General features: G+C 47.6%; 3 protein-coding genes, 1 long non-coding RNA gene and 1 pseudogene across 10 annotated transcripts; 2 read left to right on the forward strand and 3 right to left on the reverse strand.

The window, feature by feature from the left end:
- The first annotated feature begins 604 nt into the window (after positions 1 to 604).
- Positions 605 to 131118, forward strand: RPH3AL (rabphilin 3A like (without C2 domains)). 6 transcript variants are annotated; one of them, XR_009347929.1, is made up of 10 exons: positions 605 to 781; positions 42154 to 42266; positions 47241 to 47384; positions 49760 to 49889; positions 73274 to 73360; positions 104976 to 105150; positions 126062 to 126175; positions 126344 to 126458; positions 128744 to 128887; positions 129948 to 131118. XR_009347929.1 is itself a non-coding variant. In XM_059148390.1 (9 exons), the coding sequence occupies exons 2-9, from the start codon at positions 42190 to 42192 to the stop codon at positions 129980 to 129982; spliced, it is 906 nt and encodes a 301-aa protein (XP_059004373.1). In that variant the 5' UTR covers positions 16314 to 16472; positions 42154 to 42189; the 3' UTR covers positions 129983 to 131118. The 6 variants fall into 6 exon arrangements, 1 of the variants encoding a protein (XP_059004373.1); XR_009347930.1 differs by lacking the exon at positions 605 to 781 and adding an exon at positions 16313 to 16472 and having other exon boundaries at positions 104976 to 105154; positions 126072 to 126175; XR_009347928.1 differs by lacking the exon at positions 605 to 781 and adding an exon at positions 16313 to 16472.
- Positions 71938 to 74650, reverse strand: LOC131816063 (uncharacterized). Its single transcript, XR_009347936.1, has 3 exons — positions 74170 to 74650; positions 72771 to 72962; positions 71938 to 72185 (listed from the first exon to the last, which is right to left on the reverse strand). It is a non-coding gene; the product is annotated as an uncharacterized LOC131816063 (long non-coding RNA).
- On the reverse strand, positions 94636 to 95023 carry LOC131816061 (ATP synthase F(0) complex subunit C2, mitochondrial-like; annotated as a pseudogene).
- Positions 131119 to 154119: 23001 nt separating the features above from the next.
- Positions 154120 to 185757, forward strand: DOC2B (double C2 domain beta). The gene is made up of 9 exons (XM_059148389.1): positions 154120 to 154802; positions 162526 to 162605; positions 165440 to 165514; positions 167887 to 167996; positions 168166 to 168292; positions 170771 to 170928; positions 180536 to 180617; positions 181447 to 181543; positions 182214 to 185757. Exons 1-9 carry the CDS (start codon positions 154430 to 154432, stop codon positions 182348 to 182350), a joined length of 1239 nt encoding a protein of 412 aa, XP_059004372.1. The 5' UTR covers positions 154120 to 154429; the 3' UTR covers positions 182351 to 185757.
- Positions 185758 to 202163: 16406 nt separating this feature from the next.
- YWHAE (tyrosine 3-monooxygenase/tryptophan 5-monooxygenase activation protein epsilon) lies at positions 202164 to 262059 on the reverse strand. 2 transcript variants are annotated; one of them, XM_059148401.1, is made up of 7 exons: positions 261873 to 262059; positions 214431 to 214630; positions 211952 to 212058; positions 210940 to 211146; positions 208190 to 208326; positions 204979 to 205025; positions 202164 to 203121 (listed from the first exon to the last, which is right to left on the reverse strand). In XM_059148401.1, exons 1-6 carry the CDS (start codon positions 261934 to 261936, stop codon positions 205018 to 205020), a joined length of 723 nt encoding a protein of 240 aa, XP_059004384.1. In that variant the 5' UTR covers positions 261937 to 262059; the 3' UTR covers positions 202164 to 203121; positions 204979 to 205017. The 2 variants fall into 2 exon arrangements, with proteins under 2 accessions (XP_059004384.1, XP_059004383.1); XM_059148400.1 differs by lacking the exon at positions 204979 to 205025.
- Between the last annotated feature and the right edge of the window lie 24110 nt (positions 262060 to 286169).

Here is a 286169-nt window from a genome sequence, read left to right on the forward strand (position 1 = left end):
GTGGGGCTCAATCCCAGGACCCTGGGATCATGACCGGAGATGAAGGCAGAGGCTTTAACCCACTGAGCCACCAGGTGCCCCTTAAACATTTATTTTCAATTGGATATGTTGGAATATAAGAAGTTACTGACTTAAAAAATTATTGTGAAATGTATGTATATAAGAACATATAAAACATACATGTACAGTTTAAAGGAGAATAATGAAACCGATGTCTGCCTACCTAGCTTAAGAAATAGAGCACTGCTAGCCCTTTAGAACTGCTTTTCTACCTCTCCTTAAATGGCTCTCCCTCTTTCCCACCCCCAGGAGACGCACTAACCTGGATTTTGTTATAATTATTAACCTTCTGTCCTTCATAGCTTTACCATACAGGTTTATATCCTTCAGCGATATATTGTCGGATTTTTGTATGCTTTGAGGTATTGGCAGTGGACTCAGGCCGGATCCCTGTTTAAACTGATACGTGTGTGTATGTGTTGTTGACATTCACCTGTTGTTGCATGTGGCTAGTACCCAGTCTGTTTCTCCCTGCCACTTGTTGATGGGCATTTGGGTTGTTTCTGCTTTTCTCTACTATCACCAACATCCTCTCCATGTGAAAATTTCTCTAGGATGTTTACTTGGGAGTAGAATTACAAGGCCGTAGGCTCGTGTGCTCCTTCACCTCCTGTCCTTTCGAAGCCACGTGTGCTCCCCGAAGCCCTGGACCAGAGCATTGGTTGCTTGGTGTCTTCACCAATCCTTGATATCATCCACTTTCTTCATTTTCGTCGGTCTGGTGAGTAGGAGCTGATATCTTACTGTCGTTTAAACTGGCGTTTGAAGGGGCGCCTGGCTGGCTCGGTTGGTGGAGCATGTGACTTTTGATCTTGGGGTTGTGAGTTCGAGCCCCACATTGGGTATAGAAATTATTTTAAAAAATAAAATAAAATCTTGGGGTGCCTGGGTGGCTCAGTTGGTTAAGCATCTGACTCTTGATTTCAGCTTAGGTCATGATCTCAGGATCCTGAGATTGAGCCCCCAGTTGAGCTCCATCCTGGCCCTGGAGTCTGCTTGAGATTCTCTCCCCCTCCCCCTCTGCCCCTAACCACTCCCTGCACTCATGCTTTCTGTCTCTCTCTCTTAAAAAAAAAAAAAAAAAAAAAAAAAGCAATAATAAAAAAATCTTTTTAAAAACTGGCATTTTGATAATTATGGCTAACACTGAATATATTTATGAGTGATTTGTGCTTCCTTATTTATGCACCTGTACTTTTCTTTATCTATTTCTTTCCTATTTGACTTTTTGTCTCTTCCCTCCCCCTCCTCCAGGTGGTACCCTATTAGATTATTACTGATTCAAAAAAAAAATATTGGATTCATAAGTGATCCTCCCACATTCACATTCTGGTACTAATTCTTTGTTTATTATGTGTAATAAACACTTCTCCCAGCTTATGGCTAGCTTTTTCACTATCTTAATCGCATCTTTTCTTTTTCTTTTTGAAGATTTTATTTACTTATTTATTTGTCAGAGAGAAAGAAGAGCACAAGCAAGGGGAGAAGCAGGCTCCCCACTGAGCAGAGAGCCTGATGTGGGGCTCAATACCAGGACCCTGGGATCATGACCTGAGCTGAGGGCAGAGGCTTAACCCACTGAGCCACCCAGGCATCCCCTATCTTTTCTTTTTTTTTTTGATATATTTTATTTTTTATTTATCTTTAATTTTTGTATCTCTTTTGAAAGCGAGGGAGGAGGACTCCCTCAGAATCAACCACTGTTTGGATTTGTTTCCACCATGGACCAATTTTGCCTGTGCTAGAACTTATGAATGGAATCATACAGTATGTACTCTTGTGTCAGAGGCTTCTTTTTGTTTTAAAGATTTTATTTCTTTGGCACAGAGAGAGACACAGCAAAACAAGCAGGGGACACAAGGAGCACAGGGAACACAGTAGGGGGAGTGGGAGACGGAGGGAGCAGGCTTCCCACCGAGCAGGGAGCCCGATGTGGGGCTCGATCCCAGGACCCTGGGATCATGACCTGAGCCGAAGTCAGATGCTCAACAACTGAGCCACACAGGCGCCCCTTGTCAAAGGCTTCTTCCTCTCTCACTTGACATAATGTCTTTTTTTTTTTTTTTTAAGATTTTATTTATTTATTTGACAGACAGAGATCACCGGTAGGCAGAGAGGCAAGCAGAGAGAGAGAGGAGGAAGCAGGCTCCCTGCTGAGCAGAGAGCCTGATGCGGGGCTCAATCCCAGGACCCTGGGATCATGACCTGAGCCGAAGGCAGAGGCTTTAACCCACTGAGCCACCCAGGCGCCCCTGACATAAAGTCTTGATACTTGTCATTGGTGTGAGCTTCCTTTTGATTGCTGTCATGCTCCATTGTATGGATATGTACCATTTACTTACCCACTAGCCTATGGATAGACTCCTGGGCTGCTTTGAGTTTTTGGCTGTTGTAAACAGAGCAACCCTGAGTTCCTTGTTGACATATGTTTTCAGGTGCCTTATGTATTATTATTTCTTTTACATGTTTTTACCTCCGTAGTGTAGTAGAATTGCTGGGTCATAGGTTAGGCCTAACTTTTTTTTTTTTTTTTAATAGTATAAGATCTGTTTCGAAAGCTACTCACATCCTAAGTATACTGCTTGAGTCATTTTTGAAAGTGTACGCTGTCATGTAGCCATCACCCAGGTCAAGGGGTGGGATCTGGGCCCACACTGGGCGGGTCAGCGGGGCTGCCATTCTGGGATCTGACACTTGTGCTGAGTCAAGCAATCAAGGAAACAAACTAGTGGAGTCACTGCCTTTGCAGTGTTGCTGAAGAGACTTTGCAGCCTGGCTTCTTGCCGCTACTAGAGTTCCTGTTTTTTTTTTTTTTCCCACATCAGCACCTTCAGCCTTGCCATTGGTTTTGAGCTAGGAGGTATCCCTCTGGTGAATTCCTCTGTGCTCACGTCAGCCGTCCTGGCTTCTGTTGCTTGCAGCCAAACTGCTAGCCCCCATATTTTAGCGGATTGCACCCCTCATCTTGCTAGAACTCTCTTAGCAGTGGAATCTGCTTTTAACCAATACCTATATTTTTCTATGACCCCATTTGAACCCTTGGACTTCTGGGCTAACAAGGTGAGCTCTCGGACAAGTAGTCACTTTACGTCTAATTAAAAAGTTGGTGGCAAAGCTACTTCAAACGTTTGGGCTTGGCAAATCTTTGTTTTGTTTTGTTTTGTTTTCTTTCCCCTCTAACTTTAAATTTAGTTTGGAGTTTTGGAACAGTTTTCTCTCGGTCCCCGGTGGGAAGTTAATGGAGAACGCTGGCTTAATTTAGAAGATGAAATGTAGGAGTGTGTATGATTTTCTGAACTTCATTTTTGGAAACCAGGTTCATTTCTCTTGCTCCTCCAAGTGGAGCGCTTGGGGGGCCAGAGGAGGGGGAGCTCGGGGCTCTGATCAGAAGGTAGACCCAGAGTCGGGGTTCTTCCACACCATCCCTCAGGGACCGTTTGCCTAAGAAAGCTCAACATCCAAATTGTTCTATTCTAAGTGGGGCCTCATTGAAAGTAAAAAAGGAAATGAAGTCATTTCTGGTTGCTCTTTTAATGTCATTGAATCACACCGATTAGTGATAGGAGACGACCCAATTCCGACTGGTGTCTGAGTTGTCACAGTGCTTGTCCTCCTTAATGTCAGGGTCTGGGAAAGTGTTTGATCAAGGGGCAGGGTCCATGGGTGACGTTTGCCAAAAAAAGGTCAGAGACAAATGTGAAGTCCTTTCTAACCTCAAATGATAAAACCCAGTCCAGGCTGTGTCTCGGGGCAGCTGCCTGAGCGGCCCGCATTTACCGTTTCCATCTGAGGGCCCTTCTGGACGGCCGGTTCCTGCAGCCGTCTCTTCGCGCCAGTTCTAATTTTCGAGGCGCTCTCCTCATTTGTGGAAGCCTCAGCTTTGGGGTCTAGACGTGAAGAGCTTTCTCCCACTGTCTGGGCTTGTTAGGACCTTACGCTTAAGACTTGAGCTCAGCAGAAACAGGCCCTGGTTCTTCCCCATGTAGCCTCCCCCTCTCCCTCTGAAGGATGCTGCCAGGCCTGTCATTCAGCTGCTTGGAGCATCTTGCTTGGCCTGAGCTGCAGGTAGACATTGCTGTGGTAGGTTTGCCAAAGTCATTTTTGCAAGCTGAGCATCCTATGAGGGTACCATACAGAAGACGGCTTCGGCTTACGTAGTTGATGACAGTGATTTTCCAACAAATGGACATTAAGTCTCTTGTTTTCATGTTACCAGTGTACTGTAATAATTTTCCAACAGTGGGGAGAGAAGCACCTCGGATAAAAGGAGCCTCCTCTCATCCTGCACAAAATGGGTCATGGGCTGGGATGGCCTCAGACTGCCTGTAAACCTGTCTTTGGATTTGGGTCCCATGGTGAACTGCATTACCCTCAACAGGGTGATGGGGGATAACTTGGCAGGGGAGGGACCTTGGGACCAAGCAGGCCTTGTGTGGCATGTCAGTCGCCTTCACAGAATTGAAACTTGATGCCTGGGTCCCTCTCTGGGGTCCTCGAGAAGAGGACAAGCCAAGGGAGCTGCCAGAATTCAGTTAGGGACAGACCTCACTTTGCGCAGGCCTGTCTGGAGCATGGGTTGAGGAGCTACTTAGGGTTTGAGGGTTTGCCGCCACAGGTTCCTGCCCTGGAGCAGCCTCCCTGACATCACTCTGAGGGCTGAGCTCTGCGGACTGATGAAGAACATGGGCTCCTAGGGCGTTAGTATTGGAGTCTAGGGCAGGCATGTGGGATGGCCAGCACGTTGAGATAGCTTGGGAGCCGCTGCACTCGGAGGAGGGCTGGGCGGCGAGGAGGGCTGTGTGCTGGGGTGGCAGGGTTAGTGGGGGTGGGAAGGTAAAGTGCCCCAGAGGCTGGCGGGGGGCGGGTTATCCGCAGGAGGCTCATGGGCAGTTGTAGGATTCTGACACTTAGGCGAGGCCAGCAGGTTGGTAGAGCTTCGGAAGCTGAGGGAGTGAGGCTTCAGCAGAGAGGAGGGTGGCCTGTAGCTGGCCCAGAGCCAGAAGTGCCCCGCGTCTGTAGGATGCGGTGGGGACCTAGCATGAGCAGCGCAGAAGCTGGATTGCTTCCTGGGTAAGGGGCAAGGGGCTCTGGGTTCAGACTTAGAGGTTTCATCCTGCCTCTAGCACTCCTCCCTCTGTGACCTTGAAAAGTTGCTTCGCCTCTCGACCTCAGTTGCCTCATCTATAAAATGGAAACAATGAGTCCCTGTGTTGCTGTCGTGAGGATGAAATGAGAAGTCTTGGACAAAGCATTTAGAACGATGCTTGGTATGTGGGTGAGTGTGATTCTTATTGCTAGTAACGAGTTCTTGGTTTGGCCTGTGGGGTGTCCTCTGGGCCTTGGATCCGCCTGCTGGTAGGGTTCATACTCAGACATCAGTGCTATATCAAATTCTGGAACCCATGTACCTGCTCCCTTTCTGTGGAGCTGTGAGCTCAGTGAGTTCGATGTGTCTCTCAGTTTAATCTTCAGATTTCTGGTGGCATCTCCTCTTTCTGCTCTCTGCCTGGCCTCTGTTCTCTTTGATCCCTAAGTATATTTGTTATTGTGTTTAGTCCCCAAGCTGCCTCAAGCCCTCCTTGAAAGAGACAGTTATACATTTTGAATGGATGAGTATAACCTTAGATTATACCTTGAATCAGGGTAACAATGTAAGGCGTAGGCTCTGCCTGCCCATGTCCCTGCCCACTCCTCTTTACCTGAGTTTGGGGGAATCAGTGGAGGCCCCAAGAAGGGTCAGTCACTGGGAACGCCCACCCCAAATCCACTGCAGAGAAACCCAGATTTTTCTGGTTGTGAAGACGCACTCTCAGGCCGTGTTGGGTGTTGGTGAGAGGGTGGTTGGAGGAGGACAAAGATGAGCTCCCATTAACTTCCACTGTGTGCCTGGTACTGTGCAGGTACCTAATCCACTTTGGGCTTCTCCAGCAGCCAGAAGGCTGCCACTCGGGATCATTATCCCAGATGTGGGACTGTAGAATTCTAGAGTGTTTATTCTGTAAGTCTGGAGGAGGGAGGTGGGTCTACCATAGAATCAGTTTGGACCCAGTCGTGGGCCATATGAAGGACCAGATGGAAGACCTTCCCCAGGACTTCCTTGTGTTCCTCAAAACTTGCCAAGACATATGTCTCAGTCATCTCTCGCCACAATATTGCCGCATAACAAACCACCCAAAACCCACCAGCATATGTCAGTAAGTGGTTATTCCTCATCATGGGTCTTTGGTTTGGGTGGGGTCTGGCTGACCTAGGCTGCGCTCAGTGGGATTTGTTGACTTCACGCTGGGAGTTGGGTTTAGGTGTGTTCCATGTGTCTGATCATTTGGACCAGTGACCATCAAGGTATGTTTGTGTCATGGTGACAGGCAGGAGTACAAGAGAGCGAGCTCAGGGGCACAAGCACATTTCAAGCCTTCTCTCACATCATATCTGCCAACATCCCATCAGCCAGTCCCAGGCCATGTGTTCAGTCCCAAGCCAAGGGACAGGGAAGTACACTGCCCACCACAAGGCCATGGCAGAGTGTGGCTATCTTATTCAATGACTGGAAGTAAAGAATTGACCCCAGTAACTCAGTCTACCTTGGGATGACTTTCATTCATTCACTCTAAATATTTTTTTGAAAGACTACAGTGTGCTGTCACTGTGCTGCCTCTGGGGATAGAGCAGTGAACAAAACAGTCCTGGTTCTTGCCTTATGGAACTTCTAGTGAGACACACACACACACACACACACACACACGTGCGTGAATGCACTCAAGAGCTACTTCTGTTGTTAATTGTTTAATTACAGTTGTAATCATCCCTACAAAAGAGAAGTAAAGAGTGCTGGGGGGCATGTGCAAAAGGGCCTGACCTAGTCCAGGGAGGAGGAGATGGTTGAGCTCAGAAATGAAGGGCAAGACTTAATCTGGCAAAGGATCCCTGATAAAACTTACGGCTGACTTCTCATCAGAGACCATGAAAACCAGGAGGCAGTGGGGTGACAAAGCGCTAACACAAAAAAGACCGTCAACTAAGAATTCTACATCCAGAATCAAATCTATCCTTCAGAAGTGAAAGAGAAATTAAGACATCTCAGACAAATCAAAACTGAATTAGTTGCTGTCAGCCATGCCCTACAAGAAATACTAATGAGAGTCCTTCAGGCTGAAATGAAGGACACCAGACAGGAACTCAAATCCACATGAAGATATCAGGAGCACCTTTAAAGCTATAGATGTATTTTTTTTTTAATTCCTTTCTTTTATCTGCATAAAGCAATAGTTATAAAACTGTGTTGACAGGGTGATAACCTTAAGAGATGTAGTTTGCATAGCAATAACAGCACAAAGGAAGGGGGAGGAGACAGAGCTCTATCATAGTGGAGTCTTCGTATGTTGTTGAAATTGATTTGCTGTTAATCAGAGCTAGATCATTTTAAGTTAAAATGTTAATTGTTATCTCCAGGACTACCACTAAGAAAATAATTTAAAAATATGTGGTAAAAGAGAACTAAAATGGTATGCTGGAAAATCCCTATTTAACATAAAAGAAGGCAGTCATGGAAGAATGTAGGAATAAAAAGACATGACATAGAGAAAACAAATAGCAAAATGGCATAAATCTTATCCATAATTGCATTAAGTGCAAATGGACTAAAAAGTCCAATAAAAGGGATTAACAGGATGGATAAACCCAACTCTATACTGTCTACGAGAAACACACTTTAGATTTAAAGATACATGTCAGTGGAAAGTAAGGGAGTAGAAGAAGATATACTACATTAGCAGTAACTATGAGCGAGCTGAGATGGCCACGCTGATAGCAGAAAAAATGTTTAAGACAGAAATAGTGACGAGAGACAAACAAGACATTTTGTAATGTGCATACGTTACTGTTAACTGATCAGGAAAACATGTCAATTATATATGCACCTAACAAGGGACCCCTGAAATACTCAAAGCGAAGACTAGCAGAGATGAGGGGAGAAGCAGACAATTCAACAGTCATAGTTGGAGCCTTCAAGGTTCCAAAGTAGTAGATGGACTGGGGCAGACCAGACCCGCAAGGGAACACAGGGCTTGAACAACCCTATCAACCAGCTAAGACTGACAGCACACCTCCCAACAGAAGCAGAGTCCACGTTCTTCTCAAGGGCTCATAGAGTTTGCTCCAGGAGATAACTGTATCCTGAAATAAGCTTCCTTAAATTTCAAAGGATCAAAATCCTTCAAAGTATGTTCTCTGCATACAGTGGAATGAAATTAGAAATCAGTAACAAAAGGGAATTTGGGAAGTTCACAAACAATGGAAAGTAAGCATGGCTATCTATCTAGCCAATGGGTCCAAGAAGTCATGAGAGAGATTCAAAAATACTTCGAGATCTAAGAAAATGAAAATACGACATGTCCAAAGTTCTGGGATGCAGCTGAAGCCGTGCTTAGGAGGAAATTTATGTTAAAAGTGCCTGTATTGGGGTGCCTGGGTGGCTCAGTGGGTTAAAGCCTCTGCCTTTAGCTCAGGTCATGTTCTCAGGGTCCTGGGATTGAGTGCTGCATCAGGCTCTCTGCTCAGCAGGGAGCCTGCTTCCTCCTCTCTCTCTCTGCCTGCCTCTCTGCCTACTTGTAATCTCTGTCTGTCAAATATATAAATAAATAAATCTTAAAAAAAAAACAAAAGTACCTGTATTAATAAAGGAGAAAGACCTCAAATTAATAATCTTCCACCTTCAGAAACTGGAAGAAGAAGAAACGAAATCCAAAGTGAGCAGAAGGAAAGAAATAATAAAGATTGGAGCACAGATAAACGAAAGAGTAGAAAAGGCCACCTGTTACCATTTATATGAAAAGTCCAGAATATGCAAATTCATAGAGAAAACAAGGGTGGAAAACAAGTGGTTGTTGGGAGGTTGCTGAGGGGAGGGAAAATGGGGAGTGAGTGCTGGGAGGGGGTGAGCTAGCAGGGAGGATTTGGGTTTTATTTTCAGAGCAGTAGGAGGCTCCTGGAGGCTGGACCTAGAGAGTTCCATTTTGGGTTGCATTTTGAAGAGCTCTCTGTGACCTTGGAGGAGAACGGATTGGAGAGTGTCATCGGTGGTTTTGGGGAGGCTTTTGTATTTCAGGGAGGTTATTGTTCAAGGTTCCCCCCGCTAGATGGAGCCAGACCTCCCCGGCCACGACTGGAACCCCCGTGGGTGTTCTTCATCAGTCCAGAGACTGGCTGAGATCTCCTGGCTTAACGTGTGGTCAGGAACGGACCTCATATTCATCCGGCTAACAAGGGCTAGGTGGTTGCAAGCAGTAGCCATTGAACAAAAATGGGAATTTCTTGCCAGGTCACTGGAGTATCTCATGGAAGCTCAGGCCGCTGGAAGGGCTGAATCAAGCCCATGGACCCAAGGGAAACACAGCAGCCCTCTCTCTGACTAGTGTTTGCTTCAGCCTCATGTGGCCTCTTGTTTCCCACCGCACACGATCGTTTTCTTTCCTGGGTACCCACATGGGGAAAGTGGGCCCTCCACCAGCTCCTGGGTTTACAGCTTACTCTTCCAGAAAGCAGTTGAGACTCAGCTCATTTCCCAGATTTTCAAGGGGAAGGATTTCAACGTCCCTGCTTGCTCGGGACGCACCCCCCAGAGGGTCCGTTGGGCCTGAGGAGGCTGGTCACAGTGTAAATGCTGGCTTCTATAGCTCCCCCACCCCAGAAGACAGTTGGGCAGCAGTGGTAAGGTGGAGGAGGGGAAGGGTCATCAGATAAAGGCCAGGTTCTTTTACGGCAGAGTGCATCCCCAAACCAGACACACACACTTGGAGTAACTCGCTGCCTAGGACTGGTCTGCCCCCAGGGATAATCTACACGAGACCTTCTTCTGTCACTTGACCTGGTTTGCAGATTCATTCTTTTTTTTTTTTTAATTTTATTTATTTATTTGACAGAGAGAAAGATCACAAGTAGGCAGAGAGGCAGGCAGAGAGAGGGGGAAGCAGGGTCCCCGCTGAGCAGAGAGACCGATGCGGGGCTCGATCCCAGGACCCTGAGATCACGACCTAAGCCGAAGGCAGAGGCTCAACCCACTGAGCCACCCAGGTGCCCCTGCAGATTCATTCTTGATTGTCCATCTCCCCTACGCTTTTTGGCCTTTACTTTCAGCCTCTGGCTGGGCCGGGAACGTTCCAGAATTTAGAATTCGTCTTACCACCTTTGTGAATTCTGTCCGTTCCCACAGTAAAGAAAGACCTAACCGTTCCCCGGTAATTATCACTGTCTCGTTTTCACCTGTTACTTGAAACTCCGTGGCACTGAATTCGGGTACCTCCAAACCCTGGTGGTTGTGGAGTAAATGGGCCTCTGATTGCAGAGGCCAGAGGAAGTGCATGTGACGTCTGGTGGGAGGTGTGCGTGGGTGTCGGCTGCCGGTGACCTCACACTGCCCCATGGTTTCCAGCCTCCGCTCATGCTCTTTACCTGGCCTGCAGGTGGTGCATGGGGCCTGGAGCCCTGGTCCTTGGCACCAGGGGGAGGTGGCAGCTGCCAGTTCCAGCCCCAAGGAGTGTGATTGATCTGCACGGTGCTTTTTCTCTGGCTGTGCGAAGCAGGGACTTGAAGTCTTTCAGTGAGGCGCGGTTCTCAGACACTGGGGTGGAGGGAAGGGAGGGACAAGGAAGGACTCTGCATACAGATGTCGGCTCCAAAGGCTCAACTCTTGTTAAATGCCTCCAGCATTTGTAGGAAGCTGTGCAGTGTGGCGTTTTCTTGCTCATGGCTGGGTGCTGGTTGCCCAGAATATTCTTTTTTTTTTTTTTTTAAATTCTTTTTTTTTTAAAGATTTTTTTTTTTTAATTTATTTGACAGATCACAAGTAGGCAGAGAGGCAGGCAGAGAGAGAGGAGGAAGCAGGCTCCCTGCCGAGCAGAGAGCCCGATGCGGGACTGGATCCCAGGACCCTGAGATCATGACCTGAGCCGAAGGCAGCGGCTTAACCCACTGAGCCATCTTTCCAGTGCTGATAATGATGCCGGTGGCATAAGCTGGGGGCTTAGCGCTGATTAGCAGTCAGGAACCTCTCCATTTAGTCTCTGTTACAACTGAACAAAGTAAGTAGGACAGATTGTTTTATATGCATTCAGTAGTTGGTAAAACCTCATGTTGCCCGGCGAGGGGCGCAGTGGTGAGAGTCGTTTTTCTCCTGTACTTCCCTCACTGCTGGCCCGAGCTGGGACTAAAGGCCCAGCCTCTCCTCTCTAATCCCAGACTCTGTTCACAGCAGGGCGTGGGGGTGATCTGAATGCTTTTGTTCTTCATTGTTTTCCCCGTCTTCTGCCCATCTCTCCCTGTAGGCCTCCATCTGGCTCCATGAAGGAATCCAGATGCCCACGGGAATGTAGCTTTCTCTCTAGATCTGGAATATAGACAACATGTAGAAATGTGTCTTTGCAACAGAAACATAAAATAGGTGTTATATGTGTCAGATCTAGAAGAGGGTGTGTTCTGTATACTTAGGTACATATGTTTGTGTCTGTGTGTATGTAATTAAATAGAAACCTGCAAAAGCAAGATCAGGAAAAATGTAGATTAACCAGAAGGTCAGAACCAGGGAGAGAGAATACACACTCAAGCCAGAGAGCTGTGCACAGTCGGCTGCCTCTGAACCACAAAGTTAGCTCTGAACTTGTGAGTGGTCAAAGCAGGAAAACAGTATTATTTGCACGGTCCATGTGGTCCATAAGGAATAGGATACCAGTCACGGGGGGCTACTCCAGGCCATTAGATCTACAGGAAATTTCTTGCCTGTGTGGTCCTCTATGGGACCGCAAATGGTACAGAAAATATGGGACATGGTGGCGTACTCCTGCTCCCGTGGGCAGATGTCACTGACTGGTGGTGGCCCTTGCCTGCAGAGGCCAGACAGAACCTTGCCATCCTTCTAGCATGTGCTCTGGGCAGCCATTACCAGGGCTGTGCCCGCACCGGGCGTGTTGGCGGTGTTGGGAGCCACAAGAGAGCCGTGAGCGGAGAGCCACATGCTCTTGCTGAGTGCTGCCGAGATGTGACAGAGGTGGGCCTGTCCTGTGTGCACCGCAGATCTGTTTGCTGCGAAAGCCCTCTGGGTACCAGTGACCTGTCGGGGTGAGAAGAGGGGATAAATGCATTTGCAAGGACACGGACACACCAGCAGTTCCTGACTCACTCTAGCCACTCACTCGTTCCCCAGGTGTTTAGCAAAGTGTGCCTGGCCCACCGTCCTCTCCCTTCTGGGGCCCGTCACCACCTCCGAGATGCCCTCCTCGACTTCCTCTACTTTGGAGCTCAGGAACCGTGCACTTTTCTCTCAGCCCCCATCACAGCTGGTACCGATGCATTTATTTGCACTGATTTGTTTGGTGGCTCTGTTGCCCTCCAAGACACGAGCTCCAAGCCAGGGACGGGGTGTGTCTTGCTCACGCCCCTCCTATGCCAGCATAGGCTTGATACATCATAGGTGCCTGGTGCATAACTGTGGCGTGAATGAGTGAAAGCACAAAGGTGAAGCAGGTGCAGGCTTTTCTGGGTGAACCGGCATAAGGGAGCCAATGCCCAGCCCTGAGGGGGGTGGGGACAGTGTCCGAGGGGGCAAGGAGATCAAGGAAGGCTTCTGGGTGTAGCCCCACTGGCTGAGGCTACAAGGATGAGGTGGAGGGAAGGGTCATCCAAGGCCTGGGGGCAGGGAGCTGAGGCACAGAGGCAGCGCTGGAGGAGGGAAGGGCCAGGATTACTTTGGGGTGCTGTAAGGGCAGTGGCAGGGGTGGGGAGCTAGCTGCTGGAGCAATGCGCAAAGGCGACTGGGCAGCAGAGGGGAGGGCAGCAGGTTTGTGGGTGGAGCAGGGATGGGGTGGGGGAGGGACCTCAGGCAGGCTGGGGCAGAGGGGAGGAGGGCAGGAAAGATCAAACCCAAGTGGATGCAGGAATAGTGGAGGGAGCCTTTGCTCCTCAGTCTTTACATCCTGCTTCTGCTGTGCCTGTCAATCCTTGGGGAACCCCCCCAGGCAGGCTCTGGCTCTCCAGACCCCAGCGTAGCCCTGGTCATGCCTGCCGCCCCTGCTGGCCTGGCCCCACTCTCTGGAGGCGCTTTGTGCCTCTGGTTCACTGCATAACGCTTCTGCCCACACATCCAATTTTATCTTATCTATTGCTTTTAAAGATTTAAAAAAATTTTTTTTCATTTGCGAGAAAGAGTGCGTGAGAGAGAGCATGAGCCAGGGGCGGGGGGTGGTAGAGAGAAACAGAGAAACAGAGAAGCAGACTCCCCGCTGAGCAGGGAGCCCAACTCGGGACTCAGTCCCAGGACTCCGGGATCATGACCTGAGCCAAAGGCAGATGCCTAATGACTGAGCCACCTGGCCTCCCCACCCCACATTTCCAGTTTTAAAATGGAATATGTACTGATCATATTTGTAGCATTTTTAAAAAATGTATTTATTTATTTATTTGACAGAGGCAGAGATCACAACTAGGCAGAGAGGCAGGCAGAGAGAGAGGGAGAAGCAGGCTTCCCACCGAGCAGAGAGCCTGACACAGGGCTCCATCCCAGGACCCTGAGATCATGATCTGAGCCGAAAACAGAGGCTTAACCCACGGAGCCACCCAGGCACCCCTGGGTGTTCTCTTGCACACGGCTTTTTTTTAATGCCTTTATTTTCCAGGAACAGATTTATTTTACTGATTTCCCCCTCTTCTGCTTTTTAAGGTGTTTTTCAGTCACTTACATAAAGAGCTTTTATTTCCTATTTATATTAAGTATCACCTTACCCTCTTTCATATACGAGTCACTCACTTTGTCCCTTTCAGCCTCCTTCTTGCACATCTTACCTATGGATTCATGAAACAGTTGGGTTCCTACTTTCATGCTCAAGCCTGTTCCGTGAGGTTTTGACTAAAGAGGGTGGGGACAAAGCAGTGACGGGGGCCTTTTTGCTTGGGATTCCCACATTGCAGGATGATGCTGGATTGAGAGAGGCCAGAGGGGGCACACACGCCCCACATGTTAGTGTGGAAGGTTCTCGAGTCAGCACGCAAGACTTACTTCCTTGCCGTTTGTTCTAGCTGCACTAGTCTGGTTGCCCTGGCAAATCTGGGGCTGTTGGGCCTGGCAGGTAAGCCAGAGTCTGGGAAGATCTGGGACAGCCTCACATAGCCCTGGGGCATGCAGAGTGGGTGAACCTCCTGTAGTGGCTTGGGTGGATCCCGAGGGGGCAGACCAGTTGTGGGGGGACAAATGGGGAGGCTGCCACACCATCCAGGGGCCAGGGAAGAAGCCCACAGTGGGGTGGGGGGCTTCCTCTGGGCATGCGGCTGCTGCAAAGGGCCCAAGTAGGCCTGGGAATGAAGCCTGGGCATTTTGAGGGGAAGCAGCCACTGCCCTGGCATCTCCAGGCTAGATTGCTGCTGGCACAGCCCTCCACAGGGGCCGGTGATCTCTGGAGCAGGAAGCTCCTTTCTAGGACATTTCTGTTAACATGTTAACATGTTAATTCATGTCAAGCTCACTCAAATTTGTGTATACGTTTCCGCTCCTTCTCATTCCTGGAGAGGTGCTTTACTCAGGACTCTTGATTACAGCTGACAAAGACCTGACTTAAACCAGCTTGAACATAAAGGAGACTCTGTGGACCCGGCAACTTGGAATCAGGGAGGTGGTTCAGGCATGGCTGGATCCAGCGACTGACGATGCCATCTGGGTGATTTACCTCCATCTCTCAGCTCAGCTTGTTTTCATCCTTAGGCTGTGGTGGCAAGATAGCCACTGGTCATCCCAAGCCAACATTGTCCTCACAGCTTACTCTCACTGGGAAAGAGTGTGTTTCTCAGTAACTCTTGAGAGAACCCTGGGGAAGGACCCACAGGCCCGCCCAGTCCTGTGCCAGTCACTGTGCTCAAGAGGTGGGGATATTCTATCTGGTTGGGCCCAGTCACGTTCACCCTGAGGAGGGAACGTGGGGCCATATAGTGTCTGTGCGGACCCCTCCCCCAAGGACTTGTGGGCATGATTTTCCTTGGCCTGGAGGAAGACTCATGCGCAAAGACGGGAATGCTGGACAGACGAAATGTATGCCTGGGCCAGCCTCTGCCCACCTTCAGGATGAAGGACCAGCTGGTTCCCAGTGTACCTGGGGATGTGGCCGCCAATTCCCACAAACTCAGAGACAGCTGTGTCCCGTCCTCCTGCGTGATACCACCAGTGTCACATACTAGCTTTCCCCAACATTGTTAGCTATGGGAGCTTTCCTTGAAATAAAACCTTCCCTGAAAGTCCAATATAGGGAGCAGAGGAGTGCTGTGTTGCTCTGGGTTGGGTTGGAACACACTCTCTGTATTCCTTCCATTCTCCATCAGCAGCCCTGAAGAGGTGGTGTGACACCCCAGGGCTCCTTGGAACCCAGTTTGAGAACCTCTTCATGATGCTCTCCAACCATCCCTTTCAGTGGCATCTGCTTTTGTTCTCCATGAGGGATAGGTTGCCAGACATGGTGTTTTTTTCTTATCAAGACAACCTTTTTTCCTGTTGTTAACTTGTTTGCACTATGAAAAGGTCAAAAAGGAGATCCTTGTCATCTTCCCACTGTAGGCAGGTGTCAGCATGTAACGGCCCCTGGCTACACAGGGGCTCACTCAGTATCCTTGTCTTCCTCAAGCTATATTTGGGAGGCTGTTCCGTTTATGGCATTGGTCAAGTTATCTGTTCCTTAGTTTACCTTTTTCTTGGGGAAATACACCCATACTTATGAGATGTCTCATGCATGACACTATCTAGAACGAGGTTTTTTATTTATTTATTTTTTTAAGATTTTATTTATTTGACAGATAGAGCACAAGCAGGGGGAGCAGGAGAGAGAGAGGGAGACACAGGCTCCCTGCAGGGAGCCCGATGTGGGGCTCGATTCCAGGACCCTGGGATCATGACCTGAGCTGAAGCCAGATGCTTCACTGACTGAGCCACGCAGGTGCCCCTAGAATGCATATTTTGGCTACCTTTCCGTGAAAGGTACCCTTTCTAACAACAACAACAAAAAATCCTTGAAATTCATAAAAGTAACCAGACTACAAAAATAATACAAAAAAGACAAAAAGATTATAACCATTCCCAAAGGAGGTCTCCCTCTAATAGGAAGTGTCCCTAGTCTGTTCACAGAAAAGACTTTGTTGTCAGGGAGACTGGTCACCAGCAGACCGGCTGTGGGCTGCCTTTGTCCCAGCTTCAGTCCACTGGGAAGAATCCAGGCCTTGGTTTGGCTCCAGCTGGGGCCTCCCTGCGGCTGCCACTTATTGACTTAAGTCTGAGTGATTCAGATCTTCCTCTGGGGTCACCCCTGACAACACATGGTGGGAGGGAGAGTCACCTCCCGCTGGGGTGCCACCAGGGCCAGGCGCCCCCTGCGAAGCCTCTCCGGCTCCTGGTAGGTGTTTTGGGGTCTCTGGCTCTGAGGGGACAGGTAGAGGACTTTTGTATTTCCTGGAACCAGAGGCTCAGCTCATACAGGGGTTTTCCCAGAACTCTGCTAAGTCCCAGGGCTGGGTGTGTGTGTCTGGGCTGGAGAGTGTGGGTTAATGGTTAATGGGAGACTTGCTTCTCTGGGTTGGGTTGCCCAGGTCCTGCTGCTCTGGAGGAAGAGAAAGCAGGGGTCTCCCCCACAACTGCCGCAGGTGGTGCTGCTGTGACCGTCACTGTCTATACCATCGTCCAAGAGACCCGGCGGACAGGAATTGATTTGGTGGGCAGAGAGGATGTGTGTTTCAGTAGAGAGTTGAGCAGTAGTGAGCCCAAGGCGAGGCAGAAAATGGGACCCATTAATACGACTTGAGCTAATTGAAACATTTGGTTTGATAAAATATCTTTATTACACATGATGCTGTCCATAGGCACCAGGAAAGAGGCGGTAGGCTCTTTGCCCACAACGTGCTCACATTTGGAGTCAACCAGGACAGGCCTAGAACAGGTCCCCAGATAACTGTGCGACAGGGCCGGAAAAACCAAGGGCCATGAGAGGCAAAAATAAATCGCCAAGACAGCATTTCTTGGGGTGTGATTGTAAGTACATAGTAATTATTAAGTACATTATATAGATGAGCATTTGAAACACTTAATGAATTATGTATTTATTTTCATGTCTATTAGAATATAACTTTGTTTTCTTCAGTTGCCATCTGTTCATGGCAAATGATATGGTTTTCTTTCTTTTTTTAAAAATTTATTTATTTTATTTATTTATTTATTTTAAGATTTTCTTTATTTGACAGAGAGAGAGATCACAAGTAGACAGAGAGGCAGGTAGAGGGGTGGGGGAAGCAGGCTCCCTGCTGAACAGAGAGCTGAATGTGGGACTCGATCCCAGGACCCTGAGATCATGACCTGGGCCAAAGGCAGAGGCTTAACCCACTGAGTCACCCAGGCGCCCAAGATTTATTTATTTTAGAGAGAGAGAGTGCACATGTGCACGAGTTAGGGGGAAGGTCAGAGGGGGAAGGAGAGAGAGAATCAAAGCCGACTCCACACTCAGCGCAGGGCTCCATCTCATGACCCTGAGATCATGACCTGAGCCAAAATCAAGAGTCAGACTAGGCACCCTGACATGGTTTCCTAGTTAAGGTGGAGATACAAAGTTTCCCTTGAAAAGAAGTAGAAGCGAAAGAATGAGTGGATGTTAAGGAAAATATTAAGTAAAGACTAGTGCGGGGGCTGCGTGGGGATAGCAAGTGGCACTAGATGCCCGAGGTTTGGGGACAGTGTGCTAGAGGACTTCAGAGACCAGGAAGGGAAAGGGCTTTCGGGAGAGTCAGGAAGCGTGGGGGGAGGGTGGTGGAGGAATAAGATCCAGCTAGGGCAAATCTGTACTCCCAGGTCCTGAAATGTGTGTTCAGATCTTGGTAGAATTCATTTCATTATGAGCCCTGTGGGGACTGGAGGGTGGGTTTGGGTTATGCCGGAGAGAGCTGTCAATCTGGGTGTGGTCTCCGAACTTCATTCAGGGGGCAGTAGGAGACATTGAAGGTGCTTGAGGAGGGGAGTGGTTCATGACTGCCCTTGAAGAGACTCACCTGTAGTACGTACCAGAACTAGAAGTAGGCTGACCAGTCAGGGACCTAAGTAAAGAGAGTATAAGAGGCCAAACTAGGGCCATGGCTAAGGGCAAGCAGCCCAGCTCCCCAGCCTGTCTCCTGCTGTTTCTGGCCAGCAGCCTGGAGAATCTAGAGAGAGGCAGGTCTAGGGTGGACAAACCAAGGCTTGGTCTCTGTGTGGGGAGGCAGTGGGAGCCAGGCGAAAGTGCAGGTCGTGTGCACAGAGAGGCCTGGAAGAGGGGTTCAGGCCACCCCTCCCAGTTGGTCCCAGTGGCCTCTTCTTGGTATGTCCTGGCTGAGCATGGAATGTTCTGGAGGAAATGGGTGGGGACAGCTGAAGGAAACTCCTCTCCAGGCCAGAGCACTGAGTTCCTGCAGGAGAAGGAAGCAAGCATTTTCCTGGCCTCCAGCTTGGCCCAGGCAGCGTGGCCGATAGCCCTGGGCAAGGGTTTCGTTCAGCCTGCAGTCATCTGGGCCAGTTGTCTTATTTAACTCTCCCATTTCTTCCTTCTAGTGCAGAGAAGCTCACCAGGTGTTCAGAGACCAGCTTGGTTTAGAAAGCAAGGGTTTTTTTCTTTTCCCCCTTGAGGACCTACTATGTTCCAGGCACCGTGTTTGGAACTTTGAGTTAAACAGAGTTCATCTGGGACAAAACCTGTTGAGAAAGGATGACTGCCTTCTTCTTCTTCTTCTTCTTCTTCTTCTTTTTTTTTTTTTTTAAGATTTTATTTATTTATTTGACAGAGAGAGAGATCACAAGTAGGCAGAGAGGCAGGCAGAGAGAGGGGGTAGCGGTCTCCCCGCTGAGCAGAGAGCCGGATGCAGGACTTGATCCCAGAACCCTGAAATCATGACCTGAGCCAAAGGCAGAGGCTTTAACCCACTGAGCCACCCAGGCGCCCCTGGATAGCTGCTTCTTTGTGTGAAAGAGGGAAAAGAGTGTGGGGAAACTGAGCTGGTCCCAAATGACACAGGCTGTTCGCTGCAGAGCCCGCTTCTGTATACTTGCTGGTGAAACTTTGGACAGGGTCTGTAACTTGGAAGAAGCCAGTCACTGTCTGCGTGGGGTACAGCCCCCCACAGCGTCCTGGGCACATCTGTGAAATCCAGCAGCGCTATAATGGGGATTCTGGGAGTTATGATACAGCAGAGGTGATTGTTTTCATTTTAAATTAATTTTAATTAAAAATTTTTAAAAATTATTTTAATTTAAAAATAATGAGTATATATGGCCTAGCATGGGGATTTGACATCAGAGGTAGTTCATCCTTGAGCTGGCTGTTTCTGGCCACACTCCCTGACCTTGGATGGCAGGGGATTGCAGGGGGGGGTTTGGGGGTCTATGTTCACTCTCCTCTATCATTAGCTTCACTTAGGTGAAGGCCCAAGAATCAAGGTGCACTTTGCTCTTTTCCTGGGCTCCTAGGAGGTCCTGGGATCTCACCTGCTCTGACTTGGTACCCAAGAGCTGTGTGTCCTTAAGGCCTGTGATCTTAAGTAACAATCTCCTGAGTGACTTTCCAGCTCTGAAATTCACAGAGGTCTCTTCCTTTCTGGCAGTCCTACCAGGAAGATTGTCTTCCTGGAATGCCGGCCTCATGCCTGCCAAGTCCCTGCTTTTTCCTTTCTGTCTCTCCACCGGACTCTTCTGTCCGAGGCCCTCCGGGGCTGCCGCAGAGGACCCCAGCAGCCCTGCTCTTGCCTCTGCCGTTCTTGGTGTGGCCCCCGCGTTCGTGGAGTCCTTGTCTGGTTCACTCGGGATTCCTCCTGCTCAGGGGCGGCTGCCCTGGGGATTTGCAGCGAACAAAACGGAGCCACCCCCACCCCAGGATCTTACAGAGATTAACAAACAAAGAAATGCACACGTTCAAATTGTGATACAGGCGGGGAAGGAAAAGCATTGGGAGCTAGCGTCTGTCAGCCTGGCAGCCGTCTGCGATAGGGCTGTGTCCCCATGTGGTGGGGACACAGAAGACATTCGCGGAATAAAGGCACGAACGAACAGTACGTGCTTTCTTTCCTTGTTTGTGATCGGGGATGATAGCATATCCGTAACTGACACAAAAACATTTTGAAGGGTCTGACGTGGTCTACCAACTTAATTTTAATCCTAGTAGCAGATTTCCCACAGATGAAGACCGGGGTGTCATGTTTTTTTTTCCCTCTGTAGAAGAAAAGTAAAAAATTGTTCTATTAGCATTTGATTTTAATGGTTTTAAGTTTACAGGAAAAAATTGTGTGAAACATAGGGAGGGTTCACACATATCCCCTTCCTGCCCCCAGTTCCCCCCTCTTACTAACTTCTTGCATTGATGCGGTAGTACAGTTGTTACAATTGATGAGCTGGTATTGATACATAATTATTATTTTTCATTTTGTTTTAAAGATTTTATTTATTTATTTGAGAGAGAGAGTGAGAGAGAGAGCATGAGAGGGGAGAAGGTCAGAGGGAGAAGCAGACTCCCCATGGAGCTGGGAGCCTGAAGTGGGACTTGATCCCAAGACTCTGGGAGCATGACCTGAGCTGAAGGCAGTCACTTAACCAACTGAGCCACCCTGGCATCCCTTGATTTATAATTATTAATTATATGCCTGTATTTTACATTTAGGGGTCACTCCTGGTGTTGTACCTTGGGTTTTGACAGTTGTATAATGACAGACGTGAGTACATCCACCATTACAGTATCCTATAATAGTTTCACTACCGTAAAAATCCTGTGTTCTACAAGTTCATTTCCTTTCTCCCCCAACACCTCTGATCTTTTTACTGACTCCATAGTTTCGCCTTTTCCAGAATGTCACAGAGTTGCAGTCATACAGCGCATAGCCTTTCCAGACTGGCTGCTTTCACTTAGCAGTATGCTTTAAGTTTCCCCCATGTCTTTTCATGGGCTAAGCTCATTTTTATTACTGAATTTTATTTCATTCTATGGATGTACCACAGCGTATTTATCTGTTCACCATCAAAGGACGTGTGGGTTGCTCCAAGTTTTGGCAATAATGAATAAAACGGGCATAAACATTAGTGTGCCCTTTTGTGTGTGGATGTAAGTTTGCATTTCTTTGGTAAATACCAGGGAGTGGAATTGTGGGGTCACGATTATAACTGAAGAGTATATTTAGTTTTGTAAAGTACAGCCTTCCAAAGTAACTGGACAGTTTTGCGGTGAGTAAGATTCCTGGGGTGCCAGGTCACTCAGTCAGTTAAGCACCCGACTCTTGATTTCAGCTCAGGTCGTGATCTCAAGGTTGTGAGATCAAGCCCTGCATCAGGCTCTGCACTCAGGATGGAGTCTGCTTCTCCATCTCCCTCTGCTCTTCCCTCTGCTTGTGTGTGTCCTTTCTCTCAAAAAATAAATAAAATCTTTAAAAAAAAAAAAAAAAAAAAGGAGAGTGTTTCTGTTGCTCTGCATCCTTGTCAGCATTTGGTGTTTTCAATGTTCTGGATTTTTGACCTTTCTAATAGGTATCTCATTGTTATCCTAATCTGTGATTCCTTAAGGACTTGATATTGACCATGTTTTCGTATGCTAATGTTTGCCATTTGTGTATCTTCTTTGATGAGGTGTCTGTTCAGATCTTGTGCCCATTTTTTAACTGGGTTGTTTTCTTATTTTTGAAAAAAATAGTGTTCCCCCATTTGGAATCTTATTCATCATCTCTGACTTACCTGAAAGGATAAAGCAAAAAGACTGTGTGTGTTTATGTGGGGGTGATTGACTTCAAAACACATGTAGTTCTGTTTAGTGTTGAGCTGTTGGGATATTCTTGAAATTAAGAGCTTGGGCGTTTAAGTTCGAATTCCGGGCTTTGTCACTTATTGAATGTGTGACGTTGGGTAAATCATTTGTCTTTATGAGCCTCAGTTTTCTCACCTGTAAAATGGGCATGTTAAAACCTGCTGTGAGGGGTGCCTGGGTGGCTCAGTTGGTTGTACATCTGACTCTTGATTTTGGCACAGGTCATGAACTCAGGGTTGTGGGATCAAGCCCTGCATTGGGCTCTGTGCTTAGCGTGGAGTCTCCTTGTCCTTCCCCCGCTGTACCCTCTCGCTCACTGTCTGTCAAATAAATAGATAAATAAAATCTTATAAAAAACAAAACCCTGCCATGATTTGCCAAAGCACTTGGCACCAAGCCTGACAAATAAGTAAATATTCAGTAGGTGGTGGTTCTTCTAACAGGTAATCAACAAGCATGCCTTTCACTTCTCCTGTATGATGTTTTGTGTTCCCTTTGTGTCCTAGTCTTTGAGACCCCAGAGCAGGCAGGGTGTGTGTGCGTATGGAATGCATGTCATGCCCCAGCAGGCACCCGCTTCTCGGCTCAGCCCTTCCCTGGCCTCCTCTGACTTCTCTCGTTCCAAGCCCCAGACTTGTTGCACTCGCCTGCTCTTGACCACACCTGCTATGGGCCCTGTCCCCTGAGCTGCTCTTTCTCCAAGCCTGGCTACAAGCGTAGACACCCCAGGTCCTCCTCCTTCTGACTTCTCTGGGGATGAACCTCAGGTCCATTTCGTCTGAGTGAGTTCCTGCGGTTGGCAGTGAGAAGTCAGGAGAGCTGGGAAAGTGACCGGGTGGACGGTGGTGTCCCAGCAGCGGCTGCAGGCTGGCTGGCTCCTGGCTCCATGAGACATGGGCGTTGGAGTTGGCTCCTCGTATGGCCTCACCAGTGGGTCCCGACAGGTCTCTTAGAGAGGCAGTGTGGCCTTTCCCTTCCTGCTGGAGGGGGACTTGCTGCTCCCCAGGCCTCTGCCCTGCCTGGAAATGACATCCTCTGGACATATCCCACAAAACGGAGTGGAAGGCCTGGGAACCATCTACCTTCTGAGGTTCTTTGTGCAGAGGTCAGATACGTGGAAAGACTGGCCACAGGCAAAGGGCAAATTCTGTGAAATGTTGCTCCTCCCTGCCAGGGAAACACCGCTCCGTAGTTGCAGTCATGGTGGGGAGGGTGGATATATTATTCTGTTACGAAGTGACCTCCTTCGGTCTCTGAGAGAATTGAGTTAAGGTTTTTGTGGATTTTTGGAAAAGATTTATTTATTTTTTTATTTTCCAAAGAAAGTGATAGTGAGCCAGTGAGGGAAGGGACAGAGGGAGAGAAAGAACCCAACAGCAGACTCCCTCCTAAGTGGGGAGCCTCACACAGGGACTCAGCCCTGGGACCCTGAGATCATAACCTGAGCTGAATTCAAGAGTCGGACGCTTAACCAACCACGCCACCCAGGTGCGCCCATGGTCAGTGTTAAACGAGGTGTCAGCAGGCATCATCGTCATCTGTTCAGACCCCTTCCCCAGAGTGCCCCACTTGTACGCCCCGTACCCACCTCCCACTCCTTGCCCCAGACTGCTTCAGGTCGCTCAGATGAGCTCAGCCGCTTGAAGGGGCAGGTCCAAAGATGGCGGTCCTCCACCCCAAGGAAGGACCTATTAGTTCTGTTTGGTACAGTGGCATTTCTTGATGCCGCCTCCCTGCATTCTGCTGGGTCCTGGGATCTCAATGCTGCTAATAATGGGCCATGGCAGTGACGGTGAGGGTGCTGGTGGCCGAGGTGGTGGTCCAGCGATGGTTGTGATGGTGGCCTTCACAGAGAGCGCATAGTGTCCCGGTCCAGTGCTGGATGTCTTATCCGCAGCATCTAAATAAACCAGAGCTTCTCCAACCTGTGCTTCGACCTTTTCAACTGGATGATTTCATATTGTGGGGGGCTGGACTATGCCTTGTAGGATACTTAGTGGCATCCTGGCTTCTGCCCACGGGACTGTAGCCAGTGGCACCCCCTCCCCCTGCCTTGTCTCCAGAACGCGCCAGATGTCCCCTGGGAGACAAAATCACCCTGATTCAGAAGCACTGATCTAATTTCTCAACAGCCCCAGGAGACAGCTCCTCGTTTTACAGATGAGGCTGCTAAGGCCTAGAGAAATAAAGGAGCTGTCCAAGGTCACCGAGCTCATAATTCACAGGGCAGAATGCAAACCTGACACCTGATCCAAAGAACAGACTTGTAACCATTGCCCTTTATTGCTCGTCAGAAAAGGCAAATTTGCGTGCCCTTCTACGGGACTACCTGGGAGTACAGGACCAGGTTGGGCCTGCGTGGTCAGCCTGGGCATCCATTGCCGAATTCATTTGGAACTAATAAAAACAGTGGGCTGCTGCTCATTTTCTGCCATGGTTTGGACCCAAAGAGCTGAATGTATTTACATGGAGACTGTCTCCACAGGCCCCAGGCCTCTGCCGTGGCAGGGAAGTCCCACTCCTTCTCCTTCCTCCAGGCAGCCCCGTCACCTGCAGACCCTGTAGGGAGGAGGGGGGCATGCAGGTACAGTTTTCAGCAAATGGGGCCCCTGTGCTCCTCTGCTTTCTCCCACTGAGGCTGTGAATCTGGGCTTATGGATTGAGTGCCCAAAATACTCATTCGTAATTTTTCCTTTCCTTTTTTTTTTTTTTTTAACAACAATTCATTCTGAAAAATTTTAAATGTAAAGCTGAGTCAAAAGACTTTTACCGTGAAATCTGACATACCCACCGCTTAGATTCTATTATTAATATTTTACTTCTCTTCTGGTTCCCTTTTCTGGAACTCGGGTCAGCGTCATCTCTGGCTGGTGGGTCAGTGAGTGCAATATGAATTTTCCATGAGGAGAATACATTAATAGCATCGACCGGGGTAATGAGACAAAGATGGTTTTCATTAACCAGGGTTTTGGAGGAGTTCAGGGCCATGGATGACCCTACTCACTGTTAAAGCAAAACTAGTTCAAACTAGTTACTAAATAGATTGGAGCATTATTTAAAAATGCCATCTGGGGGTGCTTGGTTGGTTTAGGCCAGATCCCGAAGTCCCAAGGTCCCAAGCTCCCCATCAGGCTCCCTACTCAGCTGGGGGTCTGCTTCTCCCTCTGTCCCGCCTCCCCTGCCCTCTGCTTGCTGTTTTCTCTCTCTCTTTCAAGTAAATAAATTAAAAATCTTTAAAAATAAACAAAATGTCATCTAGATTTTAATCCATGTTATCTTGAAGTATTGAAATAATACAAGTGTAATAGTTTCAAACAATGAAAGTCCTAAAAATTGCCTGACACAGACAAGGCGCCCCTTCAAGTTGTTTTTTTAATTATGAACAGTTTAAAAGCTTTTTATTTTGAAATAATTTAACTCATATAGAATTTGCAAAAATGGTTCACAGAGTTCCTGTGTCCCCTTCACCTTGCTTGACTTGCTTATGTAACAATATGACCACTCCTCATTCATTTTTCCCTTCTCTCTCATGGTGGTCACATTTTTGAAGAGCTCTAACCACTTACTTTTATTTTATTTTTTTAAAAGATTTTATTTATTTATTTGACAGAGAGAGATCACAAGTAGGCAGAGAGGCAGGCAGAGAGAGAGGGGAAGCAGGCTTCCTGCTGAGCAGAGAGCCTGATGTGGGGCTCGATCCCAGGACCCTGAGATCATGACCTGAGCCAAAGGCAGTGGCTTAACCCACTGAGCCACCCAGGCGCCCTAACCAGTTACTTTTCTTTTTTTTTTTTTTTAAGATTTTATTTATTTATTTGACAGACAGAGATCAAAAGTAGGCAGAGAGGCAGGCAGAGAGAGAGAGAAGGAAGCAGGCTCCTCACTGAGCAGAGAGCCCGATGCAGGGCTCGATCCCAGGACCCTGGGATCATGACCCAAGCCAAAGGCAGAAGCTTCAACCCACTGAGCCACCCAGGCGCCCCTAACCAGTTACTTTTAAAGTGTCCCTCCGTTTGAGTTTGTCTGGTATTTTCTCGTGATTCATTTGGGGCTGTGAATTTTTGGTAAGACTCTCCCAGAGGGATATGTCTTTCTCAGTGAACTGTATGAGGAGGTACGTGATATCTAAATGTCTTATCACTGGTGGTGTCAGTGTGGATCACTTGGTTCCGGTAGTGTCTGCTGGTTTCTCTCCTGTAAAGTTACTATTTTTTCCTTCATAATTAACAAATATTCTGGGGGAGATACTTTGAGACTATGCAAATAGACCCTGTTTGTTCTCAAACTTCTGCCTCCTAATTTTGGGATCCATCCCCAGATCTTCCCTGTAACGGTTATTACTGAGATGTTTTATGGTGATTCTTCGGTTTCCTTAATTCCTTCTACATTTATTAGTTGGAGCTCTTCTGCAAAAAGGAACTGCCCTCTTTAGTTATTTGCTCAATTATTTATATAAGGACTCATAGATATTTACCTTACGGGTTATAGAATCCGATGTTAGTATTATTTATTTTGTTGTCCACATCATTCCAGCTTTAGCCACTGAGAGCTCACCATGAAAGTTTTTATTATGAAGGTTTACAACCATTGCAGAAGAGTTCGATGCAAATAGTACAAAGGAAACCTGTCGTCCCTCCCCGAAGATTCAGTAATTCTTAGCATTTGAATGTATTTGCTTTCTGTCTTTCTCTTTCTCGCCCCTGCCCCTCTCCTGCAGTGTTTCCACAAATGTACCATCTGTTGTGTGATTTGTTTTTTTTGAGGTTAATTTACAGTTAAACTGGCCCCAGACCATCAGGGGTTGATGGTGAAATATAAACAGCCTCTTCTTTGCCTGCTGGAGACTGTGTACCTGGTTGTCTTGTTCAGACCCCAATTCATTCTTCACTGTGCCCCGTGATTTTTTTTTAAACAGCTTTACTGAGATACTACTCATATACCATACAGGTCACCCATTTAAGATGTACAATTCAAAAAAAAAAAAAAAGAAAGAAAGAAAGAAAAGAAAATGTACATTTCTGTGGGTTTTAGTATATTCACAGATGGGGCAACCGTCCGATAGCCAGTTTTTGAACATTTTCATCACTGCGAAGGTAAACCCTGTATCCTTCCACTCTTAGTTGCTCTCTTCCCTGTAAGCCCTGGGCAACCACCAGTCTACTTCCTGTCTCTATAGATTTGCCTGTTTTGGACATTTCACATAAAGGTAGTTGTAGGCGAGGCAGCTATCTGTGGCTGTCACGTTTTCAAGGTTCATCTGTGTTGTAGCATGAATAGGAACTTTGTTCCTTTTTATGGCCAAGTAATATCCCACTGTACAGTTTTGCCATATTTTGTTTCTCCCCTCATTAGGTGATGGACATTGGGTTGTTTCCACAGCCTTTTGGCTGTTGCAGACAGTGCTGCTACGAACATCTGTGTACAAGGTTTTGATAGAACACCTCTTTTCAGTTCTTTGGGGAACACGTCTAGCAGTGGGATTGTTGAGTCATATGGTAATTCCATGTTTAACTTTTTTGTTTGTTTGTTTTAAGATTTTACTTTTAAGTAACCTCTACATCCAGGGTGGGGCTCAAACTCACAACCCTGAGATTAAAAGCCATTCTGTCTGCCGACAGAAGCAGCCAGGCACCCCTCTGTGTTTGATTTTTGAGGACCCGGCAAACTCTTTTCCACAGTGGCTGCAACGCTTGACATTCCCACCAGCAGTGTAAGGGGGCTCTGATTCCTCACATCCTCACCAACACTCACTGTTTTCCATTTTAAAAAATGTTCGCCGTCCTGGTAGGTGCGAAATGCTGTTTTGTTGTGGTTTCGGTTTACGTTTCCCTGATGGCTGACAGTGTCCGACATCTTTTCATGTGCTTTGGGGCACGTGTATATCGGCCTTGGAGAAATGTCTATGTCAGTCCTTCGCACATTTTTAAGTTGAGTTGCCTTTTACTGTTGAGCTGGAAGGGTTCTTTACTTATTCTGAATACTAGACCCTTATCAGATAGATGATTTGCAAATATTTTCTTCCATTCTGTGGGTCATCTTTTCACCTTCTTGAGAGCATCCTTTGGTGCACTGAAGTTTTTAATGTCAATGAAGACCAAATTATCTGGTTTTTTTTGTTTGTTTGTTTTTTTTTTTTTTTGCTTTTGTTGCTCATGCTTTTGGTGTCATAGCTAAGAAACTGCTCCTAAGTTTGAGGGTGTAAAGATTTACCCCTATATTTTCTTCTAAGAGTCTTATAGTTTTAGTTCTTTGATCCATTTAGTTAATTTTTAAAAAGATTTTATATATTTATTTGACAGAGAGAGAGCGCACAAGCAGGGGGAGTGGCAGAGGAAGAGGAAGAAGCAGCCTCCCCACTGAGCAGGGAGCCCCATGTGAGGCTTGATCCCAGGACTCTGGGACTATGATCCAAGCTGAAGACAGATGTTTACTGACTGAGCTGCCCAGGCGCCCCCATTTAGTTAGAATTTTTAAGTGGTGTGAGGGCAGGGTCCAATTTTATACTTTTGCATATGGCTCCCCATTTGTGACAGCAGCATTTGTTGGAAGAAGTCTCATTTCCCCATTGAATGATCTTGACCTCCTTGTCAAGTGCATCAGAATCACCCAGTCATAGATGCGTGGGCTTATTCCTGGACTCTTGGTCCTGTTCCAGTGCACATTTGGAGCATTGTCCAGGCACGAGGCTTGTCCTGCTCCCCGGGAACATTTGGTCCAATAGGAAAGGTCAGACACATTCATGAGCCATCAGGAATTGTCAGGTGCTAGGAAGGGGTAAAAAGTGTGTATGAGGATGTCAGTTGCTTCAGGCTGGAGCAGTGGGTATGGAGTGGGGGGCAGCAAGAGGGCTGCTTGGAGGTGGTGTGGGTTGAGACATGAGGAAGAAGGCCAAGTGTTTCTGCGTGTCTGGAGACAAATTTGGCAAGGTGGGGTAGAACCTGTGGATGGCCATGAACTTCTAGGTGAGGATGCTGGGCTTGATTTGGAAGTGTCTAAGGAGAGCCGGGCCTTTGTCAGGCCCATCTGATGGCAGGGTAGGCTACGTCTGGGCGGGCGATACTGGAGGCAGGCAAACCACTTAGAATCACAGGGTGCCCGAGGTCTGGGTGAGCACCTGAGTCAGGCAGTGGGAATGGCGGGGAGCAGGGGCCGTCAGAGACCTGTGGCTTCATGCCTCACTGCTCTGAGGGCTCTGGGGCGGGCCAGAGCAGCCTGCACGTGCGTCTGTGACCCAGATAACCCCAAGCCTTCCCAGGACTATTTGGCCAGTTTCTGTGCATCTCAGTTTCTGTGAACCCCTGCACGCTCCGTGGTGCTGGGAGCACAGGACATGGTGTCCGACTACTCCAGTCTTTGGCTTTCATTAGATGCTACATGCCATAGCCAGGGCTCCTTGGGGGACAGAGAAGGGGACCAAAAGTGCCAGTGGCCAGCTGGGTGGCCTTGAGGCTGCACCTCTCAAGCGTCAGGTCTCAGCTCCTTCTCTGGAAGGAGATGATGGTCAAGCCGTCCCCTTGGGATTGTGATGAACTTCAGTGGATCAGCCTGGGGCAAGGACCGGCAGGTAGGTGGTGCCCCGTAAAGCCAGCGGCTTTCTCTCTCCCATGGCATAGCTTCAGGGCCAAGCTGGCCTTTCTCCTGCTGCCTCCTCTGTGCCATGCTGCATGCTGGACGTGCTCCCTCCTCTTATGCCTGAGTCCTTGGCAGTCCTCACCATGGACATTCAGGATGGGCACCCCCATTTGTTTGGGGTCTTCGCCTCTACCAGGGGAATGGGTGCAGAGAAGTTGACAGCTGGCACCTGGCAGCACAGTACTTAACCTTGGATTCGGAACAGAGAAACGTCTGTTTGTGTTTCCATGACCAAGAGAGGACAGCTGGCTAGCAGATAGCAGGCTAGGTCGGCTGGGGCTTGCCTTAGCTGCTGGCTTTAAACATATAGCCAGGGCCAGGGTCCCTGCCCAGGCTCTGGTCGAACTGGGTGGAAGAAGAATGGAGAAGTACGTGGCAGAGCCTGAGAAGAACCCCCCGAGAGCCAGTGTCCTGGCAGGGCCGTGTGGAGGCCGCTGGGGGCAGTGACAGTGTTGAAGCTGCCCCCCAGACCTGGGGGACTGCCCCTGTCTGCATACCTGAGGATTGAGACTGTACCAAGCCAGTGAGCTGGCGTGCACCTTATTTCCTTCCCGAGGTTTCTCTGCTTCGTGGAGAAGTTTCTGCTGGGCTCCTCTAACGACGACTCCCAGGTGTGAACTAAACTCAGATTTCCTTTGCAAAAATTGTTGGACTACGACTTTTCAGACCCACACACATTGCACACACAAAAGCAGGCTTGTCTTTCTGCACTAAAAGACAAACAATGCTAACACCCCTTCCCATGTGCACCCTAAGTGGGGTGCTTGGCAGCCCCGAGAGGACTGGGGATTTTCTAAGCAGATTCCCAGGGGCCACATCACCTATCACACTGCAAGCCTGTTTTCTTCTGGTTACCTTAACTGAGCTCTGATTCCATCTCCCATTCTTTTTTTTTGTGCCATCGACCCTTTTTTTTGATAGCCTGGTGAATCCTGTGGTAACTTTCTCAGGATAATGATTTTAAATGCACAAACAGGATTACAGAGCAACCAATTATATTGACTTGGAGTTATCTGAATATTTTTTTTAAATGAGCTTTTGATACAGTAATCTCTGTCCTTTGAATCATTAAGTAAATCACCTTACAGTAGGTCTAATAACTATTACAATTTTGAAGTAGTGATGAACATAAATGATATTTGGGGATATCTGCAATTCTGTGATATGTAAATATCTGTTGGTCTATTAGCGGCCAAGCCACAGGTATACTGATAATATGACTATGATGTGTTGCCTACATTTATAGTGGAAGAAAATAGATAATGTCAGTTGCAGGTTAATAAAAGTAAAGGTATAATTTATTCCCATCCGAGTCACGACTCCCCTGTTAAGAGCTCCCAAGAGAAGCAATGACCAAAGGAGATTGTTGTGTTTATTATTCACAGATTATTCATTTGTCAGAGAGAGAAAAAAAGAGAGAGAGCAAGTGAATGCACAAGCAGGGAGAGCGGCAGGCAGAGGGAGACATAGGCTCCCCAATGAACAAGGAGCCTGATGCCCGACTCGATCCCAGGACCCTCGGGTCATGCCCTGAGCCGAAGGCAGACCCCTAACTGACTGAGCCTCCCAGGTGTCCCAGAAATTGTTTCCTTGAATCCTCTTTTTGCATCAACCATGACAACTCTCCTAGATTTAGGCTCCTCGCCCAGTTTCCTGCACCTAGTTGCTCAGGGGGCATTTTAGACCAACTCATGCATCTGTGCATACACATCAAAGGGTCCTCATAGCCGCTGTCTGCACCCCCAGTGTAGGGCTCCGGTTTCTGAGGTTGCCCTGTGTTTTAGATTGAATCGTGTCCCCCAGAGGGCTATGTTGAATTCCCACCCCTCCCCCCAGCACTTCAGGATGTGGACTTATTGAGAATTAGGGGCACTGGGGTTGTCCTTGGTTCCAGTGAGGTCATCCTGGAGTCCCCTTAATCTCAGTCCAGGACAGTTGAGAGGCACAGGGAGACAACCATGTGAACATGCACAGGAAGAATGCCACGTGAAGAAGAAGATGGAGATTCGAATGATACATTATCAAGCCAAGGAGCACCAAGGATTGCCGTGTGAACCCCAGAAGCCAAGAGAGGGGCATGGGACAGATTCCTTTCTAGGTCTTTCAGAAAGAAGTTGGCCCTGTCAGCATCTCAGGTTTGGACTTCTGAGCTCTAGAATTGTGTAAGCCCCCTGGTTTTTGGTAAATGGATCCAGCAGCCCTAGGAGACTGATGCCACGTGGTCTGATGGGGAATGGACCACTGCTGGTGAGGCGGCAGTCCCTCCTGTGTGTGTGCAGGTAGAGTCTGGCTCTGGGGGTCTGGACCCCCAGGGTGGAGCTCTACCAACTGTTACTGTCTGGAGCTGGGACTTGTCCCTGCCCTGTTTTAGGCCTTTCAGAAGTAACAAAAGCGAGCTGTGCCTCTGGGGACATGTAGGCAGAGCATGTGGCTGTTAAAATTGGAGGGCTGGCGCTCGAAGTGAGAGGGGGAAGAAGTGGGATGCTTTGCATCTCATTTCGATTGGAGGCTTTCCACAGCATTTCAGCCTGGGAACGAGAAAACAGATTCAGTTAGACAAAGAGACAGGCAGGGATTTGGGCCCAGCTGAGTGGGCATCATGGGTGAGGATTTACTTCCCTGGGGAGAAGACCCTGCCGTGGTAAGGGAGGCCTCCTCTCTCGGGAAGCCTTCTGGGGGCACAAAGAACCACCCCAGCTCACCCTGCAGCAAAGTCAGACACACGGTCCACACTCAGTGCTGTTTTGTTGAATGAATGAGGGTGACGGAGCCAAAAGTGGCTGCTGCTTGCCTTTCGGAGGGCCACAGCAGACTCTTCGCTCTGTGACTCAGTGGGGCTGTGCCACGGAATGGGCCACGGGGTGTCCAGGATTGGCTGGCCTGGAAGACAATGGACAAGAAAGGCTGTGGGAATCCGAGCAGGGGCCGTGGGGTCTAAGAGAGCCCCGTGTGAAAGGGGGACAGTGAGCCGGAGCCATGAGGACAGGTAGGGTGCCTTACGTAGCCTTAGAAAATGATGACGGAAAGAAGTTCACCCCCAGTGCCGAAGCGTATTGTTAGGCGTGGACTCTGCATTTCCCGCGGGGGCACACAGTGGGTCCATCGTGGCATCACTGTGCCTACTTCTTGTACAGAATCCTGCCGTAAACCCTTGTCCAGGTCATTTGTCATTTGTGATATCGACAGTGCCTTTGTGCTTGGATATGCTGTTGTTGACCATTCCTCAGGAGCTGGGGTCCTTTCTAGATTTCCTATGGTTCTAGTCGGTGGAGACCACTTTGAAGGGTGGGCCAGAGGCAGGACCCGCAAGGCCTGTGCGGGGGATGGGCCTGCGCGTGGTTAGGGAAGTGTGAGGGTCACATTGTGGGGCCTCCGGTTGAGGCCGGGGAGGCTGGGCGTTCATCCACAGGCTGCGGTCAATGCTCGAAGGTTAGTTAGTATTAGGTCCGTAGAGGTGGACCGACACCCGCTGTGTTCTGAGCACCATGCTGGGGCCGCCGGGGTGCGTCCTGGGAGCTGCGGTCTTCATACGGGTAACAGAGGTGGAGGGCCCCCCTGCCCCCCATACGAAGGGGGATGAAATGCTGTGGGGAGGCCTGGGGGCTGGATTCCAAACAGGAGCTGGGTGGGGAGGAGTAAGGGAATTCCCAGACAGGCGGGGCCAGGGCGCCTCAGGTAGATGGTGTGCAGAAGCCATGTTTCCTGAGAGGCAGACCCCCGCGGCCAGAATGCTCCCAGGCTCCTGGCAGCTAGAGCGTGAGTTTCGTGGAGAGATGTGGTGGCAGGTGAGCTCGGAGGGGTGCTTTGGGCCAGAGCATGGATGACCTTGAGTGTGGCATTGGGTTTTGTTTGTTTGTTTGTTTGTTCCTTTGGCAGTGGGGAACCCTTGGAGGTTTTTGAACAAGGGAATCCCACGTCCTGATCTGAGCTTTAAGGATGAGCTCTCTGGCTGCAAGCAAAGGGCGTGAGACCTCAGGAGGTCCAAAGGCCAAGTGTGAGGCCTAACAGGAGAGGCGGAGAACAGAACAGGGCAGGAGGGAAGAGTCACCCGAGGAAGCAGATCTGTGAGGACGCCTGCTGACGGGGTAGGTTCTAGGGACGTTTGTCAGGCAGTGGCTTCCTCAGGGCACCTCTTCTCCCGAACCCTGGAGCCCTGCCTCATGTGTAATTAGCCCAAGACACCACAGAGAGGTTCCCTCTGGCTTCAGACAGGCCTCTGAGGCTTCCTGTCTGGCTCTTTGATCCTCCCGGGGCTGTGTGACAGGTGGAGGGAACGTGGATGTCTCTGCTCACCTTATCTTGCTATTAGCATGTTGCCCGTATCATGGTAACCGAACAGATGTCAGGGCCTGTTGCTAAGGGTTCCCTGGAATATTAATACCTGGGCGTAGAACTGAGGGCTCTTACAGGCGTCTCGGAGGCCTTGGGAAGCACCAGCTCGGGAGCAAGTATTTTTAATATTCATCCCTGCTTTTTCTCCCTTCTTTAGACCCTCGCCACCTCCTCCCCTGCCACCCCATCCCCTCACAGCCAGCTTGTCTCGGCTAGGCAGACTGGTGGGTAGAGGGGGAACGGCCTCTCTGCCCTCCCGCCCCAGGCAGGCATGGCTGAAGGCTCATAGCAGTGGGGCCCTGGGGGCTAGAAGCAGGCTCTGAGGCCTCGCGGGTGCTGCCGTCTGGGTGTCGGCTCAGATTTGGCACCAGGATGAAGCCTCTTTCCAGCTCTGTACAGGCCACCCGAGGAGGCTCTGGGCCCTCCCCCAGCACCTCCTCCTCACTCTGGCATGGCGCTGGGGGTAGGCTGCTTCTGTTTGCCCTTTGTGTCTATTTACCTCCTGTGTCTGGGCTTTTGGCCTTCCCAGGGCTCACAGGTTTGGAAGTTTAACTCCACAGATAGCTGTGGGAGGGGGTTTGGCGGAGTACTGAGGCTGGGGTTGCGATTTTATTTACCAGGTATCATTCGTAACGGTTATTCGTTGCCACAATAATGCTGCATAATAACCACCCCCAAACTTGGTCCGACATTTATTTATGGTTCCTGAGTCCGTGGGCCACCTGTGGCCCTTGGCTGGACCAGGCATTCCTTTCATCATGCTTCAGAAAAAACCTCCTGCACTGCACACGGAGGGATGCATGTTTCTTGTTCTCTCTCAGTGGCTCTTTGTAGCCAGAGCCCTGTACTTGCTGGTGACTGTGTTGACCTTTGTACACAGTGTTCCCTCTTTGGCCCCGTGGTTTCTCTGAGCCCTTCCGTTCAGCCTGCTTCATTCCCACTCTTTTCTCTGTATCAGTTCTTCTCTTCCCACAAGGTTGTCGATGCACACCATACCCAGGGGAGTCATTGTCCCAGTCATCTCTGTGGAAGTCTCCCTAAAACAAAATCAAGGAGGCAGAAAATGCCAGGATCTAAAGGTGGGAGACGGAACCACACCCAAAGAAAAGGTCATTAGCTTTGGTAATAGGGCAGTTGCCTCTTATACCCGCCTTAGCCCCTGGCAGGCAGAGCAGAGACCACCCCCCCCCCCCCCCCGTGTGTGTGTGTGTGTGTGTGTGTGTGTGTGTGTGTGTGTGTGTAATCCTTCTCAAAGGGCTGGTGGGTTTGCAGCTCCCCACCCTCTGTGACCTCAGAGACAGCCTGGGCTGCAGCGTGTCCCAGTGCAGTGTTAAAACAGTTAAAGCGGTTTGGAAGGCTGGGAATCTAATTGCAGTGTTTTCTTGGATTGGTGATGATTTGGGCTGCTCGGTGGAGTCTATAGGAGTGTGCTCTCATCTCATCCTCACCTGGGGTGGAGGGGGAGCCCCCACCCCCGTTTGGAGGAGAACATTGGCTGGAGGGGAATTACCTGACCACCTGGGTCACTTGGGGCTCTGGGTTCACATCTGTGTTCACTTTACTGGATTCTGAGTGCAGGAAGCCCTTTAAGGGGGCAGAAGGTTTCTTTCAAGTAGATCTGAATGTTTGTGGAGAGGAAGCCTTGTTTTAGTGATTATGGGACTGTGTACATCATAAAATCTAATTGTTGGAGATTTCCAGATAGGTTTTAAGTTCTGGGATCAAAAATACAAAATCCACAGGAGGCTAATGGGACACTTCAAAAGTGCTGCTATCGCTTCAAAAAGTAGTAGATAATTCTAGAAGCACCTTGGAGAGAGTAGGCCGAGACCAGCACCTGAAAGCGTTGAGAGACTGAATGTCACTGTGGTAAAAGTTGTCTCAACAATATATGAGAAAAATCTCTCTCTGCCTGCCTCTCTGCCTACTTGTGATCTCTCTCTGTCAAATAAATAAATAAAATCTTTAAAAAAAAAAAAAAAAAAAAAAAGGGGCGCCTGGGTGGTTCAGTGGGTTAAGCCGCTGCCTTCGGCTCAGGTCATGATCTCAGGGTCCTGGGATCGAGTCCCGCATCAGGCTCTCTGCTCGGCAGGGAGTCTGCTTCCTCCTCTCTCTCTCTCTGCCTGCCTCTCTGCCTACTTGTGATCTCTCTCTGTCAAATAAATAAATAAAATCTTTAAAAAATATATATATATATATAAAAAACAATATATGAGAAAAAAAATATGCTTTCCCTTCGGGGAATTTATCTTAAGAAAACAATCAGAGATAGGCACAGAGGTTCACCCCCCAGAGATCCATTTTGCTGTTGAATATAAATACAGTAGAACAAAATTGGAAGCGATCTATGGGCTCCCAAACAGGACAGTGATAAAATATATCCAGAATGCTAAACCAAATGATTAAAACCCATGTTTTTGAGGAATTTTAACAATGTAGGAAAGTACAATGTGATAAGAGACCACCAAGCAGGATGTGTGGCAAGAATCCAATTTTATTTGAAAGCTCTACGGAAATACCTGGGGGGAAAAATGGGAGTCCTTACATTGAGACGTCAGGAGTCTCCATGTGGGGTGGGCAATGAGTGAGTGTGAGCTGGTTTTGCTTGTGATACCCTGCTGTGCCCAGTGGAGACAGCCTGGCCCGTGATGGCAGGGTTTGTCTGCAGTGACTAACGCCCAGCGTGAGGGGCTTTGGACCTTAGAGAGAGGAGAATTGAATCTCCCTGGAAGCCCAAGTTTGTTTTCACAGATCTGCTTCAGAAAGTTGCCTGAGGCTCATGAACTCCTTCCCCACAGAATTGTCTCAGGAAATGATCACCAGGCATTTCCACTTCCCTGTTCCTGGTACCCAGAGTGAAGGTGTCCCTTGAGCCTATGTGCCCCTGAGGGCATAGCCTCCAAGGGCTCAGTGAGTCTTGCTCTGCAGGAAGGAGGCCCCACTCGCAGGCCCGGAGTCCCAGCTTTTGGGCACACTGCCTTCTTGGAGGGCTGACTACCCTGTGGTGAATCCTGAGGAACAGACCATTTTGTGAGTGAGCAAGTCGAAGAGCATGGTTGGCCCAGCTCTGCTCTGGGCACGCTTGGCTTGTTATCTGCATCGCTCCTTGTCTGGGAACACCTGTCTCTCTGATGAAGTCCGTTCCAATGAACAGAGATTCACTGGGCACCTGCTGTGTAGCTGACCCTGTGCTGGGCTCCAGGGATGGAGAGGCGAGGAGGACACAGGCCCCTGGAGAGTTCCCGGGCCCCTGGGGGAGGATATGGGAGCCAGTCGTCAGTAGAGTGGGGCGACTCTGGGTTCCCAGGTCTGAGCCCGCCTCCTGCAGGACCAGTCTCCTTCCTCGGTTGAATGCACATATGAGTGTGCACACACACACACTGGTTACTGTCTCCTTTGGGCTCTTTGCCCTCACAGCCGGACGGACTTCAGAGACAGACCTGGCCCCGGCCGCCTGTTATCCCCTTGCTTACAGAGGAGGCCAGAGCTCTGCGCGGCCCTTTCCGCAGACCCTCCCACCTCGCTTCTCTCTAGGCCCTTGGCCCAGTCCCTCTTTCCTCCTGGAGAACGTGTGGTTTGCGTTTCCCGTCTTTTTACTTGCCTTCTCTAAGCCCCGTTTGGTTCCCTCTTTAGCTGATTTTTTGACCTGGACTGATTGGAGTTTATTCATACAAGAGTGTAGTCCATGTTCAACTCCCAGGGCCCTGCTCTTTGGAATCTTTAAGGACCCAGCTCTGAAGTGCACACGGGCCTTGGGAAGGGGCCCTCCCCAGCCCTCCTTCCGGAGCCCCCATTGGAGGGGAGCAGAGCCCTGGGAGGTGTGTGTTGGTTGGTGGTGAGCACACAGCTCGGCAGAAGGGCCCCCGGATGAAGAGGGTTCAGCTGGAGAGTCAGGGAGCTGGCGGCTCAGACTGAAGAGATTTGGAGAACCTAAGCTGGCTCCATTGGCAGTTTCCTAAAATGTGGCTCCTCAAGCTGCCCTTCCTCTCTCTCCATCTGTCCCCATCTGTCCCGAGGTTGCTCTGTGTGGGCAGAGGACAGCTGCGCCTTATGAGATGTTCGAGGCAGCCTGGGTGGAAGCCCGAGTTCTCTCCCGGAGCCACCCCTGTGGACATGCTCAGCTGTGATCTTAGCAGATCTTAGCATCGATGAGGACCCTGCCAGCCAGCATTCACAGCCTGAGACCCCAGGAAGTGACATCTGTCTGCTTGCCTTCCCTGAAGCTGGGGGACAGGGGCATGCCTTTCTGCTCCCACCCCAGGGGGGACTAGGCTGGGGTGGGGCTCAGTTCCCACCTCCCGGGTTAGAGCAGCCACCAGTCTCCTGTCCGCCACCCCCCTGCCCCTACTACCACCTGTCCCTCCCTCCCTGCCTATCGGAATTGCTCAGGGTGATCCCTCCAGCATGTCTGTCTCAGCCCCTTCGGTACCTATGAGAGAACGCAGGCCCAGGGAAGATCACTGACTGGTTCCTGGCCTTCCAGTAAGTTTGCATAAAAGCCAGACTTTCTCAGGTCTTTTCTGTCCTTGAGTCTTTTCCCCTCCTCATTGCCCCCAAAGCCTTCCCTCTGCCCTACGGGGAGCGTGACCTCATGCAGAGACATCACTATGGAACAAAGGGTTATTAGACCAGCGCTGTTAGCTGTGTAACCTTTACTCAGTCTCTTAACCTCTCTTGTTTCTCTTCTGTCTAACAAGAAAAATAGTGATGAGATTTAGAAAGAACAGAACAGAAATGCCTGTGGGTGGTTGCAGAGTTGTTTCAGCTAAAGTTTTAAAAAGAGAAGAAGAGGAATAGAATTCAAATGGGTCAGAGGAAAAATTAATGTTAGCTAGGGGTTTTCTTGCCCATGATCCCCAAGGATCTTGCCTCTCTAGGAAGTGACCCAAAGGGGACAAAAACGGGTTCATTCCATAAAGATTGATTTCGGCTTGTGAAACTGCTGCATCTTCTTTCCATCTGTGCTGTCTTCTCATGGATGTCCCCACCTGTCCTCACCATAAAGGAGGTGAAGGTTTAAGCCTGAGAGCATAGGACCCTTTTTTCTCCTCAACAACCCCCCCAACTCCATACACTCTAGGTTTAAAAGTTCTGCAGAAGATGGAGTTCCCACCCTGAGGTTCCCTGGCTTGCTCCAACCCTCTGGGGTCACCACTGGTGTGCCGCTGCTTCTGTGGAGGTGACTGGTAGAGCAGAGGGGCCACCCCCTCCTCACTATGTCCCGCTGCCCCTAGACAGGCAGGAAGGCTCAGGACCCTCATGGCCTGGGACATGGCGCCCCCTGCAGGAGCGGTGGCACCTGGGAGGTGATCACAAATGACCAGTAGGACACCCACTTTACCCCGGCACCTTCTCTCCTGGTAAGGGGACCCCCATCACTTCCATTTCTTGAAGCTCCTAGAGTATTCTTTTAAACAATAATAAACAGGGCTAATGAACTGTAGTGTGGTCTGCACGTTCACTTGGAACAGAGTAATGCTTTTCACAGCCTGGGGGCAGTGTGATTGTGCTGTTCCCAAGATAACAAGTTCTGAAAAGCAACAAAACAAACCACAGAGCACTGAAGGCTAGAAGTGGGACGCTGGTTTACAGGTGTTTGATAAGTGTGTCATTTTTGTCCTGATCTGTGTTTTCCTGGATCATACGTTAGCCTCATTTGGGGGAAGGTCAAGACTTTCGGTTTGAGAAGGCCTTTGGTTATGGTGGCATCCTAGTGCTGGGCCTGGCCATGGGGTCTCTGCAGGTGGGTCTTTTAGGGTCTGGATGTACATTGGGCTCTCTCCCAAGGTGGCCCACAGTGGAGAGAGAGCAGGTGCTTGGATGTGCCAAATGGGACAGAGAGACCACTGCAGTCAGGGTCATGGGCTTGGTCTCTGTGTGGGTCAGTTAGCTACAGCCAACTCACTGCCCCCTGCTGGTCATCATAGGAATCGGTGACATTACTCTGGAACAGCAGCTCTCAAACCATGATATCTGGATCTGGGGAGGGTGTCTTCACCACCTTTCAGGAAATTCACAGAGTCAGAACTGTTTTCATAATAATAATGAAATGCTCCATCCCATTCTCTCACAAATGTACAGAAAAGGAAGAGTTCATGAATATGGTTTCAGATGCCACATTAGCACTAAATCTTTAACAAGCTACCATCTGTTGAACCTGGTACACGAGAAAAAAATATCCACGAATATTTGGAAAGACTGTTAAAATACTTCTCCTTTTCCCAACTGTCGTACGTGTTTATGAGAGTCTAGATGTCCATCACGTGGAACAAAACCACAGAATCACAAAAGATTGAACGAAAAATCAGATATCATCCAGCTAACTTTTGTTAGACCAAACATTACACAGATCTTTAAAAATGCAAAACAAAGCCATTATTTTCACTCGTTTTTGTTCTGAAAATGCAACTTTCTAAATGAAACATGTGAATGCCTAATGGGTTTATTGTTTTTCGATGAATCTAAATTAATTTTTTTCTCAGTTTTAATTTCTAATGTGGTATCAATAGATACAGCCCACATAATTTGGTGTTCTCAAAAACTTTTTATGACCATTTAATGAGATGTAGTTCATATACCATAAAATTCACATTCTAGAAGGATTCAATTCATTGGTTTTAGTTTATTCTCAAAGTTGTGCAACCATCACCACGACCTAATTGCAGAGTATTTTCATGACCCCAAAAAGAAACCCTGAACCCATTAGCAGAAACTCATTCCTTCTTCCCTCCGCCCGCACTCCAGCCCCTGACAACCATTAGGGTTGCTTTCTGCCTCTGTGGATTTGCCTGTTCTGGACATTTCTTGTAAATGGAATAATACAACATGTGGTCTTTTGTGACTGGCTTTTTTTTTTTTTTAGTAGGCTCTATGCCCAGTGTGGGGTCCAATGCAGAGCTTGAACTAATGACCCTGAGATCAAGACGTGGGCTGAAATTAAGAGCCGGACATTTAAGCGATTGAGCCACCCAGGCTCCCCTTTTGTGCCACCTTCTTAGACTTAGCATAATGTTCTCAGGATTCAGCCATTTTATAGCTTATAGCACTACTTCACTTTTAATGGCCAAATAATATTCTTTTGTGTATGGATAACTCCATATGATCTCCATTTATCAGTGGGTGGACATTTGAATTAGTTCCACTTTTGGGCTGTTGTGAATAATGCTGCTATGAATATACAAGCTTTTTTTTTTTTTAAGATTTTATTTGTTTATCTGACAGAGAGCACAAGCAGGGGGAGGGGCATGCAGAGGGAGAGGGAGAAGCAGGGTCCCCACTGAGCAGGGAGTCCGACCTGGGGCTGGATCCCAGGACCCCGAGATCATGACCTGAGCCCTTGAAGGCAGACGTTTAACCGACTGAGCCACCCAGGCTCCCCAGCAGCCTCGGTAGTTTTTAAGAGTAGGAAGGATTCCTCTGTTTGAGATCTGTTGGTCTAGATGGGATTGGAAGAGGGCAGTGTGGATAACTCAGTGCAGCCCCTGATCTTTGCTCTGGGATTGAGTTACAGCTGCCATTCTCTCCACCCAACACACACACACACACACACACACACACACACACACACTCATACACATACACTCCGTTCAGCATACATGCTCAGTACCCTTATGCTAGATCATCAAAGAGCTGGTCATAGCCTCGGGGGCAAGGAGAAAGGCAGCTGGACTAGACCGTGCACATTAAGCCCCAGGAAGTTCTGAAGCAGAGTGGCCTCCCTGCTGGATTCCCAGTGGTGCTATCTTCCTTGTCGTCCTAGCTTTGGCTCCCCACCCTCCTTCCTGTCCTGGGGAGCACTGTGATGGTCAGCAGAACATGTTGGGGAGCAGAAGCCGTGAAAGTGGCCAACTTTAGCTGCGCCTGTGGGCCTGGGGTGGCCATGATGGGTCCCCTAGGCTTGGGAGTGACATACGGCTTCCCCGGGCCATCTAGCTGTGTGCCCCACAGCCCCAGCCCCTCCTGCTTGGCACTGTGCTTCATCGGTAGGGGCTGTACTTGGGAGTGGCAGGAGTCAATTGCCCTCCCCTTTTCCCTCTTCCTTCCCTTTCTGCTTCTAACTCCGGATGTCCTGCCAGTCCTGTCCAATCTGGTCACTTAGCTGCATGAGCTACCTAGTTTCCCCTCCCCAAATTATGATCCTTTTGAACGATGAGTTTTGAGGGAACAGAAGCCAGAGGATTCTGATGGCCAGGTATCTGCAGGCGGCCGGGTACAGGGACATGCTGGAAGTGCCAGTGCTTGATGCCTGATGATCCCTGGCTGCCACCTGCACCCCAACTGATGGCATGCTCTTGGTTGTTCCCCCTTCTCCCTTCAGATGTGACTCCCTGCCCCGCCCTGGACACTCCGAGCCATGGCCGACACCATCTTCGGCAGTGGGAATGACCAGTGGGTTTGCCCCAATGATCGGCAGCTCGCCCTGCGAGCCAAGTGAGTACCTCCAAGGCTCTGCCAGCCCTTCCCTTCTCTCCTTCTCTCTGCTTCCCTCCTTTTGGGGGCAAGATTCAATATCAGGGACCCAGAAAGAGAAGTTTGGGGACAAGTACATGTCTAATGCCTGCCACACTCCGGGCCCCAAGGTTGGCACTGAACAGCCATTCATTCCTTTAACTGGAATGTACCCTCATTTCTCCAAGGAGGAAAAGGAGGCCGGGCTCCTTGCCCGATGGCAGACCTTGGGACCCACGCCCAGGCCCCCTGACTCCCAGGCCTACAGCAGGCTGAAGGGGATCAAACCACTTCATCTGCCTTCTCTGGTGAGAGTGTACATCCCCCTGTCACTGAGCCTTCCAGTCCCTGAGCCCCTGGAAGTGGGGAGCCTTTGATACCTGGATGCCCCTTCACCTGAGGGCCTCACACTGAGAGGGCAGAGGAAGTCTGGGCAATGAACCTCGCCGGGCTGCAACACACAGCCAGCCTCGAAGCGTCCCCAGTTTCCTCCAGTACCCTGTCAGGGTCTCTCTGGTTCTGGTTTGTCCCCTCCAGCTCCCAGTTTCCCTGTCATCCCTCAGCCTGGTGACCCCTCAGACCCAGTTAGGTCAGGCCATCTCTACCCACCTCCCCACTATGGCCAGAGACCCAGAACCTCCCAGAAACCTCTCCCGCCTTCCAGGCTTCCCTCCCCATCCAGGGATTTGGAGGCCCCTGGTGTCTGATAAGCCCCAAGAACTCCTCTTCATCTGTCAAACCATGCCAATTATGGGAGCCAACATTTCCCATAGGGGACCAAGTTCAAGAAATTTGCAATTAGATGTTATAGGCCTGCAGGGGGACAGAGCTGAAACATCAAAGAGGGCTAGAAAAATTAATCCAAAATGCCCAAGAGTGGAGTCCTCCGTGATTGGCAGGCATCTCTGTGCATCAGTTAATTTGTCCCTCTCTCCAGGATGGCTTGGCTCCTTTCAGTCCCCTGTGCAGCCCGTGCGGGGGAGACCAGGGAGGAAACCAGTCGCTCTCCCTCTCTGCCCTGATGTTGGGCATGACGATGTGTCCTCCTTGGCAGGATACAAGGAGCTGGGGCCTGGTGTGACCCCTCATGACCCCCCTGGCATTTCCTTCAGTTCTCCCTGACCTTGTCTTGCCCTCAGCAGCAGCCAGAAGCTGTTGTAGCATTTTTTAGTAGAGCAGATGCTTTTATCTCCTCCCCAGGGTGTGCCGCCTTATAATGCCAGGCTCCTTGTAATGCCAGGCTCTGTAAAGGAGAACACTACAGATCTTGCGTGCGGGTTCTGTGCCCTGAAGGTTCCTCTGGGAGGCCTGGGGAATTTGCCTTCCCTGGCTTCGGCTCAGGTCTGTCCCCCCGCACTATAGGATACCCTCTCAACCCCTACCAGGGGCCAGGCACTGACTGCACAGCAGTGAACAGGACTGATGTGGTCCTTTGTCTTAAGACCCTGGTGGGGAGAGGGGAGCAATATACATGGAATTACCCCAGCACAGCTACTTGGACAGCAGAAACAGGCAGTGGGGGTGAAGGCAGGTGCTAATTTAATCGGGGAATTTGGAGAGGCTTCCCTGAGAATGTGGTTTATGTTGAGTCCTGGAGTAGCAGGAAGTGTTAGATGGAAATAGGGGGAAGGAGCTTCTAGGCAGAAAGAACAGCATGTGCAAAGTCCCTGAGGTAGAAGGAACAGGACATGTAGAGGGCCTGGCAGGAGGCCGGTGTGGCTTGAATGCAGAAGGAGGTGATGAATGGGGTGAAAGGAAGTTGGGGAAGCGGGCAGGGGCCAGATGGTATAGGGCTGGTCCTCCAGACTCACATTCAAGAGGAGGGGACAGAGGGTCCTACTTGGCCTTAAAATAATGTTTAAGCTCCATGATGGAGCTATGCCTGGGTTGTCTGGGAATTCTGAGAATGGACTCAGCCCATCTTGGAGGGTATCTTCACCCAGAATATGAAGCAAGTCCTTTTTTTTTTTTAAAAAAAGATTTCATTTATTTATTTATTTTAGAGGGTGAGGGCATGAGTGGGATGTTGGAAGGAGGAAGAGGGAAAGAGAGAATCTCAAGCAGATCCATGCTGAGCACAGAGCTTGATGTGCTGCTTGATCCCAGGACCATGGGATCATGACCTGTGCCGAGACCAAAAGTTGGATGCTCAACCAACTGAGCACCCAGGCGGTCCCTAAAAGAAGTCTTAGAAAGGAATAAGAGTGACACAGTGGAAAGGGGATTTAGGAGGTGGGCAGGCACTGCAGGTGGAGGGCACAGCGTGAGCAAAGGCCTGGAGAAGACAGCATGCAGCCCAAAGCACACTGTGTGAGGCCAGGGCAGAGGAGGGGTGAAGGTTCCGTACCAGGGGACCCTACTGACGGGTGCCAGGGGCCACTGAAGACTCTTCCTTGGGGCTTACAATCACAGATGCATTTGGCAGCCACAAGCAGTCCACCTTTGTGGCATCAGGTGGGGGGCATTCAGGGGAACAAGAGGCTCCGTGTTAACCAGGCCCATCGTGGGAGTTGCAACCTGACCAGATAGGGGCAGTGGGCCAGGGCAGGAGTTTGTCTGAGGGGACAGGTTGTCAGGGCTTGGTCAGTGACCAGATGGAGGCAGAAAAGGAGGCCAAGAAGATGCCCCAGAGAAGCCTGGCCGGGCTTTCAGCAGTCACGGGCCCTGGACTAATCGCTCTCAGCCTCCTTACTCTGCCGAGAGAAGGGGAGGCCAGCCTTATAGGATAACAGGAGGGTCTGGTGTGAGGAGGTATGCCATGCCTGGGGCTGGCGCCAGGCCCAGAGCTAACTCGGTAGGAGTGGCACCCTGCAGGGCAGATGACGGTGCTGGTGCTGTGCCCTCCCATTTCTGTGTTCCCGGACCTGCCTTTTCCCTGTGGGGTGGCTTGGAGACCCTGTTCTCCAGTTCTCCTTCACTGGCCCAGGGACTCACACCCGGAGGGTGTCCTGGCCAATCCCTGATTACCTGAATCCCAGAAATGCTCAGGTAGAGAAAACCTGCAGCTGGGGGTGGCCAAGTGTTTCTTTTCAAGGCCTAAACCCCTTGAGTCTACTTGATACACAGAAGAAAGGTGGGCCTGTGCCCCTGCTCACTCTAAGGACTGGCCTCCCTTCCTCTGTCTACCGGCCCTGCCCCTTTCCCGCTGTTCACTTTCCCTGGTCCTGTGAGGACCTCTTCCAAAAGTGTTGCTCTGGGCAGTACTTCTTTTTCACTTGGAGACATAGGCAGTCTAGAAGTCTGGAGACCCTTGGTACGGCACCTTACTTTACGTCTTTGCACCTTTGCACGTGTGGCTTTCCTGCCTGAGCACCATCACCTTCTTTCTCTGGGGAAGCACCTTTCATCCTGCAAAATCCTGTAGGAGCACTGCATCTTTGGTCTAGCCATTCCTGATGGTTCTGCCCGTGAGAATGCTAGTTCATCATCAGGATGAAGCAGTTGGGCATTTGCTGTGTGCAGAGCACTTTGTATACCCTGCCCCATTTACTCTGTGTGACATCCCATAAAGGGACAGATCAGGAAATCCGGGATGAGCAGCTGCCCACATTCTCATGGTTGGGAAGGGACTGAGTTAAAGTTAAGACCATCCGGTGGACACCGATCTGAACCCTTCCCTTCCCCTTAACGGGCTTGCTGGACTTGCAGAGGAAGGACATGTTCTTTAGCTCTCCTGATGTGCACCGCATGGATAGTTACAAGAACCGTTAGCTGCAGTAGCCCGGACAGGGCAGTGAATTAAGACCACCAGTGTCCGTCTGTGTCAGGGAACCATCAAGAAGGCGTCCACATCCTCACCATCCTGCCCTGTGTCCTGCATCAGAAACTCTTGCTTGCTGTCATTTCTTTAGGGAGGCCCTTCTAGAACCTTACCTCTGATCGGGTTAGTTCCCTGATTTATACAGCCTCCTAATGTCCACCTGCATGTACCCACCCCCCCAGCAGCCTGTCCCCAACACCTCCCCAGCCTGGCCTCGCAGAGGACGCCCAGTGAACAGCTCACAAACGAATAGCTCTTCTCGTTTTGCATTAAGTAAATATTGGTGTCAATGATGGGTTGTCTTGTGTCCCCAAGCCTGTTGTCATTCTTCGGGGCCGTCACTTTGCTCTCTTGCCCACCTCCGTGTTCCTAGCACCTGGCACAGAATGTCTCGGACAGGCTGGGACCCTGGGCAGAGATTTGGGGCTTGGTCTGTGGCTGCCACTCCATTCCCTCGAGAAAGACTGGAAGGGCGTGCGTCCTTCTACTCTGCACTGCTGTCTGTCGCCGCCCGCCCTCGCTGGCTCTCCTTCTGTGCGGCAGCGCCGCCCTCCTGCCCTCAAATCCTCTCGTTTCCAAACTGCTATGTGCGCCTCCTTTTACATTCAGGGTTCATTTTTGATCTAATTACCATTCTTATCCATGCCACAGTGAGCTCCATTCACTTAGATGCCACAGAGCTCAGTCTTTTTTTTTTTTAAGATTTTATTTATTTAAATGAGAGAGAGAGAGAGGACAAAGGGGGGAGAGGAGCCCAGGGAGAGGGAGAAGCAGGCTCCCCGTTGAGCAGGGAGATTGATACAGTACTCCATCCCAGGACCCTGGGATCACGACCTGAGCCGAAGGCAGAGGCTTCACTGTCTGAGCCACCCAGGTGCCCCCAGATCTCAGTCTTGCTGATCTTCTGCACTCTTCCCTCGCAGCCCCCTGTGCTGTGGCAGTGGCCTTCTCTGTCTGTCCAGTGGGTCATACCCACGGTGCTAAGGTAGCCCTGCTGTCTTTGTGGGGTCTAGTGGCTGGCAGGCGTCAGAGCCAGCATCTGAAGCATCTGCCCTGTTCCCCAAACCCCTTTTCTGCACATATAGCACTTGGGCTGTCCCCAGACAGTTCTTGGCGGTGGGAGGGCTTTGTGATATGGAGGGGCTGCCTGAGTCTGCCCTGCGGTGGCATCAGGGCCGGCCATGTGCTCTCTCCAGGCTGCAGACGGGCTGGTCTGTGCACACCTACCAGACAGAGAAGCAGAGGAAGAGCCAGTGCCTCAGCCCTGCTGAGGTGGAGGCCATCTTGCAGGTCATCCAGAGGGCAGAGCGGCTGGACGTCATGGAGCAGCAGAGAATCGGGTAAGGAGTGCTTCTGAGCTAGGGCAGGAACAGAATGCTTGAGAGGAAGCAAAGTCATTTAGTGTCAGATCCGTGGGCTGAGAGTGGCGCCCTGGGTCCTAGCGCTGGCATGCAGCCCTGGGAGGGAGTCTGCTTTGCCCGAACACCCCTGGGGTGTAGATGTATCACCCAGCCCCACAAAGTCTCAGTATTCTCCTCTGTAAGAAGTGGAATGTGGCTCCTGCGTGGGCCCTCGGCTGTGCGGGAATGAATGAGCATGGTGAAATGCATTTGGAGCTCTTCAGCTCCATACATGTGAGGGTCTGCTCTGGTCAAGCCAGAGGAGGAATTTAAGGGGAAGTTGAACCTGGATCATCCTGCCCCAACAAGGACTCCAAGAGAAGATGCTCTCCAGCTTGTTCTAAGCTCTCCTGGCCTCCAGCGTCCAGAGCTGACCTCTGTCCAGCCTTCAGACAGTTTGGTGGTGTCTCATTTCATTTGTTGAGTTGAGAAAGCAGTTCATACCTCCTAGAAAATTGGAAAGACACGGAAAAACAAATACGGTGCATGGCATTGAGCATTAATTTGATTCTGATCTCCTTGTTCTGTTCATCTTTTTTGTTAAAATATGTGATCATTTAAAAAGTCAGACAGTGTAGAAATGCAGTTTTGTTTTTTTTTAAGAATCTATTTATTTATTTTGTCAGTGAGTGAGAGAAAGAGAAAGAGCACAAGCAGGGGGAGTAGCAGGAAGAGGGAGAAACAGGCTTCTTGCTGAGCACAGAGCCCAATGCAGGGCTCAATCCCAGGCCCCTGGAATCATGACCCGAGCCAAAGGCAGACGCCTAACCAACTGAACCACCGAGGCGGTATATTCTCTCCTGATCACCTCAGGGGAAAGTATAGGGAGAGGGGGCCTAGGTGTTGGGCACTGGGCTCTGCCTCTTAGGAACTATGTAACGCTGGTGGGAAGTGACTTTACATCTCTCAGCCTCAGTCTTCTTATCTTTAAAAGGGGGGAAATACATCCTCCTGTCTGGGAGGTTGAGATAACATACCTGCACTCTGTCCTTGTTCCTTCATTCAAGAACTTTCCCTGTGTGTCCACTGGGGACTGGAGATACAGTGGCCAACAACACAGAAGTGGCCACTACTTTTGTGAGGGTTGTAGTGTTGCCATGAAAAGAAGGGGTCATGGTGGGCTGAGGGGCCGTGGGACCCTGAGGAGAGGCCTCTGTCCTAGGCTTAGCATGGTTCAGGGCTGGCTCCTGGACACCCGGCATCAGAGATTCGAAGGGGAGCTCTTTTTCTTTCTTCATTCAGCCACTTGCTCAAACCAAAACATCTACCTCATCCCAGGTCTCCTCTCTCTCTCTGACCTCCTGTACTCCATTTCCATGAATGCTGCCTCAGTGCCCCTTCCCTGGGCCTCCCAGCATCTCCTGCTGGCTTCCTCACCTGCACTCCCTTGTCGTAGTCCTGGATTTCTAGGAGTGAGCTTTGAAAACTGCCACTCGGGGGGCACCTGGTTGACTCAGATAGAAGAACCTGCGACTCTTGATCTTGTGATACTAAGTTTGAGCCACACACGTCAGATGTAGAAATTACTTACATAAATGAATAAATAAATAAGAATTTTAAAGAATTAAAAAAAAATTCAAATGTCCCTTAAATCAAATCCCTCCTCTACTTAAAATTCTTCAGTGGCTTCATGTTGATCTTAGAAAATAATCCAAACCCTATTTTGTGTCCTACAAAACCCATGTAACCTGCCCCCTTCTCACCCCTCCAGCCTCCTTTTATCCCAGGCTCCCGCAGGCTCACAAGGGAATGGCCACGCTGGGCTCCTGGCAATTCTCATATGCCAAGGCCTTTGTCTTTGCCACCCCCCCCCCCCCCCCGCCCAACGCTCTTCCCTCTACCTGGAGTGCCCCCCACCCTGCCCTGCTTTTCGCCTGGTTTTGCCTTGTCATTCTTTAGCTCTCAGTTCACATGTTCTCACAGAGGCCTTCACTGATCACCACCAGACATGCTCCCCCTCAGTCTTCTCCCTACACACTTACTTGATTTCATAGCACCTCCCCACCCCCGTCTGAAGTCAGTTTGCTTGTTGACTTTTTATGGGCTTTCTCTTTATTGTTCTGTGAGAGCATGTCTGTCTCTGGCTTGTTTGCTACAATATCCCCAGGGCGTGGCACATTGTAGGTACTCAATTAATAGTTGGTGAGCAAATGAATGATTAGAAGGTAGCCTGGAAAAAGGGTGGGGCAGGGAACAGTATCCCAGGTGAGGGTACAGCACATGAGCCCTGGTATAGTGCTGGGGCCCTATGGCAGCCATACTCGGTCAGGTTGGGAACGGGAAACACATCCATCTGACTCTGTTCTGTGCTGCAGACGGCTGGTGGAGCGGCTGGAGACCATGAGGCGGAACGTGATGGGGAATGGCCTTTCCCAGTGTCTGCTCTGTGGGGAGGTGCTAGGCTTCTTGGGCAGCTCATCAGTGTTCTGCAAAGACTGCAGGAAGGTAAGACCCTGCTCTGGCTTCCCAATCTGGATCTGCTCTGTGACTCTGCACCCTGGCTTCTAGGAGTGTATGTTGTACGTGTCAGTGTGTGTCCTTGTGTGCAGATGCGTGCACACGCCTGTCCTGATATCCTGTCCTTCTTGGCAAGAAGAGTTAGAACCTATGGTTGAATGGTCTGACTTCTAGGACCAACTCTGGGGAGTGGACCTCTGGGTCTCACAGGCCTTGGTATAAGTTCAGCTTTTCCACTAGCTGGATGATCTCAGAAAACTGGTTTAATATTTTGAGCCTCATCTTCCTCATCTGTAAAATAGGGATAATGTACCTTAGAAAATTGTGAGGATTAAATATTATATTCATTGGGTCTTAACAATCTTGTCTGGCACAGAAGTACTCAGAAAACTTTTTTAGTTATTAAAGAACTAAAATTCTCCTCAGGGCGAAACAGTGTGCTAGGATTATACTTCTAATTCTTTTGATCTGCTCTCGATCCCTGGTCCATCAAATGAGAATGATCTTTGCTGCAAAGTCAAGTGGATTTTTCCCTTTTCTTATACTCCACTGGTTACTTAAATGGTGCCACATATTAAATTGTTTCAGATCGAGTCCCAGACTTCTTAAAATAACTTTTTGTTTTTCCTGGAGTTTCTAATGGCCTTTCTTTTCTTACTGACCCAAGAATAACATGCCTTCCAATCCTTAGGATTATTTAGCATCCCAATTTTACTGTCTATTGCATGGAGCCTACATTTTTCCCTCTTTTGGATCTTTAGTCCTACTCCAGTGTAAACTTAACTGCTGCATAGCTGTCATTATGGGACTTCCCTTTACTACCTTCCTAGGTTAGAGAGCTGTTCCCAAGATACCATATCTCCCTCTTTCCTTTGTTTTTCACTCTAGTTTTACTGATACTTATCTTCCATTTGTTTTAAGCCTCAAGTTATTTTAGTCAACAAGACAGAGATAGAAACTTCTCTCTTGAGATTATATTGGATGAGGGAACAAAAACCAAATAATGATCAAATAAATAATAATGTTTCAGGAAGCAATACATTCTAGGAAGAAATAATAGGAAATAGAAGATTGGGGATGGGGTGGAGTGAAGTGGCTAGAGCCGAGAGGACTGTAGGATATAGAGAAGTCAAAGAAGTAAACATGGACTTAGCCGTGTGAAAGCTGTTGGCAACCTTGATAAAGTCATTTTGAGTGGCATTCAAAAACTGGGTTAGGGAACCCAGATGCAAAAGGGTCAATACACTGAACTAATAAGTGGAAAAGTCAGGATTTCAGCTAAGGTCATTTCCCCCCCCATTCTGGGACATGTGATGACCTGGGCTAAGGACTGTGGAGTCGCAAGGGTCTCAAGAACAGTGGAGATGTGGCCGGGGCCTGGGTGGCAGGATAGGGGTGGGCACTCGTGTGCCTGCCTCTCCTTAACCCTTCCATGGCCCCGGGCTAGATACCAACAGAGGCAGTAGGCAGAGGGACTCAGAATGTCTTGCTCCCAGTCCTTGGGCAGATAGGGTTGTACTTTATGACTTCTGCCTGGGACAGTGGGGCCCAGCAGCCCATTTCCCCTTTCTGCCCCTCAACCCACAACTGCTATTAATGTTCAGGTTTACAGGACCATGACGAGGGGGCAGAGGCTTTTCTCTTTGCCTGGAAAAGTATGGGACCTCTGCTGTTGGGGCAGGATGCTGTCTTGACTGGTGAAGGGTCCTTGGAGAGCCATGTCCTAGACAACAGTGGCAATCCCGGGGGAGGATCCCAGCTGCTTGGGGAGGGGTGGTAAAAAATGTTCTTCTAGATGCTCTGGACACTCCCCACCCCATTGTACCCTGGAGTACTGGGCTGTTCCAGTTTTTCTCTTTTTTAAGGTTTTATATATTTATTTGAGAGAGAGTCAGAGCTAGAGAGGGAAAGAGAGCACACACAGAGGGAAAGGGAGAGAGAGAGTTCCAAAGATGGAACTCCTGCTGAGCAGGGAGCCCTATATGGGGCCTGATCTCAGGACCCTAGGATCCTGATGTGAGCCCAAGGCGGAAGCTTAACCGACTGAGCCCTGGGCTTAACCCAGACAGCCCTGGGCTGGTCCAGTTTGAAATTGTTCATATTTTGCTGTGGGCTGAGAATCTGATCTTGGCTTGGGCAGCAAGGTGAAGAGGCCTTTGGGTTTCCAAGGGAAGTTGCTCCTGGGTAGAAGTGGGAGGAGAGGGTGCAAGTAGGCATTTGTGTGTTTTCTTCTTCATCCTTGAGAAGATGGTGTCATTCATTTGTTCATTCATTCATTCATTCATTCATTCTGCAAATAGTAGAGGGCCCACTATATGCAGGCCCTGTTCTAGGTGCTGGCAATACCATGAGCAAGAGAGACAAAGCCCTTGTTCTCATGGAGCCTTTTTCCAGGAGGAGGGGAACAACAAACAAACAAAATACTATCTGGTATGAGTGAGTTAGAACAGGGCAGTGTGGTAGGGTACAACTAGGAGGGCCTTTCTGAGCTTAGACCCGAGCACAAGCAGGACCCAGCTCTGGGAAGATCTGGATGGAAAAGTGTTTTCCAGGCAGAGGGAGTAGCCAGCATGAAGTTCCTGAGGGAGAGAGCAGCTGGACATGTTCAAGGAACTGATTAAGGCCTCTGGGGCAGAGGTGGACATGCCCATCACATGAGAGCTTTGTAAGTCAAGGTCAGGAGTTGAGATTTGATTCTAAGTTTCATGGGATGCCAGTGGAGTGTTGTGAGCATGGTGTGATGTGATCTGATTTGTCTTTATAAGTGATGAGCCTCTCTGCTGTCTGGTGAGTGGATGGCAGGGGGACATAAAGCGACAGTGAGTGGCGAGTTAGGCACTGCCTGTCCTTGGGGATGAGACAGTGGGGCTGGAGATGAGGCAGCAATTGCATGGGGGCCATATTCTAAGAAAATCCATCTTTTCACTGTATCGAAGCAGGTGGGTGATGGAGGGTCGCAGGAGGAAAAGCAGGTCCTAGACTGAAGCCAGGCCAGAGTGAGAGGTTACTGGGCCTGTCCTGCGTGATGGGGGGCCGTGGGCCCCCTGCCTGCCTGCCAGTGCCATTACTATGCACACGCGTGGGTTGCAGTCCCAATGTAGGGGTGGGGGCAGGCTGCAGAAGGGACACTGGGAGATCTGGGAGGTGTCCAGATCTAAGTCTCAGGTGCTCCTGGCCACATGGAGCTATCCCCAGGAAGATCCCTGGTACATTCAGCAGCCACAAGCTAATGAGCGTGCCAGCAGAGCCCGTGATGCTGGGCATGCCTTGGTGCGGTGACCCCCTCGGTAATTGGGCCTGCACGCCTGGGCCACCAGCCCTCATTATGGCAGGGATGTGGTGGGAAGGGAGAGGGGCTGGCTGCTAATTAGAGAGGCCTGGCGCTTCTGATTGCTTAGCAGCTGAGTCAGCCAGCTTTCGGTTTGATTGAGAGTCTTGTCTGCACCAACCATGGGGGAGGCCAGACGGAGCTGCAGGAGAGCCAGCCTGAGCCTGGGATGGCACTGTCACCGTGACAGGGAAGCAGTCGCAGCTGTTCTGGCCTCAGCCAAAATGTGTTCCAAGGTGTGGACAGAGGGGCCTGCCCGGAAAACAGTGGTCGCCACAGTGTGTGCTGAGTCCCCGGGGAAAAAGAAAGCTTCTGCTCTAAGATCCCAGCCCCAGCACTAGCCCCCACCACCGGCTCAGACTCAGGCCCGTGTTTCTGGTCCTCTGCTTGCCTTGCCCTCCCCCACACCTCCCCACCCCCACACCACACACACCCCAGCTCAGGGTCCCCACAGCCTCCCTCAGGCCATCCTTTCTCTTGCAAACAGTGGACACCAAACCTGTGGTCTTTCTTACCTTACGATGTCCCTTGGGCTTTAGAAAGCTCTTTCACAAAACCCCTTGTTTGATCATCAGGACGAAGCTATAGGGAGAGCAGGGGTGGTGAGGCTGTTCCCCAGTCACAGCTGGAGAGTAAGGGTTCAGTTGAGGTCACGTGGCCTACTTGGGTCACCCAGCCGGGTGATGGGGAGCTGGGTCCCCCGGGGGTGTTTGCTGAGCCATGCTGGGCCTCCTCTCCTTCAGGCCAAAGCAGTCACAGCATTTCCCTTCCTTGGAGAAGCAGGGTTTCATCTTTATTTATTATTATTTTTTTAAGATTTTATTTATTTATTTGATAGAAATCACAAGTAAGCAGAGAGGCAGGCAGAGAGAGAGGTGGGGAAACAGGCTCCCAGCTGAGCAGAGAGCCCGACATGGGGCCCAATCTCAGGACCCTGAGATCATGACTTGAGCCGAAGGCAGAGGCTTTAACCCACTGAGCCACCCAGGCGCCCCAGGGTTTCATCTTTCTAAAGAATGCAGGAGAAGAAGCATATTCGCGGGTTAAATATCGAGAACTTTCCTTTAAAATCAGGAATAAGGCAAGTTCTATGTATGTTTATCACTGCTTCTATCGAACATTGAACTAGCCCCGGCCCAGTGCAATCAGGCAAGGAAAGAAATGTATGGTGTACATTTTGGAGAAGCAGAGCTAAAGCTGTCATCCTCTGTGAATAACGTCATTATGTAACGAGAGCATCTGACAAAATTTAAATACAAATGGTCACAATTAGTAGGTGAATTTATTAGCAGGGTTGTTGCCTACAAGTTTAATACTACTTGTCAGAAAATCAGTATTCCCATAGACCAGAGACAAAGATGAGAGAAAATAGAAAGTGTAATTTAGGGCAGTGGAGCCACTGATGGGCAGAGAATGGTCTTTTGAATAAATAATGCAAAGCTGTTTGGATATTCATCTGGAAAAAAAAAATGTATCTTGACTTACCTCACTCTGGGCACAAAAGTCAATTCTACATGGATCTCGGATTTATTTATTTATTTATTCGAGCTTGTATTTATTTGTCAGGGAGAGAGGGAGCACAAGCAGGGGGAGGGCCAGAGGGATAAGCAGGCCCCCTTCTGAGCAAGGAGCTCTATGTGGGACCCCCTCCCAGAATGAGTGTCTGTGTCAACATGGATGACACTTTTGGGGACCCCCCCCCCCAGATGGCCCTGTCTGGAGGCTGCCCTCCCACCTGTGCTCGGTTCAGTGCTGGCAGAGGGGCTGGCTGGCTGCCCTCACCACCACTGGGGGAAACAGCTCTTCTAGCCCTTTTCCCAAAACCTTCCCAAGCAGCCTGCATGTTCTCTGGATGTTCCCAGTGTGAAAGCTAAATACCTGGGGCCGGGTCGAGCCCACCTTGAGGAGCCAAGGGCTGATGCGGGCAACAGAATGGAGCAGCCCTGTTGGGGAACTTTCACTTCCTTTTGTGGCCAGCTCAGCTCCCTAGGCCTTGCAAATGAAACGGACTTACATGAAGGGCTGTCTGTCTGCAGAATTCTGTCCTCCGCTCATTCTGCAGTCTTTATTAGGCACTGACTGTGTTCCAGGCTGTGGCGGTACCAGCGATGAACAAGGCAGGAGGCAGCCCAGCCCTCGGAAGCGGGGCTAGTAACTCCTCTCACTGGCCGTGCAAACAGTGTTGTAAGCACTTTTCACGCATGAACGTACTCAGTCCTGCTAACCACCCTGTGGGGTCAGCACTGTCCTCATTGCCCTTTTTCAGATGGGGAAACTGATCGGTTAAGCCTCACCCAGGGACCCTTAGCAAGTTAGTTGGGGAGCCAGGATTTGAAACCAAGCAGGCCGGTCCTGAGCATCCTGGCTACACACTGGGGCCCTGCCTCACCTCCATGGAGTGGATGACCTAGAAAGGCAAGATGGGCAAGAATAACTAAATACGCTAATCCCAGAAAGCAGCAGACCAAACCATAGGGAAGAGGGGGAGGCACAGTGACAGCCAGTGGGGCAGGAGTAGTAAGGAGCTGTTTTATTTTGGAAGCATGGGTGGGCCCCTGTGAGATGACATTGAGCTGAGATGATGACAAGAAATTGACGTGGGATCTGAAGAAAGCGTCCCAGGCCCAGGGAAGGGAGGGGTGAGCAGACAAGATGCTAAAGAGCGAGGCACAAATGAGAAGCAGAAGAAAGAAGGCCGGGGAGCCTGGGGAGGGAGAAGCCCCACAGATGACCCTTCAGATCTCTGTAGGCTGCCCCTTGTCGGGCCTACATGGTGGGGGCTGCTCCATCCTGCTCCTTTGATGTGCTTGAGTCCCCCAAAACAGGAGGCAGTTTCTAGAAATGTTTTAATTTGTGGTAAAATGTACATTCCATAAAATTTATGATTTTAACTGTTTTTAAGGGTAGAATTCCGGGGCATTAAGTCCATTCACATTGTTGTCTACCATCAACATCCATCTCCAGAACCTTCTCATCTTGCAAACCCAAAACTCTGCACCCATTAAACACTAACCCCCATTCCCACCCACCAGCCTACTTCTTGTCTCTGGGAGTCTGACTTCTCCAGGTGCCTCATATAAACAGAATCCTGGAGCATTTGTCTTTTTGCGACTGGCTTCTTTCACTTAGCATGATGTCTCCAGGGTCCATGCATGTGGGAGTCTGTGTCAGAATTGCCTGCTTTTTTAAGGCCGTATAATACTCCACTGCGTGTACCTAACTCACTTTGTCCATGCATGCATGGGTCGGTGGGAATGTGGGTTCCTTCCACATTCTCTCTGCTGTGAGGAATATGGATATGCACATCTCTCTTCAAGGTTCTGCTTTCCATCCTCTCCAGAAGTGGCATTGCCATTGTGATTCTGTGTCTCCTTTCCTGGGGAGTTGTCCTGCAGGTCTCCATGGCACCCACACTGTTTTCACAATGCCACCAAAGGTGCAGGAGGGCTGGGAGGGGGTAGGTTTTCATGGGTCCGCCTCCTGGATGGCTGAAGGTCATGCCTGAGCCCTACCCCCATGCCCCGTCCAGCCCCCTGCCCTGCCCCCATCCCCAGCGGCTGTGTTCGGCTGTGTTCGGACCACAAAAACAGCAACCTCCTCCAACAGCAGCCACGTCCTCTCCTCGCCTTGTCCTTTCTCCTCCTCGACCTACTTCAGATGTAGAAGACGTGTGTTTGTGCCTCATTACCAAGATGAATTTTTTTCATTCAGCTACTCATGTTTCCTCAATTCCCAGGAAAAGTCACTTAATTCGTCTGCCCTGTGGGCCTGCTCTGGCTGCTTGTGTGTTGCCCAGGCTGCTTGGCAGGAATTGACTTGGCTGCTGTTGCAGGACGGACCAGACACCACACACGCACACACACACACACACACAGGAGGCAACATTTGCCTCCCTCCAGCATCTAAGGAACAGAATATCTCCACGAGGGCACACTTCTCTCTTGCTGTTCCGGAGCCTGTGGTGTGGCTTTTCTGCCCCCACGCTGGCTTCTTTCTTGGCCATTCTGTGCAGTTCAGAGCCCATTCTGTTCACTCCGTTGTGCCGCTGACCTTGAACTCAGGGTCATCAGGACAGAAGCAGCAGAGGAGCTGACAAGCAAGGGTGGCCTCTGGGAAGCACACAGCCTTCCGAGATCAAGGCCAGGAGCTTCCCAGAGAGAGAAGGCGGGGGAGTTGTGGCCACTGGGTCACTCCCTGCGGCTCTCTGGGGACTCTCCGCCTAGCTCAGCTTCCTGCCAAGCCCCGCCTCCCAGAGCTCACCGGTGGTGACCCACAGTGCAGGGCTGTGTGAGAATGTGTAGCACAGAGGTGTGTTGTGATCCAGGATCTGGAGCACAGGGCCCCCGGAGAGCTGGAGGGCTGCAGAGAAGAGCTGGTTCTCAGCCAGCTGGGCCCAGGAGGGTGGGCTCTGAGGTCCCAGGGGAGGGCGTTTCAGGAGACACAGCTGTGTAGAGGCAGGGTGAGAGGGAGAGCTCGGACTGGTAGCCCATGGGCCATAGCTGGCAGTTGAGGGTGTGGGGGAGTGCCGGTGGGGGGCAGGTGGACGGGGAGAGACAGGCTGGGGGAGGGAAGGAATCTAGCGGGCTGCTGAGGATCCTATAGGCAGCAAAGCCATCGAAGGGTGTGGAAAAAGGAAAGGACAAACAGGTGGGTCTTTGGGGAGGTTCCTTCCAGAGACAGATTTGGATGAGGGAATGCATAGTGGGTTGGGGAGCCTGCTGGATGCTGAATTATCCAAGTAGTAATAACAGGGGCCTGAATTCAGAGAGGAACAACCAGGATGGAGACTCAAAAGACAGAAAGGAGTTGTAAATAACAGAAGCTGCCAGTGATTGAGAGCCCACTGAATTACCGTCCGCCCTGGGAGGTCATGGTCCCCACTTTGCAGGGGAGGAAACAGGTGTGTGTTTGTCCCTTGCCTGGCCGCACGAGGGTCAGTGGCAGGGTCAGATGGCCTTGCCCAGGTGCTATGCTTGTGCTCAGGGCCTGGCATGCCGGGCTGGGGCAGGAGCAGGCCTGGGGAGTGGCTGGTGGGACCAGTTGGGGCATGCAAGATCTGAGGCCGCAGCATCTGAAGAGGGACCCTAGAGGGAGCCGAGCAGCCCAGAGGTGGATGTTGCGGGGGTGAGGGGAGACTGAAGTGACCTGGGAGAAAGTGAAGGTCTGGGTTGAGTAGAAGACTCCCACCTCAGGCGGCATGTTGGGAGAGTAGGGGGCAGCTGGCTTCTCCCTTTGACCCTGCCTAAATGACTCATCCAGAGACATTTCTATGACTTACTGTCCCCACGTGGGTGTCCTGCTTTTGACACTTCAAAAGCAGGACACCCACGTGTATAGCCTGTGAGCCAGGATGGGTCACTGGGCACCTGCTCCATACAGTCAGGTCACCCAGGTGTGACAGGGATCACCCTGAGAAGGATGGATCCATGTTAATGTCAGGGGAGCTGCCCAGTAGGGTGCTGGGGGGCAGAGGCTGTTGGAGAGAGCTGGGCCACCAAGGAGGGCTGGTTCTCCTCTGCTCTGGGGTAGGCGCTGCCCCAGCCTCCTGATTGTCCCTTGTGAGGCCACCTTCTTGTGCTCCCTCTTGACAGTGCCCCTACTCGGGCTTCACCTTGAGCCCTGACTCTGCCAGCACCTGCGCCTCCAGCTCTGAGTGTGGCATTCTGGGGACACTGCCTGCTCCCTGTTCCTCTCCTGCACCAGGGACCCAAGGTCTGGGGGCACTCCATCGGGGGTCAATACCAATTTTTGTACAGCCTTTGAACTGGAATGGCTTTTACATCTGTAAATGGTTGAAAAAAATCGAAGATAGATATCTTGTGACACATGGAAGTTACATGAAATTTAAGTTTCAGTGTCCATCAAGTTCTGTGGGAACAGGCTCTGCCACTTCACATACAGCTGCTTTGACTTGACAGTGGCACCCTTGAATCATTGTGACAGAGAGCCTAAAATGCTTACTTTCTGGCCTTTTGCCAAAAAAGTGTGCCAACCCTTGTCCCAACCTGTTAGCATCCCCACAGGGTGCCAGGCCCTCAGAAGTGAGGAGGGGTGTGTGTCGTGGGGGGCTGGGGTGTTGCTGGGGCCCAGAGTATTAAAGGATTTTGTAAGATAGCCTCCCCTTATTTGTATTGGTTCTCTTCATCTAGAATTTATTTTCCCCCTTGGAATTTCAAAAAATACTTTTCACCTTTGCATAGAGGTGCTGCCTCTGTTCACCGTCTCCCTTGCGCGAACTGCCTCTCCCCTCTCTGCCTCAGTTTCCTGACCTGGAAATGAAGACTAGGGATAGCACCTACCTCACACAGGGGCGGGAGGGGCGGAAGGAGTGAGGTATATGGTAAGCTCTAGAAACAGTGCCTGGCATATGGTAACTGCATAATAATTCTAGAAATCAAACAGTACAGAGCATGTAAAATTCAACTCCCCACCCCCCATCCTTCACAGCCTGGGCATTTGTCCTTCTGCCCCCTTCTGTCTCCACATGTGTACAAGTAGGCATAGGTGTGTATACATACATAACTGTAAATGGGACCATAATATATTCTTTACTCTTTGGTTTCCTTTTTTTTTTTTTTTTAACCTTTTTTTTCTTTTTTCACTTAATAACATCAAAGATATCCCCCTTCAGGTCTGTACATGGAAATCTAATTCCATCTGTAGGAGCTGTACGACGTAAGAGAACTTTTCACACTTCTCTGTGACCCTTCTCTTCTAGGCTGCTCACAAACACCCTCTGGGGGTCGGGATTGGGGAGGGACGCGGGGCCCAACCCCTCTCCCCCTTAGGTGTGTTCTCTCCCCCCAAGTCCCACCTCTTCCAGGGCCACAGCCCCACTCTGCAGCTCAGGCTTCTCTGGTGCACATGCGTGAGCACACTCACTCCTCTCCTCCACCAAGCCTGCAGTCCAGCTGGGGCTGCGAGTCAGGTTCTTTCCCAGAAGGGAGTGCGAGGATGGACATATCTACTGGGGTGCCTACGACTGTAGGTGCGAGCCATCTGCATCTGTCACCAGTACCGGCCAGCCTTGCCCACACCTGCAGCAAGTGGCCCTGCAGTCAGGAGAGCCTGCCATAGGCACATCTCTGTTCCGATCCCCCCAGGGGACCCTGGGGCAGCATCCCAGGGCCTCGGTCTCCCCCTCCCTTGCCCCCGCCCCAGCAGAGGGAAACCATGAAGTAAGAGGGTCTCTCGGGCCCTTCTAGCAATTTCTTCCTGTGAAGCTCAGGCTGTGTCAGCCTTTGCAGCCTTCCTGCCCCAAGACCTGCTCCCCAGGGACCAGCACCAGCCTCACAGATCACGGAGCAGCAGCTGAGAGCTAAACCTCGTTTCTCAAGCCTCCGGAACGCAGCTGGGTTTCTTGTTTTAAAGCCGTGATCAGTTTGTTTCCCAGTGTGCTTTGGCTCTGGCTGTGGTTGCTTCCCTGTCCTCTCAGCAGGAGGAAGCCAGTGTGGGCGTTGACATGTGCTTCTGAGAGTTCCTTTGCCTCTGATGTTTCTCTGATGCCACACGACCCTCACAGCCCCTCTCAGAGGTAGGTAGGCAAAGGGCAGTGATTATACCCATTTTCCAGATGGAGAAATAGGCTAAACGAGCTACTCTCACTGCTCATTTCAACCCTTTGCCCATATATCCTGTGGGAAGTAGAGATTGCTAAAGACATGTAGGAGACCCTGCAAAGGAAGGTGCTGTCTGGTGCTAGCTTGCCGGTGGGATACCAAGGCTATTGACAAAGTGCATTCCCCTTAGAGCCCACCATCATAGGGTGCAGTGCCCAACCCTAGCACCTGCCCCCCCTCCTGAAGCAGACCTATTACAGAGTGAGCCTGGGGACTTACCCTGATTTGTCACACCCCTGAAGTATCTGAGTGGCTGGATGTGTGTTGGGGGGGAGGTCTGCTGGGGGTTCTTGAGTGGTGAACCAGAATCACTGGGAGGCCAGCTCCTCACTGAGCGGGCAAAGGCTTCTGCAGGCTTGGGTTAGGGTGTTGGGGACTGCGGTTGGGCCTCGTCCCTGAGGACACCTGTCTAGCACGCCCTCAAGCCCCATCCAGGCTTAGCAGCTCTTTTCCTGGGGTCTGGGCAGGGTAGCTTTGAGAGAACATGGACAGCAGGAAACTGTTGGCAAATCTGTTTAGTGGCTGTTACCAGGAACAGTAATTTCGTGCAGCCTCTTGTCCTCTGTTGTAAATAACAGATAATGACATTTCCAGGCAGTGGTGTGGCCCTCACCTCTCCGGCAAGCTGCCACACTTCGGAGGGCCTGCGATTCTTCATCACTCTCCAATGGCCTCTGTTTTTCCCTTCACGACATTTCCCTTCTGGCTGTTTGCTGTTCGCTGACCTTAACTCAAGGTGGATTTAGCTGGTTCTCTGTTCCCCCACTGTGAGGAGCATAGGGCGCCTCTCCTGCTGAGAGGAGAGCAGGGAATGCACTCTCCTCCCAGAGCTCCCGTTAGCCCGGGCTTCCAAACCAAGAAAGAACCAGGCCCTTCTCAGAGACAGCTTGGGGACTCTGTAAGGTCCCTTCCAAACCCTTTCCTCACCTTTGTCATCCTACCTTCTGTGGGAGGCGTATCTTGACAGATGGAGAAGCTGAGACCAGGAGGCCTTCCCGAGACCCCTCCTGCCTGGGAACCATATTTGCCTTGCTGAGCTTCCAGGTGTAGCCAGGAGTGTGGCTTGGGCCCTCCGGGGAGAGGGGCCTGAGTTCCCGGAGCCCCTGCAGAGCCTCCCCACTCAGCTCCTGACTGCCTGCAGTGGAGACTCATTCCTTTTCCAGCTCATTCTCTGCTCAGGTGTGATTGGTGTGCTGTTCCCTACGGCCTACACCATCAAGTCTCACTGTGCCCACATGGTACCCATGGCCTCCTGTCCATTCCCTGGGCACATGCTGGGGACGTCAGCAGCATAAATGAAACACCTGGGCTAGGGGGCCTGAGGCTGGGGCCTGACTCCACCCTGCCTAGACCGGTCACTGCTCTCCTTGGCGCTCTGTTTGGGCTCATCAGCAGGGCCCCTCCTTGACCATTAGTGCTGCTGCTCCTGGAATGTTCTGAAGCCCTAGGGTGTTTGTCTAGTCTGCTGTGTTTTTCAAGTTTAGGGAAAAATAAAAATCAGTTCCAACAGGGTATTTTTTAGCTCCAAGAATGTTTACTGTGTCCCAGGCACTGGAGGGAGAGGGTATTTTCACATTAACTTACCTTTTGAGCGTAATGATAATCCTGTGAACTCAAAGAAGGCAGTGCTGACCCCGAGGACAGGTGGGGGTCCCGAGGTGTTGGAATGTCCCGTGCCGAGGTGGTGGGCGCAGGAATGGGGGATTGATGGGGTCTCCTGACTTGAACCAGGCGGACCCTAGTCTCATGACAGCTTCTCACAGACCTTGGTCTCCTGATTGGCTTCTCACAGACCCTGACCAGCCACCCCCAGTCTCCCCAACCCTCCCGTTTCCCAACCTTGTTCTTTGGCCAAGCAACTTGAGGTCGTTGGAGAGTTGGCAGTCTTGTCCAGCTTTGGGCCCCATGGTTGTGCTCCAGGTCCCCTTCCGCCTCCTCCAGGTACTGGCCCCTGTGACAGCCCCTTGCCCTTCTGTGCTTTCCCTCTCCACCAGCTCCATCCCTAAGAATCCAAGTGTTCAAGTCCCCTTCAGACTAAGCAAACATTTATTGAGCACCTTGGGCACCATCCAGGCTTCTAGAGCTCCCTCAGGGAACGAGGTGGTCAAAGCTTTGGACTTCCCAGAGCACCTTCCAGGGGTGGTGAAATCAACATGGAAAGTTCCCTGATCTGCAGCCAAGTTCCCCAGCTTTAGTCCTCCCTCTTTGTCTGTTGCTTGGCCTTCCTCCCCAGCCCTGGTCCCATGTACCAGCTACCACAGGCAGCTATTCCAAGGGAGTCCACTCACACTGCAGGCAGTAGCATGTCCAAAGCCTGACCTTCTTCCCGCCCTGTTTACTTCACGACCATACAACCTGTTGTCCACGCTAGCAGCCCAGAATGACCTGGCATCATTCCTTTGCCTCGCCTCCCTTACCCAACCGGGAGCTGGAATTCCATAGGCATTTAGGAATGTTCTGGAAAAAGAACCTTTGCTGAGAATGTGGAGGACAGATCGGCCAGGAACGTGACTGAATCACTCAGCAAAAGTATTTTTTCTGAAACCCAGATCTGATCTGTCCCTCCTGTCCTCAAAACCTGTGGCATCCCCGCCTTGCTTATCGCTCGGCCCCTCCCTCCTTCCCTGGCTGACTTCATGCCAGGGACCTGCTAAAGTTGGGCATTTGAATGCAAGCGATGTCCTTTTTCTCCAAGGAGTCATCCATAATCTTAGAGGGGGCACAGTCCCAGGAGAGACCATTTCAGTATGATGCAGTCAACACTCTAGAAATGTCTACTCATTGTGGAAGTGCACACGAGGGAGTAACTAGTACTTCGCCGGGAGGGGGGGGTAGTGGTAAATCAAGGAGGGAGCCTTGGAAGAGGAGACATTCGCTTTGTGCCTGAAGGACGTTTGCTAGGCATGAAGCAAGCCTGGGAAAAAGCTTGGAAGCATGGAAGTACCTAGAGTGTCGGGAGCAGACAGTGGGGTGTGGATGGGGGGCCGGGCTGGGAGGGGCCAAGGATCGGGATCCTCAAGTGTGGGTGTGTATGTTTTCTTCTCTCTCTGCTCCTCACCTGGGAGCCTTGCTGGGCTTGCAGCCTGCTCCAGAACCTGGGGTTAGCGGCCTTCAGAGGTGTTTACTGAATGTTCTGGGCCTGCATGAGCTCTGGCCTGCAGCTAAGGTTGCTGCCCACCAACTTCTAGGGAGAGGGATGGTGGAGGCTTAACAGAGCCTCTTGACTTGCGTCTTCCTGTAGAGATTTCAAGTCTTCCAAACATGGGGCTGTAAGGTCAGTGTCTTTGGGGTCACAGACCCTGGAGCCGCAGAGTTTGTGCGCTAGGGTCTGTTGGGCAGACCTGGCCAAAGGCTCCTTGCGTGGCCAGCACTGAGACCACAGTGAGTGTCCCCCATCCAAGGTGTGGCTTTGTGGTGGACCCTGAGAGGCCAGGCTTACTTGGAGCTGAGTGCTGAGAGGGTGCTGAGAGGGGCAGGGCATTTTCAAGATGCTGGATTGTGAGGACTTAAAAAAAAAAAAGAAAAAAAGATCCAGTCTTTTCTTCAGCTGTGATTCCAAGAACCAAGTTTCCTGTAACAGAACCCAAGCCAAATTTCTACCAGGTGGCAGGTGGCTCTTCCAGTGAGAAATTATCTGTGAGAGGCCTAGGCTTCTGAAAAGCAGAGGTTGATGGCTGCAGCCCTGGCTGGGCTGAGGGAGGCCAGAGCTGGCTCTGGGACTTTCGGTTCCTTGTGTTCACATTCCTGGCACAGCCAATGTCTGTCTGTTCATTTCCTGGGCCCTAGAAGCATCCTTCTTAACAAGTGGGGGGTTGTAGAGGGCCATGGGCAAGAGGCAAGATCAGGACCGGGATCCCAGTTCAGCTTTCCACTTCCCTTGTGTGACCCCAGACAAGTTACTGAATCTGTCTGCCCCGTTCCTGTCATCGTTAAATGAATAATCCGTGTGAAACCCCCATGCTGTGCCCAGCACATGGTATGCATTATATAAGCTCTTGATTTTATTATTACGGACCTGCCCCCCCCCCACTCTGCCACTTCCTTGTAACACGAACTTGGTCAAGCCACCCCACTTCTCTGGGCTTCCAATCCCTCATCCATGACATTCAGATCATAAAACCACCCTCGCAGGGCTGTTGCGAATGTAAACGAGATTGAATATGATGATGATAATGTGTGTTGAACGCTGAGCATGGTGCCGGGCTCAATAAATGGTGGCTATTATCATTATTATGAGTTGTAATTCTAAGTAACCACACAGCAGGGAGCAAGATGGATGGAAGCTGGCTCCCTCCACCACCTGGGCCTTTGCCTGCCCTCCCTCCTGACAGAGTAGAGCTGGAGAGCGACAGGCCACTGTGTTACATGGTGGGGCACACCATGGAGACCACTGGTCCCAGCCTCGTCCCCCAGGGACTCTGGTGGAGCCCGCTGGACCTGCGGCTAGGAGTCTGGGGGACAAGATGGCCTCAGCCATTGCTCAGGCACCGTCCATTCCAGGAACCCAGGCTGGCAAGCCAGGTGCAGAAGCAAGGAGTTCTTCCCCTGGGCTGGAAGGAGCTAATCCAGGCTCAAGGATTATAGTTCAGGACTTGTCAGAGCCAAGCCAGGGGAGCAGCAGGCTGCATTGGGAGCTTCTGGAAAGTTTGAAGGTGGAACCCATTGACTGCTATATTCTTTCTCCCTTGGCCCATTGGCTCAGTGACAAGCAAGCCCTGAGGTGCACACCAGGCCCAGGAGATTTTAGGAGGGTTGTGTTCAGGGATTTGATAGAACCGTTCTCAGAGGAGTGGCAAGTTCTTAGGCATGTTGATTCCCATTTGTCTGGAAGAGAGGCAAAAACCAGACACAGTCTCTGGTCTGAGAGGTGATGCTGAGGAGAAGTAGGACCAGGAAGAGTTAGTGGGGTTGTGTGGGGAGGGGTGGTATCCACCCCCGCTCCCCATCCCAGTCAGCCTGGCAGCTTCATCTTGCCCAAAGTAGCCTATGACCCTGTCAGATGCACACAGTGGGGCACGAGCACAGAGATGATCCAAAGTCACATCCAATTACAATTTCTTATCATCTGCTTGTGAATGTTAAAAAACCCAGACTTTCGTCAACTTCCCTCTCCACTCGGGGCTCGGTGCTCACTGGCTGGAGTGAGGTGTTTTGGAAGCTAGTCCTGAAATCTATGGTGCTTCTTTTCCATTGGGAGAGGCGTCTGGGGGCTGGGCGGGCGGTGGGGGGGGCTGATGGGCGGATGTCAGCGGCTCATCTGGTGGGGGTGGGCCTGCTGCAATCTGGCCATGCAGCCTCCCAGAAGTCTGGGTGAAGAGGGGAACTTGGCCCTGCATGGCCATGCACCTGCCACCTGCACCCAGGATGGAGAGAACTGGTGTGTCCCTAGGCCAGCATTATGGTGGGAAGCACAGAGAGAGTTGACTTCCTTCTGAAATTCTCCGGTTGCCTCCTGGCTAGTGTCTCAGATGGAGCAGCAGATGGCTGGCGTTCTCGAGGCTGCACGTCTTTGGGCCCCAGTGACTCGGTACTTACAGGCAATCAGGGCTGAGGTCAGCGTGCCCGTCGCCCCACTGGCCCTGGGTGAATGGGAAGGAGGCAGTGCCTGGCTGTGTCCTCTCCCACTTGAGGCATGACCTTGTCTACAGTTCCGGAGCGGGGCTGGCTCTGCCATCACTTGGAGGTGTGGGGGGTGGTTGGATTGGTATCTGTCTGGGCAGCTGCTTGGAGCTCAAATACCATGGGGTTCCCAGCCCCGCTGTCCATGGCCAAGTTCCTTAATCTCAAGCCTCAGATCCCTCATATGTAAAAGCGGGACAGTAATACCCACCTTCTAAGTTATTATGAAAATTGATAAAGTTCTACATAAAACACCTAATTTGGTGCCTGCTGTCGCATAAGTGCACCATGGACTATATAAATATTTATAATATGTACATGGGTATCTCAACTATGTGAAGTCACCTGGCAGCAGGTTCCTGATATAGAAACTAGGTTCCTGATACAGAAACTGGGAGACAAGTCCATCCCCAGTGCCTGCACTCCTGGCCCACGGGGGCTGGTGAAGCCCCTCCAAACCTGGCTCATGTCTCCAGGGTTGAGCAGGGCTGAGCCTCTGATCTGGGGGTCAGGGACTCAGTGACATCATCTGGGAGAGGCTGAGGGACAAGGCTGATGATCTACATTCAAGCTATAGTCAACCAAAAAGTCCTTTCTCCTACCTATTTGTGCATGTGCTTTCGGCTTCTTGAATCCATCCTGACCCACAAAAATCCAGATCTGGCAAAAAATGAACTTGGGGTGAGTGATTTCCCAAAGCATTCCTTTAAATAGGAATTCTGCTTATCCGTTGGAAATAGATTTTGACCTAGCATGATGGGATTTACGTTTGGGTTACTAACCTTCCATATATTTTTCTGTGCGTATACTGACTTCTAAATAGATACAGGCACTTATGCATATTTATACAGCAGAGTATCACATTCTGCATACTGTTTATAACGTGCTCTTTAAATTTAATTTATTGTGAGTGTTGCTCCATTTCAGTACAAATACAGCTTTGCTGGGATTGTTTCCACTTTTTTTGGTTTCTGTCATCAGCATTTTTACTGCTGCATAGCTTTCCCTGAAATGCGATCGAATGGTTCCTTGTGGAGAATTCGATCTCTGGCCCTGGGAGCACATCCTGTGGCGGGAGGGGCATGCTTGCTCCTCCCACTGCTTCCTGCAGGTGCTGCCCACATTCGGGGGGGGGGGGGCGGCCCTGTGTCCCCTCACTCCCCGGGAGTGGGACAGCCGCTCCGTGAGTATCACAGCGGCGTGGGTCCTCACAAGGGTGTCTCACCTACAGATTACCCTGAGTCACCCTCAGATGATCGGAACTCCCCAGGAAGTCCTTTTCTAGATGAGTGTTGCCAGTTCATAAACTCCTCTGATCGGAGGGACACCGAGCCACTGAGGACAAGGGGTCATGCCTTGTTCATCCCCTTCCTTCCTAGAACAGAGCCTTGTGTCAGGTATCAGATGTTTGCTGAAGCACCAGATATTCTCAAATGAACCATCTTCAATATTCATGTCTACTGCCCAGCGTACATGTCCCGGCCTCCTTGCATGAACCATTTGAGCGCATTTCCATCTCTCTCTGCTTGACTGAGCATCACGCACGAGGCTTTCTAAGGGACGACTGATGGTGCTGTGAAGCCCTCAGGAGGTGTCGAGGGCCGTGTAGCTGTGTCCCGCTAGCTAAATGCTCTCCGACCCCTGGTCCTATGAGGCCTCGGGGTCTGCATGCCCAATGGTGGCATTCCTGCCTGCTGTGGGCCCTGCGCCCCCTCCCTTCTCCTAACCAGCAGCAGCTTGGGAAGCTCCACAGACCGTGGGTTCTCCCTGAAATGGGTTGGGGCGCTCACAGTGAGGAGGTAAAGGCCTGGCCTGGGAATAAAATGCTTGAGATCCGGAGCAAGTGGCCTCTCAGACCTTTTGTACTTCTGCTCCCATGGCGTGGTGTGGGAAGGTGAAAGTGTTGGATTGCAGGGCGGTGGTTTGAGGAGTAGAGGGGTGACCCAAGTGGCCTGGATGATGATGATGTCCAAGAGGGCACCTGATGGGACCATGGAATGAGTCTGCACACACAGGTGGCCTGCAGGATATACCCCTGGGCACGCAGGAGCAGTCACGGGGAGGCAGGGAACACATCCCTCCTCTCCCCCATGCCCCCACATCCTTTACAAAGGACCCTCAGTGTCATTTCCTCTGGGAGTGGGCCAGCCTGGCTGGATTCCTGCCCCATGCCCTGAGGCAGAGGCCCACCTGGCCAGCCATCCTGCCACTGCAGACACTCTGTCCCCTGTCCGGGCTCTCCTGCTGCCCTTCTGGTGAGCACCATGTGGTGTGGGTGGGAGTGCACCCTGGCCTGTGCTGCAGACTGTTTCCTGTCTCTGGGGGTCTCAGCTCCCCAGCAGTTCGGCATGTTCTACGAAGGGCTATGTCTTGGCTTTTCTCAATGATAATACTAAACGTATCTCCTGTTTATTTGTTCATGCATTCCACAAGTATTCATTGTGCTGGTCACCGGAAACAGGAAAGTGAACAGAAATAGACATGGCCTCTGACAGCCTAGTAGAGGCAATGATAGTCACCACACCTGAGGGTAAAAATCTTGACCTGACAGTGGAGGAAAACAGGAAAGAGACTGTTACAGAAGCTCCACTGAAGTACGAAGTCCGGGAAGGCTTCCTTGAAGAAGTGGTGCTTTTTGCTGAGGTCTGAAGGATGCATAGGTTAACAATGAGAGAGCATGACCAAGTATATCCCAGACAGAGGGAGCAGCACTTGCAAAGGTCCTGTGGTGGAAGAAGCAAGTGAAGACCAGGGCCTGAAGGCAAGCCCACATGGCTAGGTCTCAGAGCCTGGAGAGCAAGGTGGTAAAGCTGGGGAGAAGGGTGTGAACTGAGGCAGATGAGGAGGTTCCAACCCAGGCAGGCATGGCACACCATGTAAGAGCAGGTGGCCTCCATCCAGAGAACAACAGGAAGTCTCTGGAGGTTTTTAAGCTGGCAGGGACAGGAGAAATGACATGATTAGATTTGCATCTTGAAAAGATCACTCCTGCTGCTATGCCGGAAGCAACTGGAGGCTGGCCAAAGTGGGGGTGAGGAGATGTGCTGGGAGGCCACGGTATAGGCAGGGGCACTGGAGATGACTGCAGTGTGGACTGGGGCGGTGTGGGGGGCGGGCCACGATGAAGGGGAAGTGACTATACCAAGGGAGATGTAGAGTTCTCAGCGATGGATTATTTGGTGGGAATGAGGGAGGGAGAGGACCGAGGACATTTCCAGGTTTGGGCCTGTGTGTCGACTGATGGGTGCTGGCATCCTTCGCTGAGACAGGTGTGCGGGGAAGAACCGTGGTTGTTGCTGCTCTTTACCACATAGTACGCTAAGCACTTTCATGAATCATCTCCTCGCTCCTCCCAACAGTGGGAGTCTGCCAGTTACCACCGTTTTACGGGCAAAGAAGTGCGGCTCAGAAACAAGTCCAAGTTTGCATCTATATGGCGGATTGTACTTTCCTGCCCAAAGCCTGTGTCCTGCGGCCTGAGCCACCCGCTCTGAGCTGCAATACATTTTTGCAAAAGGGACGTGGAGGGAAAGAAGAGCGAGCACATGCACGCTGAAGGCCGGGAGCCTTGTTGATTCTACTCCAAGGCTGACCCAGGAGCTAGACTTGTACTGTTTAACGCCCACATGGTTGCAGCTGCAGGAAGTGACAGAGAGCCACGGCCCGGCCTGCAAGCTGGAGCTCTCTCCCCCTGGGCAGTTCCACTCCGTGGAAACCCATCTCAGGCAGGAAGTAAGGGACCACCCCAGACCCCTCCCCCCGACACTGCCCCTGACATAATGGTGCAGTGTTTCCTTTGCACTGAGTTGATATCATGGCTGCCTTGTCCTCTCTGTCCTGGGCTTTTTAAAATGCCACCTGCCTAATTTTCTTCATTGGAACCTTGGAGCAAAGACCAAACCCATAAGGAGAAAAGGCTCATTATTCTCTTATTGATCCAAGATTTAATAGAGCAGCCATTGTGTATTATTTGAACTGGAGCATGTTATCTTTTTGCTGGCCCGAATTCCCCAGCCAGAGACGCTGCAGACCCATGAAGATGGCAAAGGTGGCGAGAACTGGGGTTCTCCTCCAGTGATAGCTGTTAGCTTGAAAGCAGGTTTGTGCGTGGGCTGGGGCAGCACCCCACAGGATAAGAGGCAGAGGGCACACTGGGGACATGCAACCCATCCCTCTTTCTGAGAATTGACCAACAGCCTTTGTCGCAGCTCTTGGAGGGCGGCTGGTCCATGCCACTCCTGTCCCCAGGCTGGGCGGTCTGTGTCCCACGGTCTGCGAGGAGAAGACAGCACGGCCATTCTGCGCTCTCCCCCAGTTTCTTGCAGTGCCTCCAGCAGCGCAGATGTTCATTCCACCAGATATTTATCGAGGGAATGTGTGTGCCCACCCTCCCAGCCTCACTTCCAAGTGTTCGCTCCTGGAACCCGTGTCCTGCAGCTGGGGAGCAGTGTGGCTGCTCCCCCACCCCCAACAGAGCCTTGACCCAGGGTCATCCTGCGTTGCCTTCTCTGCCTCGTCAAGAGGCATCAGCCACACGCCTGGGGACATGAATCAGCTCCCTGGAGAGCCCTGGGCACCTGCTGGGCACCTGAGCTGGGGAGGGAGTTATCCAGTTTCCTGGGTTCTGGAAGAAGGGAGCCTCCTAAATCCTGACTGTCCCCCCACTTGCTGGGGGGCCTTGGGCAGTCATAAACACTTCTGAACCTCAATTTTCTCATCCTCATAATGGAGAGCATGACCCTCCCCTCGTTCATACTTTGTCACCAGGGCCCTAGTGCATGGCCCCTGCCATTGTCCAGTAAATGGGAGTAACTGGCCCTCTCTCCTCTTGTTATTCCTCACACGTTCATCTCACTGGGAGGGGCAGAGTGAACTTAGACGACGAGCTGTCATCCTACCTGCTCAGCAGTAGGAAAATCTCGCCACGCTGGGAGGGCCTCACTTACTCTCACACGTGCCATTCATGTGGGTTGGTGGGAAACAGCAAGGAAACCAGCCAACTGGCTTCTGGGTTTCCTTCCTCTCTCTTTACCCCCAACAAGAAAGGCCCATGTTGTGCTTTTCCGAGGCCCATCTTGTGGGCTTAAGGGGGCCCCTGTCCTTGGGGTAGAACGGTTGCTGGGAAGGGTAGGGAGAGTCCCCAGACCAGGTCATGAGAGGCAGCTCGGGCCTTCTGGGAGACAGGCCGCTGGCCCCAGTGATGCTCTGCCCCAGCCTGTCACACAGCCCAAGCCCCGGCCTGGTATGAAAGTGGCCGGGCCTCCATCCCCCTCCTCCGAGGGACCACAGTTGCTCAGAGGGAGAACAGCAGAGTAGTGAGCACCCCAGATAACACTCGCTGACCCCTTCCCAGATGGACTGCACCTCCAGAGACCCCCAGCTCAGGGCCTTCACAGGAGCTGCCCAGGGGCCCCGGCTGTGACTGGAATGGACTTTCTGCCGGCCCAGACCGACGAAAGCTTGAAGCAGGTTGCATTTTATTTGGAGAAATGGATGTGGCATTTCTCATACCTGAGTGTTGAATGGTAGCAAATGTCTCACCACCCCCCCACCCCCACCCCCCCATGTATCCAAGCTTTCCTTCTGCCGAGAGCTGGCTCCTGCCTCCCGCGGTGCTGGGCTCATCCGCCTGGTCGGGCAGTGACGACATGCTCTGGGAAGCCAAGTCGGTGACATTTCCCTCTCTGAGGAGAGTGTGCTCCTTGCTCAGTTGGCAGCCTGCAGAAAAGGCCAAGCTACAGATCTCACCTTCCCCGGGTGGCGGGAGGCAGGAGAGAGCCCCCAGCCTGGCAGGGACAGGGCTGCTTCCATGGGGGTAGGAAGATGGGTTGGCAGGTGGGGCAGCTCTCTGAGGAGGACACACGGCCGGCCGCTGAGTCATACTGTGCCTGGGTTAGCTGGAAACAGGTCCCAGCCCCACAAAGTCCCCCTCTCCCTCCCTGCGAATTTCATCTGGCCTTGCCCAACCCCGCTTGCTGCTTGCTGCTGTGTGTTTCAGAGAAGCGAGACGTGGATGCAGAAGTCATGAACTTCAGCAACACTGTTAAAGGAAAAACACTAAGGAAACTAGGTCCGGGCTACTTATGCGTCTGGAGAAAATTATATAATGGCTCTAGAGTCAGACCTGAGGCTATCTAACTCACCTGCTGCGTGAACTTGGGCAAATTTTCCAAGTACTCTGACCCCTGGGTTGCTTGCCTATAAAACGGGCCTCCTACTTACATAACAGGGTTCCTGGAATCATCCCGTGGGCAATGTGGCATAAACCTGCCACCGGTGTTTCTCCCCAGATCATCCTCTTACCTTGTCAGGCACTCACGTGAGGTGTTTGTATGGTTGTATACAAATGTGTGTGTTCGTTGTTGAACAGTATCATTTGCTGCCCTTGTTACCAGGTAGCGACATAATCTGCTAAGTCAAGGCCACATTGTATTCCGTTCTGCTGGCCTGGATCTTCCCCTGGTATCAGGGGTTTGGGTGGCTTCCAGCTCTTTACTGTGGAAAATGATAAGCCATGAATATCAGCCAGCTTCCTTTTTTATGGGACCCTAACAGAATGCAGTGGGGGCGTGGTGGGGAATTTATGTCGTGGCGATCCACGGATGGGTACCCCTGTCGTGCCCTAAAGCCAGCTATGGGTTTTAGGTGATCTGTGCCCTTTGAGTTATGTACCCTGCTGGTCTGAGTCTCACACCATCCCCTTGGAAGATGCCAGTGGGTTCCTTGCATCAGTTTGAGTTTCTCAGCCCCTCAACCAAGGAGGAAGTAGATGAAGTGCTTACATTCCTCTGTCCTCTCTCTTGTAGAAAGTCTGCACGAAATGTGGGATCGAGGCCTCCCCTGGCCAGAAGAGGCCTCTTTGGCTGTGTAAGATCTGCAGCGAGCAGAGAGAGGTAGGATGCCCAGGGCAACAGGTGGGGGTGGGCTGGGGTGGGTCCAAGCACACTTGCAGTTGGGGAAATCCATGGTTGGTTGCTGGGAGGGCCTTCTCTAGAGGCCAGGTGGGACCACTGAGGATGGCCAGGAAGAAGGGTGGGGAGGGTTAGCCTGTCTGCTTGCCTGTTCCGCGTGCAGAGGGGGTAGGGAGCCCTGGTTCTGCTGTGCCTGGGCCCCGTGGTTTTGGTGGGAAGTCCTTTGCACCGAGCACAGGTGCGTATAGCATTTTGGGCAAGGCTCTTATTACAGTAACAGCAATGGCTATCCTAGGCTGTTAACTATGCACCCGGCACTGCACCAAGTTCTTTATATAGATAGATTCCTTCCATTCTGACACCACCCCACGGGCGGTTGCTATGATTATCCCCTTTTACTGGTGGAGCAATGGAGACACAAGTAACTTACAGGCACACTAGTTGGTGGGAGAACTGGAAACCCAACATAGCCGTGGTCTGCTGTGATGATACCACCCCAGAGTCCCTTCTGGTACGTTTCCATACTTCTAGTTCTGACCCCATTTGAGGAGAAGAAATCAAGGCTCAGTGAGTTCTCTGAGGCAATCACAGGTGGGGGCCTCAAACTGTGTCTCTTAACCCCAAACCCTAGGGCTCCCTCTACTGTACCAGGGTCGGGGCTGAAACGGAGGATGTCAGCACGAAGCTTCTCTCCGCGGAGGGTCACGGGGCAGGGATCTGCTAACAGAATGAGCTGGGCACATTGCAGCATACCCCCGGTTTTCCGGGTGCGGGTTTATTTTTTTACTTACCTTGCTTGGCAACTGATATGGGCTTTTAATTGGAGGATCCATAAAAGGTCTTCAGTTGTGGGAAATTTTCAGCTGTGCTGTCCTTGAATATTGCTCTCCTGCTAACGCGTGTATCCTCTCCTGGAAATCCCCTTGGATCCATTGCTGAACCTCAATCCATCCTCCAGGGGCTCTGAACTGCTCTTTCTTGTTTCTTCCTTTAATCTTTCTGGATACTTTCTGGGGAGAGTCGTTAGTACCGGGTAGTCTTTAGTTCATTAAACCTTGGGACCGTCTCCCAACTGTTGGTTTTGTCCTTTGTCTTTCTTAGCGTCAGCTTTCCTCAGGTGTCTTGGAATTTGGGTCTGTATGCTCAGCTTGAGTGGGAGTCAGTCTGTCTCCCTGCCCCACCACCTCCAGCCATATCTCCTGCCGAGGGGTCCTGCGTTTCCTCCACACAGGGCCTGGGTCCCCCCTCGCCCCACCCCCACCCCCAAGGGCAAACCCTTGTGTCTTGGGTTAGTGATTGTCCACAGTGACAATGGGGATTATGCCCAGAGTAGATCATCACTGGCTTGGGCAGGGCGGACATCTGTGCTCTTTTCAGCCTCCTTCCCCAGGTGGGAAATCCCTTCACCAGCTCCCACTTTCAGTGGCTCCGGTTCTGGTGCTCCACCTCCCAGGTGGCACTTTTAGTCCCCGTGGCCTGCTAGGCTAAGCTCCCAGCTGCCTCCCTCCACCTGCTTCTGGACTCAGAGCTCAGTAGGCTGTGCCTTCAGCCCCTCAAAATAGTAACTGTTTGGAGTCTCCGATCCATTGAGATAGGTATAGAGAATATATCTTATTTTTAAAGCACAGATAAGTTTTCTTGTTTTTAGAATATTCTCATCGGTCCCTGCTGTGTTTTTGGAACAAGGAAGGTCCTCAGAGTATGAACTATGATTCTGTCTTGCCTGGAGGTCCCTGATTTCTCATCCATTGCAGGGTGAAAGCACCAGAGGTGCTGTGGGAATCGAGCAAGGTCATTAAAGTGTACAAAAGGCACATAAATGTCTGTCTTGAACAGGAACTTCGTAATATCAGAGACCTCCCTCTCACCCAGCCAGAAATCCCCACTTTGAACCTGAGGTCTTTCTGGTCTTCAGGGTTCCCTTTTTAGAGGCAGGGATATCCACTGCCGCAAGAGAGGAAATTCCTTCAAAGAGTATCTTGTGGCAGACACTTAGCAGGATGAAATGACAGTCACCCCCCAGCTGTGGGAGGACAGAGAGGAAGGAGCTGCCAGGGAAGAGGAGGTGGAGGATGAACTCAGCAAATGTAATGATTTAGTGGAGCAGTCAGGAGGCAGCTGCCCCTGGCCAGCACCCCCTCAGGTCATCCTTACGCTACCACCCCCCCAACCGTCCTGAGCTGCCTTGTGCAGGCCCACCACCGGCCCCTCCTAATCTCCAGAGCCCAGAAAAGTCCAAAATAGCTTAGGATGAATTTTCTTATCTCTTCTAAGGCAAAGAATATGAGGCTGTGCAGTGTGCTATCAGTTTGTCCTTGAACTTCTGGAGGCCAATACAACTTAGCAAGATCAGGAGTGCTCCTCCGTTCCCTCTCTGTGGTACCTGGCATACCGCAGCCAGTTAGGAGGTGTGGCTGGGCCGCAACAGACAGTATGCAGGTCTTGGAGGCTGTGTACCCGTGGAGGCTGTATCCAGGGGCTGCTTTGGGGGTGGGAGAGTGACAGGGTAATTGGTTTCCTCATGCCTTTTTGTCTTAGAAAAAATTATCTAATCACAACAAAGAGATAGTTAAATAGAAAGCATTTAAAATGTCATTTTAAGTGCCACTTAGAGCTGTTTCTGAGCCTGTGATAAAAACGTGGAGTTCTGTCCTGCGGCAGAAGCCACGTCCTGATGGGAGAACCTGAGTTTTCTGGTGGAGACTCATATTTTTGTGTCTAGATGCTCAGATCTGCCTCTCCTTTTGACATGTCCCTCCTTGTCCTCTCTGGCTGTAATTGTCCAGATTTTTTTCCTGGGTGCTGGTTAAAGGTCCCGGGTGCTTTCAGGTTGGTGTTGCTGCCTGCTCTGTGTACTTCAGCCCCACCAATGTGAACTTCAGCTCCAATTTAATGCGCTTATCCATATGAGCATCCAACATGTATTTACCGAGCATCTTCTATGTGCTAGGCAAAGTAGCTCCTCTCGTGGGAGAGGGAGACCACCGACATCATAAATCCTGCCATGTCACAGATGGTGACAAGGTGCTCAGGGTAAAGGGGGGAGGGTGCTGGGAATGTGGCAGGTAGCTGCTGTGTTTTATATGGTGGTCAGGGAAGGGTTCATGGATGAGATGGCATTTGAGCACACTATGTTGTTCTGTGATTGGAAAGTATTCCAAGTGGAGGGTATAGTGAGTGCAAAGGCCCTGAGGCAGGCAGTCCTTGGTAGGCTTGAGGAACAGCAAGGAAGCCAGTGTGACTGGAAGAGGAGGTCAGAGATGTGGCAGGGAGTCAGAGCACGTTGGTCCTTGTAGGCCGGTGTAAGGGCTTTGGCTTTTGCTCTGAGTGGAAGGGGCAGTACTTGGATGGTCTTGAACATAGTAGAGACATGACCTGAATCCCCTACCTCTTTTTTTATTTTTTTAAGATTTTATTTATTTATTTGACAGATCACAAGTAGGCAGAGAGGCAGGCAGAGAGAGAGATTAGAGGAAGCAGGCTCCCCGTGGAGCAGAGAGCCCAATGTGGGAATCGATCCCAGGACCCTGAGATCATGACCTGAGCCAAAGGCAGAGGTTTAACCCACTGAGCCACCCAGGTGCCCCTCCCCTACCTCTTTTTAAAGGATACTCTGGCTATTGTTTTGAGAATAAATGGTCTATTATAATGTCAAAGTCAGTATGACGGTATTTCAGCTCTCCTAGTTAATATTATCCTAGATATTTAAATTCTTAGCTGTTGCTACTCCTTGAAATTTTCATTTCTTATTTTTATTTTTTTTAGATTTAAAAAAATTTATTCATTTGAAAAAGATTGTGTGAGCAAGAGCACAAGCAATGGGGAGGGGCAGAAGGAGAGGGAGAAGCAGGCTCCCCACTGAGCAGGAAGCCCGATGGGGGGCTCAATCCCAGGACCCTGAGATCATGACCTGAGCAGAAGGCAGACGCTTAACTGTTGGAGCCACCCAGGTGCCCCTGTTGTTTTTATTTATTTATTTTTTTAAGATTTTATTTATTTTTTTGACAGAGATCACAAGCAGGGAGAGAGAGAGAGAGAGAGGGAAGCAGGCTTCCCACCGAGCAGAGAGAGCCCAATGTGGAGCTCAATCCCAGGACCCCGAGATCATGACCCACCCAACCACTGAGCCACCCAGGCACCCCTGTTGTTTTTATTTTTAAGTAATCTGTATGCCCAACGTGGGGCTCAAACCCACAACCTCAAGATCAAGAGTCACATGCTCCACCAACTGAAACAGCCAGGCGCCCTAAAGTTTTCATTTTTTTTTAATATTACATACTTTACTCTTTTCTGATTATGAAGTTAATGTGGATTATTGACATTTACAGTATATCAAAAAGCATAAAGAAATACACTCCCCCTCCCCCAGAATGGAAAATCTTAGGATCCAGAGACAATCACTGCTAACAAACATCTTGGCATGTTTACTTCCGGTCTTTCTTCTGCCTTATTTCTTTATATTATTGAACCTATGTTTTAAAATTAACATTGTAGGGGTGCCTGGGTGGCTCAGTGGGTTAAAGCCTCTGCCTTCAGCTCAGGTCATGATCCCAGGGTCCTGGGATCGAGCCCCACATCAGGCTCTCTGCTCCGCAGACAGCCTGCTTCCTCCACTCTCTCTCTCTGCCTGCTTCTCTGCCTGCTTGTGATCTCTGTCTTTCAAATAAATAAATAAAATTTTTAAAAAAATTAACATTGTATCATAAGTAGTTTTCAGCACAGTCATTAACTCTTTGAAAACATTCTTCATATGGCTACATTTGGTTATTTAGGATATCTAAGTTATTTCCTTTTTTTTCCCCCTTATTAAGAACCACAGTATATATCTGTACATAACTTCTTGCCTGCATTTAAAATTATATCCTCAGAATGGATTCTTGGAAGAGAAAAATAAATAGCAGCATTTATATTCCCTCTTTTCTTTTTTTTTTTTTAAGATTTATTTATTTATTTGACAGAGAGAGATCACAAGTAGGCAGAGAGGCAGGCAGAGAGAGAGAGAGGGAAGCAGGCTCCCTGCTGAGCAGAGAGCCGGATGCGGGACTCGATTCCAGGACCCCCAGATCATGACCCGAGCCAAAGGCAGCGGCCCAACCCACTGAGCCACCCAGGCACCCTTCCTCTTTTCTTATAGACCTTTATGTTACTACTTTTGATTTATTCCATAATTAGCTGACATATAATTTTGTGTAGTCATAAATAAGGGCTCATGCATGGTATGTCTTTTTCTATCTAGTAATAACCCTTGCTTTTATTTTTTAATTTTTTGAAAGGATTTATTTATTTACTTATTTGAGAGATGGAGAGTAGGGATGGGGTGGAGGGAAGGGAGACAAAGAATTCCAAGCAGACTCACCACTGAACACAGAGCCCAGCATGGGGCTCGACCTCACAACCCTGAGATCATGACCTGAGCCAAATCAAGAGTAGGCTGCTTAACTGACTGAGTCACGCAGATGCCTCACTAGCTCTTGCCTTTATACAAAAAAGACACGTGACTGATGGTAGAATTGATAATCTTTCTCACTCTGAATTCTGTGGCTTTTGTCCCTTGTCCGCCAACCACATGTGGAAAGAATCACCATGAGGGAGAGTCAGCAAATGCAACAAGTAGGACTGGTATCCAGAGAATGGGAGAAAATAAAGAAACTAGAAATATAAATACATTTTTAAAATTAGTGACATAAAAGAGATAAGAGAAGGAAGAGAAACCACATCAAACAAACAGGACATTTGAGAAAGGAATCACCAAATTTGAAAAATAAACCAAGTGAAATTCCCTTCCAAGAATTTCAAATGGTTCATTTGAAAAAAAATGAACCATTTTCATTTCTAAAAAATGAAAAATGTGGGGTGCTTGGGTGGCTCAGTTGGTTAAGCAACTGCTTTCAGCTCAGGTCATGGTCCTGGAGTCCCAGGATCTAGTTCCGCATCGGGCTCCCTGCTCAGTAGGAAATCTGTCTCTCCTTCCCTCCTTATGCTCTCTCTCTCTCATTCTCTCTCTCTCTCTCAAATAAATAAAATCTTTAAGAAGTAAATAAAAATGAAAAATTTTATTAATAAATTTTAAAACTCAATTGAACTTAATTTGGTAGTTTTCTAGAACAATAATTTAATGTCATTCCCATTAACAGCTACATAGGCTTCCTTATCATTTGCCTTTTTTTTTATTATTATTTCTTTATTTATTTGACAGACAGAGATCACAAGTAGGCAGAGAGGGAGGTAGGCAGAGAGAGGGAAGCAGGCTGCTCACTGAGCAGGGAGCCCGATGTGGGGCTCGATCCCAGGACCCTGAGATCATGACCTGAGCCAAAGGCAGAGGCTTAACCCACTGAGCCATCCAGGCAGCCCCATATCATTTGCTTCGTATCAATTGTTTTTTATTTTTGATCCCTGGTTGTCACTCCCAACAGCCTGGAGTCCCAAGGCCCTATTTCTGCTCTACCAACTGTCATGAATATGATGTCTTTATGTTTTTGTGACCACACAATACAGTTTTTACCCAATTAGCCTTTTTTCAACTTGCTGCTACATAAGCATTGGATCTCCCCACTCCCCTCCCCCACTCCCATCTCCATTCCCTCCTTGAACAGGCACACTCTGTAGTCACTTTTCTGATTTCCTTGTTGGCAATTTAATAAACTTGGACATGTGTTCGAGATTTAAAGAACCAGAAAGAGGGGGCACGGCTGGCACCTGGGAGTTGCAGTTGATTCTTGGTTTCATCTCAGGTCAGGATCTCAGGGTCTTGAGGTCAAATCCCGCGTCAGGCTCAGCACCAAGTTGGCTCGGTTCTCTCTCTCTCTCTGTCTCTCCCCTCCACTCTTCTCTTTCTCTAAAATAAATAAATAAATGGAAGGGAAGGAGGAAGGCAAGGAAGGGAGGGGCGGAAGGAGGGAAGGACGGACAGACAGACCCGAAGGGAACGTGAAGTGGCCCTCAGTAGACTGGTTAAATGGCACTTCAGGCACGGCTGTAGAACCCCAAAGAGGACCTTGGGAGCCAGAGGATCGTTTCGAGCGTGCAGCTGAGCCTCCAAGTAGATGAAGCCCGTGAAGGCAAAACTGAGAAAAAGAGAAGGCGGGATGACAGGATCCAGTGCACAACAGAAAGTAGTTTTCATGGCAAGCACAGACACGGGGGAGAAGTCTGAAGCCAGACTTTGCTTTTATTCCTCTCTAAATAACCTGGAGGTGTTACTTATATGTATATATTGGGAAATGAAAAATTTTGTCTGGATATGCCTGGGTCATTTTCATTGATTGTGGTCTAGAAAAGATAGACTGGGATCTTGGACTCCAGAAAGTGTTTCAACTATGTTTTTGCTTGTTGCTTCGTTCTCAACCATTCTTGTTTCTTCTTGGGGGCACTTTTAACTTGAAGGGTGCATTTCCATTCTCTGTCTTCTGTATCCATGGTCTTCTACCAGATCATTTTCAATTCCCCCGTTCTGACTTTGGAGGTCTGTGTTTGTCTTGGTGCACACGCATCCATCCACCTTCAGACGCTGTGAGTGCTGCAGCCTCGGGATTTACCTGAGACAGCACATGCACGGCTAGCAAACCCTGTCCTTTGTCAGGGATTTCACTCCCCCCAAGGCGCACCATGGCTCTCCTGTGACCTGGCCTTCTGGCCATTGGGTCTAGGGGGGATGGAGAAATCTGCAGGCCTAGTTTGTCCTTCCTGCCTATCCCTGCTCTCCCACTGTTGAGCCTTAAAGAAGCACACCTTCCCAGATGCAGCTCACTATGCCAGTTCCTTCCCACACCTGGTTCTTTTCTGGGAGTCTCTCTCCCATCAATGAATACAGGGTTGGGGGAGGGAGACAGCTCCTCCACAGCACCAGAAACCCACAGACATGCCGGGAAGGCTTTGGACCCTTGCCCCCCACCTTCCCTGCTAGGTGGACCAGTGATGTTCTTCCCATCTGGCCCACTCTGTCGTCTGATGGGGGACCAGCTGTATGTAGGTTGACCGTCAGATTCCTCCTTGGCTGGTGTCCTTCTGCCCTTTCTTCACATGCTTTCCTGAATGTGTTAGTGGGCTTCTAAGCACATGACGTTGCAAGGCGGAAATCATTTCATTTCTTGTTTAGCCTTTAATCCCAATTCATTTAAAAAAAAAAATGAGTGACTCACTCAGAGTTCTACTGTAATCCATGGAAAAGTTAATTAGACTCTAAATTCCCCAGGATTCTAGAAACCATTCCGCTAGCCTCTTTTCAGAGGCTATAGCTTTGGAGTAAGGCTTTGAGAATGCAGGCAGTCTGCAAGGGGGCTGAGCTAGGAAGGGGAGAAGACCAATTTGTAAGCAATTGAAAGCTGATTAATACAATTAGAGTGTTTGCTTTGCCTTTGCAGTTTCACTCTGCATCCTGATTATAACTCAGTGGAGTCCAGGCCACACCAACACTTACTCCGTTTCCTGCAGCGCTCTGCATATAAAAGGGACTCAGGAAATGTTTCCCAATTGAAAGAGATGTTTGCAAAAAAAGGAAAGAGGGTTCCCTGTTCAGATCACTTCAGAACCTTTTCCCAGCAGGGTGCTTTTGATTTCCCAAAGTCTCATCACAGCTAGCCTTGGCTGGGGTCCCACCTGGATGCCCGTTGGCACTGAGTCTGTATTCTCAACTCGTGGCCCCTCTCTCCTGTTTGTTGATTGACTGGAAAGGTGTTTTTGAAGTAGGAAAGGGGCTTCCCATGGTGGTCTTTAAATCATCTCTAAATTGGGGTACCTGAGTGGCTCAGATGATTAAACATCTGCCTTCGGCTCATATCAGGATCCCAGGGTCCTGGGATCGAGCCCCTTATACAGCCCCACATTGGGCTCCTAGCTCAGTGGGGAGTCTGTGTCTCCCTCTCCCCTGCTTGTGCTATCTCTGTGTCTCTCTCTAATAAATAAATAAAATCTTTTTTAAAAAATCATCTCTAAATTGCCTAGCCTGACCAGTATAGCCCAGATAAGCACCTGGGAGAGGGTCCACCTTGGCACAGGCCTGTGGGAGGCCAGGAGAAGCAGGGGCTCCCCTCACTGCCACCCAGTGCCAGTGGGAGGCAGCCGCGCCTGCTGAGCCCAGCACCCCCATGGCACCTGCTTCCCAGGCCAGCAGCCTGTGCTCCCTGCAAAACTGCCATCTGCTTCCCCACGCTGCTTCTCTCCCGGTCCTGCTGTTGCTTGCAGTTTGGATTTTTGCTGCAAACAGCTTTGCCAGAGGGCCCCCTCCAGAGACCCATGCGTGTGCTCAGGAGTGGGTGGCTGGCACTCGAGGAGGCAGCCACCCGCCTGCCCCACCATCTGTGTCTGGCTCTGGGCTGCTGTCACAGCGTCCCAGGGGGACCCGGATGGTCATACTTCCTCGGTGTGTTGGTCGCCTCCCACACTCTGTGGCTGTGCCAGGCAGACCGTTGGTGCAGGCTCCTGGCCTCCCACAAACATGGAAGTGGCAGAAGAAGTAGGATCCTGGGGTCAATTAGCCCTGCCTTCCTCCTGTGGGGAAAGGGCAGAGTCATCTCCCGCCCTCTTCCCCACCCCTTATTTGAGGTTCCTGCCTGCACCTGTATCTGTGCACTGCAAAGAGGACTTTATCACTACTGTGCTCTTGGCCACTGGCCCCATTGTCCTGCTGGTGCACTCCAGAGGAATCCAGTCCAGCACTGAGTATGGACATTAACTGGGCTCCCACTGTGGTCCAGACAGTGAATATCTAGCTTCAGCCTCTCAGCAGCCCGGTGAGGTACTCATTATTGTCCTTGTGGGAAAGATGCTGGAACTTAGGCTTAGAGAAAGGAGGTCACTTGCCCAAAGACACCAGGTGGTAATTGATAGGACCAGGAGTTAGAGCAGGAGTGTCTGCCTCCAGAGCTTCTAACAACTCAACTTCCTGTTCTTCCCTTTGTTCATTTGTTCATTCACTCATCATGGAGGACTCACTATGTGCCAGGTACTATTTTAGGCCCTTGGAACATAGCAGTGAACAAAACAGCCAAATACCTGTACCTGGAGTTTACATCCTAGCAGGGGCTGGGGGAGAAGAGAGAGAACAGACAATGAACGTAACTGAACTAATCGATAAGCAATTATATAGGCTGTCAGATTCTGAATGGGAAAAAAAAAAGAGGAACAGGGGCACCTGGGTGGCTCAGTGGGTTAAGCCGCTGCCTTCGGCTCAGGTCATGATCTCAGGGTCCTGGGATCGAGTCCCGCATTGGGCTCTCTGCTCAGCAGGGAGCCTGCTTCCTCCTCTCTCTCTCTGCCTACCTCTCTGCCTACTTGTGATCTCTGTCTGTCAAATAAATAAATAAAATCTTTAAAAAAAAAAAAAAAAGAGGAACAGAGCCAAGGATCAGGAGTGGTGGGGGCGGGATGGGGAGGGCGTCACCACCTAATTAGGATAGCTGACATTGAAAAAGCAGGAATTTGGGGTGCCTGGGTGGCTTCATTGGTTAAGCGTCTGCCTTCATCTCAGGTCACGATCCTGGGGCTCTGGGATCGAGCCCCAAATCAGGCTCCTTGTTCATCAGGGAGCCTGCTTCTCCCTCTCCCTCTGCTGCTTCTCTCCTTGCTTGTGCCTTCTCTCACTCTATCAAATGAATACATAAAATCCTTTAAAAAAAAAACAAAAAAAAACAGAAAATAGTACGTGTTGGTGAGGATGTGGAGAGATTGGCCCCTCGCACACTGCTGGGGGGAATGTGGAACACTGGAGCCTTTGTGGACAAGCAGCATCTCAGCAGATTAGTGACCTACCAGTTTTCCTTCTGGGCGTATCCCCTAAAGAACCGAAAGCAGGGATTCCAACAGACATCGTCCACTAATGTTCATTGCCACATTATTCACATCAGCCTGCAGATGGAAACAGCCCAGGTGTCGTCTGTTGATGAATGGATGGACAACATGTTGTGTGTATTGATTATTGTTCATAGTACCGAGTCTTAAAAAGGAATGGAATTCTGACACACGCTACAACATGGAAGAACCTGGAGGACATTATGCTAAGGGAAATAAGCTAGACACAGAAGGACCAATATTGTAGGACCCCATGTATGTGGGCTCCTTAGAGTAGTCACACTCATAAAAGGTAGAATTGTGGTTGCCAGGGGCTGGGGCTTGGGGGAAGGAGGAAGTACTCTTTCATGGGCCAGAGTTTCAGATGAAACTGATAAAGGTCTGGAGACGAATGGGATTGGTAGTAACGCAGTCATGTGAGTGTACTTAATAGCCCTGGACTGTGTAGCTAAAAATGGGCAGAATGGTAAGATTTATATAATATATATTTTAACCACAGTTTTAAAAAAGGGGGGAGAGGGGCACCTGGGTGGCTCCCTTGGTTAAGCATCTGCCTTCAGCTCAGGTCATGATCTCAGGACTCTGGGATTAAGCCCTACATTGGGCTCCCTGCTCAGCGAGGAGTCTGCTTCTCCCTCTGCTGCTTCCCCTGCTTGTGCTCTCTGGCTCGGTCTCTCTCAAATAAATAACTAAATAAAATCTTAAAAAAATAAAAATGTAAAAAGGGGGAAGGGTGGAGACTGACCAGGATGGACCTCTCTGAGAAGGTAAGATGTGAGCAAAGACCTAAAGAAGGTAGAGCAGGGAGGCCAGGGGCTCTGGGGGAGGAACTGTCCAGGATGGGGACACGCTGTGCCGACGTGTTCACAGAGCAGCATGGAGCTGGTGAGATAACCCCCCTTCCAAAGTCAAAGTCCTGAGTTCCACTCCGGGGGTGGGGGAGGAAGGGGGCTTGACAGGAGGTGGGGGGGCCTTTGACCGTAGGAAGTAGGGAGATGGGTTGACGTGGCCGGCTACGAAGCCTTACCAGGAGCATGGCCCATAGCTCCTAACGCTTGGCTCTGTCACATCGTGGGTGCCCCCCACTTACTCAGCCACCTCATGGTGCTCAGTGGTCTGTGGGCTTAGGAACTTTGTGATCTGTGTGACTAGCCTCATCTATAGCATAACATGGTACAGTCCAGCTTCACTGTCACTGTGGGTATGTGGGTATCGTGACACCACAACCCAGCTCTGCTCCCATGCCCCTGTTATTAGACCTCTATGACCTGGTTTTCTTGGCTTCTTTGCTATGATATCATCATGTATGTGTCCCTGGGAGGTGGGCGAAAAGCTAGGGAGAAAGAATATAATTTGGTTGTTTTCCTGCATTAATTTGAATAAAAATTTGGATCATCAGATTTTCCTGCCCGTTTTTCAGATGCCAAATGACATTGGCTGGCACGATTATGCCCCTCCCCCAGCCAGCTGTCTTGCAGATGGAGACTAGGGAGTAGAGTGTGACTCCATCCTTCAGGAAGTATTTATTAAGCTCCTAGGTGGTGCCCAGCCCCGGAAAAACACATCCATCCCCTCTTCTAACGAAATAACTCAAGTCACATGACCTGCCACAGTGCCAGAAGATCCCTCTGTCAAAAAACAAAGCAGAAAAGAATTGGCCTTTGTTGGGATCCTCCTCTGGGCCAGGCATGGGGGTTTGTATCCCCACTTTCCAGCCAAATGGAAGCTCTGGGACCTCAAGTGACAAGTCCAAGGTGACACAGGAAGGACACAAATAGCTAGCATTTGAACCTGGCTGTCTCACAGGCTCTTGCAACTAGACCAGCTTTTTGCTCCTGATTTTCTACCAGACCAGTGACCACTGCTCTCAAGAATAGGCCCTCAGCCCCCCTATTCCAGGACAGCTCCAGGGCTGGAGGGAGACAGGATGGATGAATAGAGGTGGTCCTCAACCTCTCTCCGCTTCATTGCCAAAGTAGTCATTCCCTCTGCCCCTCGGGGGACTCCTGGATTCCTGCCCTGCTTCTTCTTGTTTCGACTTTGTAGGTCATTACATCCCAGACCAGGCTGATGCACCCAAAACTGAAGCCCAGCCTGGCCCTGACTGCTTCCTAATAACCATCTGCATCTCCGAACCTGGCTTTGAGTCCCAGCACCTGGTTGTCCCCTTGACCCTTGAACTTTGCCGGCTCTTCCAACCTGCATCAACTTGAGGATTTTGTCACAGTCATGGGCCAGCTCCTGATGCTCCCTTGTCTACAAACTAAATCAGAGTAGTCCTTTTGGTAGGAGTCCCGGCTGGTTCATCTCCACACTGCACCTGGTACCTTTTGCATATCATCTCCTATGCACGATGTCCCACGTCACCCCCAACTCCTGGTTGTATGACCTAGAGACACTCTCACAGTGCTCCTCAGGAGACATGACCAAGAGTGCATGTAGCAGTATATTTTGTTACAGCAAAAAACTGCAGACAGCCCAAATGGCCTTTCACAGTGCAGTGGATAGATAAATCATGGCTATGGAATAATATATAGCAGTGAAAAAAGAACAGCAGCTAAACTCATCAAAGGATGAATTAGAAACACAATAAGCAAAAGGAAAAAAATCACCAAAGAATACACAGTGATCCAAGAATATGATGTTCAGAAACAAGTAATAGTAAATACTATCTTATTTAGAAAGGCACACATAGGTGGTTTTTCGTTTTTTGTTTTGTTGTTGTTTAATAGAAAAACAAGGGATTGCTTAACACAAGATTCTTTTTTTTTTTTTTTTAAGAGAGCCTGTCTTGAGATGTTGGAAAGTTTTTCTCCTCCCCCGCCACTTTTTTTTTTTTTTAAAGATTTTATTTATTTATTTGACAGAGAGAAATCACAAGTAGATGGAGAGGCAGGCAGAGAGAGAGAGAGAGGGAAGCAGGCTCCCTGCTGAGCAGAGAGCCCGATGACTCGATCCCAGGACCCTGAGATCATGACCTGAGCCAAAGGCAGCGGCTTAATCCACTGAGCCACCCAGGCGCCTCCTGCCACTTTTTTTTTGACAGAGACAAGAGAGGGAACACAAGCAGGGGGAAGTGGGAGAGGGAGAACTAGGCTTCCTGCTGAGCAGGGAGCCTCATGCAGGGCTCGATCCCAGGACCCCAGGATCATGACCTGAGCAGAGAGCAGACGCTTACCGACTGAGCCACCCAGGCACCCCAACACAAGGTTCCTAGTGGCTTCCTCTGGAAGACAGGGAGGGCTTAGAGGGGCTTCTCAGATTCAGTAATACTTAATTTCTTCACCAGTTCACAGGTGTTTACTTGAGTATAATTGTTTGAAATATACTGTGTTTTCATGCAGTTTCGTGTGGATGCTAGATTTCACAGTACACCCCTTAAAGGTAACAAGGGATTGCAAAAACCAGACCCCAAAAAGCTTGAGTCGGTGCTAAGAACAAAACCTTTAAAGCTCTCTCAGAAGGCAGGAGGGGAGAAAGCTGCAAACAAAGAGAAACCACCGTGTCTCTGGAAGACAGACAAGGCCATAGAACCTCAGAATTCTTGGTTTTCCCCCAAGAAGGAGCAAGAGCCATTGGAAATGAAGCAATAATCAGATCCGTAGCCGAGGAAAGCATTCCCAAGAGGCCCACCAGTCCTGCCGGGGAGCGGTCAGCCCAGAAACACTTTCACATTGGCCGTGGAATACGTTTCTGAGCCTGTGTTTAAACACAGTCATGTTTGTTGTTCTGGGAATTGAATCAAAATCACAGAGCTCCTCTGAAAAGACCTGGCTGGGTATAATTGGCCTGTCCAATTTTCTGGTTCCAGCTCTATTCATTTCCCGCGTGCGGCCCATTCCATCTGGGGACAGAGGCGGGCTCCGTGGCCAAACACCACCACAACACGCTTGCCCTCTCAAATCTGGCTTAGAACAGGCAAGACAGTTAAATATTTGGGGTGCAGAGGGATTTCAGGCTGCCGGCAAATGAAGAGTAAGAGCAGGCCCGCAGGCTCTGTTGACAAAGCAAGTAATTAACCACAGTTGTGAAAGCGTCCTGAGCCTGTCCTCAGATTTGGTGACCTCGCTAGACCACTCCAAAAACGGGGACAAGATGGCCTGCGGAACCCGAGAGAGGAGGAAGATGGGGGAAGTATTTAACTATCATATTAATATTAATATTTAACTATCTTGCTGCACGTGGGGAATAAATAGAGCTGGAATCAGAACATTGGACATGCTGATTATACCCTGTGGCGGGAGGGGTGGTCCCTGTTTTCGGTGGTTTGCGGGGACCTTTCCACCTCACAGGTGATGGGGAGACGTGGGGGGCCAGGACAGCACCCGGGGGACACGCAGCCCCAGAGCTGAGGCAGTGAGGAAGGGGTGAGGCCCCAGGTGGAGGCTGGCCCATCCCACACAGCCCCGCCACAGCCACAGAGAGCCACCTCCCTCCGAAGCTGGCAAACACTCCTCACCAGGAATTGTGCGGAAGCCTCCCAGGAGCGAGCCCCTTGCCAGGGGTTAATGGAAGCCAGAGCATTTCCTTTGGTTCTGAAATAGTCTAGCCAAGGTGTTTAAATTATCTGTCAAGAAAACAGATAACACCCTCAGAAGAGTCTTTCTCACTGCATTTTTTTCTGTTCCACTACACTGCCAATTGCTTGCCTTCCAGACTGATCTGCTTGCTCAAAAACCACTTGAAATGAGAAGAAAATTCACAAGGGCTCCCTCACAATCTCAGGCTGTGGTGGGGTTGGCAGAGAGGTCAGGTGTGAGCTCCATCTTGGCTGAGGCTTGATTTCCAGCCTGTCTCCTGATGAGGCGCAGGCCTGGCTCCAGTGTGGGGAACCCGCCAGCACCCAGCAGTACCCCGGAAGCAGGAGACTGTCCAGACGGGATGAGCGGGAGCCTAGAGGAGATAGCCAGACTCCCCGACAAACACACACACACACACGCTCTGGAGGCTATAAAGTACTATCCTTGATTTCTTATTTTTTATTTTATTTATTTATTTATTTGACAGAGACAGAGAGGGAATACAAGCAGGGGAAGCGGGAGAGGGAGAAGTAGGAGCAGGGAGCCTTTTGTGGGGCTCAATCCCAGGACGCTGGAATCATGACCTGAGGCGAAGGCAGACGCTTAATGACTGAGCCACCCAGGCACCCCAAGTAGTATCCTTTAAAAATCTTTATCCTTTAAAATACAAATACTGCCAGGAGGGATTTCACTTAGCTTTCTGGAGCATGTCAGTCATGAGTTAGCACTTCCCAAGGGGTAAGTGGAGAGCCTGCAGTAGGAGAGCTCTGTCCCGCGGCTCTGGGGCTACTCAAAGGCCTTTATTGGTGCAGGCTGGCTAGGTTTTACCCTCTAGGCCCTTGGGGGATGGATATAGGGATGACCGTCAGAAAGGAACGGCTCCTGAAGGCAGGGCATGAAACATCGTCTCCGGTGGTAGAAAAACTTGGCCGTGGCCCTCAGTCTGGGGTGGCTTTATGCCACGGGCCACTCATTTGCACACACATGCAATCTTTTCTTCCATGGCTCTGTCTCAACACAGAGGCGGTGCTGAATGAATGTTGTTTGAATTAATATCTGCTCCGTCTTCAGAGGCTGATTGTAAGCGTCATCTTTCTGACATAAGGGAAGCCAGCAATGAGGAAAGATGGCCGCTCTAAACTCAGTTTGTACAGAGCAAAAATGGCAAGGAAAAGAACATTTTCAAAATAAGAGAGAGGGAATGAGGGAAGGAGGAAGAGAAAGAAAAAAAATTCAGAAAATCATGTATTTTGGGATGACAAAACTTTCCCCTAGTTTTAGTTCTGTTGGTTACCTTAAAGGGACGGATAAGTGTGTACTTACCTATAGAAGTTTTTAAATATTTAAGGCAGTATTTGTCTAATTGCTTACGTTATAATAGAGTGTCTGTTAACACCCCTTGGCCTCTGAGAATGAGGAGCCCAGACATGAGCAGACATATCAGCCACTTTTTTAAAACTTATTTAAAAATCAGTTAATTAACATACATTGCATTAGTTTCAGAGGTAGAGGTCAGTGATTCATCAGTTGTAGGCAACACCCAGTGCTCATCGCATCACATGCCCTCCTAATGCACATCACCCGGTTTCCCCCATCCCTTCCAGCACCCCTCAGTTTGTTTCCTATGATTAAGAGTCTCTCATGATTTGTCTCCCTCTCTGATTTGGTCTTGTTTTATTTTTCGCTCCTTTCCCCTATACTCTTCTGTTTTGTTTCTTACATTTCACATATGTGTGAAATTATATGATAATTGTCTTTCTCTAATTGACTTATTTCACTTAGCATAATACCCTCTAGTTCCATCCATGTCATTGCAAATGGTCAGATTTCTTTTTCTTTTTCTTTTCTTTTCTTTTTTTTCCATTGTGTATATATACCACTTCTTCTTTATCCATAGTTTGGCTATTGTGGACATTGCTGCTATAAACATTTGGGTGCACGTGCCCCTTAGGGTCCCTAAATTTGTATCTTTAGGGTAAATACCCAGTAATGCGATTGCTGGGTCGTGGGGTAGCTCTATTTTCAACTTTTTGAGGAACCTCCATACTGTTTTCCAGAGTGGCTGCACCAGCTTGCATTCCCACCAACAGTGTAGGAGGGTTCCCCTTTCTCCACACCCTCTCCAACACCTGTCATTTCCTGACTTGTTAATTTTAGCCATTCTGACTGGTGTGAGGTGGTATCTCATTGTGGTTTTGATTTGTTTTTCCCTGATACCGAGTGATTTTTCATGTATCTGTTATAGCCATTTGGATGTCTTCTTTGGAGAAGTGTCTGCTCACGTCTTCTGCCCATTTTTTAATTGGGTTATTTGTTCTTTGGGTGTTGAGTTTGATAAATCCTTGATAGATTTTGGATACTAGCCCTTTATCTGATAAGACATTTACAAATATCTTCTCCCGTTCTATAGATTGTCTTTTGGTTTTGTTGGCTGTGCAGAAAAAGCTTTTTATTTTGAGGAGGTCCCAACAATTCATTTTTGCCCTTGCTTCCTTTGCCTTTAGCGGTGTCTCTAGCAAGAAGTTGCTGTGCCTGAGGTCAAAGATTTTGCTGCCTGTGTTGTGTTCTCCTCAAGGATTTTGATGTTTTCCTGTCTCACATTGAGATCTTTCATCCATTTTGAGTCTATTTTTGTGTGTTGTGTAAGGAAATGGTCCAGTTTCATTTTTCTGCATGTCGCTGTCCAATTTTCCCAACACCATTTGTTAAAGAGGCTGTCTTTTTTCCATTGGACATTCTTTCCTGCTTTGTTGAAGATTAGTTGGCCGTAGAGTTGAGGGTCCATTTCTGAGCTCTCTATTCTGTTCCATTGATCTATGTGTCTGTTTTTGTGCCAGTACCATACTGTCTTGATGGTTACAACTTTGTAATAGAGCTTGAAGTCTGGAATTGTGATGCCACCAACTTTGGTTTTCCTTTTCAACATTCCTTTGGCTATTCAGGGTCTTTTCTGGTTGCATACAAATTTTAGGATTATTTGTTCTAGCTCTGTGGAAAAAATTGATGGTATTTTGATAGGGATACACTGAATGTGTAGATTACTCTGGGTAGCTTAGACATTTTCACAATGTTTGTTCTTCCAGTCCATGAGCATGGAACGTTTTTCCTTTTCTTTGTGTCTTGCTCCATTTCTTTCATGAGTACTCTGTGGTTTTTCTGAGTGCAGATCCTTTATGTCTTTGGTTAGGTTTAGTCCTATGTATGTTACAGTTTTAAGCCAGTTTTTGCTTTTGTTGAGACAATCTGGAATTTTGGGTCAGAGTCTCTTTTGTTAACTGATTATTTTATTTTTTTTAAGAGATTTTATTTATTTATTTGACAGAGAACATGAGCAGGGGGGAGGAGCAAGGGAAGAGGGAAAAGCAGGCTCCCTGACCCCGATGTGGGGCTCCATCTCATGATCTCCCGGATCATGGCCTGAGCCAAAGGCAGATGCTTAACCGATGGAACCACCCAGGCACCCATTAACTGATTATTTTACATCTACGTTTCAAGCATCATTTCCTTCACATTTTTATCATTTTGTAGTTATACGTACCCAGTTATTTAGACTGAATTCTGTCTTTATTTCATTGATCACTGTTCATTTTCTGGTACCGTAAGTTCCCCACTCAGGAGCTTTTTATTTTAATTCATTTGTTGATCAAATGAATTCTACTTTTGAGCAATTTTTTTTTAGGAAAACTAGATGCACCTGTTTTCTATTTTTTGCTGATATGACCCACAGTACCTTTTCAGGGTAAGAATCACAGCCATACTCCAGATCACAGAGAAACCCCCTTACCTAGGGCAGGTAGAGGTTGCTGTTCTAGGGTTGAGGGCTGGCAGATACCACGGGGCTCCTTGGGCTGCCTCTGTGTGGAAACAGGCCTAGTGGCCTACTCTCTGCCCCCATTCGCTGCTCACGCTGAGCAGATACACAGTCAGGTCCATGCCACAGTCACACACACCATATAAATGCCAAGTCTCCTTCCTTCTTGAGTAGGGCAGCAGGTAATCAAGCCGTTAGCCAGAACTTTAAGGTGTGATGGTCCCAATCTGGTTTGAACTAGTACTAAAAACGCATTTGTGTGTTACATCAGCACATCTCATGTCAACTTGCCTTGCTCGGTATCAGCTTGTCGCTGTTAGCTATAATTACAGCTTTTCATACTCAGCTTGTCACCACGGAAACCTGGTTAGAGGGTCCTGGCCAGCTGTCTTTGAGAGCAGATGCACTCCAGCCAATAGCATATGATGCCCCCAGCCCTTTCTGCTTTCTGAGGGACCCAGTGCTAGAAGCCCCGGTTCCCTTTGGAAAACCATCCAGGTGTTTCCCATCATCAAAATTCCGACTCCTGGGGTGCCTGGGTAGCTCAGTTAGTGAAAAAATCTGCCTTTGGCTCAGGTCATGGTCCCAGGGTCCTGGGATCGACTCCCATATCTGGCTCCCTGCTCCATGGGGAGCCTGCTTTTCCCCCTCCCTCTCCTTCTGCCTCTCCCCCTGCTTATGCGCGCTCATGCTCTCTTTCTTTCTCTCTTTCTCCCTCGCTGGGTCTTAATTTACAAAAGTGACTAAGTGACAACACAGAGGCAAATGCCCTTGAAAGAACAATCTATTGCATATAGTTCCAAGAGAAGGGGGCACACCACCCATGGGTTATATGGAGAAGCACCAGGTTTGGTCAGGAGGCAGGAAAGAGTGAGGGGAAAACCTAGGCCAGGGCCTTTACTGGGGTTTCTACAGGAAGGGCAAGGCAGGGCAGGGTAACTGTCTTTGGATTGCCTAGTTGAAGCAGTTTAGGGAGGTGTTGGGGCATACAGGGCGGCCCTGACTGATTTAGGGCAGGGGGATACTGGCCGGATGGGTGAGGGTCAACTAAGGCAGTGTTTGGCGGTGTGGGGATGAGGGCTTGTCACATGACCTTCACGTGCCTGCAAAAACCACATCACAGGGCCAATAGCAATGTCTTTGGCCAGTAGTTTGGCCATGTGATCAAGATGCCAAATAGACAAATACAGAATCTAAGAAAAGTTAGAACACATTGTCCCTAAGTTAGTTCAGGTTGAGAAATACAAAAATAGCATTTGATTTAGCAAACCCATGCATGATTTTATAAGAAGTTGAAGAGGGCAGGTCCCAGGCCAGACTGCATGGGCTCCAGTTTATGTTCTTGTCTTCCCTGTTCTCTCTGCACTGGGTGTGTCCTTGTCTGTAAAATAGAGTTATGCTGATACCGACAGGACGGGATATTGGTGAGAGTTAAATAAGTTACTGTATATAAACTCCTAAAAACAGTCCATAACACATACATAATGCTCAACAATTACTGGGGATTTAACTTCTTAATTTTTTGTAACAATTAAACACCTCAGGGTCAGATGGCATGTGAAGATCACATTTTTTTAAAGATTTATTTATTTGCCAGAGAGAGAGCACCAGCAGGGGAAGCAGCAGGCAGAGGGAGAGGGAGAAGCAGACTCCCCGCTAAGCAGGGAGCCCGATGAAGGACTCAATCCCAGGACCCTGGGATTATGACCTGAATAGAAGGTTAACGCTTAACCGACTGAGCCACTCAGGCACCCCTGAAGATCACATTTATGATAATTATCTTGACCCCTACATCCCCCAAATGAAAATTACCATGATCCGATTAATTCCTTTTGAATTTTTCATTCCTGTGCCATATTTTAATTGACCTGGTATTTAGATCATGACTTTCTGGTCTGAGATTCAATTTTCCCTGAAGGTTTTTACTGATTTTTTTTCTTCCTCAATGACAAAAGAATAATGAAATGCTATGCCCTTATTTTAAAAAAAATCTTACTAACACGGTATTTATTTGCCTCCCCTCTGTCAAACCCTAAGCCAATCACTTTCTGCAGACTACCTGGGGAGGTATAGGAAAAGGAACATACAGGGCAGATGAGACTCAGGAGAAAGACTTATGGGAGGTGGAGACAGCTCCTTCAGATAGTGAAGAGGATGAGAAAGGCCACCTCAGGCAAAAGAACCTCATGGCCTCCAAGAACGCAAAGCCCAGAATGGCATAGGAGAAGAGCTCTTGCTTCAGAGAGGGATTCCTGGCCTAACCGATGATGAGGTTCCCCAACACAGCAGTCCCGGTCCCAATGAACTTGGCTTCCCTGTCAATGTCCCTTGAAATTCACTGGTTTGGAAGCTGTTGCTGGGAATAAGTGAGGTCAGGGGATGTGGGGCTGCCAAGCTGCTGAGGTTCTTATAGGGTACCCCATCTGTCAGTGCCCCTTGTGCTTTTAGCCCCACTGCAGACAGTGAGAGGTGAGAGGAGCTCCTGTCCAAGAAGGGGGTGGAGATGAACTTTGCACAGGCAGACATCACAGGGAGTGAGGGCTGTGGCAGGAGAGCTGCTCCCATGGCAGAGAAGACAAGAGAGTGAAATGTTATGCCCTTTTACAGCTTTTTGATTTTACCTTCTGTTGTGCAGAGCCTTCTCTTTTCCTGTCAGAAACCCCTGTAGACCCTCTTCGGGCTCCAACCTGCACTGGTTACTGAGAGCCGACCTCATGGGACTTCCTCCTACCACCCTCCAGAGTTGGAAACTCTGTTTCTAGGAGCCTGCGTCTTCCTCTTTTTTGTTTTTCACCTGCATTTTGCTGGAGCCCATCCTTAAGTAGCCTCTTTTTTTTTCCAATTTTATATAAAATATTTAATTTTTTAAAACACAGGCTATTCATGTCACATAAATATCTTCAATTTTAGGTTAGCTGCTATGGTCAGCAGAATTATCAACTGTGGCTATTAAGAATAACTTAGATACTGTCACTTATAGGAAAGTCTAAAGCGCTAAGACTCACCATATTAAAATTTCAGATACTTGAATACTGTAGCTATTTTGCTAAATTTCAAAATATTTCTTCACTTCCTGCAATGTAGTTTTATTATAAGCTGTTAGTACGCAATATTCAAATAAAAGCAAAATAATTTTTCTTCCATTCATTTCTTTCTCCCCAACCAAAAAAAAAAAAAAGTTCCATCGAAAAAATAAAATGATCAACTGAAATCAACTCATTTTATAGCAGTAAAATGGTAAAATATCCACTTTAAAGTATCCTTACTCTCACCAAACTATAATGTTTCCCATATACTGTTTTGAAATGAAGGGTCACAAGTCAATAGAGGGCGTGGGGGTAAAAAGACTGAGTTTAGAACTGGAGCAATTTCCATTCTAAAACAGTTCTATTAAGTAGCCTCTTAAAAAGAGAATGTGTAAGGAAAACTTGGAGTCCTTGCAGATCTAAAAAGTCTCTACTTTGCTCTCATGTTCAATTGATAGTTTGGATTATAGAACGCTGGATTGCATACCTTTTCTCAACCTGTGTTGTCGATGATAAGTCTGATACTGTTCTGATTCTGGTTTCCTCATAGGTCTGTTTCTTTCTGGAAGCTTCTAGGATCTTCTTTTTTATACTTGGAACTAAATGATTTTATGAGTGTATAACTATTGCTTTTTTAACTTTTCATTTTTCCTACCTTATATTCAATAAAAATCCTTTAATCTGAAGACACATGTTCTTCAGGTCCAGGAATTTTTTTAATTTCTCTTTCTGGGAAGTCTATTATTAGGAGTTTAGATCCCTCAAATTGAGCATTTTTGTTCCCTATCACTTCTTTTACATTTTTCTGTTTCATTCTCTTTGTGTTCCACATTCCAAATTTCCTATTTTTCTCTTTCAGCCTTTATTTTATTTTATTTTTTTAAAGATTATTTATTTATTTGACAGACAGACAGGCAGAGAAGCAGTCAGAGAGAGAAGAGGAAGCAGGCTCCCCGCTGAGCAGAAAGTCAGATGCGGGACTGCGATCCCATGACCCTGAGATCATGACCCGAGCTGAAGGCAGAAGCTTTACTCAAGAGCCACCCAGGCGCCCCAATTTTACATTTTTATATTTCTACTTTGTATTTTTAACTTCTAGGAGCCTTTTATTCTCCAGTTGTTGCTTTTAAGTCCCGGAGTTTAGCTTTCCTACTTTAGTCAATTAGTTATCAACATACCTGATTATTTCTTTTTCTAGAAGTGTCTAAATAGAGATGGACCTCCTGCTAGAGGCCTGGAGCCTTAAATGTCTTAAAACAACAATCATTTCTTTGCTCTTGAGTCTGCAGTGTGGGCTGGGTGCAGCAGGGAGGTTCTTCTGCTGAGACCTCCCAGCGTCATCCGAGGGCTGCAGTCATGGACCATTCAACTGGGGGAGGGGTCCGAGAAGGCTCCCTCCTCTGCAGAAGGTGCTGGCTATGGCTGGGGTGTCTCCGTTCTTCTCCATGTGGCCTCTCCTCTTGTACACTGGACAAGGCTCTCTCACAGGATGGCCACAGTGTTCCAGACAGTGAGAAGGGAAGCTGCCTGGCCTCTCGAGATCTGGCCAGAAGTCCCGTGTTCCCACCACCACGATCTGTTGGTCAAAGTAAGTCACAAGCCTAGAGCAGATGTGAGGGATGGGGAAACAGACCCCACTTCTTGATGGGAGGAAAGAATAATAATTAGGAGCCATTTTTTAAACTTCTATAACCTCCCGGCTTCTTACTCTGTCTTACTCTGCTCAGGCTGCCATAACAAGAGAGCACAGAAGGAAGGCTTAAACAACTAGAATTTACTGTTCACCCTCTGGAGGCTAGTCCCAGATCAGAGCTCCGGCAGAGCTGGTTCCCACTGAGAGCACTCTTCCTGGCCTGCAGATGGCTGCCCCCTCCGTGTGTCCTCCCACAGAGGCCAGAGAAGCAAGCTCTCTGTTGTCTCTTCTAAGGACATGAATGCCATCATGAGGGACCCACCCTTACGGCCCCATCTGGCACTAACTACCTCCCAAAGACCCATCTCCAAACACTGCCTCCCAGGACATCAACATAGGAATTAGGGCATGGGACCCACTTCAGTCCATGGCACCCTCTAAGCCAGGGCTTCTCTTAAGGAACTTGAGTTACATAAAACCTTGAAATTCAGGTGAGCTTATGGCCTCAGCTGGCAGATTTTGGTGTGCTTTCAGGCACTGGGGCCCTATGTGCATCCTGCTGTTACAAGATTTGGAGCTTTCAATCTGGTGCAGGAAACAGGCATATACCTGGATAGTCAGAACTGTGTGTGCATTGCAGTGGGAGACCTGCACAGTTCTGTGGAAGCTTCTGGATAAATGTCATTTCCTAAAGGCTGGATTTCTTCATCCCAGCCCAGGGAGGAAAGAAGGAAAACAGGTACAAAGGCCTGGAAGCAAGAGTCAGCTTGATGTGGTCAGGGAGTGGGAGCGGCTCTGTCTGGCTGATCCCGAGGGCAGGGCAGGAGGAGGCAAGAGATAGGGCTGGTGAGGGAGGCAAGGCTGGTAGAGTTCTGGGGTCCTGTTGGCCATGCTATGGAGTTTAGCTTGCCTGGTGGAGTTCCCAGGAGGTTGACATGCTGTGTGTGCGTGCATGTGTGTGTGTATATGTGTGTGTATATGTGTTCAGGTAATGAGTTAGGGAAGGCTGTGCAGCCTCTCTGCCAGGTGGGTTGACTCCTTAAGAAACTCTTTTTACAAGACCAAAGTGGAAGCAGGAAGACATCTCTGTAACAGGCCATTTCTTGTGGCTTTTCAAGACCAGGCCAGCCTGGAGCTTGTTAAGCAGACAGAACATGGTCTCCCTAAAGACAGAGCCTGAGTTCTGTCCCCTGAGGATGATTCCTTTGCTTTGCCTTCCTCGTTTATTCGTTCAATTTGTCAGTCGGCAACATTCTTGCCACGCTGCGGCTCCTCGCGGGGCCCTGGGAATACGGGGGTGGCTCGGGCACAGCCTTACCCTTGGGCTCCCAGCTCCCTGGCTGGGCAAAATGCTGGAGCTGCTGCATTTGCATGTGGCCTCCAGGAGCATGGCAGACATGCTCTGCCTCGGCTCGAGGTGGTGCAGAAGACTTCTGACGGGCAGTGTCACTGCCTTGGTGGGAGACGAGGATGAAGGGCATGTCAGGTGGAAGGAACAGCATGTGCAAAGGCCCCAAACTGTACCTCTGCGCAGACCCAGGTGCCTCACCTGAATTCATTCAAGGGCACTCCCGAGTTGTTTGAGAGGCAGGATCACATGGAAGGGATGAGGTAATGAGCAGGGACAGAGGTCTTGGGCCATCCCTTGTCCATCCTCCCCAGTGGCTGGTCCCCTAAGATCCTCTTCTTCCTGACAGGGCCTGGCACTCACCGCCTTCTCCAGCCACAGCCATTTAGGAAACGCCAATGATTAGCGATCGTTATCATGGTAATTAAAATTCCCTGGGAACAGCTTGGCTAATATCCATCAGTAGCTGCAGTCAGATTGGCCGTGAGCTGAAATCCTAATGAAAACCTCGAAGCAGAGCACAAAAGCAGTGCTATACGGGGAGGGTTTCATGCCACTGGCCACCCCTCCAAATGCTGCTGCGTGGGTCTTTTCTTAACTAAAGGCATTTTCAAGGCTGGCCGCCGTCCTGGCCTTATCACTGCAGACCACACGTGGGGAGAGGACTAGGGCTTTGCAGAGTCCCACGGCCTCTCCTGGAAGTGGAGGTTTTCCAATCTGTGGAGGGCTTCTGCTGCTGCTGTTCTTAGGGCAGGCCAGGGGTGGGGGCTGCTGGGCCAGGCCACAGGGCATGGGCCTGGATGCTCAGAGCAGAAAAAACGGGGTTCAAAGTCAAAGCTCCGGTCCTGCATTTTTCAAGGCATGAGAAGGTCTGAGAATGGGCAGGGATTCACAGCGGGGGAGGAGACACCCCTCAGCCAGCTGGGATCCCTCCCACCTCAACTCAGCAGTCCTGCTCTCCTCTGTGGAAGGCACTTTCCAAAACACTGCATTTCATATGCTCCTTCCCAGGAGTGCCCTCCACAGTGGGTAAGGCCCCTGCGTGCTCCAGTCACCCCTGCTGTGGGGGCTCAGGAACTGCGGTTCCTCAAGCCGGTCTGGGATCTCTGGCCTTTCTGGTCTTCTGGTCTCTGTCCACTGTGGTGGCGTCAGAAGTAGGCAGACCCCAGGCCCGAGGATTATGAACTCACATGGAATGACTGACCCACTGGACCCCAGGGTAAGCCCATGGGGTCATCTCCCTGCTGAGCATAAATGTCAGAATGAATTATATGAAAGTTAATGGGGGGATTTATAGGTCAAAAATAATTGAATACCAAAAAAAACACTGACTGTCCACATGTTCATGCAATGGAGCCTAATAACTTTGGGCTTTTTATCCTATTTTGGGGGGAGAGGGCAGCAAAGCAAAGCAAGCTTTTGTTTTGTTTTAAGATTTTATTTATTTATTTGATAGAGATCACAAGTAGGCAGAGAGGCAGGCAGAGAGAGGGGGAAGCAGACTCCCCACTAAGCAGAGAGCCCGATGCGGAGCTCCATCCCAGGACCCTGAGATCATGACCTGAGCCGAAGGCAGAGGCTTAACCCACTGAGCCACCAAAGCACCCTAGGTTTGTTGAGCAATAGCAAAGTGATGGTACAAAGCTCCCAGAGAGTGAGGGGACCCAAGAGGGTTGCCATCTTTATCCTATTTTCTAAAAGCACTTTACTGATCAGTATTTTTTTAAGCATGGGGTCGGGGTGGAAGTGGATCATTGCAACAGGTGATGAGCCTGAGGGCCTGGGGCCTGTTGGCTGTGATAAGCCAGGGGACCCAGGGACAGCCCCGGCTGTGGGTGGCACTGGTGCTCTAGGAAGGGCTGGGAGTACCTTGTCAGGTAGGTTTGCAGGAGAATGCTGGACACTGGTACGCCCTGCTGAGCACTACTACTAATTCCTCCTCCTCCCCCTCCCCCACCCCCTCCCCTTCCCCCAACCCCCTCTCCTCCTTCCTCTTCCTCTTCGATTTTATTTATTTATTCGACAGACCACAAGCAGAGAGAGTGGGAGAGAGAGAAGCAGACTCCCTACTAAGCAAGGAGCCCAATGCAGAGCTCAACCCACAACCGTGGGATTGTGCCGTAAGCCCAAGGTAGACGTTTAACCTACAGAGCCACCCAGGCACTCCTAAACACTTCTTCTTTATCCCTCTTTAATCTGAAACATTTAATCCACTTCATTAATTACAAGGACTTAGGTGAAACCCTCAGGTCACATCTCTAGGAAGATGACAGCTGTATGTATTGGGATACTTTCTGACAAATTACCTATAGCTACCAGTTCAGCCATGCAGCCTGTTTGCTGAGCACCTCCTACTGTGTGTCAGACACGTGCTAGGAGTTCGAAGATACAGTGGTGAGTGCCCTGTCCCTGGGCCCCTTCTTGGATGGTAGAGCCTAGTGGTCTCTAAAAGTGAAAGGACCAGGGGCACTTGGGTGGCTCAGTGGGTTAAGCGTCTGCCTTTGGCTCAAGTCATGATCCCAGGGTTCTGGGATCATGTTCTGCGTCAGGCTCCCTGCTCAGCAGGGAGTCTGCTTCTTCTCCCTCTGCCTGCTGCTCCTCCTGCTTGTGCTCTCTCTCTCTGTGTCAAATAAATAAAATCTTAAAAAAATAAAATGAAAGGACGAGCCAAAGGGCAGACATGACTCAAGTGTCCATCCATGGATGAATGACTAGATAAAATGTGGTGTAGACCTACCGTGGAATACTAGTATTAAACCTCAAAAAGGAAGAAAATTCTGACACAGGTTGTGACACCTTGAGGATCTTATGCTTAGTGAAAGACCAGTCACAAAAAGATCAATACCCCACGATTCCATTCATATGAAGTACCTAGAGTCATCAAATTCTTTCTGAGTCAGATTCTCAGAAAGTAGAATGGTGGCTGCCAGGGGCTGGAGGGACAGGGGACTAGGGAGCTGTTGTTCTGTGGGTGCAGAATTTCCACCTTACAAGATAAAAAGTGCTCAGGAGATGGGTTATACAACATGAATGTGCTTAACACTACTGAACCATACACTTAGAAATGGCTAAGATGGTAAATTTCATGTTATGGATTTATGTTTTAATATTTTAGTATTTTATTTAGTTGAGAGTATGCATGAGCAGGGTGGCGGGCGGGGTGGGCTACAGGGGGAGAACCAGACTCCCTGCTGATCAGGGAGTTGGACAACAAGACAGAGGGCTCAATCCCAGGACCCAGAGATCATGGCCTGAGCCCAAGGCTCAACCAACTGAGCCACCTATGGACATTTTTTAAACTAAAATTAATTTTAATTTAAAACAAAAAAGGAAAGTGAAGACTATGCACATGCCTGGGCCAGAACCATGGTCCCAGCTCTGGAGGAAGAACCGAGAAGCCCACAATGAGGCCTCAATGAGGATCAGGCATGCGTCTGGCCCTGTGGAGTCTCCAAACTCAACTCCGTATCATCTCTTGGTCTGTCCCACGGAAAGCCACACAGCAGTAACACATAAACCTTGTCACTGAGTCACCCTTGGTGTTGTCCCCTCCAGTCCCCTTCAAAGAGGCCCACACAATGTGCCCCAGAGGGGACCATGGGGACCCCATCCTCCCTCCTGTGGCACCTAACTCTGGTAGCTGCAGGTCCCGACATGCATGTCCCCCACATCCGGCAGCCCGTGGGAACTGCTCTGAGCTGGTCCCCAGACCAGACCCTAGATCTCACTGGGAAATGTAGTGCAGGCTTCCCAGCCTGAAGGCATGTAGCACTCCACTGGAGCCTCAGCTCTTCTTCCTGGAGGGCGGTCCGGCAATGGATGTCCCCATCTAAACTTAGACGCATGCCTTGACCCAGCAGATCCGCCCCCAGGGTGTTTTGGTTATACCCATTATGGGTGTAAGGCCATAACGGACACCTGACTGATGTGTTTGCAAAGATGATCGCTGCAGTGCTGTTCACAAGAGTGAAACTTGGGAAACCAGGTAAATGTCTATCAGTGGAAGGCTGGTTTAATTACGTTTCATAAATCCAAACTCTGAAGCCATGGAAAAGGGGTGGTGGAGACACAGAACAGTTGCTCGATGCAGGGTTAGGTGGGAGGCAAACACAGGGTGCGTCTACACGATCCTTTAGAACAAATTGTGTTCGTGCCCTGGGCATACAGTTGGTTCTTGAGGGCTTGCTCCATTCGATCCCCCCGAGGCCCAGCCCACGTTGGGGGACAGGAGGCAGGTGTGCTCAGGGGAGGCAGGCAAAGCAGAGGCAGAGTGAGCACCTCGCTGGCCACCTGTGGCCTCTTGGGCTTGGGCCTGTGTTCTCAGGAACCACGTAGCAGCTGCGCCAAGACAGGGTGGCCTTGGCAGCCACTGCTTGAGCCCCTTCCCTCTGCCTATACGTCAGCTCCCTCCCTTCAAGGCGCCCATTCTGCAGGACACTCAGTCCCCGATGAGGTCTGCCCTGCTGAGGCTTTACTCACCACTTAGCCACACTTAGTGAGCATCTACTTTGCATCTGTAAACTGTTGGGATGAGACTCTTCTGGGACCTCCCCTGTAGAACAGAGGCCAGTAGAATGAGGGCTGGCCTTGGGCAAGTTGCTTAAGTTGTTAGAGCCTCAATTTTCCCATCTGGAAAGTGGGGATAGTAACAGAGCTTCTTCAAAGAACTTATCACCAGATGCCTCTGGCAATGGGGAGGAGACTTTTTAATTTTGCACCACGTCAATTTTAGACTGTGTGTACACTCTGTCAATTCAAATAAATACTTACTGTAGGAGGGCCGTGTGAGGATCAGAAAGGGTTTTTTAAAGGAGTCTCCACAGGCATTCATCCTACCAGATGGATTCTATGTTATTCAAGAGCCACACGAAAGCAGTCCCTTCTGCAAGGGTACCTGGGAGGGAGGGGTGAGTGATCTGAGCCAGGGACAGGGTTGGGACTCAGTGGCCCCAGGCCTAGCACTCTGGAGCATAAGAAGATGACTCATGATAGCTGAGTGATTTCAGTGCTGCACAGTTAGGTGCCGAGTCTGTGCAGACCAATTACCTGGGTTGAGCTTCTCTAGGAAAACCTGTTGAGTAGATTCTAAGTGGGAAGCACTGTATGTTCTTTGGCTCTGTTGGAGAACCCTATGTACTTTGGTATCTTAAAGGCTCTGAGAAATCCTGCAGTAATGCTTTGTTTAACCTAGTGCTTCCCAAGTGTACATGATTAGAAACTTTTTTTTTTTTGGTCCAGCCTGTGTTAACAACCCATAGAACTAAGGTACAGAGGAGGCTTGGGGATTAGGAAACTCTGTCCTAGAGAAAATCAGGGCAGCCTCTGGCCTTCCGATTTTAAATTCTCTCTTCTGAGGGGTGCCTGGGTGGCTCAGTTACTTAAGCCTCCAACTCTTGATTTTGGCTCAGGTCATGATCTCAGGGTTGTGAGACGGAGCCCGCCATAGATCTTGCTTAAGGGTCTCTCTCTCCTGGGCACCTGGGTGGCTCAGTGGGTTAAGCCTCTGCCTTCAGCTCAGGCCATAATCTCAGGGTCCTGGGATCAAGCCCCACTTCGGGCTCTCTTCTCAGTGGGGAGCTTGCTTCCCCCTGTCTCTCTGCCTGCCCCTCTGCTTACTTGTGATCTCTCTCTCTGTCAAATAAATAAATAAAATCTTTAAAAAAAAAAAGTCTCTCTCTCTTCTCCCTCTACCCCTTCCCTCCCCTTCCCCTCGGGAACTTGGTCCACTGGTTTTAGGATTTCCTTGTCTGTCAGATGAGAGGAAGAGGGTGGCAGTGACGGCCATAAGCATCTCATCTGTCTGGTGGCGTCTTACATTCATTCCAGAGTCTGGTCCTCGTGGCTACCCTGTGAGACAGGAACTCTTCCTACGTTTCACCTCCTGGTGATGAAACTGGGAATCTGGAAGGTCCATGTGCCCCTATCTCACAGCGGCCCGGTGACAGATCCAAGGTTTGGACCCCAGCCATCTGCTCTGCATCGCCAAAGTCTTCTCTGAGAAGGTCACGTACCTTCAAACTCTCCACCACCCCCCTTACTGAATACCCTGAACATATATCCTTTGGTGGAAAAGGGATCAGGGAGTACTTGGCATTTCTTGAAGTAGGCATGGAGAGTTTGATGACCGTATCTCAGTGCTGCTAGGAATTCTAACCTGGGACTCTCTGAGGTTGGGGCCCTCCCGGCACTGGCACAGAGAGCGCCTCAACCCCGGGGAGCTCTCCAGGACAGCTTCCAGTATTGCACCGTCCCTCAGCCTGGCCCTTCTCTGAGCTTCCTGCCACTCGATCTGCCCCAGAGCCTCGAGGGAAGGGGCAGAGGGGAGGAATGCAGGTAGCATATGGAGCACCTTCTGGGCGCCCACAGCACAGAGCCCTTTCCAACAGGAGAGAAGGGCGGGCCAGTATGGGAGTGCAGTACAGGGAGGGCTGCCCTGCGTCCCTTGCTCTAAGCAGATGTCACCCCTGCCAGGTCTGGAAGAGGTCGGGGGCCTGGTTCTACAAAGGGCTCCCCAAGTACATCCTGCCGCTGAAGACCCCCGGCCGGGCCGATGACCCCCACTTCCGACCTCTGCCCATGGAGCCCACCGAGCAAAAGCCCAGAAGCACTGAGACTAGTCGTGTCTACACGTGGGCCCGAGGGAGAGGTAAGTCCCCTTTGCTGCCTGTCCCAAGATAGCAGCTGTCACAATCCTGCTGTCAGCCAGCTGGGCAGTGCTAAGGCACCAGGCCAGGGTCTGCCACACCTGCATGGGGCTCATCCTGGCACATCGTCCCTCCCTGGGCCCTCAGCTTGCCACCCACACCCACGTGGGCGGCTGGACCTTAGCACAGGGATCGCTTGGAGCAGGGGGTCCACTGGGGGGCCATTTCACAAGCAAAGGCTCCTTTGGGGCTAGGGATGCTGTGAGCGCTATGGATCTTCGCAGGAGCATGATACCTACTGAGGTTTCTCGCAAAGTATGAAAATGCAGCTTTCCAAAGCTGGCCTGTACCATCTCTTCTTGGTGCTTCTGTTGCATCTCTGGAAGGAGGACTCCTGGTTTCCCTGGTCCTAATGAGCAAGATGACTGTGCCTAGGGCCCTCTGGGTCACGTGGAAGCTGCACTGCTGTGGCAGCCAGCCAGGTGGCCGCCATCGGAAGGGAGCTCAGCCCCACTGGTGGTCACAGTACCTGGTATGGTAGACGGCCCTCCCCGATTTGCAGGATGCTTTAATGTTCGTGATCTTCATTTTTAAAATTCCTGGTCTCACATCAGGCTCTAGAGGTGATCAGGGTGGGTATTTAACCCCTGTTTTAGAGACGTGTAGCCTGAGGCCCAGGGAAGAGGTTGCACTTACTGAGCTGCTGTATGGCTGAGATGGCACCAAAAGGCCGGGTCTTATCCTCTGGGCCCTCGCTCCTTCTGGCCTAAAGGGCCCAAGTTTAGGGTCTGCGTAGACATGGCAGCTGTTTTTGTGGGGCTCTTAAAGATCTTTGTGTTTGGTTTAAGACCTGGCATCTATCTTTTGGGCTTTTTTTCCCTTGTTGCAAAATTAAGGTATGTTTGTTACAAAATGTTGAAGGCTGCCAAGTGATATCCTGTGGAAAGTAAACGTCAGCTGTAGGTCAGCCTGTCCAGCCATGACCAGCATTAACTGCGGGGTCTCTGGTCTCCTGAGAAATCCTCTCCTAGGCGTCACCCGCCTCTTTGTCCAGAAGGCCTTCCTCACAAATTCTGCTGGCCTCTGTTTGCACTTCTCCTTCCCACCAGTTCGCCATCACTGCCGCAGCAAAACCCTTGTAGGGACCGTGGGCAAGGGCAAGGGTCCCCTGGGCAGACGGGCAGGAGCACAGGCTGCATGGCACTGGCCTCAGGGAGGAGCCCAGAATGGGGTTTTTTGGAGAAGTGGCTTCCTCCTCCACTCGGTCCCTTTTCCACCCTCCAGCTGAGGCTTCCTCATGCCCCTGCCCTGTTTGGGGCACACCTGTGTCCCTTGGGGTGATGGAGGAGTTACAGCTGGGGAGACAGAATGTTGTTCTGATGGGCCCCAGGTGTCCTCACTGCCCTGTGTGCTCAGCATCCACACGGGGTACACGTAAACACACACTCGTGTGCTCACACACACCCTGGGAAGGACAGGGCCTCCCTCCCCGAAGTCATGCAGAGGAGCATGATGATGCGGGTGAGGAAGCCAGCGGCCCCCACACACGCAGGTGGCATGGTTTATTAACTGAGTTTGCACTGTGGCCAGGCCGGACCATGTGGAGGTTCTCCAGGTGAACTTGGGCTCCATCTGCAGACTGGGTCAGAAGCTTCCAGGGTTCTGGAGCAGGAGGCAGCACATCCTTTGTGCAGCCCCCGGGCCAGGCATGTTGCAATTCTGTGATGATGATCCCCATTTTAGTGATGAGCAGGAAGAGGGGTCCAGGCAGATGACTTATGTGTCTTGCCCATGGGCAGCAGAAAGGTGACAGTTGCTGGCTCCAGGCCGGTTGGAGAGGCCCAGAGGGTATCTGCATACATGCAGAGATGGGGTACACTGGGGGGTGCATGGAGTACGTGGTGTGGGCAGGCCTGATCTTGAGAAAGCCCACAGTCGAGAGGGAGGAAGACTAGGAGCTGGTGGACGACATGGAGGAGGCATTGCTGGGGAGGGAGGACGAAAGCTCAGAGGTTCTCTGCCACAGGAACCAAAGCACCGGGGGTTTGCAAGGAGGGGGTCACAAGCCTGATCCTGTGGTTGTCTCTTTGATGAGCCTCTGCAGAAGTGGGATCTGTGCTTCCTGATTGAGTTTGGTTCCCCTGGCCATTGCAGACCCTACTGTGTACTCATAGAGGCATTCGGTGGCTATTGGACCCCCGTGGGAGACTGGAAGCCCAGGCCCATCACAAGGATGGGCCATCCTTGTGATGGGCCTGGGCCTGGGACAAGGGGAGGTCAGCCCCACACTAGCCCTTCTGTGGCTTCCTGGTGGTGTACGGGTCTGGAGGTCAGGCTCTGCCTAATGCTCTGCCTTGCCTGTCTGGAAGCCTCCTGAGCTGCCAGGGGCTACTGCCTCAGTCCCAATTCTTTCTCAAGCTGTTCTCCAGGTGTCAGACTCCTGGCAGCAGACAGCCCCTAGCTGGCATCCTTGGGAGTCTGGCATAGGGACCTCACGGGGCCTTTCCAAACCACTGACAACTGGAGAACCAATTAACATTTTTCCAGCTCCAGGAGTGGCTTCCCCTCCCCAGGCCTATCATCCGCCATACCCAGGGGCCTAGTAGTTGGTTGGGGTCAATACTATAGTTTTTAGGCCAAGTGAGAGCCTGTGTGGTAAGCCTAGCCCTTAGAGCACCCCATTCAACCCAAACTGAGCTCAGGGCCAGGCAGAAAGAGAGGGACCAGCACTGGGGTGGGAACCCATCCCCACCACACTGGAAGCTGCATACAGGCAGGGCCATGTCTGTCTGAATAGGCCAGTTCCTTACTACCTAGCATAGTAGGTAGTAAGGATAGAGACTTCTTAGGTAAAAGAGTGGATGAATGAATGAATAAATAAACTACCCATACCCCACCAGGATATTTGAAAAACTGTGGAAGGATTTTCCCTAGGGCCTGCAGACTCCCCTGGGTCACAGTTCTGTTGGACAACCCCAAGAGAGACTTGAGGACTATGAAAACCACCCCCACTCTCATGAAGCAGCTCCCCTCATGAAGCAGAGCCCCTGCCTCTGGAAACCCCAGGACCATCATCCCCCTCCTGCCCCACAGTCCCTGCTTCCCAGCATGAAAGCTGATCCTAGGGGGCACCGGGAGGGCTCCATCGGCTAAGCATCTCCTCAGGTTGTGGTCTCAGGGTTGTGGGATCAAGCGGGGAGTCTGCTTCTTCCTCTCCCTCTGCACCCCCAACCCCACTCATGTGTCCTCTCTCTCTCGCTCTTGCTCTGTTTCTTAAATAACTAAATAAAAAAAATTTTTTTAAAAGATGTATTTATTTATTTGACAGACAGAGATCACCAGTAGGCAGAGAGGCAGACAGAGAAAGAGGAGGAAGCAGGCTCCCTGCTGAGCAGAGAGCCCGATGTGGGGCTCAATCCCAGGACCCCGGGATCATGACCTGAGCCGAAGGCAGAGGCTTAACCCACTGAGCCACCCAGGCGCCCCAATAACTAAATAAAATCTTAAAAAAAAAAAAAAAAGCTACTCCTGGCATCAGATGCTCTCTCTTCTCTTCCCCTACCCCTGTTCCTCTATATCTCTCTCCCTCTCTCTCCCCCACAAATACATTTAAAAAATCTTAAAAATGGTACTTGTTTTGTGCTTGCTACAGTAGCACATACACTAAAAATTACCCGTTTGAACCCATACCCCATTTTTTATTAAGTGGTTTATTTTCTCATATCGGTTTGTAGGCGCTGCTTATATGTTAGGGATGGTAGATGGCTGGCAAATGCTTTCCTCCTTGACTTTCCATTTTGTTTGACCTTGGTCTTTACTCATAGTATTTTGCCATTCAAAACCTGTTTCTTCTCATTTTTGTGAAGTCAAGTATGTCTTTTGTTGGCTTTGTGGTTTCTAGGTTTCCTATCTTGCTTCAAAATGTCTTCCTCTCCAAGGTTAAAAACAAATACATGCTAAATTAAAAATTTAATATGAGAATAAAAGGAAATTGCTTAAATATGATACAACTACCAAGGAAGAAAAAATATCCGATTACCAAATATTACATTCACTGATAAAGAACCGAAGCCATGCTCTATCAAAATGCAAATCAAGATTACCCCTATCGGGGTACCTGGGTGTCTCAGTCGGTTAAGTGTCGGACTTTGGCTCAGGTTGTGATCCTGGAGTCCCAGGATTAAGCCCCAAAGTCAGGCTCCCTGCTCAGTGAGAGTCTCCTTCTCCCTCTGCCCTTCACCTCTAATGCCCTCTCTTGCTCTCTTTAAAAAAACAAAACAAGGGGTGCCTGGGTGGCTCAGTGGGTTAGGCCGCTGCCTTCGGCTCAGGTCATGATCTCAGGGTCCTGGGATCGAGTCCCGCGTCGGGCTCTCTGCTCAGCAGGGAGCCTGCTTCCTTCTCTCTCTCTCTCTCTCTGCCTGCCTCTCAGTGTACTTGTGATTTCTCTCTGTCAAATAAATAAATAAAATCTTTAAAAAAAAAAAAAAAAAAAACAAAACAAAACAAAACAAAACAGACATCAGTTGACAGTGTTTTGTAGTATTTAACTAATGAAATAAGGCAAGAAAATAATCTGTTGCTATTGGAAAAGAGAAAAAATTTTATTATTTGCAGATGATGTGACTGTATACTAAGAAAACCCAAGAGAGCCTGCTTAGACAACCCATTGGGATTAATAAGACAGTTTGGGAACCGACAGGATGCAAAGTAAATTGATAGTTTACACACCAAAAAAAATTGATAGTTTTACTCTCTGCTAATTAGAAGGAGCAATGGGGAAATTCACTCATAATTGCAGCAAAAATTATAAAATACCTAGAAGTGAAGCTGAAAAGCAATTGTAGGTTCAATTATTACAGGACAAAAAAAAAAAAAAAAAAAAAGCAAGAGACCAGCAGAGAGGCAGACAAAGATCTGGATCCCTCCAAATTAATAAATGTAATAATTCCTATCTGATTTCCCAGTGGAGTTTTTAGGAAGGAACAGATTCAGACATTTCTCTTATCCACTGGATAAATGAAACATGGCTTAATCATACAGTGGAATATTATTCAACCTTAAAAAAGGAGTGAGCTGCTGACATTGGCTATGCCATGGATGAACTGTGCACACTCTCTGCTAAGTGAAAGATGCCAGAGACAAAGGTCATAACAGTTGTATCACTCTGATTATAAAATGTTCAGAACAGGCAAATCCATGGGGCACCTGGGTGGCTCAGTCAGTTAAATGTCTGCCTTCGGGTCAGGTCATGATCCCAGGGTCCTGGGATCGAGTCCCAAGATGGGCTCCCTGTTCAGTGGGGTGTCTTGCTTCTCCGTCTCCCACTCCCCCTGCTTGTGCTCTCTTGCTCACTTTCTCCCTCTCAAATAAATAAATAAAATCTTAAAAAAAAAAAAAAAAAAAAAAAGAACAGGCAAATCCATGGAAACAGAATGTAGATTCATGATTGCCAGGACCAGGGAGCTGGGGGGAAGGGGGAAGGATTGCTAATGGGTACAGAGAACATGTGATAAAGATATACTGAAAAAAAAAAAAAAAAAGATATTCTGGAACTGAATAGTGGTGATGGTTGCACAATTTAATGAATATACTAAAAACCATGGAATCGTACACTTCCAGAGGGTGAATTTGAAGGCATATGAGTTATATTTCATTTTAACATAGTGTTTTGGGGTTTTTAAAAAAGATTTTATTTACTTGACAGACAGAGATCACAAGTAGGCAGAGAGGCAAGCAGAGAGAGGGGGGGAGCAGGCTCCCCGCTGAGCAGAGAGCCCGATGCGGGGCTCAATCCCAGGACCCTGGGACCATGACCTGAGCTGAAGACAGAGGCTTTAGCCCACTGAGCCACCTAGGCACCCCCAAAATATTTTGTTTCTTTTTTTAAGAATGGCAAGATAGTAGAAGGAGCTGCTTACTTTTAAGGCTTACTATAAAATTACTATAATCAATAGAAATAGTAAAGTATTGGCATCAGAATAAATAGAATATTTATTTATAGGATAAATAGGTAAGTAGAACAGAATAGGGAAATAATAGACCTAAGGATGTATGGAAGCTGAACATAGGTAGTTTTTCAATTCAGTGGGAAAATAACAGGTTTATGTAACAACCAGAATTAGCATAATTAGATTTCCACCCGTTCCGTATGTATTCAGAAACATGCCACAGAAAGATTAAAGATCTAAATGTTAGGAGCGCCTGGGTGGTGCAGTTGGCTGGGCGTTCAGCTCTTGATTTCGACTCAGGTCATGAGCTCAGGGCCGTGAGATTGAGCCCCATGTTAGGCTCTTTGCTGGGCATGGAATCTGCTTAAGATTCTCTTTCCCTCTGCCCCTCCCACCCCTCTCTCAAAAAAAAAGTTAAAAATAACACAAAGAGGGCACCTGGGTGGCTCAGTGGGTTAAGCCTCTACCTTCAGCTCAGGTCATGATCTGAGCATCAGGCTCTCTGCTCAGCCGGGAGCCTGCTCCCCCCACCTCTCTTCCTGCCTCTCTGCCTGCCTGTGATCTCTCTCTCTCGTTCAAATAAATAAAATCTTAAAAAAAAATAACACAATATATTAGAAAAGATCCAAGATATTTTTTTCTGCTGTGTTATCTCAAAGAGAGCTGGTGACGCTCCTGCACGTGCAGAACAGGTTGGCTGACTACCTGAGTTTACTTCTCTCACCCTTTTCTGTACCCTGGGTGTTGATTTGGGACAAGGATTTGCCTGCAGACCACCAGGCGAGACTTCTGTAAGCTTGCTTATAGCAGGTCATTCATTCTTTCCCCAGGATGGAGGAAGGAACAGAGTGACCTGAGTGGCCTTGGGTCTGACCTATGTGTCTCTGAGAGAGGTCCACCTTCCCACCTAAACAATCTAATCTTTTTTTTTTTTTAATGTTTTTATTTATTTGAGACTGAGACAGAGTGACACAGAGAGCACAGCAGGGTGGAGAGAGAGAAGCTGCTCCTGATGACTGGGGAATCCCGACACAGGGCTCGATCCCAGGACCCTGGGATCATGACCTGAGCTAAAGGCAGTAGCTTAACCCATTGAGCCACCCAGGTGCCCTGCACTTGGTAGATCTAAATGGAGTGTGTGCTCCACACTGCTTTTCAGTGGTGGATCATTGCTCCCAGTTCATGGCAATAATGACTAATGCCAGTTTGCATACTCCTGGTCTCTTTGCTCCCCTGTGAAAAAAAGGTGTAAAAAGTGGAGCCAGTACTATGGGTTCTTGGGTCTTAATCCCTTTAGAGCTTGGCCCACCTCTTTAGCAGACTTCTTTCCTTTGAGCTGGATTCTCACCCGTGGGCTATACACAAAGATATTTGCTGGCCGTAGGGGTGGCCAATACCATATTAACCTGGCATATCTGGGTAATAACAGATTATCTGTTTTGTCATATGCTAGAAAGTTTAGGGAAGGCACCTGAAGCTGTGGTTCAGCAGCTCATTGATGTCAGGACAGGTGTCTTTATAATTCTTGCTCTTTCCCTCATGATCACAAGATGGTTGCAGCAGCTCCAGCCATCACTATAAAGAATGGAAGAAAGTTAAAAGGGGAGGCTGAAAAATCAAGCCTTTAACTTCTGCAGCCTTGCATTATGATAGAAGCAGGCAGTGGGGAGGAGGGCTTGTCTTGGATACTAGATGAGCCTAATTCCCTACAAGAGCTAGAGAGAGAGCGGAATTTATCTGAGTGAAGTCATTACATCTGAAAATTATTCTCAGGGTTTTGTGCTTTTCTCCCTCCAGTGACAAGGATCCTTAACATGATGGGCCTTCTTTTCTTCAGCCCCCAGTGCTCTGACTGGAGGCAACATTGGGCAACATTGCCCTATCTACTCGATGGTTGGTCTGCCCCAACTGGCCCAGCTGTGGCTGAGCTCCGGAAATGGGGGCCTGAAGCCCTGAGTCTTGAGTACATACACTGTTCGAAGGGCATTCTAGGATGTGTCTGCTTTTCTCAGATGGGAACCAGAGAGCTGGGATCCCTTGGAGACCCACCTGAGCTTGGTAAGGCTTTGCCGTATTGGCCTTTACCTGGAGCCTGGGGCTGGCCAGGTGGGAGAGGACTAAAGCCCTCATCACTGCTCTGTGGCCTGGCTTTTTGTCTTTTCATTTTGTCTTCCACCACAGACCCATAAAGCCCTACCCAAGTGTACAGATACCCATTTCCTCCCACTTCTCCTCAGAGAGAGCACAGAAGCCACGGTAGGCCAGAAGGTCCCTGGCTGCGGCACAGGAAGGTCTCTAGAGTTCCCATAGTGGTGGGGCAAGTGCACTTTCCCATCTCTGCTGAGCCTGTGTCCCTGTCCCTCTGCAGGGCCCTCCCATGTCCTGCCCTCTGGCAGCCCCGTGAGCAGAGCAAGGGCTTCCTGGAAGGATTTGAACAGATTTACACACTGGGTGATTCAAGGTCTGTTTCAAAAAAGTACTTCAAGGTTTTGGATTTGTTCCAGTTGGATCGTTTTGAGAAAAATAGAGGGGTTTCATTATCGCTTCCTTGGTTCACTAAATTTTAAACACTTTTTAAAAAATTTTCAGCTGTGGTTCCGTTTGCAGTCCAGGGAAAGCAAGTGTCAGGATTGTTTGGGTTGAGCGGTCTGGTTCAGGTCAGGCTACAAATGTTTACCCTGGGCCAGCCTTGCTGAATGACCCCCGGCTAACCCACCTCCACCCCCAACACCACCATGTCCAGTACACTGGGCGCCACATTGGCAGCAGCCAGAGCTCTGCAACTCATGGTCATTATCTCATCAGATGCTCAGACAGCCCGTGGGGCAGCTTCAGGATAGACGAGGAGGGGGAGGCTGTCCTACACACTTGCAGCCAAGAGGCTTCTGAATCACAGGCCATTCCTCTCCCCTCTGGGTTCAGCATAGAGTAAACCGTTGCCCAAATCACCACGCACAGTGGCTGTCCCCTTTCAGTTTTGGCAGGAGGATTTTTGGTTGCAAGGAATGGAGACCACCAAGGCCAGCTCAAGTACAGGGGTTGCTGCGAGGCTTCTGGTAAAGGTCTTCCGGAAACAGAGGAGACAAGGCTTGTGAGACCCCTGCATCTGGCGTGCCCTTCCTCTGGCTGCACTTACGACCCCACATCTGCACTCAGGGAGGAGGTGGTTGGCCCAACTCATTCCTACTCAGGCTGTCCTTTTCACATCTAGCCTGTATCCCTTCAGATGGCATGGCTACTAAGGGCTGCTTTCCCTTAAAGCAGGGCTGGGACAGCACAGGGGGAAATTTGTATCTCTTACTCAGTAGCCACAGAATTAGATGTTTTGGGTCTGACATAGTAGTGAGTTCCCTGTCACTGGGAGCATTCAAGCAGAGGCTGGCTATTATAGGGAGGATAGTGTGCTTTAGAAATTGAGGTAAATTCAGTACAGAGTTGTTACTATGTGTCCAGAGTTTGCCTCCATACTGGGATCAGGGCTGGGGAGATGGGAATACATGCTATGGCCCAAGATGGAGAAATCCACATGGCCCACAAAAGCTTGGAACCACAGACCTCTGTCTCGTTAGTGCAGAGCTGCAGCCAACAGAACTAATCAGCAGTTCGGTGGCAGCCGTTTTTCCATCAAACCCATATGCTGTTTCCTGACTTCTTAACGCAGCGTGCTATTTATACCAGTAGATCCATTCATTCTTAATGAGCCACGGTTGTGGATTGTAAAATGTTTTATTTTCATACAGGATTGCTCACTGCCCAGAGCCAGCTGTTGCTATGCCACCTTCCTTCTTTCTCTGTTCCTAAGAAATTAGCATTTTGGAAGCTCCTTGGAGCGCTCAGCTGCCCTCTCCCACTCCCGACTCACCAACCCCCCCCCCCCAAATATGTCCCCAGCCAGACTCTGGACTTGCCATTTCTGTCACGTTGGCTCCAACATGGCCCATGAACTCCCTGCAGCCTTCGGAGCAGCTGGGAGGGTGTGTTCCTTGCAGGGGGCCAGGCTGGCTGAGGCTTGAAGAAGGAGGCAGAGGATGGCAGAGCAGGAGGGCTTCCATGTTGGGAAGTGGGATGCCATCTGTCCTCTGAGGGTTGGACATTTGCCTGTGTTTGAGGTTGCAACTCGATCTGGCTCACTGGTTTAAGTTCACTGATAACTTTTTTAAATGCGAAGAGTTCTTATTATTTGAAAAGATATGGAATTCTGGCTGTTTTAAACATCAGAAAGTCTGCTGACTGCCCCTTCCCTGGACAAATTGGACCAGCTGAGGCAGCTTCCCTCTTCACACTGGGCATGCTTTCTTGGGTTGGCCGAAGTCCCCACCCCTCCTTGTTGTCTCTTGCCACTCTGATTACCACCCTTCCAGCGTTATTAAGAAGAAACTGAAATAGTTCTTGTTTCCACATCCCTATTGAAAAGAGAGAGCCTAGGAATTAGACCAACGGGAACATCTGTTGCAACAAAAGTGGGCACACTGCTCTGCGGAAATAAATACTCATATCCAGAAATATGATAAATATATCAAAATAAATATCATGCCCAGCCCACCTCACCCACTGACACTGCCAGCTGACCTGTGGAAAGCAGAGCTTGACAGCCTCACATCTGTGCCTCCCCACCCCCAATCCTGGCCCCAGGCTAGGGAAATTAGTTTTTGGAAGTCTTCCTTCCTCTCTGGGCTCGGGTTGCCCCAGGAGTAGGATGGAGATGAGGGGGCCGGGACACTCTGTTGTCTTCCAGCTTTGGTATCTTACTGTTCCAAATCCAAGGGAAGGAAACTTTCTGGAGAAATTTCTGGCAGGTGGTGAAGGAGCTCACAGATCTTACGCTGAGGCTGCCCCTCCCGCAGAGACCAGCCCCATCTCAGCACTGGCCCTGCCCTCCCTGTGCACGCACACACAAGCACACACGCGCAGGTGCACAGGCGCGCAGGATCCCGGGAGCTTTAGAGAAGAGGCTGGAGACACTGTCTTCTGAGTGTCTGAGAGGGCGTCAGGCGTCCCTCACTGCAACCCATAAATGCCTGACTCCGGTCTGCATAGTGTAGGTCAGCTGTCTGGCTCCAGAAGACCAATAAATGAGAAAGGGTCATCGTGCTGTGTGGAGCTCCCCCAGCCATTTGGGGAGCTAGATGCCTTCCTTCTCCACAGGCAGGGAAGACCAGGGGGTTGGCGCTCAGCTGGCAGTCTTCCCATGTGGCTGCCATTCCTGCACGCTCTGAGGGCCCGGGGACTGTTTGCCTGAAGGTCTGTGCAGGTGAAAGAGGCCGGCCTCAGGCTTCGGTGCTGAGCAGCCAGATAAAACCAGCAAGGATGGTCGCTGCCAAGGCTTGCTTGCATGGTTTCTCACCGTAGCCTATGCCAGGCGGGGGGCATTCCTTGTTTCGTGGAATCTCCTGACAGCTGGGGCAGAGTGAGCCATGTCCTACTGTGGTCCCATGTTACAGTAGGGCACCGAGAGGTCAGATAATCTCAGTGTGGACAGAAAGATGCCCTCCGCATTTAGGAAACTCTGCCCTTTCCCCAAATCTCAGGGAAGTAGAGGCCCGGCTACCTTTTTTTGTGGCTGTTTTCAAAGAGAATCCCATGCATACTAATTTGTCCTGACCTTCAGAGCCCTTGGTGAAGCCAAACGCTAGCCCGATGCCAGTGGGTGTGAATGCGGGGCGGGGGGGGCTTCCCAAGAACAGAAGCCTGAAACTTCAGTGAACTATGGGCTCCCACTGCTGCGCCCCACCCCTACCCCAGCAGCACCCCCTGCCTGTCCTGGGCATCCTCCTTCGCTTGGGGATTGACTTCCCAAGAGCAGAAGGTCCTCCTTAGCCATACCACAGAGGTCAGGGGCATGGCTGTCCATTCTCATTTGTCCAAGCCCAGTGTCCGCCTCAGTTAATTGGATGATTCCAACTCCAAGGCAAGGTCTTGGGCTTCCTTGTCCCCACTCCCACCCCATCTGAGCCAACCCTGGGGAAGCAGCCCCCACAGTCAGCCTCTGGCTTCTGTTAATGGATGTGTGCTGAACTTCCACTTGGGGGGCCTGGGCGGGGCTCCACCCTGTGCCATGAAGCACACCCTCTCCAGCCACTCACCTGTGTCACCGCAGAAACCTACAATTCAACTCTGCCCACTCTAGATTTCTCAGCCTCTAGGAACCTAGGTGATGTGAATAAACCCAGGCCCACCTGCCCTATCCGACACCAGTAAAGCCCAAGGAGAAAGCTGTGCCATCATAGGTGAAGGCTGGCCTGGCACATAGGCTGAGCTGATTCCCCACTGCTGGCCCAGGAGCCGCAGCAGGGATAGGAGAGTCCATCTACCCAGATTTCCATACAGGACCGGGGGCCGGGCCTCTCCTGCCTCACTTGCTTCTGGGTCCACCTGGGGTTCAGGTAGTCCTGGCAGCCCATCCCCCACACTCAGGCTCTGAGCACAGACCCCATGGCCCTGAGCCTCTGCTCAGGTAGGGGAACTGGAGGGATGAACCCAAAAGCCAAGAAGGCTGGACCGTGAGGGAATGGGACAGAGAGGCCTGGGGAAAGAAAGAGACAGAGACCCAACGACAGACGGGCAGAGACGCTGAGAGACGAGACTGTAGAGTGAGAACCTGACCACAAACAGAGGAACCAAGGGAAAAACCCAGGAAGACCCAGAACACAAAGACACACAAGACATATAAGTCAGGAAAGAAAGATAAGAGAAGCAAAGGCAGAGAGAGATTTTTTAAAAAACATCAGCAAAAAAGGAGGCCCAAAGAGACAAAAGACAAAAGCCCAGAGACCCATAGAGACAGAAGGAGAGAGAGCTGTGGTAAGGAGAGAAGCAAGGCACATTTTGGATCCCAGCAAAGGCAGGAGATATTCATTCACTTTGTTTCATCTGTGCTATAAATCAGCAGCAATAAGCCACCAGAGAGAAATAGTGCAGAGCACACCCAAAGCCAGACCTCACTCCTAGGTGCCTGAGCCTGAAGCCTTTCTGTTGAGCCAGCGGGGCTGTCCAGGCCCCAAAGAAGCCCACCGCCTGGCCGTTGCCTTTCCTGTTCTCTGTCAGGGATGCCAGACACAGCCTAGCCCCAGCATTTCTGTCCCAGCGTTTGTGTCTAAACTCTGCCTGGTTTTAAATTCCACCTCTTCCAAGAAGCCTTCCCTGACTTCCCTTCTTCTTGAACACTCTGCCTCCGCAGAGAGTATCACGTTCACTCTGGAGGAAGCTGTTCTTATCTTCCATCCTCCCCCTCCCATTCTATCTGGGGCTCCTCCACCAAGGGCAGGACCACAAGATTTCAATGCTGGCGACCACATCACTATTGATTTGAGGATTCGTCTTCATTATCCAGCGCCTCCGGTCTGTCTGTGAGCCCAAAGAAAGGAGTTAATTAAAATCAATGATGAAGGAACAAGCAAGCACAGGAAACTCTCCACTCCCCAACTCTCAGTTCCCAGCTTCGTCTGTGCTGTCGCTACTGATGTCCCTGGTGGCACCCCAGACGGGAGACCAAGGAAGAAGGCCTCCCTGAGTGCCATATGCTCACCCCGCTCTCTGAGGTTATCCTGTGATATTTCCACCTCACAGATGAGGAAACGAAGCTTAGGGCAGTCAGGGAGCTGGCAAGCAAAGGTCACAGATCTCCTGACTCTGGGGTCTGGGAGAGAGGGAGGTGGGCTCTGTCCCTCTCTGGCTTCCCAGGATCCATCCCTATGAGGACAGGTTCCCCCGGACTTGGATTTGATGGGGGTTTTTTGTTCTTTTTTTTTTTTAATATTTTATTTATTTATTTGACAGGCAGAGATCACAAGTAGGCGGAGAGGCAGGCAGAGAGAGAGGAGGAAGCAGGCTCCCTCCTGAGCAGAGAGCCTTATATGGGGCTCGATCCCAGGACCCTGAGATCATGATCCGAGCCAAAGGCAGAGGCTTTAGCCCACTGAGCCACCCAGGTGCCCCTGGACTTGGATTTGAAAGAAGAGCAGACTGTGTGTGAACAGTGCCTCAGGCCCGCCCCCCCATCATCTCCTGCCCAGGGCCTACCCACCCCATGTTTGCGACAACCAGCCTCTGACCGCTCCCCCCCAATCTGTCTGTCCTTGGCTCAGGCTGAGGCCACCAGCAGCCTGGCTTGGCCCACCTGAGTGTCCTTCAAGAGGGAGGAGGCTGTGAGGAGGCGCCTGCTGGGTCCACCCCTTCTGGAACCGGAGCTGGCTCGTCACCACCTTGCTGACCACCATCCAGTCCTACTGTCTCTATTCACTGCTGCATCCTCTCCTGGGGAGGTTTTTCCAGGAAGCGGGCCGGTATTTCCTGTGTGTCTGCTTGACCCAAAGCTCAGTGCTGGGGGCCGAGGAAAGGAGGCAGATGCGGATTTTGAGACGGGGCCCTGACCTCAAGCGGTTCCTGGTACAGTTGGGGGAATCAAGACAGTCATTCATAGGAAAAGAAATGCAATGCCGGGCAGTGTCTGAGGGGCCTGGAGAGCTGCCCCAGCAGTCATGGGGAGAGTGAGGAAGGGCCTGTCTCCCATTTCCCCTTCCCCCAGGGCCGAAGACACTTTTCAATAGAGGCACAATTTAGCTGGGCTTCTGGGGGGATGAACTGGAATTGAATTTTTAAAAATATTTACAGGCCTGCATAGCTTGTTGAACTTGCAGTGCCTTTTGTCCTACTGGATCTTATTTCCTCGGGGTTGCTCTTGTCTCTGTTTCACAGAGGAGAAGATTGAAGCTCAGGGAGATGAAGGTCTTTGCCCAGGAGTGTCCAAGGCAGGGCCAGGACTCAAGCCTGGAAGTGGGGAGGGAGCTAGAAGTCTGTCACTCACATCACAGTGCCTGCCTCTGACAGTTTCTCTGGAGAGAAACCCAGAAAGCCTGCATTGGGAAGACAGCAGAGGAGGTGGCTCGCCTTGAGGGGAGGCCTCCTGAGGGAGCAGAGCACGGAGGGCAAGGGCAGACTGGGGAGTGCCCTGCCCGCTGGGAGGGGAGGAAAGAGCAGAGGTCTCAGAAGGAAATCCTAGCCCAGCCTGCAAATGACCTCTGAAACATCTCCTCTCTGGCACAACCTAGGAATCCATGTCCCCCTCCCCCAGAGAAGGTGAGTCCACCCCTGTGAGGTTGGTTCTGGCACCAAACACAGTAAGGCCAGTCCTGCAGCAGGTGGTGTGGAAGTTGAGTTCCGGAAGAGTCCCTCAAGCAAAAGGCCCCTCCCATGTGCCAGATGCCGCCTGTGTTACCATGTGAATGCTCACAAGAAAGCCACAAAAGGACCCAGCAGTACCAGTGCCCCTTCACCACCCCATACCTCCCCACTGCGACCACCAGACAGAGCCCCAGACTTGGGAGGCCCCTCAGTGGGATTTCAGGCTGCAGGCCCCGCCCTCTTTGTGGGAGATACAGCTTCTTCTCTCCTGTCCCGGTGGGGATAGTTCCAGTGCTGCCCTCTGCAGCCTGGTAGGCAGGGTAAGGCTAATTGGGGACGTCTATGCATTCCCCGGGGCCTTCTCATCTTCCCTTTACATTAAAAAAAATTATTTTGGTTTTAGTATGCAAAATTTTCCACCATCTGCTTTGCCTTGGCAGAATGTTTGCTGAAAATATCTCTCTTCCTCTCTAATTCCCATCATTTCTGGGGGCTTTGGAAGCCTCCAAGTGGAACAGCAGCAGCTCGCTAGTGCCTCCCAGGCTCACGGGCTGTTGCTGTGCCAGCAGGCGGATGTTGTGGCCCAGAAGTCACATCTCCCCACCTCTCAGCCAGAGAGGGACCCTGGGGGCCCTCCACCAAAGAAACACAGCCGACCTGAGGTTGAATCCTAGGGCTCAGACTGAAGAGCTGTCCAGGTTGGTCTCTTTGTGTGTGATAAAGCCCTGAGAAATGCCCAGGGCCACAAAAAGAGGGGGTAGCCGAGAAGAGCCAGGAACTATGTCCCCCCCGAATCCCAGTGCAGTATTTGGAGGTCAAGTGGCCAGCATCCTGCCTGTCGCCTGGACCATCCCAGGCAAGGTGTCTTCACAGGACAGCAGCTGCTCCACGTGTCCTTTGAGGCAGTCAGGAAAGACTTTCCAAAAGGGAAAACTTCCCCCCACCTTCATGTACCAAAACTCTGAGTTTCCATGGTGACAGTCAAATTGCAAATCCATCCAAGAGTGAGCCAGGGAAAAAGAAAAAGCTGGCCTGTCCCCAGAGAAGCTAGCCACTGCTAAGGATGAGAGCTGAGCAGAGTGGGGCAGCCCTTCTGGGGCATGATGGGAAAATCTCAGGGATGCCAGCTCCCCCAGCAGAGGGCCCTGGGTCTAGGGCCGCTGGGGTGGGGGAGGCCCTCCTTCCTCCCTGCCCTCTGGCAGAGCCCAGGTGAGTCCATTTGTGACTCCTCCTCCTCCTTGGGCAGATGAGTGGGACCGTCTTGTCCCTGGTGCTTTCCCATCTTCGATCTGAAAAATCAGGCGTGGGCTGAACACAAGCACTCATCAACAAGCCATCTTAGACTGTCTTGGGGGAATTAGAAGGGAAAAATCAGCCTTCAGACACACCGAGTGTTTTGTTGAGGATGGAAGAGCAAGGGCCAAAAGATTTATGAGCCTAAAAGCTTCTTTAATAGACCTGGAAAATTTACGATCACAGCTGCCATGCGGCGAGAAAGGTGGCAATCGGCAATCGAATGGCAGATTAGCCAAGATTTAGGTTTTATGGCAACAGTCAGAGGGGGAGGAGGAAGAAACACTTCTTCCCCTGCTGCAGGAGGAATGTTGGGGTACATAGTGTTTGCACTGGGTCCTGTCCAGGTACATTCTCAGCAGTGTCTTCTTGGTGTGTTTCTTTCCCACCGACAGTAAATACCAAGGCCAGGTGTGGACACTACTCGCTTCCTTCGGTTTCTTTGTTTCAAGCAGAGTTTATTACAGTGGATTAGAATGGGATTGGGTTTGCACTACCAAGACCTCGAAGCTGAGGTCTGGCCCCAGTTCAGGGTTCCAGACACAATGAGCCAGGGAGGCATGGCCTAGGGGGATGAGTCTTGTCGACTGGCTGGTTCCCTGCCCTGTGACACCTTTGTGAGCTCAGCTGTCATCTGGAACTGTTTCCCCTTTCCATGGCTATGGCCATTTGGGGTCTGTAAAAGGAGACAAAGAACAAGTCAACCGCCTAACTTGCCTAGCTTGAGGAGGACTTATTTTTTTATAGAACTTGAACAACCTGGGCACATGGGACTAGGCAACATGGTGCCCGAACTGGCCTCCAAGTTTGGGATGCTTGGGACAAGACCCACCCCTCACAACAAAAGCTGCTCCCCTGGTGTAACACGAGACTGTCTTCTTGCAATTTAAGCTCACTCTGGGACCTGCGTGACCCCACACTGCATGTGCAGATGACAGGCCAGGGAGGAGGGTGAAGGAGCAGGATAAACGATCTTGCCACCAAAACCGGAGTCCGAGACACCTTCTCCCATCGTCTCCTTCTCCAGAAGCCTAAGTAAGATTGGGCGGGATGGGGACACCTGGGTGGCTCAGTCGTTAAGCGTCCAGCTCTTGGTGTTTTGCTCCCTTGGTCACCTACACAGTAGCGCAAAAGGACCCCGGCCTTGTTTCAACACTGGAGAGCTGCCTGTCCCCCCTGTCCCTATTGACCATAGGGGAGACAGAGCATTCCAAGTCAGGAAGAATGACTACATTATGCATAAGCAGAGACTCAGGGAAGCCATTTGGAAATCAACCCCAGAGCTCTCCTCAGGGACTCCCCTCTGCTTAACAGGCTGCCAGTCCCTCTTCTGTTGGGAGGACACCACCTCCCTGATTTCTTTGCAGCTGCCCCAAGGGAGACCCGGGGAGCTGCTCTCAGCCTCCTGCCCACCTCCCACTCCCTGTGTCCAGGGACCCCCAGGGCAGATGCCTCATCTGTCACCAAGTGAGTCAAAAATATGTCAATGCTTACAAAACCAACACCCGTGAGGTCCTGTAGATGGAGTCATGATCAAAGACACCCCATCTGGAACCTGCAAAGCAGCTGCAGAATAAATCAGGCCTTTGCACTTCTCAAATACTATAAAGGGGCATATGGACCCCCAGCCCCTCTGAATCCCAGGCTACATCACAAAAGCCCTCAAAGCCAAACCAGAACTCTTTTTCTGGGGAAGGCCAGGAGGGAAAGAGAGCAGAAAAGGAAAAAAAAATCCTTGAGCAGCTAGAGGAAGGAAAAGCTGGGAACAGTCACGTTAGCATCACTGTTGTCCCTCCCACGTGGGTCAGGCTGTGCGCAAGAAGTGCGCCAGCCTCATTCACCAATGCACTTTGGCCCTGCCCCCCAGGATCCCAGCAGTCTGCTGGGGAAGCACATGCACACACACACACACACACACACACACACACACACACACACACAGACGTATGCACACACATGCACACTGAAAGCAGACAGTGGCTGTAGCAGAATACCTAGAGCATTCAGCCAGCCAGTCTCAGGTGAGAGGGAAGGCTCCCTGGAGGAGACAGGCGCCTGGCTGGCTCAGTCGGTACAGCATGGGACTCTTGACCTTGTAAGTTCGAGCCCAAAGTTGGGTGTGGAGATTACTAAAAGAACAAATCAGTAAACAAAAAGTACCCAGGAGAAGAGGCACGGGCAGGGAATTCTGAGCAGTAGGAAGTGAGTTGCTGGAGGAGGTACTAACCGGCAGTTTGGTAAGAACCCAGTTGTGTGGAGAAGCCTGAGTAAGATTGGGCAGGATGGGGGTGCCTGGGTGGCTCAGTGGTTAAGCGTCTGCCTTTGGCTTAGGTCATGATCCGGGGGCCTGGGATCGAGCCCCGCATTGGGCTCCCTGTTCAGCAGGGAGTCTTTCTCTCTCTCTGCTGCTCCCCAGCTCATGCTCTGTCTCTTTCTTTCTAATAAATAAATACGATCTTAAAGAATGAAAGGGTAGGCTAGGATGTTCGTGTTAGCTGGAGCATTCCCCTCCATGCCAAGAGAGGTGCCCACAGGTGGGGCCCCGGTGGAAAGCGAATGTAGGAGTCCGGACTGGAGACACGGAGGTTTGGAGCTAAGCAGGCGACCATGGTGAGGAGGCCACTGGTTGGAGAACCACTCAGTGGGCAAAGCGGGCAGAATGTGGGGATGGGGAGATGGAAGAGTCAAGCAGTCATCAGGACTGCTTCCCGAAGCACCTTTGTACCAGACGCTCTGCCAAGGCCGCACGGGGTAGAGAATCTCCTAGAGCTGGAATGGTTGGCCAGCTCCATCCCTCCGGTTGCCAGATTCAGTGACCTATGACTCCCTTTGCTGAAGGCACAAAGGCTTTCCAGAAGGCCCTAGAAGCTCCATGGCCTGGGTCCTCCTGCAGCTGCTCTTGTACCCCAGGGGATTTCCCTGCCTGACCACTGTCCTTCCTGCAGGATGCTGATGCTGGCTCAGCGCTTTCCCCTGCACATGGCTCCACAGGGAGCCTGACCCGTCACATGAAGCCTCTCAGCCACCCTGGGCATGGACTGACTTGATTTCCGATCTCGTCACCCACCCCACTCCAGGGGTCTCTGGGGCTCGGAGCTTTTGGGCAGTCGTGCTCTCTGGGCAGCTGACACTGTGCGGGGCAGAGTGCCCAGCCTCTCTTCCCTTCCTTCTGGACCCAGCACGTTGCCCTCCCTGGCAAGGCACATGGACTCATACCCCATCCACCGAGTCAGTGCCCCGTGAGAGTGGTTTACCCATGACCCCAGACCTTCTGTGCTGTGTGGTACTTGGTATGAGGATGACATCACCTAATTAAACGTTACGTAAACTGCTGGAAAGAGCCAGGAAAAGACAGAGTTGTTTCATTAAAACCAGGACTTCCGAAAGTCTTGAGAGAAGCGACGTGCTTAAAAAAGCTATTGAATCAGGTGTGGGCAGGACAACTGTAAAAAGCAGGAGAAAGAAATGGAAAAGCAGAGAAGGATCCTGCACTCATCCCGCTTTGCTAATGTCTCTAAGCTGTGCTCCAGTGTAGAGACCCCGTGCCTGGGGAGAACAGATACCACCATACAGACACAGCTTAGACACAGAAGACCCTGTGGGCCCCATCTCAAAGCAGCCCCCAATCCCTCCATCAAAAGATGGGTGAATGGGTATACATGTCTATGCTTAAAATTAAAATAGAATGTTTAATCTATGAATATATCCGGTATTATGACTCCCACTGTTGATCCACTGGCCAAATGTGGAGCCATGTAGTCCAGAAAAGAAGGTTTCTACCACAGCAGGTGTTTGCTAGGCGAGCTCCCTCTCCTCCCCTCTCCTGGGACTCCAGCCCCACCAGCCCGGCTCCCGTTTATGTTCACAAGACCCCACTGTACATTCCTGGATGAACTGGGACGAGTGCCCAGGCCTGCCGGCTCCCAGTTCATTTCTCCCAGCAAAATCAGAGGGGTAGAGCCATTCTGCCAGAGAGTGACCCCAGCCCTCCCACTTAGCACCTTGGGCAAGTGCCTTGGCTTCCTCACCCGCAAGCCCCGTGTTTGGGGTTGTCCAGAAGCTTGAGCAAGCTAGCAGCTGTCAAGTGCCTGGAGTGCTCTATAAGGGTTGGCGAGGACCGGATATTTTGTACCTGTAACACAGCCTCAGCACAAGGTAGAGGGGCATGGCCTTACACCCTGAGTGTGGCCAGGTGCACGTCTCAGAGCAGTTGTGCCTGCAACCCAAGGGGATAATCGGCTTCTACCAGAGCAAGAGGATCTTGAGTCTGCCAGTGGGACAGGGTCACCTATGGAGACGGCCAGCTGTAGGGAGGTAAGCCTGAGGCCCAGCCTCTTCACACCAGCACTCACCTCTTTGGCTGACAGAATGGAGGACCCTGCCATTCCGCTCCCCAGGCCACTGTTTCTGTATCCCAAACACAAGGACCAGCCAAGGTTCCATGGCAGTTTGTCCCGGCAGAAGGGAGGCCTGCCCCAGGCCCTCTGCCTGATGTGCCTACTAGTAGTGACCAGGAAGGGTAACCTCTCATGCTGGCGTCTGTTCTTTCCAGTGGTTTCCAGTGACAGTGACAGTGACTCAGATCTCAGCACCTCTAGCCTGGAGGACAGACTTCTTCTGACAGGGGTCAGGGAGCCCACAGGTGCCAAGCCCTTCGGAGAAGCAGGTAAGCAGAACAAGGACACTGCTTGTTCCTGAAGCCCCTCGTGCCGATGGCACGGCTGCTTCCTCAGCTCATGGCCACGCAGCTGGTGTCTGCAGAACTGCTCTTGACAGGGGAGGAGGGGGGCGTGGGGCTGGGATGACCAGGAGCTAAGCATTAGCTTCTCTGCAGAGCGGGACATAGAGGAGACCCAGATGGATCGGCAGGGGCGAAGGGAGGATGGCAGATCTAGCACACCTGCCTGCACACCTGGATCCCCGCTAGGCTCCCAGCGAGCATCCCCAGGGTGAGATTTTTTTTGTCTCATGAGTGATAAGAGCTGTGAACATCAGGTAGAAAGTGCCTTGGTCTAGCTCGGCTCTGCCGTGAAATCACGGTGGGGCCCTGATTAATGCATATCTTTACCTCTTGGGCCTCTGTCTCCCAGAGCATGTGGTCCCTAAAGTGTTTTCTGAGTTTGACCTCTCTGAGCTGGCCTCTATGACCTTGTCATATGAAAGAGAGTTAATGGAGCCTGGAGGCTAGTGCAGAGAAGACCTGGGGGCATACTTTTCTTTCCTTTAAACCTACAGAGGGCCTTCCTGGGAAAAGGAGCAGGTCAGTTAGAATTACTCCAGAGGGTAGAAAACTGGGGTATTTGATAAACATTTCAGGGAGGCTGATTTTAATGCATAAGCAGAGAGCTTTATAATAACTGTCCCAAACTGAAAGGACATGCCTCAGGGTGTTGTCCTGGGACCAAGGTGGGGTGATCTGCCAATGCCAATATGGAGGAAATTCCTGATGGGGATGGCAGTTCAGGCTGGATCAGAGCCGGCAGATGCCTGGCATGCACACTTCCGCTTCCGCTCCAGTGCCCCTAGCAGACATTACTGGTCGATCTCAGGACTCTCCCACAGAGCCTGATATGGCCTCAGAAGCCTCCTCAGCACACTGTTCCAAGTGGTCATTACCAGTAGGTGGAGACCACACAGGAGACGACACTGGCTTCTGGACTAGACAATCTCTGAGCCCTCTCAGTCTAAAGAGTCTAACTTAGAAGAGTATGAAGGACACTCACCTGCCGGCCTTGGTTTCTGGGGCAGATTTTATATGCCCCCGCATCCCCCACCCCCCACAGAGCACTGAACCCTCCCTCATACCAGCTCTCAGCTATGACCAAGGGAGTGTGGTAGGTAGGAAGAGATGGAGCACAGAGTAGTACAGGCCTCACCTCTGTGCTCTCTGCTTGGCCACGAGGTAACAGCTATACATAAGGGAAGAGTACTTAGTTAATAAAGGCAGCAATTAATAACACCACTGGGGGGCCCCGGGGGGTTCGTCAGTTGGGCGTCTGCCTTCCCTCCACTCAGGTCATGATCCCAGAGTCTGGGGATTGAGTCCCGCATCAGGCTCTCTGCTCAGCTCAGCTCTCTGCTCAGCTGATGCTTCGCATCAGGCTCTCCCACTGCTCCTCTCCCAACATGTGTGCTTGCTCTCTCTTGCTCATGCTCTCTCTCTCTCTCTCAAATAAATAAATAGAGTCTAAAAAAAATAACGAAAACCAACACTGGGGAGCACCCAGCTGGGTCAGGCCATAGAACATGTGACTCCTGATCTCAGGGTCAAGTTCAAGCCCCATGCTGGTGTAGAGACTACTTAAATAAACAAACAAACTTTTTTAAAAATCCCATTGAGTTAGTGAATATGTACACCCTTCCCCCTCAATCGGTGAAGGCAGGAAAAACTCATCATTGCTAGTTTTCATGCTGGTGACTTGTTCCTTGCTGAACCCACCTGAAGGCCTAGGCAGTGACCTTTGTATATCCTGGACCAGCCAGTACTGGTCAGAGGGCAGGGTCTCCTGAGAACATGGCAGCCATGTGGGGCAGCAGGTAAGGGACTCTGGGCAGACAATCCCACAGACACCTAGCACAGTTCCAAATGAGAAGATTTTATTTTTTTTTTTTAAGGTTATTTTTATTTTTATTTTTATTTTTATTTTTTTAAGATTTTTTATTTATTTATTTGACAGAGAGAAATCACAAGTAGATGGAGAGGCAGGCAGAGAGAGAGAGAGGGAAGCAGGCTCTCTGCTCAGCAGAGAGCCCGATGCGGGACTCGATCCCAGGACTCTGAGATCATAACCTGAGCCGAAGGCAGCGGCTTAACCCACTGAGCCACCCAGGCGCCCATATTTTTATTTTTTATTTTTTTGACAGAAATCACAACTAGGCAGAGAGGCAGGCAGAGAGAGGGAAGCAGGCTCCCTGTTGAGCAGAGAGCCCGATGTGGGGCTTCGATCCCAGGACCCTGGGATCATGACCTGAGCCAAAGGCAGAGGCTTTATCCCACTGAGCCACCCAGGCACCCCAAGAAGATTTTATTTTTTTACCTATTTTTAAGCAGACTGCGCTCAGTGTGGAGCCCAACATGGGGCTTGAACTCATGACTGTGAGATTGAGACCTGAGCTGAGATCAAGAGTCAGACGCTCAACCAACTGAGCCACCCAGATGCCCCCAAACTGAGATTTTAGATCAGCTCCTTATCAGGCTGAGATTATCCCCAACTCAGTTCATGGTCCCTTGCAGGTGGCAGCATGGAGTCCCCCAAGATGGGGCCCCCCCGCCGGCCCAGCCCCCTCTCCGGGAGCCAGAGCAGTCTGGCCAGTGAAACTGGGACCAGCTCTGCAGACCCGCAGGGCACCTCACCCTGGCCAGACCCGAAGAGCCCCGGTGAGTACCAGGCTGCTCCTTCTAACGCACCCACCTCTCCCTTTTCTGCTTCCCCATGGTCCTCCACCCAAACCACAGTGCTAGGTGACGTTCGCAATTCTCTGTTTATTGAGCGTTGTGCTGGGCACGGGGGGATCCGAAGTGAGCCAGACCCCTCTCCTGCCTGCAGTGAACCAACCCGGGCAACTTGGGAGCATCATGCAGTGGGTTCAGGCCGTGTGAGAGACCTTGGTTCTGCCCCCAGTCTCCTTCAAGAAAGAAGCTCCAGCTGGACTTGGCACCTCTGGGCCAGGAGCCGTGGGCACGCAGCCCATGCATTCATCAGCTGGCAGCTGACCCCCCACCACCCCGCCCAGTAGTGACTCTCCCACAGGCTGTGTGTGCTGGCAGCAGCCCCCCACACACACACCGGGAAGCCTTGTGGGAGCTCTCACCCGCTCCCTGTCTTCCCTCCTCCCCTTTCTCCTGCCTCGATGGTGCCAAGAAGCTACAGGCTAGGGCATTTAAGAGAGGTTACAGGTGAGCAGGTCTCTGGAGAGGGAGGCCCCGGGGCCGTGTATGTGGAGTGTACCCTCTCCCCTCCTTCTCCTGAAATCCCCCCGCAGAGGACAGTCTGGAATCAGCCACGTTTTAGTCCCAGCCGTGCCACCCACAGACACGTGAACCTGGGCAAACCATCAGATTCAGCCATATGAAATTGCCTCTTTATAGATCAAAAATAGTCAGATGTTGGCATCGATATGACTCAATCTAATATTTGATCTCTCTGCACCCAGTTCCATGATTGCTAATGTGGGGACCATGCTGTGTTCCTCGTGGGGCTGGGGGTGGATGGGAGAAATGCAACATTCTCGTGGAGTGCGTCCCCTAAGTAGGTCTTCAGCAGATAGCCAGTAAGGCTATCTGTGTGTCCCAGGGCATAGAAGGGGCCCCAGGGCTTGCGGAACAAGCTGGGGGAAGTTTTGCATTACCACACCATTCCCAAAGTTCAGGCTGTCGCTGGGGAGGGATCCAACCTCTGCTCACCCTATAGTGGCCTTTTTTTTCCTCTCCCCTAAAGGCAAAAGGCCTGCCTGGGCAATTCCCCGTTGCTGACACGACGACCTCCGAAGGGCCCGCCTGCCTGCTCCAGCAGAGACATGTTTGGTGCACGGAGCCGACTTTGCAGTGGAGGAGTTCGAGAGAGAAAGCGAGCTGGGAGGGTCTGGTGAGCAGTCTGGAGCCCTCAGCTGGACAGCCCTGTTGGACGTGACCTCCGACTCAACCAACCAGTGTTTGGGGGCTGAGTCTCCTAACCCCCACTCAGTGCCTTTCTGCCCCCTTCTTCCCTGGGAGCCCTCCTCCCTCCCCCCCCCCCCGACAGCCACCCCACTCAGCCCTGACCTTTATTTATTGCCCTTCCCTTGCACCCTCCCCCAGTCTACCTCCATATTCATTTTAAGTTTGGTCTTGTCTTGGGGTGGGCCGGAAGGGCCTGCAGACCGGCCTTATGGGGCCCTCCCATATGCACTGCAGCAGGCACTGGGCTGGGCTTTCTCCTATTAATGGAAGAAGAACCCATTACCCTTCAAAACTGAGCTTGGACCCTAGAGATGAGCAGTGGGTCCTAGAGGGTGCTGGGTGAGAGGCTTGCCCACCCTTCCGCCTCCCGAGGACTCTGGGAGCAGAAGCAGCACCCTCCTTGGCTCAAGATTGGCTCAGGTGCTGCTGTCGAATGCTGGCCCTTGCTTGGGTTTCTGGGGACTCCTCTGACAGCCTCCCCAGGTTCTGCTCAGCCTCTCTCCAGCTCGTGGACCAAGGAAGGGCTCTGGGGGATACGGTGAATTCCCTCATTGAAGAGCAGTCTTCAGCTGCGTCCCCAGCTGGGGGACAAGTCTCCCCTAAGCCTTTAAAATTCACTCCTCTTCAGTGGCTTCGGTTGGGCATGAAAAATAATTTAGACGGTGAGCAAATGCTTCTGAAAAACCCTTCCCTGAAGACAGAGCTTGAGAGAGAGAGAGAGAGAGAGAGAGTGTGTGTGTGTGTGTGTGTTGGTATCCCCATCTCTCCATCCGGCCACTCTCCCACTGCCCCGTACTCCTGTTCCTCGAAGGGCCTTCTCTCCGGGCTCTCAGGCCCCCACCGTTAGCTTTTTTGCCCTTGCCGCTGGCAGGTGGTAAAAAGACATACTGTTTCTCTGTGACAAGTTATGCTTCAAAATCTGTAACAATAAAGATTAGAATTTGCATTGAGCCGGTGTGTGGCCCCAAAGACCACAGTCACTTGTGTTTCTGAGACGCATCAATAGAGAACTGGTTGGAAAAGAATGTAGCATGTTGCCTGCAGTGAAAAGAATGAGCTCGATCTCTGTGTGGTAGAACTCACAACCCTCATGTTGAATGGAAAAACAAGGCCATTTCTGCTTAGAAAAAAAATTTAAGTATACATACAAATAATCAAAATGAGTTGTATGAACTTTTTTTTAAGCTTTAATTTATTTATTTGACAGAGACACACAGCGAGAGAGGGAACACAAGCAGAGGGAGTGGGAGAGGGAGAAAAAGATTCCCCGCTGAGCTGGGAGCCCGATGCGGGACTCGATCCGAGGGCCCTGGGATCACAACCTCAGCTAAAGGCAGATGCTGAACATCTGAGCCACCCAGGTGCCCCAGAGTTGTAAGAACTTCTGTGCACAAATGTGAAAATGCTTGTAAAATGGACAGGGACTTGTGGTTCAATAGAGAAGACTGAACACATTTTTATTTCTTCTTACCCCCAAGCTCCACCAGGACGACCTAAAGGAGTGAAGTGGCATAAATTATAAAGCCATAAAGGAGAGGAGAGGTCTGGGAATTTTGGGAGATGGAAGATACACTGTCAGCTTCCCCAGCTCCCCAAAATATCTCCAAGGGAGAAAGCCAGCCATGAACAAGCCCATTTGCTTTGCAGAATCTGCCGAATTCTCAGAACTCGGAGAGGCCAGGTGTCCCTAAGGTGAAAGTTAGGAAGGGTATGAAAATAGTATTGTTGGGAAGATGTTAGATCCCCAGGTCCCTTCTCATAGCCCACATGGCCCTTTCCTGACCCTGGTAGACCCTAGAAGACCCAGGTTTACTGCTGGATTTACTGCTGGCCAAGGGTGCACTAGAAGGATTTGGGACTGGGGACCCCAAGCCCAGCCAAAAACTGGAATGAGGCAGTGGTTAATGGAGAGACTCTCCAGCCCCTTCCCCACTAACAGCTGGCTTATTCTCCATCTACCTGCCCCCAAGGCAAGATGTTATTCAGCCTGTCACTGGGGAATGAACTGAAAAGGTTGACAGATCCTAATGTTGGCATTTCCCCTTCTCTGCCCAGTCACCCCCATGAGGCCCCTTGTACGCAAGCCCTGCCTACATGTACAGTTTCTAGTAGCTTGGCTGTGTGGCCCTCAGCTGGAACAGGCAGAGGTGCCAAGAGTTGACCAAAACCAACAAACCAAAAATAGAGATTCCAATACTCAGGAGAAATGGGTCAGGGAACAATCCTCCGAGGGTACTCACCCATGAAAGAGGAAAAGAAAGTTAGTTAGTTATAGAGAGACAGCAAGCAAGCAAGTGGGGGGAGGGACAGAGGGGAGAGGGAGAATCTTTTTTTTTTTTTTTTTTTTTTTTTTAATAAAGATCTATTTATTTATTTATTTTAGAGAGAGAGAGATCTAGCCAGGGGGAAGGGTCCCCCCTCGGGGGGAAGGGAAAGAGAATCCTCAAGCCAACTCCATGCTGACCCCAGGGTCCAATTCCGGGGGCTCGATCTCATAACCCTGAGATCCTGACCTGAACTGAAATCAAGAGTGTAATTTTTTAAAAAGAAGTGTTAAAATGAAATAAAAAGGAAATGTCAAGGCTCTTGAAAATTAAAAATATAATAGAATTTAAAAATCCATTAGAGGGGAGCCTGGCTGGCTCAGTCAGTTGGGCGTCTGCCTTCAGCTCAGGTCATGATCCTGGGGTCCTAGGATCGAGCCCCACATTGGGCTCTCTGCTCAGCAGGGAGCCTGCTTCCTCCCCCCACCCCACCCCACCCTCTGCCTACTTGTGATCTCTCTGTCTCTCTCTTTGTCTCAAATAAGTAAAATCTTAAAAAATAAATAAATTTTTACAATAAATAAAAAAGCATTAGAAGGGATGGAGATGAGAGAAGAATCTCCCGGGAAGTAAAACACAAAAAGAGATGTGAGCGTACAAGGAAAAAGTCAAGAAAATGGGACGACCCAAAGGTAAGGCCCATGAAGAAGGCCCAACTTCCAACTGATAGTCATTTCAAACCAAGAAACACACACACAAAAAAAGGGGGGGAGTTTGAAAAGTGTTGAAGACAATCTCTCCATCACCTGAGGTCTCCCGAAACAGACTCTCGTTCACGGGGCCAGGGCCAGGGTCTGAGGGTGTCCGTCTAACAAGCCGCTGGCTAGAGGACCACACCTGTGGGCCGGTGGCCCCCAGGCGGACCAGTAGTCATCACCACGGGCTAATATGAATACCCATTGAATTTTACAAGCCCATCAACACCGGACACCATCCCCACCCCCCCCCCCACTCTCCAAGATTCTAGTTTCATCAATTTGGGGCTCAGCCTTGACATTAGGATTCTGTAAACCACACATGACTCCAGTGTGCTGACAGAAATGGGAACCATTTCAGTACAGAAGTGGGCTCCGGGAGACGCGTACAGAGTGTCAAGAGCAGTACCTTTTTATTAACCAAAAATTGGAAAGGACCTACGTAGTGTCAACAGAAGAATAGATACATAAGCGGTGATCCGGTGATCCAGTGTAGTCCAACAATGAAATATCCTGGTGGAAATGAGTGGGTACTCTCAGATGACTCTTGCGAGCAACCAGGAGCAAAGAAACAGATGGCAGAAAAATACATACTTTATGACACCATCTATATAGAGATTCTAAAACGGGGTGAAATGACATACATTAACATATATTTTATGCAGTGAAAAAATAAGAAATGCACAGGAAGGATAAACAACAGATCTCAAGGCACATCTCGAGAAGAGGGGGCCAGCTACAGAGGGGTTTCAACGTGTTAGTAATGTTTTAACGTCATTGATGGATAGATGGTTTTACAATGTTTATATCATAGTATTTCATTATGTGTTATACTTGCATTATTTTATAGTTCTGAAATCTTTCAAAATAAAGCAAGGAACTATAGCAAGCTTTCTTATCATGAAGTTTCAGGATCCCAGGATTAAAAATCCTAAAGGGATAAAAGAAAAAAAGCAACAAGTCACATACCAAGGATCAGGGATTTTAAATGGCATTGAAATTCTCAAACCAGATTTTTTTTAAATATTTTATTTATTTATTTGACAGAGAGATAGAGAGCACAAGTAGGCAGAGCAGCAGGCAGATGTAGAGGGAAAAGCAGGCTATCCATGGAGCAGGAAGTCCGATGTGGGACTTGATCTCAGGACCCTGGGATCATGACCTGAGCCAAAGGCAGCTGCTTAACCAAGTGAGCCACCCAGGTGCCCCAAACCAGATTTTTTTTTTTTTAAGATTTTATTTATTTATTTATTTATCAGAGAGAGAGAGAGCACAAGCAGGGGAGAGTGGCAGGCAGAGGGAGAAGCAGGTTCCCCACTGAGCAAGGAGCCCAATGTGGGACTCGATCCCAGGACCCTAGGATCATAACCTGAACTGAAGATAGAAGCTCAACCAACTGAGCCACCCAGGCGTCCCTCTCAAAGCAGATTTTGAAGTATTATCTTCTGAATTCTGATAGGAAACGTTTTCTAATCTAGATTTGTCCCCAGCCAAATCTCAGTGATGGTAGAATGAAGATATTTCCAGGCATGTGAGATTTTTAAATAATTGACCTCCCATACATTTTTTCTCAGGCAGCTAAAGAATGTGCTCCAGCCAGACAAGGGAGAAAACCAGGAAAGAGGATAGCGGGGACTGGAGACTGGAGATCCAACACAGGAGAGGGGCAGAGAGAGACCCCAGGATGATGGTAGTGGCTGTGTGGCTGGGCTAGAGGCCAAGATTGGAGAATGAACACAGAGGCAGTATATAAGGATATACAGAAGGGTAAGAAGCATATGTGTGTTGGGGACCATGTATATGGTATGATATTTTATATTGTGTTATGTAATACCAAAAAATCAAGAAATTGAATTCGATACCGAATTGAATTTTGGTACAAAAGTGAATACCAGAAGAATGGTTAGGGGTTCGAATGGTTGCCTAGAGTGGGAGCGAGGAGGCATGGGGGTTCTATTTTATAGGAGTGCCCTATTTTATAAACTTTGAAGGACAGTTGTTCTTATTTCCACAATATACTATATCACATTTCTTTTTTCTTTTTTTTTTTTTTAAGATTCTATTTATTTGACAGAGGGAGAGACACAGCAAGAGAGGGAACACAAGCAGGGGGAGTAGGAGAGGGAGAAGCAGGGTCCCCGCTGAGCAGGGAGCCGGATGTGTGGCTGGATCCCACGACCCTACGATCACCACCTGAGCCGAAGGCAGAAGCTTAACGACTGAACCACCTACGCACCGCTCTATCGCATTTCTAACACTGAGCTCTTATTAAAGGGGGAAAAAAAAAAGAAAAAAAAAACAACTCAGGATAAACCCACAGGTAGGAGTGAGAATCCTGAGCCATACCAGGTGAGGGAGAGGGAGCAACAAGGACCTGCAGGACAGAAAAAACACAGCCCAGGAGGTCTCTATATCCAGATCCTGGCCTGTAAGGGCTGTTTGTCCTGCTTCCTGGCTGTAAGCTACCCCTCGGTAGAAGGACTCCCCCTTAAACCTCTCAGACCTGATGCAGCACAAGCCCCCAGACTCAGCCCCCACCAGACCCCTGTGCCGGGGCCAGACCCAGTCCCCGGAGGGACCCGATCCTGCAGTCCCCAAGGTAAACTCCAACTGAGTACCCCAGAGGCATGTCACAGGGTCGATGAGGCTCTGAAGCAGTTTCCTCTTGAGTTAATCTAGAAGTCCTCAGCTTTAGGTGGGAAGGTGGAATGTGGAGGTGGAATGTGGACCCCAAGGGGCCTGGGAGCTACCAGGAGTCAAGGGTTCATTGTGGACTGTCTGGGAACCAAGAAATCCTTTTTTTTTCCTTTTCTTTCTTTCTTTCTTTTTTTTTTTTTTAACAAAAGTGCTTTTTGAGTCTCAAACAGGCAAACTTATGAATTAACTTGTGGAGCTGAACCTTTCATGGCAGCGGGTGGAGAACAGGGAGTACAGACATGATCTGATTGGTCCCCAACGCTGGATAACCCAAGCAGTCCCTAGAAGAGATAGCAGGTGGAGAGCTCATAAAGTTCGAGCACCTTGTGTCAAATCCCAGCTCCACCACTTAGTACCTGAAATTATGGTTACATCTCTGTGCCTCAGTTTCTCAGCTATAAAATGGGATAGTACTTCCTGCATAGGACTGTTGTGGAAATTCAAAGCCTGAAAGCACGTATAAAACTCCTACCACTGCTAGTAGTTAGGACTCCCATAGAATTCAGACATGGTGCTTCAGAAGATGCTCCGATGATGTAAGAACATAAGGGCAGAGTGCCGAGGCAACTCAGTCGTTTAAGCATTTGCCTTCAGCTCAGGTCATGAACCCTGGGTCCTGGGTTCAAGCTCCTCATTGAGCTCCCTGCTCAGCAGGGAGTCTGCTTCTCCCTCTGCCTCTGCCCCACCCCCCCCAAACACTGAGCCACCCAGCCACCCCCTTGAAATTCTCAATAATTTTGAACAAGGGCCCATATTCTCATTCTGCACTGGACCCTGTATATTATGTGGCTGGTCCTGGCCAGTCCTGAATGTTCCTCCTGGGAGCACACTCTGTAAGGACGGCCAGATCCTCTGTCAAGACCTGATGAAGAGAGTCCTTAAACTCTCCCCCGCCCCCCGTCTTTGTCACTCCCCATCTATGAGATGGGGGAACAGAACTAAATAGAGAGTTTTCTTCTTTTTTTTTTTTAAGTTTTTTTTTTTTTTAAGATTTTATTTATTTGAAAGACAGAGATCACAAGCAAACAGAGAGAGGAGGAAGCAGGCTCCCCGCTGAGCAGAGCGCCTGATGCGTGGCTTGATCCCAGGGCCCTGGGATCATGACCTGAGCTTAAGGCAGAGGCTTTAACCCACTGAGCTGCCCAGGCGCCCCTAAATAGAGAGTTTTCTAATTGTGACCCCCAGAGCTCCCTGAGTTGGGGGTGGGGACTCAGGAAGTCCCAGGGGGCAGTTTGGGACCCATGCCCATCCCTACTGCCAACATAGGGGCTCCCCTTTGACCTGTTCTCTGCTTCATTCATAGCGGGCAGAAGGATGAGATGGCTAGAAACTGATCTGTCTGGATCATCCACCCCAGGCTGCCCACGCAAGCACCCTGCCTCCCGGGAGGGAGGAGAAGCCTCCAGCATGAGGCTACCAGGTGGAGGGCCCAGCTGCAGGAGAGATGCCCCAGGTACCAGCCAGAAACCCTTGCCAGGGGACATAGACACCAAACCCCCACACACGCGCACACGCACTCACTAGTGCACACAGACACAGAAAGATGCGCCTGTTTACAAACTGCATGACCGGATGGTTCAAATCGCTCATCCACGGTGCCAGCAGACCAGCAAAGGCTCTTTTGCGCAGGGGAGGGATGAGACCAAAGGAAAGCCCAGCACTGGCCTTGCTCAGTACCGCGGAGATGGGGAGGGTTGGTGGATGGGAGCTGGAAGAGCCCTAGGAGCCCCGGACACGCTGGCCCCCTAGTCTTCAGCCAGACAGGCGAGCTCTGAGCAGACCCCGGGATGCCCGCAGCTTCCTCAGTGCCAATTACTGGAGAGACAATTCGGCGTGCTCACCCCCTGCCTCTCAGCAGACACTCTTTGGGGACATTTTAAGTCTGGCTGTACCTGCTGAGCCACTGACAAGTGAATCCTTTCCCTCCCCCACTCCCTCCCTTCTGACTGCCAATCTCTCCACCTCTCTGTCCAGGCTCACGCTTTATGAGGGAAAAGGAACAGAAGGCTAGGTGTTGTCATCCTGCACACCCCCCCTCCCGCCCCGTGCAGAGCCTGGGTTCTACCTCCAGAAGCGGGGGCAGGGCTGGGCTCCCCACAGGCTCCATCAAAGCAGAGGCCGTGTCTCGTTCATCTTGGGTTAGCTGTCAAGGGATGTTGCAGGTGGGTGAGTGGGCAGACAGGGTGGATGGCGGGAGGGAGGCAGGGAGGAATGGAACAGAGCCCAAACGTGGCCTTTCCCGATGCTTAGGGCTTTCCAAGTCTAAACAGATGACTCAGCACCGGTCCCTGCGAAGCACAGCTACTAATATCTAGGCATGTGGCCCCATGAGTCCTCCTGGGGAGGAACTGTCTTTGTTTAGGAAAATACTTTCAATAACTAAATAAAATCTTTAAAGAAAAAAAAAAAAGACTGTTTAGGAAAATACTTTCAAAGGCTGATCACAGATGATTGCAAGAAGACACTTCACCAGGGGACCAAGGCCACACAAAAGATGCCAGAAGTGAAGAAGGGAGAGAGGTAAGAGACTGAAACCAGAGAGATGGGGATCCCTGACTACAGCCCCTACCGCCCCCCCGCGTGGCCACGTGCCCCCTAGGGGTGGCTGAAGCATAGGCAGCCATGTCCTGTTGGGTGCCATTGGCACCACAGGGAAGGAAGCGACTCCTCACCCCTCCCTGACCGTCCCCAGGGTCACCTGCCTGCCCAGATCCTTATTCAGATGGATTTGGGTGAAGAAGGGCCTGAATTTTACATCTTCCTGTGGTTCAAAAGTTAGAGTATGGAAACTCAAGTCCGAGTTAACTCAGCCAAAGTAAGATCTCAGAGTCGGAGCAAGCTGACGCGCAGGATGGTACAGGGCCCCTGGCAAAGGCTCTGGCCTCCCCCAGCGCACTGGAGTGGACTCTGAGGGCTCCCGCCCTAGATCTGAGGAGTGTGGGGACCACAGCCAGCATCTCCACAACTGAGGGGCTTCCCAGAAGTGCCCAAACCAGCGAAGTTCCCAGGCCAACTGGGAAGAGCCCATCTCCATAAACAGCTGACATCTAGGTCACCGTGCCCTGGCTGGCGGCCAGGCGGCAAGACTAAACTCTTCACACACTTCCCGTCCGTTCATCCTCACAACACTGGGAGGGTGACATTATTCCTCCCACTCTGCAGATGAAAAAACTGAGGGTGGGAGAAGGTAAGCAATTTCCAGGAGATAACCCTGCCAGCAGGGGGCGGAGCGAGGGAGTGCCGGGGAGGCCCCAGCTCTTAAGCTGTGTGCTCCTGACCGTGGTCTCCTGAGGACCCTCACCTTGTGCAAAACTGCAACCAGCAGCCTCAAGCAGCCTCACTCTGCACCCTGGTCCAGGGCCAGGGTCTCATTTTCTAGAACCATCCCCGTTCCTGCCAGGGCCTTGGCCTTCCTAGGCACCCCCAGCTGTAGATCCCAGCAGGTCTCTGCCACCCCTGTGGAACTCCACCACACACCTGTGGAGTCAGAAGAAACCAGAACACCCCCGCTTCCTGCCCTGGTTTGTAAACTCAGCCCTGTCCCTGCTACAGTCCACGCCCTGTCCCCCATCTGACAGCAGTACCTCCTTCATCCCCTCCGAGCATGGGAGAGCATGGGAAGCAGCATTTCCCGCCCAGCCCAGGGATTTCCAAGCTGGGAATTCAAACAGCTCAGCACGGAATAGGCTCAAACAGAGTCAGCTAATGGAAATAACAAGATGATAAATTATTCCAGGGAAAGGGCGATTTTCCTTATACCCTGCTTGACTCAGAAAACACTGTGATCACAGTAGAAATTGGAGGTGTCAGAGCTGGTATCTGGGGAAGGAGAAAGGAAAGCATTCTCCTTTCTGCTGGTAGTACAGCCCTGGGGAGTGAGAGTGAATGTGAGGTCAACCCCAGGCCGGGCACACGGCTGCCTCCAAGCAGGCGTGTCCTCCCCGGAAGTCCCAAGCAGCAGAACCTGCCACCAGCTGGCTGAAGAGGTTGGGGAGTCAAGGGCAGAAAGCCCAGGCCCCGGAGAGAGGTGAAGCTGTATCCTTTTCTTAACTCTGGTGCGAGCTGGCTGTGTGATCTTAGGCAGATAACTTAACCTCTCTGACACTCAGTCTTCTGGAGAGAATAACCGTGAGGATTACATGAAATAGGGTATGGCACATGCTTCAAACATGGCCTCATTCACGTAAGGGCTGTAAATGGCCTGACTTACGCACTCTTTCTGGCTACACCCACCTCCCAGGATCAGAGGGGGTCCAGAATAGCTACCGAGCTCTGGGGGCAAGCTCTGGGAGGGGAGGACAGCAAATGCAATTGGATCTACAATCCTGGGGTACCAGGCCCGCCCCAAGGGCCAGCTCCCAGAGGGAAGCTCCTGCCCCTGCCCAACACTGTAATTTGCAAGGGGAGAGGGGAGGGTTTGCTCAGATTGAGCCCTGCTTCCCACCGCCGAGGCAATCTCCCTGTGGTGCCCTCCATTCTCCCTGAAGCTTCCAGATAACCAGAGTGCATCCTTTCCCTTGTCAGTTCCAGTCTTGTTCTGGTTTTATGATTGCTTTTTAGCCAGTTTTAGGAAAATCATCCCGATATGTAGTAGGAGCACCTTTTTGTCCAGATCAACATAGAAGTGTCTTGTCAGTTTTGCTTGGCTACTCAGGGTGCTGCAGAAAGAAGACCTCTCCATCCCCACGCTAAATGACCCTGGGCCCTCGGGGCGGGGCGGCGGCCTTCCCCCTGAATGCCCATGTTAACTCGGCCAGCCCCCCACAGTCCTCCCAGCTGCCTTTGGAACCCGCTGCCCACTGCCCTGGGGCTGCCTCAAGGGAGATAAACAAGCTTTACCAAATCATTGTTCTTAATTTGCAGTGAGACCAAAGCTTGGGCTCCGAACCCAGCTCTGTTCTAAAGACATTTATTTTTTATTTTTTTTTTTACTGTTCAGAGGCCTTTGATTCCTTCACTTCCCCAGAGCTGGCTGAGTTCCCAGGGTTGAGGTTGCCTTGAAATCTGACTGCAGAAGGAGAAAAAGAATTTCCGTCCATTTTGTTGTTAACTCGATCCAGAGTCTGAGCTGGTAACACAAAAATTCCAAACATCCTGGATCGCCTTTCCTCGGCTAGGTCGTCTTCGTGCAAACAGATATGAAACTGGGGAGGACAGAGAGAAACCAAGTCCCAGTTGCAGGCTGAGGCATGCCAACTGGGGGACACCCCAAAGAGGTCCGAACTTTAGGGGGGCCACGAGCCAGAAAAATCTCCCCCGGATTTGGGGGTTGGCATGCAGCTGCCATTATTTTTATCTTGCCAAGTAAGAATACAAAATCATAGCCACCATACAAGATCACTCTCATTTCAGAAAAGAAAGGAAAAAGAGGGGTGCCTGGGTGGCTCAGTGGGTTAAACCACTGCCTTCAGCTTAGGTCGTGATCTCAGGGTCCTGGGATAGAGCCCTGCATTGGGCTCTCTGCTCAGCGGGGAGCCTGCTTCCCCTCTCTCTCTGCCTACTTGTGATCTCCCTCTCTGTCAAATAAATAAATAAAATCTTTAAAAAAAAAAAAAAAGAAAAGAAAGGAAAAAGAATCAAGAAAAAAGCCATCTTTCTCAAATGAAGTGGATTTAATTTTGTAACGACAACAACTTATGATGTGGTCCTCTGCTTTTCTTCTTTTGCCATGGCCGCGGAAAACCTGCTTCAGGAACATGTCAGCTGACCAGCTTTTGCAAACCCCAGGCGGGATCAAGACTTGGGAGCTGGATGCCAGCACTCCTGGGTCTGTGTCTAGGGCAGCCCCAGTGCTATTGCATGGGAGGGTCCCAGTATTTCCAGGCTTCTCGGAGCAGACACACAGCCTGGCTTTGCATCCCGAGCTCACCACCTCCTGTTAGTCGTAGGATCCTATGGAAGACCCACGTTCCTCAGTTTCCCATCTAAAATGGCAGCCATGGGGCACCTGGGTGGCTCAGTGGGTTAAAGCCTCTGCCTTCGGCTCAGGTCATGATCTCAGGATCCTGGGATCGAGCCCCACATCGGGCTCTCTGCTCAGCAGGGAGCCTGCTTCTTCCTTTCTCTGCCTACTGTGATCTCTGTCTGTCAAAAAAATAAATAAAATCTTTAAAAATAAATAAATAAATAAAATGGCGGCCGTGACTATGCACACCTCGTGGGCCCATGATGAGGCCATGTACCTGGCGTTCAGTGCTTGCTCCCTCAGTGTTTGCTAGTGCTTTTTACGGGGCTCCCACAGCTCCGTGTGGGTCTGTGTATGTTCAAATGAGTCCAGGGACAGGAGTGATCTTTGGGGAACAGGAAGCATTCCAGACCAGGGAGGGAGCAGAGACTCTGTGGATTGGACCCCTGGCAATGCAAGGCTGGGCTGGCCCTATGGCTCCAGAAGCTCAGCCAAGTCTCCAGAGATCATACGTAGCTCTGTTTCCCAGGCGCTGAAGCTTTATTTAGCTAAGGTCCTCAACAGGCACCAGGGCAAAGAGGGGGCTGTCGGAACAGTGGTAGGGTTGAAACCCCCACTTCCAGCGCGCGCGCACACACACACACACACACACACTAACGTTCTTTTCCCTCGGAGCACCAGAGCATCTCTGAACACCGTCTCTGGTCAGGGGTGCTCGTGTGGTCGTGCGTACATGTGAGCATGGATGTCTGCATCTGCACAGGCGTGTGCAAATGTGCACACACACATGTGTACACATGTCACCTGTGCAAGTGCAGGAGTGCACACACAGACGCAGGTCTGTATGTGTGTCTGTGGTTATAGGCATGAGCACAGAGGAATTTAAACAATGGTTCTGACCTCTCTCTCCCTTTCCACCTGTTCTCCCCTTCCTTCTTCTCCCATGCTCCCTTTCCAAGTAATAAAAAAAGACAAGTTGCCGACGGGCCTAGAAGAGGGTCAGGGGACCTGGGAGCCATGCAGATCTGGGTCTGACTCCTGGCCTCAGTGTCCCCTCCGTGAGATTCGAGCGTCCGCCTACCAGACGGTTTCTCACCTTCTCTGTGCCCTGGGTCACTGTCGCTTGCGGGGGCTGTGAGGGCTGAGTGAGTGAGGGGCGGGACGCTCTCAGACGGGTGCGGGGTACACAGTGGGAGCTTTATGATGGCAGCTCTTCAAAATTTTTTTTAGAAAAAAAGGAAAGACAAGCATTTAGACTTCTCAGGGGGGATGGAACGGTTCTAAAATTGGATTGTGCTGATGGTTGTGCCACCCTGTCAATTTGCTAAAAATCATTAAGTCCTACACTTAAAACGGGTAAGTTTTATAGTATATAAATTATACCCCCAATAAAGCTGTTTTTTTTCCATAAAACATTCAGAGTCGAGTTGCAAAATAATACATGCAGTATCAGTGCCATCTGTGAGAAGTGTTAAACTGTATAAAACAATACTTCTCTAATATAAATATGCGTAGTAAAAATATCAAAGGCGGGTGGAGGGGCACACCAGCTGCATAATTATGCTTGTCTCCCCCTGGGGGGGTAGGCATGGGACCCGAGAAGGGAAAGTTTTATCTGTGATATTTTATGGTATTGATATTTTTAAAAACCCAGGAAATCCAGGCCATGGTGTCACAGAAACCAGAGCACAAAGGGACAGGGGACGCGAGCAAGTGAAGGACCCGCTCCGGAGGCTCGTTTCTCGACTCCAGGGCTGAAATGTGATTATGCATCATGCTTTAGGCAATTTTCAAGGTTATAGTTCACTTTTTTTAAGTTAGAAACCCTCTCAAAAAAAAAAAAAAGAAAAAGAAAAAGATGAAAATGTTCTTTTTGTTGAGAATGCTTTTGGGTTTGTTATGTTAATCTCTATACTCTTATGCATTGAAATTCAAAATAGTTAAAACAAGATAATACCCTGCCTTGCGGGCTGGGGTGAGGGCTGGCAGAGGGTAAGGAGCCGCCTCTGGGACCACAGACTGAAGCGCGTTGGGGGGGGGGGGGGTGCTTTGGCTGGGCCTGGAGCATTGCCTTGGTCCTCCTTCCTCAACCAGGCCTGGGGTGGCCTTGGCTGTCCTCAGTCCCCGTGGGGGCGACTGGGCTATAGCCGCCCCTCAGCCCGCCTCCCCTCCACCCCGCCCCCAGCTCCCAGACGCCCTGAGCGCCGGCAGACAGTTGGCAAAGGGGCCTCAGACAGCCTTCCTGATTTACCAGGCTCTCCACGTCTCCTGGCTGATGGATGACCTGTGCTTTCCCTCTCTCCTCCCTCTAAATGCTTCTGTCTCCAAGGCCACCCGCCCAGAGTAGGAGCGCGTGCGCAGGCGGGAGGAGCTGGGCCCAGGGGCTGGCAGGGCCTGGGCTGGCCTTCCCTGCCTCCTTCCATCCCCGGCCCCTGCCTGTAACCCCGAGGTCTCACCCACAGCCAGAGCCAGGCCTGGTTGCCTAGGAGCTCAGATCCCTCCCCTTCGAGCACTGTGAATTGAGCTCCACCAGCCATGGGCCAGACTCCGTGCTAGATCCCTGCCCCCGGGGAGCTCCCCGACTAAAAACAATAAACAGGACCTGAACACTGCAGCTTTGGTAGAGTTGTCAGTCTCTCTAGGAGAAGGTCTTGAGCCGAGATCTAAAAGTGAGAATGAGCCACCCATGGAGGGATTTGGTGCAAGGATATTTTGGGAAAGTAGCTGACTGGGGACCCCTGGGTGGCTGAGTCTGTTAAGCGACTGACTTCCGCTCAGGTCATGGTCTCTGGGTCCTGCGATGGAGTCCCGGGCGGGGCTCCCACTCAGCATGGAGTCTGCTTGTCCTTCTGCCCTTCCTCCTCCTCGTGGTATGTGCGTGCTCTCTCTGTGCCTCTCTCTCAAATAGACATATAAAATCTTAAAAGAAAGAAATGAAAAGAAGGAAGGAAGGAAGAAAGAAAGAAAGAAAAGGGAAGAGAAGAAAAGAAAAGACAAAAAGAAAAGGAGCGGGCCACTGCAAATGCTCTGAGGCAAGCCCTTGTTTATGTCCAGGGGCAGGCGGACAAGGGGAGATACTGGGCTCAAGCCCTGACCCTGACGCAAAGTTACCAGATGACCTTGGACAGGTTGGGTCACCTCTCAGGACCTCACTTTCCATGTTAATCAAGCTGTGCTGGGCTTGTGATTCCCAGGTCCCACTCCAGGCCTGCCGCCTGGGCTCCCTGCGGGGTGAGTCCTGAGACTGCCCCAGAGGGTTCAAGGTCATCTCAAGTAAGATCCCACACTTCAGGGGCGGGGCCTGCTTCCTCCTCTCTCTCTGCCTGCCTCTCTGCCTACTTGTGATCTCTGTCTGTCAAATAAATAAATAAAATCTTTAAAAAAAAAAAGATCCCACACTTCAAGGGCCACAAAGATGGAGCAGTCTCCTGTCTTCAAGAAATTTGACACTACAGGGAGACAGACTCTTAAACCTAAAATCCCAAGCTGCGTGACAAGCCCCAGAGCGTGTCCTGGACACGGCCCCATGGGGGTATTGTGGGAAGAACCCGAGCAGCAGGGTCAGGGAGCCGTGAAGGCGGCAGGCAGTGGTGCGGCGGCCCCACCAGTGGGCGTGATTGGGCACGAGCCCGTGCCGTGGGGGAGGCGTTGGAGGAGCTGGAAGAGCCCTTCGCTGTCCCCAACTCTTCAACTCTAAATACAGATGCCGCCAAGTGCTCTACACGCTCGCCCAGAAGGCAGGCAGAACCGCCTTTGGCATCCAGGGTCCAGGGGCAGTGTGACACTCAGCAGGGCATCAGGCCTCCACCCCCCACCCCTGGGGAACTCCTGCACCCCGGAAGCTCCTGCCGGCTGAACCACAAACAGTTCTGCAAACAGCCACACTCTCCCACCCCAGCTTTAGTGCGGACCCTGCCCCCTGCAAGGACCCCACCACCACCACCACCTTGGCTGGGCTGTCTCTTTCTCAACCTTGGGTTTCAGAGACCCAGAAGCTAGGGCAGGGGTGGGGGCAGAGTTCCAGTCCCCCACCAAGACCCTGGGCTCTCTCAGGAGGGCAGGGGTGAGGCCTCGAGCCTACCCCACAGGAGTGTGGGCCCTCAGGACAGGTGTCCCATGAACACAGGGTCGAGAGGGAAGATGGACCCAGAGCTGGCAAAAACCATGGAAGATGCTAAACAAACCTCACCCAGCCTCGACACCCCCTCACATGTCTGCAAAGCACTGTGCTCCATTACCTTCATCTTAAATATGTGTGGCCAACTTGGATTGTCGATGGGAGTTGGGGGGAAGAGTCACTGTCACAGTCAGGGTGACAAGGCTGAACACATGGAGCCTGGTGATGGTCAAGGGCATGGATTCTGGAACCAAACTGCTGGGCTCAAATATTGGTTCTGGCTCTTTCTAGTTGTGAAGCCTTGGGCAATGGACTCAACCTCATGTACTTAATGAAAACCATTTTATTGTAATAATTACAAGTCTCTATCCATGTACAGTAGAGAAATATAACCAGAACACCAATTGCCATCCCAGATTCTTTTGTTAGGACGAAGCGAGGCCCAATATTTACAGCAGTTTTAAAGCAAGTTGATTTATAAAGAAAAATGTAAAGTAAATAATGCAGATCATAGTCTTGGGACTGGCTTTTAAGTTACAGAGCTTAGGGACTGCCCGTTCAGGGAGCTGCTTGGCTCTGCTCTGGGCTTTCACAGGGGACCCAATGGTTTTCAAACTGCTCTTCAGACCCCAGCCCCCCCCGGAAGGCTGGGGCCGGTGGAGATGCACAGCTCTCAGGCAACAGAGCCGTCAGTAGCAGCAGGGGACTATGAGGGAAGCTACTCTGCCCTGGGAGCTCGGCACCCCCACATCTGGTGTCTGGTCCCTGCAACCCTGTCTGGGCTGCAGACTAGCATGGTCACAGGGCATGGCAGGGCCCAGGGTGAGGCCATGGGGGATGGTGGGCGCGATGAAGCTGCAGGGAAGGTGGTTGGCAGTTGAGGGGTCCACGACTGGGTCCTTGGTGTTGGCTGGCAAAGGTGTCAGGAGCCACTGGAACGACAGGGGAGGGACCGTGTGTATGTCGACGGGGACTGGGGTGTGGCGCAGTGGTAGGAGCCTCGGAAGGGTTTGGGGGGGCTCCACTGCCGAGGGATGGAAGGGGTTGGTGAAATGGTGGGGGAGGCCCGGGCCAACAGAAGTCTTGTTTCCAGAGAAGCAGGACTGTCTGGGACATAGGGACAGGGTTGAGAGGGAAGTCAGCGGTGGGAGGGAGCGTGTAGCTAGGGAAGCTCAGAGATGCCTGGGCACTCAGGCCCCCCCGGGTCATTGTGGACGGGAGTCCTGCTGGAGCATTAGGCGGCGCTCAGTCAAGGTGAGGCCTCAGCAGCGGCCCCCTCTGCCCAGCGGAGGACCCAGGAAGTCAGAGCGCCCTCCCGTGGAGAGTCCTGCCTCTGTGGGTCCAGGTGTTGGCTCCGGGCTCCCACCATCCCAGCCATGGAACAGGGATTAGAACTTGCCTCCAGGGCTGGAAATCCAGACAGTGGCATTTTAAATAAGTATTATTTTTTTATTTTTTTTAAAGATTTTATTTATTTATTTGAGAGAGAGAAAGAGCCTAAGAGGGGAGAAGGTCAGAGGGAGAAGCAGATTCCCTATGGAGCTGGGAGCCCGATGTGGGACTCCATCCTGAGACTCCGGGATCATGACCTTCGCTTAACCAGCTGAGTCATCCAGACACCCTAAATAATTATAATTTTTTATTGAGGTACAATTGACATATATTTGTACAACATCATGATTTGATGTTGGGTTCAAGCCCAGAGGTATCTTACACACACATGAAAATATATATGTATATATGTATCCTCTTATTTACATACTGTTTATGCCTCTTTTTTTTACTTAACCACACTTCTGAGGTAAAAAGGTTTTTAGTGCCTCAGAATATCAATAGATCTTCCCAATCCGTGCACACGAGCTGCCTTGTCCTTCCTGATGGTGCACACTATTCCACCACACAGGTGACTCCTTCTGTATTTGACCTACCCCTTTACTGATAGAAACTCTTCAGTTTTCAGTTTTCTACATTTACTATTGGCAGCACACGCTCACCCTTTGCAGCAAAGGTCTAACAGCACCGAGGAAGCGAGGAGAACAAATCCAATATAATGAGATGTCCTTTCTCAGCAGTCAGACTAACAAAAAGTCAAGTCTGGAAACACCACATGTGATGCGGCCGTGGAGAATGAAGAACTCTCACGTGCGGCTGCTGGGAATGGAAGTGGTCACAACCACTTTGGAGAGCATTCGGGCACTAAAGTTCTCTCTGTCCTTCTGCCCAGCCACTCTTTCTCTCCGAGGGACTGTAAAGGCACTGTCACATGTGGGCCAGGAGACAAGAATACCCATGACAGGGGACGCCAGGGTGGCTCAGTCGTTAAGCGTCTGCCTTCAGCTCAGGTCATGGTCCTGGGGTCTGGGGATCAAGCTCCGTATCGGCGGGAAGCCTGCTTCTCCCTCTCCCACTCCCCCTGCTTGTGTTCCCTCTCTTGCTCTCTCTCTGTGTCAAATAAATAAATAAAATCTTAAAAACAACCACAAAGCAAACAAACTGAGCTAGATGCACGCACCCACAGAAGTGAATCTCACAAACCATAGGAAGTGGAAAAAATCAGCTGAATAAGGCTATGTACCATATATCATTTACATGAGATTTTACAACCAGCAAGACAATACCACGCCTTGTTTACAGATGTGTATGTATTTAGTAAATGTAAAAATGGACACATGGTGCGATGATAATCAATTTTGAGACAGTGACCTCCTCTGGGGAGAGCAATGGAATGGAGGAGGAATATCGGGGCATTTCAAATGCATCTGTATTTTTTTTTTTAATTGTGGGAATTAAATGTTTAGCTTTCTGGGGAGCCTGTAGTGTTTTATTTGTAAGCTGGCGGTGGGTTTAAGCAGTCTTTAGATTATCCTCCGGGCTTTTCTTGTATGACTGAACTATTTCCTGAACTTTAAAAAGTAGAACGAGTTACCTGAACTTTAAAAGTAGAATGAATTAAAGTTGGAAGCCACCATTTGCACTGTGAACCCTTTCTGAATTGCATCATTAATATAAAGCTGTTTAAGGGAACATGTGCGGCTGTTGACCTAAGCTTCAAAATTGACAGTTAGAGCTCCTGCCCATTCTAACCTCCGCTAACCGCTGACGTGGCCACGCCCATCCTATAGACACTCAGACAGGACCCTGGGCTCCAGCAGCTCTGGGGCCGCCTGGGGCAGGGCCCTGCCTCACCTGGGCTGTCTCCCAAGCCTCAGACTACACCCCTGTCCTCCAACAGGTCATTTCCGGATCTGCCTCTAAGAATTCTGTCTTATCCTTTGCTGGCATCTGATCTCCCCCAGAGGCAGCCTGATCCCAGGCTCAGTCCCTCCAGGCAGGTAAGCCTCTCCCCTGGGTCGCTTTCCTTCCAGCAGCAGAGACAGAGCAGTGGTCCTTCCACCCAACCCCTGGGTGTGAGTCTGGGTTCTGCCTCCTGTGACCTTGGGCCAGGTACCCCATCTCGGCAGGCCCATTTCTTCACAGGGGAATTAAGAGGGGCAGGTGAGGGGCTCACACATCCGTGGTCCGCACAGCACAGCAATGGACAGGTGTCCCAGAAGGAGGAAGGCAACGAGCATCCCTAAGCCACTTAGCCCTTCCCTGCAGCTCAGGAGCATTTGAAACCTACAAAACAACGCCATCAGGTAAGTGTTACCTTTTCCCCACTGGTAGGTGTAATGCTAGTAAATGCATTTATGCATTTAAGGTGTTTATGAGAGTGTGCATGCATAATAAATGATCACATCCAGTGTGCCTCTCGGCAGCCACAGGCTACCGTGCAAACACTTACGGGGCCTCGCTTACTCGGTATTGCATCACGCTTCCCATGCTGAGGCCACTGTGTAGGGCAAAGAGGAGGCAGCGGTCTGCTTTCCATCACTGGAATCTAAAGAAAAGGGGGACAGGCCCCCTGGAGAATGTAACACAGGGCCTGTCACAGGGGAGGGGCTCAATATATGCCTGGGAAAGTATGGATTCTCAAGAGCCCCTAGGAGGCCTCTTCACCAACCAGCCGCGGTGCTGAGAATTCCCCCATCAGCCCCTCCTTTGGGTAAAAGATTCCTAGGAATATAGAGAAGGTTCTTTCAGCATAACATGCCAAGAGCTCCTCCAGCAATCCGGGAAGAGTGGAAATTGGGGGTACGTGTCAGGGCAGGGTCAGGGAGGGCCCTTCCTCCCCGGGCCCATGGACCCCAGCCAGCCAGCCAGAGATGCCAACCAAGAACATCTAACCAAGTGCAGGGTCATTTCCCCTAAGATGTCTGTCACCTTCTGGAAGGAAAGGCTTTAACTGGTCATTCTTAGCCAGGAAAAGAAGTCACAATGCCCAAAGCGGTGTGTGTGGGACTCTGCCAAAGCACTCTAGAAATTCCAACACCTACCTCCGCCTGGGTGTTGCACATTGGACAGTTTTGAGGCAGCAAAATGGGTGGAGAATCGGGGTATTATTAAACCTTAGCATCTTCTAATCCAGAGATTCGCATAAAAATAATTTTGCATAAAAATAATTCAGGGGTGGGGCGCCTGCGTGGCTCAGTGGATTAAGCCGCTGCCTTCGGCTCAGGTCATGATCTCAGTGTCCTGGGATCGAGCCCCGAATCGGGCTCTCTGCTCAGCAGGGAGCCTGCTTCCCCCTCTGTCTCTGCCTACTTGTGATCTCTCTCTCTGTCAAATAAAATAAATAAAATCTTTAAAAATAATAATAATAATTCAGGGGTGCTTATTAAAATGCATCCTGAGTCTTCACACACATATCTGAGTCAGTGGGTGTGAGGTAGGGATCTGGAATCTGCATTATTAACAAGCTTCCTGCTGGTACAGAACCCTGGGCCATCCTTCAAGGAACCCACTTCTACTTTATTGGATGGAGGCCTTATGGGGTGGGGGTGGTTCTCAGAAGCCTGTTAAGAGAAGCAGGTGTGGAGGAAGCGTAGGCCCAAGGTTCCTGAAGGCTGTGACTGAAGGCAGACTGACCCATTAACTCTGTTAAGGGCTGATCCAGCTGCCAACATGGAAGGCGATGTGGCGGATGGGGTCCAGACTTAAAGATCCTCATTCATGCCAGCCAGCACCCCAGCCTTGGCAAGTACATTGACTTCTCCCAGCACTTCGCCCAGCATCCTCACCTGATCCTTGCAGCAGACAAGAAGAGGGTTGCTCACTGCACTTCACTGGTAGGGAAACAGAGGCAGGCACAGGGCATACAGAGACGGTTTGCCCCAGGAAGGTAGGGGAAAGAGAATTACAATTGACCTTGAGTGCCTGTTGCATGCTAGGCACTTTATATCTCTCCTTTCCAGCATCTCTCACAAAATTGTCTGTGTCCTCCCCCATGCCACCAGTGAGATGGACGAGACTAAGGAAGCAACTTGCCCAAAGTCAGACATAGTTAGGAGCTGGGAGACAGTGGCTTTTGAATCTAAATCTGCCTGACTCCCCAGCCGATACTCTTTCTAGAAAATGGACACCTGCTCAGATAGCACCAATTCTATCCCTCCAGTGGATTCTACCCCATCTCAGTGTGGCTCTCCATTTTGCCCCTTGCTGGAGTGGAGGCTGGTCCACATATGCCATGCCTTTCTCCAAGGTGTATCCCAGGGTACCCTGACTCAGTGCTGTGGAGGCTAAGCTCTCCCTACTTCTTCTAGGCCCTCTGAGAGCCAGTACCTGCAGAGCTGAAAGCTGTGAGCTGATCTTCCAAAAAGCCAGACTCACAGAAGGTCAAGAAGCCAGAAGGAGAGGTCAGTGCCCTTCTATCCCCACCCCAGTGAGCACAGAGATATTCCTTTTCTTTTCTTTTTTTAAAAAACTTTATTTATTTATGGGGCACCTGGGTGGCTCAGTGGGTTAAGCCTTTGCCTTCAGCTCGGGTCATGATTCCAGGATCCTGGGATTAAGTCCCGCATCGGGCTCTCTGCTCAGCGGGGAGCCTGCTTCTCCATCTCTCTCTGCCTGCCTCTCTGCCTACTTTGATCTCTGTCAAATAAATAAATAAAATCTTTTTTAAAAATTTCTTTTTAATTTTTATTTATTTATTTACTTAATTACTTATTAGAGAGAGAAAAAGGGTGAGCACAAGCAAGGGGAGGGAACAGAATGAGAGAGAGAAGCAGACTCCCTGTTGAACAGGGAGCCCCACATGGGGCTCCATCCCAGGATCATGACCTGAGCAGAAGGCAGATGCTTAACCAACTGAGCCACCCAGGCGCCCCCAGAGGTATACCTTTGACGTCAAAAGGACACAGGGTCGGGAGTCAGGATATCCACTCTCATTCCCAGTCACTTGCCTTCCTGAAGCCTCAGTTTCCCCAATTATGAAAAGATGACAGCACTCTCTCTCCTCAAGTGAAAGAATTATGAAATGATGCTTCAGTTTGTCTGTATTTTAATACCCGTATCATTACATAATCACTTTGTGAAGTAGCCATCTTGGGACAGAAGTAACTCTGTGCCTGTTTAAGGACGAATCCCCTTAGCATTCCCAGGAATGAGAAATCCACTATGTTAGGCTTCCAGGCTCTTCTGTCCTTCCCTTGGCCTTTGACCCCTCGAAGGCTTAATTTTTCTCCTACCAGGATCCCAGAGGGTCCTTAGGGCCCCCCCTCCAGGCCAGTCATTCACCCCTAAGATAACCCCTGAGACTATTGGCCCCTCCCACTTCCCCTCCTCTTCCTCCTGAGTTCTGGCTGTCTCTATCCCGGAAGCTCAGAAAGAGCTCTGGGGGACAACATTTAACCTGTGTTTCCAGCTCTGCTCTGACCCCTGGAGCTTTGTAGGGGTGGGGGAGGAAGAGACAGAGGAGGGGGTGTCAGGACAACTGGGTTTCTCATCCCAGCTCTGATACAAGCCGGCATCACTAAGGATAAGTCCGAGCTTTGATTTCCTCACCTGAACATGAGAACAGTATATCCTGTTTACAACGAGGCATGATGTGAAGAATCAATGCAGTGAGCGCTGTGACTGTTCTTGATACAGTGCAGTGACTGGCACCATCCAGGGCAGAACCGACCCAAGACAGCATGTGGTTCTCCATCCTTTCCCACCAGTGAGACTTGTCTCCCCAGGGAAGGGAGAAGAGAAAGCCAACCCTATCGAGCACCTCTGTTCAGGGGTCTCACCATAAGGCTGGTGGGTTGGAATTAGCCCCATTTCACAGATGAGAAAACTGAGGTTCAAAGACATCGAAGATCTCAGAATGTAGCAGCTTGAAGTGATGGGAAAAGGCCTCTTCTCTCTTCTCTCTGCTCCCCAGCCTTTCAAGGGGTTATGGTGGAGGGAGGGACACAGACTTGGGACTCCTCATTCAGACTCGTGGAAGGGATCCAGCCGGTACGTCCCTAGAAACCAGGGAGTAAACAGGATTCTGCCCTGGCCCAAGGCTTTCCAGAGACACACCTGTATAAGCAGCAGCCATTCCCAACAGAGCTCTGTTCTCGGAAAGCACTGGGCTGTCCAGATTTGTTTAGTTCTCTGACTGTGTGGGGGAGCCTGAGTCCTTGTGCAGGCGAGGCCCTGCCTCCCCACCTCTGCCTCATCCATCACTCACTGGGAAGGGGTCTTCTGCCCAGGACCCTCTCCTGACCACAGCCTGTGTTCAAGGTTTTTACCCATCCTGTCCCCATGGGGAGAGGGGGGAGACAGGGCCCTCCACTGACCAAGTGAGGGACTGACTCAGAGTTACAGAGAGTGTGTGCTTGTATGTGACCTGAGAGGAAGTGTGAACAGGCTGTGCCTACAATGACCTTGGACCACCGAGGATGTACATGTCCTCCTAGTATGTCAGCAACCTGTCCCCACACTCCTAGGAGGGTGGCCGTGAGTTCTGTAGATGTGGGGAAAGGGGAGGGCTGTGCTCTGAGTCCCCCATCACTTCCAAAGGTGTGTTTGCTATCCTGTTAGGCAGGTGTGTGCTGGGGGCTTAGGGTACCACAGCAAACTCAACCAGCCCCATACGGATACATGTTCATGTATGTGTCCTGCAAGTGTGAGCTGGTGGACGCTTCTGCCACACGCTCCTGTGTGCTTGGGGTGAGATCTGGCACACCCGCGTGTGTCCTGTGAGAGCGGACAGAACCCCACAGGAGGCTAGCATGAGCGGGAACGTGCGAGTGTGCGTCCTGCGGCTCCCCGCTCGGCTTCTCGGCGGGCCTGCCGGTGTGCACGAGTGGAAGACGCCCGGTGCCCGCGGGTGTGCGCGCGCCGGTGCCAGCGCGAGTGAGTGCGGCGCCGCTCGCTCCGCTCCGCTCCGCGCCCGCCCGCGCAGCCCGCACACTCACACTGCTTGGTTGCTGCCGGGTGACGCGGGCTGGGCCCGCCCCCCGCCTGCCGGCCCCCGGCACTCACTAGCCGGCCGCCGCCGTGCAGGCAGCAGCCACATCAGGACCGTCCGGGGGCGCCGCCGGCGATGCCCTCAGCCCTCGCCGCGCCCAGCCGGGCCTGCTGAGCCGCACCCCCTCCCACCCCCAACCCCGGGCCGGGGCCGCGCCGGGCCGGGGCCGGGCCGCGCCCGGGTGGGGCCGTGCTGCCTGCATGACACTCCGGCGGCGCGGGGAGAAGGCGACCATCAGCATCCAGGAGCATATGGCCATCGACGTGTGCCCCGGCCCAATCCGGCCCATCAAGCAAATATCCGATTACTTCCCCCGCTTCCCGCGGGGCCTGCCCCCGGACGCCGGGCCCCGCGCCGCTGCGCCCCCGGACGCCCCCGCGCGCCCCGCCGCGGCCAGCGCGGGCCGCCGAAGCCCCTCCGACGGCGCCCGCGACGACGACGAGGATGTCGACCAGCTCTTCGGAGCCTACGGCGCCAGCCCGGGCCTCAGCCCCGGCCCCAGCCCCGCGCGGCCGCCCGCCAAGCCGCCCGAGGACGAGCCCGACGCCGACGGGTACGAGTCCGACGACTGCAGTAAGTTTCCAACTCGCCGACTTCCCGTCCCCTCCCCCGGCCCGGCCTCTGGCGCGCTCCCCCGACCCCGCGGGTCCCCCGACCCCGTGCGGTCTCCCTTTTCGCCGGTATCCACCCCCGCCTGTAGCGGTCCCTCGCCTGCTCCGTGCGCCCTCCGCGCGCCCTGCAGACCCAGCCCCGATCCTTCCCTGACCCGCACTGGAGAGGTGGGAAGTTTGGGGGCGCCCCCTGAGGGCGTCCCATTTGCGGGGCCCGGTTCTCGGAACCCGCGCCGCGCCCCCTCTCGGCCCGCCGGCGGGGAGCTCCGGTGCGGGCGGCGGCTTTTGTTCCCGGGAAGGGCGGAGCTGCGCCCCGGGGAGACACCAGTTGCTGCCTGCCGCGCGGTCCTCCCCGCCCGGGAGCCCGCTGCGGGCCGGCCTCGCAGCGGAGGGGCCGGGCTCCGGCGGGAGGCGGCGGGCGCGGGGGCTGGGACTGGGCCGGCCTCCCGAGTGGGCCCGGCGGCCCGCAGAGCGCAGTGGCTCGGCTGGCGCCCGGGCCGAGCACCGGAGGACCGCGGGGCCGCTTGTCCTTTGGAAAAACCTTGGCGGTTCCTGCTCCCGCGTCCGTGGACCCCGCCGCGGCTCTGTCCCGGGCCGCCGACCTTCGCCCACCTGTTACGCCCGCTTTCCACCTCCAGGAAGGGCCCCCAGCCCGCACCTCCTCCTTCCCGGGCTGAGCCCTGAGCCCCGGGGAGGGGGCAGGCGCCAGGGGTCCCCCCCGGGCTAAGGCCGGGCAGGGCCAGCGGGCGTTCCTCGCCTTTCCGGTCTCTAAGGTGCCTGTCGCGCGGGAACCGGGAGTGGAGGGGAAACCGAGGCCAAAGAGGTTGCCGCCTGGTTCGGAAGGGGTTGGCGCGAGATGGGGGTGGGGCTGGGAGGTAGCGCTGTTCGCTAGGGCTCCTGCCCCGCTGGAGCCCCAGCCGCGTCACTCTCAAATCGGCCACACCAGCCCGGCCCGGGAGGTGGACCTTTCTGGGCAGGGGTCTCTCGCGGGTTTAGCCGAGGGACGCTCGGAGGGGTCCTCCCGCGTGCAGTGCAGCGAGGGTGGCCGCTCCTGGTTTGAGGACTCATGTGGGCCTAGGGCCAGGGGCCTGGAGCAGATCATGTGTCTCTGGAAGCTGAAGGTGGAGATTACCAGCACCACTGGGGGAGGTACCTACCTCTCATCGTCCTACCTAGGGAGGCCTGTCCGCCCTCCGCCGAGGGGACTGTCCCTTGTGCGCTTTCTTTGGGCCTGGATCTCCTCACTCTGGCCGGCACCGGGTGTGCTGAGGCCTTGCCCTCCCGGGCCTAGAGGTGAACAGTCCTTTCCCTTCACTTTCCTGCCAGATTTGGGAAATTGGATCGGGAGAGTTTATGCCCTCAGGGCTGTGCCCGGATCTCTCCCACCACACCCCCTCACCCTGCTCCTAGCACCCTGGGCACATAGCACCCTCTCATCTGCTGTGAATCTGGGCAGGCCCTAACTGGGACCCAAGTCACCCCTTTGGATGCCCTGAACCCAATACCACCTCCACAAGAAAGGGTAAGGAACTTGCTACCCTTCCAGCATCTTTCCTGCTGGACCAAGAGAGTGAATGGGGCAGGACAGAGCTTCCACAGGAACTCCAGGCGCCCCTCCTGGTGCCACCAAGGGCCCTCTGATGACACACTGTTACATGGTGAGAAATCCTGTCGTTTCTTTGGACTCTCCCTAAACACCCCCCCCCCTTCCCGTAAGAAGGAGGCCCGAAAGTCCCAAACTCAGGCCACTGCCTCATCTCCAGCCCATCAACTCCAGTCCTTCCTTCTCTGAGCACTGTCCCTGCAGCAGAGAGTGGGGCAAAGGGGAACAGGACCGGGGCTCGGGACCCAGGGAGCTCACCCATCCTCACAGGGAACAGACTCACTTGAGCTTGGCAGCGCAGGGCCATGGGGGACACAGCCTTGCCCGCCCAGACGGAAGGCTGGCCACACTCATATCACCAGGCAGTCTGCTGAAAAGAGCTAAGGAGGAGGGTGTGTGGCTGAGCCAGGGCCAGCCTGGGCCCCCTCAACCCCTTCAAGGAGCAGCCCGCCCGAGTCTTGGATCCCATCAGCAGCTGAGCAGACTTTGCAGGCACTGGAACACAGAAATCTAGGCTCCTTCCTGTGGTGGGACCAGGTTCTACCACAGAACCGCTCCCTAGCCCATACCCAGGCCGGGGCCCCCTCTAGGCTCTGACAACCAGATCCCAAGAATTAGCCTAAGTGATTCAAGCCAGATGGTTCCTTACGGCTTTAGCCAGGGTTATGCTATTTGCTGCCCTAATTATTGGATTATCTCTGTTCTAACAAAAAGAAATTAGGGCGGTTGCTCTGTTGTCCAAGGCTGAGAATGAAAGACTTTTTCTACTCGACCCTTTCCCCCACCTTCTCTTTAAATCTTGTCCTTAGTTAAGTCACCTCAAGACCCAAGCATCAAATTCACATGTTCCAAACTGATCTAATAGGGGCCAAAGGCAGTCAATGTCAGGGTTAGACGTGTCCTCCCTCCCACTGGTCTACAGTATGGGCTGGCCAAGCTGGACTCCGCTGCCTGCTGTCCCCCAGCCGGGCCCTGGGCCCCACCATCTGCACGTGTCCCTCCCCTGCCCACCGTCTCCCGCCCAGCCTCCCCCTGTGGAAACCCAGGTCCTTCTTCCAAGCTGTAAGGACTAGAATGTTTGGATTGCAAGTAACAGAAAGTTCCAAGTGTGATAAACCATGGGGACATTTGGGATCATGTGACACCCAGATAAGCGTAGGCAGTGGCTCGTTGGCATCCTCAAAGGCGATGGCTCTGTCTGCCTCTCCCCTCGGCCATGCTCTGCTCTCCTTAGGGTGTCCTCCCTCCTGGTCCTGGATTCCCGTTTCAGGTCCAGGTGTCACATGAAACCATAAGATCTTCAATTTGACAAGGACAAGTTTCCTTGCCCATATCTCAGTTGAAAAGCAAGGAAAGCTCTCCCAGGGTCCGCAGGAGACCTGTCCTTCCGTCCCATTGGCCAGAATGGCATCACATGCCCATGCGGACACCTGCCTCTGTGTGATTCATGCTGGGTGGGGTCAGGAGTGGTGCCGTTGGAGGCAGGGATGGAGTGGAGGAAGTGTTGTCCCCAAGGCCCTCAGCTGGGAGTGGTTCTCAGTCCCTGCTGGCTTTGCATCCCCTTCCGTGGAGCCCAGACATGTTGCTCTCAGACCATAATTTTAGGTACTCAACATTATAAGACCAGTTGTATGTCAGGTACTATTCGAGATTCACGGATGCCTGAGACTTGGTCTCTGACAAGAGGGAGTTCAGGGAAACCGAGATGAGCAAGAAGCCCAGCGGTGACAACAGGGAGGCAGGAAGCCAAATGGGAAGTGCTATTTTGCAGAGTTTACCCATAGAGAAGGCTCTGCTCTGAGCCTGGGAGAAAGGAGGAAGCAGGCTGGCTGAGTAGAAGGAGGAAAGAGAGGTGCTCCTGGTGGGGGGACTGCTGTGTGCAAGGGTAGAGGTAGAGGAGACAGCCCAGCAGAGGTGCCATGGTCAAGAGGCTGAAGAAAGGGGGAAGATCCATGTTGAGACCAGAGTGGTCATATCATAGAGGCCCTTGAATGCTACACCGAGGAGGTTAAACTCAGTCCAGGAGGCAGTGGTGAACCTTTGAATAATTGAAAGCAAGAGAATGAATAGACTTCTGAGGGCCCTAAAGTTCTAATTCTCTGCCTCTGAGCTCCAGGGAAGCAGGGACAGATGACTCATTCTTTTTTGTACCCCCTGCAGTGCTTGGTTTGGCGCCTCAGTTTCCCCAACTATGAAATGGTTTCAACTCAGGCTTGACCAATTTTCTGTGGTTCTGTGCCACAGTTTTTAAAAACTATTTGTGAGGCTGACATTTTTCTTACGGAGAGAGAGAAAGGAAGGAAGAAAACAACCAGCACCGATTTCCTATTCCCAAGGGTATACGGGTGAAGAAGGTTCAGGTGCAAACCAAGGTCAGAATGATGCTGTCAGTCTCCATCAGCAGAGTAAAGGGGTATTTGGCCTTAGAGGAACTGACCGGGGCTTGAGCCTGATTTTCTCTGAATTAGCCCCATTAAAGCTCTATAATTATCGACAGGCGGGTGACAACTCTCCAAGGCCCATTAGTGACTTACCCTCATTATTTTTCCAAGGATGTAAACTTTGGCCAGGACACGTGATTTCTGTGGGCGGAGGGCAGGACCCTGTGTCTCACGCAGACAAGCCCCTTTGCCTGCCCTTTGGGGCCTCCTCACCTGCACCACAAGCCCACAACTGCGTATCCAACTCAGAGACCCCTCTAAGATCGCAGCCCAGCCACTGCCCCTCCCCCGCGTCCCTGAGAGCAGCTTTGCTTTTCTCTGTTTCTCTGTGGCATCCCCCTAAGATTTCAGCTTTACAAAGTAGCAGACAAAAAAAAAAAAAAAATGTTGGAAGCCACTAGGCTTAAGAAAGGAACTGTCAGGATGGAAGTGAAGAGGCCTGGATTCTGTGTCTAGTTCTGCTGGGCCACCCTGACCAGGTCACCTTCCCTCTCTGAGCCTCATTTCGCTGAATGGGAAATGAAGACATTGGACTGTAAGATCCCTAAGAGAGCTCCACCACCAGCAGATCTCTAAAAATGGTGACCGTGCTTCTATTAATAAACTATTATTTCTTACAAAACCTCCATTGAGTTTAAAAAAAAAAAAATCACACATTGTGTGAAGGGGCGCTGGGTGCGCTGTTCCTTCCTGGGAATGGATGACGGGTGTCCGTTTCACCGAGCCGCGTCAGCCCTCCTTAAACAGGGATGCCTGCGGCGCCAGCAAAAGGGGCTCCTCTCTTCTCCAGGGTCTGAGTTTCCCAGTGGGGAGAAGGTGACCCCCACCATCTGGCTGGCTAGCCTTCTCTGAGAGCGGGAAATGGGCAGGGGTTGGAGGGTGTGTATCTTAACACATGGGCATCACCAAATCCCGAGCCTGTGAACAGCTGGAAGGCAGATTGGTTTGACAGGACCTGCCGTGTGGACTGAACATGCCCTCTTCGCTGATGTCACGAAGGGCCCTCCGCTCTGGAGGTGGACGTCTTGAGAGAACAAGCCATGAGTAGGCCTGAACGGAACCGCAGACCGACAGACCGTCACGCCAAGCCGACAGCTTTGGAAAATATTGTCTAAGCATGGACCTGGAGAATCTTGGGCCCATGGCTGTGTTCGCTGTGACAGGCATGGGGGGTCCCTTCCGGCACCCCCCACCTGCCCGCCTGCACAGGTGGGAGCCCTGATATAGGCCGCAGAGGGCCAGGTACGGTTGGCACCAAAGCACATGGACTCGACTCAGGAAAAGCAACTTGGGCTCTCCTCAAGGCCTATTGACTCAGAGTTTGGGCACAATTCTGGCAAGTATTGGCACCTGGTTGTGTAGAAGAAACAAGTGACTATTGATAAAGGCAGGCGGGCTACTCGTGCAATCAGAGGCAAGTATTCTAAGAGGAAGTTTCAAGCTGATGGCAAAGGAGGAGGCAGAAAAATGGAGAAAACCTCGGAAAACCTCGTGCTGGGGATCCCTGGATCTGGGCCGCCACCGTGATACCCAGAACAGTCGTCGTGGTCGTAGCGATGACTCAGGTCATGCAGGAGGGTGTAAGGGACCGTTTGTATAGTCTCTTCACAAAGGCGGGGAGGGAGTGATCCACTTTGTAATGAGTTCATTCCAGAAGGCGTCTCAGGGGGCAAGTACGGTTATCTAGGAAAATCCCCTGGATGGGTCTGCTCCTTCCGTAATTACGTACTGAGCATGTTCTGTAGCCCAGGGGCTGTTACAGCACGATGCCATGAGGCGGATACTATCGTGTCTCCATTTTGCAGATGAGGAAACTGAGCACAAATGCTGTCTAAAGTCACACAGCAAGGAGGCATGCGGCCAGGACTTGACCCCCGCCGGGGTGAGGTGTCCGAGGGCCGGTCTCGGTACCCTACATGTGCAGGGACAGAGATGAGCCAGGTGCCTTCCTAACCCTGTCTCAGGAGCTAGGGAGCAAGACATGCAGCTCAGTGCCCGCACCTCGGAATAAAGGGCAGCTCCACGCACATGGGCCTTCACTTGCCCATTTCTCCGCAAAGCCAAATGCTGCCATGCTAGCACTGCCCCCTCCCACCCCACCACCCCCACAGGATCCCAGGGATCTGTGGGCCGACAACTCAGCTCTGGCCTTGGCACGCAAAAGCAGCCATGGACCAGATGTAAAGAGATGAGTGTGGCTGAGCTCTGTGTGAATCTAGAACCATGTTGGGTGCCCCTGGCCTGAAGAACAGAGCCCCGCCCTCCCCCCAGCCTCCGCCCAGTGCCCAGCCCCCCTCCTCCAACCAGCCTAAGGTCTGATGCCCCTCCCCCTGGGCACCCCTATGCGCTGGCCGACTCATACTCATCTTTCATGGCCCAGATGAAGCATCACCTCCTCTGGGGAGCCTTCCCCTGGTGGCCCCCATTCACAGCCAGGCAAGGCGTATCCCTTGAACCCCTTTCACTCCTGGTTCACCAGACTCTGCTAGGGCTGATTCTTTTCATCTGTTTCTCCCATTACGTCATGGGGCAGAATAGCATAGGATTCCTTGGGGCAGGAACCCCGCCTTAGGGATATTTTCATCCCTGGAGTCCACCTGATTATGCTAAGGCTTGGTAAAGAAGAATGGATGAATGAATGAGTGGATGCCAGTTGAGCAGCCCAGCAGTCTGGCAGGATCTGGGTTTCTAAAGACTTCCTGTCAGTGCGCAACTTGCTGTCCAAGACTTGCCCCTGAGGCCTGCCCCCACACCTGCAACCCCCGCCCTTACGCCAGGAGCCACAGGAACAGGACTGGCCACAGCTACCCTGTGTGATTGCCCCCGAGGGCTACAGGTGCACCCAATTACCACTGAACGCTCCACCCAGCCCTAGGGAATAGACTGCCTCTAAGAGGCTGGCTGGGAGCAGTGCCAGGACCTAGCTGCCTCCTTGCTGCCTGCCCTGGATCCCCCAAGGGACTAGAGAGACTGGGGAGCTGCAGTCCTGAGGGTTGCTGGGGGTGGATCAGCCAGTCAGCCCAGCTAGGGCCCCAGGGCTTCTCTCAAGGCCCTCTCACACAACCCTTGTGACTTTTTTTTTTTCCCCAAAATATTTTATTTCTTTGACAGAGAGAGAGAGTCCGCAAGTAGGCAGAGAGGCAGGCAGAGGGGGAGGAGGAAGCAGGCTCCCTTTCTGAGCAGAGAGCCCAATGCCAGGCTTGATCCCAGGACCCTGAGATCATGACCTGAGCCGAAGGCAGAGGCTTAACCCACTGAGCCACCCAGGTGCCCCAACTTGTGACATTTAACAGGTCAGGGAAACCAAGGCATGGACCAAGACTGACGGTTACACAAGGAGGGCAGGAGGACAGAAACCTTTAGCTGAGTGTACAGGGAAGTACAACATTGGACCAGCCACAGGCCAGGCACCCCAGCACCATGCAGGGGCTGAGCCCCCCTCACTGAGCCTCCACTTCTCCTTCCTCTGGAACCTGAGGGGGCTAGTGCTCACTTCCCAGGGCTGGTGGGACTGGGGCACTGGGTGGAGGGCTTGCATGTACTAGGTGCTCTGCTAATGGCAGGCGCTGTGCGGCTGTGGGTGGGTGACCCTCCCCCGCCCACTGGGTGGCCGATGAGTTACCTGAGCCCTCTGTCCGCAGCTGCCCTGGGCACGCTGGATTTCAGCCTCCTCTATGACCAGGAGAACAACGCCCTCCACTGCACTATCAGCAAGGCCAAGGTAGGCCCCCGCCAGCCCCCACGGTCCCCGGGGTCCAGGGCCCTGGGTGGAGGTGAGGGGCTGAGGTCCGAAGGCCTGTTCTCACCACCGGTTCCTGTCCAGGCTCTGTGGCATCTGCTTGTGGGTGCAGGGCAGGGAGGGAATTCTTTTCCAATTCACTGCTCTAAAAAAAACCCTGCTGGATAGACCTTCAGGGAAGGAGTAGAGCAAAAAAGCAGGAAGAGAAAGAGAAGGAAGGCGGAGTAGCAGGGGGCAGAGCTGGGGAGGGGCTGTGGGAAGGGGGCGGGAAGGGGAGCGGTGACTGGTCTGTCCTGGTGGCCAAGTGGGGGGTTGGACTGGTTGCCTCTGGCCTCCTGCCATTCCCAGCACCCCAGACTCCTCCAGGCAGGAGAGTCCTCTCCTGTGGGCTCAGGGCCCCAGTCTGGCTCCTGGGTCTCTGGGCCTGAGCGGGAGCATCTCCCCCTTTGGGCTGGTGGGCCTCAGCTCTCTCTTTAGCCATGCTGTTCGCTTCGCCCCCTGCATCCATCCCTCTGGGAGGAAGGTGCCAAAGTTGATGTTCTCGCGCAAGGTAAGGGCCGTAGCGCGGCCTAGTGGGACTCCCAGTAGAGCCATGGAGGGGTCTGGCTCAGGCTCAGAGCAAGGAGCCTCCAGCAGAGCCGCCTGGGCCCAGACCCCACGGTCCATCCCAGCTGTGTGCTTCTGTGCCCCTCAGCACCCTAGCCAGGGCTCTGCCCACCCTGAGGGGCCGGCTGCCTGGTTCTGTGTCCCATGTCCCCACCCGGCCTCGGCCAGCACACCCGGACCGCCACTGTGGTAGACAGCGGTGTCTGCTTCAGGCACCCCAGAGGCCCCCACCGGCTGTCCTGGCCCTGCCCTCCCCTCAGGAGCTGCCTGGGTTGTGAGGCCAGGGCTCCAGACCTGCCTCTTGGGAAGGAGCTGAGAACTGTGACTCCATGGCAGGGGGCCAAGGTGGAGGGCAGCCTGCAGGGCCCGGGCAGAGCTCTTTCCCTCCCCTTCCCCCTAGTTTTGTAGAGGTTGTCCAGGCTTGGGAACTGGGAATGGGCATCTGCTGCCAGGCACCATCCCAGACACCAGGCCCCTTCTGTGCTGTGTGCTCTCCCTTCCCTACCCAGGCTCTAGAAGGACTGTGGGGTTGGAAGGGGTGGGGCACACGTGGGTCTCTGTGTGCACATGAGTGTCTTTTGGGGTGTGTCACTCATGGCCTTGGAGGTGGGGGAGGAGAGAACCCCAAGCCATAGAAGGGCCCTGTTCTCCAGGTCATTCTCTGCTGAGTTCCCGTTTTGCAGGGGTGGGGCTGGTGCAGGCATGGGAGGAACGGCGGCCAGGCCCTTCTTGGCCACTACCCTGCAGGGAAGCAGAACCAGGTTCATCACCCTGCCTGGGTGGTGGCTGCAAGCCCTGTAAGTGCTCAGTCCCAGCCGCCGTCCTGGAGGACTGCCTGGTGGCAGGGGCCCAGCCCTGCCCACACAAACACAGACACCCTGGAGCTCAGGCCCAGAGGGATGGGACAGTGCTGACCACCCGGCCAGTCTTGGGCACGTCAGGGACAGGTGGTGAGGGAGAGAGGAGGGATTTGAGTCTGGGAGGGCCACCTCCTTGCCATGGGGGCACACGTGGCCATGGAGCCCCAGCAGCTCCCACACAGCTCAGAGAGCCCTACACTGATCCTCCACCACCTTTCTGGCATCTTCCAAGGGGCCTGACACGTGGGGAAGGGGCACAAATGGCCTAGGGCTAAGTCCTTTGTCACCATCGCCACCTCTACTCCTGGACCACCTCTGGGAAGTAGGAACCAGTAACCCCTTTTATAGACCATAAAGCTGAGGCTCTGGGGACAGAGCACCTCCACCCCTTCCCCGGCTAAGCGAGCAGGAGCAGGGATCTGGGCCCCAGTCAGCCTGGCTCTGAAGCCTACATGCTCCTTCCCAGAAGCAGAGCAGCAGGGGGGATTGGAGGCCCCAACCTCCTGTCTCAGCCCCTTCTATTCCCCCTCGCCCCCCTGCCGCTCTTCAAACCAAACCAAGGTGGGGGGTGAGCGCCTCCGTTCTCCTGGGAGGCTGGCTGGGCAGTTCTGTGATGCTGCTGCCCCGCACGCCTGCGAACCACCGCAGAAGAAAAAGCACAATTTTCAGAGCTCAGAGCAGTCATGAGGTCAGCTAAGCCCCCGTCTGTTCTCCGTTCCCTTGGTTCCCTGGCTGTGTGCGCTTGACTGGTCGTTCCGCGTTAGTGAGGGGTGCCATCTTGTGGAGAGACCCTCCGTGGCCAGCCACGCTGTGTGGCCTCCTCGGATTCAGGCCAGCAGGGAGCTGTGGCAGATCCAGAGAGAAACTGAGGCTGGTCTCCAGGACCCAGAACCTTTTCCTGTGGTAAAGAGGGGAACCTTGGCGATGAGTGGACGGAGGGTCATGTGGACGTAGGGTCAGTGAGGGAAGTCCCCATATTTGGGGAGTGGGGGGAAGGGGAATCTGGAAGAAAGAAGGGCCTCCCCGAAGCAGGATAATGAGAACCTCCTTCAGAAAAGGAGGAGTCACTTGGCCTTCACGAAAAGGAGACTAGAAAGAGAAAGGCTGGTCTGACAAAGACACCCTGAGACCCCTGTCCCAGGGCCAGGACATTTGGGGGGAAGGGGAAGCACACCAGCACTGAGGCATCTTCCCTGTTCTGAGAGCATGGGCTGCAGGGGACCTCTGAATGGACCCAGCCAGGAGGCCTGGGGACAAGGAATGCGTGCCCTGCGAGGCGCCCGGAGGCCCTGGCTGCTCTCTATATCTCCAGCTCCCATTTCACAGCTTCTGCCGTTCCCCTCCACTCAGGGCCTGAAGCCGATGGACCACAACGGGCTGGCAGACCCCTACGTCAAGCTGCACCTGCTGCCAGGAGCCAGTAAGGTGAGGGGTCCGCCCCAGGGCCTGCCAAACAGCACAGACTGTGGTGCCTGGGGCCCCCGCTGAGCTCGGCACGCACAGGGAGGCACACACTTTCCGTGCCCGCTCCCAGACCAACCCAGCTGATGGGACCTCAGTGACTTACCACCACTCAGAGCACCTGGCCAGCCCCACAGCCCCCAGGCTTCCTGGTACCCTCCAGTTGGCACGACTTGCCTGATGAAGTGGGGAAACCCTCTAGAGAATTCTAGGCCAGCATTTTATAAGAAACAGACTGGGTTGGAGGTCACTATGTGTGGGGGAATAAAGGGCTCTGTGGCCAGATAACACCAGGAAGCCTTGGTAAACAGGTTCCTTTACTCTAGGACTTATCAGAGCCTTTAACATGTTGATGGGCTGCCCCGTGATACCCCACAAAGGGGGATGGAGTGGATAGATTCTGCCCAGTTCTTGGGCCACAGAACCCTTGTTCCTATACTAGGTGACCCAGCAGCCTGACCAAGCACATGGGGTGCCTAGGAAAAAAATCTTTTTTAAAGAAAAGATTTGCTATTAAACAAAAGCATCAAGGTGACCTTCAGCACTGAAAGGTCAAAACTGTTTAGACATTCTTACATGTGTCTTACAGGTCAGTGGTGTTTAAATCTTAATTTCTTGGGAGGGAGGGTTAGATCATCTTTTCAGAGTTGGGTCTGGGACCCGCACTTTTCAAGGGGCAGGTTATGTGGACCCCATTGCTGGGGAGGGGATGGGGGTCAACGGGAGACTAGCAGCTTTGCTTCTGAGAGATCAGAGGGAGGCAGGGGGACATGGGATGAAGGACATCGGAGCGTGAGGAGCAGAGCCCAATGGCTGATGGTCTCATCCCAGCCTCTTTCTAAGACCGAGAGCTGGGGGATCCCTTCAAGTGGGCTGATGATAAGAGTCTGTAATGGGAATGCCGTCCTAGGCAGAGGGCCCCCTTGCCACGGACTCTTCTAGGCCAGATGAGTAGCTGGGACCCGAGTTGAGTCCGAGGCCCAAACCCTCTGGGCCCGTGTGTAAGGGCTGAGGCTCCCCACCAGTCCAGGAGGGCCCTCGACAGGTGACATCTCCGGGAAGGCAGAGCGGTAGCCCAGGGAAGCTGCTCACCGCTCCAGGCCTCGCTGGCCCCCTGTTGCAGGTAGGAGTCCCCAGGCTGTGAGAGTAATGTGACCAGGGCAGCGTCCCCAATTCAGGAGCTCAATGGCTGTGAGTCCCTAGACTCCAGGCCCCTAGAACAGGCAATACCAAAAGACTGAGTCCTAGGGACCCTCACACACAGACAGGATTCCCCCCATAGGGCAGTGGTTTCTACAAAGCAGGCTTCTAATAAAGCAGGTCCCCAAAAAACCACGCTGAGAAAGAGGGATGATTATGTCCTTTCCTACAGCAGGAGCCTGGAGCTCACAGAGGGGGAGTAAACTGCTAGGCTGTGTGGAGCTCCGGCAGGTGACATAGGTGCGCAGAGTCTGAACAGGCAGGACCGTGCGGAGCCCAAAGACCAAGAGTCAGAGAAGCACAGGGGAAGGAGGGGAGGCAGTGGGGCAGCTGGGACATGCCATCCCACAAGCATTTTCTGCCTGCGCAGAAGCAAGGAGATGTGTGAGAGAGCAGCCCCAGCCCCTCCTGCAGACCCCCCGCCCCCCCAGCACACAGTTGGGGGCTAGCAGTGGGGAGCCTCTGGTATTAATGTTCCGGGAGCTGCCATTATCTCCAACTTTTAGTGGCTTGCCACACACGTGTCCTGTCTTCCACGGCTGCGGGTTGGAGGCCGGCCCAGCTCCGGCATGGGTCAAATACGCTGTGGCGGGGCTGCTGTCCCGTCGCGGGGCTCTAGAGGAGAAGTGATTCCCATCCTTTTCCAGCATGGAGGCCACCCGCATTCCTTGGCTTTCAGCCCCTTCCTCCATCTTCCACACCAGCGCCTGCCTGGGACTTCTGTCCTTCTGTGTCCCTCTGACGCTCCTCTCCTGCCTGCCTCTTCTGCTTTCCAGGGCCCTGTAATCACACTGCATGAGGCCTGCCCCTGCCCAGGTCACCTGGATAATCTCTGTATTTTAAAGTCAGTTGAGAGCGCCTGGGGGGCTCAGTTTGGTTAAGTGTCTGCCTTTGGCTCCGGTCAGGATCCCAGGGTCCTGACATTGAGCCCCACATCAGGCTCCCTGCTCAGCGATGAGCCTGAGGCTCCCCCTGCTTGTGCTTGCTCACTGTCACATAAATAAGATCTTTAAAAAAAACGAGTAACAACCTTCACTCCCCTCGGCACATTCAGTTTCCGGGGACCAGGCAAAGCCATCCAGGGCCGTCATTCTTGAGCTCCCCTATGCCAAGAGCACCTTTTCCACTCTCACCAGGCAAATAAACTCAGAACGAAAACTCTCCGAAATACTTTGAACCCCACGTGGAATGAGACCCTCACTTACTACGGGATCACGGACGAAGACATGATTCGAAAGACCCTGCGGTGGGTGAGGGCCCCAGACTCCTTGCTCCCCACACCCCTCACCTGCAGGGCCTTGCCCTGCCTCCCACTCCCCCTCCAGCCCCCCCAAAATCCCTACTGACATTGGAAGCAAAGTGGGAGCACCCCCCGCCGTGTGTCTGAAGAGCTGACCGTGCCTCCTGTCCCCCAGGATCTCTGTGTGCGATGAGGACAAATTCCGTCACAACGAGTTCATCGGGGAGACGCGTGTGCCCCTGAAGAAGCTGAAAGCCAACCACACCAAGACGTTCAGCATCTGCCTGGAGAAGCAGCTGCCGGTGAGTGGGTGACGGGGCCCCACGGGCCATGCGGGGCCCTCCCTGCCAGGAGCGCCCACTCGACGCCTGGCCTGGCTTCAGGTGTGGGGGGAGCAGACCAGAATGCCCGCCCTCACGCAGCCTGGGCAGCAGACCAACTCCAGACGAGGTGAATGACCCAGACAGAGCCCATGTGAGACAGTGAGCGGGGTCACGAAGGAAAGCCTGAGAGCTCAGTGGTTTCAATGGCGGTTCGGGGGCTGCTCCTGGCAGAGGGAGCAGCAGGTGGTAAGCCTGTGGGAGGCACAAGCAAGATGCCTGCTGCGGAGGGCCGGGGGTGGATGGGACTGGGTCCTAGGAGGGGGCGACCAGAGGGTGGGCAGGGGAGCTGGGAGCAAGCCATGCCTCTGGGTGAGGCCGGGCAGGGACAAGGGTTTCTCACTATTTTCACCGGCTCTCTCCGGGTGCAGGCTGAGAAGGAGAGGAGCCTGAGGGTGCGGAGGGCTGTGAGGGGATGAACCTGACCCAACCTGGGCTGGAGCCCCAGCGGAGGGAGAGAAGTGTGGGATCCTGGCAGAGTGTGCTGGCAGATGAGGCATTCCCTGGACAGATGCGGGGTCACTCATTGCGGAGGAGCAGCTGGGGAGGTCCGGAGCTCGACTAGAACAGGATGGGCATGAGGTGCCTGTGAGCTACCTCGAGGAGACAGAAAATAATTCTTGCCTAGAAATTGCAATTTTTAAAAAAATAATGTCAAAAGCAATCATGTTTCCTGTTGTCTGCAGCAGCTGAGCCCACCCAAACACGGTCCATCTGTGTCTCCCCTCCCTCCCCCTCGCTCCTCCTCCTTCCCCCTCCCTGTTCCCATCTCTTGGGAGGCCTGGCCCTGTTCAGAAGGACTGGGAGGCATTGACCAAGAGGCCCCAGGGTCCTGACACCCTCCAGCAGCCCGGTGTTCAGGGCACAATCCTCTTTTTAGGACATTTTTCCCTCCTAGAGGCCTGGGCAAGGGGAAAGCTCAAGAGGATAGAGCCCAGTGGCCAACCTGTCCTTCCCCGGTGGGGCCTGGGCACTGGGACATGTGGCTGGGGCAGGCTGGCCAAGTCAAGCCCTGGGAACAAGTCGGCCTGAAGCCAGAATCCCAGCTCTGCCTTTTTGCATAACTTGATCAAATTTTATTCCCTTGTCACATTCTTTCCTATTCACAGACATTTGTATGATGGGTATAACCTTTTTTAGTTTATTATCTGTCACTAACCAAAACCCAGTTTTTCCAAATGATCTGTGTCACTTGAAGACACCATCAACTCCTACTGTAGTGGTGTTGGAGTTTTGAACCCCAGCATGACACACAGCTGTGTGGGGACAGGAGCGCGCAGGGGTGTGTGTGTGTGTGTGTGTGTGTGCGCACATGTGTGTTTTTTCGGGGATGCAGAATGCGTGTGCGCACAGGTATGTTCCCGCACGTGGCTGGGTGGGAATGTGGGCTTGCCTTGTTTGAATTTGCTCGTGGCTCATCGCTCTGGACCCGGCAACATATGGTGACCGCAGGAGTGCAGTTTAGGGATTGCCGTGACCGTAAAGACACTTCGGTGATACATTTTAGACTGTGTGGTCTGTGAACATTAGTCCTCAGTGAGGACTGAACAGCGCCCAGTTCCACGGGCTTCCTAGGAAATGACCCAGTGTATAACGTTCTATCCCTAGAAAGACGGTTGAAAACACTCCTGCTTGTTTATGATGATTAATTTTCACGCTGCCCCCAAACTAGCACGAGATCACTGTTTAGGGAGACTATCCACACAAAGCCCTAGGCCAGAGGGGCGGGTCGTCCAATCTCGCATGCCCAGTCAGGTCCGTTTATAACAGCGGCCGGCCCTGAGAGGGGCTGAGGCTTCATTTGAACTCAGAGTAAATGCAGCGTCAATTAGTCGTATCTGCTCCGGGTGTGGGAGTTGGGGAAGGTGGCCCTCCCTTGGCCTCCCAGGAGCTCCACCTTCAGAGAGGTGTAGGCATGGCTCCTGCCTCTGAGGAGCCCCATGGGGCATCACGTTAGTGACAGAGGACCATCTGGGCAAAGGGACATGGCTGGGACTTCAGAGAGGCCCTTATAAGGAGGGGCCCTTGGGGCTCTAGCTGGGGGTGTCCAAGGGTGGACGGAGTAAGGAGAAGGAGTTCCAGAACAGCAGGAGCCAGGCGGTGGAAAGTGGCCTCAGGAGGGTAAGGAATGGAAACTCTCAGGGTAGCTGGGGCACCTCCAGCTGAGGTCTGATCCCTGAGGCCTAGACAGCCCCTACTTGCCTCCCTGCCCGCCTTGGGGTTGGCAGTATGTCAAAGCTCTGTCTTCTGGGTGCTCCCCGAGGGGGCCGCAGGAGGCACCTGCAGGGGGCTGAGGCCAGGGTGACTGGCCTTCCCAGCCCCAGGACCACCTCAGTCGCCCATGGCTGAGGGAGGGCATGGGAGCAGGTGAGGACCGCCCGGTGTCTTCCTGCCCAACAGGTGGACAAGACTGAAGACAAGTCCCTGGAGGAACGGGGTCGGATCCTGATCTCCCTCAAGTACAGCTCACAGAAGCAGGGCCTGCTGGTTGGCATTGTGCGCTGCGCCCACCTGGCTGCCATGGATGCCAACGGCTACTCGGACCCCTATGTGAAGACGTGAGTGTGTGGCCCAAGCCAGCCATCTCCTTCCCCCATCCCCTCAGCGTAGCGAACACTGACGGCGCCGGCAGCACAGCAGGCAACTGCACCCATGGGGCCATGTCCTCTGCTGTGCTCCTTTGGCAGCACTGTGGGTTCAGGCTGGTCAGTCCCAGTTCACAGATGAGGAAACTGAGGCCTATGGAACTTGAGTGGCATCCCAGGTCATACAGAGAGAGTAGTTTGCTCCCGACTCTGCATTCAGACCTCACCTTGACTATGACCTCAGGAGGGGCCGTAGCAGGCTGGAGGAGAGGGTGGGCCTGGGCCAGGAGATCCATGAACACGCTCCACCGGGACACAGTGCTGCCCCTGGGCACCCAGCCCCATGCTGCTGTCGCCCACCCTCCTGGCGGGGCTCCCGCTGGTGCTGGCGAGAAACTCGAAGTCAGGGACCTGTGCGAGGCAACAGGGGCCCCAGGTGAGGCTGTGGTCCTTGCTCTGAGAGGAAGGCGTGTGCTGTAGCCCTTCAGAGAAGGAGGAAGCAGGCAGCATGGCGAGCACCATCAGTGCTCTGGGCCTTCCGCAAGTAAAAGATGGATATTATTCTGGGTTCACAGTGAGACTTTCTTGGAGGAGGGGACACAGGGAGGAAGTTGGCTCCACGGAAAGGAGGTATTCCTGTTTAGGTAGAGGAAGAAAGGAGCTAAGACACAGCAACAGGGATGACCTTGGCCTGAGGGGACAGTGAGGAGCTCCAGGTGCCGGAGGCCATGGGAGGCCAGGGCTCCCGACTGCATGACTCTGGGGCTACCATTCCCGCTGGCCGCTGTTCTCTGTCAGTTTTAAAATCCTACTACAGGGGCACCTAGCTGGCTCAGTGAGTGAGTGAGTGATTCTTGAGCTCGAGGTTGTGGGTTCGAGCCCCATGCTGGGTGTACAAACTATTTTGAAAGATTTTATTTTATTTTTTTCTTAAGGATTTATTTATCCGACAGACACAGCGAGAGAGGGAATATAAGCAGAGGAAGTGGGAGAGGGAGAAGCAGACTTCCTGCCGAGCAGGGAGCCCGATGCAGGGTTCGATCTCAGGACCCTGAGATCATGACCTGAGCCTAAGGCAGACACAATGACTGAGCCACCCAGGTGCCCCAAAGATTTTATTTTTAAGTAAAGAAATAAAATCCTGTCACAAAAATGGTGCTGCCACTTTGGAAAACGGGCTGGCAGTTCCTCTAGAAGTTAAACATGTAGTTACTGTGTGACCTACCAATCCCACTCCCAGGTACCTACCCAAGAGACACAGACACACCTGCCCACACAAACGCTCGCGCATGCGCCTTGTAGCAGCATTATGCGCAGTAGACAGAAGGCAACCACCTAGATGTCCATCAACTGACGATTGGAGAAACAGCCACAGGATGGAATGTTATTCAGCTATAAAAAGGAGTGAAGGGGTGCCTGGGTGGCTTGCTCGGTTAAGTGGCTGACTTGATTTTTGGCTCAGGTCCTGATCTGAGGGTTGTGGGGTCGAGACCCTTGTCAGGCTTGAGATGCTCTTTCTCCCGCACCCCATCCCCACATTGTGGTCACTCACTCTCTCTTAAGAAAATTTTTTTAAAGAAGTGAAGTCCTTATTCATGGTATAACATCTCTGAATCTTGAAAAGATTATTGCAAAAGATTAGGCTAACTGAAAGAAACCAAACACAAAGGACCACACCTTACATGATTTCACTTATGTGAAAGTCTGAAATAGGCAAATCCATTGATGCAGAAAGCAGATTAGATTAGTAGTTGCCAGGGGCTGGGGGAGGGTGGGGGTGTGGAGAGGGAGCACCTGGATTTCTTCCTGAGGAGAATAAATGTTCTAGAATTGACTGTGACAACTGCACAACTCTAAATGGACTAAGCCATTCAGTTGTATGCTTTAAAAGGGCACATTCTACAACCTCTGAATCGGATTTTCCTAGAGCTGTTACTTCTTAAAACTCCAAGGTCAAGGGGTGCCTGGGTGGCTCAGTGGGTTAAGCCCCTGCCTTCGGCTCAGGTCATGGTCTCAGGGTCCTGGGATCAAGCCCTAAGCTTTCTGTTCAGCAGGGAGCCTGCTTCTCCCTCTCTCTCTGCCTGCCTCTCTGTCTACTTGTGATCTGTCAAGTAAATAAAAATCTTAAAAAAAACAAAACAAAACTCCAAGGCCACCAAGCCCAGGAGCAGTGCCAGGTACAACAGGAAGCTGACTGGGGTCACTGGGGGAAGGCTGTTCCCCACACATGGCCCCAGGAGGACTACCAGCTTTCCACATTAAAAAAAGGGCGGGGGGATTGGGTCCCCATATCAACCGTTTGCAGAACCGTGATTCCAGTGGATTAGAGACCACTGTGAGGAAATGCCATGACCATTCCAGAGATCAGCAGGAGACACTTTACAACCATTGGAGGGAAGGTCGGTAACACCCAGTCAGCAAGGCCAGTGTACACTCCCTCGGACTGCATGATCTCCCCTCCAGGTCCGTGTCCTAGAAACTCATGTAGGGGTGAAGTGCTGTTCACGGTGGCATTGCCATCGTGGCAGGACACCAGAAACAGCCAAGCAGTCGTCGGCAGGGGAATAGTCGTACATGCATATAATGCAGTCGCATGCCGTTGGGATGGATCCCTTCAGACTGGGTGAATGAACACGGACGGCTCTCCAAGCGTGCTGATCCCAAGAGCAGGCTCCGGAACAGTACGCACAGTATGAGGCGGCGTCTGTACATCTGTGTATCACAGACTCTGCAGAGAATGCCACAGTTGCCGTGTCTCTGGGGCAGGACGGAGGGCGGGCAGCAAAGTGCCCGCATTTGTACTTGTGATGCTGGAGTTCCCATTCGGAAGGAAAGCTAATCCAAAGCCAAAATGGCGGTGAAGTTTTAAAATCTGCTCCGTGTTCACCTGCCCAGGCTGACAGGACTTGCCTGGTCCTGGGCTGGATTAAAAGTTGGGTTCCTTGAGGTAGAATTTGCACACTGGAGGTTTCTCCCTTTGTGGAGGTCCGAGGATGAGGACGTGTGCCATCTCGTTCCCACCACCACAGTCAAGATGCAGAACCTTTTTTTCACCCAAAAAGCTCCCCCAGCCCCAGGCAACCACTGAGATGTTTTCTGTCCCGATGGCTTTGCCTTTTCCAGACTTTCTTATAAAAGCAAACTGCGTATGTGGCCTTTTGAATCCAGCTGCTTGCATCCACGTGGTTCTCTCCAAATACCCGTCCGTAGAGACACCACAAGTTGTTGCTCAGTTCGCTTTATGTGGAAGCACATTTGACTTTCTTTTTCTTTCCTTTTTTTCTGGTGGGTGGGGGGGCGGGTAGTGTTGACACACAACGTTCCATTCATTTCAGGTGCACAACATAGTAACTGGACCACCCTACACACTGCACTCTGCTCACAAGTATAACTGACCTGTCACTATACAACACCGTCACCGCCGCACTGACTGCATTCCCAGTGCTGCGCCTTTCATCCCTGGGCCTATTTCATTCCAGAACTGAAAGCCCGTGCCTCCCACCTCCCTTCACCCATTTTTCCCATCCCTGTGACCACCTCCCTCCCCTCTAGCAATCACCAGTTTGTTCTGTGTTTATCGGGGTCTGTTTATGCTTTATTTTTTTTTAAGATTTTATTTATTTAGGGGTGCCTGGGTGCTCAGTGGGTTAAAGCTTCTGCCTTCAGCTCAGGTCATGATCCCGGGGTCCTGGGATTGAGCCCCACGTGGGGCTCTCTGCTCAGCAGGGAGCCTGCTTCTCCCTCTCTCTCTGCCTCTGTGCCTCCTTGTGATCTCTCTGTGTCAAAAAGAGATTTTATTTAGAGAGGGAGAATCCCCATCAGAGTCCACACTGAGCACAGTGTGACTCGGGGCTCGATCTCACCGCCCGGAAGTCACGACCTGAGCCACAATCAATAGTTGGATGCTTAACCGCCTGAGCCATCCAGCCACCCCCTCCCCTTGGTATTTCTTGAGGCACCTCTAGATGCTTTTCCACAGTGGTTGCCCCGATTTCCATCTCCACCAACAGTGCATGGAGTTTCCTTTTTCTCCACGTCTTTGTCCATACTTGTTACTCCTTATCTTTCTCATACTGGTCATCCCGACAGGCGTGAGGCAATAGCTCCTCGTGGTTTTGATCTGCATCTCCCTGGTGCTGTGTGATGTCAAGTATCTTTCCCTGTCTGTTGTCCAGCTGGGTGTTGTCTTTGAAAAAAACAGACTATTCTGCTCCCTTTTTCTTCGGCTACTTTTGGTGCTGAGTTGCATAAATTCTTTATACGTTTTGGTATTCAGCCTAACAGATATATCATTTGCAAATATCCTCTCATTCAGTAAGTTTCATTTTGTTGATAGTTTTCTTTTGTTCAATGTAGTCCCAGTAGCTTATTTTTGCTTTTGTTTCCCTTGCCTAAGGAGACACGTCCAGAAAAATGTTGCTAAGGCTAAGGTCGGAGAGATTGCTGCTTACATTTTCTTCTAGAAGTTTTATGGTTTCAAGTCTTATATTTATAAGTCTTTAACCCATTTTGAGTTTTTGTATGTGGTGTTAAAAAAAAAAGTGGTTCAGTTTTCTCGGCACCATTTATTGAAGAGACTGTCTTTCCCCCATTGTATAGTCTTGCTTCCTTTGTTTTATATTAATTGATCATCTAAGCATGGGTTTAATTATGGGCTCTCTATTCTGTTCCATTGATGTATGTGCCTGTGTTTGTACCAGTACCATATTGTTTGTTTTGGTTTGTTTGTTTTAGCGAGCGTGAGTAGGGGTTGGGGAGGCAGAGGGAGAGAGAGAATCCCAAGCAGGCTGCACACCCAGTGCAGAGCCCAACATGGGGCTCAATCTTATGACCCTGGGTTCACGACCCGACCTGAAATCAATCCAAACACCTAACTGACTGAGCCACCCAGGTGGCTCAACGCCCTGGGATTCTTTTCTTTCTTTCTTTCTTTCTTTTTTAAGATTTTATGTATTTGACAGACGGAGATCACAAGTAGGCAGAGAAGCAGAGAGAGGAGGAAGCAGGCTCCCTGCTAAGCAGAGAGCCCGATGCAGAACTCGATCCCAGGACTCTGGGATCATGACCTGAGCCGAAGGCAGAGGCTTTAACCCATTGAGCCACCCAGGTGCCCCATCTGGGATTCTTTTCTTAATTTCTCTTTCTGCTAATGCACTATTAGTGCATAGAAATGCGACAGATTTCTGTGTATTAATTATGTATCCTGCAACTTCACTGAATTCACTTATTCTGGCAGTTCTTTGCTGGACTCTTTAGAGTTTCCTCTGTATAGAATCATGTCACCTGCTAATAGTGACAGTTTACTTCTTCCATAACAGTATGGATACCTTTTCATTTCTTATATGATTGCTGTGCCTAGGACTTCTAGTACTGTGTTGAATAAAAATGACAAGTGCCCTTGTTTTGTTCCTGATCTAAGAATAAACACTCTCAGGTTTTCACCAAATATGATGTTAGCTGTGGGTTTGTCTTGGAGTGTCTTTGTCTGGTTAGGGTATCAGGCTAATACAGTGTTCACAGAATGTATTGGGAGACTTTTCTTCTTCCATTTTTTGGGATAGTTTAAAGAGAATAGGTGTTAACTCCTCCTTAAATGTTTGGTAGAAATCACCTCTGAATCCATCTGGTCCTGGACTTTTGTTTGTTGGGAGTGATTTTTTGATTGCTGATTCAACTTCATTACTAGCCATCGGTCTGTTCAGATTTTTATCTTTTTCATTAGTTTTGGAAGATTGTATGCTTTTCAGAAACTTACTGATTTCTGCAAGGTTGTCTAATTTGTTGGCATGTAATTTTTCATAGTAATCTCTTGTAATCATTTGTATTGCGGTCAGTTCCTTCATTTCTTTATTTTCCTTTTTTCAAAAATTATGTTAGTCACCATACAATACATCATTAGTTTTTTGTTGTTGTTGTTGTTGTTTTTTATTTGTCAGAGAGAGAGAGAGCGTGAACACAGGCAGACAGAATGGCAGGCAGAGGCAGAGGGAGAGGGAGAAGCAGACTCCCTGCCGAGCAAGGAGCCCGATGTGGGACTCGATCCCAGGACGCTGGGATCATGACCTGAGCCGAAGGCAGCTGCTTAACCAACTGAGCCACCCAGGCGTCCCCATCATTAGTTTTGACGTAGTGCTCCATGATTTCTTTTTAAAAGATTTTATTTATTTGACAGAGAGAGATCACAAGTAGGCAGAGAGGCAGGCAGAGAGAGGAGGAAGCAGGCTCCCTGCTGAGCAGAGAGCCCCATGTGGGGCTCGATCCCAGGACCCTGGGATCATGACCTGAGCCGAAGGCAGACACTTAACAACTGAGCCACCCAAGTGCCCCTGATTTCTGTCTTCTTAAATGTAGAGTTTTTTAAGTATTTTTTTTTTAACTTGAGAGAGCAGGGGGATGGGCAGAGGGAGAGAGAGGAGAGAGAGAGAGAGATTCCCATGCTGAGCGTGGAGCCTGACATGGAGGTCCATCTCACAACCCTGAAAGCATGACCTGAGCTAAAATCAAGAGTCAGACACTTAAATGACTGAGCCACCCAGGCGCCCCTTAAATGTTTTGTGGCCTGACAGATGATCAGTCCTGGAGAATGTTCCATGTGTGTTGAAAAGAATTCTGAAAAGAATGTGTGTTGTCTTGTTTTTAGATGGAAAGCTCTGTACATGTCTGTTAAGTCCGTCTGGTCTAATGTGCCATTGAAAGACACTGTTTCCTTATTGATTTTCTGCCTGGCGATCTACCTATTGATGTAATTGGGGTGTTAGTCACCTACTATTATTATATTACTTTCTTCTTTATGTCTGTTCATATTTGCTTTATGCATTTAGATGCTACAATGTTGGGTACATAGATATTTATAACTATTGTATTTTCTTGTTGGATTGACCCCCTCATCATTTTAGAATGTCCTTGTCTCTTCTTAGTCTTTGAGTTAAAATCTATCTTGTCTGTCAGTAAGTATTGCTACCCCAGCTGCCCCCCTACTCGTGCTCACCTTCACCCCTGCTTCCATTGCCATGGCATATCTTTTCCCATCTTTTCATTTTCGGTCTCTGTCTTTAAATCTGAACTGAGTATCATGTAGACAGCATATGGATGAGTCAAGTCCTTTTTATCGATTCTGTCACCCTGTCTTTTGATTGGAGTATTTAGACCATTTAGACTTAAAGTCATTACTGATAGGTGTGCACTTACTGCCATTTTGTTAAGCGTTTCCTATTGGTTTTTGTGAATTTCCAGCTATTGATGACTGCCTACAGCTGCTAAAGAACAGGTGTTTGTGTGGATCTGTCTTCATTTCTCTCTCCCACCCCAGCTTCCTTCAATACCTATTCTGTAGTGTGTTTATATTGAACTAGTATTATTTATGTAACAAGAATCAGTAACGAGATACCACTTTTTGCCTTTCAAACCAGCAAGGATTTTTTTTTTTAAATACCTAGACATCTGTACCTCTAATTCCCTTAACCTATGTCACTTTTCCCTCCCCTCTGGCAACCACCAGTTTGTTCTCCGTTTATGAGGATGATTCTGCTTTTTTGTGCATTTGCTTTGTTTTTCAGATTTCATATGGAAGTGAAATTATAGTGTTTGACTTATTTCACTTAGCATAACACCCTCTAGGTCCATCCATTTTGCCACAGATCGTAGTATCTCACCCGGTCCTACGGTTACTGCTGCAGTGGCTGTGCATGTGTGTATACATGTGCTTATACAAACACACCTACATATGCTCTGTGTGTACAGACACATATATGTATACACACATGCACACATGCGCCACATCTTCTTTCTCCATTCAGCCATCAGTGGACACTTGGGTTGCTTCCATCATTTGGCTGTTACATATAATGCTTCAGTAAACACAGGAGTAGATATAGCTTTTTGAATTAGTGTTTTCATTTTCTTTGAGTAAATACCCAGTAATGGAATTTGGTGCTTCTAGTTTTAATCTCTTGAGGAGTCTCCATACTGTTTTCCACGGTGGTTTTCCACCAATTTACATTTCCCACCAACAGTGAATGAGGGTTCCCTCTTCTTCACACCTTTTTTTTTTTTTTTAAGATTTCATTTATTCATTTGACAGAGTAAATGAGCACAAGCAGGGAAAGCAGCAGGCAGAGGGACAGGGAGAAGCAGGCTCTTGCCTAGCAGGGAGCCCAATGCGGGGCCTGATCTGAGGACCCTGGGATCATAACCTGAGCTGAAGGCAGACGCTTAACCATCTGAGCCACCCAGGCGCCCCTCCTTGTCTCCACATCTTCGCCAACAATGGCGTCTTGTCTTTTTGATACTGGCCATTCTAACTGGTGTGAGGTGGTACCTCATCATGGTTTTGATTTCCATTTCCCTGTCGATTATTGGTTTCATGTATCTGTTGCCATCTGTATGTCTTCTTTAGAAAAATGTCTTTTCAGGGACGCCTGGGTGGCTCGGTTGGTTAAGCAGCTGCCTTCGCCTCAGGTCATGATCCCAGCGTCCTGGGATCGAGCCCACGTTGGGCTCCTTGCTCAGCAGAGAGCCTGCTTCTCCCTCTGCCTCTCTGTCTGCCTGTGCTCACTCTCTCAGACAAATAAATAAATAAAATCTTTAAAAAAAGAAAAAAAGTCTTTTCAGGTTCCCTGCCCATTTTTAAATCAAATTATTTGGGGGGTTTTTTGATATTGAGTTGTATAAGTTCTTTATATATTTTGGGTATTAGCCCCTTGTCTGATAAACCATTTGCAAATATCTTCTCTTATCCGGTAAGTTGTCTTTTCAATTTATTGGTTTTCTTTGCTGTGCAGAAGCTTTTCATTTTAGTGTATCCCCACTAGTTTATTTTTTGCTTTTGTTTCCCTTGCCTGCGGAGACCACCCATAAATATGTTACTAAGGCTGAGGTTCAAGAGATTACTGCAAACCAGCAAGGATTTTTAAGGCAATGATACTCAGCTTTGTTGACCACACTGAGCCTCATCTATATGGCCTTTTCAGAGGACAGTTTTGCGTAATGAAGGAAGAAGTTTGATACATGTGTGCCTTTGAGTGGGTAATTTCACTTCTAGGGACTCAGCCATTCAACAGATGTTTGCTGACCTACCCAGTGTACTGAGCTCCCAGCAGGGTGCCAGGTGTAGGCCCCACCCCCAAAGCACTCTCAAGTGTTTCTTCAGGGACAGGGTAAGAAGTTCTGCAAAAAACTCCTGCCCCAGCTTCTGAGTACCAGCCCGGTGCTGAGCAGCTGTGTGACCTGAGGCAAGTGCCTCTACCTCTCTGAGCTTCTCTAACAAGGGACCAACTCTGCTAAAAATGTTTTTCTGGTGGGAAACGAAAGCTTTATGAAATTAGACTTCCAGAAACAAGGAAAAACCTCCAGGGGAGAAGGGGACTCCGTGGTTAACTTCAGAAATGGGCGTGGACAGAAGTCTAGGTGACAAAGGAACCACTTGCTTCTCCCACTAACCTTTGCCACAGAGTGGTGCTGGGGTAGCTTATGACGGGTAGGAACAGGAGGCCCAGGGAACAAAAAGCTCTTCCAAGCCCTGCTGGCTCCAGCTGTACCCATAGCTTCTCACCACACTCTCATTGGTTGGTTATAATTCCAGATACCTGAAGCCAGATGTGGATAAGAAATCTAAACATAAGACAGCAGTAAAGAAGAAGACCCTGAACCCTGAATTCAATGAGGTACAAGGGGCTGGTGAAGCTGCTGGGAAGTTGCTTGCACTCCCCTAGGGGTAGGGAGACTAAGGGGACTGGGTTTTCCAAGGGCTACTGTGGGAACCCAGAGGTGGGAGGGGTCACCAGGAGAGAACCTGCCACCCGGGGCAGGAGAGAGACAGGCCAGGGTGGTAGAGATGGAGGGGCAGGGAAGACTGCAAAGCTCTTCTGAGGACTATATTCATGAGACGTGGCAAGGTAGGATGTGGAGGGGGGATCAGGGCACCCAACAGCAAGAAGGGCAGTGCAAATGAGATGGAGAAAGCTCTGTGTGGGATGGGAGAATGTGAGATGCCCCAGAGCCTTGAGGTCTGGTCCAGATGGATCCGTAGGTCCTCAGCCTGGGGAGCAGATACATCTGGAGAGGAGCAGAGGGGCCTAGGGCAGAGCCGAGTGATTGAGTGAAGGGGATACCAGATGTCAGATCATCCCAGGAGCCTGTGGAAGACAGAGTTGCACAAAGAAGGGAGTGGTGAGCAGAGTCAGACCCCCAAGACAGGCCAAGCACACCAAGGCCAGCATGTGTGTATTGATCTGCCAGGCTCTTGGGGGATGATCTGGAGAGAGCAGCTTCAGTGACAGAGAAGCAGGTAGGAGGGTAGGGGACTCTGAGGACCCCAACCAGACTCTCAGGCAGAAGCGGGTGGAGTGGGTGAGAATCTACCCTTGTCTGACCACCCTCCCCTCCATTCCTCTCTCCTTCCACTCATGTATCCCCTTGCCACACCTCGGAGCCTTCCTGTCCAAGTTCCAGGCCCTGTGGTGCTGACCCTGACTCTATTCTTCTGGCCACCAGGAATTCTGTTATGAGATTAAGCATGGGGACCTGGCCAAGAAGACCCTGGAAGTCACGGTTTGGGATTATGACATTGGAAAATCCAACGATTTCATTGGTAAGAGCACACAGTGAGAATGCTGTTTGGCTTCATGGTCTATTCTGGGTTCATAGAGGGCAATGGCCTTGAATCCAGGACATAGCCCCTCCTTTCCTGGCCTCTACGGCCCCAGTTTTCCCCAGACTATCTGCCCTCAGACACAGGGGGCCTCAGACCTTATCCAGCCTGACTCCATGTGACAGAGGAATAGAGAGGCCTGGGAGGGTCACACAGAAGTCTGTGGTGGGAGAGGGGTGAGAGGTGATGATGGTCAGTGCTTTGGCCTGTACTCAGCCCCCGTGGCCCTGAACTCCTGGTCAGTTTCATGGCTGTACATAGAAGAACTGTGCCCAGCCCTTGGCCCTTAACATAGGACATTGTCCTTCACCCCCTCTCCCCCTGCCCATGCATCGCTCCGGTCCCGGAGAGGGGAAGGACAGGATCCCAGGGCCCTGACTGGGCAGGGGAAGAGAGGGCAGGCTAAGAGTATGGCATGTGGTCAGACCACTGCCCACCCTCAGAGTCTGGTGGGCAGGGTAGAGAGTAGAGCCTTGGCATAAAGAATCTGGAGAGGGTGGTTTTGGGGTAGGGGCTCTGGGTCCAGAGGGACAGTCTTATGGGAGCACTTGTCTGCAGGCCCCTGGGAGTCACCGTGTCCCCGGCTACCCACTTGGCTCTGTTTTTGCAGGCGGCGTGGTCCTGGGCATCAACGCTAAGGGTGAGCGCCTGAAGCACTGGTTTGACTGCCTGAAAAACAAGGACAAGCGGATAGAGCGCTGGCACACGCTCACCAACGAGCTCCCAGGGGCTGTGCTCAGCGACTGACCAGCCCCCACCTGCTGCCGCACCCACCCCTGCCTGTCTCCTGGCCCAGCACCAGCCTGGCCCTGGGCCTCCTCAGCTGCCACCAAGGGCCTCGGCCCTCATCTCGGGGGAGAGCCGGGGTGCCTGCTCGGACACTGAGCCACTGCGGCCCCTGCTTGGAGGCTGTGGAGGGCTCAGCCACTCCTAGGGACAGCAAGGCCAGAGAGCTGGGCCTGCTTTTGGCCCCCACCCCAGGGAAGGGAATGGGGTCATCCAGGTGGTGAGGGCCTTACTGGAGGTCAGCAGTAAGTCACGGGGACCCCAGGCTGAGAGAACAGGAGTGCAGGGGCGCTTTGGCAGGGCCAATGAGAACTCCCGAGAGAGACATTAGGGAGAGGGGCATGCGGGGGAAGGAGATTTGGGAAATCATTCCCAAAAGGAGGTTCTTACTACATCTGTTCATCTCTGGCATTACTGGGCAGGTGGGAAAAAGCTGACCCAAGAGCAGGGAGTATGGTAAAGTTCCAACTTTACTGAACATGGGCAACTGGCAAGCACTTCACTCAATGATGCAACAACCCATTGGAGATGAATGAGACCCAGGGCCTGCCTCTGAGTTCCTTGTCTAATCAAGGAGCTAAAAACAAACCACTACAATGGGGAATGAGGAATACCAAGGCCAGGCTGACATACCTGTGAGTGCCATGGACTCTGACCCTTCTGAGAGGCAGGGAGGGCTTCCCCGAGGAGGTGATGCTTCAGCAAGGTCTTGAAGGGTGAGTGGAGCTTCTGGGCAGCCGAAGTATAATGGCAATGTGTGCCGTGGGAATGATCTGTAAAAGCCTAGACAGGAGAGGCTGGTGAATGGGCTAGGGTCATTGTGCAAGACCTGGGGACTCACGCTGGAGACAGTGTGTTAGGACAGGAGTGGGGCTTAGAGGTAACATCACCCACCCCTGCCTGCCAGGCCAGCCCCAGCTCATAGCTTTGGAGGAACTGAGGGAAGCACTGTGGTGAAACTGATCTTGGGGCATGGTTAAGTTCAGTCTTCAGACCCAATTCTCCCACCTTTAATCTTGCTCCTCCCAAGGAACCTGGAGGATGGATTCTGCCTCTCAGCTTAAGCATGAGGTCAGCTGTAATCAAGAAAAGGGTCCCCAGCCCCCCCTTTTTTTTTCATGAAAAGAAGCAAAAAGTCCTCATCTTGACCCTCTTCTTCCTTTCACCCACCCCCCACATCTGAGTTCAGGCCTGGGGAGTGAGAAATCCGGGTGAATGCCCACATATCCTGGCCTTATTGTGGCCCCTGATGTCCCTTTCAGGAGTGCTGGGTGGCAGTCCAGGGCCTCCTTTCTGAGAGGCCTATGAGGCTGGCTCCTCGCTCCAAGAGCTGAGAGAAACACCCTGCTTGGTGGGCCTGGCACCCTGAGTCAGATTGAGGGCATCAGAATTTGGGGGCCAAGATGTGAAGTCCCAAGTTTTTCCTGCCTACCAAGGGGCCTTCAAGACTGCTGTATGAACAAATGCAGAACCAGGGAATTTCTTTGTTTGCCCCAGCACTGCACTAACAGAAAACAGAGCCCCAGAGAGGGAAAGTGACCTTCCTGAGTGAGGCCTCCAACCCTGCCACAGCTGGGGTAGGCCAGGCTTCCAGGTCCCTGCCTCACCCCCAGCCCAGAGCTCTGGACACCATGCTTCAAGCAAAGGAGGGTGCTGGGCTCCTGCACCAGAGGTCTGTCCTGTTAGCTGCCTGCCTGGGGCTCAGCCCTGCCTGCTGCAGACACAAAGCACATCACCATCTGAGGCCTAGGGTGATGATTCAAATCCCACCAAGTGCCCATCAGCCCTTTCCCAGTCTGCTGGGACAACAGCACTCCAGCCCCCACACCGCACTTGGCAACTTGGCTGGCCACAGAGCCTTGGTTTTCCTGTCCTTGAGGCGGCTTTGTGTATGTTAAGGGTTTTACATGCACTGTCTTAATGAATTTTTCACAATTCTAGGAGGTGGGTTTGTCCTCATTTGGCAGATGAAGAAACAGATTCAGAGAGGCTGAGTAGTTTGTCAATGTCACACAGTGGGGAAAGGGCAAACCAGGCCTCAGCCCAGGTCCTGTGACTGCCACACCCTCTGGTTGTCTGGGAGATCATACTCCCCAGTCCTCTCTCTCCTGGGCTGTGGAGGGCTCAGCAAACAGAAGACTTGGGAAGCTCTGATGAAGGGGATGCCTGATGAGAGCTGCCTCATCCCCTAGATGGCTGTGAAATCACTGATCCACTTGGAGCTTTCTCAGAGGTCCCCACTGTCCAGGCCCAGAACTCAGCTATCCCTCCCTAACCTCTGCGTCTGTGGGTCAGGCCTTCCTCTTCCTGGGGGTTGAGGCAAGGGCTCCTCTTTTCTCCACAATGCCAGAATGGGGGGAACCTCTGGGGGACTAAGAAAAGAGACAGCTTATTTTTGAGGGACCTCCTGGCTGTGAGCCCCTGGATACCTGCTAGCTTTGCCTCTTGGAGGGCCTCATTAGGAAAGGAGCTGCAGTGCTGCTTTGGGAAGATACTGAAATGTTGAATGACAAGGCTAGAAGGGACCATGAGTCTACCAGGGAAACTGGGGCCCAGAGAGTGTAAGAAGCCCATTTAGGGCTCCCTACTGCCCACCCCAGGCTGTGCCAGGGTAGACTTGTTCCTGCAAGATGGTCCCAGGAGACCACAGGGACAGGATGGAAGATGGGTCTTCTGAACAACCAGCCTAAGTGGAGGGTGGGGCATTTAGAGAGGAGCACCCCCCCCCACCCCCGCACCCCCCAGGGAGTGAGGGAATCTTCACCAGGACTCTGGCACTGCTCCTGACCCCTTGCAGATTGTATTTCTTTTAAAGCTCTTTTGGAAGCTCCAGTCATCAGCTCTGCCTTTGACCTCAAACTGGCATCTTTTCTTTGGTCTGTCAGCCCCACACAAAGACGGGATCGTTGATGCCTCTCCCCACCCCCCAGGAAAAAGTGATCCCAAAGTCTGGTGTCCCTCACCAGGAAGTCGCCCGACGGCACGCTGCATCCTCCTCCAACCCCGCCTCCCACCGCCACACTAGCCAATCCCTGACGGGCCCATCTTCCACCCTGAAGCGGTAACCTCCTGACCCCTAGCGGCGAGAGCGAGGAACTGCCCCTCCCGGCCCGTGCATGTCCCACCGTTTTCTTCCCAAACCGAGACAACCTCCCGATGCATGGACTCTGGCTGTCGTCGACGCAGACTCGTGCACTGCTTAACACCGTTTTGCTACCATGTGGCGGCTGCAGAAAACGTCCTTAAACTGAAGCCCCACACACAATTTTTGTACTTTTCATCTGACCTCGAGGTGTCCTTTTTAAGTTTTATTTGTTAATATTTATAATGACCTATAATTCAAAAGTAAATGAAAACGTTCACTGCAATCTCATTGGCTTGAGAGACTCCTTTAAAAAGATTTCGATGAGGGGCGCCTGGGTGACTCAGTGGGTTAAAGCCTCTGCCTTCGGCTCAGGTCATGATCCCAGAGTCCTGGGATGGAGCCCCACATTGGGCTCTCTGCTCGGCCGGAAGCCTGCTTCCCCCTCTCTGCCTGCCTCTCTGCCTACTTGTGATCTATCAAGTAAATAAATAAAATCTTAAAAAAAAAAAAAAAAAAAAGATTTCAATGAAAGGACCGGAAAGAACGAGAGAATGGCAACTGAGGCTCACTCAGCACATTGTCTCCCTTAACTCTTCACCAAGCACTCATTAGAAGTGGGTCTCAAGTTACAAACAGGAAAACTAAGGCTCAGAGAGGTTAAATATCCATGCTGAATCACACAACTGGTAAGTGACACAACCAGGATTCAACTAATGCCAAGACTTTTTATACCCGGATCAGCATGCCATGGTGTCAGCCACTCATTCAACGAACAGCTGTGGAGTATTAACGACCACCAGGCCCTGCTCCAGGCACCTGGGCCAGATACCTCAGCAAGACAGCCAACAAACAATAAATCTAGCATGTTAAAAGATGGCAATAGGGGTACCTAACCGGCCCCATCAATGGAGCTTGTAACTTGATCTCTGGCTCATGAGTTTGAGTCCCACATGGCACGTAGAAATTACTTAAAAAAAAAAGGTTGGGAACGGGGTTTGGGTTAAACAGGTAGGTGAGGCAGTTCTCCAAAGGTTACTTTTGAGCTAAGACATAGAGGGTTGGGGGACGGAGCTGTGGAGATACCTGGAGTGGAATGTTTTAGGCGGGGGTGGGGGGGATGGCCAGTGTCCCTAGTGATAAGGGCAGGTGTGGCATGACTGAGAATAGCAGAGGCTAGTGGGGCCAGAGCAGGGTGGGGCAAGGGAAGAGCCCTAAATGAGAGCACAGAACAGGGGACCAGATGACTTTATAAAGATTGGTTTTCACTTTGTGTGAGATGAGAGCTTATTTCAGTTCTGGCAGAAGACAAACTGATAGTCTCTGGGCTATTTCACCACAGTGAAGGCAGCAAACCTCACATAAGTCCAGAGAAGAGAAGAGAACACTCAGGGATGCCTGGGCAGCTCAGTCAGTATCTGCCTTCAACTCAGGTCATGATTCTGGAGTACTGGGATCAAGCCCCACATTTGGCTCCCTGCTCAAAGGGGAGTCTGCTTCTCCCTCTGCTCCTCTCCTGCTCATATTCTCTCCTCTCCCTTTCTCTCTCTGTCATTCCCCCTCTCAAATAAATAAAATCTTTAAGAATCATTTGAGGAGGGGCGCCTGGGTGGCTCAGTGGGTTAAGCCGCTGCCTTCGGCTCAGGTCATGATCTCAGGATCCTGGGATCAAGTCCCGCATCGGGCTCTCTGCTCAGCAGGGAGCCTGCTTCCTCCTCTCTCTCTCTGCCTGCCTCTCTGCCTACTTGTGATCTCTCTCTGTCAAATAAACAAATAAAATCTTTAAAAAAAAAAAAAAAAGAATCATTTGAGGAAGGGCAATTAGTTCTTATTCTATTTCAGCAGAAAGGGACTTAAGGACTCTAAGAAAATAATAGGAACCAGAAAGAAGGTGTCAGAACTGAAATATCAGCAGCCATAACACCCATATAGAACTCTCAGACATGCAGACTACTTTGTTACACCCATTTAATCCTCGTGATTATGATATGGTTTCAATCCCCATTTTGTAGGAAAACTGAGGAACAGAGGACCATGATCAAGGAATAATTAAAAGGTAGAGCTGGGGTTTGGGCCCAAGCCTTGTGGCCCAAGAACTCATACTATCAATCTCTACCCTGTGCTGCTATAAGAAGAAAATGGTGTTGCCAGGTCTAGTGGAAGATGGCTGGGTCCCCCTAGGTTTCTTGTAGGTTCAGCCTTCTTCATTCCCCAAGCTCCCAGAACTAGCAGGGTCCTGCTTGGCCAGGAAAGATTTTCCAGGGCTCTCTCTCAGGGTCCTTGCTGTCATCTTGACCAAATGTGATGCTCACCTCTGCTCAGTGGGTCCCTATCTGTCATAGGACCCAATTCCCTTCTGTGTGTGACCTGGACACAGGTAGTCAAGATCTCTTTTCTGGAGAATATGCTGAACTGGGAGCACAGCACTTGTGTGGCCTTCCAGGAGCTATCTGTGAGCCAATGAAATTACTACTTTGTGAGAATCAGAAAACTGAGAAATCAAGATCTCTCAGAGCCTCCTGGGTTTTTTTCACTTGCTCTGTACCTTCCTCCATCCTGCCTCCGTCAGCACAGGCTTTCTGATTCATCAGTACATAAATGATCCAAAATGGTGGCCTCAGCCCCAAGTCAGGGTAGCTTTTCAGCCACTGCTACCTAGGAAAAGTTTTCTGACTCCTATTTAGCTTCTCAGGAGAGAAATGACTCAGTTCAGATTATAACTTACCTCCTTGGGGTCAAAGGGCCAGGGAGTGAGGTTACATGATAAAACCATGGCTATGGGCGAGGCACACAGGGTCAAGCAAGTATTTCAAAAGAAGTCCCTAAGTCAGTAGGAAAAGAGGAAGAGGTGCCAGCCACGGGAAGAAAGGGGGACAAAAGTGAAAAAGCATCAGCATAGTATTCTAGGGCAGTAACCATTCAAAAAGCAAAGATTGGTAAACAACCAAAACACTAAAGAAACAAGGAATTGACCTAACTTCCATTATGGCCCATCTGAAGGCTAGAAAGTCATGTAGCCATTTCCATTTTTAATTATAAACATGGTGAAATGTCTTGGAAATTCATAATAGAAAGTGAAGGGAACAAAGAAAAATTAAAATTGAGTGTAGACAACAGCAAAAATACAGAAAAAGCCTCAATTGTCCATCAACAGATGAATGGATGAAGATGTGGGGCGCGTGTGTGCGCGTGTGCGCGCATGCACACACACACACACACACACACACACACGAATATTACGCAGCCATCAAAAATGAAATTTTACCATTTGCAACGCAGTGGATGGAACTAGAGGGTATTATGCTAAGTGAAATAAGTCAGAGAAAGACAATTATAACCTGATCTCACTAATACGTGGAATTTGAGAAACAAGGCAGAGGATCACAGGGGAAGAGAGGAAAAAATGAAACAAGAAGAAACCAGAGAGGGAGACAAACCATAAGAGACTCTTAATCTCAGGAAACAAACTGAGGGTTGCTGGAGTGGAGTGGGGGTGGAAGGGATGGGGTGGCTGGGTGATGGACACTGGGGAGGGTATGTGTTGTGGTGAGTGCTGTGAATTGTATAAGACTGATGAATCACAGACCTGTAGCCCTGAAACAATACATTATATGTTAATAAAAAAGATTCAAAATGCAAAATAAATAAATATAAGTAAATAAAATTGAGTGTAGAGGATAATCCTTCTCAATTATTTCACTGTGAAAAAATTATTTCATTGTGGTAAAATATAAATAAAATTTTTCATTTTAGGTTGTGAGGGCAGTTTGGTTGTGACATCTATCACCCTACTGATCACCAAAGTTGACTCAGCTGATCTGGCTGGCTAGGCAGGTGTCTCCTTCCTCCTCCACCGCTCCCTGTGTGTCCCTCCAAAGCTTTTGAGCCCAAAGAGGACAACTTTCCCTGACGGAGGAGGCCCGTTCTTCAGTCAAGGGTATATAAGTAGCTGTGCTCACCTGCTGGAACCTCCAAACCAGCTTTCAAGATCCATTCATAGGAAAACATAAGGTAGTCAGGCTTCCAAGACTCCAGACACATCCAAATGAGGCACCACATGTGGCAGTCTGCCTTTCTTTCGGGAAAAAAAAAGCATTTTAACCATTTTTAAGTTGACAATTCACTTGTATTAAGTACATTCATAATCTGGTACAACCATCACAACTAGTTCCAGAAGTTTTTCATCATCCCAAACGGATACACTGTACTCATTAAACAAAAGAACTCCCTATTACCCACCCCCCCAACTCAGCCCTTGGTATCCTCTATTTTACTGTCTTTATGAACTGCCTATTCTAAGTACCTTATATAATTGGAATCACATACTTGTTTTGTTATGACTGGCTTATCTCATTTAGCATAATATTTTCTAGTCTCCTCCATGTTGTAGTACTTATCAGAACTTTGTTCCTTTTAGGACTGAAAAAGATGAGTATACCCCATTGTGTTTATCCGTATTCACCTGTATGGTTTTTTAAGTAAGCTCTGTGCCCCAAGTGGTGCTTGAACTCATGATCCTGAGAACAAGAGTCATATGCTCTACTGACTGAGCGAGCCAGTCAACCCATCATTCATCTGTTGCTGAATACTTGGGTTGTTTCCATCTTTTGGCTCTTATGAATAATGCTGCTAGGAACATTGTACAGGTATCTAAGTCCCTGCTTTTGGTTCTTTGGGTCTATGCCTAGGTGTAGAATCATTGGGACATATGGTGAATCAACATTTAACTTTTTGAGGATCCACCAAACTGTTCCCCACAGTGGCTACATAATACATCCTACTAGCAATGCACAAAGGCTCTATCTTCTCCACATCCTCACCAAAACTTACTATTGTGTTTGCCTTTATAATAGCTGTCCTAATGGATGTAGAGTGGTATCTTACTGTGGCTTTTTCATTTACCTCATGACTGGTGAGGTTGAGAGTATTTTCATGTGCTTATTGGCCATTTTTATACCTTCTTTGCAGAAATGTCCACTTAAAGTCTTTGCCCATTTTTGAATTTTCTTTTCATTGTTGAATTGTGGGCTATTCTTTGTTCTGGATATTAATCCCATATCAGATATATAACTTATAAATGTTTTATCCTATTCCATGGGTTCTTTTCACTCTTGATAGTCTCCTTTGATCCACAATATGTTCTTCATTTTAAGACTAATTTAGGGGCACCTAGATGGCTCAGTCAATTAAGTGTCTGCCTTTGGCTCAGGTCATGATCCCAGGGCCCAGGGACTGAGCCCCACATCAGGCTCCCTGCTCAGTGGGGACCCTGCTTCTTCCTCTCTCCATGCCAGTCCCCCTGCAGGTTCTGTCAAATAAATAAAATCTTTTTAAATTCTAATTTATTTTCTTTTGTTGCCTGAGGTTTTTGCTAAGATATCATCACCAAATCCAACATCATGAAGTTTGCCCATGTTCTCCTAAGAGTTCTTTTGTTTTTGTTTTCTTTTTTAGTATTTATTTGAGAGAGCATGCGAGGGCACAAGCAGGGTGGGCAGAGGGAGAGGGAGAAGCAGGCTCCCGCTGATCAGGGAGCCCAACACAGGGCTCCATCCCAGGACCCTGGGATCATGACCTGAGCTTATAGCAGATGCTTAACTGACTAAGCCACCCACATGACCCTCTTCTAAGAGTTCTATGGTTTTAGCTCTTAAGTTTGTTTTCCCCTCAGTTTTTCTGTATGGTAAATGTCTAACTTCATTCTTTGCTTGTGGATATCCAGTTTTCCTATCTTTTCTTCAAGTTCATTGATCCTTCCTTCCTTCTGCTCACATCTTCTGTTGAACCCCTCCAGTGTTTGTTATTCGTACTTGTTATCATTGCCATATGTAGCTATTAACCCCATGATACCATGTTATAAATTTACTTTAAACACTGATATGCTCTTTTAAAGATACCAAAAGGGGGGGGGGGGGCGCCTGGGTGGCTCAGTGGGTTAAGCCTCTGCCTTCGGCTCGGGTCATGATCTCAGGGTCCTGGGATCGAGCCCCACATCGGGCTCTCTGCTCAGCTGGGAGCCTGCTTCCTCCTTTCTCTCTGCCTCTCTACGTACTTGCAATCTCTCTCACAAATAAATAAAATAAAATAAAATAAAATAAAATAAAAAGATACCAAAAGGGGGGTATCTGAGTGGCTCTGTCAGTTAAGCATTCAACTCTTTTTCTTTAAAGATTTTATTTATTTGTTAGAGAGAGAGAGTGCGTGTGTGCAAGCAGGGGAAGAGCAAGCAGAGGGCGAAACAGGCTCCCCACTGCGCAAGAAGCCTGATGTGGGACTCGATGCCAGGACAGTGGGGTCATGACCCGAGCCAAAGGCAGACTCAACCATCTGAGCCACCCAGGCACCCTAGCATTCAACTCTTGATTTCAGCTCAGGTCTAGTTCTCAGGGTACTGAGTTCAAGCCAGGTGTTGGGCTATGCATTAGGCTCCATGCTGCGCATAAAGCCTACTTAAATAGGGGGCACCTGGGTGGCTCAGTGGTTAAAGCCTCTGCCTTCAGCTCAGGTCAGGATCCCAGGGTCCTGGAATCGAGCCCGCATCAGGCTCTCTGCTCATCGGGGAGCCTGCTTCCCACCCCACCCCACCCCCCCCCCGCCACCGCCTGCTTCTCTGCCTACTTGTGATCTCTGTCTGTCAAATAAATAAATAAAATCTTTGGGGGGGTTCTACTTAAATTAAAAAAAAACATATCAAAAGAGAATATTTACTTCCATGTTACTATCTTAAATACTCTTCACTCCTTCCTAAACATCTACATTTCTATCTGGTATCATTTTGTCTCAGCCTGAAAAACTTCCTTCAGCCTTCTTTATTGTGAATTCTTCCTTCTTTTATCTGAAAATATATTTCACCTTCATTCTTAAGGATGTTTCCACTATAGAATTCTGAACTGGCTGTTTTTGTTTGAACACTTTAATTTTGCTGTTCCATTGTCTATTTGTCAATATGTATCCTATTTACAATAGTTTTTAAATTTTTAACAGTTTGTGTCTAATTACTCATTTTCTTTCATTTTCATTGGACTTCAACTGTAAATCTGTCTTCTAAAAATGTGAGTAAATTTTAGTCATACTTCACGTTTTTTCCATCCCCTTTTGCTCTCTTTTCCTTCTCAAACTACATTTACATGTATGCTAGACCTTTTCATATTATCTCACCAGTGCCCTAATGCTGCGTTTTTGTTTTTGCTTTTAGATTTTATTTATTCAAGAGAGCACACACAAGTTGGGGAAAGGGGCAGAGGGAGAAGTAGACTCCTAGCTGAGCAGGAAGCCCACAGAACCCTGGCATCATGACCTGAGCCACCCAGGAACCCCTCATTTTTTAAAAATCATTTTTCTTTCTCATTCAGACTGGATAATTTTACCAAGCTAACGTCAAGTTCAGTGATCTTTCCATCATTTAAGGTCATCCAGTGTATTTTTATTTCAGATAATCCCCTATTTTTCTGTTCCAAAATGTCCACATGGTTAAGATATCACTATTTTTAAAAGACTTTTTATTTGACAGAGAGACAGCGAGAGAGGGAACACAAGCAGGGGGAGAGGGAGAAGCAAGCTTCCCACAGAGCAGGGAGCCTGATGTGGGGTTCAATAATCTAAGAAGCCTGAGATCATGACCTGAACTGAAGTCAAATGCTTAACCAACTGAGCCACCCCAGTGCCCCTGGTTCTTTATCATGGTTTCAGTATCTCTGCAACAATTTCTTTTCCTTGGTTACAAACACATTTTCCTTTCCTTCCTGAATATAATTATAATAATAGATTAAACAGCTTTAAAATCCTTGTCTGCTATAGTGGGAGAATAACAACAAAAAAACTCTGCTTACGTATCTAGGTCATCTCAGGAATAATCCCAAGTGGTTGTCTCCAGTATGGGTCACGTTTTTGTTTCTTCATATGCTGAGGTTTGGACTGTGTCCAAGTTTATTATAAATCATGAGACTCTAGATTCTGTTATGTTCCTCTAAAGACTTAATTTTTACCGGGCAATTACGTGGCTGAAATCAAAACTATAAATTCTGTATCACCAACAGTGGGTGGCAGCTGAAATGTCAGTTCAGTCAACAAAGAGATTTTTAGATAAGGAAATTATTTGGGCTTATTTTTTAATGTTGACTTTGTTTCAAAAAGCACAACACTGGGGATAATCTGCAGAGCTATTCTGTAATTTGCTTAGAGGATTCATTTCCAAATGTCAACACTGTTGAGAAGTCTCCAGCCATCAAAATAACAAAGAACAAATGTTCCCAGCTGTCAAAATTAGGTCCTTGAGAGATTTGGCAGCACAAATGCTATTGTCCTCCCCTGCCTTCTTTTGGATTAATGAATACTTTTTAGGATTACATTTTAGTATATCTACATATTTTTAGCTATGCCTCTTTTTTTTATGTAGTGCTTGCCAGATACCATATATCCTTAACATCTCAAGGTCTTCGTAGTTAATATTGCATCATTTCAAGTAAAATGTGAGAAACTTGCATTCAAAATGGATCCACTTACCACCCTCTGGCTGTCTTTTTATGCTATCATAACCATATGTATGATGTAACTACATATCTTATAAACTCCACATTATAGTTAAAATTTTTTTCTTAAACACTTAATTTCTTTAAAAATATCTTAAGTATTTTATATTACCTTCGTATTTACCATTTAAAGTGTTCTTCCATTCCTTCATGCAGAGCCGCTGTAAATGCCTACTGTTCCATTTTGTCCACAGTGCCACAGAATAAAAACTTTTGGTGCTAATAACATTTCATCACCTCAGAACTTTCAGGTATGGGCTCATGAACATATAATGCAAACAATAAACAAAAAAACAAAACAATAAAAAGAATTCTAGCAAATCAAATCCAAAAATATTTTTAAAGGATAATACATAACAACTGGAGTTTATCCCAGGAATGGTTGGCTTATTATTAAAAAGCAATCAACTTAATTATTTTTTTAATTTATTTGACAGAGAGAGATCACAAGTAGGCAGAGAGGCAGGCAGATAGAGAGGAGGAAGCAGGCTCCCCAGCTACCAGAGAGCCCAATGTGGGGCTCAATCCCAGGACCCTGGGATCATAACCCACTGAGCCACCCAGGTACCCCAATTTAATTAATTATATTAACAAACTAGAAAACTCTTATCGATCACCTCAATAATACAGAAAAGGTATTTTTTTCCTCCAGAAAAGGCATTTGACAAATCCAACTTCCATTCCTGATAAAAACTCTCAGCAAACTAAATTCCTCAACCTAACCAAGGGCATTTATTAAAAACTTAAGACTATCATACTTAATGGTGAAACACCAAATGCTTGCCAGGAACAATACAAGGATGTCTATACAGCTTCCATTCAGCACTGAGTGGGGGGTATAGCCAGAGTGCAACCAGGCAAAATAAACAAAAAGTCTCCAGACAGGAGCACAAACTAAGTAAAAACTTTATAGTCACAGAAAATATGATTGTCTATGAAGAAAATCTGATGAGATCTACAAAAAAAAAAAAGAAAACCTACTAAAAGAAGTGAGTTTTAGCAAGATTACAGGGTATAGTATCAATACACAAATATAAAATTTTGTTCTATATACTAGCAATGAACAATCAAAAATTGAATTTTAAAAAGCAGGAACTGGGGCACCTAGGTGGCTCAGTTGGTGAAGCACCTGCCTTTGGCTTAGGTCATGATCCAGGGGTCCTGGGATGGAGCCCCACATCAGGCTCCCTGCTCAGCGGCAAGCCTGCTTCTCCCTCTCCCTCTTCTGCTCCCCCTGCATGTGCTATCAAACAAATAAAATCTTTAAGACAGTAAAAATTAAAAAATAAAATTAAAAAAGAGAGTAAAAATAAAAAGAAACTTACAAAAACATCCAAAATTATGAAATAGAGATAAATCTGACTCAAGTGAAAAGACCTGGACACTTACTGAAATTAAAGAATGACTTAATTACTAGATATACCTTGTTCACAGATCAAAAGACTCAATATTAAAAGACACTTCACTGGGGTACCTGGCTCAGTCGGTTAAGTGTCTGCCTTTGGCTCAGGTCATGATCCTAGAGTCCTGGGATTGAGCCCCATATTGGGCTTCCTGCTCACTGGAGAGCCTGCTTCTCCCTCTCCCTCTGCCTGCTGCTCTGCTTGTGCTCTCTGCATCTCACTGTCAAATAAATAAATAAAAATCTAAAAAAAAAAAAAAAGACATTTCACTAAAGATATACAGATGGCAAATAAATACATAAAAAGATGCTTAACTTCATTAGTCATTAGGAAAATACAAATAAAAAACCCAATGAGGGGTGCAGATGTGGCTCAGCTGGTTAATCTCAGCTCAGGTCTTGATCTCAAGATTGTGAGTTCAAGCCTGGAGTTGGGCTCCTTGATGGGCATGGAGCCTGCTTAGAAGAAAACAAAACAAAACAAAACAAACCACACCACAATGAGATGTCACTATATACCTTTAAGAATGGGAAAATTAAAGACTGACCATACCATGTGCTGGAGAGAATGTGGACAAAGAAAAACAGCTTTCAGACACTGCTGGTGGAAATATAAAATAGCACAATCACTTTGAAGAACAGTTTGACAGTTTCTTTTAAAAAGCTAAGTAAACACCTATCATACTATACAACCATTCCACTTCTACCTATCCACAAAAAAAGGGAAATACATGCCCACATAAAGACTTGTACACAAACATTCACAGCAGCTTTATTTGTAACAGACAAAAACTGGAAACAACCAAATTGTCCAATAGTAGGTGAATAAACAAATTGTGGTATATCGTAACAATGGCATACTTCTCGGCAATAAAAGGAATGAACTGATACATGCGACATGAATGAATCTCAGAACAATTATGCTGAAAGAAGCCAGACACGCCCTCTAAAAACACATTATACACACTATATGATTCCATTTATATCAAACTCTAAAAAATGCAAACTAATATAATAGAAAGCAGATTAATGCTTGATCAGGAATGGAGGAGGGCAAATAACAAAGGACAAAAGACACTTGTGAGGGTGAAGGCTACACTATCTTCGTTATGATGATGGTTTCACAGGTATATACACATGCTAAAACTTATCAAATGTATAGTTTCGTACATGCACCTTATATGTCAACTGTACCTCAATAAAGCTGGAGGGTTTTTTAAAGAGTTGTACCTTTCAGAAATTTATAGGCAAGTACACAAGAGTATTTTTCCTGTTTTACATGCAAGATTATATATCTTAGTATGTATTTTCCTTTTCTCAGTTAACATATGCAGACATCTTTATGTATTAGCAGAAATGGTTTATCTCATTTTCGTACATAGTAAGGATGTACCATGACTGATAGCCATGTAGGTTTTTTCTAATCTGCTATCATAATGCTGAAGTGGACATATTCTGCATATATTTGTGAGCATATATACACACAAGCAAAGGATGCATGTGTTGAAAACTTTCATTTATGTTGTCAGATAATCCTCTAAAAAACCTGTCTCAGGGCACCTGGCTGGCTCAGTTGACAGAGCATGTGACTCTTGATCTCAGGGTTTTAAGTTCGAGCTCCATGCTGAGTGTAGAGATTACTTAAAAATAAAATTTAAAAAAAAAAAAAAGAAGAAGAAAAAGCCATGGAATCTACATCAAACTGTTGAAATCAATAAATTAAGACGGCCATGGGATACAAGATAATATACAATAATCAAAATTAAGTATCTACAATATGAAAATGAAACAATTTAAATACTATTTAAAACATAAAAAAAATTTAAAAACTAGGACTAAGGCCACCAAAAGGCATCAGACTGCTACAAAGAAAATTACAAAACATTACTGAAAAAAGCATTAATGATCTAAAGAAATTAGGAATATACTATGTTCATAGATCAAAAAGACGTAATTGTGTGAAGATACTAATTCCTCCCAAATTTACTTATGGAATAAAATGCTTATCAAAATCCCAGCAGGTTTTGTTGCTGTTTTACTACTGAAATGGATAAGCCAATTCTAAAAAATATATGGAAATGCTAAGAGCCAAGAATAACCAATGCAATCTTGAAGAACAAAAAGCTGGAAGACTCATGTCACCAGATACCGAACACAGAGTTGCCTTGGCACCAAGACAAATAGACTAATGAAACAATATGTGGTGCTGGCTCTTCTGAATATCGACACAGGAAAGTATTTTTTTTAAACATCTTCCTACTACCACATACAAAACAAATCCTAGATGATTCTATATCTAGATGTGCTACGTCAAACAATGTTTCCAGAAAAATAAAAGATTAATGATCTCGGGGTCTGCAAATATTTCTTAAATAAAATTATAAACACTTACCTTAAAAGAAAATATGGATAAATTAGGCTACATTAAAATTAAGATGTTTGTCAAGACACCAAGATAATGAAAAAGTAGGGCACAGAAATATAGAATTGCAGTAACAACTCCAAAAACATTCTCTATTCCTAATATATAAAGATTTCCTACAAATTAGTAAGAAAATGAAAACTCAACAGAAAAACAGGCAAAAGTGGGTATTTAACAAAAGAGGATATCCAAACGTCCAGAAGACAGATTTTGGTGTTCAGTTTCTTTAGTGATCAGGAAATTGCCAATTAAATACAGGATGAGATTCCACAACATACCCACCAGAAGTCTACAACTAAATGCCAGTGAGGATGTCTAGCAACCAAGGTTCTCATACATTGCTAGCAGGACTGCAAAACAGCACAACTACTTCAGAAAACTGTCTTGCAATTATCTACGAAAGCTAAACATATATATTCCCCACAACCCAGTAATTCCATTCTCAGGTATATACACAACACTGATGCATTTATGTATATGCCAAAAGTTATGTACCAAAATGTCCATAATATCATTATTGGTAACCTCCCAAAATGGAAAATAATCCAGTGTCCATCCAGAGAATACACAGTGGTATACTAATAGAACAGAAGGCTATATAGCCATGAAAACACTATTATAGGCAAAAACATGGAGGAACAGCACGTAATACTGAGGGGGGAAAATGCTGTATGATTCCTTTTATATCCAGTTCAAATACAGGCAAAATTGATGGCAATGATCAGTTGCAAGAATAAGGGAGTAATTACAGACTGAGAAGGGGGCATGAGAGGAGTCTTCTAGGATGCTGGTCTTGTTCTAGATCTTGATGTGTGTGATGCTTAAACAGTGTATTCCCTTTGTGGAAATTTACTAAGCTGTATGCTTCTCAAGTATTTTCTTTATAGTTGAATATAAAACTTAAAGGAATACCAAAAATGACAATGTTTCTCTACATCCTTACAACAGATTATTCTATAAATCTTATCTCTGCCAACTAACAATTGTAATATTTACCTAGGCAAAATTAATATCTCCTAAATGTTCTGGCTTACATCTTAATGAGGAACGAGGCTTAGTGGGGAAAAAATGCTCTTTAGTTCCTAGAATTCCATTAAAAGCAAATTCTGAGGGAACTCTGCAGTTATGGTGGCCTGATATCATGGCTACAAATTTGCTATTAATAAGAAAGAAGGCTTAGGTGCTGTAATAAGCCCTATCCCAAACCTAGAACCACTGGAATCAAAACAGAAAGGAAGTGTCTGGGGGAAGACCTAGAAACAAGCAATATACAATGGAAGCACGAGTACCAGGAGCTTCAGCGTTAACAGGAAGATTGGTTAGTTGTAGCTTTAGAAGTAGCCCCTGGATAGGATTCATACTACCCAGTATGAAATTATGAAAGAAGTAAATGTCCAAAAAGCAATGCACTCTTTAAGAAAAACCATTTCAGCCCTCCCTTACACATAACAGAATGCCAACCTAGTGTTTCCCCAAAGTGGTATAACTGAGATAGCAAAGGGCCCATTTCTTAACATGCATATTACAGCTTTTGAAAAGAATTTATCAATGTACAGTTCTATCAATTGTATGATGATCTCAGAAATGTATTTTTTAAACAGTCACTTAGAGGAAACATTTCAATGAAACATTAGTTTTGATAAAGAGCAAAAAGAATGGCTTAATGGTTAAGAACATGGGCTATGTAGTCCTACAAACCCAACTCTGAATCCTGTTTGAACTACTTTGAACTGTTTGAACTAGCTGTGTGGCTTTGGCCAAGTTAACTTTTCAGTTTCCCTATCTGCAAAATGCAGGTGACTACTCATCAAACTATTGAATATTTATGTGCTAGTTTACGGACACTGCTTAATAACGAGCACAGTGCGGGGCACCTGGGTGGCGCAGCTAGTTAAGCCCCTGACTATGGCTCAGGTCATGGTCTCAGGATCCTGGAATGGAGCCCCATTTCTGGCTCCATGCTCAGTGGGGAGTCTGCTTGTCCCCTGCCCCTCTGCCCCTCCCCCCCACATGCTTGTACTCTCTAGTTAACAATCTTTAAAAAAATAAGCACAGTGCCTGGTACACAGCCAATACTGAATGTTTGCTAAATATTAGTTCTTCTATCAACTACTGGATTAGTAACTCAACTGATAAAACAAGGTTTAATTTTGCTTAGCCAATTGGATCCAGAATCACTTCCTCTAAAAGCTCACAATTCCTAGAAGTTCACCAGTGACCCCTATTACTTGTTATAATATTCAAAACAAAGCAAGATTCCTCTTCAAAATGCCATCTCAGCATGCTCACTCTCCTATTGTCCTAGGATTAACAGCAAAGCAGCTGATTTGGGATCTTACTAAACTCTCAAGTGGCATTTGTCCGAGGCGGAAGCAAAGTTATAAGTTCACATTTATTCCATCAAATTCCCCTTAAAAATAACCTAACCTAAAGTTCATTCTCATCTTCCTTGAAGAAGCAAAACCTAACTTTGGATATGTTTTTCCAGTCACCAGTTCTAGAACCCAGGCGAGTCACAGATACATTTATTGGTGCTTCCAGCATTTTAAAAAACCTTTGGGTTTAAAACATTTTTTTTTTTTCCAAAGCAAGCACTATTATAACTGAAACATACATTGCATTCAAATTGTAATGTTAACTAGAGTTTCTACTGAAACTAACTGATCCTCAAAAACTAAACGGAGCTGAAACAACTTCACCTTTTCAGACCACAGATAGAGAGTATTTCTTACAGGGCTGTCACCTTTCTGCAGTTTTCCTGGTTGCCCGTCTTCCATACTTTACAGGGATCTGAAGACCTGTACCAGTCACCACAATATTCCCCAAGTGCCTTTAATGGCTTCTCTGGATGGCAAGTTCTTCTCTCTCTAAGACTGCCACATTCTTGAGCATGCTCATGGGATCCTGAGTTTGCTGATCCACAGAGCCAACTAGAGACCCCTTTCACTAAACACATGCCTGTAACAACATAACTTGACAGAAATCATCTCCACAAGCCAGACTGTTCTGTAAAAACATTACCCACGTGTTTGACTCTTTAAGTCCAGGCACCTGTGCATTTGTGTTTAGTATGGGAACAGACTGCAAAACACTAAGTCCCCTTATCTTTAAAAATTTGATCGAATTTTAAGAATTCCTTCAGTTTTGGACCTTGATGCAGCAACACTTTTGGCCACCTGACTGCTGGAAAAAGAACCAATCAACCTGAAAACCTCTTGGACATAGCTCCACATCTCCACAACTATTTAATGGAATAGCAATACAAAAAAAAAAAAAAAAAAAATCTTGTTTATCCTAATTATGGACATATATATACTTTAATAAAATAAAAACTACTAGGGAAAAAAAAACTACTAGGACACATCACTCTTCTGCTAATTTCCTAAGTCTTCACTACTGAGAATTAAGCCAGGGTATATTTTTGATGTCAACATCTCATTTAGCAAGAGTCAAGTGTGGTGATAGAGCAGATACTCTCAGACACTGCTGACGGGACTGGGGGGCACTCTAAAAGTGGAACCACCCCTTTGGAAGGAAATGGGCAGTATTTATCCGTTGAAAAGTATGTTCTCTCCCACAGGACATCTAGAAATGCAAATAATTAAGTGGAGACAGTTACAAAGGTGTTTAATTCAACACCATAATTTATAATAGCAAGTCTAGAAATAATCTGTCCAAAAGGAGTCAACTGGTTAAAAAAAAAAGAAGAAAAACCAGGAGTCCATCCATATTAGTCACTCAAATTAGATCTAAATGCCTGATACAGGATGGTCTATGGTGACTAAATACCTATACATACTGATGTAGACTATTTCTCGAAGAAACTATTTAACAATGAGTGTCTCTAGTAAGGGGGGTGGCTACATAGTTCTACCATGTGTACATGTACTACTGAGAATGGATGTAATTATTTTCTGTTCCTGCCACTGACCTTTAGAAGTGGTAGTGGGGGTTAATTTTACTTGAGCCTAAGGAAGATTATTCTGACACATTCAGCCTTGATTGTACAACCCAAATTCCATGCTAAAAAATGATACATAATTACACCTGGTGTGAGTATAAGTTTGTACTTTAATGATTAAAATAAATATCGTGTTGTTACCTGGTTAAGAAGATAGGACTGGGAATGAATTGACTTGAGTGTTCTTACTCAGTGTTCTTCAACAACCAGGTTACCAGCAAAGAAGAAGTCTTTTTCTAAAAATATGTATCATCTTTGGGAAATATAAGTGATTTGTGGAAGAAGAGGGGGTAATTTTCCACATTTAGGCAAACAATACTGTCAATGTGTTTGGACTAGAGTTTATTTTAGAAAGATAAAGGATGGAGGCGCAATAATATTTGGCATTTTTAATTTAGGTTTGTTTTATTTAAGTTTAATGTTAATTCCATGCTGTGTTTCAGTAAGAACAATACAGATTCTGTATCTGTGGCTCCAGTCAGATATCCAGTAGTACAAATTAGCTTCAAGTTACACATACTGAACAAAAGAGGTTGAGCGAGCGAAGGGGGGCCGGGGGCCAAAGGGAAAGGGAAGGAGAAGAAACAAAGAATTGAACACGCATGCAGGCTTTTCCATACCACCTTCAATGCTAACCTGCTTTAGAGGGAGAGTATACGTAGGCAAGAATGAGCAGCCACGGATTGTTGAACTGTTACCAGCACCATGCTTTTCAGCAACATTTCAGCAGAGTTTGAAAACACTTTACAGCAAATCCATTACAACTCTCCAATCTTTAACCACTTCAAGCTAACACCCAATTAATTTTAAACATTGGTATAAAATTCAGTTTAAACAATTAGAAAAAGGAAAAATGATACCACAATGCCTCTATAGTGTGATTAACCTCTCTCTTAGATGCTTGCATCACCTAGAAGTCTAATGGATTTTGAATGTAATTTCCATTTCTAATGGTGATCTTGCCACATCTGGCAGGAGACAATACAGTAATGCTGAAAAAGCCTCTATGCAGTCCTGTTAGTGTCTTAAAGAACCTAAAAAAGCTGGGACCAGTAAAATCCACAGAAATTCACTCTTGCCTTTAAGAACTTTTGAAAACTTTTTTAAAATTAAAAAAAAAAAAAAAAAAAAAAAAAAAACCAACAGGGCAGGAACCTAAATTCTGAGACCAAATGTAAAAGTCAGATTTGGTGGTTCTCAGTGACAATGGGGGAATTTCCAATGGGAGTGGGATGGGAAGGAATGGGGTAGTCAGAGATGGTTTCTCTTGTTGGCTTTTATGTCTCACTGATTTTCATCTTCCACATCCTGCAGCGCTTCTTTATTCTGCTCTTCACCTGCAAAGAAGAACGAGTTAATTATTTTACACTGACTAAATTAGACTATTGTAGTAACAAAGAAAGGTATCATTCCAAGCACAGACGTCTTACATTTGCTACAACTGATATTAAACACAGACAGCCAAAGGACTTATACCATCCTTGACACCTGAAATGCCTAAGCCAAGAAGTGCTGCTGGATCAAAGTCCTGAATGGTCAATAGTCAGGATGAAAGGGGGAAAAAAAAAAAAAAAAAAAACCCAATGCACAGTAAAACTATTTTTATGCTAAATAAGCTCTTAAAAGTAGACAGCCAAGGTAACCATATTGTTAAATGATTTTCAAGCTTTCATGTATATCTTGGGTCAAAATACTCTTTCTCAATAACCTCACCTCTTTAAGAATCAAGGGTACTTATTAGGGGTTTTTTTGGTAAAATCTACTCACAAGCTCCATGTGAAATGCTTCAGTAGAGAAATGAGCAGTAAGATGCTCCAAAGAAGTTCTTCAATTTTAAAGGGAGGGTTCTGCTTTTTTAAGTGAGTTTACATTTTGTATCTTAGCCAGTCACACCAAACCATAAACCAAGTTTCTTACTCCAGAGTGAAACAGCATGCTCAAAGTAAACCAGACCGCTGAGGTTATTAAAGAAGGGCATTTGGACCAGTTCTCTCATGCCGGTTTTTCTTTTCCCTTAAAACATGATGATTGGGCTGAGGAATTTGAACTGCACTATGACATGCAACAGAAAGCCAGCCTATTCACTGGAGAATCATCTACCTATTAAAAAGCATTAAGTAAGTCAGCCATAATAAAAAAAAAAGCATGCAGGCTTTTGCTAAAAAATAACGAAAGAGGTTAAAGTTACATTCTTTTGTGCTTTAACAAATCACTACAATTCCTATGTAGTTAACAGTTTGAATTAAAATAAATGAACAGTTACCTAATACAACAATCATTTCAGTTCAGACAATCCATCCATTGATATTGCTTGTTAATTAGGATGGACAAATGACACTAAGACTGGGTGCCTACCAACATAAAGCATTTAACCTGAGGAGTGCTTTTTAAGCAGTCTGAAAGACCTTGATATGATAAAACAATGCTGTTACGGCAACAAGGATTAGGTAAGCATATTTTTAGACACTTGAAATTTTCTTCTCTGACCAAAATATTTGATATTGAAATGTGACTCTTTTTAAAAAGTTCTTAAGGTGGGGTGCCTGGATGGCTCAGTGGGTTAGGCCTCTGCCTTTGGCTCAGGTCATGACCTCAGGGTCTTGGGATCGAGCCCCCCAACGGGCTCTCTGCTCAGCAGGGAGCCTGCTTCCCCCACCCTCCGCCGCCTGTCGGCCTACTTGTGATCTGCCTGTGTCAAATAAATAAAATCTTTAAAAAAAAAAAGTTCTTAAGGCACATAAAGAGTTTTGACTCATATATATAGAAAAAGACATGCAAAGACAGACCAAAAAAACCATTTACAGAGGAAAGAAATGATGCACCACCCAATGATTCCCAAAATAATGTATTCAAACTCAGGAAATGATAGGAACATTCACGCTCATTTTTAACAGCAATACACTGCCAAAATATGGTTAACAAACAACAACAGAGCACACTCTAATTCACTTATAAGCAACCATTAGATTTGCCAAAAGTTCCAAGTAACTTTGGCATAGAATACTGTCAGATGAGTCACACCCAACCAGAGGTAGACAGAGGTAGCAGATCATAAATGTCTTGGAAGGTTTCACATCCTAGAATGTAGAACAGGCAGTTTTGTAAGCAAAAGGGATGATGGTATATATGCAGGCATGATTAGTGAAGAACCAAAACGAAAAAGCAGAATTCACTGTGCCATGATAATGACTTACAAAGTAGAGTTTTTAGGAAAGGAAGAGTTGGATTATCCTTTAGGAATCTATATTGCAAGGAAAAAGGGAGGGAGAACAATCATATGAAAGCAACATTACAAGAAAAACAAACCAAGAGAGCAGGACGAAAGAAAACATCAATGATTTAGGAGAGTCAGATTTGGGTCTTTTTACTTTGTATACACTTCACTCTACAAAGTATCTGTTTCTTTCCATTTTAAAAGGATAAAATAATATCCTCTTAAAAGGTAAACAGAAGGGGGGCGTTTCTTTGGACAGGTATTTCTTTGCCCACTGTTTCCTGATTTGGGGGGAAGAAGGGGACAGGAAGAGAACACACATTTCCTATGGACTTGTTTATGAAATAGTCCTCTGAAAACAGGTTAAGAGAAAAGGACTGAAATCACTTGATGAGAAAAAGTGGTAATGTTTATAAAGATGTTCCAACACAGACTGAAGTGAACATATTCTGCAGTTAAAAAAAAAAAAAAAATGAAAACATCTCAGTAAAAGCTCGGGAATCGCATACACATTTCTTCCTTTAGAAACCCTTAATTCAAGTGTTTTTTTAAACACCATTTTCCATAATAAAATTTAAAAACAAGAAAACTATCTAAATAATGCTCAACTCTATCCAATATCCTGGGAAACTGCCAATTCCATGTCTGCAATTTTGCACAGATTCTAAGTCACAAAACCAAAGTTAATAAAACATGTAATACTACACTTCTTAGGGAAAATGGCGAATAAATGACTAGTACCCACAACAATTTGTAAATTCAGATTTGTTAATTTTACTAAAATGTTCAAAGACTACTTTAATTTTTCACTGTTAAACTTGTTTCATTATTTCAAATATTTTATCGCCAAAGCTCTTAAATGAAAATTAGTCTGTTTCAACCAAATTTAATCAACGGTCCATTACAGTGGTAAGAACTGAAGCAAGTGGGACGCCTGGGTGGCTCAGTTGGTTGGGCAGCTGCCTTCGGCTCAGGTCATGATCCCAGCGTCCTGGGATCGAGTCCCGCATCGGGCTCCTTGCTCAGCAGGGAGCCTGCTTCTCCCTCTGCCTACCATTCTGTCCGCCTGTACTCGCTCTCTCTCCCTCTCTCTCTCTGACAAATAAATAAATAAAATCTTTAAAAAAAAAAAAAAAAAAAAAACTATAATAAAAATAAAAAAAAAAAAAAGAACTGAAGCAAGTGGATTTTACTAGATTTAAATAAAACTGTTTTAGGATTTTAAAAAAAAATCTATGTAATAAAACATCTCTGGTACAAAGAACCTTTGCAACTATGTAAAATAGTTTCAAGAAAATATCCTATTGCAGAAGGCAATCTATTTCATAAAATGTTTGATAACAAAAAAAAAAAAATCTTTGGCTCTATGTAAAAACAAAATTACATATAGTTTACTTTACTGGTTACCAGTGATAAGAATAGCATTAGAAAATATAAAAAAAAATTCCATTTAATTTTACTATCTAGCAAGCTTAGTTATAAAAGTTGGAATGAACTGCCACCCCCCAAAAGCAGGGCTGCAACCCAGGTCATCATCTTTGTTATTTCACCCTCAGAAAAATGCCCCCAGAGGTCAGAGGGGTATACACCTTACTTTAGGTCAATACCGCTTACCAAACTCTCCACATGTTTTCCTTTTATTCCCTCAAACAGGCACAGAGATATTATTCTTCTCTGAGCTGAGGGTGACTATGAAGAGTCCATAGCTGGCCATTCTTCTGAGTAGTTATTGTTTAGAGTACAACAGAATGTTAAAGCTGGAAGGAACCTCAAGTCATTAGTTCAGAGATAGTAAATTGGTTTTCAGTCCCACAGACTGGCAGTGGTTGCCTGAAGTGCTGTGTTGGAAAGTAATCTGTGGCTCCATCTGGCTTTGTTCAGTAAGCGTGCAAGTAGATATCATATGCCACATATCTTAATCCAACCCTAGTCAAGTATCTAAATATTTCATAAAGCGGGGCGCCTGGGTGGCTCAGTGGGTTTAAAAGCCTCTGCCTTCAGCTCAGGTCATGATCCCAGAATCCTGGGATCAAGCCCCGCATTGGGCTCTCTGCTTGGCAGAGAGTCTGCTTCCCACTCTCTCTCTCTGACTACTTGTGATCTCTGTCAAATAAATAAATAAAATCTTAAAAAAAAAAACAAAAAAAACACTCAAAGGATCTGCAACTAAAATTGACAAACTTTTTGTTTCTACTTCCCATACCACCACCACCAACTGTAAAGCCAGCTCATAAAATGGTCATGTTACTCACTCTTCAATAATCTATCATGGATAAAAAGGATTCTCTGGAATAAGCAGAATAAAATCTCCTTTAAAAAATCAACAATTATTGGGCGCCTGGGTGGCTCAGTGGTTAAGCCACTGCCTTCGGCTCAGGTCATGATCTCAGGGTCCTGGGATCGAGCCCTGCATCGGGCTCTCTGCTCAGCAGGGAGCCTGCTTCCTCCTCTCTCTCTGCCTACTTGTGATCTCTGTCAAATAAATAAAATCTTTAAAAAAAAAAAAAATCCCACAGAGAAGCTGATTCATAAATATTTACTGACACCATCTAGTTTTAACCTGAGGATAAGTCACCCAAAGCAGTGATCATGACATGCAATTACACAGATCCCTAAAATTTAATCTGAGAAAGATAAAATGAGATGGTTCCTGCCTCCAAATTCCAAAACAGTGAGAGAAGCAAACTAAGTTTAGCAAATATTAGAGACAAAAAGTTTTTAAATCTTCAAATATTAAAAAGAGAGTCCCCGGGACGCCTGGGTGGCTCAGTTGGTTGAGCGGCTGCCTTCGGCTCAGGTTATGATCCCAGCGTCCTGGGATCGAGTCCCACATCGGGCTCCTTGCTCGGCGGGGAGCCTGCTTCTCCCTCTGCCTCTAGCCTGCCACTCTGTCTGCCTGTGCTTGCGCTCTGTATCAATCTCTCTCTCTCTCTCTCTAACAAATAAATAAAAATCTTTAAAAAGAAAGAGAGTCCCCTTACCAAACAAGTCTTTTACATTATCATCGTACAGCCCCAAACAGAAAACTGTACTTTGAGATCATCTGCTGTAAAGGCAGTATTAAAATTTGATAGTCTGTAGGGTAGGCTGAGTCTAAACTATAGCTTAATGTGAAGAAATACCAAGGAGATCCTAAAAGTAAAAAGACCCAACAACTGAAAGAAATGCATTTAACGTCCGAGTTTCCTTACCATCACCCTGCATGTCTGAAGTCCATAGTGTCAGATTATCACGTAACAACTGCATGATAAGTGTAGAGTCCTTATAGCTTTCTTCACTCAGCGTATCCAGTTCTGCAATTGCATCATCAAAAGCTGCTTTTGCCAACCTAAAAGTATTTACATAAATATATTACAAAAATAAGCCCTTTAAAAACAAAAATGACATGTCAGAAACCAATCTTTTTCTTAAGTTATCCTGTAGTATGTTAATAGTGACACTGAACATCTTGGGTTTAAATACTGAAATAAAGGAATAACAGATACAACTTATGAAAACTATTTAATTTTGTAATCTAGCAAATTTGGAGGGAATAAAATTTTTAGAGCACCACTACCACTACTACTTTTTAAAGAAAAAACAAACAAACAAACAAACAAAAAACCCCAGTCCCAGTGTGGAGCTCAACCTCACGACCTCAAGATCAAGAGTTGCGTACTCTACCAACTGACCCAACCAAGCACCCTAGAGCACCATTTCTTACCAGGCTTTTGACAAGCCTATCAGTAAACAGAATACACAGACCAAATTCTATCCTGAAGCACCACTAAAATATATACATAATAAAAGTATTACCAAGTTCTAGTCAACAGCTCACTTATTTAATAAAATTTTAAGGTAAAAAGACGAAATGTTGGGCGCCTGGGTGGCTCAGTGGGTTAAGCCGCTGCCTTCGGCTCAGGTCATGATCTCAGGGTCCTGGGATCGAGTCCCGCATCGGGCTCTCTGCTCAGCAGAGAGCCTGCTTCCTCCTCTCTCTCTCTCCCTGCCTCTCTGCCTACTTGTGATCTCTCTCTGTCAAATATATAAATAAAAAAATCTTAAAAAAAAAAAAAAAAAAAAAAAAAAAAAGACGAAATGTTGAACAGCTCAGTTTAATTCCAAAGACTTTAATGCTAAAGAAGCAGAAAAAGGGGGGAGGGTATAGAACCCACAGAAATGTGGTATATAAGCCATTTTACTAAATTTAAAAGAAACAAAATCAACATTTACTGGGTATGGTACATGATGTACACCAAGTGATGCAGGACACTAGGGGAGAAACAGAAGAAAGGAAAGAAACACTCTCAGTCCACAATGAACATCTAGGAATAGAGGACTGACTGATACACAAAACTATTATAAAACAAGTATGAAGTGCTACTCTGGAGAAAGTACTTAAGAAACCCTAGAGAATGAGCAAACCAGGAAGTCAAATACGAACTCATCCAAAAGGGAAGGAGAAGAGCATGAATGGAATGCTAAAAATTGAAGTAAATGCACAGGGGCACCTGGATGGCTCAGTTGGTTAAAGCGTCTGCCTTTGGCAGGGTCTTGGGATCGATCCCCCCATTAGGCTCCCTGCTCAGTGAGGACCCTGCTTCTCCCTCTCCCTCTATTGCTCACCCTGCTTTATGTTCTGTCAAATAAATAAATAAAAATCTTTAAAAAAAAATAAGTAAGTTAAGCAAATGCTTAAGAGCAAAGGCATGGAGAAGACTTAAATCAAAGTGATGGAGAGCTACACTGGAGAATGACAATGAAAGATCCAATCAATACTATTAGCCAAACAGATAGCTATAACTTCTTCGGTTAAGACCTGTACCTCTTTGACAAACTCAACTAGGAATTTACAATGTTTTTAGATGAATAAATAATGGTTTGCATTTAAATGAATCCACCTCGTATCAGGAGAATCTCTTTCATGAAGTATCTGGCTCCTATATACTCAAGAAGACTATATACATTATTCCAATTATATGAGGAAACTAAAATAGGCAAATTCACAAAGACAGAAAGTCGAGATTAGTGGGGGCAGGGGTGGAGATATCTAGAGAATTACTGGGTAGTGGTTAGTTTCAGGTGATGAAAAAGTTTTAGAAATACCTTCATGGTGGCAATTACACAATATTGTGGGTATATTCAATGCCATTCAACTGTACAACTTAAAAATGGTTAGAATGAGGGGTGCCTGGGTGGCTCAGTTAAGCCCAAGTTCTGTCAACTGAGTCGATTTTTTATTTCAGCTCAGGTCATGATCAGGGTCTTGGGATCAAGTCCCATGTCTAGGGGACAGGGGAGGGAGTCTACGCTCAGCAGGGAGTCTGCTAGATTCTCTCCCTCTGTCCCCTCCATTTACTCATTCTATAATAAATCCTTTTTAGAAATGGTTAGAATGATAAACCTCATGTGATAGTTTACAGTAATTTTTTTTCAAGTAAAAAGCTATGTACATAAAGCTATCCTTTAAAATATCTAACTGAGGTGCCTCATTAGCGCAGTAGGTAGCGCGTCAGTCTCATAAAATTTCTAACTGTATCAAAAAAACTGGGAATAACCTAAAATATAAATGGGGGAATCAACATACAAAGATGAAGAACTGCTCATATTAAAATAGAAAACATAAAATACGTACACTAAGAGCCTAACTATATGAACATGCCTACAAAGACTAAAAGCGAATATTTAAAAAAAGTCTATTGTAATTCCACTCTCCCACTAACAAGTTTAAAATTCAAACTACCAACAAAACTTTTCCCCATCAACATAATCCAAAACTGCTATCCTAGTGAACTGAGACAGGGTTGGTCTTAAAATCATCCAAAGCAGTTTCACTAAGAGCTAAAAGAATTCTCTGTTACATGGCCAACGCTGCAAAGGCAATCCCAGGAAACAAGACAATTCTCTTTTGTAACTTTTTTCACTTTCACAGTGAGAGCTTTTGTTTTCTTCCATGACTTACCTGCAGGCACGGTCGGGGGAATTAAGAATTTCATAGTAGAATACGGAAAAGTTGAGAGCAAGACCTAAGCGAATTGGATGCGTTGGTGGAAGTTCTGTCATTGCAATATCACTAGCAGCTTTATAAGCCACTAGGCTGTTCTCTGCAGCCTCCTTCCTGTCATTTCCCGTGGCAAATTCAGCCAGATACCTGTGGTAGTCCCCTTTCCTAAAATAAAACAAACACAATTAGGAAAAATACTTTTTAAATGAAAGTAAACTTAAAATTTTGTAGTCTGTAAAGTGAAACGTGACAGAAATATATTTCATAATTAACACGGATACTTCAATAATTTCACAAAGTCTCTTTCAGCAAAGACTGACTAGTCTATTCAGTTTTCCACCTCAGAGTTCAGAATACCAAATATAAGCAAAAACCTAGCGAAATTAACTGCAAAGCCTCAAAAATCAGTATATTTTTCACTGGCTAAAATTAAACACAAAAAAGTGGTTCCAAAAAAAAATGGCATGGCAGTTTCTTAATTTTGAAATAAAACTTCGACATAAATGGTAAAACTAAACTCTGTAATACATTGCTACAGCTGGCGGGTAACTCCACACAAAAAACAAATGCAAACAGGGACAGCTAGGTGGCTCAGCTGGTTAAGTGGCTGCCTTCAGCTTGGGACATGATCCCAGGGTTCTGGGATCGAGTCTCTCTTCGGAACTTGCTCCACAAGGAGCCTGCTCTGCCTGCTGCTCTCTCTGACAAATTTTTAAAAGTGCAAATAGATAAAATCTAGTACTCTTACACTAAACAGTCTGACCATCTTAAATGCAACAATAATTGTTCATTAGCAGTGAATACGCAATTGAGCACTCAAAATTAAGTTTAAAATCATCCCTCCCATGTAACTATCCTAACATTAAACAACTATTCTTAAATAAAAGTTGAACACCTAACACAGAAGTAGTAGTAATTCTAAGGGGGCCAACATTTAATCTGACATTTTCCCTTCTAGTATAGAACCTACATTTTATAATAGAAAACCTTGGACTCGCCAGTGTTAGCTGCTGGAATGAGGTGTTTGTCCAGTACATCCAGAATGTCACAACAGATTAACTTTAGCTCAGTCTCAACCTGAAAAAAAAGTCAAAAATTGTTTAAGTCTAAGAAACTGCATGAACTATGACATATTCTCCCTCTAGTTTTTAGGGAGAGAGTCATAGTAAACATAATACATTTCTTTATGATACCTTCTTCCCCACTCTTGATTTTAAAAAGCAGAGTAAAGTTGTCTCCAGGCTACAGAAATTATCCTCCTTCTGCATGCTTTTAGTTTAGTGCTTTAAAACAACCAACCAACCCACACCACCACGATACGGGGCGTGTGGCTGGCTCAGCTGGTGAAGCATGTTGACTCTTGACCTCACGTTGAGTGTAGAGATTACTTAAAATTAAAACCCTAAAAACAAAACCCATACCAACAACCTCATGATTCAGTTACAGATCTGAAAGTAACACTAATTACTTCTTACTGAGAGCTGCACACTTCTATTAATTAGCATATAAGGTAGAAACTATCATGTACACGGGGAAACTAAGATTATGATATTTGGCCAAAAATCACCAATTTAAAGACCTTCAAGAGGGAGAGCTAGGATTTGAACCCAGACATACTATAGAGCCTAGGGTCACATTTTTTAAGGGATGGAATAAAAATTCAAACCCAGGCAGTCTGCCGCTAATGTTCACATTCCTAACCACTACTATGCTCAATAGGCAATCACTTTAGTGGCTGAGATCCACAACAGTTATGGCACCAAAAATCTGTATACTAAAGTAAATATTGCTACTTACCTAAAATTTATCACACTTAAAACACATACCATCACCCAACACACATACACATCTTGTTCTCTATTTTCCATTAATACACAGTAACACAGCTGAACCTTTTCAAGTTCTTCTTACGCCCTCTGGAACTTTCATTCCATTGTAAAGAATTCCCCAATCTCTCTTCTAATCTCATTCTGGTGCTGGGTTAAACTAGCTCTTTCCTGAATAAACTACCTCCCTGTGTCTTTTCAAGTGGCAATTACTGTAGGACTAAGACACCTTCTGAATTCTCCTAGCTCCCCACTATGACTGGCTGCTATTACTCCAAATGGCTGCCCCTTGGAAGCTCATCCTCTACATTCCAATTTCTAAGCCTCTGTCATCAGTGGATCTCTATATGCCTTTCATCCATATTCACAGCCTACCTCACCAATTCCTAGTATCACACCAAGGTATCACACCCATGTTCCTTTCAAAAGAGTTCCTGACCTCAACTACATGACCTTTTTTGTCAATATCCCTAACTGTGTTGCTTTATCCAGGAAGTCTTAAATTATTTCACCACTGGACTCTAACTTCCTTTTTATTTCTTTTATTCCTGTTATTCCTACTTAGGGACACATCAAGACACCCAGCCACTTGAATCTTTCATCTTCCCCCCAATTTATCAGTCCCTCTCTTTATTTCCTGCTTCCTTTCCTACTTAGTCCAAATCCCATTCCTGCTGAGACACCAAACTTTTCTATTTACAATCCATATTCTTGTTCCAACATATCTGAGCTTTAATGGACACACTGATATCCTTCTATGCGACCCCAGTTATGTTAATCAATCACTCAGAACTGTAGTTTTCCCATCTATAAAGTAGAACAATAACCTAGTCTTTACAGGGTCATTTAAATAAATACCCTACCTTGCACAATTACATATACTAATAAATATCTCTCCACTCAAAACAGTGTCCAACAGAGGTAGAGATAATTAATAAATGGAGTTTCTGCTCAGCAGGGAACCTGCTCCCCCCGCGCCTGCCTGTCTGCCTACTTATGATCTTTGTCAAATAAATAAATAAAATATTAAAAAAAAAAAAATAGTTCTCTACTTCTGTGGTGTTGAAAACTAAACACCCTCTACAGCTTCCAGAGAAAAATTCTTCACACCTCTTTCCTGAAATATTGTATGGCCTACCATAATCCAGATAAGCTAAAATGAAAATTCATTAAAATAGAAAAATGTTATTACACATGTATGCAACACATGTGCCCTGGGCTGTGATCCAAAATGTCCAAAACCGGGGTGGCTGGGTGCTTCAGTCAGTTAAGCGTCTGCCTTCAGCTCAGGTCATGATCCCAGGATCCTGGGATGGAGTCCCATGTCACAGTCTCTGCTCAGTGGCGAGCCAGCCTCTCCCTTCCTCTCTGCCCCTCACCCGACTCATGCACTCTGACTCTCAAATAAATAAATAAATAAATAAATCTTTAAAAAGATGTCCAAAACCTGGAGCACTTGGCTGGCTTAGTCAGAAAGAACATGTGACTCCTATCTAGGAGTCATGAGTTCAAGCTCCACACTGGGTGCAGAGATTAAATAAATAAAACTTTAAAATAAAATATCCAAAACAGATGCCAAGAAAGCATCTTTCTTTAAAGATGCCCAGGATATGATGATCTTACCATTTGCCGATATTCCCGAATCATTTTTAGTTTGTCTTCTCCTCCCTTGTTTTCTTCTTTCTGTTCAATGCTGCTGATTATTCTCCAGGAAGCTCTTCTAGCTCCAATCACATTTTTATATGCAACAGATAGGAGGTTTCTTTCTTCAACTGTCAACTCCACATCCATCCCTGCTACTTTCTTCATTGATTCCACCATTTCTGTGAGAAAAGTAAAATCAGATCTTACACAAATAAGTTTTGTTATACAATATCCCTTCACAATACATCTTTTTTTTCCTGTCAAGCTAGCGTAAAATGTCAAGAATCTTAACAAAAATACAATCATTGAAACTAGTATGAGTAGGGGTGCCTAGGTGACTCAGCTGGGCACCTGCCTTTCACTCAGGTTATGATCCCATGAGAGTGTCTGGGGGCTCTCCTCTTCTCCCCCGCCCCTTCTCTCAAACAAATAAATGAAATCTTTAAAACACGAGTTAAAAAAAAAACTAAAAAACATGTCAAAGAAAACAAACTAAAAGCCTAGAACAAGAGAATCGGTAATAAAAGATGTATGGAATCAAAACTTCATATACTTCAAAACTATAATTCACAGTATGGCTTGGAAAGATTTATCTCATTAAATAAGGGAATTAGGGGGGCGCCTGGGTGGCTCAGTGGGTTAAGCCTCTGCCTTCAGCTTGGGTCATGATCCCGTGGTCCTGGGATTGAGCCCCGCATGGGGCTTTCTGCTCCGCGGGGAGCCTGCTTCCCTTCCTCTCTCTCTGCCTGCCTCTCTGCCTACTTGTGATCTCTGTCAAATAAATAAATAAAAATCTTTTTTAAATAAATAAATAAATAAGGGAATTGGGGGGGGGGGCGCCTGGTGGGTTCACATGGTTAAGCATCTACCTTCAGTTCAGGTCATGATTCCAAGGTCCTGGGATTAAGCCTTGCATAGGACTACTCCCTGCTTGGCGGGGAGCTTGCTTCTCCCTCTCCTTCTATTGCTCCCCCTGCTTGTGCTCTCTTGCTCTGTCGAACACATAAACAAAAATCTTTAGGGACATTTGGGTGGCTCAGATAGTTAAGCCGCTGTCTTTGGCTCATGTCATGGTCCCAGGATCCTGGGATCGAGTCCCACATCAGGTTCCTTGCTCGGCAGGGAGCCTGCTTCTCTCTCTGCCTCTGCCTGCCACTCTGCCTGCTTGTGCTTGCTCTTTCTCCCTCTGACAATAAACAAAAAAAAAATCTTAAAAAAAAATCTTTTAAAAAATAAGAGAACTAGGAAGACACCTGCCCGTTTCCTAGTACAAATAATTGAGTTGGCAGTTTAGACAAAAATTAAAAAGTTACAGGCTCTAGGGGCACCTGGGTGGCGCAGTCATCTGAGTGTCTGACTCTTGCTTTCAGTTCAGGTTGTGACCTCAGGGTGGTAAGACTAAAGCCCCGTGCTCAGAAGGGAGTCTGCTTGTGTTTCTCATTCCTCTCCTTCTGCCCCTCACCCCCGCGCCAAAATCACTCTCTCTAAAATAAATAAATCTTAAAAAAAAAAAAAAAAAGTTACAAGCCCTGTTACAAAGTTACGATAATTTTTTAAAAAAATATTTTCTTACAAATAATTTCCCAAGTCAATACAAATAAACTGTAGTTCGAAGTCATGGGAGTAAAGAGCATTCATATAGGAAGCATACACATTTGGGCGTCTGGTTAGTCACAAACACAAACCAAACTTATCTTTGGTTTCCATCCTTCCTTCTTTAGAAAGGCACTGTCTACCTCCTACGAATTCAATTCATCAGCAAAACTTCTTATGGTTCCTATCTGTTACCACTAGGTGGCAACCAAAGAAAGGGGAGCAGATAAATCTTAGCCGATCCTCAAGTAAAGGAAAAAACAGGTAACACAATTAAAGTGAGTGGCTCAGTCATTAGGCGTCTGCCTTAGGCTCAGGTCATGATCCCAGGGTCCTGGGATCAAGCCCCGCATCTCGCTCTCAGCTTGCGGGAAGCCTGCTTCTCCCTCTCTCCCACTCCCCCTGCTTGTGTTCCCTCTCTAGCTGTCAAATAAATAAACAGAATCTTAAACCAAACCAAAACAAAAAGGCATCTGACTCTTGATCTCAGCTCAGGTCTTGATTTCAGGGCCATGAGTTCAAGCCCCACACTGGGCATGGGGCCCACTTAAAACAGGTGGCTCAGTCAGTTAAGCATCTGACTCCTGATTTCAGCTCAAGTCATAATCTCAGAATCGTGAAATGGAGGTCTCTCCCTCTGCACCGTCCACTATGCATGTGTGCATGATCTTTCTCTAATAAATAAATAAATTTTCTTTAAAAACTTAAAAAAAATAAAATAAAAACAATGCATGTGAATGCAGAGGAAGAACCAAAAACAGCTCAATGAACACTAACCTAATATATTAATGAAAACTATGCTTTCAGAAAAAACTAAGTGCTATATTACCATATGGTTCTCCAACTTTACTGATTCAGAATCTTTAGTACTAAGACCCAATGATCTGCATTTTAATAAGCACCCTTAGCATACATTAACACTCTAAACATAAGCAATACCTTAAGGTATGATGCAGATGGTAACTTTATGACACACTGCTTACTAGTTAAATTATGTGTAATCCCAAGGAAATATGTTTAAAAAACATCATCCTTTTGGGAATATCAGGAAACTAAGAGAAACGTTAAAATGGTAAGGTCTTTGGCAAATAGTTTGGTAGTTCCTGTACTGTTAGAACACCCTAAGATTCAGCAATTCCACTACTAGGCATTACCCAAAAGAAAAGAAAATACATCTTCACAAAGACTTTTTATACAAATGTTCACAGAAACTTTATTCAAGACAGCTAAGATGACAACCCAAAAGTCCATGTATACAATGGAATACTACTCAAGAACAAAAAATAAACCAAGGATTCAAGTAACATGGATGAGTTGTAAAATCATGCTAACTGAAAAAAGTCAGGCCAAAAAAGACTGATTCACTTTAAGTTATAGAAAATGGAAAACTATAAACACAGCAAATAAGTGATTACCAAGGTATGGAGGTGAAGTGAGGGGAGCTTGAGTGCAAAGAAAATGTGCAAATAACAGAACTGCTCTACTGCAGTGGTTCTACAACTGAACAGATTTATCAAACACTGAATTTTGGTTTAAAAACCAAAAAACCTTGAATAACCTAAACCTTGAATAACACAAGAAAACAGAGGGAGCAGACCCACCAAGCAGTCAGAAATCCAAGCATACCTTTTGACTCACCCCCGTCAAAACTTTACTAATGATCTACTGTTGACCAGAAGCCTTGCTGATAATTAACACCTATTTTTTTTATGTCATTTGTATTTGTATTATATACTGTATTCCACAATAAAGCAAACTAGGAGAAAGAAGTTGTTAGAAAATCCTAAGAGAAAAAATGTTCATGGTATTCACTGAAAAAAAAAAAAAAAATCTGTATTTAAGTGGACAAACACAGTTCAAACCCATGTTGTTCATCAAGAGTCAACTATACATGTAAAAGAAATCATATACAAATACTTTAATAAGGTGGATTTTTCTTTTAAGATTTTATTTATTTATTTGAGAGAGAGAGCGAGCACGTGCACAGGCAGGCAGAGCAGCAGAGTGAGAGGGAGAAGCAGGCTCTCTGTTGAGCAGGGACCCTGACATAGGACTGGATCCCAGGACCCTGGGACCATGACCTGAGCCAAAGGTAGACGCTTATTTGACTGAGCCACCAGGCGCCCCAATAAAGCAGACAGATTTTTTTAATGTAGTTCTGGAACATTAAGAAAAGACATATTGGGGGCACCTGGATGGCTCAGTCATTAAGCATCTGCTACAGTTCAGGCCATGATTCCCAAGGTCCTGGAACGGAGGGAACGGAGACCCAGACTACGCTCCCTCCCCACCCGGAAGCCTGCTTCTCTCCCTCCCCCTGGCTTGTGTTTCCTCTCTCACTGCCTGTCAAATAAATAAATAAAATCTTTAAAAAAAAAAAAAGAAAAGAAATATTGGGAAGTACAGTAGTAAGACCATTAATTCATTTGTGGAAGCCTGAAAGCGTTCCTTTTTTTTTTTTTTTTTTTTAATAGTCATGAAAAGAAAGTCTAAATTCAGGGGCAGTGAAGTTGGAAGGTAATTTCAAGCTCACTTCCATACTAGTTTGTATTTTCAAAAACTAGCAAATTAAACATTCCTCAAAAGTGAACCAGTAAACTTTTCTAAACTGGCCCTAACAAAGCAATTTAGAGAGTAACCTAGCTACACCATTAATCCTTTTAAACTTTAAGACTCTGCAAAAAAAACTATACACAAGTATCTAATACCACCAAAAATTTAACAGTATGACTCTGGGTACTATTCCAGATAATTTATATTTCCTTCACTTCTCTGTGCTTTAAAATTTTTTCAACATTTCTGGGGATGCCTGGGTGGCTCAGTTGGTTGGGCAGCTGCCTTCGGCTCAGGTCATGATCCCAGCGTCCTGGGATGGAGTCCCACATCGGGCTCCTTGCTCTGCAGGGAGCCTGCTTCTCCCTCTGCCTCTGCCTGCCACTCTGCCTACCTGTGCTCACTCGCGCTCTCTCTCTCTCTGACAAATAAATAAATAAAATCTTTAAAAAATTTTTTTTCAACATTTTTTTTTAAAGAGATTTTTGTTTGTTTGTTTGACAGCAAGCACAAGCAGGGGAAATGGCGGGCAGAGGGAGAGGAAGAAGCAGGCCACCCCCACCCCACCCCACGCAGAGGAGGGAGCCCAAGGTGGGGCTTGATCCCAGGACAATGGGATCATGACCTGAGCCAAAGGCAGACACTTACCAACAGAACTACCCAGGCACACCCAAATTTTTCAACATTCCAACCGTATTTTTACAATATGGGGGAAGAAGAGAAATATATTTAAAGCACTCAATACTACTCTATCCCAGATTAAATTCAGTATTCTCTTCATTTAGAAAGCCAAAAACAGAGGCGCCTGGGTGACTCAGTGTGTTCAAGTCTCTGCCTTCGGCTCAGGTCATGATCTCAGGGTCCTGGGATCAAGCCCCACACATTGGGCTCTCTGCTCAGCGGAGAGCCTGCTTCCCTCTCTCTTTCTCTCTGCCTGCCTCTCTGCCTACTTTTGATCTCTGTCAAATAAATAAATAAATCTTAAAAAAAAAAAAAAGGGGGGGGGGAAGCCAAAACCAAGGCATAAAAGACTATGGTACAACTACAGAAGCAGCAGTTGTCCAGTTTTAGTAAATAACAGCTTTACTGATCTGCAATTCACATATATAATTCATCCATTTAAAATGTAGTGATAGTTTCAGTATATTCACAAAGTTGTGCAACTATTACACAACCAATTTTAGAATATTTTTATCACTTGAAAAAGAAATACTCCATATCCATTAGCAGTCACTCCCCATCTATCCCCATCTTCATCAACCCTAGGTACCCACCTACTTTCATTCTATGGATTTATGTCCATTCTGGACATTCCATATAAATAGAACCATATGCAGGCATTCCTTGTTTTATTACGCTTCACAGAATCGTGTTTTTTACAAACTGAACATCTGTGGCAACCCTATGTGAAGGAAGTCTACTGGCATCTAATTTCCAATACCATTTGTTCATTTCATGTTTCTGTGTCAAATTTCAGTAATATAAATGTTGTGTTCTGACTGTTCCTCTGACCTGCCTGCCATTCAGTGCCATGTCATGTCTCCCCACCCTCCACTGTCCTCTCCCTCTCTTCCCTCCGGCCTCCCTATTCTGAGACACTACAACAGTGAAATTAGCTCAATTAATAACACTGAAATGGCCCCTAAGTCAAGTGAAAGGAAGTTTCACAGATCTCTCACTATAAATCAAAAGCTAGCAATGACTAAGCTTAAGGTAAGGAAGGTGTGCTGAAAGCTGAGACAAGCCAAAAGCTAGGCCTCTTATGCCAACAATCCTCCAAGTTATGAATACAAAGTAAAAGTTCTTAAAGGAAATGAAAAGTACTTCACCAGTTAACACAGGAATAGAAGCAAACAGCCCTATCATTAATAGGGAGAAAGTTTTAGTGGTCTGGATAGAAGATCACACCAGCCACAACATTCCTTTAAGACAAAACCTAATCCAGAGCAAGGCCCTAACTTTATTATATGAAGGCTAAGAAAAGTGAGGAAGCTGCAGGAGAAAAGGTCAGGACAGCAGAGGTTGATTCCTGAGGTTCACGGGAAGAAGTCATCTCCCTAACAAGTGGAAGCAGCAAGTGCTGATGTAGAAGCTGCAACAAGTTATTCAGAAAATCTAGTTAACATCATTAATGAAGGTGGTTACATTAACAGATTCTCAGTGTAATAGAAACAGCCTTATCTAACTAAGACTTTCAGAACAGAAGAAAAGCCAACGACTGGCTTCAAAATTTCAAAGGACAGGGCGCCTGATGGCTCAGTGGGTTAAAGCCTCTGACCCAGGGTTCTGGGATTAGGCCCCACATCAGGTTCTCTGCTCGGCAGGGAGCCTGCTTCCCCCTGCCATCCCCCCCTGCCTTCTGTCAAATAAATAAATAAAATCTTTTAAAAAATTTTTTTCAAAGGACAGGCTGACTCTCTTGTTAGGTAGGAGCTAATGCAGTTGGTGAATTTAAGTTGAAGCCAATGCTTACTGACCATTCTGAAAACCCTAGGCCCTTAAGAATTATGCTAAATCCAGGTGTCTGGCTGGCTCAGTCTGTAGAGTTTGCAACCCTTGATCTCAGGGTTCCGAGTTCAAGCCCCACACTGGATGTAGCAATTATTTATAAACACAATCTTTAAAAAAGAAAAAAAGGAATAAGACAAAATCTACTCCACCTATGCTGTTTAAGGGAACAAAGCCTGGATGACAATGCATCTGTTTACAACATGGTTTACTAAGTATTTTTTTAAAATCTATTTATTTTGGGGGGTAAGGGGAAAAGGAAGAGAGGGAATCCCAAGCAGACTCCCTCCCAAGTGAGGAGCCCAACATGGGGCTCAATCCCATAACCATGAGATCACAACCAGAGACAAAACCAAGAATCCAACCAACGAATCCAACCCAGGCACACCAGTTTACCGAGTATTTTTTTTAAGCCCACTGTTGAGACCTAATGCTCAGGGGGGAAAAAAAAATTCCTTTCAAAATATTGCTTCTCAATGACAATGCACCTGGTCACCCAAGAGCTCTGATGGAAATGGACAAGAGTAATGTTTTCACATGCCTGCTAACACAACATCCATTCTGCATCCCGAAGATCACGGAGTAATTCTGACTTTAAAATGTTATTTAAAAAATACACTTGAGAGGTGCATGGCTGGCTCAGTCAGCAGAACATACCACTCTTGATCTTGGGGTCATGAGTTCAAGCCCCACGCTGGGTGTAGAAATTACTGAGGAAGGAAGAGAGTAAGGGAGGAATTAATTTTGTAAGGCTACAGCTGCCATAGTCAGTCATTCCTCTGACAGATCCAGGTAAAATAAACTGAAAAACTTCTGGAAAGGAATCATAATTCGAGATGCCATTAAGAACATGACTGATGGAAGGAGGTCAATATATCAGTATTTTTTTTTTTAAAGATTTATTTATTTGACAGAGAGAAATCACAAGTAGACAGAGAGAGAGAGAGAGAGGGAAGCAGGCTCCCCGCTGAGCAGAGAGCCCGATGCGGGACTCGATCCCAAGACCCTGAGATCATGACCTGAGCCGAAGGCAGCGGCTTAATCCACTGAGCCACCCAGGCGCCCCAATATATCAGCATTAACAGGAGTTTGGAAGATGATGATTCCAAACCTCCTGGATGACTTTGAGGGCTTCAAGACCAGTGGAGGAAGTTCACTGCAGATGTGACAGAAACAGCAGAAGAACTAGAATTAAAAGTGGACCTAACCTGCGGCACCTGACTAGCTCAGTCAGTACAGCATGACGCTCTTGATCTCGGGGTCATAAGTTCAAGACCCATGTGGGATATAGACATTACTTAAATAAATATACTTTTTTTTAAGATTGTATTTATTTGACAGACAGAGATCACAAGTAGGCAGAGAGGCTGGCAGAGAGGAAGTAGGAAGCGGGCTCCCCGCTGAGCAGAGAGCCTGATGTGGGGCTCGATCCCCAGACCCTGGGATCATGACCTGAGCTGAAGGCAGAGGCTTTAACCCACTGAGCCACCCAAGCACCCCATAAATAAATATACTTTAAAAAGTGGACCTAATCAAAACCAAAATAAGATATATCACCTGTCAGAATGGCCAGTATCAAAAAACAAACAAACAAAAAAAGAACAAGAAGTAAGTGCTGGTAAGCATGTGGCAAGAAAGGAACCCTAATGCACCTTTGGTGGGAAGATAAACTGGTGCAGCTACTGTGGAAAACAGTAGGGAGATTCCTCAAAACATTAAAAACTGAGATACCATCATTCAGTTATTCCACTACTGAGCATTTACTTAAAGAAAATGAAAACACTAATTTGAAAAGACACATGCACCCCTGTTTATTGCATTATTACAACAGCCAAGACAGAGAAGCAACGAAATGTCCATCTACAGATGGATAAAGAAGATATATGTGTACAAATGTACACACATACACCCCTAAACCCTTACAATGGAAAATTACAGCCATAAAAAAGAATGAGATCTTGTCATCTGCAACAATATGAATGAACACAGAGGGTATTGTCCTAAGTGAAGTAAGACAAAGACAAATACTATATGGTTTCACCGATACATGCAATCCAAAAAACAAATGAACAAAAAAGCAGAAATAGACCCATAAATACGGAGAACAAACTGGTGGTTGTCAGAGGAAAGGGACGTTGATGGATGGGCAAAAAGAGTGAAGGGGAGTGGGAGGTATGCGCTTCCAATTTTGGAATGGGTTAAGTCACAAGGATGAACGCTACAGCACAGGGAATATATAGTCAGTGGTGCTGTGATAGTGTTGTATGGTGGGGCACCTGGGTGGCTCAGCTGGTTAAGCATCTGCTTTGGCTCAGGTGGGATCAAGCCCCACATCAGGCTCCCTGCTCAGCTGGTCTGCTTCTCTCTCCCCCTCTGCCCCTCCCCAACTGTGTGAACACTCTCAAGCTCACATGCATGCTCTCTTGCTCTCAAATAAAATCTTTTTTTTTTTTGGTAATATTTATCTATTAGGCAGGAAGAATAGTAGACAAAGAAGCCGGCTCTCCACTGAGCAAGGAGCCCAATGTGGGACTTGATCCCAGGACCCTGAAATCATGACCTGAGCCGAAGGCAGATGCCCTACCAACCAAGCCAAATAACAAAATTAAGTGGGCCTGAAGGTTGACCTCATGATAAAACTAACAACAAGAAGTTAGGTTGCTTCTTATGAATAGAGCAAAGAAAATGTTTTCTGGAGATGAATTTACTTAGACTTGGTTAATAAAGCAGCGGCAGGATTTAAGAAGCCCGGCTCCCAACTTTGAGAGGATTTCTACCCTGTGTAAAATGCCAACAAACAGCATCCCGTACTACACAGAAACAGCTCCTGAAAGGAAGTCAATCGATGCAGAAAAAACTTCATTGCTGGCACACCTGCCCTAACCTGCAGTAACCACCACCCTGATCAGTCAGCACACATGAACACAATGAACACAGAGGGAAGGAAGACCTTCCATCAGCAAAACTCTGATGAAAACTCACTGAAAACTCAGATATGGTTAGCATTTTTTAAGCAATAAAGTATTTTTAATGAAGGTATGTATATTTTTTTAGACATGATGCTATTGCATACTTAACAGACTACAGTATATTGTAAAGGTGACTTTTATAGGCACTGGCAAACCAAAAAATTCATGACTCGCTTTATTGCTATGTTCACTTTATTGCAATAGTCTGAAACCAAACCCTCAATATTTCCAAGTATGCCTGTAATATGTTGCCCTTTATAACTGGCTTCTTTCCCCTTAGCATGTCTCCATGTTCACCCAGAGTGTAGCACCTAACAATATACTTCACATTGTACATGGATATACCACATTTTATTTATACATTTTCCAGCTATTGGATATTTGAATTGAATTTGCACTTTTTGGCTATTATGAATAATACTGCTATGAATGTAAATTTATGCAAGTACGCGTTGAGGTCTCTTGGTATATACGTAGGAGTGGAACTGCAGGGTCATCACAGTAACTTTTTGAAGAAGGAACTGCCAAAATCTTTTTCACAAGGCATGCGCTATTTTTACATTCCTACCAGCAATACAGGAAGATTCTAATTTCTCTATACTCTCACCAACACTTGTTAGTTTCTTTAAAAAGGGGGGGGGGGCGCACCTGGTGGCCTGGGTGGCTCAGTGGGTTAAGTGTCTGCCTTGGGCTCAGGTCGTACCTCAGGGTCCTGGGATGAAGCCCCGCATCAGGTTCCTGCTCAGCAGGGAGCCTGCTTTTCCCTCTCCCTCTCCTGGCTCCCCCTGCCTGTGTTCTCTCGTGCTCTAATTAACTCTAATTAGCTCTAAATAACTAAATAACTAAATCAATGAATGAATGAAATCTTTTTTAAAAAATCACCTTATTAAAAAAAAATTTAAAAAATCACCTTATTGCATGTAAAGTTGTATATGTCATGATTTTGATTTCTTTGATGGCTAATAACCGATTATCTTTTCATGTGCAGTGTACTGGCCATTTGTGTGTGTTCTTTGGAAAATATTCAGACATTCTACCTTTTTAAACAATATTTATTTGAGAGTGAGTGAGTGTGTGCATACACATGGGGGAGGGACAGAGGAGAGAGAATTACAAGCAAACTCCTCAGGGACCTGGATGTGGGACCATCCAAGGACCTGGATGTGGGATCATCCCAGGATCCTGAGTTCATGACCTGAGCCAAAACCAAGAGTCACCAGGCACCCTGCTTTGCCAACCTTTTAATTGGCTTATTAGCCTTTTTATTACTGAGTTGTAGAAATTATTTACATTTATCTATTTACTTATTTATTTATGAAGGAAGGTATAGAAAGATGAGGGGAGAGAATCTTAAGCAGACTCTACTCCCAGCATGGAGCCTGAGGTCATGACCCTGATCATGACCTGTGATCAAAATCAAGAGTCCAGTGCTTATCCAACTGAGCCATCCAAGGGCTTCGGGAGTTACTTACTTTTAAAACCTTTTAAAACCCGAACTAATCCTCCTCTTAGTCCCTCATCTTCAGGAATCTCTCCATTCCTAAAGGTGGTAGATTAAAGGAGAGGAGTAGTGTAAGTCAGAAAAGGAAAGCATTTCTTACGATCCCCTAGGAATTCTATACCAATTTGCACAAATTACAACTATAATGAAACTCTTATGAAAGCTCTGGTGTCATCCTTATTACCCTTTTAACACCAGCAACAGAAACATGATTCTAACTATAACTTATCCCAAAACTTTATATGAAAGCTCAGATTTACCCAAAACTGGCCACACCCTCAAAACCACCATCAGTAGAGGATTAATACAATTATATTCACATAAAATTCTCAAGGTAACTAGTATTTCATAAAATCTTTTTTAAAAGATTTTGTTTATTTATTTGACAAGAGAGACAATCAGGGGGAGCAGCAGGCAGAGGGAGAAACAGGCTCCCCACTAATAAGCCCAATGCAGGGCTCGATCCCAGGACCCCAGGGGATCATGACATGAGCCAAACTCAGACGCTTAACTGACTGAGTCATCCAGGCACCCCTCATAAAATCTCTGCAACAACTATTTTATCAATGTAACCTAAGCATTTCTGGGATGGAGGATGGCCGTCATATCTGTTTGCCAACAGGTATGATCACAACTTAGATGATCCAGAGAACGAAGAGTCAATGGCTACATGTGGATGCACAGGCCGTTTGTTACAAAAGTCTGTGCAATAAAATTTCACAGGGGACTTCCAATCAGTTTGGAGACAATCGGTGGCTGGTTGAAAATCACCAGTTACAAGAATTGTGAAATTTATAATATCCACAACTGAAAAGACATCTTAATCAAACGTACTAGTAAGCCTGTTTAGTTCCAGGTCATTTCCCCTTCACTGTGTAACAGCCCTAGTTAGACATCCATTACATTAAACCAGCTTGCCTCTATTCATTACTGCACTATCCTGCCAGAAGGAGAGTCCCATTGTTTTTCATCCTGACCTTAATTTAGCTTTGGTTCTTGGTTTTGCTCTTTGAAGCATTTGCGTAAATACATTCATTCAATAAACTCATTGAATGAGTTAGGGAACTGTTCCAAACATTTGGCATGTATTAACCCATTTACTCTTCTCAATGAACCTTTGAAGTAGGTAGCAGTATTATCCCCATTTTATGAGGAAACTGAGGAATATGAAAATTAAACTTGTTCAAAAATCACAAATTCAGTAGATTACAAACCCAGACAATCTGACTCCAGAGCTGTACTCTGATTTAATCACATTACCTCAAATCAGAGTATGTGAATTCCTCTAAATGGGGGATCTTTTTTTTTTTTTTAAATTGGAAGTGTAACTGACAGGATCCTTTGCTTTTACTTTTTAAATATTTATTTATTTATTTTTAGAGAGTGAGAGGGGGCACAGATGCAAGCAGGGGGAGGAGCAGAGGAAGAGGACCTCATGCAGACTGCCCACTGAGTGAGGTGCCTGGCCACGGGGCTCCATCTCAGGACCCTGAGATAGGACCTGAGGCGAAACCAAGAGTCAACCAAGAGTCGGACACTCAGCCAACTGGGACACCCACCCAGGCGCCCCAGGACCCTTTGCTTTTCTAAGAACAGATGCAATAAATGCTTGCAATGACAAGAGACACAAGCTTAGCACATTAAAACATGGTTTAGTCCCATTTAAAACACATCTTTTCCACCAAGTTAACCCTCAACAATTATCTCCAAAAAGCTTAACGCCAAAGCCTACTAGAGCAGATACTCCCATGCCAATAGTATTTCCACATCAACATCCCAGTAAACAGCCTTCTCCCAAAACCGTCTCTGACAGCTGGTAAAGCAAATCTCTGCTGAGATTCAATACTCTTACAATATTATAAAGACAAAGTACAAATCTACACAGGGTGTGTTTCCACCTATTAGACTGACTTTAAGTTACCACAAAGCCTACTTCTACAGTTCCTAATGAGACCCAGAGTCAGGATGGAAGCAAACTGTTCAGAATCAGTCTTGAGAAAATGAGCAGGCACAGTACTGGCTGACAGAATTAATGTACCTTGTACTCAAGAAGCATACAGGGTTGTAACCGTAATTACATCCAACACAGAAAAAATATTGCTGTTACAAATTGTAAGCCTGACTTTAAAGACAAAAAGAAAAAAATTAAGGCTGAAAAACTTGCCTCAAGCCACATAGCTAGTAAGTGGTAAAACCGTTCAAACCCAGACAATCTAACTTAAGGGGCTGAACTCTTAACCACTACACATTCAACTAACTTTCCAAGTGCTCACAGAAACAAATCCTTAAGTCCAAGGACACGGAGAGTAATCGCCCCGAGAGAAAAAAAGAAAAGGGTCAGAGCACCAGACACTGATTTTAAAAGGTTCTATCACTCAAAGTTCTGGAGGGATCTTTGGTTTGCTTTATGTAAAGGTCAATCAGTTGGCCAATGACCCTTCCTCTGCATCTCTCTGAATCAAACTCAAACCTCTTTTCTGTAAAGCCTTCCTGTGCCTTCCAATCCATGTTCACATTTCTCTGTATTGAGGATCAATGCTTTTCTCCCCATCAAATATTACCTTCCTAAAAAAAATTATCTATAAGGGCATAAATGGTGTCCTCATCTGTATATTCCTAAAAGAGCACAGTATCAAATGCCACAAAAGGCACATAAACATTTGGTGAAAGAATAAAGATGGTTAAGACAAATTATGTTAAATAAAAGACTGACAAATATATTCTGGTGGCGTTGAGTGAACAGGTCAGAGGTAAATGAATCTTTAAGGATTCCTCTCTAGGTAAGACCAGAGTCTAAAGTCCTTTCTCAGCAGTTCCAACAGACCCGTTTTTACTGCACCCAGCATAATTTAGCAGAAAATTTAGTTGTATTTGTCCCTAAAGAAGTCCCCTGAAACCCAATAAGACCTGAGGCCTGTCCATTAAATATATAAAGGAAAATTTAATTGGGTCCTATGTTAACACACTTTGGTAACGTGCCTATACAGTCAAATAATATCCCCAATTAACAGGGTACCGGGGTGGCTCAGTCAGTTAACCATCTGACTTGATTTCAGATCAGGTCATGGTCTCAGGATCGTGGAACAGCGCCATAGGCACTGACCCTGAGATTCTCTCTCCTCTCCCTCTGCCTCCCCCATCCCTCACTGTTTAAAAAAAATAAAAAATAAAAAATTAACAAGACTAAACTATATACAGAGATTTGACCTTGAATCCCATACACCAAATGACTAAAGGAGAACCAAAACCACTTCGTAATTTACAGGAGTCCAAGCATTTTTTTTTAAAGATTTTATTTTTATTTATTTGACAGATCACAAGTAAGCAGAGAGGCAGGCGCAGAGAGAGGAGGAAGCAGGCTCCCTGCTGAGCAGAGAGCCCAATGCAAGGCTCGATCCCACGACCCTGGGATCATGACCTGAGCCGAAGGCAGAGGCCAACCCACTGAGCCACCCGGGTGCCCCCAGGAGTCCAAGCATTTAAGGATATTCCAGGAACCTGGTCCAGAAGCCTTACCAATTCCTCTGCTATGGAAGGAATAAGAAAATAGAAGGCAGAAGGAATAGGACTGCAACTTGTCTTTTATACAGGAAAGTGACTGGCGGGTGTAAAAAAGGAGGGTGGGTGGGAAAATAAGCCCATCAAAGCTATCTATAACAGAGGGTTGAAAAAATGCCACTTTTCCCCCATCAAGAGCCTCATTTAGACCAAAAGAGAAAAAATCCTAGCTCTTTCTTTAATAGACAAAGGGGGAGCCTGGGTAGCTCAGTCCTTAAGTATCTGCCTTCTGGGGCGCCTGGGTGGCTCAGTGGGTTAAAGCCTCTGCCTTCGGCCCGGGTCATAATCCCAGGGTCCTGGGATCGAGCCCCAAATCGGGCTCTCTGCTCAGTGCAGAGCCTGACCCTCTCTCTCTCTCTCTCTCTGCTGCCTCTCTGCCTACTTGTGTTCCCTGTCAAATAAATAAATAAAATCTTTTAAAAAGGGGGGAGGGCGCCTGGGTGGCTCAGTGGATTAAGCTGCCGCCTTTGGCTCAGGTCATGATCTCAGGGTCCTGGGATCGAGCCCCGCATCGGGCTCTCTGCTCCGCAGCGAAGCCTGCTTCCCTTCCTCTCTCTCTGTCTGCTTCTCTGCCTGCTTGTGATCTCTCTCTGTCAAATAAATAAATAAAATCTTTAAAAAAAAAAAAAAGTAGGGGCGCCTGGGTGGCTCAGTGGGTTAGGCCGCTGCCTTCGGCTCAGGTCATGATCTCAGGGTCCTGGGATCGAGTCCCACATCGGGCTCTCTGCTCAGCAGGGAGCCTGCTTCCCTCTCTCTCTCTCTGCCTGCCTCTCAGTGTACTTGTGATTTCTCTCTGTCAAATAAATAAATAAAAATCTTTAAAAAAAAAAAAAAAAGTATCTGCCTTCTGCTCAGGTAGTGATCCTGGGGTCCTCAGGAAAAGTCCTACATTGGGCTCCCTGCTCTGCGGGAGGCCTGCTTCTCCCTCTCCCACTCCCCCTGCTTGTGTTCCCTCTCTCATTGTGTCTCTCTCTGTCAAATAAAATAAAATCTTTTTTTTTTTAAGATTTTATTATTTATTTGACAGACAGAGGTCACAAGCAGGCAGAGACGCAGACAGAGAGAGAGGAAGGGAAGCAGGCTTCGCTGCGGAGCAGAGAGCCCGACGCGGGGCCCGATCCCACGACCCTGGGATCATGACCCGATCTGAAGGCAGAGGCCTTAACCCACTGAGCCACCCAGGTGCCCCTAAAATAAAATCTTTAAAACAAATAAATGACTAAGAATGCATACTGGGGCACCCACTGTGGAAGACAGTATGGAGGTTCCTCAAAAAAGGTTAAAAACAGGGGTGCCTGGGTGGCTCAGCCAGTTGAGCAGCTGCCTCAGTTAAGGTCGTGATCTCAGGGTCCTGGAACAGAGACCCACTTGGGCTCCCTGCTTGGCGGGGAGTCTGCTTCTCCCCCTCCCTCTGCTATTCCCCCTGCTTGTACTCTCACTCACGCTCTCTCAAATAAATAAAATATTTTTTAAAAAGGTACAAAAATGGGGCGTGCCTGGGTGGCTCAGTGGGTTAAGCCTCTGCCTTCAGCTCAGGTCATGGTCTCAGGGTCCTGGGATCGAGCCCCGCATCGGGCTCTCTGCTCAGCAAGGAGCCTGCCTCCCCCTCTCTCTCTGCCTACTTGTGATCTCTGTCAAATAAATTTTTTTAAAAATCTTAAAAAAAAAAAAAACCAAACCTTTTTTAAAAAAAAAAAAAAAAAAAAAAAAGGAAGAGTAGGAAATGTTTGATTAGATTTATGTAAGAAGCAGTTTTCACTTTGATATTTCTGGTCTCATGAAACCAGTGAGGGCACTGGTTTTTTTTTTTTTTTTTTTTGCTTTTTTTTTGTTGTTGTTGTTGTTGTTGGTTTGGTTTTTTAACTGTAGCCTCCACCACACATAGCTCTAACAACCCTAAGATCAAAACCTGAGCTGAGATCAAGAGTCAGACACTTAAGGGGCACTTGGGTGGCCCAACATCTTTATTAGGAGGTACATTACTATTACTATTGCCATTTCATAAATGAGGAAACTAAGATACACTGAAGATAAAGCAACATGCCCAAGGTCTTCCGACCTTTGAGACTTCCTGCATTTGAACTCTGGCAGTTCGGTTTCAGAATCCACATATTTAACCACCATGTGAATGATGCCTTTTAAGAATTGTGCAGTAGGGGCGCCTGGGTGGCTCAGTGGGTTAAAGCCTCTGCCTTCAAAGCTCAGGTCATGATCCCAGGGTCCTGGGATCAAATGCCACATCAGACTCTCTACTCAGCAGGAAGCCTGCTTCCCCCCCTCTCTCTGCCTGCCTCTCTGCCTACTTGTGATCTCTCTGTGTCAAATAAATAAAATCTTTAAAAAAAACGGTCTGGGGACACCTGGGTGGCTCAGTTGGTTGGATGACTGCCTTTGGCTCAGGTCATGATCCCGGAGTCCCGGGACTGAGTCCTGCATCGGGCTCCCAGCTCCATGGGGAGTCTGCTTCTCCCTCTGGCCTTCTCCTCGCTCATTCTCTCTCGAATAAATAAATCTTTAAAAAAATAAAAGTCTAAAAATAGTTTTAAAAATATAAATATCCTCCAATCCAGCAATCACACTAGTAGATATCTACCCAAAGAATATGAAAATACCAATTCAAAGGGATACCTGCACCCTGTTTATTACAGCATTATCTATAATAGCTAAAACATGGAAACAACCCAAGTATCTATCTCTGGATAAATGGATAATCAAAATGTAATAAATACACACAATAAAATATTATTCACCCTTAAAAAAAGGGAACTCTGAAATATGCTACAACGTGGATGAACCTTGACATTATGCCAAGTGAAAGCAGCCAATCACAAAAAGACAAATACTGTATGACTCTTCTTATATGAGGTACTTAGTCGGAATCATAAAGTCAGATATTAACAGAAGTTGGAGGGGAGGGACAACGGGGAGTTATTATTTTATGGGTATATAGTTTCGGTTTGAAAAGATGAAAAGAGATTGGAGGATGGATGGTGGTAATGACTACAGAGAAATATGATGGATTTAATATCACTGAACTGTATTTTTAAAAATGGTTAAGACAGGTGGCTCAGTTGTTAAGTATCTGCCTTCAGCTCAGGTCCTGATACCAGGGTCCTGGGATCCAGGCACCCATCAGGCTCCCTGCTTGGCAGGAAGCCTGCTTCTCCCTCTCTCATTCCCCTGCTTGTGTTCCCTCTCTTGCTGTGTCTCTATCAAATAAATAAAATCTTAAAGGAAAAAAAAAAAAAAAAACTGTTTTAAGACAGAGATGCCTGGGTGGCTCAGTCAATTCATCATCAGACTCTCTGATTTTTGGCTCAGATCACGATCTTGGGGTCCTGGTATCAAGCTCCACATCAGCTCTGCGCTTGGCTTGAAGTCTGTTTGGAATTTTTTCTCTCTCTCTCTCTCTCCATCTGCCCCTCCTCCCCCAGCACACAAATGTTCGCTTTCTCTCAAATAAATAAAATATTGGGGCAGCGGGATGTTGGGGGGGGGGGTCTTTGTTGTTCAGTCAGTTAGGCCATCTGACTCCTGGTTTCAGCTCACGTCACTGTCCCAGGGTCCTGGGGTCAGGCTATATCCTCTGCGGGGGAAGAGGAGCCCTGCTTGGGATTCTCTCTCTCCCTCTTCCTCTCTCCCTCTGCCCCTCCCCCCCTGCTCACTCACCCTCCTAAATCAATCAATCAATCTATCTATCTATCTTTAAAAGAAATAAATAAGACCTTTAAAAAAAAAAAGTAAAAAAATAAGACCTTTAAAAAAAAAAGTAAAAATTGGGGTGCCTGGGTGGCTCAGTTGGTTAAGCGGCTACCTTTGGCTTTGGTCATGATCCAAGGGTCGTGGGATCGGAGCACCACATCAGCACCACACTGGGCTCCCTGCTCAGCTAGAACCCTGCGCTTCTCCCTCTCCCACTTCTCCTACTTGTGTTCCCTCTCTCACTGTCTCTCTCTGTATGAAATAAATAAAATCTTAAAAAAAAAAAAAGTTGTGTATTTTAACACAAATTAAAAAGATAAACTAAGGGCGCCTGGGTGGCTCAGTGGGTTAAGCTGCTGCCTTCGGCTCAGGTCATGATCTCAGGGTCCTGGGATCGAGTCCCGCATCGGGCTCTCTGCTCAGCAGGGAGCCTGCTTCCTCCTCTCTCTCTCTCTGCCTGCCTCTCTGCCTACTTGTGATGTCTCTCTGTCAAATAAACAAAAATTTTTAAAAAAAGAATCTTTAAAAAAAAATAATAATAAACTAAGATGAATTACACATCTATGTCCCCAACTCTAGTTCCCTTCTCAATGAAAAGTAACTTGGATGACAGACATGATGATGACGACAGTGCAATCTTCAGTTGACTAGAAACTTGTTGAAAAGAAACTTCTCCAAAGACTGGCTTGCATGAGGGCAAGTTTCCCAAATCACTATGTCAAATGGAAAGAATGCAAAGCTATCTCAGGGATGAGGCAGAACTACCATGGAGGGAGGGAGAAAAAAAACAAGCTACCTCTGTAAATTATATAACTGTAAAATTCACCTTGGTATAATTAAATATTTCTATGAAAAGCAGTTCTACGAAAAAAGGAAAATCTACTATACAATTTTAAGTGGCAGTTTAAGACCTGTACATTCCAATAAAATGCCACCATCTTGAGTTTATCATGTGAGGATTATTAATCACCACACAGACCCTTCACAAGTAACTAAAAACCTAAAAACAAGAACAAATATAATAGAGAGGACTAAACCTCACAGAGTCATTTGCACTAGAAGAAAACAGCAAGAAGAGAAAAAACATCTTTCCAGCATTTTCCCAGCTGCTGCAAAAAGATACTTTAGCCTCTGAAGATAAAAAACAGTTGAACTTGGAAGAGTGTCAATACCTAAATTCAGCAATGTTCCATCTTATGATTATCAAAGATACTATTAACAATGAGAGGAGAGATACCTGCATGAAGATGAATGTCTCTTGCACCTTACGTAGAAAAAATACTTGTGTCTTCTGCGCTAAAAAGGGAGTAAGTACAGTAGCAAGGGAAAACCTGATGTCTGCGTGGGGGAGTCCCAAATGAATAAAAAACATTAACCCAGATCTGTGCCAGCAAATAAATTCGGAGAACTGCAAGACTGAGGGCCAGTGGGAGAACTAAAAGACCTAAGAGTCTTTTAAAAGAGCTCTGGTTGGCCAGAGAACTTCAATGTGTTGTCTCTTTTTAAATCTCAGTACATAGTTCTAAAGAGATGCAGTTTGGAAATTAAGGAATAAAAAGAAGGAACTCCACTAGAGACTTACTCTATACAGAGAGGTTAAGTGTCATGCCCCTTCCTTTATGATTCATTCATGTTCTGAGGTTGCCATGGAAGTAAAGTATCTTTCATATAGCATGCACATATTTGACCTAAGTCAAAGGATGATTTTCATCTTCCAAGAAGCTAACACATAATTTTAAACAATCCTCTAAGATTCTGGAAAGCAAAATAGCCTGAATGTAATCTATTTAGCATCTCAAAACTGAAAACACAAAACAGGCTGTAAACATTTTTTTACACCTTTTCAAAAGAACTGATAAAACTGGGGGAAGGGGAATATAACCTTAATTGTGACTGCTAATTCTGTATTCTGACAGGATAGGATATGAATGCCTGAAAACCAAATTACTCCCCAAATTCAGAGACTTCACACAACAAAGGTTTCTTAAGTAAGGATCTATGCCTTTTGGTGTTTGAGCAGAAGGAAAAACAAAATAATGAGGAAGGGTTTTCAAGGCCTCTATAGTTACGAAAGTTCTGCTTAAGTTTCACTGATGAGGGCGCCTGGGTGGCTCAGTGGGTTAAGCCGCTGCCTTCGGCTCAGGTCATGATCTCGGAGTCCTGGGATCGAGCCTGCTTCCCTCCCTCTCTCTCTCTCTCTGCCTGCCTCTCCATCTACTTGTGATTTCTCTCTGTCAAATAAATAAATAAATAATCTTTAAAAAAAAAAAAAGTTTCACTGATGAGAATGGTTCACAAGGCCCTTCCACCTAAGTACAGAAGTTGGGAAAAGAGGGGAGGGAGCATTGCAGTGTGTCAAAAGAAAAGCCAATGAAACAACACTTTAAAAAAAAAAAAGGCTGTCAAGTCAGGGTGCCTGGGTGGCACAGCCAGTTGAGCGGCAACTCTTGGTTTCAGCTTGGCTAGTTGACTTCTGGGTTTTGAGACTGAGCCCTGAGTTGGGCACTGTACCAGATATGGAATCAGCGTGAGACTCTCCCCCTCTCCCTCAGCCCCTCCTGCTAGTGCTCCTTCTTGCTCTCGAATAGCCTGAGTGGCTCAGTAGTTAAGCATCTACCTTAGGCTCAGGTCATGATCCCAGCGTCCCCATATTGGGCTCCCTGATCAGCGGGGAGCCTGCTACTCCCTCTCCAGCTCCCTCTGCTTGTGTTCCTTCTCTTGCTATCTCTCCATCATAGATGAAAAAAAATCTTTATTTAAAAAAATCTTTTTAAAAAAAATGGGGCTGTCAAATCAAACATTAGTTAAGAGAGAAACACAGGAATTATAAGCAATTAAGTCCACAAATTTTGTCTATGGTTAACAGCAACTAAAGAAACTTTAATTTCAGAAGTTATGGGGCGCCTAGGTGGCTTAGTCAATTAAGTGTCTAACTTTGGTTCAGGTCATGATCTCAGGGTCCTGGGTTCCAGCCCCATACCCTGTTCTCTGCTCTGCTCAGCGAGGAGACTGCTTATCCCTCTGCCCCTTCCCCTGCCTGTGCTCTCTTTTTCTAAAATAAATGAAATTTGTTAAAAAAAAAATTCTGACATTAAACTGATTTTTATCAAAAAGTATGCAAATTTTCTGGGGGGGATGTAAAAGGAACTTACCATCTGAATCTTTACTTAAAAAGAGAATAGTAGGGGCGCCTGGGTGGTTCAGTGGGTTGGGCCACTGCCTTCGGCTCAGGTCATGATCTCAGGGTCCTGGGATCGAGCCCCACATCGGGCTCTCTGCTCAGTGGGGAGCCTGCTTCCTCCTCTCTCTGCCTGCCTCTCTGCCTACTTGTGATCTCTCTGTCAAATAAATAAATAAAATCTTTAAAAAAAAAAAAAAAGAGAATAGTAGGGGGGAACCTGGGTGGCTCAGTGGGTTAAGCCTCTGCCTTCAGCTCAGGTCATGGTCTCAGGGTCCTGGAATCGAGCCCCACATCGGACTCTCTGCTCAACAGGGAGCCTGCCTCCCCCTCTCTCTCTGCCTGCCTCTCTGCATACTTGTGATCTCTCTCTGTCAAATAAATAAATAAAATCTTTAAAAAATTAAAAAAAAAAGTCAGATGCTTAGACTGACTAAGCCACCTCAGCATCCCAGTTAAGCATCTGACTCTTGGTATTGGCTCAGGTGGTGATCTCAGGGTCATGAGACTGAGCCCCAACTTAGGCTCCATACTCAGCAGAGTCTGCTTAGGATTCTCTCCCCCACCCCTCCCCTGCTCACAATCTCAATCTCCCTCTCTCAAATACATTTTTAATAAATAATTTGTCTGCTCAGGTACATTCAAAGGTGGTGGTACCATCATTTTAAAGGCTATTTGCACTGGTATGAGTGTGGTTCCAGATCACTTAAGAGCTCTATGGGATGCTAAAACACAGACTGAAATTTTACATTACTCAAAACTGTAATGTATTAAAAAAAAAAAAAAAAACTTAAAAAAAAATTTGGCGGCACCTGGGTGACTCTGTGGGTTAAGACTCTGCCTTCAGCTCAGGTCATGATCCTGGGGTCCTGGGATCCTGGGATCCTGGGATCGAGCCCCACATCGGGCTATGTGCTCAGTGAAGAGCTTGCTTCCCCCTCCCTCTCTGCCTGCCTCTCTGCCTACTTGTGATCTCTCTCTGTCAAATAAATAAACAAAATCTTAAAAAAATAAAATAAAATTTGTTGGGGCGCCTGGGTGGCTCAGTGGGTTAAAGCCTCTACCTCTGGCTCAGGTCATGATCTCAGGGTCCTGGGATGGAGCCCCGCGTTGGGCTCTCTGTTCAGTGGGGAGCCTGCTTCCCTTCCCCTCTCTCTGTCTGCACCTCTGCCTACTTGTGACCTCTGTCAAATGAAAAAATAAAATCTTAAAATTAAAAAAAAAAAAAAAAAGATTGAGAGAGCAAGCTTGGGGATGCAGGGTGCAGAGGGAGAGGGGGAGAGAGAATTCTCAAGTAGACTCCCCACTGAGCACAGAGTCCAATGTAGGGCTTGATCCCAGGACCCCAAGATCGTGACCTAATCTGAAATCAAGGGCTGGTCGACTAACCAACAAGGCCACCCAGGCAACACCCCCCCCACCCCAGAAAATAGCAAATAATGTAGAAAGGATCTAAGATTACAATAAAAACATGAGGTAAGCTTTTTGGGGTCTTGTATCACTTATATTTTTCTGGGAAGATAAAATGCTATTGTAATAATCACTACACGTTTAGTTAAAATCCATCTATGTATGTATGGTTTTTTTTTTTCCCAGAAATACCAGCTTTTTTTTTTTTTTTTTAAGATTTTATTTATTTGACAGAGATCACAAGTAGGCAGAGAGGAAGGCAGAGAGAGGAGGAAGCAGGCTCCCTGCTGAGCAGAGCCTGATGTGGGGCTCGATCCCAGGACCCTGGGATCATGACCTGGGCCGAAGGCAGAGGCTTTAACCCACTAAGCCACCAGGCACCCCTGCATTTTTTAAAAAATTTTATTTATTTATTTGACAGACAGAGATCACAAGAAAGCAGAGAGGCAGGCAGAGAGAGAGGGGAAGCAGGCTCCCTGCTTAGCAGAGAACCCGATATAGGACTCAATCCCAGGACCCTGGGATCATGACCTGAGCTGAGGGCAGAGGCTTAACCCACTGAGCCACCCAGGCGCCCCTGTATGAGTCACATGCTCTACCAACTGAGCAAGCCAGGCACCCCAGCATATATATCTAAGAGTCGGTTAAGAATTATAAAGCCTGGGGCGCCTGAGTAACTCAGTGGGTTAAGCCTCTGCCTTCCGCTGTGGTGGTGATCTCGGGGTCCAGGGACAGAGCCCCGCACTGGGCTCTCTGCTCAGGGAACTTGCTTCCCCCCCTGCCCCGCCTGCCTCTCTGTCTACTTGTAATCTCTCTGTGTCAAATAAGTAATTAAAATCTTTATAAACAAAACAAAGAATTATAAAGCCTGGCTGGCTTACTAAAGCAAAGGATTCCGGATCTTAGGGTCGCAAGTTCGAGCCCCACACTGGATGTATAAATTACCTTAAGAAAGAAGAAAAAGAAGAGTTATAATGAAGTGAACAACAATTCGGCAAGGCTTGGAAACCGCTCCTGGGATTTTTCTTTAAGCAAATTTTTTAAAAATGTATTTATTTGTCTGAGAGAGTGAGTGAACAAGCAAGCAAGCAAGCACAAGCAGGGAGAGCTGCAGGCAGAGGGAGAAGTAGTGCTTCCCGCTGAGCAGGGAATCCCACACTGGGCTCTGGCCCAAGCCCCAGGATCATGACCTGAACCCAGACACCCAACTGACTGAGCCACCCAGGTGCCCTGCTAAGCAAATGTTTACATGGCTTAAGGTGGACAGGACTACAAATTGATTCAGAAGTACACTTTGTGGGGGGCACCAGGGTGGCCCAGTCAGTTAGGCAACTCACCCTTTCAGCTCAGGGTCATGGAATCAAGCCCCACGTTCGGCTCTGCACTCAGCTCATAGTCAGCTTGGGTTTCTCTCTTCCTCTCCCTATGCCACTCCCCCTCCACAGCCAAAGTGCTCTCTCTAAAATAAAGACTTTAGGGCACCTGGGTGGTTCAGTGGGTTAAGGCCTCTGCCTTCGGCTCCAGTCGCGATCTTGGGGTCCTGGGATCAAGCCCCACGTCTGGCTCTCTGCTCAGCGGGAAGCCTGCTTCCCTTCCTCTCTCTCTGCCTGCCTCTCTGCCTACTTGTGATCTCTGTCTGTAAAATGAATAAATAAAATCTTTTAAAAAATAAAATAAAGACATTAAATATAAAAAAGAAGCACACTTTGTGTTGAGTACCATGAAACAAGATTTCTGAAACAGAAAATAGGAGGACTGGGAAGCCTCTCTAAAGAGGTCCTACTCTAGTATGCTTCACTGTTCTTGTCAAATATATGTACCACTTCAACTCTTTCTTATTAGGTGAACCAAAAGACACACACACTGTGAGAAACACAACATGCTATGAAAACACCACCTTTACAACCAGAAAGATTTAGATTCTGGCTTAGGTATTACATACATGCTATCTGACCTATGTCATATAACCTCTATTAGACTGTTTCCTGTTTCCTCATCTACAACTTAAGAGATACATATCTCTCACCAGGTTCTTAGATTTAAAATGAAGAGTGCATAGGCAAATCTTCTGGCACATAAGAGAACTTGACAATATGTTAAAATGCTTTTCTTTGCTTGTCTATCTTCCAAGATTTAAAAAAAAGGAGGAGGAGGAATCCAGGAGGATGTAAGCCCTTTAGAGGAATGTTAACAATGTGCTTAATGCAGTAACGAGCTACATAAAGAATAGAGTTTAGAATCTAAAACCCAAGACAACCTTTTGCATAATCTGACTCCATTTCCTCTTTCTAGGCCAGATACTCCATTCTTTCCTTTTGTAAGATTTTATTTATTTATTTAACAGAGAGACGCAGAAAGAACACAGGGAGACATAGGAGCAAGCAGAGGAAGAGGGGAGAAGCAGGCTCTCTGCTGAGCTGGAGCCCAATGCCAGGCTCGATCCCAGGACCCTGGGATCATGACTTGAGCTGAAAGCAGCCGCTTAACTGACTGAGCCACCCAGGCACCCCTGTAAACTCCATTCTTAAGCCTCATATGCTTAATTTCAATACTGTACTTTTGATGCTCTATCTGAAAGAACCTCCTCCTCCCACTACCCAAATCTGACCCACCCCAATGAATTCATTCTATCTATTCAATTCTATTACTCAAAGCTTTTCCTATTAACCAGAGCCTGTAATGTCTTCAGTTTCCCTTTTCTGAAATTCCTGTATCAAAAACTTAGCAATAATCATTCTTTTTTTTTTTAAGATTTTCTTTATCTGGGGGACGCCTGGGTGACTCAGTGGGTTAAAGCCTCTGCCTTCAGCTCAGGTCATGATCTCAGGGTTCTGGGATGGAGCCCCTCGTTGGGCTCTCTGCTCAGCAGGGAGCCTGCTTCCCCTCCTCTCTCTCTGCCTGCCTCTCTGCCTACTTGTGATCTCTGTCCGTCAAATGAATAAATAAAATCTTAAAAAAAAAAGATTTTCTTTATCTGAGAGAGACACAGAGGACAGGAGCCAGGGGGAGAGACAGAGAAGCAGCAGCAGATTCCCCACCCGGCAGGTAGCCCCAAAAGGCACTTGACCCCAGGACTCTGCGATCATGACCTGAGCCAAAGGCAGAAGCTTAACCAACTGAGCCACTTAAGTGTCCCTCATTGTTTTTATACACAGTTTTCCTTAAACAAGACCGTAAGCTCTTCTGCATGAGGTATAATAAATTCTTTTATCATTCATAAGGGGAAACTCCCAAAACTCATCAAAATACCTATTGATTACAAAGCCCAAGACTGGGGGCACCTTACTGGCTCAGTCAGGTGAGCACCCAACTTTTGATTGCCGCTCAGGTCCCACATCCCACTCACTCTACACTCAGCAAGGAGTCTGTCTGTTCTTCTCCCTCAGCTCCTCCCCCAACTTGTTCGCACAGGCACCAACTCTCTCTCCCACTTGCTAAAATAAGTAAAATCTTAAAAAAAAAAAAAAAAAGGGGGCGCCTGGGTGGCTCAGTGGATTAAGCCGCTGCCTTCGGCTCAGGTCATGATCTCAGAGTCCTGGGATCGAGCCCCGCATTGGACTCTCTGCTCAGCAGGGAGCCTGCTTCCCCCTCTGTCTCTGCCTGCCTCTCTGCCTACTTGTGATCTCTCTCTCTGTCAAATAAAATAAATAAAATCTTTAAAAAAAAAAAAAAATACAGAAGCCAGGGTGCGTGGGTGGCTCAGTCATTAAAGTGTCTGCCTTTGGCTTGGGTCCTGATCCCAGGATTCTGGGATCAAGTCCCGCATCAGGCTCCTTGCTCAATGGGAAGCCTGCTTCGCCCTCTCCCACTCCCCCTGCTTATGTTCCCTCTCCTGCAGTCTCTGTCAATTAAATAAATAAAATTAAAATCTTAAAGAAAAAAAATACAGAAGCCAACACAGGGGGTAAAAAATGACAAAAATCAAAAAGCTAGAGTAAAATGAAGGGAAAAAACATTAATTAGACCATAAGGCATGCAGTGCAACCACAAAACAAGATAAATACTATTTTTAAAGTCAGGTTAAATCTGATTAGCATTTATAGCTGAACTTCAACCTTAACATATATGGAGCTGCTTGGCTGGCTCATTCAGTAGAGCACCCAACTCTCAATCCCAAGGTTGTGAGTTCAAATCCCACACTAAGCATGGAGCCTATTTTAAAAATAAAGTTATTTTGAGAGGTGCCTGGGTGGCTCAGTAGATTAAAGCCTCTGCCTTTGGTTCAGGTCATAATCCCAGGTACTGGGATCGAGCCCTGCGTCGGAGACTCTGCTTAGCGGGGAGCCTGCTTCCTCCTTTCTCTCTGCCTGCCTCTCTGCCTACTTATGATCCCTGTCAAATAATAAGTAAAATCTTCAAATAAATAAATATTTAAAATAAATTTATTTTTAAAAATAAAAAAAAGTAAAGCTAGAGTTATGTTAAATATCCATTCTATCATTTGCAAGGCAGTAACTAACTCTTAATACTGCACTTGGGCAACTATATCCATAACCATTAACCACTGTCTGTTAAAACTTTAACAGACAAAAATTAGACAAGAAGCTATGCAGTACTGCTACACAGCTTCCAATATCCTAAAACTCAATCCCTGGCAATTACTTAACTGCTGAAAAAACAGCTGAGACAGGATAGTCTGCAGCAGGGAACATTACAAGGTCATCTAGTCAAACCCAGCTGTATAACCAGGACACACATTAAATTTAGAGTACAGACCAAATGCTTAAACTTTTAATAAGCACACTCAATGAGGCATATGAGAAACAATTGATTCCAGTTGTTCTCAACCCCGGCTGCACACAAAAATTCCTTAAGAAGTTTTTCTTTTTTAGAGATTAGATTGACCTTAACCTTCATGTTGTCTGGCTAAAACCATCCAATTTGTTTTTAAAGATTTTTTTTTTTAAGAGAGGGGAAGGGTAAAAATCTTAAGCAGACTCTATGCCGAGAGTGGATCTCACAACCCTGGGATCATGGCTTGAGCCAAAATCAAAAATCAGATGCTTAACCAACTGAGCCACCCAGTTGCCCCCAAAGAAGTTTTTTTGTTTTTTTTTTTAAGATTTTATTTATTTGACAGAGAGCACAAGCAGGCAGAGAGACAGGCAGAGAGAGAAGGTGAAGCAGGCTCCCTGCTGAGCAGAGAGCATGATGTGGGGCTGGATCCCAGGGATCATGACCTGAGCCAAAGGCAGAGGCTTTAACCCACTGAGCCACCCACGCACCCCCAAAATATTTCTTTACATTCACAATGTTTGAGGGAAAAAATAAAATCCCATTTTGCTAAATAATATGTATGTTTCCACAAAAAAATTAATACAAATGTATGCATCAGCCGTTTTAGGAAACATTTTTTCACATCAATGAAATCTAGATTTTTCTTAGTAATTTTATGTCAATGGTGTGATTGGCAGCGTTTTTCTTTATTGGTGTTATTTAAAATAATAATGCATGTTAAACCAATAGCATGTTGGTATCTATAAAATGATGTGTGTTTCTGCACTTATACATGCACCAGCACTTGAGCAAAAAGAAAATTCTCAAAGTATGTTCAAACCATTAACAGTAACAATATTAACTACTGGCAGGGCAGAGTAGCTATCAGTATTTATTTCATGGGGCTGTACAATTTAACTTTCTCACTTTTATTTTTTTTAAAGATCTCATTTATTCACTTGAGAGAGCGAGGGAGCATAAGCAGGCAGAGCAACAGAGAGAAGCAGGCTCCCTGCTGAGCAGGGAGCTGGACACAGGGCTGGACCCCAGGATCCTAGGATCATCACCTCAGCCGAAGGCAGTCGCCCAACCAAGTGAGCCATCCAAGCACCCTAACTTTCTTACATTTTATTTTAGATTTTGTAATTCAAAAATTTAAAGTATACATTTCACATTCAAAGTAACATTTAAAATACTTCAATACATGAAGTTTTGTAGTGAGAAAATTATGCACTGCACCTTCATAAATTGGTGGTACTGTAAAATGAAAAAAATCCTTTCAGAGAACAGTGAAAGCAAAGAAGCCAAAAGCTACAGGTTTATTTACTTTGATGAATAAATTCCACTCCTCAGAATCTCTCCTAAGCAAATAGCCCAAATTACAGAAAAATCTATTTTGGATAGAAGTATTTCATTGCAGTTGTCACTAGCAATATACTAACCAAAAACTTACAGTAGTTTTTTAGTGGATAGATCCATAGCCAGTAAAAAACATTTATAAATAGGGACTCCTGGGTGGTTCAGTCGGTTAAGTGTCCAGCTCTTGTTTTCAGCTAAGGTCACTCTAAGACTGAGTCCCACACTGGGCTCAGCACTCAGCTAGGAGTCTACCTGAGATTCTCTCCCTCCCTCTCCACCCCTCCCCTCTTTCATGAGCACTCAGCTTGCTCCCTCTCTCTAAAATAACAAATTCTTTTTGGTGCACCTGGGTGGCTCAGTGGGTTAAAGCCTCTGCCTTCAGCTCAGGTCATGATCCCAGGGTCCTAGATCGAGCCCTGCATCGGGCTCTCTGCTCAGCAAGGAGCCTGCTTCCCTCCATTCTCTCTGCCTGCCTCTCTGCCTACTTGTGATCTCTGTTCAAATAAATAAATAAAATCTTAAAAAATAAATAAATAAAATAAAATAACAAATTCTTTAAAAAAAAAAAAGTTTACAAATAGTTCATGTTGTAAGAAAAATGTCCATGATACAAAATTAAGTAAAACCAAGGGCACCTGGGTGGCCAAGTTAAGTGGCTGCCTTCCGCTCTGGTCATGATCCCAGGGTCCTGGGACTGAGCCTCATGTCAGGCTCCTGGCTCAGTGGGGAGCCTGCTTCTCCCCTGCCAGCTGCTTCCCCTGCTTGTTGTGCTTGCTCTCTCTAGTAAATAAATAAAAAATAAAATACTTATTGCTAATATATAAACAATAACTCCTTAAACTAGGTAAAACCAGTGGTACCTGACTGGCTCAGTTGGAGCATAAGCATGCAACTCTCCATCTCAGGGTTCTAAAGTCAAGCTCCACGTTGGGCATACAGCTCACTTTAAATAAGTATTTTCAAATGTAAAAAATAATAAGTGCAAAATTAAGTAAAACCAGACATAAAGACGTGTAAAAAATAAAACAAACAACCCCCCCACAACGAAACAGAAAAAACTACTGCACAGAAAACACCAGTTAATACAAGTTTTCTTCCCACCTTTGATTTTTCACGAATTTTCCACAAATATATAAATACATCTAAACTGAAAAAAAAAAAGAAAATATTCTGAAAAGATAAGTAAGCTGGAAAATATCCAAGTGGCTCAAGTTAATTTTAATGCAACTTAATCAACTACTATTTTTAGTAATGACTGTCCTCCTAAATTCCTCTACTTCGCAAGTGTCAGTAAACTTTAGAAAAAATCAGTTTCAGATTTTTAAGCTTAAAAACTTGAATGTCAAATAAAAGTAAGAGAAAAAAGTAATTTTGATCTTTAAATCCCATCTTGATTAGTGATTTGATCTAGACTTGATCTGAAGGTCCCTAAAATAGGCATAAAGAATTCTTTTAATCTAATTATCTTCAAAGCCAAACAAAACTAAAATAAAATAGACTGCTCTACATATACTAGCGTTCCAAAACTCCTTCAGCTTTTAGAAGCAGAGGAAAGAAAATTGGTTAACAATGTTAATGCAGTCTGATGGATAAGAATAAAAGGTAAAGGGGCGCCTGGCTGGCTCAGTGGTTGAGGCTCTGCCTTCAGCTCAGATCAAGATCTCAGGGTCCTGGGATAGAGCCCCACATCAGGAGCTCTGCTCAGCATTGAGCCTATTTCCCCCACCTCTCTCCACCTGCCTCTCTGCCTACTTATGCTCTCTCTCTCTGTTAAATAGATAAAACCTTTAAAAAAAAAAAAAAAAGGAAAGGTAAATTTGAAATGACTAAAGAAATATTGGCGAGGGGCACCTGTGTAGCTCAGTAGTTAAGCATCTGCCTTCGGCTCAGGTCGTGGTCCAGGGGTCCTGTGATCAAGCCCCACATCAGGCTCCCTGCTCAGCAGGAAGCCTGCTTCTCCCTCTCCCACTTCCCCTGCTTATGTTCCCTCTCTCACTGTGTTTGTCAAGTAAATAAAAATCTTAAAAAGAAAAAAAATCCTGGCAAACAGCACTCTGAAATGAGGAAGGCTAAAATCAACAAATTTCTAAGCAAGCTGCAGCAAAGATGTCTAAAAGATGGAAGGTATAACGATGTTAATGGTGTATTATCTGTCAATTGCTGGGAAGAGGAAAAACAGACCTAACAGCATCTAGTCTAGAAAAAACCAAGGTCCTCATTGACCATTCCCCAGCACCCCCAAATTACATGCTTTAAAAGTCACATACGGGGGGCGCCTAGATGGCTAAGTCAGTTAAATGTCTGCCTTCAGCTCAGGTCATAATTCCAGGGTCCTGGGACAGACCCCTGCACTGGGATCCCTGTTCAGTGGAAAACCTGCTCCTCCCTCTCCATGCCACTCCCTCTGCTTGTGCGGGCCTGCGCTCGAGCTCTCTCTCTCTCAAGTAAATAAAATCTTAAAAACAACAACAACAAAAAAAAACGGTCACACACTGAAAAGGTACATAAAGAGAAGGTAGATGGCCAGAAGCGCCCAGCTGGTTCAGTCAGAACACCTGGTTCTTGATCTTGGGGTTCCAAGCCCTGCTTTGGGTAGAGATTACGTAAATAAATAAAACTTAAAAAAAGAAAAAGTAAAAAGAAAAAAAAAAAAAGCAGAGGGCCATACTGCTGTATCATTAACTTCCCAGAACTACTTTCCTAGCCAGCCCTTTATAAAGCTTTTGTCTTGGATATTAAAAAGTTACAAGCAGTGGTATTTTTCTTATACTCATCATTTTAATTTCTCTATGCCTTGATTCAATAACATTTGAACATATTAAATGACCATGTTGAAAGCTAGAAGGCTAAGAAACATGTCAAGGATTTCTAAGATTTCAAAGCTAGAAACAAAGAATCTCACAATGGAGGAGGGGAAAGAGGGAGAACACCAGTTATTTAAAGGGGGGGGCCCTCCTGGGTGGCTCAGTTGGTTGAGCGGCTACCTTTGGCTCAGATCATGGTCTCAGGCTCCTGGGATGGAGGCCCACATCAGGCTCTCTGCTCAAGAGGGGGAGCCTACTTCTCCCTCTCCCTTTGCCCCTCCCCCTGCTTGTATACTCTCCCCCCCTCCAATAAACAAACTCTTTTAAAAATAAATAAATAAAATAGTAAGAGAACGTCCAAACTTATAAATGAGATTCTACTGGTTACAGTCAAGGAAGCATATTACTACTGCATAATCTAATAAATCCAAACATCTTTTTACAATTGCAGTTTACCAACTACGAAATATATCGCTAAGACCAATTTTCTTCTGAAAGTAAGCACCAGGGGAGCCTGGGTAGCTTAGTGGGTTAAAGCCTCTGCCTCGGGCTCAGGTCAAGATCCCAGGGTTCTGGGATCGAGCCCCACATCGGGAATCTCTGCTGGGGGGCGGAGGGGCTCCTGCTTCCCTTCCTCTCTCTCTGCCTGCCTCTCTGCCTGCTTGTGATCGCTGTCAAATAAATAAAATCTTAAAAAAAAAAAAGAAAGTAAGTGAGCACCATGGTCTTTTCCATTCTCTTTATTCTGACAACTAGCCAAAAAAAACCTAAAACCTAAAACCTTTACAGGCACCTGGTTGGGTCAGCTGGTTCAGCATCCAACTCTTGATTTCGGCTTAGATCGTCTCAGGGTTATGAGATCCAGGCCCAAGTCAGGCTCCCTGCTTAGAAGGGAATCTGCTACCCTCCCTGTCTCCCTCTGCCCCTACCCCAACTTGTGTATTCACTTTTTCTCAAATAATCTAAATAAATAAAAACAAAATATTTTGGGGCAACCGGGTGGCTCAAGCATTAAGCGTCTGCCTTCAGCTCAGGTCATGTTCCCATGGTCCTGGGATTGAGCCCTGCATCGGCTCCCTCTCTCACTCCCCATGCTTGTGTTCCCTCTCTCGCTGTGTCTCTGTCAAATAAATAAATAAAATCTTTTAAAAATATCTTTTTCTTGGGGCGCCTGGGTGGTTCAGTGGCCACTGTCTACGGCTCAGGTCATGATCTCAGAGTCCTGGGATCAAGCCCCACATCGGGCTCTCTGCTCAGCGGGGGGCCTGCTTCTCGCCCCCCCCACCCGCCTCTGCCTACTTGTGTCTCTCTCTGTCAAATAAATAAAATCTTTAAAAAAAATTTTTTTCTTAAAAAAATTCATTTTGAGGGGAATAATTTTATGTGCCACCTTTTCTCCAAAATTTTCAAAATGTATCTGCAGTACCTGTTACATAGCTCCAGAAGTTGTACTACACAGTGACCCTAAAAGTGATTCATCAAAAGAACTGTAGAGGCAACACAGCAATCGCACTACTGGATATTTATCACAAAGATACCAATGTAGTGATCCAAAGGGTCATGTGCACCCCAATGTTTATAGCAGCAATGTCCACAATAGCCAAACTATGGAAAGAGCCTAGATGTCCATCAACAGATGAATGGATGAGGAAGATGTGGTGTGTATGTATATATATACACATATACATATCCTATGGAGTATCATGCAGCGATCAAAAAAATGGAAATCTTGCCAATTACAACAGTGTGGATGGAACTAGAGGGTATTATGCTAAGCAAAATATGTCAATCAAAGATAGACAATTATCACATGATCTCACTGATATATGAGTAATCTGAGAAAAGAGAGGATCAAGGAGAAGAGAAGAAAAAAGGAAGCAAGATATAACCAGAAAGGGAGTCAAAGCATAAGACACTTCATCTCAGGAAACAAACTGAGGGTTTCTGAATGGGAGGGGAGTAGGGAAATAGGGTGGCTGGGTGATAGGCACTGGGGAGGATATGCGCTGTGGTGAGCACTGTCTGTTGTATAAAATTGAAGGATCTCAAGCCTGTACCCCTAAAAGAACAAATTATATATTAATATTAATTAACTGTAGGGGCACCTGGATGGCTTGATCAATTAAGCATCTACCTTCAGCTCAGGTCACCATCTCAGGGTCCTAGGATCCAGTTCTGGATCAGGATCTCTGCTCAGCAGGGAGTCTGCTGCTCCCTCTCACTCTCCCTTTGTGCCCTTTCTCTCTCTCTCAAAAAATTAATAAAATCTTGGGGCGCCTGGGTGGCTCAGTGGGTTAAAGCCTCTGCCTTCGGCTCAGGTCATGATCCCAGGACCCTGGGATCGAGCCCTGCATTGGGCTCTCTGCTCAGCAGGGAGCCTGCTTTCTCCTCTCTCTCTCTGCCTACTTGTGATCTCTGTCTGTCAAATAAATATAAATAAATAAAAATTAATAAAATCTTAAAAAAAAAAAAAAGAACTGCAAACAGGAGCGCCTGGGTGGTTCAGATGGTTAAGTGTCCAACTCATGATTTCAGCTCAGGCTGTGGTCTCACTGGTCATGAGATGGGACTCCATGCTCAGTGGTGAGTCGGCTTGGGATTCTCTCTCTCTCCCTCCCCCTTGGCCCCCCCTCCCTCCCTCTGCCCCATCCCCACTCACATACACTCCTTCTCTTTCTCAAATAAATAAATATTTAGGGGGAAAAAACCCAGGTAGCTGGGACGCTCAGTTAAAAAACTGCCTTCAGGGTGCCTGAGTGGCTCAGTGGGTTAAAGCCTCTGCCTTCAGCTCAGGTCATGATCCCAGAGTCCTGGGATCGAGCCCCGCATCAGGCTCTCTGCTCTGCGGGAAGCCTGCTTCCTCCTCTCTGACTGCCTCTCTGTCTACTTGTGATCTCCGTCTGTCAAATAAATAAATAAAATCTTAAAAAAAAAAAAAAAAAAAAAACCCCAAAAACCAAAAAACTGCCTTCAACTCAGGTCATGAACCGGGAGTCCCAGGATGGAGCCTAGCATCAGGCTCCCTGCTCAGTGGGGAGTCTGCTTCTCCCTCTGACTCTCCCCTTCTCCTGTTCTCTTAATTCTGTCAAATAAATAAAATCTCAAAAAACAAAAGCAAAAGAAACAAAAACCCTGCAAATAGGACAAATTTAATCTATTATCCTGAGAAAGAAAAAAAAGACCTAGAAAACAAAAATAGGTTAAAATCAATTACCAAAAATAAATAAATCAGCCAACACAGAAATAAATTACAAAATAACAAAGAAAAATTACACAATTACAAAAAAGCAAAACCAACCTCAGAAAATATTCATGTACAGTACCTCAATAACCCTGGTATTCCTTAAAACCTTAATGCCTTTTGGGGTATACTGAGGCCTCACCTTCCAGACCTTCCAACCACTACTAGAAAATGATCATTTTTGTAGGTCAAAAATGACTGAAACTGAGGTAACTTCCAGTTATAAAAAAGTCACCATACAGGGCGCCTGGGTGGCTCAGTGGGTTAAGCCGCTGCCTTCAGCTCAGGTCATGATCTCAGGGTCCTGGGATCGAGTCCCGTATCGGGCTCTCTGCTCAGCAGGGAGCCTGCTTCCCTCTCTCTCTCTCTGCCTGCCTCTCCATCTACTTGTGATTTCTCTCTGTCAAATAAATAAATAAAATCTTTAAAAAAAAAAAAAAAGTCACCATACAATATAGGGAATATAGTCAAATATACTGTAATGACTTAGTATGGTTAGAGACAGTTAATTACACATGCTGGGCACTGCACAATGTACAGAATTATTGAATCACTACATTGTACACCTGTACATCATATGTTAACTACATTTCAACTAAAAAAATGATGGAAACTGGCAATTTCATATTGTTTAACTTTATAATTCATTCAACACAAGTAGAAATATAAATGCAAATTTGGAGAACGCAAGTTTTCTATTCAACAAACCAGTAGCTAAATTAGCTGGAGTAGAATCAAAGCTGCGTAGATGTAATCCCAGAGCTGAATTTCGATTTCACAGCTCTCCATCCACTACTCACAAGGCAAAAAAAAAATTTTTTTTTTAACCCGCCTGCAGGGGCACCTGGGTGGCTCAGTGGGTTAAAGCCTCTGCCTTCAGCTCGGGTCATGATCCCAGGGTCCTGGGATCGAGCCCCACATCGGGCTCTCTGGTCAGCATCCTTCCTCTCTCTCTCTCTCTCTGCCTGCCTCTCTGCCTACTTGTAATCTCTGTCAATTAAAATAAATAAAATATTAAAAAAAAAACGCCTGCAAATTCATAAAATAACTTTCAGAAATTTCTTAATATACAGATGGGAAAAACAAGCCCTGAAAGTAACATATCTAAAGGGAGAATAATTGAGATAAAATCTGGACATGAGAGGCACCTGGGTAGCTCAATGGGTTAAGCCTCTGTCTTTGGCCCAGGTCATAATCTCAAGGTCCTGGGATCAAGCCCCACATCAGGCTCCCTCCAGGAAAACTGCTTCCCTCCCCAATACCACCTCTCTGCCTACTTGTGATCTCTGTCAAATTAGTAAATAAAATCTTTAAAAAAAAAAAAAATCTGGACGGGACAGACCTTCCCTAAAATTTAATTACTTCTGGTCCAGTGTTTGTTCTACCATCTCTTTTTGGCTGTTCACTGGAAAATATACTCAACCTACATACCCTTCTGTATCCTTCATATGAAAGAAAATTTACAAAGAGACATGAAATCGAAAGACCATTTGGGGCAACTTTTAAGTTATAAAATTAAAATCTAGAGGCACCTGGGTGGCTCAATCATTAAGCAGATGCCTTTGGCTCAGGTCATTCCAGGGTCCTGGATCAAGCTCGGAATTGGGCTCCCCACACTGCAGGAACCCTGCGTCCCCCTCTCCCACTCCCCCGCTTGTATTCTGTCTCTCAGTCTATCTCTAACAAATAAATAAATAAAATCTTTTTAAAAATTAAGTTAAATAATTAAATCAAATTAAAATCTAAGTAACAGAAATAGAGCTTCAAAAGCAGTTTAGACTAATGTTTACACAAGTATGGAAGTCTTATCAGCCTGGGAGTAAAAGAGATGCATCCCAGTGATGTTACCTGTTACATGTCACCTTTCCTAAAATTCTTAATCCTTACCTGTAAAATGGGTGTTATTTACTATGCAGGGTTTTGTTTTTTGTTTTTCTTGAGGATTCAGAGAAATAATAAGCACCTGGCATATAGTTGTTAGCAGTAATTATAAAGTTTTATAATCATAAAGTCCATGAAAAAACATTTTTTAACTTTTTTTTAAGATTTTATTTATTTATTTGACAGAGATCACAAGTAGGCAGAAAGGCAGACAGAAAGAGGGAGGAAGCAGGCTCCCTGCTGAGCAGAGAGCCTGATATGGGGCTCGATCCCAGGACCCTGAGATCATGACCTGAGCCAAAGGCAGAGGCTTTAACCCACTGAGCCACCCAGGCACCCCAGGCCATGAAAAATTTTTAAAACCTTTTCAATTTGTTAGTACCACTTGACAAGAGTACTCTATTTATTTAAAGAAAAAAAAAAAAAAAAAAAGGGCACATTTAAGGGACACCTGCGTGCCTCAAACGCATCCAACTCCTTTTTTTCCCCAAAGATTTATTTGACACAAAGAGATCACAAGTAGGCAGAGCAGGCAGAGCAGAGAGCTGATGCGGGGCTCAATCCCAGGACCTTGAGATTCTGAACTAGAGGCAGAGGCTTAACCCACTTAGCCACCCAGGTGCTCCTAACTCTTCTTTTTTTAAAGATTTTATTGGACATAGAGAAAGAGAGACAGATACAGCTGGAGAGGGAATACAAATAGAGGGAGTGGGAGAGGAGAGGCAGGCTTCCCACCAAGTGGGGAGCCTCATGTGGGGCTCAATCCCATGACCTGAGCCTAAGGCAGACACATAACAACTGAGCCACCCAGACACCCCTAAACATCCAACTCTTGATCTCTGCTCAGGTCTTGAGTTCAAGCCCCATGCTAGGCGTGGAGCCTATGAAAGGAAGAGAAGAGAGAAGAGAAGGAAAGAAAAAGAGAGAAAGAGAAAGAAAAAACAAGCACACTTGTAAGTTTTCTACAGTCTTTGATATGGGACAGTGAGCTGCATTAGGTATATATAGTGCATTATGTTCAATACCACTGTTGTTAATAATTCACTCTATTACACATACTAACAGAAGAATAATTCTAAAAGTATTTAAACATTCACTACAATGTAAGCTCCTTTAAGAGACCCTTTGTTTAATTTAATTTAAATGATGAATCCCAAGTGTCTGGAACAGTGCCTGGTACATAGTTGGATCTCAATATGTACTTGTCAAATGCCTTTGGAACTTACTTTTAATACTCTGAATACTAAAACTTTTCAAAACACAATAATCTCGACATTCAAGCACAAACTATTTTTTTCTTCTGGTACCACCCTAAACAGAACTACCTCTCACTGTAAAATTAACTCCTATCTTCCCTAGAAACAGGAAAAAAATTTGTTTAAGCCTTCTAAAGAACTTCCAATTATCCTGTTAGGTAAAAAACAAGACAACCTTCTACCCAGATTCTATAATTCTGACTGCAAAAATGTACCTCTCCCATCAGTCTCAATATTGGGGGAGGTGCGGAATTCCCTCTTACTCCATCAAAACAGGAGATTTCTCCTTTTAGAGTTTAAGACTATATTCCCTCATGCAGTCGACATGTTTAGCTGTGATAGAACAAAAAAGATGAGGTGTGGGGCACCTGGGTGGCTCAGTGGGTTGAGCCTCTGCCTTGGGCTCGGGTCAGGGTCACAGGGTCATGATCTCGGGATCAAGCCCCGCATGCATCAGCAGGCTCTCTGCTCAGCAGGGAGCCTGCTTCCTCCATCTCTCAGCCTGCCTCTCTGCCTACTTGTGATCTCTGCCTGTCAAATAAATAAAATCTTAAAAGTAAAAAAAAAAAAAAAAAAAAAAAATTAAAGATGAGGTGCAAAGAGAATAGAGGTAGAAAGTAAAAGATTGGCAGGTAAGTTATTGGCCCCCTAAGACACTGATATATTGGGGGAAAAGGAAAAGGAGCTCAAAGTCTAAATTTCTTCTCATAATTTCTATAGAATTAGAAGACACAAAAAAGAAACATTAACATTTTGTTTTGGAATATATGGGGAGAGGGGAATGAACAGAAATAACCCTTGTACTGATACACTTTAAGAGGGAAGTTATACTATTTATTCAGATTTATAACCAATTTGCCTTTTCCTAAGTCTCTGAACAGACAAAAAGAACCTCGTCAAAATTTCAACAGTTTTAAAATTGTGAGGAAGTCGTCTATACTGCACAGAAAGAAATTTCATTAATGAATTCCTTTTGGAAAATCTAAAAATAGTATCATAACTGTCAGGGATATTTTCTTGTCAAAGAGCACAAGATGTTTTGAAATTTTCATGGTAGTACTTTCATAAAGTTTTACTATGTAACATAAAATTTAACCTATTAACAACAACCAAATCAATTAAGGGGTGCCTGGGGGGCTGTAAGTTAAGCATCTGACTTCAGCTCAGATCATGATCTCAGGATCCAGCTACTTGCTCAGTGGGGAGTCTCCCAGGCCCTCTGCCCTTCCCCTCCCTCTTGAATAATTTTTTTTTAAATCAACTAATGAAAGAATCAATTAATCACACAAACTTAAGCAGAACACATTTCTACAAAACAAAGGTGTTCACAATAACTTTTCCAAAGACCTCAAATGACTAACCACCAAGGATTAAGTAGTATTAACTGGTAACATTTTATTAATCAGAACCCACTCACTACCCAAGGCTTACCATACATCTTTAGAATCACAATTCACAAAATTGGTTCTAGGTTCCTAGTCCGTAATCTGAGACCGCTAACAAAAATATTTTAACCCTGAATTACTTTATATTTTTATTCTATGGAACCTTTCATTCCAAATCCACATATAACAAGTGTTGTATCTGCCAGGGACACAGGAATATTCTCCTGAGTATTAACCTGAAATTAGTATCAAAAATACTACATAGCAGCTCAACAAGGCCAAATTATAGATTATCTTGCTTCGATTTAAATTTAGCCACATTCACTTTCAGGATATGCAAATTTTCACATATGAATTACAATTAAAGATTTTATTTTGAGAACTAACTTTTCTTTATGCAAATATAACTTGGGTACTAAAATGACCAGAGAATGCTTGCTAGGAATAACTCAAAAAACGTAGGTCAGGGACGCCTGGGTGGCTCAGTTGGTTGGACGACTGCCTTCGGCTCAGGTCATGATCCTGGAGTCCCAGGATCGAGTCCCGCATCGGACTCCCAGCTCCATGGGGAGTCTGCTTCTCTCTCTGACCTTCTCCTCGTTCATGCTCTCTCTCACTGTCTCTCTCTCAAAATAAATAAATAAAAAAAAATCTTTAAAAAAAAAAAAAAAAAAAAAAAAAAAAAAAAAAAAAAAAACGTAGGTCATCAGGCACCTGGGTGGCTCAGTGGGTTAAGCCTCTACCTTTGGCTTGGGTCATGGCCTCAGGATCCTGGGAGGGGAGCCCCACACAGGGCTCTCTGCTCAGCAGGGAGCCTCTTCCCCCCCACCCCGCCTGTCTCTCTGCCTACTTGTGATCTCTCTTTCTCTCACTCTGTCAAATAAATAAATAGAATCTTACAAAAAGGGGGGGTAGGTCATCTTCTAATACAACCATAGTGTATCAGTAGCAAAAACATACACTTCCGTCTTTCACACTGGAAAGAAGGAGTTTTTCACAATAAGTAATATTACCAGGCAAGTATTATACTCTGCCCTTTACTAAACCCTTTAATTTCATTACAACCCTGTAAATCAGCAGGCAACACAAGTTTTATCGCCGCTTTATAAGATAGAGAATCCAGACAAGTCCAAGGCCTCTGCACTACTGCATCTGCCAAAGTATGAAATAGCCATAACCCTAAGTATAAAGTGTCTCCTTCAAATTTTATATATAAAAAAATATTTCTTATCACTTTAGCTGGATAAAATCCTAACCTGATCACAAACCTACCAATGACAGATCTGCCCAACTACTAAGCTAGATCACTAGAAGAGGGGCAATAAATTCAAGATTGAATTTCAAACAAGATAAACCAGGATCATGGCCATATTTCTAAAACAGAATTCGGTGTTCTAAACAAAACAGTTCTAACACGGTATGGGTGAGACTATAAACACGTATCTGGGATAAAGTTCTGAGCTTAGGGACAAACACTGCTTCTAAGTATTTTTAAACACTGATCTAGCTCAAGGTAGACATACATAAAACCAACATACTTGGCCTGGACACTATCAGTCAAGCTGACTAGTTGGTATGCCAGCAAGCTCTATTTTCAGCAACTATCCTTGACTTTTCAAGTTCCCCAATGGGGGAGAGGGGAGGAGGAAATCTTTTACTTTGCCTTTGATTTCTCTTATGTTCTGCCAAACGCGAACTTCATTTCAGAAAGGGAACTTGAATCTAAGATACTTCTGCGGTAGAGGGGATGGACAAAGCTTAAGAACTTTTGTTATCAATCTAGGGGCGCCTGGGTGGCTCAGTCATTAAGCATCTGCCTTCGGTTCAGATCACTATCCTAGGGTCTTTCCTGAGACTGAGCCCCCCGTATGAGGCTCCCTGCTCGGCAAGAGGCCTGCCTCTCCCTCTCCCACTCCCCCTGCTTGTATTTCCTCTCCTCTCTCTCTCTCAAATAAATAATTATCTTTTAATTAAAAAAAAAAAAAAAACTTTTGTATGAACCCAAATGAGATGAGTAGAACAAATGGTTCTAAGTATGATAACCATAAGGCAAGTTTGCAGCTAAGGACAATTCTAGTTTACACTTGCTATCCCAGCACTATTATGAACTGGTACCCCTTCGTTTCAAGGCATCCTGATTCGAATGATAAATCTTGATGACCCTTTAATTATTATGGCAGTTATTACGACCCAGTTATTATGATGTAACCTCATTAACATGTTTTAGTTTTTATTTAGTTAATGAGCTCAAACCATACAATTATGTTGGCAAACCAATTTGTCAACTAGAGTATATCAGTATTTAACTGTACCAAATTGTTACTTGACCATTTCAGAAACAGACAAAACTTTTTGTTGCTGTTCCTCACTACCCCTTAACAGATTCTGTTTGACAGCTATCTAGGCTAATATTTGGAATCTCTGCAAATTATTTGCCAACATTTCCCCCTCCTGAAAGTGTTATGACTGTACCATTAACTAAAAGGCTGCATCCATCAAGACAACGGTGGGGGGAAGGGATTGCTTTTAAAAAAGCAATTTGCAGGAATGCACGCATTAGCCATACCCCAGCACAGATACCATGACAAACCAAGAAAACAGTATGCAAACACACATTTTTAGATTACCTAAAATCCCTCATTCTAACTTCATTCACTGTGCCTTAAGATGGGATTTTTTTTTTAAAGCTTATTATTTTTTTAGTAATGGCTACACTCATCCTGGGGCTGGAACTCAGGACCCAAAGATCAAGAGTCACATGCTCTTCTCAGCTAGCCAGGTGCCCCAAGGTGGGATTGTTCTGGAAGTACAAGGTTTCTTCAGAAAAGCATGAAAATATTTTATCTACTATTTATGATGGCTACCAGTCATAAACACCAAGACACATTATTTGAAGTAACTGCTAAAGAAATAGGCACACTCCGAAGGTACTACCTTATTTAGTTACACATAGGTCTTTTGTCAGTGGCTTAGGAAAATAAGAGTACTCGGCTAAAGGTCAGCAGACAAGTTCTAGCTTTGCCATTTACTAGCCACTAGCCTACCAGTCATGTGGCAGAGGGAAAAAAAAAAAATCACATCTCAAATTCACGTTTCTGAACCATTAAATGGAAGTAACATTATCTAGTTCATTGATACCTTAAATAGGTAAAAATGTCTGTGAAAGTGGTTCATGAGTGAAGTTCTATATAAATGCGGCATTAAACAGTTTAAAAATTTAAACTTTACCCTACTCCTGTCATTACTGCTTAAATACACAAAGGTAAAGTAAAAAGAAAACCTACTGCAAAATCAGCCTACAGGCCTTTTTTTTTTTAAGATTTTATTTATTTTTTTGACAGAGAGAGAGATGACAAGCAGGCAGAGAGAGAGGAGGAAGCAGGCTCCCTGCTGAGCAGAGAGCCCGATGCGGGGCGGGGCTCGATCCTAGGACCCTGAGATCATGACCTGAGCTGAAGGCAGCGGCTTAACCCACTGAGCCACCCAGGCGCCCCATACAGGCCTTTTTTAAAATCATGCTTTCAACTTCTTAAAGTCTTGGTAACTCATTTGTGAAATTCAGTACATTAAGTTACCAGACTGAAAATTCACTTGCTATACCAGGTGAAAGTCAGGAAATTTTTCCAATATTTCATATTCCCTTGACCGAGCTATTAGACAATTATGATAAGCCTGCTTGTTTGTATAAACTTTCAGTGTGTTTTCTTATACTTATTGAATCCAAACTTTGCTCAGACTCTGTGTTCTACCTCATATAATTCAAGTTGAGACCTTTTCATATAAAGGTGAAAAGGATGCCTAGGTATGTGCACAGTAGTTTAGAATTTACTCCCGGGGCGCCTGTGTGGCTCAGTTGGTTGAGCAGCTGCCTTCAGCTCAGGTTATGGTCCTGGACTTCCAGGACCGAGTCCCACATCAGGGTCCCAGTTCCTTGGGGAGTCTGCTTCTCCCTCTGACCTTCTCCTTTCTCATGCTCTCTCTCACTCATTCTCCCTCAAGTAAATAAATAAAATCTTAAAAAAAAAAAATAAAAAAGAATTTACTCCCATCATCTCAGATTACAATTTCATTATATTCCATAGTTTGGGAAGCCAACAAGATGAACTGAAATTTGCTCATTACACACAATATTATATGAAAGTCTAAAGTAGGGGTGCCCAGCTGGCTCAGGTGGTGGACCATGTGACTCTCGATCTTGGGGTGAGTTCAAGCTCCACATGTGATGTAGTTTACTTAAAAATTTGTTGACGTGCTTAAAAAAAAACCTCTAAACACAACAGAGCATTTGCTTTAATGAGCAGAGTATCCAATTTAGCTTATGTTTAGGCAGGAGAAAAAATATATTCAATAAAGTTAACTCCATTAACTGAAAAAGCAGTAATAAAAATTACTGACCTAAGTAAAGAATTGACAGCAACCTGTTTCAAACTCATTACTAAAGTTAATTTGCTGGAGTGCCTTGGGTGGTTCAATTGCGGTTAAGCGTAGGGATCTTGGTTTCGGCTCAGGGTTGTGAGATCAAGCCCTGCACCAGGCTTCTAGATGGCTGTGGAGCCTGCTTAGGAGTCTCTCTTCCCCCCTCTCTGTACCCCTCCCCCTGATCACATCTTGCTCTCGCTCCCTCCCTCTCTAAAACAAATAAATCTATAAAGTTAATTTACTATTTACCCATTTTTCCCATAACATGTGTTCAGGAGTTATTTTAAAACATTTCCCCACCTTTCACTGACTACCAAAATAAGCTAGAGATAAGGTTCTGGTGTTTTAAAAAGGACAGCTCTCAAGTAAGTAGACTCAAAATAAATGCCTTCCTAGTATTGATGCATTCAGAGAGAAAATGAATGATCAACAGCAACCATCAAAACTTTACTCTTGCCCCACATGGAGCAATCATCACAGGGAAAAGGTAAGGAAAGGACAAAGCCAGCAACTACCTCACAAACCCAGAAGTACTTTATGCTGACCCCCTCTAATTTGAAAAACGTGAAATCTTCTCTTTTCTTTACCAATTGGGTTTATATATATATATAAAGGGTAAGACTTGGTTAAGGAATGCTAAAAGGTAATAGATTTGACTCATACAGCTACAAATGTTGTAAAAACTATCCCTTAGACTTCAGACTTATTAAGTGATGAGAAGCTAGATTTAATCTTCAAGGTGAAGAGTCCTAGCCTATCTGGAACCCACCAGCATCCTTTTCCTGAACAAAGCTTAGCTCTTCCTCTAGTACCATTAAATGATCCATATAAATTGATTCCAATTCCCCAGGACATAACTAATGTTACAAGTAAGTATTAAGTTCAACAGAGTATGCAAAATAAAAGATACTGCAGAAAACAAGAAAAGCTGATATTTACATCCAAGTACCCAAAACCAAATCATTCAAACTCACTTTTCCTATCTTCCACTCCCACACCACATACTGTCCGGTGACTAAAACTATGGGAAATTTTAGTCACCACAAACAAAACTGAACTGTTGTACCCAATGAAAGAATGGACACAGGTAGAGGCTGATTCCTGATGACTGCCTTTCTTTTCTTCCCTTCCAAAAAATTCCTATCTTGTGCCCAACAGACAGTGGAGTGCCTCCTCACCGGATAGATCCTATTTCCCTCCCACTTTCTATCCTGAAGAAGATACAATTAACGATGTGGCTCTCTCTAGATAGTGCTACGCTGAATAACTAGTAAGGGTTTCATTAAAATTCCTCAACACCCAAACCCAAAATATTACTACTAAACCGTCATTCACTTGGAAGCTACAACCATGAGCTTCCAATTCAGTTTTTAAAACAAATTTAAAAAAGAAGAAGAAACAAACAACAACAACAAAAACCCTTCCTCCACATCCTTTTTGGTTATCATAGCAAGTTGACTCAAAACCTAAATTCTCACAGACCAGAAAGCATTCAAATATAATTTCAGGTTTCCTCCCAAGGAGACTAACAGATTAAGAGAGGAACCCACTGGGGGCATAAGGGGGAAAAAGAAAGAACTTTCACAACCAGCACACCTACATTGTTTCACTTTTAAACACTGAAATAAAGACAAATCCGACCTTGAGCTGTACTTCCCCATCTTATTTTCCTCCCCCTCCCAAGAATCTTGTTCAATAATACAAAGACATTTAAGGATTTAAAAAACAAATTTTAGTGCACTACACCTTTCTTCAATTTGAGTTCCTGGCCTAATTTTCAAATTCCTGAATCCTAATGTCTTGATACCCTGGGACTACCCCTGTGGCTGTACACATGACCAACCAGGCATTCAAGGAAAGCAAAGGCCCTACAAAACATTTTGAAAAGTAAGTGGCTTCAGTAATTACGAAAAAATCTGAACATCGATGGCACTGGATTCCAACCTTGTCTCACCCTGGAGAGCCTCTGAAGCACAGAAGCCACATTTAAGAATTTTTGTTTTTACAATACTACAGTTTAACAGATATGGGGGTAATTCAAGTACCTAGATCCAAACTAAAGGTAGTGGTGAGGGGGGGTTAATTTTAAAAAGCAGCCTGAGAATCACTAAAACGGACACAATGGACATTTGGATCAAGTTCTGAAAAAATGACTAAAGAACCTAGAGGAGCAAAGAAGCAATGAACAAAGAACTGTTCAAAACTGTACACAGAGCCATTTATTTAAAAGAGAAAAAAAGAAAATAAGATCTGCCGGGATGCCCTATGTTCAAAATCCAAAAACCCAAGCGTCGGGTGAGAGCCTGGGATAGGTTAAGATCCCCAACGAAGTACAACAAACACGCATTCCAATCCCGGGGAGTGACCAAGATACAATTACTAAACCTTATTTGAAATAACTTTATTTTCCCACAGGTCTTTCCATTTATCATGATGGTTCGTGTAAATAGGAAAATCAACATTTTTACACACTGTTAAACTGAGACACGGGCATTTGTGGGATTCAGAGTCATGGTCTCCTTGTTCCCTGTTCAAAGCTCTATCCGCCAGAACCTCCAGCTAACGGTGCCAGAAAATGATTACAAGAACTTCAAGCTCTCCAGGATAAGGCCAGGAAAGGGACCGTGAGGTTTTTCTAGACCTCCCCAGAAGGCGGCGAGTTAGAACGGAAAGCCTAAAAAACCCTCAACACAAGGTGTGTCGGCCTACAGAAAGGAAATCCGATCGCAGCATCTCAGCGGGCCTCTGCTCAAGGATGAACTGCAGTGATTCCCACTCTGTCTTTCCCCAACCCTCACCCAAGACTGCCCTCCACCACAAACCCAAAGCAGCCCTCCGCTCGCAAGGATTCTCCTTTGTGAGACTCCACAGCCGCCGCCCCACACTGGGCCTCCGGGGACAAGCCACCGCCCCCACCCGCCATATTTCTGTGAAAGGCGCCCGTGCTGCAGCTCCTGGTGCTACTCTCCCTAATGTGGCGGGTGTTTCTTCCCCCCATCACCCCACCCAATTGTTCTCCACATTCGAAGATGGCCCAGATACTCCCTTGGGGCTCGCTAGCCCGGAGATAGCACTCGCCATCTCCTCCCCCTCCTCCGCCCCAGGACTCGCCCTCCCCCCAGCCGCCATTTTACAACCAACTCCTCCACCCTTTCCCCTCGGCCTCCTGGCCCGCGAGCGTGTGTAGCAGAAGACGCCAAAGGGGTCAAATTCCCGGGTCTGGGGCCTCCCGCCGCTCCAGGAGCCCACAAGTCATTTCCCACTTTCCGAATCCACGTCCCCGACCAAGCTCGGAGACGATGCCGCCATTTTGTCTCCTGCTCCCGGCCTCTGTGGGCGGCGGCAGAGGGTCCGAGAATTCCAGCCCCCTATTGCCCCCCCAACTCACCGTCGTATCGCTCAGCCTGCTCGGCCAGCTTCGCCTGGTACACCAGATCCTCCCGATCATCCATAGCGGCAGCGGCTCCGGCAGGGTCTGCGCGACGGATGGAAGCGGATAGCGTCTCCGACTCTCTCAGCCTCTCGCTCCGTGTCCGGGCAGCAAAAATGGCGGCGCCTCAATCCGGGACTTCCGCCTGCGCACGCGGACAACTGCTCAGCTCTATGGCAACCGCTCCCTGGCAACTGGCGCGGGGGGCGGGTCCGGGAGCTCAGAGCCCGAAGAGGTTGGGACCCGCTAGCCGTCCCTCCTCCGTGGACTCTGAGGGCGTTGGAGGGCTGAGGCGGGAACGGCGACGGCTGGGAGGGAGAGCAGCCCCGAGACAGAGTGGGGGTGGGGGGAGCTGCCTGGACCAATTCTGAAAAGAGTGAGCGAGGGATCCTGAGCTGTGCGGAGGGCCCACGCCTAGACCTGAGGGCAGAGAAAGCTCTAACGGTTTTTGTAATGGCAGGCCTTCCTCACTGAAACCAACTTCTCTACCTTACCCGTTTTCTCAGCCAAGCCCAGTCCTGGGCCTTTTTCACACCCTTTTGACACGGGGTAAAGAGTGGGGGTCTGCTATAAATGGTAAGGGAAAGGGCCTCGCAGTTTTCGCACCTCAACTCACATTAAGATTTTGCAGTCTGTCTTCTCCCTTTTAGCCTTCCTTTTCACCCTAGGTCCGCCATGGATAGGAACAAGGAAGTTAGAGAAGTGTAGTCTGGACTGCAAGTTGTTAAAGAGTTGCAAGTTCAATCGAGATTGGAGAGGCAGAAGTGGGAAAGAACCCGGCCTGTTTTGCTTCCCAGTGGATCCCCAGCACCTTGTACTCAATAAAGTATTGGTTGCAAGGCTGGAGCTGAGGTTAAAATACAAACCATGTGCAATGGATGTGGAATAAAAACGAGGTTGGGGGCTTCTGGTTGGCTTAGTCTTTAGAGCACGCAACTCTCAATCCCGAGTCCTGAGTTCAAGTCCCACATTGGGCGTGGAATCTATTTTTTAAAAAACACCACCACCACCAGGGGGAAAAAAAAAAAACAGGTTGGAACCAAATTATGAAGAGCCTTAGATGCACCATATTCCGTGGGCACAAGGGAGTTATGTTTCTATGATTTTGCATGGAGGTTGCCATCATAGATAGACTGAAAAGATCAATAAAGATTGCACAGCAGGCCTTGCAGAGCTGCTGCCCCAGAGCCATCTGTGCCGCCCAGCAAAGGATAATGACACCGTGCCCTCTGTCAAGGCTCTAGATGGGGAGCCCTTGGGCCCTCCTCCTTCAAATTGTTTGCAAAGTTCCAAAGACAGCAGAAAACTTTCGTGCTCTGAGCACTGGGGAGAAAGGATTTGGTTATGAAGATTTCTGCTTTCACGGGATTGTATGCGTCAATGTGATGATTTCACACACCATCAATGGCAATGGTGGCAAGGCCATCTATGGGTAAAAATTTGATGGTGAAAATTTGATCCTGAAGCATATGGATTCTAGCATCTGTGTGTGGCAAATGCAGGACCCAACACAAATTTTTTCATCTGCACTGCCAAGATTGAGAGATTGGATGGATGGCAAGCATGTGCTCTTTGGCAAGGTTATTGTGGAAGCCATGGAGAGCCTTGGGTACTGAAAAGGCAAGATCAGCAAGATGATCACCATTGCTGACTGTGGACAAATCTAACAAATTTGACTTGTGTTTTGACTACCACAACATTCCTTCTGTAGCTCAGGAGAGCACCTCTTCCACACCCATCTGGTTGAAATATCCTATCTTTGTACTCTCATTGCAGTTCTATAGATTACATATTTTTTTTACTCCCCTCCAAGTCTAGCTGGATTGCAGAGCTACGTTTATGATTATAAAATAAAAACTATACGAAAAAGATCACACAGTCATGATTAAAGAAGAGATTAAATTATCAGGCTATAATGCAGGTAAAAGGTAATACATGGTTGTGGTGAAAATGGGAAGGAAAGGACAAATAGGAATAGTATTGCAGAGAAAAGCTGCAATAGTTTGTAGCTGGGGGCACCTGGCTGGCTCAGTTGGTAGAGCAAGCAGCTCTTGATCTCAGGGTTGTGAGTTTGAGTCCCATTCTGGGTGTAGAGATTACTTAAAAATTAACATCTTAAAAAAAAAAATACTTGGGACGCCTCGGTGGCTCAGTTGGTTAAGCATCTGCCTTCAACTCAGGTCATGATCCCAGGGTCCTTGGATTGAGCCCCGCATTGGGCTCCTTGCTCAGCAGGGAGCCTGCTTCTCCCTCTGGCTGTGGTTCCCCCTGCTTGTGCTTGCTCGCTCTCTTTCTCTCTCTCTCTTGCTTGCTCTGTGTCAATAAATCTTAAAAAAATCATGAAACATAGTAAATAAGATTTGGAGGAAAAGAGCTTATAGCTGATGAGATATGTAGATTTTGTGAGGCGGAACAAAAATTAAAATTGACTTTCCATCTTCCCACCTTGAGTTCCTGGGATAATGAGTGGTAGTACCATTAACAAAAAAACAAGATTGGTGGGGAAAGTTACTGATGGATGCCACAGAAAGATATGAGTTCCTTTTAGCATGTTTTAGTTCTAAGGTTCTCACAGATCACCCACAGATCATAGAAACTTGGAATTAGGCGACTGGCATTCCAAACTGAAAGGAGGCTGCCATGGAAGCAGCTGGAGAATGTGTGCAGGTAGAAGACCAAACAGACCTTGAAGAATACCTACTTTTGGGCGCCTAGGTGGCTCAGTGGGTTAAAGCCTCTGCCTTCAGCTCAGGTCATGATCTCAGGGTCCGGGGATTAAGCCCCACATCAGGCTCTCTGCTCAGCGGGGAGCCTGCTTCCTCCTCTCTCTCTGCCTGCCTCTCTGCCTACTTGTGATCTCTGTCAAATAAATAAATAAAATCTTTACAAAAAAAAAAAAAGAATACCTACTTTTGAGATCCCAGGATGCTGGGATCATAACCTGAGCTGAAATCAAGAGTGGGACACTTAACCAACTAAGCCACCCAAGCATTTGGAAGATGTAATTTTTAACCCTACCCACACTACTCCTGATCTCTAGGGAGGGGAGAGGCTGGAAAGGGAGTTAATCACCAGTGGCCAATGATTTAATCATGCCTAAATAATGGAAATGCCATAAAAAAGTCTTTTTTTTTTTTCTTTTTCAAGATTTAAAGGAGGAGCCTGACATGGGGCTCGATCCCAAAATCTCAGAATCATGACCTCAGCCAAAGGCAGACATTTAACCCACCTGGCACCAGCCAGGAGCACCTCCCCACTTCTTTTTTTTTTTTCTTTTGAGGAGAGAGCAAGGGGAGGGTCAGAGGAAAGGATGAGAATCTTAAGGAGGCTCCATGCCCATTGTGACCTGAGCCAAATCATGAGTTCATGACCTGAACCAAAGTCAAGAGTTGGATTCTCAACTGACTGAGGCGCATCCCCAAACAATGGGGCTTAGAGAGATTCCACGTTGGTGACTATATCCACATGCCAGGAGGTAGGTGGCATACCCTAAACCACAGAGGCTCAGACACTCCTGTGCTTGGGACCCTTCCAAAATTTACTTTATGTGCTTCTTCATCTGGTTGTTTGTATTCTTTATAATAAACCAGTAAAAAAAGTAAAGCATTTCCCTGAATTCTGCAAACTACCAGAGCAAACTATTAAACCTGAAAAATCATGATAATTCACAATTTGTAGCCAAGTTGGAAAGAAGTGTAGATAACCTGGAGACCCACTATTTGCAATTGGCTTCTGAAGTGTGGAAAAGTCTTGGGGAACTAAGACCTTAACTTCAGTCTCATGGGTCTGTACTAACTCTGGGTAGTACCAGAATTGAATTACACTGCAGGATATCCAGTTGGCATCCATAGATAACTGGAAAATTGGTGTGGGAACCCCATGCATTTGGTATCAGAAGTGCTGTGTGTAGCACAGCACTGGCTCTGTGGGTTAAAGCCTCTGCGTTCAGCTCAGGACATGATCTCAGGGTCCTAGGATCAAACCTCACATAAGGCTCTCTGCTCAGCCAGGAGCCTACTTCCCCCTCTTTCTCTCTGCCTGACTCTCTGCCTACTTGTGACCTCTGTCTGTCAAATAAATAAAATCTTAAGGAGGTGCTGTGTGTAAAAATAGATCATAACTCAAGCAAACAATCAAAACTCACTCAAGAAATAGAAAATCCGGGGACACCTGGGTGGCTCAATAAATTAAGCATCTGCCTTTGGGGTGCCTGGGTGGCTCAGTTGGTTGGGCAACTGCCTTCGGCTCTGGTCATGATCCTAGAATCCCAAGGATCAATTCCCGCATTGGGCTCCTAGCTCTGTGGGGAGTCTGCTTCTCCCTCTGACCTTCTCCTCTCTCATGCTCTCTCTCACTGTCTCTCTCTCAAATAAATAAATAAAGTCCTTAAAAAAAAAAAAAAAAGGCATCTGTCTTTGGCTCAGGTCATGATCCCAGAGTCTGGGATAGAGCCCAGTGTTAGGCTCCCTGCTTACCAGGGAGTCAGCTTCTCCCTCTCCCCTGCTTGTGCTAACTCATGCTCTCTATTGCTATCTTCGTCTCTCTCAAATAAATAAGTAAAAATTTTCAAAAAAATTAAAATAGAGCACCTGGGTGTGTCAGTCATTAAGGGTCTACCTTCAGCTCAGGTCCATGGTCCTGGGATAGAGTCCTACATCAGGCTCCCTGCTCAGTGGGGAGCCTGCTTTTTTTCCCCTCTCCCACTTCCCCTGCTTGTGTTCCCTCTTTGGCTGTTTTTCTCTGTCAAATAAATAAATAAAATCTTTTTAAAAATTAAAATAAAAGAAATTTTTAAAAAAAGAAGAATTAATACCCGCCTTCCTGGCTGGCTCAGTCAGAGGAGCATGAGGCTCTTGATCTCAGGGTTGTGATTTTGAGGCACACACTGGGTGTAGAGATTACTAAAAAATAATTTTTTTTTTAAAGTAGTAGAAGAGGGACGCCTGGGTGGCTCAGTGGGTTAAGCCACTGTCTTCGGCTCAGGTCATGATCCCAGGGTCCTGGGATCGAGTCTCGCATCGGGCTCTCTGCTCAGCGGGGAGCCTGCTTCCTCCTCTCTCTCTCTGCCTGCCTCTCTGCCTACTTGTAACCTCTCTCTGTCAAATAAATAAATGAAAATCTTTAAAAAAAAAAAAAAGTAGTAGAAGAAACCTTCTTAAACTCTTCCAAAAAACAGCCGAGAGAACACATCCTACCTCATTTTGTTACATCAGCTTTACCTGGCCCTCTAATACCAAAGCTGGACAAAGACATGACAAGAAAACTGCAGGCCAATATCTTTTATGAATAGATGCAAAAATCTTCATCAAAATCGGGCGCCTGGGTGGCTCAGTTGGTTGAGTGACTGCCTTCAGCTCGGGTCATGATCCCGGATTTCCGGGATGGAGTCCTGCATCGGGCTCCCAGCTCCTTGGGGAGTCTGCTTCTCCCTCTGACCTTCTCCTTTCTCATGCTCTCTGTCACTCATTCTCTCTCAATAAATAAAATCTTTTAAAAAAATCTTCATCAATATAATAGCAAACTAAATACAGCAACATAGAGGAGCACCTGGGTGGCTCAATGGGGTGAGCATCTGAATCTTGATTTTGGCTCTGGTCATGATCTCAGGGTGTTGAGATAAAGCCCTGCCTCTGGCCTCCGTGCCCAGTAAGGAGTCTATTTGGGATTCTCTCTCTCCCTCTCCCTCAGCCCCTCCCCCTGTTGGTTCTCTGAATAAATAAATAAAATCTATTTAAAAAGTAAAATCTTCAAATAAATCAATAAATTCAGTAACATAGTAAAAATATTATACAACATGACCAAGTGGAAGTTAACCAGGAATGCAAAGATGTTTTAAGAAAATCAATGTAGGGGCACCTGGGTGGCTCAGTGGGTTAAAGCCTCTGCTTTCGGCTCAGGTCATGATCTCAGGGTCCTGGGCTCGAGCCCCGCATCGGGCTTTCTGCTCAGCAGGAGTCTGCTTCCTCCTCTCTCTGCCTACTTGTGATCTCCGTCTGTCAAATAAATAAATAAAATCTTTGGGAAAAAAATCAATGTAATTAATATCTTACATTAATAGAATGAAGGGGTAAAAATAACATGATCAGCTCTACTGATACCCAAAAAAGTACTTAACAGGGTGCCTGGCTGACTCAGTTGGTAGAACATGTGACTCTTCATCTCAGATTCATAAGTTTGAGCCCCAAGCTTGGTATAGAGATTACTTTAAAAAATAAAATAAAGGGGCGCCTGGGTGGCTCAGTGGGTTGGGCCACTGCCTTTGGCTCCAGTCATGATCTCAGGGTCCTGGGATCGAGTCCCGCATCAGGCTCTCTGCTTAGCGGGGAGCCTGCTTCCTCCTCTCTCTCTCTCTCTGCTTGCCTCTCTGCCTATTTGTGATCTCTCTCTGTCAAATAAATAAATAAATAAATAATCTTTTAAAAAATAAATAAAATAAAATCTTTTTAAAAACTATTTTACTGGGCGCCTGGGTGGCTCAGTGGGTTAAGCCGCTGCCTTCGGCTCAGGTCATGATCTCAGGGTCCTGGGATCGAGTCCCACATCGGGCTCTCTGCTCAGCAGGGAGCCTGCTTCCTCCTCTCTCTCTGCCTGCCTCTCTGCCTACTTGTGATCTCTGTCTGTCAAATAAATAAATAAAATCTTAAAAAAAAAAAAACTATTTTACTTGTTTATTTGACAGACAGAGATCACAAGTAGGCAGAGAGGCAAGCAGAGAGAGAGGAGGAAGAGGCTCCCCGCTGAGCAGAGAGCCCAATGTGGGGCTTGATCCCAGGACCCTGGGATCATGACCCAAACCAAAGGCAGAGGCTTTAACCCACTGAGCCACCCAGGCACCCCCAAAAATAAAATCTTTAAAAACAATGACCTTTCATGGTAATAAACTAGGAATAGGAGGGAACTTCCTCAACATAAAAAAGGCCATATATGAAAAACCCACAGCTAACAGCATACTCAGTGGTGAAAGACCATGAACGAGATAAAGTCCTCCCTTTCCCCAGAGACTCAGTATAGTACTGGAAGATCTAGCCAGAGAATTTAGGAAATACAAAGATTTAAAAGGCACTTAGATTAAAGGAAGAAGTAAAATAATTTCTGTTTGCAGACTTGGTCTTATAAGTAGAAAACCCTGAAGGTTTCAACAAAACAAAACAAAACAAAACAAAAACTGCTAGAACTCAATCAAAAACAATACAACATTTAAGGTCACAGGTTCTGTTCTCAGACTCCTTGGGTTCCATGGCTCCTATAACCCATGCAAGGAAAGCAAATTACTCAACTTCTTTAAGCCTCTGTTTTCTTATCTATAAAATGGGAATAATATTTTCCTCATACAAATGAGACTTGAAAGGGAGATTCTACGAAAAGAACCTGATACTCAATGAAGGTTAGCTACATTTATTAATGTCTCTATGGTTCAAGCTTGAGCGAGGATCAGAAGTTAGTGTCATAAAAAAAATGAATGAGGGGTGCCTAGGTGGCTCTGTAGGTTAAGCATCTGCCTTTGGCTCAGGTCATGATCTCAGGGTCCTGGGATCGAGCCCCACATCGGGCTCCCCGTGCAGCAGGGAGCCTGCTTCTCCCTCTCCCTCTGCCTGCTGCTCCCCCTCCTTGTGCGCTCTCTCTCTCTCTCCCTCTCTCTGTCAACAACAACAACAAAACCTAAATAAAAATAAATGAAAATTAAAAACCAATGAGAAGAGTTCAAAAACTAGGAGGTTGTCAGCCATATTAAATTCTGCAGAGACATCAAGATAAGCCACGATGAAAAGCCATTGGAAATAGCATTTAGGTCACGAGCAACCTTCAAGAGCAGTTTTGAAGGGATGCTGGAGGCCAGACTGTCTTTGACTGAAGTGCAAAGGAGACAAGGAAGTGGGAACGGTAAGTATGGAGTTCTCTTGAGAAGAATAGCAGTGACGAGGGAGAGAGTGGTCATTTCAGAGAAATGAGTGGCCAACACGGGTGGCCAAACTGGCCCATGTTTTCATAAAACGTACCTCAGCCTCCAAAGCCAGCTTTGCTGCCATGATGATGAAAGGGCTGCCACGGACATGCAGAGATTTGAGGTGACCTCCTTTCAACCACTTGGTATTCTCTCCTGAACAGTGTCTCCTGAGACCGGCGGAGATCTGTCTGAAGGTGCCTCTCTTCCCAAGAAACTGCTGAGAAGGCAGAAATCTTAAACCGAGATTGATTCTCTGACTGTACTGCCTGTCCTCTCAACAAACAGAACACGAGGGGCAGAAATAACTGATAGGGCAACAAAAATATAAACAGAAACATTTTTAAAAATTTTAATACCCCGCCCCAGGGCGCCTGGGAGGCTAAGCGTTTGCCTTCAGCTCAGGTCATGATCCTGGGGTCCTGGGATCAAGGACTGCATCAGGCTCCCTGCTCAGCAGGCGACCTGCCTCTCCCTCCCCTAATACCCCTGCTTCTGTTCCCATTCTCACTGTGTCTCTTTCTGTCAAATAAATAAATAAAATCTTTTTTAAAATGTCTTTAATCTCCATATAGTTAACACACGGTATTACCTTATTTTCCGGTGTGCAATATGGTGATTTAACAACTCTATGCATTACTCAGTGCTCATTGTGTAAATTAACCCTTAATCCCCATCACCTAGTCTACTCCCTCCACCTCCCCTCTGCTAACCCTCAGTTTGTTCTCTACAGTGAAGAGTGTTTTGGAGCCACCCATCCAGCTCTTGATCTCAGCTCAGGGCTTGGTCTCAGGGCTGCGAGTTTCAAAAAACTCACAGAGTTGTTGTTGTTGTTGTTTTTAAAGAGCCTATGTAAAAAAGAAAAAAAAAAGGAGCTTTCAGTTTTTGTTGTTGTTGTTGTTGTTTTTAAAGATTTCATTTATTCACTTGAGAGAGAGAGAGAACATGAGAAGGGAGATGGTCAGAGGGAGAAGCAGACTCCCTGCCAAGCAGGGAGCCCTAGGCGGGACTCAATCCCGGGACTCGAGGATCATGACCTGAGCCGAAGGCAGTTGCCCAATGAACTGAGCCACCCAGGCACCCTCGTTTTTATTTTTAAGAGAGAGAGAGATTGCATACGTGATCAGGTTGGGGGGCTGGGTGTGTCAGAAGCAGCGGGAGAGAGAGAATCTTAAGACGGCTCCCAGTTCAATGTGGAGCTTAATACAGGACTCCATCTCATGACCCTGAGATCATGACCCGAGCCAAAATCAAGAATCGGATCTTTAATTGACTAAGCCACCCAGGCACCCTTACTTGTTTCGTTTCTTTCTTTCTTTTTTTTTTTTAATATTTTATTTATTTATTTGACAGAGAGAGAGCACAAGTAGGCAGAGCAGCTGGCAGAGAGAGAGGAGGAAGCAGGCTCCCTGCCAAGCAGAGAGGCCAATGCAGGGCTTGATCCCAGGACATTGAGATCATGACCTGAGCATGACCTGGTGCCCCACTTATTTCATTTCTTAAATTACACATATGAGTGAGATCATAAGGTATTTGTCTTTCTCTAATTGGTTATTATACTTTGCATTATATTCTCTAGATCCATCCATGTTGTTGCAAATGGCAAGATTTCATTCTTTTTTATGGCTGAATAATATTCTATTGTGTATATATGTACCACATCTTCTTAGTACATTCATCTATTGGTGGACACTTGGATTGCTTCCATAGTTTGGGTATTGCAAATAATGTTGCAATAAAAATAAGTGTGCATATATCTTCTTTAAAAATATTTTGGGGGGCGCCTGGGTGGCTCAGTGGGTTAAGCCTCTGCCTTTGGCTCAGGTCATGATCTCAGAGTCCTGGGATCGAGCCCCACATCGGGTTCTCTGCTCAGTGGGGAGCCTGCTTCCCCCTCTCTCTGTGCCTGCCTCTCTGCTTACTTGTGATCTCTCTCTCTCTGTCAAATAAAGAAACAAAATCTTTAAAAAAATAAATTAATTAATTAATAAATAAAAATATTTGGGGTGCCTGGGTGGCTCAGTGGGTTAACCCTCTGCCTTCAGCTCAGGTCATGATCTCAGGGTCCTGGGATCAAGCCCCACATCGTGCTCTCTGCTCAGCAGAGAGACTGCTTCTCCCCTCCCCCATCTGCCTCTCTGCCTACTTGTGATCTCTGTTAAATAAATAAAATCTTTAAAAATATTTTATTTTATATTTATTTCTTGCAAGAGAGTGTGAGCAAGCAAAGGAGAATGAGGGAGTGGGGGAGGGGCAGAGGGAAAAGCAGACTCCCCACTGAGCAGAGATCCTGATTCAGAATTCAATCCCAGGACCCTAGGATCATGACCTGAACCAAAGGCAGACACGTAACCGACTGAAGCACACAAGTGCCCTGCATATATTTTTTTTAATTAGTGTTTTGATATTCTTTGGGTAAATACCTAGTATTGGAATTACTAGATCACATGGTAGTTGTAATTTTAGGTTTTTTGAGGAAGATCCATACCATTTTTCACAGTGGCTGCACCAGTTTGCAGTCCCAAAAGTGTAAGAGAGTTCCTTTTTCTCCACATCCTTGCCAACACTCGTTGTTTCTTGTGTTTTTGATTTTGGGCATTCTCACAGTTGTGAGGTGATATTTCATTGTGGTTTTGATCTGAATTTCTATGATGAGTGATGTTGAACATCTTGTCATGTATCTGTTGGCCATCTGTCTTCTTTGGAGAAATGTCTATTCATGTCTTGTGCCCATTTTTTAATTGGATTATTTGGGGGGTTTTTTGGTGTTAGGTTGCATAAGTTATTTATATATTTTGGATACTAAGCTTTTATTGGATATGTCATTTGCAAATATCTTCTCCCATTCAGTAGATTGTTTTTTCATTTTGATGGTTGGTAGTTGTGCATGAGCTTTTCATTTTGACATAGTCTCAATAGTTTATTTTTGCTTTTATTTCCCTTGCCTCAGTAGACATATCTAGAACATTGATGCTATGGCCGATGTCAGATAAATTACCACATATGCTCTCTTTTTTTTTTTTTTTTTTTTTTTTTAAAGATTTTATTTATTTATTTATTTGACAGAGAGAGAAATCACAAGTAGATGGAGAGGCAGGCAGAGAGAGAGAGGGAAGCAGGCTCCCCGCTGAGCAGAGAGCCCGATGCGGGACTCGATCCCAGGACCCTGAGATCATGACCCGAGCTGAAGGCAGCGGCTTAACCCACTGAGCCACCCAGGCGCCCACCACATATGCTCTCTTACTAGGACTTTTCTGATTTTAGGTCTCACATTTAGTTCCTTTATCCACTTTGGATTTTTTTTACAGATTTATTTATTTATTTGACAGAGATCACAAGTAGACAGAGAGGCAGGCAGAGAGAGAGGGAGGAAGCAGGCTCCCCGCTGAGCAGAGAGACTGATGCGGGGCTCGATCCCAGGACCCTGAGATCATGACCTGAGCAGAAGGCAGAGGCTTAACCCACTGAGCCACCCAGGCACCCCTGGATTTTTTTTTAAAGATTTTATTTATTTATTTGACAAAGAGAGGGCAAGAAAGGAAACAGAGGTAGGAGGGTGTGAGAGGGAGAAGCAGGCTTCCCGCCGAGCAGGGAGCCCGATGCGGGACTTGATCCCAGAACCCTGGGATCATGACCTGAGCCAAAGGCAGATGGTTAACGACTGAGACACCCAGGTACCTCATTTTTGGATTTTTTTTTCAAGTTTTATTTATTTAAGTAATCACTACACCCAATGTCAGGCTTAAAACTCACAACCCCAACATCAAGAGTCACACACTGCTGTGACTGAGCTGGTTGGGTGCCCCCATTTTTGGATTTATTTTTGTGCGTGGTATAAAAAAGTGATCCAGTTTCATTCTTTTGCATGTTGCTCCAGTTTCCCCCACACCATTTGTTGAGAAGACTGTCTTTTTCCCATTGTATATTCTTGCCTCCTTTGTCAAAGATTAATTGACCATATAATTGTGGGTTTATTACTGGGCTCTCTATTCTGTTCCATTGATCTATGTGTCTATTTTTATGCCCCCACCATACTGTTTTGATTGCTACAGCTTTGTAATGTGTCTTGAAATCTGGGATTGTGAAACTTACAGCTTTGTTTCTCTTTTTCAAGACTGCTTTGGCTATTTAGAGTCTTGTGTGGTTCCATACAAACTTTAGGATTATTCTAATTCTGGGATGCCTGGGTGGCTCAGTGAGTTAAGCATCTGCCTTCAGCTCGGGTCATGATCCCAGGGTCCTAGGATCAAGTCCCACATGGGGCTCCCTGCTCAGGGAGGAGCCTGCTTCTGCCTCCACCTGCCACTCCCCCTGCTTGTGTTCTCTCTCTCTGACTAATAAATAAAATATTTTTTAAAATTTCAGAGGCACCTGGGTAGTTCAGTGGGTTAAAGCCTCTGCCTTTGGCTCAGATCATGATCCCAGGGTCCTGGGATCGAGCCCCGCATCGGGCTCCCTGCTCAGCATGGAGCCTGTTTCCCTCTCTCTTTCTCTCTGCCTGCCTCTCTGCCTACTTTTGATCTCTGTCTGTAAAATAAATAAATAAAATCTTTTTAAAAATTTAAAAATTTCATTCTAGGATTATTCTAGTTCTATGAAAAATATTGTTGGTATTTTGATAGGGATTTCACTAAATCCCTAGATTGCTTTGGGTAGTACGGACATTTTAACAATATTTGTTCTTCCAATCTATGAGCGTGGAATGTCTTTCCAATTCTTTGTGTTGTCTTCGTTTCTTTCATCAGTGTTTTATAGTTTCCAAAGTATAGGTTTTTCATCTCCTTGGTTGAGTTTATTCCTAGATATTTTATTATTTTTGGTGCAATTATACATGGAATTTTTTTCTTAATTTCTCTTTCTACTACTTTATTATTAGCATGTAGAAATGCAATGGGTTTTTTTAAAGATCTTATTTATTTATTTGACAGAGAAAGAGACATCGAGAGAAGAGATCAGGCAGGGGGAGTGGTAAGGGGTGAAGCAGGCTTGGACCCTGGGATCATGACCTGAGTGGAAGGCAGATGCTTAATGACTGAGCCAACCAAGTGGCCCTGCAATGGATTTCTGTACATTGATTTTGTATCCTGTGACTTTACTGAATTCACCTATCAATTCTTGTAGTCCTTAGTGTCTTAGAGTCTTTAGGATTTTCTATAAATAGTATCATGTCTTCTGTAAATAAAGGTTTTTTAAAAGGTTATTTATTAAGTTAGTTATTTGGTGGGAGGAGGGGCAGAGGGAGAGGGAAAGAGTCTTCAAGCAGACTTCTTCACACTGAACACAAAGTCCGAAGTGGAGCTTGAACCCACGATCCGGAAACCATGACCCGAGCTGAAACCAAGAATTGGTTTCATCATTCTAGCTCATTAAATATAGGACACATGACTGCACAGAGAGGCATAGAAACCATGGAATTGGTCTAAGCTTCATTCTTCATCTCTTCCATTGCCATCCTCGTTGAAAAGGAAACTAAAGTAGAAAATGCAGTGCTAAAATTCAGAATAATCTTCCTCTACTGCAGTATTTCTTTTCCTTTTTGTGATAAAAGAATAGAGCACAGGGTGCCTGGGTGGCTCAGTTGGTTCAGGTCATGATCCTGGGGTCCTGGAATCGAGTCCCACATTGGGCTCCCTGCTCCACAGGGAGTCTGCTTCTCCCTCTGACCTTCTCCTATCTCATGCTCTCTCTTACTCGTTCTCTCTCTTGAAATAAATAAATAAAATCTTTTAAAAAAGAAAAAAGGAAAGAAAGAGGCGAGGCAATAAATGTGTTCATGATTGCCAACTGTTTAATTCATCAAACCAACTTGATAATTCCGATCTTAAAGCTGTGGCCTGAAAGTTCTGTAGGCTAAGAGATGTACTTCTCAGTGGCAATACTGAACTGTCTTTATCTGTAAATTTTAAAGTTTGATTGTATAAATTATCAGTCCCTCCTAAAAAGCATCTAATTCAGGATGTTGAATGGGATTATTGCCATTTTATTTCATTTTGTTTATTTATTTATTTGACAGAGAGAGAGAGAGAGAAAGCGTGCACAAGAAGGGGGAGGGGCAGGCAGAGGGAGAGGGAGAAGCAGGCTTGGTCCCAGGACCCCGGGATCATGACCCAAGCTGAAGGCAGACACTTAACCAACTGAGCCACCCAGATGCCCTGGATTATCGCCATTTTATACGATATTTTTGTAAAATGTAGCTTAGTCATAATCTCACACTGAAGATTTTGCATCACTTTTAGTGTTTTTATTCTTTTAAGAATTAGAAGCCAATAGGACGCCTGGGTGGCTCAGTTGGTTGGACGACTGCCTTCAGCTCAGGTCATGATCCTGGATTCCCAGGATCGAGTCCCGCATCGGGCACCCAGCTGCATGGGGAGTCTGCTTCTCTCTCTGACCTTCTCCTCGTTCATGCTCTCTCTCACTGTCTCTCTCTCAAGTAAATAAATAAAATCTTAAAAATTAAATAAATAAAATAAAATAAAAGAATTAGAAGCCAAAAGAATTTATGCCTTAATGTGTCATTACATAACATTCCTTAAAAGAACTGTAAACACTGGTGTTCATTTGACATTTTAACTTGAAAGTCATATGCTGGGTTGCTTGAGTGGCTCAACTGGTTAAGCATCTACCTTCGGCTCAGGTCATGATCTCAGGGTCCTGGGATCAAGTCTCACATTGGGCTCCTTGCCCAGCAGGGAGCCTGCTCTTCCCTCCGCCTGCTGCTCCCCCACTTGTGCACACTCTCTCTCTGACAAATAAATAAATGAAATCTTAAAAATAAATAAATAAATAATCTTTGAAAGTGATATTCTGCAAGATAAGGTATTTAAAAATATTTGCTGGCAAACAGTCAATAAGTAGTTTACATCTGTTAAAAATATAGTGAAAGTTTTATTTTTTCTCCACCAATTGGGAGCCCTTTCATTTCTTTTTCTTTTTCTTGTTTGATTTCTATGGCTAGGACTTCCAGTACTATGTTGAATAAAAAACCAGAAGCATTTTTGGTATAGCATCTGGAACTATAAACAGATGTAAAAAATCATGGTGCACAGGGCGCTGGCTGGCTCAGTCCGTAGGACTTGTGACCTTTGATCTCAGGGTCATGAGTTTGATCCCCATGTTGGGTGGAGAGATTACTTAAAAAAAAAAAGAAAATCGTGGTGACGGGTATTGAGGTGCCTCTCATAGTCTGGTACTGCTTTTCTCACAGCTTCTGTGAGTACTTCCTGTTCCATTGAAAATTCCTTAAAGCAATCACCAGGTCATTAAATCACACCCTTACTTAGGACTCTCCCAACTTTACTGAAAAACTTCCTTTAATGGAAACAAGACCTCACTTGACCTGTCTTGAGTACAGTATCCATACATGGTAGTGCACTAAGCACTACAAGAAGGAAATAGGGCATAAAAAAATACGATGAGTCATTGCCTCCAGGAGCTGCAGTTTAGTGTTTTAGTGTGTTGTTGTCATTGTGTTTTTATTTGTAAAAATAAGCTAATTATTTTATTTTAAATCTTATGAATTTGTTTAAATTTTTAAAATATATGTATTACCTTTACAATATAGATGTATGTATGAAGATACACATGAAAAATTCTCACAATGTGTGATTAAGTATAAAAGCCAAGAAATAAAATCACATGTTCAGTATTATTGCATTGTTAAAAATACAATTATACTTAGAAAACAATAAAAAGTGCATTAAAAAAAGTTAAAATCATGGTTTTAAAGATTTATTTATCTGTCAGAGACAGAGAGAGCACAAGGAGGGGAAGCAGCAGGCAGAGGGAGAAGCAGGCTGCCCACTGAGCAGGGAGCCCAAGGCCGGACTAGATCCCAGGACCCTGTGATCATGACCTGAGCTGAAGGCAGCTGCCCAACTGCCTGAGCCACCCAGGTGCCCCTCAAGATCCATTTTGATTTTGATCGAGTTGCCCTGAATTTATAGATTGATTATTGATTGATTAGGGGGAAATTGGGAGTCTCTTAAAAAATAAATCTTCCCATTTAGCAACACATTCTCTAATTTTCTTCAAGTCTCTTTCATATGATCTTAATTATTTTGTATAGTTAGATTTCTAGAGATCTTTTTTTTTAGATTTTTATTTATTTTACACACAGAGATCACAAGTAGGCAGAGAGGCAGGCAGAGAGAGAGGAGGAAGCAGGCTCCCTACTGAGCAGAGAGCCCGATGTGGGGCTCAATCCCAGGATCCCGGGATCATGACCCAAGCCGAAGGCAGAGGCTTTAACCCACTGAGCCACCCAGGTGCCCCAGATTTCTAGAGATGTTATGTATTTCCAGTTAATTTTGTTTCCAAGTACTTAGGAGGCTATTGACATTATAAATGGGGTTTCCTTCTGCTTTTTGTTTCTGATCCTCACTGCTAATATATATGAGAATTAAGGATTTTTGAATAGTTACCTTACATCCATCTGCCTCGTTGGACTTTATTCTTACAGTTTTCTATTTATTTATTTATTTGAGAGTGAGAAAGAGAGCACGGGGTGGGGTGGGGTGGGCAGAGGGAGAGGAAGAGAGAATCTCCAGCAGACTCCCCTCTGAGCACAGTCCCAATGAGGGACTCTATCTCAAAACCCTGAGATCATGACCTGAGTGAAAATCGAGTCAGTTACTTAACCAACTGAGCAACCCAGGGGCTCCAATTCTAATAGTTTTTCAGTTAACTGGCTTGGCTTTCCAGAGCACTGCTGAAAATTTTGTCTCTACCTTTATAATATATTTGTATATATATATCTTCTATTTACTTCTCATTTCTCCGTGTCTATGGAGCTTCAGAGAAATACTGAATAAGAGATCAAAATAGGCTTTTATTATTAAATTCCACATTTTAATGGAAATGTCTAACATTTCCCCATTAAGAGAAATATTTTCTATTATTTTCTGAGAAATAGTTGTTTTTGTTTTGTTTTTTTCTTGAACTCACGACCCTGAGTTCAAGACCTGAGTTGAGATCAAGAGTATGTCGCTTAACCGACTGAGCTAGCCAGAAGACCTTGAAAGAGAAGGAGAAGGCTCCCTGGAGCAGCCTCTTCACCAGTGAGAAAGTTAAGTTGTACCACATCCAATTCCACAAGAGCTTTGCTGAAAGGAACAGGAGCATGAACAAAGGCAAGATGGTTGTGGGCACTGCCATGTTTGTCATGGACTTCACCGCTCTCATTCTGATTTTGGGGAAGCACTAGGTGTGCCCGCACACCTTTGAAGAGGAGTGGGTGGCCAAGCACACCAAGAGGAAGCTCGTCCTGAAGGTTAGCCCGATGCAGGGCTTCTCAGCCGAGTGGGATGACAACAACGAGTGGAAGAAACAGGAGCCTGCCACTCTCGCATCTGAGCCTCACCTCGTTCTGCCACCTCCACACAGCTCAGCATCTTCACCGGAAATTATTATCTGGCAGCACCAGTGCTAATAAATGAGCTGTGTATGTGGGAAAAAAATGAGTTTAAAAAATTGAGTGTTGGGGCACCGGGCTGGCTCAGTCAGTAGAGCCTGCGGCTCTTGAGCTTGGGGTTATGAGTTCGAGCCTCACGTTGGATGTAGAGATTAAGGAATTTTTTTTTAAGGGTGTTGACTTTTTACTGGATGCTTTTTGGGCTCTATTTTTATGAATTATTTTTCTTTAATGAGTAAATATGGTTAATTATATTAATAGAACTTCTAATACGGACTCATATTTATATTTGGGGGGATAACATCTCCTTAGTTATATATATATGGCAGCCTGCCAGTGACTAGCTTGCTTGGGGACCCCTGTGTAAATTTGTTGGGAGGGTTCTGAAGCGCTTCCCCCCTTGGTAGGTTATAGGCAAGTGGGTTCAGCCCAGCAAGTTACTGTCTCGTCCATCTGACCTACAGAAAAATACCCATATTTATATTGTGCCAAAAGATGGGAGTACAGATGGCTCCCCTGGCCCCTCTTCTCCGTCCCACCATCTCTCTTCAGTCCTTCTGTCAAGCGCCAAGGAGAGGCTTGGGCACATGAGAAATCCACCACATCCACTTCCTTCTACTTCTGTGGCTGATTCCAAATAAGATTCTGCTGTTTTCCAAATCACTAGTAAAACCCATCACTTCCAGGGGCACCTGGGTGGCTCAGTCTGTTGACTGTCTGCCTTCGACTCAGGTCATGATCCCAGGGTCCTGGGATAGAGCCCTGTATCAGGCTCCCTGCTCAGCAGGGAGTCTGCTTCTCCCTCTGCTCCTCTCCTTGCTCCTTCTCTTTCTCTCTAACTTTCCCTTTCAAATAAATAAAATCTTAAAACAAAAAACAAAAACCAACAAACCATCAAACCATCAGTTACAAACCTCTCAAGTTTCGATGACTTAGGAAGAAGGGAAGATTAATAAGTGGCTTGAGGACAATAATAAATTAGAGAGACGTTAGGTCTACGCTTTATGCTACTTGCCAGTTAGTTTTCAAATTTAATGAAGTAAAGTGGGCACCTGGGTGGCTCAGTCCTTAAGCATCTGCATTCAGCTCACATCATGATCCCAGGGTCCTGGGATTGAGCCCCACATGGAGCCCCACATTGGGACTTCTCCCTCTTCCTCTATGTACTTCTTCCTCCGCTTGTGCTCTCTGTCAAATAATTAGATAAAATATAAAAAAAAAAAGAATCAACTTACAGAAATACCAGGATAAAATAAGATCAAAGATCTTCCAAACTCTGGAAGAAGGTTTTTTAGCATTGAAAGTAAGACTTGACTATTTGAATAAATAGTAAATCCTGGCACAGGTAGTTCCGTGTCCGACTCTAGGTTTTAGCTCAGGTTGTGATTTCAGGATTATGGGATCAAGCCCTGCATGGGGCTCAGTGCTCAACATGGAGCTGGCTTAGGAGACCATCTTTCCCTCTCCCTCTGCCCCCCCCCAAAGCTTAAACTCTCTCTCTCCCTCTTAAATAAATAAATCTTTAAATAGTAAACCCAAAGTATAAATAAATAAATAATTTAAAAATTTAAAAAAAGGGGGTGCCTGGGTGGCTCAGTGGTTTAAAGCCTCTGCCTTCGGCTCAGGTCATGATCCCAGGGTCTTGGGATCGAGCCCCACATCAGGCTCTCTGCTCAGCAGGGAGCCTGCTTCCTCCTCTCTCTGTCTGCCTCTCTGCCTGTCAAATAAATAAATAAAATATTTTAAAAAATTTGTAAAAAAGGTAGTAAATCCAATAAGTAAAATAAGAAAAGGGTATAACCAAAAAAAAAAAGGGTATAACCTGCTAATTCATACATGAGAAAATTCAAAGGGTAAGTAAATGGCAATCTATTTGTTCTCACTGGTAATAAAAATATACAAATAAAGTACCTGAGATATACTTTTTGAAAAATTAATTTTTAAGTTAAAATTAAAAAAAAAATTAACTATGGTAAGGGTGCCTGGTTGGCTCAGATGGTTGGGCATCTGCCTTCAGCTCAGGTCATGGTCCCAGGGTCCTGGGATAGAGAGCCCCGCATCGGGCTCCCTGCTCAGTAGGAATCCTGCCTCTCCTTCTCCCTCTACTACTCTCTCTGCTTGTCCTCTCTTGCTCTGTCAAATAGATAAATAAAATCTTTAAAAAAAATTTTAACTATGGTAAAATACACAACAAATTTATCATCTTAACCTTTTTTGTTTTTAGAATTTCGTTTAATTTTTTATTAAAAAATTTTTATTGTAGTTGAGCCATCTTAACCATTTTTTAAGATTTGATTGTATTTGTTTTTAAAATTTTAATTTATTTATTTGAGAGAGAAAGAGCGTTTGTGAGAGTAGGTAGAAGGGCAGAGGGGGAGGGAGAGGGACAAGCAGATTCTACACTGAGTGTGAAGCCCAATGCAGGGTTCGTCTTCATGACCCCGAGATCATGACCTGAGATGAAGTCAAGAGTCAGACCTCTAACCAACTGAGCCACTCAGGAACCCTAAGATTTTTATTTATTTATTTATTTATTTATTTATTTATTTATTTGAGAGACAGTGAGAGAGAGCATGAGCGGCAAGAAGGTCAGAGGGAGAAGCAGACTCCCCATGGAGCTGGGAGCCTGATGCGGGACTCGATCCCGGGACTCCGGGACCGTGACCTGAGCCAAAGGCGGTTGCTTAACCAACTGAGCCACCCAAGTGCCCCCTAAGATTTTTTTTAAAGGAATCTCTATACCTAATGTGGGGCTTGAACTCACAACCCCAAGACCAAGAGTCACATGTTCTATGGACTGAGATAGCTAGGTGTCCTAAGATGTACTTTTAAATTTACTATATTATTTTTTTTTTAGTGTAATGATGAAAAGAAAAAATATAATGGTGTTTCATGCTTTCCAGTTTACTCTGTTGGCAGTGCGGACAATGGATAAACACCCTTTGGAAGCCAAAATATTCAAATGTGATAGCCATGACCCAGGAATCCTACTCCTAGAAATCATTGCTAAAAATAATTCAGTTGAACCAAAGGCTGTATTCATGAAGATACTTGTAATGTTTTCCTATTACTACTGTAAGAAATTACAACAGGTTTTGTGACTTAAAGCAACACAAATATATTATCTTACAGTTCTGGGTGATAAAGAAGTCCTAAATCCAGGTGTCATCACGGCTGTGTTTCTTCTGGTACCTCTATCAGTAAATCTATGTCCTTGACATTTTCAACTTCTAGAGTCATCTTGCCTTATTGGACTTATTGCCCCTTCTTCCATCTTTAAGGCACCTCATTGGAACCTCTGGTTCCATTGTCATATTTCCTTTTCTGACTCTGACTTGTCCTTCATCCCTCTTACAAAGACACTTGTGACTGCATTGGAACTACCAGGTAATCCAGAATAGTCTTCCCATGTCAAGATCCTTTTTCACAACTGCAAAAATCCCTTGTGCCATCTAAAGTAACATATTCACAGGTTCTAGGGATTAAGATGTGGACGTCGTTGGGGGACCATTACCTTGTTTTGCACAGTATCACTAACAGACTTTGTTAATATAACCACAATATCGTTATTACACCCAAGATTAACATTTATTCATTCACTCATTTTTAAAAAGATTTTATTTACTTATTTGAGAGAGAGAGAAAGAGCGAACACAAACAGGGGCAAGGGCCTGAAGGAGGAGGAAAGCAGGCTTCCTGCTGAGCAGGGAGCCCGAAGCAAAGCTCAGTCCCAGAATCCTGGGATCTTGACCTGAGCCAAACTAGAAGCTTAACCAACTGAGCCACCCAGGTGCCCCTCATTCATTCCTTTTTCAATATTTTTTTTAAATGATCTGTACACCCAATGTGGGGGTTGAACTTACCACCCTGAGATCAAGAGTCAAATGCCCTACTGACAAAGCCAGCCAGGTGCCCCACATTCACTCATTCATTCGTTTATAAAGACTTATTTGAGGGGCGCCTGGGTGGCTCAGTGGGTTAAAGCCTCTGCCTTTGGCTCAGGTCACGATCCCAGGGTTCTGGGATCGAGTCCCGGATTGGGCTCTCTGCTCAGCAGGGAGCCTGCTTCCTCCTCTCTCTCTGCCTGCTTCTCTGCCTACTTGTGATCTCTGTCTGTCAAATAAATAAATAAATAAAAATCTTAAAAAAAAAAAGAAAGACTTATTTGAGAGAGAAAGAGAGAGCATGAGCAGGGGAACGGGCAGAGGGAGAGAGAATCTCAAGCAGACTCCCTGCCGAGTGCAGAGCCCAACATGGGACTCAGTCCCACGACCCCGAGATCATGACCTGAGCTGAAAGCAAGAGTTGGACACTCAACTGACTGAGCCACCTAAGTGCCCCTATTTTCTAACATCATCTAATATTCAGCCCATGTTCAATTTCCCATGGTTGTTTCAAATGGGTTTTTCCTTCCCAGTTGGTTTACCTGAATCAGGATACAAACTAAATTCACAAAATGTATCACTTGATAGAGCTCTTAAGTCTCTTTTTATCCATAGCAATTCACCCTTCCTGTCCCTTTTCTTTTTCTTACCATTTATTTGAGAAGAAACTGGGCCATTTGTCTTGTAGAATATCTCACATCCTGGATTTGTTTCTTCACTTCCTTATGATGTTATTTGACTTGTTCCTGTATTCTTCACATTTCCTGTAAACCGATAGCTGAATCAGAGTCAGGATCAATTTCTTTTTTATTTGAATGCCTCAGAGGTGGTGCTTGCTGTGAGCTTCCTATTGTATCCATCAGAGACACACAATGTCTTGTTCACTTTTAGTGTGGCTAACACTGACAAAAGACAAATAATAATTTTATTATACTCAGAACAATTTTTTTAAAAAATGTTCTGTACATTGAAATATAATTATTATGCAATATATGATGTTATATTCGTTTCAGGTATACAACATAGTGATTTGGCAAGACATCATTCATTGCTCACCACGGTAGTGTGGTCACCATCTGTCACCACACAGTGTTATCACATTATTTACTATTTACTACATACCCTATGCTGTGCTTTTCATTATCATGACTTACTTCTTTTATTACTGGAAATTTGTATCTCTTAGTCCCCTTCACCTATTTTGTCCCCGCCTATCTCTGTTGGCAACTACCAGTTTTCTGTATTTAAGAGTCTGGTTTTGGGGGCACCTGGGTGGCTCAGTCATTAAGCGTCTGCCTTCAGCTCAGGTCATGATCTCAGGGTCTTGGGATTGAGCACTGCATCGGGCTCCCTGCTTAGCAGGAAGCCTGCTTCTCCCTTTCTTACTCCCCTGGTTGTATTCCCTCTCTCGCTGTGTCTCTGTCAAATAAATAATTAAAATCTTAAAAAGACAACAACCAATTCTTTTTTTTAAAAGTCTGGTTTTTTAAATTTGTTTCTTAGATTTCATAGATGAGTAAAGTCATATGCTATTTGTTCTTCTCTGTCTGACTTATTTCCCTTAGCATAATACTCTTTAGGTCCATCCATGTCACAAATGGGAAGATCTCATTCTTTTATGGCTGGGTAAATTCCACTATATATATATTTACATATACATCTTTATCCATTCATTTATTTTTTTGAAAGACTATTTACTTATTTGATAGAATGAGAGAAAGCACAAGTAGGCAGAGAGGCAGGCAAAGAGATGGGGGGAAGCAGGCTCCCCGCAGAGCACAGAGCCTGATGTGGGGCTTGATCCCAGGACCCCAAGACCATGACCTGAGCCGAAGGTAGAGGCTTATCCCACTGAGCCACCCAGGCGCCTATTCATCTATTTTATTAGAAGATTTTTATTCATCTATTCATTCATCTATTTTTTTTTAAAGATTTTATTTATTTACTTGAGAGAGAGACAGTGAGAGAGAGCATGAACGAGGAGAAGGTCAGAGAGAGAAGCAGACTCCCCGTGGAGCTGGGAGTCCGATGTGGGACTCGATCCCGGGACTCCAGGATCATGACCTGAGCCGAAGGCAGTCGTCCAACCAACTGAGCCACCCAGGCGTCCCTCATTCATCTATTTTTAAAGAAGATTTTATTTCTTTGACAGAGAGCGAAAGAGAGCACAAGCAGGGGGAGCAACCGAGGGAGAAGTAGGGTCCCCCCTGAGCAGGGAGCCCAATGTGGGACTCAATCCCAGAACCATGACCCGAGCCAAAGGCTGACACTTAATCGACTGAGCCACCCAGGCGCCCCTACCCATTCTTCTATTGATGAACACTTGGATTGTTTCTGTATCTTGGCTATTGTAAACAATGCTGCAATAAACATAGGGGTATATATCTTTTCAAATTAGTGTTTTCATTTTGGGGGTAATTACTAATGGAATTTCTGGATCATATGGTAGTTCCATTTTTAATTTTTTTGAGGAAACTCCATACTGTATTCCACAGTGTATACCGTATATACACAGTATATACAGAATACTGTATTCCTCATTCCCACCAAGAGTGCACGAGGGTTCCTTTCTTTCACATCTTCACCAACACTTGTTACTTCTTTTTTTCTTAATTTCTTTTTTTTTTTTTAAGTAATCTCTACACCCAACATGGGGCTCGTGACCTTAACTCACAATCCCAAGATCAAGAATCTCGTGCTCTGGGGCGCCTGGGTGGCTCAGTGGGTTAAAGCCTCTGCCTTCACCTCAGGTCATGATCCCAGGGTCCTGGGATCAAGCCCCGCATCGGGCTCTCTGCTCAGTAGGGAGCCTGCTTCCTCCTCTCTCTCTGCCTGCCTCTCTGCCTACTTCTGATCTCTCTCTGTGTCAAATAAATAAATAAATAAATGACTATCTTAAAAAATAAATAAATAAATAAAGACTGGATGTTTCCAATGTCCCTTAAACTTTAAAAAAAAAAAAAAAAAAAAGAATCTCGTGCTCTACCAACTGAGCCAGTCAGGCACCCCGACGTTTG

Source organism: Mustela lutreola, chromosome 15, assembly GCF_030435805.1.
Source record: "Mustela lutreola isolate mMusLut2 chromosome 15, mMusLut2.pri, whole genome shotgun sequence".
Taxonomy (NCBI): Eukaryota; Metazoa; Chordata; class Mammalia; order Carnivora; family Mustelidae; genus Mustela; species Mustela lutreola.

Bases quoted from the DNA above. Each gene is read 5' to 3' on its own strand.
- DOC2B (XM_059148389.1), top strand. From the start codon at position 154,430: ATGACACTCCGGCGGCGCGGGGAGAAGGCGACCATCAGCATCCAGGAG. The intron at 162,606-165,439 runs GTAGGCCCCCGC...CCCTCCACTCAG, and splicing joins GCACTATCAGCAAGGCCAAG to GGCCTGAAGCCGATGGACCA. The intron at 167,997-168,165 runs GTGGGTGAGGGC...CCTGTCCCCCAG, and splicing joins ATGATTCGAAAGACCCTGCG to GATCTCTGTGTGCGATGAGG.
- YWHAE (XM_059148400.1), bottom strand. From the start codon at position 261,936: ATGGATGATCGGGAGGATCTGGTGTACCAGGCGAAGCTGGCCGAGCAG. The intron at 211,147-211,951 runs GTAGGTTCTATA...GTTTTATTTTAG, and splicing joins AAGGTTTTCTATTATAAAAT to GAAAGGGGACTACCACAGGT. The intron at 208,327-210,939 runs GTAAGTCATGGA...AAATACTTTTAG, and splicing joins TCCCCCGACCGTGCCTGCAG to GTTGGCAAAAGCAGCTTTTG.
- RPH3AL (XM_059148390.1), top strand. From the start codon at position 42,190: ATGGCCGACACCATCTTCGGCAGTGGGAATGACCAGTGGGTTTGCCCC. The intron at 42,267-47,240 runs GTGAGTACCTCC...TGCTCTCTCCAG, and splicing joins CAGCTCGCCCTGCGAGCCAA to GCTGCAGACGGGCTGGTCTG. The intron at 126,176-128,743 runs GTAAGCAGAACA...GGTCCCTTGCAG, and splicing joins CAAGCCCTTCGGAGAAGCAG to GTGGCAGCATGGAGTCCCCC.